This window comes from Adiantum capillus-veneris, chromosome 1, assembly GCF_014529385.1.
Source record: "Adiantum capillus-veneris isolate H3 chromosome 1, ASM1452938v2, whole genome shotgun sequence".
Classification (NCBI taxonomy): Eukaryota; Viridiplantae; Streptophyta; class Polypodiopsida; order Polypodiales; family Pteridaceae; genus Adiantum; species Adiantum capillus-veneris.
In genome coordinates this window covers 184,429,565-184,717,922 of record NC_140931.1, presented here as the reverse complement: position 1 = coordinate 184,717,922, position 288,358 = coordinate 184,429,565, and the positions used below count along the sequence as shown (strand labels likewise).

At 42.9% G+C, this 288,358-nt stretch overlaps 3 protein-coding genes across 7 annotated transcripts; 2 read left to right on the top strand and 1 right to left on the bottom strand.

The window, feature by feature from the left end:
• Window positions 1–51,812: 51,812 nt before the first annotated feature.
• On the top strand, window positions 51,813–62,778 carry LOC147466148 (uncharacterized). Its single transcript, XM_086524404.1, has 4 exons — window positions 51,813–52,284; window positions 53,246–53,421; window positions 62,023–62,314; window positions 62,401–62,778. The coding sequence occupies exons 1-4, from the start codon at window positions 52,031–52,033 to the stop codon at window positions 62,474–62,476; spliced, it is 798 nt and encodes a 265-aa protein (XP_086380530.1). The 5' UTR covers window positions 51,813–52,030; the 3' UTR covers window positions 62,477–62,778.
• A 46,823-nt stretch (window positions 62,779–109,601) lies between these two features.
• On the top strand, window positions 109,602–166,241 carry LOC147466147 (putative receptor-like serine/threonine-protein kinase At5g57670). Of its 2 annotated transcripts, none has more exons than XM_086524388.1 (8): window positions 109,602–109,807; window positions 115,565–115,992; window positions 116,065–116,319; window positions 116,416–116,576; window positions 144,210–144,289; window positions 154,542–154,677; window positions 154,761–154,910; window positions 165,747–166,241. In XM_086524388.1, the coding sequence occupies exons 2-8, from the start codon at window positions 115,620–115,622 to the stop codon at window positions 165,774–165,776; spliced, it is 1,185 nt and encodes a 394-aa protein (XP_086380514.1). In that variant the 5' UTR covers window positions 109,602–109,807; window positions 115,565–115,619; the 3' UTR covers window positions 165,777–166,241. The 2 variants fall into 2 exon arrangements, with proteins under 2 accessions (XP_086380514.1, XP_086380521.1); XM_086524395.1 differs by having other exon boundaries at window positions 109,603–109,807; window positions 116,419–116,576; window positions 165,747–166,240.
• A 15,409-nt stretch (window positions 166,242–181,650) lies between these two features.
• On the bottom strand, window positions 181,651–234,542 carry LOC147466146 (PRP38 family protein). Of its 4 annotated transcripts, none has more exons than XM_086524367.1 (8): window positions 234,296–234,542; window positions 185,726–185,812; window positions 184,773–184,932; window positions 184,547–184,668; window positions 183,693–183,783; window positions 183,480–183,609; window positions 182,587–182,648; window positions 181,651–182,448 (listed from the first exon to the last, which is right to left on the bottom strand). In XM_086524367.1, exons 1-8 carry the CDS (start codon window positions 234,423–234,425, stop codon window positions 181,932–181,934), a joined length of 1,299 nt encoding a protein of 432 aa, XP_086380493.1. In that variant the 5' UTR covers window positions 234,426–234,542; the 3' UTR covers window positions 181,651–181,931. The 4 variants fall into 4 exon arrangements, with proteins under 4 accessions (XP_086380493.1, XP_086380497.1, XP_086380502.1 ...); XM_086524371.1 differs by having other exon boundaries at window positions 181,651–182,433; window positions 234,296–234,537; XM_086524376.1 differs by lacking the exon at window positions 185,726–185,812 and having other exon boundaries at window positions 234,296–234,531.
• Window positions 234,543–288,358: the final 53,816 nt, after the last annotated feature.

Genomic DNA, 288,358 nt, shown 5'->3' with positions numbered 1-288,358 from the left:
ACATAAATGATACGCATAAAACTCCTGGGAAAATTTCGCCAGAGTTTCGACGCACAATGGCTGTCAACACAAAATAACCATTTTCCTGCAAGCTCAATACAATGAGCAATCAATGCGCATCAAACTACACTCAACATACATGCATAAGCTTTGGAAAACTATGGCAAACAATGCTCGAGATCACAAGACTCTCCCACCAGAGAGCAAACCACTGTCTCAAGCAAAGAAAGATACACAACTCCTCACTCTTGCGAGAGTGGATACAAAAACACAAAACTGTGTCCAAACTGACAAAACCTGTCAAAGTGAGAGTAAACACTCGATCACAAACTATGGCGAGAATCTGGGAAAAATCCGACAGAATTTCCCCTGAAAACTGAGCAAAAAACTCAAGTACAATCTCTACCATAAACCATAACACTACTCAATGCCAATGAGTAGAAATGCCAAAATGGCTCCACATTTTCACATACAATGGCAATCCGCACTCAACGTACATCAACAGAGTGACCGCGCATAAGCAAGCGCCAAAAGATTTGCAATCCGGAAACTTGATCAATGCGAAAACAATGCTCTCAAGAGAGCTTACCAGCACTTGAAAGTGCTCGCCAAAATGCATATATAATGGGCATCAACCATGTGCCATAACCATATGCAAACCATCCGCAAAGACCATGAATCCAAGCACAAAATCACTGCCAAAGTATTTTGTGAAAACGAGTGAAAGAAGCTCCACCTGTGTGCTCCAAAAACCTGTGTCTCTCAAGAGACCGCTTCGGTGGTGTGTAAACGCCTCCGTACTTCGTTGCCCAAGTCTACCAAAAAACCCTGAAACTACAAGCTTAACATAAGCTACAATTGCATCTTCAGCTCAGAATTTATGCACTCAACTTCAAGCATCTCTCGTGCTTCCAAAAGTGCATCAAACTCGCACACAATGTGACAACAGAAAATCTGGAATTTCTGTATACAGTCAGTCTGAGCTGAATATTGGCAAATCTGTGAGGAATTTGCAAAAAGTTTCTTCTGCAAAGTTGTAGACCACGTCGAAACGGATGGACAACATGGATAGAATTTTTAGATCTGCATTCTACAAGGAGAAAAACAAATCTGAAAACTGTGCTGCTGCGCACACAGTTTTAGGGCAGCACCTTCACTTACACACAATCTTCCACACTCCTTTCTAAGCTTCCACAAGAGCATGCATCACGCTCAATTGAGCTCACAAGCTTCCATTGCATTCTCACAAAGCTTTCAAGCTTTCTTAATCTCTCTACTGTTGAGAGTGAGCGAGCTATCGCCTCGAAGCTCTCAAAGCCGTCGTGCTCTCCGCGGTCACCATAGCTCTGATACCAATTGAAGGGGATCGGGGAGCACCATAGACGGAGAGTGAGAGAGAGAGAAGGAGACACACACACGATGTGGGTGGGGAGACTCAAAAAGAGTGAGCAGCCCCCTATACACTTATGCTATGTATAAGGTATACAAGTCAGTGGGCGCCCAGACTCTGGGCGGCCGGGCAAGGCACAGACGCCTATACCCCAACAATTAGAACCCTTGTTTTCCATGGGCTTAGAATTTCTTTTAGCCCCTGTTTGGAAATTGATTCGAGAGGCCACCATAGTATGATGTATTACCGCCGATATGGTGAGTGGCCTTTGGCAGTTGACATACTCCGCCATTTATTCGGTTAAGCCCGGACAAAATTGTTGCTTTTGCTCTCCAAAATCCAACTTTTTGAAGACAGTGGATTTGAGTTGTAGGTCCCAAAACTTGTCTACATATTTGTGGATGGATTCATAGGGAGAAAGCTTCAAGCTTCACCATTCAGTGAGTACTTTGTCTTTGGCGTCGATGGCCAAACATTGCTTCGTAATGGAAGCTCTTAAAGCTTTCCATGTTCGTGGAGCTTCACCGTTGGCCTGTAAGCTAGACCACCATTGTCTTGCGGACTTTTGAAAGTGCATAGCTACATGGCGTAGCTTAGAGGACTCCGTGAAGCCCTCATCTCCGAACGCCGCATCGAATTGTTGGATAAAGGCCAAGACTTTGTCCGTAGCACCAAAAGTGCCATCGTAGGTAAGGAAAGAGATGCTCTTCCCTCCCTCTTTGAACTTCTTGAGCTTGGATGACCTCTTCCAAGCGGCATAGGATTTCCTATGGCCTCTTTTTTTTTATGGTTCAAAGGTTGCACCATCACTTTCTTCAAAAGATGAAGAATTTCAGGAAGATGGAGAAGAGGGTGACCTCTTTCTCGCCTTTTTCTTGCCTTGATGTTCGTAGTCTTGACCATCACTTTCATAAGAGGAAGAGGATGAAGAAAATGGAGAAGAGGGTGTCCTCTTTCTCGCCTTTTTCTTCTCTTGCTTTTTGTCATCCCTCATTGAAGTATGGTGTGGAGAAGTATGCAATGGTCTTCTCCATTTTGGAGGTGATGGAGAGCGTTTAGCCCGCCGTCTTCCTGGAGCCATCTACGCCAAGGTGGTGGGAGACTCACTTCTTTCTCGTTCCTTTGGTGGAGGCTCTTGAATTCTCCGTTGAGAAGGAGATGCGTCATCAAGGAGAAAATTTATGAGCCCTTCATAGGGATCCTCTTCTTCTTCTCGAATCAGAGAGAGACCTCTTTTGGAAGTCTCGCAAGGAGTCTTCCTAAGTGTTCTCTCGTCATGGTGGGGAGCTTGGAGAATCCCATGAGCATGAAGCTGCCGTTGCACTTCACTTTGGATAGATGGATTACCCATGGCTTGTTGAAGCCTAGAAACAAGATAGTTAACAAGCATCGGGGCATCATTAGTAGCTTGCTCATTAGCAAAATCAAAGTTATCAACATTAATTTCACTCTCTTTACTATTGTCAGCCATTCTAACAACTTTTTGGTGTACTTTGGTACTTCAAGCCATAGTTGCTACTCCTCTTTACCCCTTTAGAAAAAGCACTCAAGATACTGTACTCGTGGCTCGAATATCATTAATTGCAAGGAATAGAAGAGAGGGTCGTTCAACACCAAAACAGCATCGGCTCCTATCAAGCTTCTAATAGCTCAATAGTGGTTAAGCCGTAGGCAATCCCCGTAGGTCTCAAATATTAAGACCATAGCTCTTGACGGTGATGCCCCGTTAACTGCACAAAGGCAGGCCCACTGCAAGGTTGAAAAATCCCTATTCTACTTACTCACATGCAATTAATAGTACCAACCATTTATAGCTAGCTTGAGTACCTCCCCTCTTGAGCAAGAAAAGAGAAACCTTGTGCTCTGATACCAATGTAATATTTAGTGGCCTAGTAACTTGTATGTAGCGGAAAATAGTTGAACATAGTGAGCATTTCATTAGAATAGATTCCTAATGAGATTAACAAGAGTGCTTGGGTGGAGAAAGCAACAAAAAGCATAACAACTAGCTAGATAGCATGAACAATACTTCAGAAAAGAGAGAAATTAAGCAATTGACGACAGTTGAGGACCGGATTTGCATGGAGCCGGTCCCTCCTCCAAAAGGCTTTGTATTATGGTTTCTCCCATCAAGAGAGACATTTTACAATACAATTTCTTGTGTTCCTTCAATACTAGCTAGTGCAATGAAGATGGAAACTTCATGCACTAAGCAAAACACTTAGCAAACACAACATCAATTCCCTCACGGTCTCAAACCCAAGACTTCACACACCTTCAAAGATGGTGAGAGCTAGCAGGGTATGAGAGTAGATTGAGAGGAAGAAGGAGTATTCTTACGAGAAAGATGTACCTCTCCTCTCATAATCACTCATATTAGCATAGCTTAGCTTAGGAATTAGCATGGTAGAGGAGATGAGCATTGAAGGGGATCGGGGAGCACCACAGACGGAGAGTGAGAGAGAGAAGGAGACACACACACGATGTGGGTGGGGAGATTGTGAAGTGACAGCTCCCCCTATACAGTATACTCACTATAAGTATAGGGTAACAGTGGGCGGGCGCCCATGACCTGGGCGACCGGTCAAGGCACATAGGCCTTAACCCCAACAACCTCCCACTTAAAGGCCAATGTGCCTTTAAGCAAGGGAACCTAGTCTAAAGACTACAAAAGGTGAGAGAAAACCGCTCTCAACCGATGCCCACTGGCTGGCTGTGATCGTGTGCATCCGGCTGTCCTACTCCTGTGTAAGTCCATACACCACCAGACGTACCGCACACGTACTGCAAGTATGTACGCAATACCTGCATATCTCCCTCGTGCACTATGCCATCATTAGTCAACAAACGACTGACAACCCCAACTGCAAATGCTCCCACTACAACTGCTATGTCGGGCCTCGAGATCAGCATCTCGTACATGAGGACACCGAACGTTGATGCAACCCTGGCAACCTCTGCCACCTCCAACTCAGAACTCAACTCATGGAAATCCTGTCCCCTATCATAGAGACCATGGCACTCTGACTCCGAGCTCTGGAGTGACTCCTCGTGCCCACCACATATCACATGTGTACCAAGAGTATCCATCTGTCCTGAATCTGCATCAAGCTCTAGCATAAGCATATCAAGAAATGACTCCACAATAGTCGACATCTCAACATCCATGTGAGTCATCTCTGTCATCACCTCTGATGACTCATCCTGTTGTGACTCACTAGAGCTGTCCCGCTCTACCTGTGCATCCGTAGACGCAACCTGCACAACAAGGTCACTGCTCTGCACTCCATGCAAAGCATCCTGCAACCCATAAGCAAAAGAGACTCGCCTGCTCTCTCGCTCTCTACCTGGCTGCGTGATCACAGAGACAACACCGTCTCTCGCGTGATCCACATGCAATGGGTAACTTGTACCACTCGTGGCACCTCTCGCAATCACTAGCGAACCCAAATGCATCACAAAATCTTGCTCTCGTAGCGAAATCTAACATCCACTATCCCGTAACTGTCTGACTGAGATAAAATCCCGTCTCATATCTGACACATAACGCACATGACGCAGGGTAAATCTCATACCACTGGGCAAGGACAAACATACGTCTCCTGTACCCTCAATGTCATACACAACACCATCAGCCATGTGCACAGAACCAAGTCTCCCACTAGAAAACGTGCTAAACCACTCACGATGCGACGTGACATGGAAAGTAGCATCTGAATCTAGTAACCAATGTGAAGACAATGTGCAATCCGATATGCAATCCGTAGACATAAGATCGTCTGAAGACAAGCTAGATGTAAATGTGACATCGCCGTCACAAGCATACTCAGTAACCACCATACTGATCTCACTAGCATCTGTCGTGCCCAAATCTGCATCACGCATATGTCGCCTCCGTTGTCTCAAACGCCTGAAACATCGACGCCTAATGTGCCCTCTATGTCCACAATGCCAACATGTCAAGTCTCTATGCCGTCGAGACTTGCGTGTGGGACCAATCTCTCCCATGGACATAGAAGTGGGACTAGACTCCCCTGTAGACATGGATGTCGCGTACATAGCATGTAAACTCTGCCATAAAGCATGAGTTGTAGTCTCCCTCGAGACCTGCCAGTCAACAAACTCAACCAGATGCAAACGAATCGTAGACATTGCTAACTCATCAAGATCCTGCCAATCATCATCACGCATAGACTTGGGATTCGCCGATAAACCACGCAAGGGTTTATCCTGCCCCAAATCCATCAATGCAACAAGCATATGCTCCTTCCAAGCAACAAAATCTGCACCATCAAACTGTGTCAGACCATAACGCTGGAAGTCAAATGAAAAATAAGCCATAATGCTCGCAAAAGAGCAACCAACAATGAGTAGCAAATGTCAACCAAATCAGCCCTAAACTGGCTCGAATCGCATCAACAAAAGTCTGCAAATATGTCTCAAAACCTGATGCAAAGTTGCACCAATAACCGTGCAAAACCTTGCACAAAATCACAAGTCAATATGACTCAATCGCGCATAAATATCTGACAAAATTTTGGCAGAGTCTCCTTTGTAACTGGAGCAAGATCTCAACAGTAAACCTCAAGGAGACAATAATATATGCCACAATGGCCAATCCGGGAATAAACTCGACCGGAATCACCTCACAAAGTCATACATATGAGCATACCCGCTCTTGCCGGAGTACCACTCAACTGCACCTCAAATGACATACATGTGAGTGATGATTGCTGCCAAAATACCTTTCAATCGATGACGAAATGTCTGCCAGATAACTATAGCAACATTTCGCAAAACCTTGCAAGATCTGTCGCTATGCGCAATACGAAATACGGCACACAAGGGCATACACAAGTGACTCCAAACTCCAACCAAATGATGACTGAAAATCACCTGTCAAAGTGGGAGTAAACTCAACCACTAAACTGTCAAAGAGCAACCTACGGATACGTAGAAGCTATGGCGAGAACCTGGATAAAATCCAACAGATTTCTTCTATAAATTGAGCCAAATCTCAAATAATCTCAGCCACAAACAAATACACAAATCCATATATGGCATACATAAACCGCCAAGACCATGGCAACATAGCTCACTCTCGCATGAGTGGCTCTCTGGACAAATGCATATCCAAAAACCTGTGTACACCTATGAATTTGCTGGTTGCTGCAGAAAATACTCCGTGTGTGTGAGACATACCAAAAACAGTGTTTTTGGGACCCGAAAGTGCACAAATAAACCTGCTACTGTACCTGCTATAATTCAAAGCATAATTTCAGCAAATAGACATCACCATCGCGTCCGGAGAGTGCCAAAACCCTGACCTAGACTCCTGGATCATGTAGATCTGACTCTGTATGACGGAGCTACGCAAAAAACTACGTTTTAGAGCCCGAAAATGGCAAAAACGAGCTGCACACAGTTTTGAACCTGCTCCTGCTCCACTCTGCATGATGCAATGTCCTCTCAATGCAAGCTCCAATGCAAGAGCTCTGCCACAACAGCATCCAAGCACTCGAATGTCAAGCTCTCCTCCGCCGAACACTTCTCTAACGAGCTCCACTGAGATCAAAAGCTCCTCTCACCAAGGAAGCCGCAACTGCCTCCTCGACCAAGCTTGACTACACCAAGCTCCTAACCTCCAAAGACAATGCTCCTCAAGCTAAAATCGCTCTCCGTGAAACTCCGCGATCGAACTCCACCGTCGAGAGCGAACGAGCTATCGCCTCGAAGCTCTCAAAGCCGTCGTGCTCTCCGCGGTCACCATAGCTCTGATACCAATTGAAGGGGATCGGGGAGCACCACAGACGGAGAGTGAGAGAGAGAGAGAGAAGGAGACACACACGATATGGGTGGGGAGACGCAAAGAGTGAGCAGCCCCCTATACACTTATGCTATGTATAAGGTATACAAGTCAGTGGGCGCCCAGACTCTGGGCGGCCGGGCAAGGCACAGACGCGTATACCCCAACAAGCATGCAATGAAGCTTGGCTCTTGGTTGGATTTGCATCACAAAGCCAAGAGTTGTTGGTGTAGGCCTTCCTTTTCACAAGGTTGTAGTAGGCGATAAGCTTTCCATTAAAGCTTGAGAAGGAGAGAGAGTCTTCTTTTCTTCACACATGAGCTAGTGTGAGTGTGTAGGTGATAATAATGCCTTGCAAAAATCAGCCCCCTCTCTCTCTTGGTCGACCCCCCTTGCTAATTACTCATGCTAGCATCCTATTGGACCTCCCCAAGCTTAGCCAATGACAATTGAGCAGCATAAGTGATAGCCTTCTGACACGTGTCCCCCTTTCCCCTTTTGTGAGAGCTTTAGGTAATTTAATAATTCAACTAAACTCTCATTGGACCCCTTTGCCTCCTGGCCAATAGGAATGAGGCAAGCCATTGGGCTGTTGAATGCTCATTGGTCACCTTGGGAGACTGTCCAATAGTCTTCTAGAGAACTTAATTCTTATTGGTTCTTTTATTAAGTGTTTTTAAATTAATTAAACTAGATTTACTCTAGCCTAATTCTCATTGGTCCACCTCCAAGGCCATCCAATAGGATTTGAGTACACCTTGTGGGAATCTGGGCTAGGGAGTTGACATGTGTCCCTCTTTCCTTGTGTACAAAGGGAGCTTGTGTGTGTGTATGAGTTTCTCTCTCATCCCCTACTTCTTGGGCTCGCCCCCTCCTATGTAGGGCTTGACAAAGACTTTTGGGACACACACAGCATCTAGTTTTCCCTAAACTTGACCTTTGGACACAACCTTTGAATTTTGGAACCTTAGCATTTTGGAAGTCTTAATGGGCTAAACCTTAAGGTCTTTTAAGCCCATGGTTGCACACAGCTCTTTTGCAGATGCCCCCCCCTTTGGATCCCTACTGTGGCCGCTCTGCTAACTTAACCAATATTCTAGCTTTTTCTCCCATGGCACTTCCCCATGTTAAATGATCAGTTTAACATGAGAAAATCATTTAGGAGAATTAGATATTGATTATTATTCGTCCTCGACTATGGTGTAGAGAAGATAAAGCATATTCATGAGTCCTTTTTCTTAGCGGGTAGAGGATCCCTATGTTACCCTACGACATCGTTCTAGAATGGATGACTAGTCCATTTGGCGCTTGTGAGCTTGAGGCTGCCGCAAGCATGTCTGCACATTAGTCCTATCATCTTCCATAGTAGAGTGACAAGCTCTACTTGGTGTTCGGGAGACGTCGTCTCTGCAAACTTGATCTAAGCATGCATACTACTTCATTTTTGTGCACAATAAAAAAAAGAGAGTTTTATAACACAAACAATTAGTTCATTTTTTAACATTTGTACATTTGCTTACTCTTGGGAAGCATTGTAAGCATTGACAAGGTTTAGGTTATCCTGTAATTGTATGCCTTGCATCCATCTAGCATCTTCAAAAGGATAATTCTTAAACTTAATAAGATATCGTCGGATAGTCTTACCGCCTCTTAGTACCTTGTCTTCATGTCGGAGAATGGACTCGGGCTACAGCACCTCTTCTTGGTCCTCGATCTCCGGTGGGTCTTCAATAGTTGGTTCTTGATGTGGCTTTCCTTTGTAAGGCTTTAGTAGGCTCACATGGAAAGCATTGTGTATAAGCCAATGGTTGGGCAGCTTGAGTTGATAGGCCATGTCATTGATTGGCCTAAGAATCTGGAAGGGACCATAGTACCTTTTTGCTAACTTAGCATAGTACTTTTGGTGTCCCGTAGGATTCTTGCCCGTCGTGTGCCTTAATCGAGCCTTGGGAAATTTGAGTAAGACCTTATCATTTTCGTTAAAGGTTTGGGCTCTTCTGTGCTTGTCAGTAGTAGCCTTTTGCCTTTGTTGTGGGATAGAGATAGCATCCTTAATCTTTTGGAAAGATTCTTGTAGGTCTCGGCTATACTCATCTGCAGCGAAGATCTTCCCTTGTACCTTAAGTAGAAAGGGACTTTTTGATCTTCCCTCAATTACCTCAAAAGGTTCTTTTCCCGTGGAAGTATGTACAGTGTTATTGTAGGCATACTCAACTAAGGGTAAGTACTTCTCCCATTGGGATCTTTGATCTACTTCCGTTACATAGGCTTTTAGTAGATCGAGAATGTTAGGTGAGCTATTTCAATTTGGCCATTTGTTTGCGGGTGATAGGCCGAAGAGAAGTTTAGCCTTGTTCCTAAATTCTCAAAGAGACCCTTCCAGAAATTACTAGTCATTCTAGGATCTCTATCCGACACTATGGACATTGGCAAGCCATGGTACTTGAAAATTTGTGAAATGAAGAGGGTTGCCATTTGATGGGCTTTGATAGTCTTTTTGACAGGTATGAAATGAGCTTGTTTATTGAACCTGTCTACTATCGTCCATATTTCCATATTCCCATGGATAGACTTAGGCAATCCAAAGATAAAATCCATGGATATGCTCTCCCATGGTGAATTAGGGATTGGCAAGGGTTGAAGCAATCCAAGTCGCTTCCCTCTATCAAATTTTGTCTTTTGGCATACCACACATTTAGAAACATACTCTTGTATGTTCTCTTTCATGGTAGGCCAATAGAAATATGTTTCAATTCCCTTTAGGGTAGACTGAATCCCTCTATGCCCCGCATAAGGAGGAGCATGAGATTCATACATTACTTTCTCACCTAGTGAGCTAGTAACACATAGTCTATTTCCGTAGAGAAGATAACCATCTTGTAAAGTAAATGGTTCCTCTTTCTTACCTAGTGCAAGGGCTGAAATCACATCTCTAAAATGGGGATCAATAGCATATTCATTGATCATAGAAGATAGATAATTGTGAGTTGCTTTGGAAACCGCATTCACTCTTGGCTGTCTTGAGAGTGCATTGGCTACTTGATTATGCTTGCCAGCAATGTGAGCAATATGAAAATGAAATTGCGAAAGGAAATTTTCCCACCTCATTTGTTTGTCGGAGAGCTTGGTCTGCGTCATGAAGTCCTTAAGACTTTTGTGATCCGTTGGTAGAATGAAAGGAGTCCCCAATAAATAGTGCTTCCATGAGTCTAAGGCATGTAGAACTGCAAGGAGTTCCTTTTCGTATATGCGTAGAGCTTGCGCAACACGGTCAAGCCTTCGACTTTCATAGCATATGGCATGCCCTTCTTGAAGCAAAACAGCTTCAAGGCAATCACCACAAGCATCACATTGGACCTCAAATGGCTTTGAGAGATCCGCTAATTTAAGCACAGGTTGAGAGATAAGCTTTTCTTTGAGCTTTTTGAAAGCATTGTTCTCCTTGGCAGACCATGTGTACCTAGCGTTTTTCTTTGTTAGGTCATGTAATGGTCATGTTATTAGTGAGAACTTTTCGATGAAGCTTCTTAACTCTTGAAGATTCCTTGGTCTAGGCCATCCTTTTATTACCTCTAACTTTGATGGATCCATGGATGCCATCTTGAGAGATAATGTGACCTAAATACTGAATCTCTTGTAAGAAAAATTCACATTTCTTTCGATTAACATAAAGTTTATTCTCTCTTAGAACTTGAAATATTACCTGGAGGTGTCACTTGTGTTCATCTAATGAATTAGAGTAGATGATAATATCATCAAAGAACACTCTAGTAAAGGTTCGGTGAGGCCTGAATAGCCTCTCCATCAAGCGGTTGAATGTGGCTGGTGCATTGGTCAAGCCAAAAGGCATGACAATGTATTCGTAAAGACCAAACGTAGTGCGAAATGCGGTCTTTACAATGTCTTGATCAACTATCCTTATTTGGTGATAACCTCTTTTTTAGGTCAATCCTACTGAAGTAGGTGGACCCTTGTAGCTGATCAAATAGGTCTTCTACCCGTCGAACGGGAAACCTTTTCTTGATAGTGATCCTATTTAGTGCTCTATAGTCGACACACATCCGATATGTGCCGTCTTTCTTTTGCACTAATAGCACAGGAGAACAAAATGGAGATGAGCTAGGCCTAACCATGCCCTTCTCAACTAACTCATGCACTTGCCGCATAATCTCCTCTTATTGCGCTTGAGAAACTCTATAAGGAGGTTTGTTAGGCGGTGAAATTCCTGGAAGAAGTTCAATTGCATGGTCATCATTGCCTCGTTTAGGAGGAAGCTCACAAGGGATGTCATCAATAAAGACATCTTGAAACCCCTTGATAAAATTGGATGGCTCTAATTCCTTTTGGTTGTGTATATTTTCTTTTGCTAAAACATTAGGTTCATTTTGAGAATCTTTAACAAGAATCATGTACATGGAAATAAAGCTCTTTATAGACTTGTTGAAAGCTTGTGTATGTACAATGGGTATAGTGTTACCCATTTCCTTAGCATCTATATACTTAAACGAGATTCTCCTTTCAGGGAATTTAACATTGGCAGCCATGCGATCAAACCATGGTGCCCCTAGGATTACATCCTCATGCTTGAGAGGAGAGATAAAGAAGTCCTCTTTGTCCACATAGCTTTGGACTTGGAGCATCAATCTCCGGATTAAGGGAGTGACTGAAGCTTCTTGCCCCTTGAGAACACAGTCTGCGTCGGGTAGGACATCTCCCATCTCGTAGGTTTGTATGCCTAGCTTGGTGGCCAACTCTATAGATATAAAATTATGAGTAGAACCGGCGTCGAAGAGAATAAAAGCATCATGTTCTCTTACCTTTCCCCAAGCATGGCATAGAGGAGATCCTTTGTGGTGAGTTTCCTCCTCTTGGATTTCGACCAAGGTAGCTCTAGGAGGATCATGGCGGTTGTTCTTTTGGGGACAAGCGTGGTACGTATGCCCTTGTTCGCCGCACTTGAAACACCAGTTATCCTTGCGATAACGCTCAAGCTCTTCGGGAGAGAGTTTATTTTTGCCTTTGTAAACTCCCTTCTCCTTAGCTTTGTTGGAGTTGCCCTTAGGAGACTTTCGGACATTATCCTTCCCGTTAGGCTCATTAGAACCCTTGTTTTTTGTGGGCTTATAATTTCTTTTAGCTCCCGTTTGGAAATTGATTCGAGAGGCCACCATAGTATGATGTATTACCGCTGATATGGTGCGTGGCCTTTGGGAGTTGACATACTCCTCCATTCCTTCGGTTAAGACCGCACAAATTTGCTGCTTTTGCTTTTCAAAATCCAACTTTTTGAAGACAGTGGCTTTGAGTTGTAGGTCCCAAAACTTGTCTACATATTTGTGCATGGATTCATAGGGAGAGAGCTTCAAGCTTCGCCATTCGGTGAGTACTTTGTCTTTGGCATCGGTGGCCAAAAACTGCTTCATAATGGAAGCTCTTAAAGCTTTCCATGTTTGTGGAGCTTCGCCGTTGACCGGTAGGCTAGACCACCATTGTCTGGTGGACTTTTGAAAGTGCATAGCTACATGGCATAGCTTAGAGGACTCCGTGAAGCCCTCATCTCCGAACGCCGCATCGAATTGTTGGATAAAGGCCAAGACTTTGTTCGTAGCACCAAAAGTGCCATCTAGGTAAGGCAAGAGATGCTCTTCACTCCCTCTTTAAACTTCTTGAGCTTGGATGACCTCTTCCACGTGGCATAGGATTTCTTATGGCCTCTTATTTTTTATGGTTCAAAGGTTGCACCATCACTTTCTTCAAAAGATGAAGAATTTGAGGAAGATGGAGAAGAGGGTGACCTCTTTCTCGCCTTGATCTTCGTTGTCTTGACCATCACTTTCATAAGAGGAAGAGGATGAAGAAGATGGAGAAGAGGGCGTCCTCTTTCTTGCCTTTTTCTTCTCTTACTTTTGTCATCCCTCCTTGAAGTATGGTGTGGAGAAGTATGCGATGGTCTTCTCCGTTTTGGAGGTGATGGAGAGCGTTTAGCCCACCGTCTTTGTGGAGCCATCTCTGCCAGGGTGGTGGGAGACTCACTTCTTTCTCGTTCCTTCGGTGGAGGCTCTTGAATTCTCCTTTGAGAAGGAGATGCATCATCAAGGAGCAAATTTCTGAGCCCTTCATAGGGATCCTCTTCTTCTTCACGAATCAGAGAGAGACCTCTTTTGGAAGTCTCGCAACGAGGCTTTCTAGGTGTTCTCTCGTCATGGTGGGGAGCTTGGAGAATCCCATGAGCACAAAGCTACCGTTGCACTTCACTTTGGAGGGATGGATTGCCTAGGGCTTGTTGAAGCCTAGAAACAAGATAGTTAACAAGCATCGAGGCATCATTAGTAGCTTGCTCATTAGCAAAATCAAAGTTATCAACATTAATTTCACTCTCTTTACTATTGTCAACCATTCTAACAACTTTTAGGTGTACTTTGGCACTTCAAGCCCTAGTTGCTACTCCTCTTTACCCCTTTAGAAAAAGCACTCAAGCTACTGTACTCGTGGCTCGAATATCATTAATTGCAAGGAATAGAATAGAGGGTCGTTCAACACCAAAACAACACTGGCTTCTGTCAAGCTTTTAATAGCTCAATAGTGGTTAAGCCGTAGGCAAGCCCCGTAGGACTCAACTATTAAGACCATAGCTCTCGTCGATGATGCCCCGTTAACTGCACAAAGGCAGGCCCACTGCAAGGCTGAAAAATCCCTATTCTACTTACTCACATGCAATTAATAGTACCAACCATTTATAGCTAGCTTGAGGACCTCCCTTCTTGAGCAAGAAAAGAGAAACCTTCTGCTCTGATACCAATGTAATATTTAGTGGCCTAGTAACTTGTGTGTAGCAGAAAATAGCATGAGCATAGTGAGAATTTCATTAGAATAGATTCCTAATGAGATTAACAAGAGTGCTTGGGTGGAGAAAGCAACAAAAAGCATAACACCTAGTTAGATAGCATGAACAATACTTCAAAAGAGAGAGAAATTAAGCAATTGACAACAGTTGAGGACCGGATTTGCATGGAGCAGGTCCCCCCTCCAAAAGGTTTTGTAATATGGTTTCTCTCATCAAGAGAGACATTTTACAATACAATTTCTTGTGTTCCTTCAATACTAGCTAGTGCAGTGAAGATGGAAACTTCATGCACTTAGCAAACACAACATCAATTCCTTCACCGTCTCAGACCCAAGACCTCACACACCTTCAAAGATGGTGATAGCTAGTGGGGTATGAGAGTAGATTGAGAGGAAGAAGGAGTATTCTTACGAGAAAGATGTACATCTCCTCACATAATCACTCATATTAGCATAGCTTAGCTTAGAAATTAGCATGGTAGAGGAGATGAGCATGCAATGAAGCTTGGCTCTTGGTTGGATTTGCATCACAAAGTCAAGAGTTGTTGGTGTAGGCCTTCCTTCTCACAAGCTTGGAGTAAGTGATAAGCTTTCCATTAAAGCTTGAGAAGGAGAGAGAGTCTTCTTTTCTTCACACATGAGCTAGTGTGAGTGTGTAGGTGATAATAATGCCTTGCAAAAATTAGCCCCCTCTCTCTCTTGGTCGACCCCCCTTGCTAATTACTCATGCTAGCATCCTATTGGATCTCCCCAGGCTTAGCCAATGACAATTAAGCAGCATAAGTGATAGCCTTCCTGACATGTCTCCCCCTTTCCCCTTTTGTGAGAGCTTTAGGTAATTTAATAATTCAACTAAACTCTCATTGGACCCCTTTGCCTCCTGGCCAATAGGAATGAGGCAAGCCATTGGGGTGTTGAATGGTCATTGGTCCCCTTGGGAGACTGTCCAATAGTCTTCTAGAGAACTAAATTCTTATTGGTTCTTTTATTAAGTGTTTTTAAATTAATTAAACTAGATTTTTTCTAGCCTAATTCTCATTGGTCCACCTCCAAGGCCATCCAATAGGATTTGAGTACACCTTGTGGGAATCTGGGCTAGGGAGCTTACATGTGTCCCTCTTTCGCCTTGTGTACAAAGGGAGCTTGTGTGTGTGTATGAGTTTCTCTCTCATCCCCTACTTCTTGGGCTCACCCCCTCCTATGTAGAGCTTGACAAAGACTTTTGGGACATACACAAAGCATCCAATTTTACCTAAAGTTGACCTTTGGATACAACCTTGAATTTTGGAACCTTAGCATTTTGGAAGTCTCAATGGGCTAAACCTTAAGGTCTTTTAAGCCCATTGTTGCACATAGCTCTTTTGCAGATAGCCCCCCCTTTGGAGGTCTACTGTGGCCGCTCTGCTAACTTAACCAATATTCTAGCTTTTTCTCCTTTGGCACTTCCCCATATTAAATGATCAGTTTAACATGAGAAAATCATTTAGGAGAATTAGATATTGATTATTATTCGTCCTCAACTATGGTGTAGAGAAGATAAAGCATATTCATGAGTCCTTTTTCTTAGCGGGTAGAGGATCCCTATGTTACCCTACGACATCGTTCCAGAATGGATGACTAGTCCATTTGGCGCTTGAGAGCCTGAGGCTGCCACAAGCATGTCTGCACATTAGTCCTATCATCTTCCATAGTAGAGTGACAAGCTCTACTTGGTGTTCGGGAGACGTCGTCTCCGCAAACTTGATCTAAGCATGCATACTACTTCATTTTTGTGCACAATTAAAAAAAGAGAGTTTTGTAAGACAAACAATTAGTTCATTTTTTAACATTTGTACATTTGCTTACTCTTGGGAAGCATTGTAAGCATTGACAAGGTTTAGGTTATCCTGTAATTGTATGCCTTGCATCCATCTAGGATATTCAAAAGGATAATTCTTAAACTTAATAAGATATCGTCGGATAGTCTTACCGCCTCTTAGTACCTTGTCTTCATGTCGGAGAATGGACTCGAGCTGCAACAACTCTTCTTGGTCCTCGATCTCCGCTGGGTCTTCAATAGTTGGTTCTTGAGGTGGCTCTCCTTTCTAAGGCTTTAGTAGGCTCACATGGAAAGCATCGTGTATGAGACAATGGTTGGGAAACTTGAGACGTCTCTCAAACACCAAGTAGAATTTGTCACTCTACTTTGGGAGAATGAAATGGACTAAAGAGCAGACATGCTTGCGGCAGCTATGTCTCCCAAGCACCGAATGGATTAGTCATCCATCTTGGAAAGATGCCATAGGGTAAAAAAAGGGATCCTCTACCCGCTAAGTACGATTGACTAATGACTAAGGCTTTATCTCTTCTACCTCATAGTCGAGGACGACTATGATTTCAAGAGAGAGGTAATGTCATAAAATCTAATATCTGACCAACCCAAATGATTTTCTTATATTAAATTGATCACTTAATGTGGGAGAATAAACGGGAACAAGTGTTAAGATATAGATATGTGCTTATAGATCTATCTCAACACGGGGCCAATAGAAAAGGGGCCCAAATGGGAGATGGTCTATCAAGAGAAAGGCTAACCAATGGAGCATAAGACCTTAGGGTTAGCTTCATTGAAGACCTCCAATAATGTGTGTAAAAGTCCTTTGACCTTAGGTAAGCTAGGGCTGAGCTTGAGGTGGGAACCCGGCCCAAACTCGAGGTGCTTGTCGTGCTTGAGGTGCTTGTCCTGCTTGAGGTGCTTGTCATGCTTGAGGTGCTTGATTAAGATGCTTGAGGTGCTTGACTGGATCCATGCTTGAGGTGCTTGACTTGGTGCATGATTAAGGTGCTTGAAGTGCCTTGAGAAGCTTGCCTGAGATGCTTGTGGGAACACCCCCTACTTCAAGTGCTTAGTCATGCTTGATGACTAAGGGGCTTGCTCATCCAAAGTCACAAAGATCCTTACAAGGAGGGGGGCGAGCCTACAAGGGGGGGGGGGGGGGGGGGGGGGGGGAGAGAGAACACACACACACACACACACACACACACAAGGGAAGCCCCAGCTTGAAGAGGCAGCAAGGACACTTGTCAAGTTCCTCCTCATGTTGCCCTCATGGTGTGCCTGAAACCTATTGGTTGGCCACCCAAGGGGTCCAATGATAATAAAGGATATTTAATTAATTGATTTTGCATTTATCAAGTCCTCTCTCTCAAAGGGGAAAGGGGGACACTTGTCCCAAGGCTATCCCTGTTGCTTGTAATGGCTCCTGCTTGTGATTGGCTAGGCCTGGAGGGGTCCAATGAGCTTCAAGCATGAGCTACAAGGGGGGGTCGACCCAAGAAATCTAGGGGGGTGCTTAGGGGGTATACTCACCCACACACACTCACAAACACTCTCATTGTGTACTATGCAAAGTGCAAGAGCTCCCTCTCTTTCTCCAAGCAAGTAGAGGTTGAGAGCCTACACCAACACTCTTGGCTATGGAGTGCAAATCCATCCAAGATCCATGCTTCAATGCTTGAGCTTGCCATCTATTTCTTCTTCATTACTATGCTATTATGTATGCTAGCACAAGAGTTATGATAAGTGAGGAACTAGCTCTTTTCCGTATGAAATGTTTCTTCTTCCTCTTCCCTACCCTCATTCCCTGCTAGCTCTCTCCACCTTCGAAGGTGTTTGAGGTCTTGGGACTGAGGCTTGGTATAGTTAAAGCTTTCTTCAAGTTTAGGTTATGCTATGATGGTGATGTATGAAGCTTTCCATCTTCATTGCTTCACCTAGGTCACAAGGAACACAAAGAATGTATTGTAACAAGTCTCTCTTTATGGGAGGAATCATAATACAAATGCCTATTGGAGGGGGGACCGGCTCCATATAAATCCGGTCCTCAACTGTTGTCATGTTCTCTAAATTCTCTCTCTTGCAAAAGTATTGTCTATGCCAAGTTAACTAATTGCTATGATTATGTTGCTATCTTCAATTATGTCAACCCGCTATGCTCACAAAATCATTTCTTGAAAGTACACGCTCATTAAATTCCGCTACTCTCAAATTGAATTGGCAAATTCCATTACATAGGACTAACAATATCGGAAGTGATCAATGCACTCTAGGAGACAACATTCCAGGCAAAAATGTTCTCAAGCACTTTCTGTGCTTCCTAAAGTACACCAAATTTGGCTTACATATTGACCAAGGCATTGTGAAGCACGAAATTTTTTTGCAACAACCGAGACTAACCATATCAAAGTGAATTTTGAAGTCCATATCGGCATCTTGCATAGAGCTACATGCCTTCAAGATGCACATGTAGCTGATTTCATCTGGACAAAGGCCCTCACTTTGAAATAGCCTGAAGCTTTCTAGCCCTACTCTTGTTGTGCATATCTCGCAATCAGTGCTTGGCATACATATCGGCCAAGGTAGTGCAAAGTATGACATCTTTTTTTAATAGCCTTTAAGACCATATTAGGTAAAGTGGGAAAATCCCAATTCCCAGGTTGGACAACTTTCAATATATCATGTACAAAATATAGAGATTTTGTCAAAAATTTGAGTTTTCTTAAGGTCTCATTCCACTTTATGCACATACAATACACAATGAAAACAACTAAAGTACCATGGTTTCAATCAATTGGATTATTAGGAGACGAGTATATTGCATCCATTATCGTTGTCTATGTCCTACTGTCCTACCTACAACTTATCTCAACATGGAGAGCTTGGTTTCTAGGTCCACCACTTGTCCAAGTTAATGTAAAAGTGACTCAAGGTTCACAACTTGTGAAAGCAAGGTTCCATTGAGGAATACAATCCACTTGGCTATTTTTCCTTAATTTATTGTATGTGACATTCAAGCAAGGTCCACTTCTAATCTATAACTTCTTAATTTGAAGCATGGGGCATACATAAAATATGTAGCATATGCTCTATTGCCTCATACGAAGGTTGGTTTCAAGGTGCACTTATCCATGCTAGCCTATCTTGGAGAAATGATGGAGCTTTCTTCTCTCCTTGTTTCAATGGAGACTAGCTTGGACAAGTGGTGGAGCTTTGCTTCTCTCTATGTTTCAATAGAGTTAGCTTGGACAAGTGGTGATCTTGGAACAAAACCCCCCATGTAAAACATATCATGGGTATTCCAAGTGATTAGAAAGATTACCATTTAAGATATAACCTTATAGGTTGGACAAATGGAGCTTGGCTTGGAGAAATGGTGGACCTTTGATTCTCTCCATGTTTCAATGGAGCCTATCTTGGATAAATGGTGGAGCTTGCTTCTGTCCATGTTTCGATGGAGCCTAGCTTGAACAGTTGGTGGACCTTTGCTTCTCTCTATGTTTCAATAGAGTTAGCTTAGACATGTGGTGGATCTTCAAACTAAGCCAACTACTATCAATGTTTCCTAGCTTGGACAAGTGGTGGAGTGTTTCTCTACTCCATGTTTCAATGGATCTTAGCTTGGACAAGTGTTGGACCTTAAAACAAAAACCCCATGTACAACATAGAATGGATTTTCTAGATTTCAATGGAGTCTAGACTTAACAAATGGTGGAGCTTGTCTTCATCCATGTTTCAATGAAACTATCTTGGACAAGTGGTGGACCTTGTAACAAACCCCCCCCATGTACAACATGTCATTGGTTTTCTAAGTGATGGGAAGGAATACCATTCAAGACATAAACTTATAGCTTGGATAAGTAGTTGACTTTAAAACCAAATTCATCATAATACAATGAAATACAGGTTAGCCAATTCCTAAATCTTGAGACCAAACCTCCCATGCTATTAGAGATAATATATTGGATAAGTGGTGGACCTTCTATTATTTTCCCATGCCTAGTTTAGACTACCGGTACACTTTGCAGCTATAAAGGTTGGACGAGTTGTGGAGCCTTGTTTCTATCCATGTTTTAATGGATCCTAGCTTGGACAAGTGGTGGACCTTGGAAAAAAGCTTCCATGTACAACATATATGAGGTTTTCCATGTTTTAATGGAACCTATCTTGGACAAATGGTGAATCTTGCTTCTCTCCATGTTGATTTTGGAACTACCTTAGACAAGTGGTGGAGCTTTGCTTTTCTACTCTTCATAATACAATGAAGTATACGTTGGTTACATGGTGAATCTTAAGGCCAAACCTCCCATTTTACTAGAGATGATAGGTTGGACAAGTGGATCAACCTTCTATCATTTCTCCATGACTATATTGGACAATTAGTAGACCTAACATCTCTCTATGTTGTCTAGAGATAAGCTTGGACAAGTGATGGACCCTGCTTCTCTCTTCCCTTGGTTTACTAGTTTGAAGACTCAGTATATATACTTTCTTAGATCTAGCTTGAACAAGTGGTGGACCTTGTATCCACAATCTTAATTCATTACAAAAAAGTATATGAAAAAATAACATAGGAATCTTGGTTTGAAGGTCAAGCAATTAGGTTCCAAATGCACATAATAATATATTTTCCACCCATAATAAAAGAAAGTTAAATATGTTATTACCAAATTGACAAAGGTAACGTCCAAGAATTCTAGCTTTGCATCTTGTCAGATCTAAATCTTCATCAAGGCGGCATGCATGTATACATCAACTTTCAAGCCATTCAAGAATACATGCACTTAGATTCCATAGTTTTGTTTTCAAAGTCTTTTAGGTTCTAAAACTCTTTCACGTAAAGTATGTAATGACAAAATTCTTGAAGCAAACATTTGTGCCCAAGAAAAAGATCCCTCTCACATATTTAAAGTCCATGAATTCTCTGATCCATACTTACAAGTTTTATTTTGACATCAAACATCAATTCTCTCATAGTTACAAATAAATGCAACCTCGATATGAATTGACAAAAAATGAATTTCTTTTACTATAGGACCCAACATAGGCCCCAATCAAATAAAAAATGAGTCTCCAAAAATTTGGGTGCACTCTAGCAATACATCAGAGTCCCCTTACAATAGGATGCACTCCAATAGTACATTGAAGTCCCCTTAGAGTAGGGTGCACTCCATTCAAGTGTTCATAAAATTGACACACCTTTGTTTTTTTATAAAAAAGACTATATCAAATTATACAAATGTTGAAAGATACACACTAGAATAAAAAAAGCATCTTATGGCCATATTTATTCAATTCTTTCGTGTTGACAAGTACACACCAAGGACATAATTTGTCTCGGAATCACTATACTGATTTACAATTGTGTTGTATGTATAGACTCTCTTATCTCTTGCATACAACCATCCTACCAACCATGGAATTATGGTTCTCTGCAAGAAGTTTTGAAGTTGCTCGGAAGTTTGCCTCCACATCTTTGGAAATATAAGATATGTCCCTGGCATGTTCCACATCACCCTATATGGAGTGTCATCAAAAATTAAGGTATTGTTTGCATCCAAATCCTCAAATATCTTCCAAATATCACTCAAATTTTTGTGATAAACCCTTGTAAATCCTAACATAATATTTGGATTTTGGCAATTTTTGTTACTCATAAACACCTTGAACTTGGTATACTGCTCAGGAAAACATTTTTGTGTGATGCGTTGCACCCTTGTTAAGTTATATCAACTCCATATCCATAGCTCAAAGTATTCAGCACAAAAATCCAAAAAACTTTGTGCGTCTGGTCGCACCACATGATAAACTTCATCTTTATCCTCCACAAGTCGCATGTGTTGAGCCCAAGATGGCATAGAATCTCCATGTTTCATTTCAATTGTCTTGAGAAGTAACCACTCTAGATCCAAGATAAGTACTCTTTTGATGTCCTTGAAAGAAAGTGGTAGGTGATAAGGAGGTGATTCATTCCTTGGACAAGGTCTTGGAGGAGGTTGGATGGGTAATTCAATAGTTTTCTTCAATTTATGCCAGCATATAGCCAATCCATTTTTCTGTAATGGTTCTGAAATTAAAGAACAAGAACACTTAATGCAAACACAACAATAGACATGAGTTTTACATTGTCTACCCTAAGGTTTTATTAGATACCAAAATCCATCTATGATCTACTCATTAATAGAAAGAAAGTCAAATTAAAATCCTGACTCTTTTTTATGCTATACTCTCTCTTAGTCTCAATACCATGGAGGTCAACTAGACTTAAGTCAACTAATAACTACTACTTGTTGTTAAAGGTATGCTTGAAGTGCATAAGGCTTTACCAATGCTCTAGTGTAGAATGGGTATTTAGGTCTCAAGGTCTACCACTTATCCAAGCAAAGATCCATTTAGATATGGAAACCCAATTTTTCCTAATATAATGATATAGAGTGGACAAGTGGTGAATCCTGAGACCAAAGCACTCATGCTACTAGGGATAATAGGTTGGACAAGTGGTGGACCTTGAATGTAAACCCCCCATGTACAAAGTATCAGGGGTTTTGGGTATTTCAATCGACTCTAGCATCTTCGAGACATGGTGGAGCTTACTTCTCTCCATGTTTCAATGGAGTCTATCTTGGATAAATGGTGGAGCATCATTCTCTCCATGTTTCAATGGAGCCTAGCTTGGACAAGTGGTGGACGTTTGTTTCTCTCTATGTTTGAACAGATTTAGCTTGGACAAGTGGTGGACCTTGGAACAAAATCCCCATGTAAAACATATCATGCACATTACAAGTGGTGAGAAAAAATACCATTCAATATATAACCTTATAGGTTGGACAAGTGGTGGACCTTAACACCCAATTATTATTAATATAATGACATAGAGTGGACAAGTGGTGAATCTTGCGACCAAACCTACTAGGAAAAGTAGGTTGGACAAGTGGTGGACCCTGAATGCAAACCCCCCATGTACAAAATATCACTCATGCTACTAGGAATAATTTGGTATTAAGGTCCATGTTTCAATGGAGCCTAGCTTGGAAAAGTGGTGGACCTTTGTTTCTCTCTATGTTTCAATAGAATTAGCTTGGACAAGTGGTGAACCTTGGAACAAAACCCCCATGTAAAGCATTTCATGGGCATTACAAGTGGTGAGAAAAAATACCATTCAAGGTATAACCTTATAGGCTGGACAAGTGGTGGACCTTAGCACCCAATTCCTCTTATTATAATGACATAGAGTGGAAAAGTGGTGAATTTTGAGACCAAACCTACTAGGGATAATAGGGTGGACAAATGGTTGACCTTGAATGTAAATCACCCATGTACAAAATATCATGGGTTTTGCATATTTCAATGGAGCCTAGCATATAGGAGACATGGTGGAACTTACTTATGTCCATGTTTTAATGGAGCCTATCTAGGAGAAATGGTGGAGGTTCCTTCTCTCCATGTTTCAATGGAGCCTAGCTTGGACAAGTCGTGGACCTTTGTTTCTCTCTATGTTTAAATATGGTTAGCTTGGACAAGTGGTGGATCTTGGAATGAAACTCCCATGTAAAACATATCATGGGCATTTCAAGTGGCGAGAAAGGATACCATTTAAGATATAACCTTATAGGTTGGACAAGTGGTGGACCTTAACACAATATAATGACATAGAGTGTACAAGTGGTGAATCTTGAAACCAAACCACTCATGCTACTAGGGATAATAGGTTAAACAAGTGGTGGGCCTTGAAATAAAACCCCCTAGAGTGTTTCAATGGAGCCTAGCTTGGAAACATGGTAAAGCTTGCTTCTCTCCATGTTTCAATGCAGCCTATCTTGGATAAATGGTGGAGCATCATTCTCTCCATGTTTCAATGGAGCCTAGCTTGGACAAGTGGTGGACCTTTATTTTTCTCTATGTTTGAATAGAGTTATCTTGGAAAAGTGGTGGACCTTGGAACAAAACCCCCATGTAAAACATATCATGGGCATTACAAGTGGTGAGAAAAAATACCATTTAATATATAACCTTATAGGTTGGACAAGTGGTGGACCTTAACACCCAATTATTCTTAATATAATGACATAGAGTGGATAAGTGGTGAACTTGGGACCAAACCTACTAGGGAAATAGGTTCGACAAGTGGTGGACCTTGAATGTAAACCCCCCATATACAAAATATCACTCATGCTACTAGAAATAATTTGGTATTAAGGTCCATGTTTCAATGCAGCCTAGCTTGGAAAAGTGGTGGACCTTTGTTTCTCTCTATGTTTCAATAGATTTAGCTTGGACAAGTGGTGGACCTTGGAACAAAACCCCCATGTAAATCATGTCATGGGCATTACAAGTGGTGAGAAAAAATACCATTCAAGCTATAACATTATAGGTTGGACAAGTAGTGGACCTTAACACCCAATTCCTCTTAATATAATGACATAGAGTGGACAAGTGGTGAATCATGAGACCAAACCTACTAGGGATAATAGGTTGGACAAGTGGTGAACCTTGAATGTAAACCCCCCATGTACAAAATATTATGGATATTGGGTATTTCAATGGAGCCTAGCAACTTGGAGACATGGTGGAGCTTATTTCTCTCCATGTTTCAATGGAGCCTATCTAGGAGAAACAGTGGAGGTTCCTTCTCTCCATGTTTCAATGAGCCTAGCTTGGACAAGTGGTGGACCTTTCTTTCTCTATATGTTTTAATAGAGTTAGCTTGGACAAGTGGTGGACCTTGGAATGAAACCCCCATGTAAAACATATCATGGGCATTTCAAGTGTGAGAAAGGATACCATTTAAAATATAACCTTATAGGTTGGACAAGTGGTGGACCTTAACACATAGTTCTTCTTAATATAATGACATAGAGTGTACAAGTGGTGAATCTTGAGACCAAACCACTCGTGCTACTAGGGATAATAGGTTGGACAAGTGGTGGACCTTGAATGTAAACCCCTCATGTACAAAATTATGGGTTTAGGGTATTTCAATGGAGCCTAGCTTGGAGACATGGTGGAGATTGCTTCTCTCAATTGTTCAATGGAACCTATCTTGGAGAAATGGTGGATCATCCTTCTCTCCATGTTTCAATGGAGCCTACCTTGGACAAGTGGTGGACCTTTGCTTCTCTCTATGTTTCAATAGAGTTAGCTTGGACAAGTGGTGGGTCTTGGAACAAAACCCCTTTGTAAAACATAGCATGGACATTACAAGTGATAAGGAAAAATATCATTCAAGATATAACCTTACAGGTTGGAAAAGTGGTGATGGACCTTGACAAGTGGTGAAGGATACCATTTAAGATATACCCTTATAGGTTGGACAAGTGGTGGACCTTAACACCCAGTTATTCTTAATATAATGACATAGAGTGGATAAGTGGTGAATCTTAAGACCAAACCACTCATGCTACTAGTATAATACGTTAGAGAAGTGGTAGACCTTGAATGTAAACACCCCATGTACAAAATATCATGGTTTTAGGGTGTTTCAATGGAGCCTAGAATCTTGGAGACATGGTAGATCTTGATTCTTTCCATGTTTGAATGGCACCTATCTTGGAAAAATGATGGAGGTTACTTCTCTCCATGCTTCAATGGAGCCTAGCTTTGACAAGTGGTGAACCTTTGCTTCTCTCTATGTTTGAATAGAGTTAGCTTGGACAAGTGGTGGACCTTTGCTTCTCTCTATGTTTGAATAGAGTTAGCTTGGACAAGTGGTGGACCTTGGAATGAAACCCCCATGTAAAACATATCATGGGCATTTCAAGTGGTGAGAAAGGATACCATTTAAGATATAACCTTATAGGTTGGACAAGTGGTGGACCTTAATACATAGTTCTTCCCAATATAATGACATAGAGTGTACAAGTGGTGTATCTTGAGACCAAACCACTCGTGCTACTAGGGATAATAGGTTAGACAAGTGGTGGGCCTTGAAATAAAACCCCCCATGTACAAAATAAAATGGGTTTAGGGCATTTAAATGGATCCTAGCTTGGAGACATGGTGGAGCTTTCTTCTCTCCATGTTTCAATGAAGCCTATCTTGGAGAAATGGTGGAGCATCCTTCTCTCCATGTTTCAATATAGCTTAGCTTGGACAAGTGGTGGATCTTTGGTTCTCTCTATGTTTCAATAGAGTTAGCTTGCACAAGTGGTGGACATTGAAACAAAACTCCCATGTAAAACATATCATGGGTAGTTCAAGTTGTGAGAAAAAAAACCATTTAAAATATAACCTTATAGGTTGGACAAGTGGTGGACCTTAACACCCAATCCTTTTTAATACAATGACATAGAGTGGACAAGTGGTGAATCTTGAGACCAAAGCTATCAAGCTACTAGGGATACTAGGTTGGACAAGTGGTGGATCTTGAATGTACATCCCCTATGTACAAAATATCATGGTTTTAGGGTGTTTCAATGGAGTCTAGCATATTGGAGACATGGTGGAGCTTGCTTCGCTCCATGTTTCAAGTGGTGGACCTTCAATTATTTTCCCATACCTAATTTAGACAACCCATACACTTTGCAACTATAAAGGTTGGACGAGTGGTGGAGCTTTGTTTATTTCCATGTTTTAATGGATCCTAGCTTGGACAAGTGGTGGACCTTGGAAAAAAGTCCCCCCTGTACAACATAGCTGAGTTTTTTCATGTTTTAATGGAAGAGAGATTTGACAAATGGTGGAGCTTGCTTATCTCCATGTGGATTTTAGAACTAGCTTGGACAAGTGGTGGAGCTTTGCTTTTCTACTCTTCATAATACAATGATATATAGGTTGGTTACATGGTGAATCTTAAGGCCAAACCTCCCATCTTACTAGAGATGATAGGTTGGACAAGTGTTCAACCTTCTATTATTTCTCCATGCCTATAATTAGACAATTAGTAGAACTAGCATCTTTCTATGTTGTCTAGAGCTGAGCTTGGACAAGTAGTGGACCTTGCTACTCTCTTCCCTTGGTTTATTAGTTTGAAGACTCATTATATATACTTGCTTAGATCTATATAATTACTCATTAGTTAGGTTACAAGTAGGTATGTAATTTGTTAGCCCCAAGGGACTTTGAATATTGAATAGTAAGAAACTCAAATGCTGGTTTGAAGATCTTTTGCTTATCTAAACTAGACTCTAACTCAATAATAAGTCTCTTAAGTTCCACGAATTGTCCTATCTAGGCTCCAAAAGAGTCTTAATTGGTTTGTGCTAGATTCTAACTTCCTTGATGGGGTAGAATCCTAGAAAAATGAGGCACTATAAGTTTTACCTTAGCTCAAATGGATTTTCACTTAAACTAGACTGCAATTTGGCACTCTAGTATCTTTGTCTTGATGGAGTTTAACACTAGATACATAGTTTCATGTCTCTTCACTTGATCGAGATATGAGACCATACTTTCAAGGTCACCACTTATCTTACCTAAAGACCAATGTGAGACATGGGAGCAAGAAATCCATCCGATATTGTTTTAAGGACTATTACATAGACAATCAATAACTTAAGTAAAGCAAAAAGACTTGGATCTTTCACAATTAATAACTTAAGTAAAGCCAAAAAGACTTGGATCTTTGACAGTTTTTTTCAAACTAAAAAAGCACAATCTCATGCTAACAAAACTATAAATCACAATTGAAAGTTTTGAACGAGAAAAAGATCAGCAATCTTATAAGAAGGATACTTTTCATTTCATTTGATGATTACAAACTAAAAGAAAGTCTCTCAAGAAATTGATAAACAAAAAATGTAGGTGACTGCTTCATTATTTTGAGCAAACATATCAAAATCTCTATTGATTGAGCTCCATCTAGTAGTATCCTTTGTAAGATCCTGCAGGAAGGAATAAAAAGAAAGATTTGTTAGATACCATGCACATGAGTGTTCAAGTATGTGTATCAAGAATATATGACATGTCACTAGTACCTTAGGGTTGCTTTCTATCCAGCCTTAGAAGATTGTTCTCAGCTTTCACCTTATTTATATAAGCCTTTGCTGTGGTTGCCTTCAAAACTCCTTTTGTGTTACAACCCAATTGCCTAGCTAAAGTGGTCAATTGTGACGCCTTCATGCTTTCAATGGGTGTACGCTCCTTTGCTAAGATCTCTTGTATTTGGGCTCTTCTCATTTCATTGCGGTGGCTTGTGTCACTTGCATTTTCAATGATAGTTTCATCCCTGTCACCTTTTGCAGGTGGTATTCTTCTTGTAAAGAACACCTTAGCTGACCAAACATCATTTTTCTGCTTCCAATACTCCATGATTTGTTTGTATTCACTATCATTTGTCACTATAGGTTGTCCATAACGATTAGAAGCAATTAAATCACGCACATCCCTTCTCTCATCAAGCTGAATCAAGTATGGCAGTAGCTCCTCCAAGAGCATATTGTCAACCATCTTCTCAGCATCAAATTGTGGTGGAAAAATGCAATTGTTTGCTGGTGAAATACATCCCTTGTAAGGAGAGTCATCAATAAGCACTGTTCTTTGTGGATCACATTCAAACCCCATGGCAATTTTGGCTAGAGGCTTGAACATTGCCTCAACGTTTGGATTGTCGGGTCTAAACAATTTTTGAGTTTGAGCGGTGTAGCAAACATCTTGCGACCAAATTGCAAAGAAAGGCAATGTATCCTCAGCTAAGTTGTTTAGTGCTGCAAGGATTTGATACACATTATTCCTAGTAGCTGTCGACCAAATTGCAACATTAAACCTCTGTAAAATAGTCTTCAAGAATTGGATGCAACCTGGCCTGAGTATAATATATCTTTTTGAATCCATTTGCACTGAGTTGTGGTGTGAGGATGGTTGAGGGGAACGTTTCAACAATAGACCATTTAAATCCAATATAATTGTAAGCATGGATTTCTCAACATCTACGCTACATGACGTAGTACCAATTGGCAATAGCTCGTGAGTGGACTTTTCAGTCTCTTTTGATGTATGTTGCATTTTTGAAGCATCGATTTCTTGGTTCTCATTATTGGAAGCTTGCTCAAGTTGCACAACACTAGACTCTAGTATAGAAATATCATCCATCTTGGGCACTTTAGAAACCATAGAATCTATGGATTCTATAGTTGTTGACTGAACCATAGGAGCATTATCCATCCCAGTTTGTGAATCTAAGAAAACACACACACAAATGGTATCTCAAAACCACTAGAATTTTATTCACCATATTTATATGTAGAACTCCTAGTAAGAAATTTATTTAAGGTAAAGTCGTTGTTAGAATCCTTGCAACCATTTTCAGCATTCGTACACCAAACACCACTTGTCTAAAATACAATCTACTAACTCAACATTTTCCATCCTACACTTTATTAAAGATGAGTACTTAAAGTGAAAACTAAAAGCCACCCTTGTTGAGGAAACATGGATACAAGGTCCACCAAATGTCCAACCTAGACTACAAGCAAACAATTAGAGATTTGGCTTAGATTTGGATTCAAAGGCCACCACTTATTCAAGTAAGATAACTCCACTTGTTTAAGACAGTAATGTTTGAAGCCCCACCACTTGTCCAACCTAGACATTGATTAAATTTTGGTAAGATTTATCACAAATCTAGAGTAGAATCAAGATTCTATGGCCAAGGTAGTCAAATAAGTTAGACAACACACAAAGCATAAGAGCACTTTAGATTCTCGTTGAGCATAAACTAAACAATAATCAAATGTTATATTCACTTGAGATTTCATCCATGAAAAATGAAAATGATGCATGTACTTGAGATTTCCATCCATGTACAATACTTTACAATGTCAAGTAAAGTTATAGTCAGCAAACAACTCTTCTCCTGCTTCAACTTGACAAATAGTCTCAATGCATACATGGCCATATTCTTCTGACTTGATGTGTGAAGAGGTGCATTTATGCCAAGGTGGAAATTTGGATCAAATGTATAGCGTACGTTGGGACAGACATTTGTACTGTGAGAACTATTTATATAGCCCGACACGTTTCCTTCTTCTACACAACCAATAATGTATGATTGATCTTCCTCTTCTTCTATGTTTGGATCCTCTAGAAGAGAATATTTATAAGCTCTTGGAAAAATTTTGCATATCTTTTTCAGTCTTGAAATCTATACTTATGCCCTCCATAGTTTAGAATAGTCAAACCACTTTCCAGGGTAGTATGCACAAATAGCCCATAACCAGCTCCTTCAATACATGAAAGTCGCACTTCAAAATCCACACCGTTAATATGGAAAATTACATCTTTGGGAATAGGAAAAGTTGGTGTCCCAAAAGGATCTTCATGCCAATCATAGTGTGAAATACATCTAGTTTTTATATCACTTAACTCCTTTGTGTCTGCAAAAAGAAGAAAATATTATGCATAAAATAATGACAATATCAAAGAAAGATATCATTATTTTATAGTCCAATAGGTCTATTGTATGGAAGACTTAGAGTGCCTCTTACATGGTGCCTCCAAGGTTTCCAAAAAATAAAATCATTGGAAAAAAAAGGCCACTGTGTCTCCAATCTATTGCCCATTTGAAGCATAGAGAGAACCAAGGTCCACCACTTGTCCAAGCTAGACATGGAGCATTGACACAAGATCCAACACTTATCCAAGAACCCTATAGTATATGTGGTAACATGGGATGCATTGATGCAACAAAAGTAGTCTAGCCTCCTCATCCATCTCTTTTTTCTTGTAGCCTAGAGGGATTAGTTTCAAGGTCTATCACTAGTCAAAAACTACACATAGAACATTGATACAAGGTTCCACCACATGTGAAACCTATCATCTCTAGTAGCATGGATGGTTTGATATCAAGGTTCACTGCGTGTCCTACCTATACTCTATTGTAGCATAGAGATTCTGGTTTGGTGGTACTACACTTGTCCAAACTTGGCTTGTTGTTGATATCTGGAGGTAATCAAGGGTCCTCCACTTGTCCAAGTTAGGCATATAAAACAATTGCAAGGTCCACCATGTGTACAACATATGATTGATTATAGCATGCATGGTCTTATTTCATGGGCAACCATCTTCTCTCCAACATGTGTCCAACCTCGGCTCCATTGAAGCATGGAGAGAAGCAAGGTCCACCACTTATCAAAGCTATTATTTTCTCCCAGTGCTTTCAAAACCCATAATACGTTGTACAGGGGGGGGGGGGGGATTCTTGTTTCAAGGTCCACCACTTGGCTAAGATTGGATCCATTGAAACATAAAGAGAAGCAAGCTCTACCATTTTTCCAAGCTAGGTGCCATTGAAACATGAAAACTCCATAATATGTTGTATACGGGGGGTTTTTTCACGGTCTACCACTTGTCTAAGCTATGGTCCATTGGAACATGGAGAGAATCAAAGCTCCACCACTTTTCTAAGCTAGGATCCATTGAAACATGGAGAGAAGCAAGCTCCATTGTTTGTCTAAGCTAGGCTCTATTGGAACATGGAGAAAACAAGCTCCACCACTTGCCTATTATTGCATAGAGATTCTGGTTTGAAGGTCCACCACTTGTCCAACCTTGCCTTCATGTATGGAGATAATAAAGAGTGCAATGCTTCTCTAAGCTAGGGACATAAAAGAGTTTCAAGGTCCACTACATATACGATCTATGATGGGTTGTAGCATGGGAGGTTTCATTTTAAGGTTGACCACTTCTCCAGCTCCGCTTGTCCAACCTCAGATCCATTGAAGAATGGAGAATAAAGGTGTACCAACTCTCCAAAATAGGCAAGAAAATCTCTATAAAACCCATGAATTGTTAATATATGCTATGCTGTGGAGTTTTGTTTGAAGGTCCACTCCTTATCCAAGCTACAATCCATTGAAGCATGGAAATAAGTAAGATATATCTATAGTCCAAGATAGGATCCATTGAAACATAGAGAGAATCAAGGTCCACCACTTGTCCAAGCTATGCATGGGTAATTGATATAAGGACCACTACGTTTTCACCTATACTATGCTCTATCATGGATGGTTTCATATACCACCAATTTTCCAACCTATTTAGTAGGTTGTATTATGGGGGTTTGGTTTCAAGGTACTTCACTTGTCTAAGGTGGGTTCCATTGAACCATGGAGAGAAACAATGTCTACCACTTGTCCGAAATATGCTCCTTTAAAACATAAAAGCAAGGTCCACCACTTGTCCAAGCTAATGTTTCTCTCCATTGAAGCATGGAGAGAAACAAGGTCTACCACCTGTCCAAAATATGCTCCATTGAAACATAAAAGCAAGGTCCACCACTTGTCCAAGCTAATATAACAAATGGGTGTTGGTTACAAGGTGTACCACACTTGTCTAAACTAGTCTCCATGCAAGGTCCACCACATGTCCAAGCTATATGATCTTGGTTTGAAGGTCTACCACACCTCTTGAAATTAGGATCCATGTAAGGTCCACCTTTTGTCAAGCTATGCCTTTAGTGAGTACTAAAACTAAGTAAATTGCAGTACTTAAATACCTTTCCAAGCTCATTAAGATTTTGGTCTCTAAGGCCACCACCACATGTCTAATCTATGCTCTAATTGATTACTTATGCTAGTTCTCAAAGTCCAAACATAAGCTCCCTTCTAGCAAGGTTAGTTTAAATTTAGGCTCCAACACCTGTCTAAGCTAGGTTCAATTTATGAAGCATCACCATTTAACCATGCTACGATCTAATGTATCATATCAAGGGGGTATTGATAAAAGGTCCAAAACTTATTGAGTTCAAGCTCTTAAGTAATTAAGTCTTTGTGAGTATTAAATGTTATAGTTTTAGTCTAAAGATCCACCATTCAAAAACTCAAGTAATTTATTATTTACATTCAAACCTTGAATGCTTGAGATAAAAAATACAAACTCAATCAATACTATATAAAGCAAAATCTAACATTAAGAGTATCAAATCAGTAACAAGAAACACTAACATGCACAAGAAACTCAAAACATACGTGTCTCCATTTCCAAAAAGTCCTCCATTGACAGAGGATGTTGTTGTTGTTCTTCTTCTTCTCTTTGTGGAGAGCACTCCTCTGTAACAGGCACAATGTCATCTGATTGCGAAGTGGATTGTTGAAGTCCAGCCCATTTTTCTATATCTTCATGAGACTTAGCAAAGTCTAACAGCATGGTCTCCACGTTTTTTGCCTCCTCCACACTATCAATTAAGCATATAACTTCTTTTTTCTGTTGTATTCCTTCTTGTGCAACCAAGGAGCCATCACCAAAAACATCAACAAGCTTGCGGTCTTCAAAACAATATGTACGAATGTAGTGCTTGACCAAAGCTCTTTTTTTGGCCTCCAAATATTGCAAATCTGACATATCGTTATCTGCTACTTGAAGAAGAGAACAATCAATTGGCATGGGATGTTCCTCTGATCTTCTTCTCAGGTCTTCAAATGCATTGCCTTGTCCCAAGAAGGCAATAATTGTTAGGAATTGAATTGCTCCTTTGCAAGGAGCTGATGGAAAGTGATGCAATGCACCACAACAATGGTAGCTCAGATTATCTCTCATGGCGTGAAAGGCACATTGCAATTTTGTGAAGTTAGTGAAATCCACAAATGCAAGAAAGACAAATCCAGGATCTGTTGACCCTCCAGCAATAGCCAAGATCCCATCCAAAGCATTGTTAAATGTCTCCTCACTCCACTTCAAATTTTCTCCAACGTTTTTTGTCATATCTAAAACACATAAGCCAATAGGCACTTTATTATTGAAGTGGCGCATCAAGTAGAGATTGCCTTCCATTTGTAGGCTCACCATATAGATTGACTATTACAAATCTCTAGGCTCAGTTTTCTCTTTTTGAAGGTGAATTGCCCATTGCATGTATTTTATTGCTCCATCTGGAAAAGCCATTTTCTTTGTTCCACGCGTCAAACTATATTTGATCCATTCCTCGCATAGCATTATTTTATAAACAACATCATTGATGTTATACATTTTGACCACCTCCTCCCAGTCTTTACATGGTGAAGACTCATTCAAATTGTTGAAGCCTTCAAGAAGTGCATCTTGAATCAATTTGTCTTGCTTCAACTGCTTGATTCGATCATACATGTCAGTTGCATCACCATCCTTTGCACTCTTTGACAGTAAAATCTTCTCATCTCTAATCTCTTCTTGAATAGTCTTTACCTCTGATTCCTCAAGGCCACAAAGGTATCTAAATACAGTTGTTGGGGGTTTCTTATTCTCCTCTTCTAGATTTTCAATGATTTCTATCCAGCAATCATAAACTAAATCAGAGTACGTGACCATGTGTGCCTGTTTAGCAATCCAACTTGCTGCTACACTCATTCTTGCCAATCGAAGAAAAGCCTAAAAAGAAATAGAGAAATAATTAAACTATTGAGCAAGATTTGTTAATTAAACACTATCAAAAAGACAAAGAAAATAACTTACATCCCATCCGGCACGAGATGCATGTCCCTCTGCAATTCCACTTGCTGCCTTTGGTGGTCGTCCTGAGAAGATCCATTGACTCCGTAAATGTCTCAATATTTGGCTGTAAGGTTGCTTGACATACAATGCCTGAGCCTCCTCATTTGCAATGGCAGATATAGCAGTTGCAACAAATGGAGGAGCATTCACAACAATGCGAGCCTTTCTAAATTTATACACGCTAATCAGTCTTTCAAATATCTCTTTGTTGTTTTGTTCATTGTGAAGCAAAACTTTTGCAGCATAGATTGAATGCTGCCCATCAAGAATCCAATAATGATAATCTTTAATTTTTTGCTCCTCTACCTCTTCTACTGCCAAAGGAGTCCCCTTCTTTGATTTTGCATTTCGAACAGGCATCAAATATGCACATGCTGCAGGCTTGGTCGTACTCCGTGAAAATCCAAATAACACACTTTCAGCGTGTTTTTTATCCATAATACGTGCATTATAGTGATCAGGAGCAAGCCAACAATTTTGAATAGGGATATCAAATTCCCTATATTGGAAAGGAAAATAATTTATGTACTTATTCATTCCACCTGTATCTTTTTCTTGTCCTTTCATGGCCTCAGCTTCTAAAACATCTGGATCCACAATTCTCATCTTTGACATTGAACCCTCTGTTGATGAGGATGCCAAAGATGCCTTGTCTACATCCAAAATGGAACTAGTTCGCTTAGCTGCTACTTTTTGCACTTTTGCTTGCTTCTTTGTGGATGGTGGTCGTGAAGCTTTCACCTTTTTTCGTTGTAGTGTGGCAATGATGGAGCTTTGAAGTTGATCTGCTGTGATGTTTGGATTTGATTCTGCAAACTTCCATCCTCGAGAAAACATTGTCTCTTCTTTGTTTCTAGACATGCGCTCCAATGCATATGCTCCTGGAGATAGTTGAAATTCTAGATTCATTGGAACTAGAATGTCAATGCATTCCACCTCCGGATGACTATCAACTACAGAGACAGATGCTTCCACAACTTGTCCAACATCTTCAAACAAGCTGTCATTCTCCTTTTTGGCAATAAATAGATGCACCTTATGAAATTGTGCACCCTCTATACCATGTATGTCCAAATACCATTTCCTAACATCATTGCAAGTATAGTCAACTGAGACAGCAACCCTTGCAACCTGTTTTTTTGGAGCCATCTTTCCTGAAACAAAAAAAACCAAATGTTATTTTAGCATATACTTTTTTGTAATGAATTAAGTTTGTGTGAATACAAGGTCCACCACTTGTTCAAGTTAGATCTAAGCAAGTATACATAGTAATCTTTTAAGCTAGTAAACTAAGGGAAGGGAGAAGTAAGGTCCACCACTTGTCCAAGCTCAGCTCTAGACAACATGGAGAGATTCGAGGTCTACTAATTGTCTAATATAGGCTAACTATATTGAAACATAGAGAGAAGAAAGGTCCACCACTTGTCCAATCTAGGGTCCATTGAAACATGGAGAGAAGGATGCTCCACCATTTGTCCAAAATAGGCTCCATTGAAACATGAAGAGAAGCAATATGCACCATGTCTTTGAGATGCTAGGCTCCATTGAAATACCTTAAACCCACGATATTTTGTATATGTGGGGTTTAAATTCAAGGTCCACCACTTGTCCAACCTATTCTCCCTAGTAGCATGAGTGGTTTGGTCTCAAGATTCACCACTTTTCCACTCTATGTCATTATATTAAGAAGATCTGGGTGTTAAGGTCCACCACTTGTCCAACCTATAAGGCTATATCTAAAATGGTATTATTTACCACCACTTGGAATGCACATGATAGGTTTTACATAGGGGTCTGGTTCCAAGGTCCACCACTTGTCCAAGCTAACTCTATTGAAACATAGAGAGAATCAAAGGTCCACCACTTGTCCAAGCTAGGCTCCATTGAAACATGGAGAGAAGGATGCTCCACCATTTGTCCAAGCCAGGTTCGATTGAAACATGAAGAGAAGCAAGCTGCACCATGTCTCCAAAATGCTAGGCTCCATTGAAATATCTTAAACCCATGATATTTCGTACATGGGGGGTTTACATTCAAGGTCCACCACTTGTCCAACCTATTATCACTAGTAGCATGAGTGGTTTGGTCTCAAGATTCACCACTTTTCCACTCTATGTCATTATATTAAGAAGATCTGGGTGTTAAGGTCCACCACTTGTCCAACCTATAAGGCTATATCTTAAAGGGTATTCTTTCTGACCACTTGGAATGACCATGATAGGTTTTACATGGGGGTTTGGTTCCAAGGTCCACCACTTGTCCAAGATAACTCTATTGAAACATAGAGAGAAGCAAAGGTCCACCACTTGTCCAAGCTAGGGTCCATTGAAACATGGAGAGAAGGATGCTCCACCATTTGTCCAAGATAGGCTCCATTGAAACATGAAGAGAAGCAAGCTGCACCATGTCTCCAAGATGCTAAGATCCATTGAAATACCTTACACCCACGATATTTTGTACATGGGGAGTTTACATTCAAGGTCCACCACTTGTCCAACCTATTATCTCTAGTAGCATGAGTGGTTTGGTCTCAAGATTCACCACTTTTCCACTCTATGTCATTACGTTAAGAAGATCTGTGTGTTAAGGTCGACCACTTGTCCAACCTATAAGGGTATATCTTAAAGGGTATTATTTCTCACCACTTGAAATGTCCATGATATGTTTTACATAGGGGTTTGGTTCCAAGGTCCACCACTTCTCCAAGCTAACTCTATTGAAACATAGAGAGAAACAAAGGTCCACCACTTGTCCAAGCTATGCTCCATTGAAATATGGAGAGAAGGATGCTCTATCATTTGTCGAAGCTAACTCTATTGAAACATGGGGGGTTTACATTCAAGGTCCACCACTTGTCCAACCTATTAACGCTAGTAGCATGAGTGGTTTGGTCTCAAGATTCACCACTTTTTCACTCTATGTCATTATATTAAGAATATCTGGGTGTTAAGGTCCACCACTTGTCCAACCTATAAGGCTATATCTTAAGGGTTATTTTTCTCACCACTTGGAGTGACTATGATAGGTTTTACATGGGGGTTTGGTTCCAAGGTCCACCTCTTGTCCAAGAAAACTCTATTGAAACATAGAGAGAAGCAAAGGTCCACCACTTGTCCAAGCTAGGGTCCATTGAAACATGGAGAGAAGGATGCTCCACCATTTTTCCAAGATACGCTCCATTGAAACATGAAGAGAAGCAAGCTACACCATGTCTCCAAGATGCTAATCTCCATCGACATACATTAAACCCACGATATGTCGTAGATGAGGGGTTTACATTCAAGGTCCACCACTTGTCCAACCTATTATCTCTAGTAGCATGAGTGGTTTGGTCTCAAGATTCACCAGTTTTCCACTCTATGTCATTATATTAAGAATATCTGGGTGCTAAGGTCCACCACTTGTCCAACCTATAAGGCTATATCTTAAACTTTATTCTTTCTCACCACTTGGAGTTACCATGATAGGTTTTACATGGGAGTTTGGTTACAAGGCCCACCACTTGTCCAAGCTAAATCTATTGAAACATAGAGAGAAGCAAAGGTCCACCACTTGTCCAAGCTAGGCTCCATTGAAACATGGAGAGAAGGATGCTCCACCATTTGTCAAAGATAGGCTCCATTGAAACATGAAGACAAGCAAGCTGCACCATGTCTCCAAGATGCTAGGCTCCATTGAAATACCTTAAACCCATGATATTTCGTACATCGGAGTATACATTCAAGGTCCACCACTTGTCCAACCTATTATCCTTAGTAGCATGAGTGGTTTGGTCTCAGGATTCACCACTTTTCCACTCTATGTCGTTATATTAAGAAGATCTAGGTTTTAAGGTCGACCACTTGTCCAACCTATCAGGCTAGATCTTAAAGGGTATTATTTATCACCACTTGGAATGACCATGATATGTTTTACATGGGGGTTTGGTTCCAAGGTCCACCACTTGTCCAAGCTAACTCTATGGAAATATAGAGAGAAGCAAAGGTCCACCACTTGTCCAAGCTAGGCTCCATTGAGACATTTAGAGAAGGATAATCCCCCATTGGTGGAAGATAGACTCCATTGAAACATGAAGAGAAGCAAGCTGCACCATGTCTCCAAGATGCTAGGCTTCATCGAAATACCTTAAACCCACGATATTTTGTACATGGGGGGTTTACATTCAAGTACCACCACTTGTCCAAGCTATTATCGCTAGTAGCATGAGTGGTTTTGTCTCAAGATTCACCACTTTTCCACTCTATGTCATTATATTAAGAATATGTGGGTGTTAAGGTCCACCACTTGTCCAACCTATAAGTCTATATCTTAAAGGTTATTCTCTCTTACCACTTGGAGTGACCATGATAGGTTTTACATGGGGATTTTGTTCCAAGCTCCACCACTTGTCCAAGCTAACTCTATTGAAACAAAGAGAGGATCAAAGGTCCACCACTTGTCCAAGCTAGGCTCGATTGAAACATGGAGAGAAGGATGCTCCACCATTTGTCCAAGATAGGCTCCATTGAAACATGACGAAAAGCAAGCTGCACCATGTCTCCAAGATGCTATGCTCCATCGAAAAACATTAAACCCACGATATGTCGTAGATGAGGGGTTTACTTTCAAGGTCCAACACTTGTCCAAGCTATTATTGGTAGTAGCCTGAGTGGTTTGGTCTCAAGATTCACCACTTTTCCAGTCTATGCCATTATATTAAGAATATCTGCGTGTTAAGGTCCACCACTTGTCCAACCTATAAGGATATATCATTAAGGTTATTCTTTCTCACCACTTGGAGTGACCATGATAGGTTTTACATGGGGGTTTGGTTCCAAGGTCCACCACTTGTCCAAGCTAACTCTATTGAAACATAGAGAGAAACAAACGTCCACCACCTCTCCAAGCTAGGCTCCATTGAAACATGGAGAGAACGATGCTCCACCATTTGTCGAAGCTAAGTCTATTGAAACATGGGGGGTTTACGTTCAAGGTCCACCAATTGTCCAAGCTATTATCGCTAGTAGAATGAGTGGTTTTGTCTCAAGATTCACCACTTTTTCACTCTATGTCATTATATTAAGAATATTTGGGTGTTAAGGTCCACCACTTGTCCAACCTATAAGGCTATATCTTAAAGGTTATTCTTTCTCACCACTTGGAGTGACCATGATAGGTTTTACATGGGGGTTTGGTTCCAAGGTCCACCACTTGAATCATAGAGAGAAGCAAAGGTCCACCACTTGTCCAAGCTAGGCTCCATTGAAACATGGAGAGAAGGATGCTCCACCATTTGTCCAAGATAGGCTCCATTGAAACATGAAGAGAAGCAAGCTGCACCATGTCTCCAAGATGCTAAGCTCCATCAAAATACCTTAAACCCACGATATTTCGTAGATGGGGGGATTACTCCAAGGTCCACCACTTGTCCAAGCTATTATTGCTAGTAGCATGGTTTGGTCTCAAGATTCACCAGTTTTCCACTCTATGTAATTACATTAAGAATATCTTGGTGTTAAGGTCCACCACTTGTCCAACCTATAAGGCTATATCTTAAATGATATTTTTTCTCACCACTTGGAATGTGCATGATATGTTTTACATGGGGTTTTGCTCCAAGGTCCACCACTTGTCCAAGCTAGATCTATTACATATATATTATATATACAATATTAAACTAGATTCCCTACAGTAGCATGGATGCTGTAGCTTTAAGGTCCACCACTTGTCCAACCTATACTCTCTTATGTAAGGGAGATCTCACTATAAATTCAAAACCTTCCCGCCTAAATTTAAAATTCAAAATCTGATTGCCTAAATTTAAAATATCCCTCCCAAATTTTAAATATCCCGCCTAAATTTTAAAATATCCCGCCCAAATTTTAAAATTCAAACTTTTTTATAAAAATTTAAATTTTACCACTTAAATTTAAAATATTCCACGCGAAATTGATTTTAAATTCAAGTTTACCACAAAAAGATATCATTATACCACCTAAATTCAAATATGCAAACCTCAAATGATTATATTGTACGTAAATTCAAACAAATTCAAATTAACAAGCCTAAACTGATATTAGTTTGCATAGATATGAATTTATCACACCTAAATTATGTCACCATGTTAGAGAGAGTGGTTAGAGAATTTGAACAAGGTCCACCACTTGTCCAACCTAGATACCAAGAAGGATTGAGTGTACAAGGTATTGTTTGGAGGTCCTTATAGTCCACTGGTCTCAAGGTCCACCACTTGTGGTAACGGTCACCAAAAAGTGTATATATTCATCCAAAGAAATACATGTATTTTTGGTCTACATGTCCTAGTTTCAACCATTTATGTCCATTAGGTGTATCACTAAACAACACTACTATTTTTGAGAAACAAAAGTTACAATCATATCTACAAATGGATTAGAGGAAAATCAGCTCAGCATACATCCAGAACTCGCTACAAGAATCGACTTTAACAGATCACGCAAGTAAGTCTTCCATTCAAGTTTACTAATATTACAATGTGTTAGTTATTTGTGATATTTATGTATGTATATATACTATGTGAACATATCGTAATTAAGTGTAATTGTGTATCTGCATTATGTATGAGCATTACAATGAAATAACACAAATATACATACATACACATAGATAACACAGATGCACACATACATGAGCATGTATTTTCAAGAGAGAGAGAGAGATAGATAGATAGAGAGAGAGAGAGAGAAATACCTATTTTCTAGAGAGAGGAAATAGAGAAAGATAACAGATTTCACTGTGTTTATGTATGTGGAAGAGAGGAAGACGATGTATCGGAATATGTGCACTTATTTTCAAGAGAGAGACAACAAGATAACAGATTTCATTGTGGTTATGTATGTGGAAGTGAGGAAGACGATGTGTGGGAATATGTGCATGTATTTTCAAGAGAGAGACAACAAGATAACAGATTTCACAGTGGTTATGTATGTGGAAGAGAGGAAGACGATGTGTAGGAATATGTGTATGTGTGCGGGGATATTTTTAAACTACGTATCTCTGTCTTTTGACGAGAGAGTGTGTGTGCAAGAAGAGTTACAGAGAACCATCTTCTCTATATGGAGAAAGACAGAGAGTGTGTGAGAGAGAAATACCTGTTTTTTCTCTATTCGTGAGGTGTGCAATGTCTCCTGAGAAGAAGCTATGCCCGATCCTGCCCTTCTAGAAAGCGTTGCGTACGCTGCTGTTTCTTTATCTTGTGCGCGAACTTTCAATCCTGTGCGCTCCACCTGTTTGTTGTGTACGATGCCGAGCTTGCTCCTCTACGTGCGCGTATACTCCAACTGTGTGCGATCCGTGTGCTCTTTCCCTGTGTTTGCTGCTCGCCTACTGTCTCTGTGTGTGTTGCTCGTGCGCTCTCTGTGCCTAATCTTGATAGGGTTTATTAGAATGCCACGTATGCTACAAGTCCATGTTTTATCATAGGATTAAAAAAAAAAAGCAATATAAAACATTAACCAATTCACACAGCCACCCCTTGACCCCGCCCGGGGCGCTGCCCCGGACCCCGCCCGGAACAATATCCCAAAATCAGCCTCCCAAGCCCCGCCATCGAGAGCGCTATATTCCACATCCCCATCAAGAGCGCTACCCCCAAACCTCACGTGGAAGCGCTGCCTTGTCACCCCATTGTGGCATTGCCCTAAGACCCCGCATCTGGAGTGCTAAATGGGAACATTCTTCATTAGTGAAATTTTGAACATAAATTATATTTAGCATATACTTAAATATAATACAAATATTAACATATTAACTATACTACTAATTTACTATAGCAGTTCTAGATTATGTCCCATACTATATTTAAGGTGACAGGTTTGGCCTTATGGTCCTAGATTTAGCCAAGTGGTCAACACATATAGGACCAAGTGCACACTGTGCCACAAAACTTGGCCACCACTTCACTTGCCAAAGTTTAGGCCACATGGTCAATCCTAAGTTTCCAATGTTCTTATTATGTCACCTTTTGCCTCGTGGAAAACCTAGGCTTGTTTTCACATACTCAGGCACTTCAAGCCATAATAAATTTTCATTACTCTTCGGCAACCCTTTTGTTCAAGTCTTTGAAAAAACGTTGCTTAAGGCCACCCTAAACCATTTTCATTTAGGGGTGTCTAAAACTAGCTTTTTGGCAATTCGAGAAGAAAATGGTCAAAGTTTTATTCTTAGTTTTAACCACTTGACCAATTCAAATATTGGAAAGCAAGGTCTTGTAATGCTTTTCTTTGGACATCACACATTAAAACTAGGTCCCTCACTTGTCCAAGCTATGCTCTAATACAATAAAGGGCTTTTGGTTTCAAGATGCACCACTTTCCCAACCTTGATTCCATTAAAGAAGCTAGCTCTACTTAGACATTTAATAGCAAGGTCCTGTAGCAGTTCACATTGAACATTTTCCATGGCAGCTAGGTCCACCACTTATCTAAGCTATGCTCTAATACAGTAAGGGGGTTTTGGTTTCAAGATCCACCACTTGTCCAAACTTGATTTGGGAAGCAAGGTCCTATAATAGTTTGCTTTGGACATTCACCATTACAACTAAGTCCACGACTTCTCCAAGCTATGTTCTAATACACTAAGGACGTTTTGGTTTGAAGGAGAACCACTTGTACGACTTTGTTTTTGGAAGTAAGGTCTTTACATAGTTCACCTTGGACCTTGGACATTGGATACTACAACTAAGCCCACCACTTGTCCAAGCTATCCTCTATATATAGCCAAAGGGGTTTGGGTTTCAAGATTCACCACTTTTCCAACCTTTCTTCCATTAAAGAAAGGAGGGGCATTATAACTAGGTCCACCAATTGTCCAAGATATGCTCTGATATAGAAAGGGGATTTTGGTTTCAATAATCCACCACGTGTTCAACCTTGCAAGACTCAAGGGATACTTGGACATTGGAAAGCATAGTCCTATAGTAGTTGATAGGTAGCAGTGGGTATAACAACTAGGTCCAACCTATGCTCTGATATAGCAAAGAGGCTTTGGTTTCAAGGTCCACCACTTGTCCAACCTTGCTTCCATTAAAGAAATGAGGGGCTACGTAAACATTGGCAAGCAAGGTAGAAAGGTCCTAAGGTATTTCACCTTGGATATTGGGCATTATAACTAGGTCCACCACTTGTCCAAGCTATGCTCTGATATAGAAAGGGGATTTCGTTTCAAGGTCCACCACGTGTTCAACCTTGCAAGACTCAAGGGATACTTGGAAATTGGAAAGCATAGTCCTATAGTAGTTGATAGGTGGCAGTGGGTATTACAACTAGGTCCAACCTATGCTCTCATATAGCAAAGCGGCTTTAGTTTGAAGGTCCACCACTTGTCCAACCTTGCTTCCATTAAAGAAATGAGGGGCTACGTAAACATTGGCAAGCAAGGTAGCAAGGTCCTAAGGTGTTTCACCTTGGATATTGGGCATTATAACTAGGTCCACCACTTGTCCAAGCTATGGTCTGATATAGAAAGGGGATTTTTGTTTCAAGGTCCACCACGTGTTCAACCTTGAAAGACTCAAGGGATACTTGGACATTGGAAAGCATAGTCCTATAGTAGTTGATAGGTGGCAGTGGGTATTACAACTAGGTCAACCTATGCTCTCATATAGCAAAGAGGCTTTGGTTTCAAGTCCACCACTTGTCCAACCTTACTTCCATTAAATAAATGAGGGGCTACGTAAACATTGGCAAGCAAGGTAGCAAGTTCCTAAGGTATTTCACCTTGGATATTGGGCATTATAACTAGGTCCACCACTTGTCCAAGCTATGCTCTGATATAGAAAGGGGATTTTTGTTTCAAGGTCCACCACGTGTTCAACCTTGAAAGCCTCAAGGGATACTTGGACATTGGAAAGCATAGTCCTATAGTAGTTGATAGGTGGCAGTGGGTATTACAACTAGGTCCACCACTTGTCCAACCTATGCTCTAATATAGCAAGGATGCTTTGGTTTCAAGATCCACCATAATTTCCAACCTTGCTTCCATTAATATAGCAAGGAGGATTTGGTCTCAAGGTTCACCACTTGTCCAACCTATGCAAACCTTTTCCATGTTGTAGCATGATTTTTTGTTTGAAGAGTATTTTTCTATAACTATGGATTTAACAATGTAATCTTTTTCACTTACAGGATGGACTTTGAATCTGGGGAGAAAGTATATATGATACTTGACAATGAAATTGTTGGTATTGGCTGTGTGTGTAGAATAGATCGAGATTCCACTTGTGGTGGTACAAAGATAGGGCAAGGAAATGTCTCCATACTAGTGGAGGAATGCTTGAAGGATGTGGTCCTACCTTTTCCTACAATGGATACTTCATCTCTCCAAGGCTCATTATGGAGTGTTGTTCGATGGTCAAAGCTTCTTTTGCAATCTTTTGTATTAAATGGGAACTTAATTGATCCACAGGAAAGCTACAATGGTGATGAAGAACATGATCATTCTGATCCTCTAGTTACAGATGCAATACCTATGACAAGCCCAGAATTTGAAGCAATGATTCGAGAGTCTTGGAGAAATCAGAGGGTCCTTTTAAAAGATGACACAATGATGCAAACCATGAATGAAGGGACCATCTTATATGTATTTCCACATGATTATGTCAACTTTCAGGAACTTGGTCCTGATTGTGTGGGTGTGGGTATTGAAAGAGAAAATGCAAGCATTGATGATGTGGTTGAAGTGGGTAGCATCACTTTGCTAAAGTGGCCCATCAAGCAGACAACAATGTTGAATGGGAGCCCATTACAACGATTTGTTCCTGTTGATGGCATGCATGCTACATATGAGGATGTATCCAACGATGACAATGTTGGAAAAAAACTTGATGGGAGTAATGTTGTCCAGTTGTCAAGGAAGAGACGATACACTTTCATGAACAGGACTCAAAAATCAAAAGCAGCACCAGCTTCGACTTTTTACCTTTCAAACAAATCAATTCAAAGGGTATCATGCATTGATTGTTGTGCACAAAAATGTTGCCAGTTTGCAGATCGTGATATGGTGACAAGGTTACGACAACAGTTTTGGGGAGAGTCTCAAAAATCACGCACTAATTATGTTTATGATGTTCTTTCTATATGTTATCAGAAAGATGAGAAGTCACGATACCAATTCAGGCTAAATGGCTCTATTGTTTGTTGTAGAGCATGGTATGAGCTACATGGAATACCAAAGACATCATTTTATCGATACAAGGAGAACTTTGAAAATGGTGTGCGCCAATATGTACATGGGAACACATGTACATTGAGAAGGGGACTTCAACATACTAGTTTAGCAAGAGCACTACTAAATGAGTTTGTGGAAAACAACTCTGAGAAGATGCCACATAGAAGTAGAACACTGCTAGATGGCTCAAGAGAGACTCAATTGGTGATTCCATCAACATACAAACAAGTGGATATTTTATGTGAAATCAACACGACACTTGACCAAATGGGCTATGAGAAGAAGCTATCCCAATCTTCTTTTGGTAGAATTTGGAACAAAGAGTACCCACATGTCACTTTAACAAAGACGAGTGAGTTCTCTAAGTGCAATATTTGTAGCTCAATCAAGGCAAGGTTAGAAGCTAAACCTTCTCTTGAAGAGAGAGCTCTTCTCTTGAGGGAGAGAGAAGTTCACATGGCACAACAAAAGAGTTGCAGAAGCCTATATTATGCATGGCGTACGTATTCAGAAACTCAACCACAAAAATATGTATGCATAATCCATGATAAGATGGATCAAAAGAAGACTGCCATTCCTAGATTACGCATTGTTCCCAAGGGTGTGGATTCAGGATATAATCTGCAGGTGGCATTGATTGGCATGAACACTCATGGACATGGAGAAGGTCATTACGGACACTTTGTCTTGAATGGTTTGTGGCCAGCTGATCCAAATCTTACAATTGGCTCAATTGTTAATTGTTTACATAACCTAGAGAGGATAGATAAGCATCCTCTTGGTGATCTAGTAACAAATGGACTTCCAAGGAGCAATATTTCACTACTACATGCTTTGAACTCAAGGGATGCTTTGGACTACCATAACTTGAGTGATGGAAAAGAGCCCATTGTGCAGTCGTCAGAAATTGCAGAAGAGGAATTGGGGTCAACATTTCGTAGATTGCCAGAGAACTTGTTGCTACAATTGGATAATTGTGCAGGGGAAAACAAAAATCGATACTTATTTGCCTATTTGTCAATGCTTGTTGCAAGGGGTGTTTTCAAAACCATCCAGCTGGGATTTTTAATGGTTGGGCATACACACGAGGACATAGACGCCATGTTTAGTAGGTTTTCAGAGAAGCTGAGAGTTACACAAACCTATACTTTGCCACATTTGATGGATACATTACGAAACAGCTCATCTTCATCTCCAGCTCCATTTTTTCTCACAAAGATCCCCGATTTCAAGCAATATTGTGATGGCTATCTTTGTGATGGACAAGACATACTTGTTGGACATTCCTAACCGCTTCAGTTCAGGTTCTTTATGCAGGATGAGACACCAATGATGCAATATAAGGCACATGTAGGTGTATCAAGTTGGAGTGGAAGTATTCGCCTTTGGAAAATAGACACAGAAGGCAAGCCAATGTTACCACATGGAGATCCACCTCTAGTACAAATGGCGGAGTATGTCAAGGCCCACGAAGAAGTCATTTTGGGGCTAAAGAACTATATAAAATTTTGGAAAAATTTAGGGAATGGTTCAAGTATTCCGCGATATTATAGACCCGTGATAGATTATTGGAGTATGGTAATTGAAGAGATTGGAAAATCAATCATATCAGAGGGAGTCTTGTATGAAATGTTTTGGCCAAAAACTCAAGAATATTCTAACCTACAAAGCACTACAATGAATTTGCAACAAGGAGCAGAAAGATTCCTAGGCCTTGAAGAGCTGAACGATCATTTTTTTGGGCCTCAACGAGATAGGCCAAGGGAAGAGTTTGACCCTATGTCTGATGTGCACCAAGGTGACTTTCTTATGCTTGTTCCGAGTGACACAGAAATCTATCCAGTGTGGCTTGCAATGGCTTTATCTGACATTGATAATGAGCCTACATCACCAAACTACAGAAAAATCTTGATTCAATATTGGGCACCTTGCGCGAGAAAAAGTGGGATGACAGATACTCAAGCTTACAACAATTGTTGGAAGGGTTATTGGGCTGTCAACTATAAGGACCCACAAGTGTGGGAAACTGTAGATGCAATTGTTTGGTCCTGGAGACCCAACAAAGAAGGACCATTTTCTAGAATAAAGATTCCAGAAAGGCATGCTCTAAAAGCCAAAGAAGGCCTCACTCGTGCACATCAACCACACTTGGATCAAAGTTCAGATATGGTATCAAATGTGGAGTAGAATTATGTGGAGCTTCTATTGTGACTATACTAGTCAGTTTTTGTAAACAAAATCTTTTTTGTATCTTCCTTTGTTTTATGTAATTTATAGTTATTATTCAAATCCATGTGTTGTACATCCTCTTGACTTTTGGTGTTTATCAACACCACAATCCTATGAGATTTTCACTTTATTTACTAACCACACACCTCAATTTTTCTCACTTTAAGTGGAAAATTCCCAAATTACATGAATTTAGTCGATTTGGAGATTCCCATAATGTGAGATTTTTACCAAAATACCTAATATGGTCTTCTTTAACTAACAATATAATTGTGAATTTTTGTGCCCACATCAGCATCTTGCGTAGAGCCATATGCTTTCAAGATGCATACGTAGCTGATTGCATCTGGAGAGAGGCCCTCGCTGCGCAGCTGCTGAAAACAGACTGGAGCTTTTTGGCCCTACCCTGTGTGGAAAATCCTTCAATCAGTGCATTCGAAGAGTCGAAACTCCGGACAAAAAGCTCCTCAAGCACTTTTTGTGCTCTCTTAAGGACAACACCTTTAGCAAACACGTCAACCAAGGCATTGTGCACGATACCCTTTTTCAACAACCCTTGACTAGCAATATGAGTAAGAATTTTTATGCCTATCTTGCATAGAGTCACGTGCCTTTCAGATTCACGTGTATATGATTGCACTTGGAGAGAAGCCCTCGCTTTGCATCGGCCGCTAAAATCAGCCTGGAGCTCTCTGGCCCTGCTTCTATTAAAGCATATCCCGCAATCAAATCACTCCAAGAGACGACATTCTGGACAGAAGGTCCTCAAGAGCTTTGTGTGCTTTACAAAACGCACCACATTTGTCATACATATCCACCAAGGCATTGCCAAGCACAACAATCTTTTGCAATAGCCCCTCACTAATAATATCAAAGTAGATTTTAAAGCCCGTATCAACATCTTGCATAGAGTCGCATGCCTTCAAGATGCATGCACAGGTGATTGCATATGGACAAAGGCCCTTGCCTTGCATTAGCATCTTGCGTAGAGCAACATTAATGCATACATAGGTGATCGCATCTGGAGAGAGGTCCTCGCTTCGCATCTGCTGAAAACAGATTGGCAAATCTTTTTTCAGCAGCCTTAGACTAACAATATCATTGTGTGTTTTTGTGTCTATATCAGCATCTTGCGTAGAGCCACAATGCACATGCCTTTAAGATGCACGTGTAGGTGATTGCGTCTGGAGATAGGCCCTTGCTACCCACCAGCTGAAAATAGCCCACAGCTTCCTAGCCCTGTCTAGGCATATCTTGCAATCACTGCATTCCACAAGAAGAAATCTTGCACAATAACCTTGTCAAAGACTTGATAGGTTCACCGCACTTGACATACTTACTGACCAACATTTTCCCCAAGTATGCATTTTTTCCAAGTAACCCACTATATATCAAGTATCAGCATGAATGCTATTGCCTTGGTACAAAACCTTCTCCTTAGCACAATCTTTAAGTGAGCTAACAAAAGAAAGACTCGTTCTCTTGCTCTCCAGTTTTGCTTGTCTAGCCTTTATTGCTGCTTGCTTGGGGGTGTTGCAAGAGAAAATGGATGTGTGTGGAGCAAGGCATTGCCAAGCACAATTTTTTTTGCAAGAACCCTTTGCTAGCAATATCAAAGCAAATATTTTAAGCCCATATCAACATCTTGGGTAGAGCAACATGCCTCCATGCATAGGTGATTGCATCTCTGCTAAGCATATCCTGCAATCAGTGTGTTCCACAAGACTACGTCCGATACAGTAAGCTCGTCAAAGACTTGTTGCGCACTAACAACACTTGACATACATACTGACCAATATTTTTCCAAGTATGCATTCTTTTCAAGCTACCCACTATCGCGAATATCAACATGAATCCTAGTGCCTTGATACAAAAGGTCGAGATGCATGCGTATGTGATTGCATCTAGAGAGAAGCCCTTGCTTTGCATCCATTGAAAATAGCCTTGAGCTTTTTGGCATGCTCTTGTTACACGCATCCGTCAATCAATGCACTCCAAGAGAAAACATTCCGGATAAAGAGCTCCTCAAGCACTTTTTGTGCTTTTTGAAGTGTACCACATTTGGCATACATACCAAGCAAGGCATAGCAAATCACGAAAGTTTTTTGAAACAGCAGTGCATTCCAAGAGACGTTGTTTCGAACAAAAAGCTCCTCAGCGCTATTTGTGCTTTCTCAAGTGCACCACATTTGGCATACACATTGACCAAGGCAGTGCCGATCACGACATCTCTTTTTAGTAGCCTCAGACTAACAATATCATCGTGAATTTTTGTGTCCATATCAGCATCTTGCGTAGAGCCACAATGTGCATGCCTTTCAAATGCACGTGTAGGTGATTGCGTCTGGAGATAGGCCCTCACTATGCATCAGGTGAAAATAGCCCACAACTTCCTAGCCCTGTCTCGGTTGGGCATATCCTGCAATCAGTTCGTTCCACAAGACGACATCTCGCATAGTAACCTCGTCAAAGATTTGTTGTGCGGTGCACCGTACTTGACATACATACTGACCAACATTTTTCCCAAGTATGCATTCTTTTCAAGTAACCCACTATTGCAAATATCAGCATGAATGCTAATGCCTTAGTACAAAACCTTCTCCTTAGCACAGTCTTTAAGCGAGCTCACAAAAGAAAGATTCATCTTTTTACTCTTTATTTTTTCTTGTGTAGCCTTTATTGTTGCTTGCTTGGCGATGTTTCAAGAGAAAACGGATGTGTGTGGAGCAAGGCATTGCCAAGCACAACAATTTTTGCAACAACCCTTGGCTAACAATATCAGAGCAAATATTTAAGCCCATATCAGCATCTTGGGTAGAGCCACATGCCTTTAAGATGCATGCATAGGTGATTGCATATGGACGGAAGCCCTCACTTTGCAATCACTGAAAGCAGCCTAGAGCTTTCTAGCCGTGCTCTTATTGTGCATATCCTGCAATCAGTGCGTTCCAAGAGACACCACTCCGAACAATAAGCTCCTCAAGCACTTTTTGTGCTTTCTGCATACATGCCAAGGTAGTGCCAAGTACACTGTTTTTTCCAGCAATGTCAATTCTTTTGCCCATAACGCCACATGCCTTCAAGATACAAGCCTAGCTGAATGCATTTGGAGAGCTCCCTTCTCTTTGCATGTGCTGAAAACAGCCCAAAATTTCCTAGCCTTACCGCTATTGTGCAATATCCCGTGATCAAAGCATTCCAAGAGACGACATTCCAGAGAGGAAGCTCGTCAAGCACTTTTTGTGAAAACAGTCGAGAGCTTCGTGCCCTGCCACTATTGAGCATATCCGACGATCAAAGCATTCCAAGAGATGACATTTTGGAGAGGAAGCCTATATCAGCATCTTGCATAACGCCACATGCCTTCAAGATACAAGCATAGTTGAAGGCATTTGGAGGGCTTCCTTCTTTTTGCATGTGCTGAAAACAGCCCAAAGTTTCCTGGCCCTGCCACTATTGGGCAATATCCCGTGATCAAAGCATTCCAAGAGACGACATTCCGGAGAGGAAACTCGTCCAACACTTTTTGTGAAAATAGTCCAAAGCTTCCTGGCCCCGCAATCAAAGCATTCCAAGAGATGACATTTTGGAGAGGAAGCTCGTCTAGCACTTTTTGTGCTTCATGAAGTACACCACATTTGGCATACATGTTAGCCAAGGCAGTGCCAAGCCCGACATTTTTTGCCAACAAACTCTCTCTCTTTCCTGCGTTTTAGTGCACATCGTAGCTCTCTCTCTCTCTCTCTCTCTCTCTCTCTCTCTCAATATCTCTTTGCGCTTTTCATCTCCTTTTCATGCTGTGGTGCGGCCCGGTGCTTTGATCTACGATTCTCTTGCGCCATTGCTTTTTTCATTGTCTCTGTCTGTGGTTTACCTTGCGTTTTTCATTTTACCACCTCTGCTATTTTAAGATCCACTTAATTCTCGCCACATGGCATAGCTAGCTTTGTTGCATTCTTCAAATCGTTATTACATAATGCGACGAGGTGTGACGGCCTTTTTGGAGAGAGAGAGAGAGAGAGAGAGAGGGGATTGGGAAAGTCGTTATTTTTAACAAGGCCACGTGGATGGACGTGGAGTCAGAAATGAGATTTTGCCTTCTACGCTAACGAAGTAATGATTTTTTTACAATTGACCAAACGGCTCCTGCGTGGCCGGCCGTGAGTGCAGGCAGCGGCCGTTGATAGCGCATTGGACAGAGCTAGCGTCTTCGCTGCCTAGCTGGTTAAGTGGTCCTGCTGTTGCATAACCAGTAAGGTTGTAGCCCCCAAGATGGTGCCTGCTGTGTAAACTCTCTGACACGTCCTAAGGTGTTGTAGTAGCTTTTGGTCGTAGCACCGACGCTCTGGAAAGCATGTAGACAATGTTGAGGCCCGCGCATGCTACTTGCAATACATTCTGCCTATGTGCGAAAGGGAACTCCGAGCTCTTGTACCACTCCATGTCTAGGGCTGCAGCTTTGACCACCAAAGCCCACGTAGTCCAAGACGGTACATCACCCCCTCAAGTGCTTCCGGCTCTGCCTGAGCATGTCAATGCCGCAGTGCTTGCTCTTAGAAAGGGTCTTGTCATTGCTGTTCCTACTGATACCCTCTATGGTTTTGCAGCAGATGCTTGGTAACTACTTTTGTCTGCTTTTACACTGTTTTTCTTGCCCTTGTACCTCTTTGTGCGCAATCTTGCTCTGGGACAAGAATATCTGCTGTGTAATCAATTAAAAGGAATCCTTGACTCCAGGACCTCAGAATGAAAACCAATTCGCCTTTCAAAGTTGGGGAAAGTATGCTGGGGAAAGTGTGCAAGTTATGACTGTGCAATGTTACACAATTCATTCTTGATTCCATCAGCCCAAAACAAAATCCATTTGCACTATTAGAGGCTTGGAAGTTTAGGTTAAGCTTATAATCTTTCACTCATGGGCCAGCTTTTCGTGCCCAAATTCCATCTGAACTGCCACAAAGGGCTTATTGCAAGTAGGTGGCGCTGTGAATGGGCTCAATGGTTTGCCTTCAAACAGGATAAAAGTGTTGTATTTGGAGAGGGAGGAGGGGGGGGGGGGGGGGGGGGGGGGCACTCATTTTGTCCATGTTGGCAGAGAGTACCATAACCAGATAAAGGAGTGGTGGGGTTTCCATCTTTTTGAGTGGCGATTATAGCCGAACGTGCACATGTGCCTACTATGCGAGTGGCAAGGCAGAAGCTACACAGTTCCATTGCTACATTGAGCAGGGTCAAACTTCTGCACAGATCATGTTATGCAAGACAAATGGAAGTTATGCAGGTGGTGGCCTTCCATCATTTGAACATAAAACCATTTGGTCCATTGCTCTATGTGCCATGCACATATTAGTAAGGGCGTGGCTTACAGCAAAGCAAGCATGTATGTAAACTTTAATGGCACAGCATAGTGCACCAAGCCTTGATATCATTCATTAATCATGCACACTTCAAGGTCATGCAAGTGAAGGTGGCCAAGTAATGGTTTATCCACAATTTCAAGTGTACTAGAATCCTGCTAAGTTACTGCTGATGATTTAAACATTCAACCTAATCAGGTGTTTAATTTGTGCGTTTGCAGCCGTGAAGAAGCAATCGCAAAAATCTACTCAATCAAAGGCAGGGACAGCATCAATCCTTTAGCAGTGTGCCTTGCACATCCAGATGATTTTGAAAAGTATAGTGTCACAAAACATCTTCCTGACGGGTTGCTGAAAGATTTGTTTCCTGGTCCTGTCACGGCTGTGCTTTTACGAGGTAAGCATTTCTATCTTTATCTTAATGGTTATGCACCGTCTTCAGATTTGTGCTCTGCCGTTTTCTGGAGAATGTTCTCATTCAGAAGATTGTCTTGCTCTTGTTACTCTCTATGTAACTTGTTTCCCAGGTGTTTCTTTCTACTGTAGAAGGTATAGCAACGAATGGTGGGCTCTTTACCAATTTGACTCTTGAGGCTTGGGAGTTCTGAGGGGCGTAGCTTTTGCCATATTAAATAGGCAATAAAAGTTTGGGATCCCAATAATTTGCCTGAACTTATATTTAATTTTAAGTACGTCAGTTGTGTGATTCGTGGTCGTCTAATATGATGATGCCAGATGGTACGTTTTTTTAATAGCCTATGGCATACTTTATACATTTCCCTATCCTGTACAATATTTAACTTCAACATTATGAACCCTGGTCTAGGTAGTCAATGTGGCACCACAGACATTCTAATTCTTATAAAGAGGCCAACAAAAGTCCGGATGAATTTTGAGGAAGGAGGGAAGGGGGGAGGGAGGGAGGGAGGAGGGGAGGGAGGGAGGGAGGAGGTGAGCATAGGGGCTCCAACACTAATGTTTGCCCCTCTGATCCTCCATTTTTAAACTTACTGCACGTATGGGTGTGGTGTACATCATCACCGTAGCGTTGAATAACCACCCCTTTATGCGGGGCTCCTTGAAGTGGGCATGATGGTTCTCGTTTCTATCATCAATGTTGCATGTCCCCATATCAATTGAGCCAATGATGCGTCTCATGGAGAAATGTCTTGTTGGACTAGTGAAAGCATAGAGAAATATAATATGAAATATAAGCATGAGAACAATTTCTTGATGCCCTTATAATCAGTATGCCATGGAATGTACAAGGTCTGCTGGGTATCACCTTGTTAAGCATGAGAACATCTCATCTGATCCTCCATACTGAAACTAACTTCTGATACAGGGGTGGTGTACATCATCATCATGGCATGCTGGGCTCATTAGAGTCGGCATGGTGGCTCTTTCTTTTTACTTCATTAATGTAGCATGTCCCCATCTCAATTGAGTCAATGCTGCATGTCTCATGGAGAAATGGCTTGTTGGACCAGTGAAAGCAAATAGAAATATAATTTTGAATCGTAAGGGGAACAACCCTAGGTATGTAGCGTAGAGGGTGTGTATCATCTTGTGAAGCATGCGAACATGTCTTTATGCCCTTTTACTTAGTATGCTGTAAGGTGTAGCAAAAGTGAATTTCGACTTTGCTCAAGATGAGTGCTCCGAACGGTTCTCAAGGGTTCCTTTTACTTACGGAAGGGAGAGCCTTCCGTTCCTTTAGTGAGAGAGTGCAATGATCACAAACAAAGTGTGACTGTGAATGAAGGTGCTGAGAGAGAGAGAGAGAGAGAGAGAGAGAGAGAGAAGAATAAGACACCAGACGGTTCTCAAACCCTCCTTCAAGGGCCCCCCTCTCTATGGCGAGAGAGGTCTATGCTATTGATTGCACAAATCTGGTACAATTGTCTAGATGCAATGGACTTGCTGACGATGTTGACGACAATGATGACGAGGACGAGGACGGGCTGAATCCCGAAAACGCTCGGGCTGAAATCTGCAAACGCTGACTTTCTTCTGATTCCTGACACTGTGTAGGTGAGGACGGTGATGGCGACGACGATGCGCTGAAAACGCAGATGCTGAAATTTGCTGACAGCGGGCTGAAACTGAAAACGCTGGCTGATCTGACATTACGACGAGCATGTGCTGCGGGTAGGTGAGATCTGCGAGGCTAGGGGCTGATCTGCTGTGTCTAAGTGCTGAAAACTGAAAACGCTGATGCACTGAGGCTGATCTTTCGCTAGAAACTGCAAAACGCTAGGCAATCTGCAAGGTGCAAAAACGCTAGGCAATCTGCAATCTGCTGGCGTCAAGTGCTGGGATCTGGAAACACTGGCTGATCTGGGAAGTCCAAAAACTCCAAGCTTGTCTTGTGGCTGAAAACGCTAAGTCTCCTGCCGGTCTTGCTGAGAAGGTGCACTGCAAGTTATTGGAACTTCTTTTGCCTCTTCTGCTAGGAAGTGCTAGCGCTAGGTTTTATTTATAGGCACTTAGCAAATTTGCCCTACTCAGTTTCCCAACAAAGTCACTTATTAAATAATAAGTGAAAAATGGATAAATAGGGAAAATGAGTTCTGTGCATTGTAAAATGCTCATGATGGGTACGGACTGTCATGCTGATGATTATGTTGTGTGCAACTAGAGCATATGCAACTACTTTTAAGTGCCTGGACATGGGCGGCCTGCGCAGAGACTCACTAAGGTGCCAGAACACTTTCTAAGCTGACCTGAATCCTAGACCTGAAGTAGCTTGTCCACATGCACATAGGGTTAGATGTGCACGTGATATATGCCATGGAACGTAGAGGGTTTGCTGCGTATCATCTTGTAAAGCATGAGAAGTTAAAGCATCTCGTTTGTTCCTTTTGATCCTCCATGCTCAAAGTCAGAACATCTTTTTTGTTCCTTTTGATCCTCCATGCTCAGAGTTATTGCGTGTATGGGTGTACCACCCCTTTATACGGGGCTCGTTGGAGTGGGGGCATGGCGGTTCTTTCTTTCTATTACCATCTTATGGGCCGTTTAAGATAATTGACCAAGTGAACGATGTGATGTTTCGATTAGATCTACCATCTAATTGGAAGATTTACAATGCTTTCTATGTTAGTTTACTCCGGCCATATATGGGACCACCTCCAAGTCAGCCTATTACGATATGTGCAAAGGGGAGAGAGAGATGCGCGAGAGCAAATCATCGTACTACATGAGACAAAGGAGAAGGCAAGCTTTCCATTAAAGCTGTGAAACCTGCACCCACTACTCACACACACATTGTAGGTCACAATGCTTCAAAAATCAGCCTCCACTTCAATTTTGGGTGCCCCCTCTTGGGATGAGACTTTTGGAGAGAGTGAGTTGGCCTGCATCCATGTGTTCAGTTTGCCTCTTTTTAAGTTAATTCCCTAGTTCTTACCAACTTATAAAATTTTAAGTGACTTGCCGAGTGGCCCAAATCCCATTTGGCGCGGGCTTCCATACTCATTAGAATATAGTGCTAATTGGCCCGACCAGTCCTAGATTGACCGACCTAGATTCCCGATGTGAGAAACCCTTTAGGCCGCAGTCGTTTCACGCAGTCGTTTCAAGGGTTCCGGGAAAAACAAGTAAAAGTAAAATAAATAAAAATATGTAGTACATATTAAAGAAGGTGACGTGAAAAATACACCTCCTGGTGACATGCCCTTTGAATAGTAGCTCGTATCGACCTCTAATCTCAGCATAGGCTCTGCATCTACAAACAAAATGTTCATCACTCTCCACTTCCTCTTTGCATACCTGAGAGACTTTCTCGTCCCAGGGGAAGTCATGGCCTCGCTGTGCCTCAATCTCTAGTCTGTGTGATGACACTCTGAGCTGACCAATCTCCACCCGTGAGTTGTGGGGCATGTAGGTGTCCATGTAGCGTGGTCGTCGTATGAACCTGTCCTCTAGTATGGTAAGGAAATGATCTCTGTAGAGTGACATCTTCCGTTGGAGAGGAGATATGATCCAAGTTTGTCAGATATAGAGTTGCCAAAGATCTTGTCGGATCACTATGTTTCTCTCACTACGTGAGAGATGAAGCTGAGGGAAGTCAGGGTCGTACTAAAAAGATGGCACACTCTCAAGATCAATGCCATGTGCTCCGAACCGTGCTCTAACCTGTGTGTACCATGCTTTGTCGTACCCAGACTCTACTATTTGTATAGCTAACTCAAACACTCGCCGTGCGAGTTTGTCGATCGGGAGCTCTCTTACTCTCTGGATAAAGCAGATCATCTGAAAAAGTGCCTCCACTACCACGGAGGGGGGGGGGGGGGTTTGTGGCAAGCTCTACCATGATGATGTCTTGTGGCATTGTGTGCTTGCCTTGAAACAGGCGAGAAATCATATAGATCTATGGTCTCTCAATCCGTATCCACTGGCTATCTGTCAATCCGGGTGCCCACACTGCTGCTGTATACATCAGGGTTGGAGTGACTAATGTGTCAATAGCCACACCTTCGTGCGGGGTTCCTAAAAGTGTGCTTGATGGCATCTCCGCTCTAGCTTGGCCAATGCTGCATATCCTCGGGTGTGTTTGTCAATGGCGGCCTGTGCCATGGAGAAGGAAGGGTCCCTGTCTGCTAGTGAATGTGACTCGCAAGTAGACGTAGGAGGTGATCACCTACTGCTGTAAAGGTGGCTGCTCGTCGGACTGATTTGGAGGTGTGGAACATCATGACCTTGGTCTTCCCAAGGTTCACTGTCAGTCCCCTGTCTGTACAAAACTCATCCAAGGCTCTCAAATGGCTGTGTAGACCCTTTGGCAACTCTGAAATCAATACAATGTCATCAACATATAGCATAATGTGGATTGGGGTACTTGCTCAGCTCTTGCCCCTCACGCCCGTAGGATGTAGTCGGAGATCTTGTCGATGTAGAATCCAAAGAGGGTCGGGGAGAGGGGTCATCCTTGCTTAACACCAATTGTGCTAGCAATAGACTCTGACAGACCGCTTGGGCAACGAACTCTCCCAATCACTCTCTTATAAAGAGCATAGATGGCCCATATCATCTCTGAGGGTATCCCCAAGCTCTGAAGTCGACGAAAGAGCCTCTCCTGTGGGACTGTGTCAAACGCTTTGCGGAAGTCCACAATGCAGCAGTAAAGCCTCTTCTTCCGTACCTTTGCCCCATCAATGAGGCAACGTAGAACAAAGATGTGGTCAATGGTGGAGAAGGTCCGCATGAACCACTGCTTGGCCAGGGGCGCGTGGACCCTCAGCCTCCCCATATGAATTGAGCTCAGCCTCGAGAACTTCCCCACATAGTTTGGCCAATCATGATAGTCTTGTAATTCCCTGGGTCCAAGGTGTCTCCATATTTGTGGATCGGCACAATGGTGTGCTTGGTCCTCTCCTCTGGGAAGCCCTCCCTTATATAGCTCGGTTGAAAGCATATGCAATCAACGGGGCTATCATGGGCGGCTGCATAAATGAGGTGCTCACTCTGTAATTCTGTATGATCTGCTGATTGACGATGTTGCAGGCGGTGAATGGCTTTCTTGACCATCTCTGCTATGAAGGAGGAGCTCGTGGGTCGAGGCCCGGGTGGTTGTGGAATCGGAGGTTGGTTCGGCACCTCATAGGGTCTCTGTGCATAATCGTGCCATACTTGTGGATCCTCAATAGGAGTAGTTGGTCGTGGCTCCTGAAGGGTGTGCCATGCTGTGGCCCTGTCCATGCTCATGAACAAATGGTATAGCTTTAGTTCTTGTGCCTCCACGAAAGCTCACCACTTCGGGCGCGTGAGAATCTTCATCTGGCGTCTAGCCTCTCGATCACTGATCTCTCCAACAGTTCGTTGCGCACGTAGCCGGCAGTAGAGGTCTCTGCACTCATCATCATACCAGCGGTTCTGTGGCATAGTCCTTTGGGGGGGGGGGGAGGGAAGAGCTGATGGCTGATGTCTGAAGAACATATGTGATGTGGGAGGCAAGCATAGGTAGTGGTGGAGAGGGGTGGAGCAAAAGGAGTCCCTTCTCGACCTCTGCCAAGTATAAGGGGGCTAGCTCATGTGTGAAATGTATCGTGGTGTGTGGGGTGCGTGTCATGGATGTGTGGGGTGTGGCGTTGCCAGTGAGGGAGAGTGCAAGATAGGTGTGGTCGGCTCTAATCAGTATGGGTGGGATCATGGATGGTGAAAGAGCTAAGTAGGTGGGTGGCCTCTCTAGATCCCATGATGTAATCTACGGTATTTATCCCCGGCTGCAACTGCGTGTGATATGCATGTCAGCCCTCCTGAAGTGGGCCACTGTGCCATCCCGTTATAAATAACAAGACGGTGTCGAGAGCCTATCCTGAGCAAATGATGGTTGTACTCTGTAATGCGAGCTGTCTCTGCCAAATCTGTCATGGTGGCCTCCTCCTGTATGGCGAATAGTGCCACCGCCTCCTTTGTGTCGTATGTCTCACATTGGTTTTGACATGTCCTGGCATAAAAATCTCTCATAAGGAAGACTTCCCCTTGTGTAGAGTACTCTATGATCTCATCTGATAGGCATGTGTATGGGGGATAATCTCTCTTCCTCCTCCCCTTCCGTCTCTGTGGTAGCAAATCTGGAGCCTGAGGGGGCGAAGTAGCAGAGGCGATGTAGATAATCCTGTCCAGTGATAGCTCAAAGCGGGTCCAAATGTAACAGGCCTGTGGGTCCCGTGCAACAAATTGTATCGTGGTCTGGAGTCCCTATCTGAAGAGTACAGCCACCCCTCCGGACCCTCGTGTGGTGTGTTGGCGAGTGCTCCCTCGATGTAAAGACTCCCACTGAAAGCCCTGGATCCTCAGTAGACTCGGCTCTTGGCTCTCATGTGTCTCTGTTAGAAGAACGAGGTCCCGTCCTCTCATCACCTCCTCAAGCCTCTCTGGATGTGTCCATAGATCCCCGTTGCGGTTCCAAACCGCGAGGTGAAGCTCTTCTTGTGTCCCACAGGCGGTGAGTCCCTATGCGACGGTCTTGCCATCGATGATGACCCTACCATCTGTTGCATCTTTGTGAGGTCGTCCTCAAGGTAGATAGGAGGCCCCTCTAACCCTCTCAAGATAACCCTCTTTTGGATAAAGGATGTTTGAGACTCCTTGGAGGTAAATTGGAGGATGAGGGCTCTTTTCTGTAAATCTTTGCCGGCTCTCCACGTCTCGGAGAATGGTAGCTCCTCATCTACCTTGTACCCGAGTTTTGTGCATAGGGCTTTCCCATCGCTCTCCGGTGTGGACCCGTCTTCTTCTTTTATGCCCGTAGCTCGTACAATGAGACGTCGGGCTTGACGCATCTTCTCTTCCTCAATGGTTGTGTGTACAATGAGCGCCTCATCCTTGTGGGCTTCCTCCTTCGCCTCTTTTTTTATATTCTTCTTGACTACTTCGACCCATCCATCCTTGGTGGCTTCCAATTTGTCTTCGATGCTTGTGGTGAGAGCTTTGGCGATCTCCTCCTTGAGGGGTTCCTTGGCTTCCGCTTTGATCCCTCCTTCGGGGTTGAGGGATGCGATAGAAGCACGTAAGAGGTCGATTTGCTCCTTCAACTCTTCCTTTTCTTTCTTCCATTCCTCCTTCTCTTGCTCTTTTCGCCTCCCACTTCTCCTTCTTCCATGCTTCCATGCTTCCTTCTCCTTGGCGAGGCTCTCTGTTTTTTTCTCGAGCTTCACAAGGCGATTGATGATGGTGGTGATGGAGGCATCGGCAATTCTCTTGTTGTCTTTGATCTTGTTGTCCAATTTGTTGAGCTCCTTCCCGACTTCTTCCTTTGATTTGGTCATCCTTCTCGTAATCTCCACTTGTTTCCGCGGCCGGGGGTTTGTCATGGCACTATGGCACTATGGGTGCCATTATGTCACGGCACTAGGGCACTATGGGTGCCATTATTGTCACGGCACTATTGCACTATGGGTGCCATTATGTGGATGTGTATGTGTGTGTTTAAGTGTATATGTGTATTTGGGGTGGGGGGGGGACAACAGAGGGTAGGGTGGGAGAGTAAAGGCGGGCGGCTGCTGCAGGTGATGTGCAGGTGGGCAGCACGCGAACCTGCAGGCAGGGGGCAGAGTGGCAGGGCTGCAGCAGCGCGAGGGAGAGGGGGAGTGCACAGTGCGTGCAGGGCAGCAGAGAGAGAGAGAGAGAGAGAGAGAGAGAGAGGAAAAATAAGAAGTAGAGCATTTTAACGTCGTGGGAAACTATCCCAAGAGACCTTAAAGATCTATTCGAGGAGGGGAGAGAGAGAGAAGAAGAAGAAGAAGAAGAAAAAGAAGAGAATTTTAACGTCGTAGGAAGGTATCCGAAGAGACCTCAAAGATCTATCCGACGAGAGTTGAACTCAAGACTTGTTATTCAAGAGGGAAATGGCATAACCAATCTACCACACTTTGGGTGATAGAAAGGTTATACCAATTTCCTCTTCTTATTAACACACTCACACACCCACACACACACCTGAGAAGAAGAGAATTTTAACGTCGTAGGAAGCTAGCCCAAGAGACCTCAAAGATCTATCCGACGACAGTTGAACTCAAGACCTCTTATTCAAGAGGGAAACGGCATAACCAATCTACCACACTTAAGTGAAAGAAAGGTTATACCAATTTCCTCTTCTTATTAACACACTCACACACCCACACACGCACTTGAGAAGAAGAGAATTTTAACGTCGTAGGAAGTTATCCCAAGCGACCTCAAAGATCTATCCAACGAGAGTTGAACTCAAGACTTGTTATTCAAGAGGGAAAATGGCATAACTAATCTACCACACTTGGGTGATAGAGAGGTTATACCAATTTTCTCTTCTTATCAACACACTCACACACCCACACACACCTGAGAAGAAGAGAATTTTAACATCGTAGGAAGCTATCCCAAGAGACCTCAAAGATCTATCCGACGAGAGCTGAACTCAAGACCTGTTATGAGAGAGAGAGAGAGAGAGAGAGAGAGAGAGAGAGAGGTGGCTGCACTGAAATGCTGACAAATTCTTTTGGTGCATGGACAGGTGAGCAGAGTTTACTAAGTAAATGCCTAAACCCTGGGATCTGTAGTATAGGCATTAGAATTCCAAACAGTACTTTCATTATGCAGGTGGCTGAGGCATTTGGAGGAGCCCTTGCTCTCACAAGTGCCAATGTAAGTGGGCAGTCTAGTACCATAAGGATACAGGAATTTGAATCCTTATGGCCATACTGTGCTGCAGTTTTTGATGCAGGAGAAATTCCCTCCACCAGAGAGGGTTCGACTATAGTTGATCTGACAGTACCAGGTGCCTATAAAATTCTCAGGACAGGAAGGTAAGGGATTTGGTGCATCAGGTTTAAATGAGCTGTTTGCTTTTTTTAAAAAACTTCCCTCTAATAGCTTTCTGTTTGGTGCTTAGTGCTTTTGACTCGACAGTCGCTGTTCTTGAGAGACATTGCCTGACGAAGGCAGCTTCTCTATTGAAGGATAGCTGAAATGAGTACAAGTACAAGATGAGGAGTAGCATATACAGATGGAAGATAATACTTAGAAAAGATGCATGGATTCCTTTTTGAGCTTGAGACTGCTACCACTCTCATGCATGAAGCTTTCATTTTTGAAGGTTCCAGGTGGGATTCAGCATGCAAAATGCATTTGCAGTGTCGATCTAGGGGTAATAGAGTATAGTGTGTCCTTTGTGCTATCATCATGCTGCACATGGCAAAAGTCACTTGAGCTCCTGCCATTGTTGAAAAACTTGTTTACTGAATCTGAGTGCAACTTGCTGCTTTATGCTTTCTTGAGCATGGTGAATTATGACATCTCTCTCTCTCTCTCTCTCTCTCTCTCTCTCTCTCTAGCTTGATGCATTTTCATGATTGTAGTCCTGAGCATATAGATGTGCATACATATCCTTAGTGATAAAGCTCCATCCCCCTCTCACCTACCATGTACTCCCTCCGAGGGTTTTTGAACTACAGAAGTCCTTAGTAGAGGGTCCCATTTTGGGTGCAGTGTTGGACCATTGTATTAAGCTTGCTGATGAATGCCACATGGAAAGATTATGTTAACAAACTTCCTTTTTTACTATTTTTTGTAGGCTCTTTTTACACTTGTTTACCTGCCTCTTTACAGAGAGGCATTGGGTCACACACATCTTCCCATCCTCTTTCACTTTTTTCGTCCTCAATTTCTTACAATGATTCTAAGTGTTTTTTCAAGCATTATTTCTTATGATTTTGGTATATATTGTAATCTAATTAGTTCATTGTTGCACTTGCTCTCAAGAAATGTTTTACTTTATTATGTTTTAAAATGCTAGTGTCACTTTCTCATTTTTTGTTTCATAAAGAAGTCTCTTATTATTAAACTCCTCTCAATAGCCTTATGTAGGCCATAATGAACTTTCATATGATACATTTTATACCTTTTGTCCTTCTACCAATGTGGAGAGTTCTTTGTCATGTGATACAGCTGCAGGTTGTCTTTAGTGTTAACTTGAGAGTTCAACACATCATGCAAAGATAAAATTTGAAGCTGCTTAGTACAATTGGCCTAGGTTTTAGTGATCTAGTTTTTGCTTCACATTGAACGAAATTTGAATTCTTGCTAGATGCTTGCTTCTGTGTTTAATTGTTTGTCCTAGTGTTGTTGGATTTGTACATGTACACATTGAATGTGAGTCCTCACACATGAGACATAAGTTTATGGAAAGTGGCCTTGACATGTATTTGATTGATCCTTGTCATAGGCCTGCTAAATTGGGCTACACAAACACTTGAGATGTTTCACTTGTCGTGCTTTGTTGTATGTAAGATTTTGCCTTCAATTCTATCAAAGTCAGACACTTTTAATCTCTAAGTGAAATCTCTGTTTCTAGTAAAGAGGAATAGGAAACTGTAATTGACTAGATGGACAACCCAAAAGTACAACTCATAACCCCATGAGGTAAATACGTAAATGAGATGTGAGCTAATATGGGTTCCATTTGAACAAGTTGTGTCAAAAGATTGAACATAACTAATGCACCCGGGGCTTGTAAAGTTCATCCTGCTCTCAGTGTTAAGAGCAACGATTAGAGTCCTTGTAGGTGATAGTGACGTAAATTCATGGAAAATAGTATTTTTTCAACATTGCAGTATTTTTTTTGTCCAAAGGAGCTAGCTTGGTTGGTTGAGCACTCGACCATCGTAATCCGGGTCATGGGTTTGAGTGCGGCCAAGCGACCCTGATAGTGCTCGTGGATGTTTGTATCATCTTGCACGGGATAAATGCGATTTGGTACAAAAAAAAAAAACATTGCGGGAATACCTTTGTACAAAGAAAATAAGGTGAAGATCACTTAGGCATATTAAACTCTTTGAACTAACATTCATTCTAAACACTCTATATTTAATAGAAAAACGAAATAAAATGCTCCTTGTAAACTTTGGAAAAAGTATAAAATTACAAAAATATGTATAAAAATCTTGTTAGGAAATTAAATAGATATTTGAGTAGCTTATATAATAGAGACATAAATTTTCACACACGAGAGATTATAGAGTAGAGAGAGAGAGTACACACGATATATGTGGTTCACTCAATGTATGTTACATTCACAGGAAAGCAGCCACTCAATGGCTTTAGTACTTAAAACAAAAAGTAGGTTACAAAGGGATTATACCCTTAATAGAGCTTCCGCCTTGCTTCACTCTCATCACGTCACATCCACCTTGTTGCATCAACTTCACACTCTAAAATGTGTGTAGAAATGATTTCCTTTTATAAGCCAAAAAGATTGTCCTTTCTCATGAGAGGCAGCCATGTGTAGCCGCCCTTGTGTAAACAATTCCAAATTGGACTCTCCAATGCGTCCACGTGTGTCCGTCCTTGAGAAGACAAGTGCGTCTTTGAAATTGATCACCGGTCATTGAATTCGGTCACCGGCAATCGACCACTGACTTCCTACTATCGCCCATTGGCCAACCGATCGATCGCTTTTCGATCACTTTTCGACTGTCGTTCGACCTAAATATTCCGACGAAAAAAATTATTCCGACGAGACTGGCATGAATATTTTGGTTTTCGATGAGTGATTTTTCTTCACGCACAATGGCTTCTCCTCTTTACGGGGGAGCTTACAAATGTGCGTTTTTAATAAAAAAATTTACACGGGATAAATGAAGCTCCATACTTAACAATCTCCCACTTGGAAATTGATCTCCACACCAAACCTATGATTGCTTTCGATCCTGGCTTTTTATCCTTGAATGCCGATTAAAGATGAGCAAAAGCTCAACTTCTCCTTGTTGACCATATTTGTAAACATGTCTGCAGGATTTTCACTTGTATGTACCTTTCCTAGCCTTAGCCGTTCCTCTTCCAAAAGTGTGCATATGAAGTGATATCTCGCCTCAATGTGATTTGTCCTTGAATAAAAGGTTGAGTTCTTCGCAAGATGGATAGCGCTTTGGCTATCACTATACAAGACACAATTGTCGAATCCAAGCTCTTCTAAGAATACGTGAAGTCACATAATTTCTTTGCTTGTCTCTGTCATTGCTACATTTTCTCATTCCGTGGTAGAAAGTGTGTGCTTCCAACTGTGAAGACATAGCCAGTAGTACTCCTTCGAATATCTTTGTCACCTGCCATATTTGCATCAGCATATCCTTGCAAGAAAATATCCATGCCTCCAAAATACAAAGCATTTGTTGTTGTCCCTTTTAGATACCTAGGTATCCACTTCACAGCTTGCCAGTCCTCTTTACCCGAGTTGTCCATGAACCTACTTATAACTCCCACTACATGTGCAATGTCTGGCCTTGTCCAAACCATAAAATACATAAGAGAACCTACCGATGTAGCATATGGAACTTTAGACATATAGGCTATCTCCTCTTGTGTCTTTGGACACATCTTTCATTGCAAACCTTTCTAGTACCTTTTTGATGTAATCCTCTTAAGATAACTTTATTGTTTTCTTCGTGTTGTCCCTTGATATCTTCATACTAAGTATCTTCTTTGCAGCACCTAAATCTTTCATTGACAAAGATTTAAACAACTCCTCTTTTAGGTCTTTGATTTCCTGCATGCTAGCATTTGTAATCAACATGTCATAAACATACAACATTAGGATGATAAACTTTCCATCTCCCAAATTCTTTGTGTAGACGCAATTATCTGAGTTGCATCTTGTGAGTCCATGATCCAACATCCATCAATCGAACTTCAAGTACCACTGTCTTGATGTTTGCTTTAAACCATACAAGTTTTCTTTAATCTACAAACCATTTTCTCCTTACTTTTTACTTCATACCCCTTTGGTTGAATCATGTAAATTTTCTTCTCTAAGTTACCGTGAGGGAAAGTTGTATTTACATCTCTTTTCTCAAGATTTAAATCATGAGCACCCGCAAGACTTAAGAAAAAGCTAATTGAGTTCATTTTTACAACATGAGAAAATATTTCATTTGAAGTCAATACCTTTCTTTTGAGAAAAGCTTTTTACCACAAGCTTAAACTTCTACCTTTTCTTCCCACCTTCTTCTTCCTTCAGCTTATACACCCATTTGTTCTGAAGTGGTCGCTTACCTTTAGGCAACTCAACCAACTCCCATGTTTGGTTGCGATGTAATGAATCCATCACTACTTGTATGCTCTTCATCCATTCTTCTTCCGATTTGTGATGTATAGCTTCTTCGTATGATTTCGGCTCTCCCGAATCCGAGATCAAGAGATGGTTGAAGAAAGGAACGGACCTTTCTAGAGGTCTACTTTGCTCTTGTAGATCTTTGGGAAATAGGTTGAAGCTCCTCATTTGGTTGACGTTGTTGCATATTGTCACCATTTGCAGTCCTTGAGTTTTCACCGTCCTCAAGCTCCATGTACTCATCACTTGTTTCTTTTGTTTGTTTACTTTCCAAGTAATCTTTGTACATATTTTTTTCGTTAAAAATTATATCCTTACTTCTAAAAATTTTACCATCTTTAGAATTCCATAGATGATACCCAAAGTCACCTTCTTCATAGCCGCGATAAAGAAATACTTTTTGGACTTTGCATCTAGCTTTGACCTTATGCTTCTATCTATGTGCATGAAAGCCTCACACCCAAACACTTTGAGAAATGAATAATTCACCGGTTTACCTGTCCACGCCTCCTCTTGAACTTCCCCACCAATGCCGTTGAGGGTGACCGGTTGATCAAGTACACAAACGTACTTACTACCTCCGCCTAAAGCTCAAGCGGTAAGCTTGCATATGACCGCATGCTTCATGCTCGCTCCATGATTGTTCTGTTCATCCTTTCAGAAATGTCATTTTGTTGAGGTGTTCTTGGGGTTGTCCTTTGCCTCCGAATGCCATTGTTAGCACAAAAGCTTTCAAAAGTTTGACTACAATACTCGCCTCCATTGTCGGATGTGAGGCATTTAACCTTGGTACTTGTTTCATTCTCTACAAAGGCTTTCTACCTTTGAAATATAGAAAACACATCGGATTTATTCTTCATTACATAAACCCATGTTTTCCTAGTCGTATCGTCTATGAATGTTACATAGTACAATCGGCTACCAAGTGATGGTGTACTTGTAGGACCCCAAACATGAGAATGAACCAACTCAAGTTTTTTATTTATTTTATTTATTTTTTGATTTTTAAAAATTTATCCTATTTTGTTTATCATAAGCACAATAATATTCACAGAACCTTAAATCCACTTCTTTCAAACCTAGTAGAAGCTTCCTTGATTAAAGGATTTGTATTTCTTTGACACTCATATGTCCAAGCTGATAGTACAACACCGCACTATCAACTTCTATAGCCGTTGCACAAGTTGAAGGATGTGTGCTAACAGTACACAAGTAAGGTGTACCAACCTTTCCTCTTTTTGCAATGTTGTGACGTTCATCGTCCAATTGTTCTGTAGAGATCAAATTTTTGCAAAGAGAAGGAACATGCCTAACATCTTTAAGCTTCCGTTCATTTCTGTTAGTAGTTTTGACACAAAGTGTACCTTTGCCGACAATTTCACAAACTTCATTATCTTCCAAGTATACATACCCAAAATTACCTTTGGTGTAATCTTGAAAATGTTGCTTGTGCGGTGTCGCATGGAATGAAGCCTTGGAATTTACTATTTAGGAATTAGACATATTGTCTAATGAGAGAATTAGAGCATGTTCTCTACTTTACCTGTCGCATTGGCCTCCGATGTTGGCTTGTTGTCTTGACACTCCGACTCCTTCTTCTTCTTGGAACAACAATCCTTCTTGATGTGGCCCTTCTTGCCGCAGTTCCAATATTCAAGAACCGATTTTGTGCGTGATTTATTCCACCTTGAGCGATCACGACCCTTTTGGTTTTTGAATCTCTCCTTAGACCTTCCTCTTGTTTCCCCTGACAACACAGCACTTGACGATTCGCATATGCTTCTCCTTCACATTTCTTCGCTTAGAAGAACATCCACAACATCATCAAACTTAAGAGTATTTATGCTAAAGATAGAGATACTTCCAACCATCACAAGGCTGTCCCAACCGGTAAAGATGATGGTACAAGAAGAGGTCGCACTTCCTCATCGAAATTGATTTTCACCGATCGAAGTTGACTTATGTTGGTGTTAATGTCATTTAAGTGTTCTGCAACTGAACCATTCTCCGCCATCTTTAGATTGAACAAGCGCTTCATGAGAATACCTTATTGGATGCCGATGGTTTCTCGTAGAGGCCGTCAATTAACTTCATCAAGTCCTCCCTGGTCTCATATCTGAAACGTTGAAGACCACCATTGACGTCAAGCTTAGCCGGATTGTTCCTAATGCCTGTCGATCAAGGATAATCCATGCTTCATCTTTCATTCTTGCGAGGTTCTTTGCAAGACTGCCCAGTGGCAAATAAAGGTTTTTCTGGTAGAGATAGTCTTCAATCTGCATCTTCCAGTGTTGGAAGTTCTTGCCGTTGAACTTCTCGATCTTGAGCTTCCCTTCCTTTGCCATTACTCCCACTCAATTCAAGATATCCTTTCCTTGAGATACTTTATCTATGAGCAAACCTTGCTCTGATGCCAGTTGCTAGGAAATAGGACGAAGCTAAATAGATGTTTGAGTAGCTTACTTACTGGAGAAAAATTTTCATACACGAGAGATTATAGAGTAGAGAGAGAGAGAGAGAGAGAGAGAGAGAGAGAGAGAGAGAGAGCACACAATATATGTGGGTCACCCAATGTGGGCTACATCCACAAAAAAACAATCACTCAATGGATTTAGTACTTCAAACAAGAAGTAGGTTACAAAGGGATTATACCTTTAATAGAGCTCCCGCCTTGTTTCACTCTCACTAGCTCACACCCACCTTGTCGCCTCAACTTCACACTCCAAAATGTGTGTAGAAATGGCCTCCTTTTAGTACTTTCATTATGCATGTGACTGAGGCATTTGGAGGAGCCCTTGCTCTCACAAGTGTCAATGTAAGCCGGTTGTCTACTACCATAAGGATACAGGAATTTGAATCCTTATGGCCATAATGTGTGCAGTTTTTGATGCAGGAGAAAATCCATCCACCAGAGAGGGTTCGACTATAGTTGTCGACTATAGTTGATCTGGCAGTACCAAGTGTCTATAAAGTTCTCAGGACAGGAAGGTATGGGATTTGGTTGCATCTAGTTCAAATGAGCTGTTTGCTTTTTTTTCTTCCCTCTAATAGCTTTCTGTTTGGTCCTTAGTGCTTTTGACTCCACAGTCGCTGTTCTCGAGAGACATTGCCTGACGAAGGAAGCTTCTGTATTGAAGAATAGGTGAATGGAGTACAAGTGCAAGATGAAGAGTATCATATACAAATGGAAGATAATACTTAGAAAAGATACATGGATTCCTTTTTGAGCTTGAGACTGCCATCACTCTCATGCATGAAGCTTTCATTTTTGAAGCTTCCAGGTGGAATTCAACATGCAAAATGCATTGGCAGTGTCGATCGAGGAGTAATAGAGTATATTGTGTCCCTTGTGTTATCATCATGTTGCGCATGTCAAAAGTTACTTGAGATCCTTCGATTGGTTGAAAAACTTGTTTACTAAATCTCAGTGCAACTTGCTGCTTTGTGGTCTATGGATCGACTTCTTATGCTTTCTTGAGCATTGTGAATTATAACCTCTCTCTCTCTCTCTCTCTCTCTCTCTCTCTCTCTCTCTCTCTCTCTCTAGCTTGATGCATTTTCATGATTGTACTCCTGAGCATATAGATGTGCATACATATCCTTAGTGATAGAGCTCCATCCCCCTCTCACCTACCATGTATCTCATCTCCCTCCGAGGGTTTTTGAACTACACAAGTCATTAGTAAAGCGTCACATTTTGGGTGCAGTTGTGGACCATTGTATTAAGCTTGCTGATTAATGCCACATGGAAAGCTTATGTTAACAAACTTCCTTTTTTACTATTTTTTTAAGGCCCTTTTTACACTTGTTTACCCGCCTCTTTACAGAGAGGCATTGGGTCACACACATCTTCCCATGCTGTTTCACTTGTTTTCGTCCTCAATTTCTTACAATGATTCTAAGTGTTTTTTCAAGCATTATTTTTTATGCTTTTGGAATATATTGTAATCTAATTAGTTCATTGTTACACTTGCTTTTAAAAAATGTAATACTTAATTATGTTTTAATAATGCTAGTGTCACTTTCTCATTTTCTTTTTCATAAAGAAGTCTCTTATTATTAAATTCCTCTCAGTAGCCTTATGTAGGCCATAATGAACTTTCACCTTGTCTTCTTTTGTGATACATTTTTATACCTGTTGTCCCTCTACCAATGTGGAGAGTTCTTTGTCATGTGATACAACTGTAGGCTGTCTTTAGCGTTAACTTGAGAGTTCAACACATCATGCAAAGATCAACTTTGAAGCCACTTAGTACAATCGGCCTAGGTTTTAGTGATCTAGTTTTAGCTTCACATTGAATGAAATTTTAATTCTTGCCAGATGCTTGCTTCCTAGTTTAATTGTTTGTCCTAGTGTTGTTGGATTTGTACATGTACACATTGAATGTGAGTCCTCACACATGAGACATAAGTTTATGGAAAGTGGTCTTGACATGTATTTGATTGATCCTTGTCATAGGCTTGTTAAATTGGGCTACACAATCCCCTGAGATGTTTCACTCGGCTATTTTTCTTGCAACAACTGACTTTGCCAAGGGATTTGTTGTATGCAAGTTTTTGCCTTTAGTTATATCAGAGTCAAACACTTTTAATCTCTAAGTGAAATCTATGTTCTAGTAAAGAGGAATAGGAAACTGTAATTGACTAGATGGACAACCCAAAAATACAACTCATAACCCCATGAGGTAAATACGTGAATGAGATTGGAGCTTATACGGGTTCCATTTGAACAAGTTGTGTCAAAAGATTGAACATAACTAATGCACCCGGGGGCCTGTAAAGTTCATCCTGCTCTCAATGTTAAGAGCAACGATTAGAGTCCTTGTAGGTGATAGTAACATAAATTCATGGAAAATAGAATTTTTCAACATTGCAGTAATTTTTTTGTTCAAAGGAGCTAGCTTGGTTGGTTGAGCACTCGACCATCGTGATCCGGGTCATGGGTTTGAGTGCGGCCAAGCGACCCTGATAGTGCTCACGGATGTTTGTATCATCTTGCATGGGATTTATGCAATTTGGTACAAAAAAAAACATTGCGGGAATACCTCTGTACAAAGAAAACAAGGTGAAGATCACTTATGCATATTAAAATCTTTGAACTTAACTAACATTCTAAATACTCTATATCTAATCGAAAGAAGAACAAATAAAATACTCCGTGTGAATTTTGAAAAAAGTATAAAATTACAAAAATATCCATAAAATTTTTGCAGTAGGATTGACCTTAAGAGTGGCTATCATCAAATAGGGATAGTGAATGAAGATATCCTAAAGACCGCGTTTCGCACAACATTTGGTCTTTATGAATATCTAGTCATGCCTTTTGGCTTGACTAATGTACCAGCTACTTTCAATCGTCTCATGGAGAAAATTTTTAGACCGTATCGTAAATTCACTGGAGTGTTCTTTGATGATATCATCATCTACTCGAAGTCTTTGGAGGAACATAAGCAACATCTCCAAGTGATTTTTCAAGCCTTGAGGGAGAACAAACTTTTTCTCAACCAAAAGAAAAGTGAATTCTTCCTTCAAGAGATTCAATATCTAGGTCATATTATCTCTCACGATGGTATTCGTATGGATCCATCAAAGTTAGAGGTAATAAAATCATGGCCTAACCCAAGGAATCTACATGAGCTAAGAAGCTTTATTGGTATGTGTGCATACTATAGACGCTCCATAGAAAAATTCTCTCAAGTAGCAGGACCACTACACGACTTAACAAAGAAGGACGTTAAGTTTGTATGAACTGCTAAGGAGCGAAATGCTTTTGAAAAACTCAAAGAGAAGCTTACTTCCCAACCAATCCTCGTGCTTCCGGATCTCTCAAAGCCATTTGAGGTCCAATGTGATGCTTGTGGTGATTGCCTTGGAGCGGTTTTGCTTCAAGAAGGGCATGCCATAGCATATGAGAGCCGAAGGCTCAATAGTGATGAACGAGTCTTGGGCATTTATGAGAAAGAGCTTTTAGCTATTCTACATGCCCTAGACACATGGAAGCACTACCTATTGGGGACTTCATTTATCCTACGAACCGACCACCAAAGTCTCAAGTATTTCATGACGCAAACCAAGCTTTCCGACAAACAATGAGGTGGGCAAATTTTCTTTCGCAATTTAATTTCCATATTGCTCACATAGCTGGTAAGCACAATCAAGTTGCCGATGCACTTTCACGACGACCAAAAGTTAATGCGGTGTCTATAGCTACTCACAATGATCTATCCTCTATGATAGATGAGTATGCTACTGACCCTGACTTTAGAGACATAATGTCAGCCCTTGCTCTAGGGAAAAAAGAGGAACCATTCACCTTGCAGGATGGTTATCTTCTCCACGGCAATAGGCTATGTGTTACCCATTCCCTTCGTGAGAAGGTTATGTATGAATCCCATGCTCCTCCATATGCAGGGCATAGAGGTATTCAACCTATTCTCCGAGGAGTAGAGACGTATTTCTATTGGCCTACCATGAAAGTGGACATACAAGAGTATGTTTCAAAATGTGTAGTATGCCAAAAGACCAAGTATGATAGAGGGAAGCAACCTGGATTACTCCAACCATTGCCTATTCCAAATTCACCATGGGAGAGTATATCCATGGATTTCATCTTTGGATTACCCAAGTCTATCCATGGGAATACAGGAATATGGACAATAGTCGACAGGTTTAGCAAGCAAGCACATTTTATTCCTGTCAAAAAGACTATTAAGACACATCAAATGGCAACTCTCTTCATATCTCAGATTTTCAAGCACCATGGATTACCCACATCCATCGTGTCAGATAGAGATCCTAGAATGACCAGTAATTTCTGGAAAGGTCTCTTTGAAAATCTAAGAACTAGCTCTTTCTCGTATGAAATGTTTCTTATTCCTCTTCCCTACCCTCATTCCCTGCTAGCTCTCTCCACCTTCGAAGGTGTTTGAGGTCTTGGGACTGAGGCTTGGTATAGTTAAAGCTTTCTTCAAGTTTAGGTTATGTTATGATGGTGATGCATGAAGCTTTCCATCTTCATTGCTTCACCTAGGTCACAAGGAACACAAAGAATGTATTGTAACAAGTCTCTCTTTATGGGAGGAATCATAATACAAATGCCTATTGGAGGGGGGACCGGCTCCACATAAATCCGGTCCTCAACTATTGTCATGTTCTCTAAATTCTCTCTTTTACAAAAGTATTGTCTATGCCAAGTTAACTCATTGCTATGATTATGTTGCTATCTTCAATTATGTCAACCCGCTATGCTCACAAAATCATTTCTTGAAAGTACTCTCATTAAATTCCGCTACTCTTAAATTGAATAGGCAAATTCCATTACACCAAGCCCCTCTCAATGCTGCCTAAATTATTGTTGATGCTCTCTTTGACAGTTATTCACCGGAACTTGCAACTGACGATGCAGTCGAGCCCTTGCCACAGCTTGACTCAGACACAACTCTTCTTGCTGCATCTCATGACGAAATCCATATCATCGCAACATTACTTGATTTTGTAACGGAGCAAGTAACTCAACCAAATGAGGCATCCATTGCTGCCATCAATGATACTGTTCACCCAGCCTCTCCAGCCTGCAATGCTCCTGCAATCAACATGTACCCTTGTCAACTTGCACCACTGCAATTAGTCGCTAAAGAAGCTGCTTAATTTAAACCCTTGGTGTCCCATCCTTTGTGTAACAACCTTGGCGGCGTCAACCTCCTGTAGTGCATGGCCCAGCCAGCTTCGACAACCTCTCTCGGCACCTCCAGAAGCAGACACAGTACGAGACAAAGAGAGAGAGTTGCCCCCCTCCCCCCCCCCCTCCCCGGCACACTGTCTCTCTCCTCCAAAAAATCTCCCTCTTTCGACGCACGGGTTCTCTCCCTCTGCTCCACGTGCCAATCCATTCATTTTCACTCAACCACATGGGAGCATCTTCCAAGATTCCTACAAAAAGAAATACAAAAAAGATTGTGGCGACATACTTGGCAGCATGATTTTGATTTGCAAGATGAAAGGTCAGCTTGTAATGGAAATGTGTAAAAGTAAAGCTTTTGTTTCTTTAACTTCAAAAGAGTAAAAACTTTAGAGCTTCCAATGCATAATGCATGACACATGGATCTCTCTCCTTCCTCACAATTTTTAAGCTCAATTATATATAGTATAGATTATATATAGTATAGATTTCACTATTCACTTGATTTTGCAAGCACCTAGTTGAAGTTGTTGTATCTGGTTGTGGGCTCTAAGTAGTGCATGTGCAAAATGCTCAATCCCATAAAGTCGTAAGACAACAACACAACTATAGAAAAAAATAGTACATTGGCAAAGATGAAGTCGTCTAGGGTGTATATTAAATGCATGTCGAGAAAGGAGGACACGACATTGGAACATTGAGAGAGAGAGAGAGAGAGAGAGAGAGATGTCTACATTTTAACGATCTTGTGGGAAACAATATGTCCTTAAGAGTGTAACAATCAATGGGCCATTAAATGCTTTTCCTTAATAGAAAATCTTGGCTTTAAAAGAGTAGGTTAGCGTCATCATGCAACGTTCGTTATTAAATGATTATACCTAATGTGTGCACTTGAAGGGACCTCACTCGCTCTACTAGCTCGTTGCATTGTTTATTCATTGCTTCAGGAGATTCCCCGAATTTCATCTTGGAGTTCAAATACCTTGGAACTTCCCACCCACCTCACCCTCTAAAAGGGATAGAAGGATTGAACTCGCGTGGACATAGAAGCCAGTGCTCCACAAAGATCCCCATAACCAACTCACCATCCGCGTGACGCTACTGTGTGTGGCATGCATAACAGTATTCAAAAATGCTTAAGCAACGGATCCACTGCATGTTCGAAGTGTTAACTGGTGCAGCTCAGCAATCAGCTTCCTCTACGCGCATGGCATCCCTCCTCGCCTATCTTCTGAAGCTTGCGAGCCTCCTTGTACCCCGCCTCGCCTGAGGGTGCCTTGCCTTGCCTCCCCGTCTATCGCTGCTACTTGTGAGCGGATCTTTGCCGATTCTCATTAATAAAATATTAAACAAGATTGGGTATCCCCTATTGTTACATACTGGGTCGTTGTTGCACTATTAATTAATTAAGGCCAAAGATTCGACTGGGTCTATTTTTGCCAAGCAAAAAGTTACGCATGCATGGTTCCCACGTTGTCTCTGTGATCTTGTCGGTCGTGATCTCGTCGCAGCGCATGTCAGGATCTTTTGGGTGTGTCACTCCCTCATGGCTCCTGCGCACGTGATCGTCACACAGCCCATGCAGATGTAGCCTCTGACAAATGCAGGACTGGAAGTGAAATGCAGAGAACAAGTAATACACAGATTCTGGAAAATAGTTGCAAGAGCATCAATCTGTTGGCAAGACCATGAATCAGTTCCAAGAATACAAGAGAGCATATTGCATTGATGACTGTCTTACTGCACTCCATTACATTCTGGACTTCATTGAAACAGTTAATTGTGCTTACAGTAGCGTGCAAAACTCATCCATTAACTAATTGCAGGAGTACAAGATGACAAAGAAGACAAAAAGTACATTGCCTCAGAGAGACCTGCGCCTCCATTGCCTCAGAGAGAGAGAGAGAGAGAGAGAGAGAGAGAGAGAGAGAGAGAGGGAGACCTACGTCTACATTGCCTGAGAGATAGAGAGAGCTAGACAGAGAGAGAGAGAGACACGCGCGCATGCATTGCTTCAGAGAGAGACTTTGTTCGTGCTGGTGGACGACTCTCCCAAAGACCTCCATTCGTTAGCAACTCCACTTGCTCTCCATTGCGCCTGCTTCCCCTGCTCGCTCGACTGATTCGCACCTCGCCAAACCACATGAAAAAATTATCAAGGCCTGCTTGCATTTCTTTTTCTCTCTCCTCCATGTGGCAGCTCCCCGCTTTTTCACTTCCAAGCAATGCAAGGCATCTCCAAGGATGCCCCTTAATTCACCCGCTTAGCAAAATTGTATGGACATACTAGGATCTCATCTTTTGAAAATAGCCATAATGCATAGACAAACCTTTTCTTTGGTGTAAAGTTCGAAGCATGTAATAATACTTTAGCACAAATAAATAAGTGAAACTAAAATTCACTCCACGTGAGCCAAATCTATAACATTCATAGAGAGAAGCTCTTTAATTCAAGGTGTTTCAATAGAGCAAGCTGGGAAAGTGAGCATTGGGCAAATAATTGCAACATAAAGTTTTGAAGAAGAGTCTAGCCAACACAAGATCATGAGAGTAGTATAGTTACTTTGTCAAAAGAAAGGTTGGTGAGAGAAAATAAATGTGGGATATGGTAGCATGATATGCATTTCATGAAGAAGGATTAAACCCCCCCCCCCCCCCCCCCCCCCCCCCCCCTTTCCGATGTTAGCCGGCTCTGAAAGGACCAAATGGTTGAGCCTATGTAAGAAGCGGGTGTTAACGGACTTGTGAGAGCTGGGCCCTTGGAACTGCGAGGAGAGATCAAAGAATCTAGCTATCAAAGTGGAGCGGTTAAGAGCTAAAAAACTCGAAGGGTTGGCCTCCAAAGCTAAGCATAAAAAGTGGCTTGAAGATAAGTGTGCATTGGCAGAGCAACAATTGAAAGAGGTGAGGAATGCAAGAATCTTATCCAGAGAAACCTTCCTCCTATAGGAGAAGGCTAATCAAGCTCACTTCTTCAAGGCCCTTAAGAGAAATTGTGGCCTTGTCCACTCGCTCACTGATAGGGGAGGAACGGATATTATTGAACCATATGAAATGGCCCAATTGATGCTTGATCACCTACGACAAATCATAGGCCAGCCTGCCCGACTCTCGCTCCCCGGAGGTGGATGAAGCCAGACCTCCTCTTCTTGGAAGTGTTAAAAGAATAGTTTCCCTCTCAAATGCCAACCTTTTGAAGAGGGGGTTCACAGAGGAGGAATGTTGACTTGTGTTACAAGATTTAGGTAAGGAGAAATCCCTTGGATAAGATGATTTGACTACCAGAATTTTCAAATATTTTTTGGACGATCATATGTCCCCGATCACAAGATTGGCTAACCAAGCCCTGACTGAGGGAGTCCTAGACTCAAGCATTAAAAGGGGCCTCATCAAACCTATCCTCAAACAAGTCTGCTACTCCCAGCTCTGAAACATTGGTGCCCCATTACCATGATGTTAGTGGCGTATAAAATTATTTCCAAATCCATGGCCCCAAGGCTCTCTCCCCTCCTGGACAAAGTTTTCACTCCCATCTTCATGGTTTATCAAGGGAAGGTCAATCTATGATAACATTCTAGCAGCCATGGTCGGCCTAGAGCATGCGGCTTTCACTAAACAAGAGTGTATTCTTCTTGCAGTTGGATCTTGACAAAGCATTTGACAGGTTCACTTGGTCATTCATCAAACATGTAATGAAAGTGTTGGGATTTGGGCCACGGATGTGTCGCTTGGTCAGCACCCTCGGCGCTGGTAGCCATTCTAAACTCCTATTCAAAGAAAGAGTAGTGGGTGCATTCTAGGTCAAAAGTGTAGGATCTGTGCGGTGACTGCAAGAGAGGGAAGGAGAGAAGGGGGAAGGAGGTGCACGAGCAAACACAATTTGGGTGGAGCACTAGAGAGCATAACTCCTTATTGGCATTATAAACAAAAGAATAGAGTAAGTGGACAGGTGCCCGGTCCACGACGCCTGAAATCTAACAATCTCCCACTTGAAGGCCAATGTGGCCCAAGTGGGTAAATAATGTAGGGACTATTATGTACAACTATACAAACGTGAAGCATGACCATAGATTCACCCTATGCCCATAATCTCTATGCAATGTGCAAACCGCTCTGAGGCTAAGCTCTTCATTAGAGCATCCGCTGGGTTTTCATCTGTGTGAACTTTGATTAACTCAATCCGTTTGCTAGCCAGAAGATCCCATACCACATGACAACTCACCTCTATGTGTTTCTACTTGGAGTGAAACACGGGTTTCTTTGCTAACGCAATCGCACTTTGACTGTCGCAATGTAGCACTGGAGTCTGGTGTATACACAAGTCTCCCACTAGACGAGATAACCACACAACTTCCTTACTCGAACTAGAAATTGCAACATACTCTGCCTCAGTGGTGGAAGACGAAGTCCAATTTTGGAGACATGATCTCCAAGAAACTGACACTCCAGCAAACAAGAAAGTGTAGCCAACTGTGGACCGCTTAGTGTCCACACAACCGGCATAAGCCGAATTAGTGTATCCAACTATAGATGCATCACTATTCTCAAAGAGTAAGCACTTGCTAGCTGAGCCCTTGACGTATCTCAAGATGTGATTTAGTGCTTCCCAATGCTTTCTTTCTGGATTTTCCATAAATGTGATGATCACTCCCGCTGCATATGCAATCTTTGGACGTGTGCTAACCATGACAAACATGAGATTGCCAACTCCCAAGAATTTGACACCTTTTCCATCTTTGCCTTTTCAGCATCCGATTTGGGACAATCATGCTTGCTAAGTTTCTCATATGCAGCCATTGGGATACTCAATGCTTTCCCCCCTTGCATATTAAAATGTTGCAAGACCTTGTGAATATACTCTTCCTGTGAGAGTTCAAGTATACTCAGTTTGGGATCTCCCTTGATACGCATACCAAGAAAGTGATGTGCACCGTCCAAATCTTTCATTAAACTGCTTGCTTAAGGCATCCTTGAGAAGTGCAATCCCATCTTTTGACTTCTCGGCTATGAGCATATCATCCACATACAAAATCAGAATGATGAGGGAACCATCATTGAACCTCCTTGTGTACAAGCAGTGATCCTCTTGGCTTCGTACGTAACCCTAGGATTGAAAGTACCTATCAAAATTGATTTAGCATTGCCTTGAGCCTTGCTTTATTAGATCCAAAGCTTTCTTGAGTCTACAGTTTGCCTGTGTTGGCTTCTCAGGCTTTGTTGGAAAACATTTGGCTGCCTCATGTGGACATCCTCTTCAAGATCCCCATGAAGAAACGCTGCCTTCACATCCATTTGGATCAATTCCATGTCCTCCATGGCTACTAGACCAAGCACAAGACGTCGTGTAGTCATCTTGATTACGGGAGAAAAGATTTCAACAAAATCCACGCCTTTTGTTTGCTTGAATCCTTTAGCAACCAATCAGCCTTATACTTAGGCTCAAGATCATCTGTGATATACTTCTTCTTGTACATCGATTTGCATGGAAATTCCTATTTACCCGCAGGTAACTTTGTCAATTCCCACGTTCCATTTGCTCAGATTGAGTTATACTTAGATTGCATAGTCTCTTCCCACTTCATGATCTCGTCCATTTGAATGGCCTCTTTGTATAGCAAGTGGGTTCACCGCAGTTAGTGACTAGCAAGTAGACCAATCCTGGCTCAAAAAGCTCAGGTGCACGAGATGTACGAGTAGACCTCTAAAACATCCAACATTCTGTGTAACTGATGGTGAGGCAATATCCTCAAATCGTACTCTGCGATACTCAATGTCTTTTACTGGCTTTCTATGCATCTTAGACTCGTTGAATATCACCTATGAGCTGCATATAACCTTCTTAGATTCCGGGTGCAGAAGACGATATCCCATCTCTCCATCCACACTATATCCGATGAAGATGCACTTGTGTGATCTGGGGTCCTGATTTTGTCTAAGATCTTTTGGCACATGTGAGAATTCCTCACACCCAAATACACGTAACCTGTCATAATTGGGCTCTTTGCCCGTCCACATCACCTACGGAACCTAGTACTTTAGTGGTATACTAGGTGACCAATTGATCAAATAAGCAGCTCTTGTAACAACTTCTCTCAAAATTCTTGAGGTAAGTTGGCTGTAGACAATATAGAAGTGACCCATTCCTGAATGGTTCTATTCATCCTTTCACCCACACCGTTTTGGGCGGGTGTGTAAGGCACGGTAAATTGTCTTCTAATGCCTCTTTTACTGCAAAAGTCCTTGAACTCGGGAAGATGTACTCATCTCCATTGTCATTGCGCAAAGCTTTAAGCTTTCCACCCGATTGATTCTCTACCAATGCTAAGAACTCTGAAAGACACTAAAGACATCGCTCTTCTGCTTCAAGAGATAAACGCACACCTTTCTAGTAGAGTCATCTATGAATGCCAAGAAGTATAATATTCCCCCTAGAGACTTAACTGGCATAGGTCCGCACAAGTCGTTATGAACGAGATCTAGAGGACTCCCTAACTCCTTGTCCAATGATGTTGATGTCAATCTAATTTGTTTGCCATAGATGCAATGCTCACATAAAGAGAAGTCAGAGTAATCTAACAGAAGGATATAACCAGAACACTGCAAGACTTTCATTCCCTTCTGCCTCATATGACCTATCTGGCTATGCCACAACTCTATAGACGGCAGCTCACCTACACAAATAGAATTCTCTTTCACGGAAGAGACATAAAGTGAGTACAATGAGCCAAACTTCTCGCCTTTAAGCATGACCAGATTTTTCTTCTTGATAATCCAAGAACCAAGAGCAAATATGGTAATGTAACCCAAATCATCCAGTTGTCCAAACTCTTTGTCAATTTGGGTACATGTTTAACATTGTGCAACATAAACTCAATGCCATTATATATAGAAAATTGAATGCTTCTCATACCGCATATATCAAGCTCATAAGAATTGCCTAGCTTTACCATTCCATGTGTGGTAGTGTATGTAGAAAACCACTCCTTATAGGAGTCACACAAAGCTAGTACCTGAGTCCACAATCCAATTTTGCACATAACACTCGTCAAGAGCTAACAATGCATTTGAACTCAAATCCATTGTGAAAATCAACATGTCATTTGGCACGTCAGAAACTAGCTCAATGGTTGGAGACTCAACCGCATTAAGCTCTTCAAGCTTCACGTTGCTTTTAGGTTTGTCAGACTTCGCTTTCTCTTTTCCCTTATCACGCTGCATTGTGCAGAAATATTTCTTCAAGTGTCTCCTTTTATGGCAATAGTAACAGTCAACATTTCTCATGTCTTTGTTGTGACTCTTGCTACACCGTTGCCTGCGATCTTGAGAACGACCGCGACTACGATTACGCTATCTTTGCTTGTCACAATTGCCACTAGCCACATATACATCACCATGCCCACTCACATCAAGAGATTGACATTGAATCTAGCTTGCTATTGCGTGAAAGAATTGCTTTTGGTTGTGTTGAAGGTATCCCATGACGATAGTAGCAAACATAACAAGAAAATGACCTTCATTTCATCATAAAATTGAGACCTTTTGAAGTAAGTTGTGAAAACACGTTGTTGAACTCATTCAAATCCTCTGTGATAGAGGCACCTCACCCGCGCATGTCACAGCACAGCCATTCGCAAGAAGATGGTCGTCCGCGAAATGCTTGTGTCGGGGTCGTATGTCAAAAATCCACCACATAATGAGAATGATGTCGGTGTCGATGTCGAGGTGTCAGCATTGAAACCCTGCTTGCTCTCTCTCTCTCTGACTCGCTGGCACTCTCTCTCTCTCGCTCGCTCTCTCTCGCTCTCTCTCTCTCTCAAGCTTTGCTCTATTTTTCACACTTGATGAGAAAAAGTATCTCTTTGTTTCACTCTTTCTCAAGCGTGCGTGTGAGTGGGGGACCGGAGTTCGAAGGGTGTGGGTGTCAAGGGCTTGTGTGAACAGGGCGTTGCACACAAGGTGTGTAAGCTTGATTTTTTATTTTTTTTTTTGCAGAAAGCTGAGGAGTGGTGACTCTCACAAGATTTGACGAGCTGCCTACAGACAACTGACGAACGGGAAGAGGAGTGTATGTGTGGGTGTGTGTGGTCGATTTTCTTGCTAGCGTTGCTCGCTTTGATGCCGTGAGCTCGGCCTGTTGACCTACTTCAGAATCTCCAACTGTTTGAAGCTCCCGATTCTGCTCGATTTGAGACTTGTTGAAGCTTCCCGATTTGAGATGGGAGTTTGTGTGTTTGTGTTAGATTCCCCAAGCTCCCAACTATTTGATTCCCTACGAGCTTCCCATTGCTTTGATGTGTTGTTGGTTCTCCTATTGCTTCGATGTGCTAATGGTTCACGGCCCGATATTGCTGCTTTCACCTGGCTTGCTACTAAGTTCTCCTAGCTGCCAATTTCAGCCTCAACGTGCTGGATTATGCTTTGATCTATCTCTTGTATAGATCCTAACTCTCTGTCTGTTGAGCTTCCAAAAGCTCCCAAGATTCCCTTCTTGTTTAGAGTTTCTACAAGCACAAATGTAACCGGGGCTCGGGGCGAGTTGCTCGTGGGCTCTGATACCACTTGTAGGATCCGTGCGGTGAGTGCAAGAGAGGGAAGTAGAGAAGGGGTAAGGAGATGCAGGAGCAGACACGATTTGGGTGGAGCACTAGGGAGCATAATACTCTCTACTCCTTATTGGCATTATAAAGAAAAGAATAGAGTAAGTGGGCGGGCACCCGGCCGAGACCGGCCACGGGACCAGAAACCTAACAAAAAGATCAATCAAGCAAGTCTACCCTTTTTCCCCACTACTATTCTCTATTGGGTCTCATCCTTTGGTAATGTTGCTTGAAGAGAGGGCTACCAGAGGGGAGATTCAAGGGCTATCTCTTTCTAATAACGACCAAATTCTTGCAAAACTATTTGCAGATGATTCCGTTCTATTCCCTAAATCATGCCCTCAATTGATCAGGAAGGCTTTGGAGATTGTGCAGACGCCGTTGCATTTGGGTCAAAGAGTAGTATTGAAAAATCTAGATGGATCTCACTCTCAGAAAATGATTTGGTCAAGCCGACAATGTGGACCAGGGAGGTTGTGTCAAAAGGGTAGGTGTTTTGGCACTTGGGCGTAGCGTTGGGGGTGGACATTACCCACAAGCAAAGATTCTGTTAAGTCTTGGATAAGGTCAAGAGCAAGATGCGAAGATGGGAGTATGTGCTTCTTCTGTTTCCAAGCCGTGTGAAGGTGATAAATTCATTTATGCTCCCGTACATAGCCTTCAACAATCCTCTCCTTAAGCTGGCCAAATGCAATTGGAAGGATTTCTTGAAACCAATGAAAATATTCCTATGGAAAAATAATTTTAAAGACTCGACACCTTGGCAATGGGCAGGATGGGATTCCATTGCAAAACCGGTTGAGCAAGGGGGATAAAGGCTCCTTAACCCTTGTCTCCATGTGGAGGCCGAGTGTGCCAAATTTATGGTGGCAATCACGAAGCAAGACCATGCATGAGATATCATGTTTAAGGCCATGATGGACAATGCCATAGTGTGTTTGCAAGGTGGACAGTGGAAAGGGTTGGAGGTGTATGACAAGTTGCTTGCCTCTCGGCGGGCTACCCTAAAACTTGGTGGCACTATGGGTGAATTAGTTCGCAAATGCAACAAAGTTGTGGAGGCCTTAGAATGGGGTGAATTGAAAATGTACTTTCACAACTCAATTACTCATTGCTAGAAAGATCAATAATAGAGGCCACGATGTCTAGGCCAATTCTGGGATAACAAAAGCAGAAATTGGAAAGGCATAGATCAACTCATATGCCAGTTCCACCTGAACGGGATTGAAAGTTTGTTGGCCACTAGAGCTTTGAAACGAGGTGATGGAAGCTATGGAGGGAGTGCAAGGGAAAGGAAGAAGAGAAGCGGAAGGGGATGGAGAACATACAGAGGTGTTTAGTGAAGCTTAGTGAGAAAAAATCTCTCTCTCCTTATACCTCATTATAACCAAAGAATGAAGTAACAAGCGACGCTCGGCCACAACCCGGCCATGGGCCTGAAACCCAACAATCTCCCAGTTGAATGCCAACGTGGCCCAAGTGGTTAAAGAATGTAGGGGCTACTATGTACAAATGTACAAAACCGTGAAGCCTGTAGCTTCACCCTACGCCCATCATCTCTATGCAATGTGCGAACCGCTTTGAGGCTAGGCTCTTTGTTAGAGCATCCACTGGGTTTTCATCAGTACTAACTCAATGCGTTTGCTAGCCAAATATCCTGTACCACATGATACCTGACCTCTATGTGTTTGGACTTGGAGTGAAACACTTGGTTCTTTGCTAACGCAATCTCACTCTAACTGTCACAATGTAGCACTCGAGTCTGGTGTATACTAAAACCTCCCACTAGACGAGATAACCACACAACTTCCTTATTGGAACTAGAAACTGCAACATATTTTACCTCAGTGGTGGAAGACGGAGTGCAATTTTGGATACATGATCTCCAAGAAACTGCCGTTCCAGTGAACAAGAAAACGCAGCCGGATGTGGATTGTCTAGTGTCCACACAACCCACATAATCCAAATCAATGTATCCAACTATGGATGCATAGCTATTCCAAAAGCGTAAGCACTTGCTAGCTGAGCCCTTCACGTATCTCAAGATGTGTTGCATTGCTTCCCAATGCTTTCTGCCTGGATTTCCATAAACGTGTTGACCAATGTCTAGCCGTGTGCTAACCATGGTGAACATAAGACTGCCAACTACCGAAGCATACGGCACCTTTGCGATCTCTATCTTTTCAGCGTCTGATTTGGGACAATCATGCTTGCTAAGTTTTTTTGTATTCCACCATTGGGATACTCAATGATTTCCCCCCTTGCATATTAAAATGTTGCAAGACCTTGTGAATATACTCTTCGTGTGAAAGTTCAAGTATACCACGTTTGTGATCTCTCTTGATACGCATACCAAGAAAGTGATATGCATCGCCCAAATATTTTATACCAAACTGCTTGCTTAAGACATCCTTGAGAAGTGAAATCTAATCTTTTGACTTTCCGGCTATGAGCATATTATCCACATACAAAAACAAAATGATGAGGGAACCATCGTTCAACCTCTTTGTGTACAATCAATGATCCTCTTGGCTCCGTACGTAACACTAGGACTGAATGTAAGTATCAAACTTGATGTACCATTTCCTTGAGCCTCGCTTTGATCCATACAAAGCTTTATTGAGTATATACACCAATTCTGCCCGTGTTGGCTTCTCAGGCTTTATTGCAAAATCCTCTGGCTGCTTCATGTAAACATCCTCTTCACGATCCCCATAAAGAAATGTTGTCTTCACATCCATTTGGATCAATTCCAAGTCCTTGATGGTTACTAGACCAAGCACAAGACGCAATGTAGTCATCTTGACCACTAGAGAAAAGATTTTATCAAATTCCATGCCTTTCGTTTGCTTGAACTCTTTAGCAACCAATCTTGTCTTATAGTTAGGATCGGGATCATCTGTGATATACTTCTTCTTGTACACCCATTTGCATGGCAATGGCTGTTTACACGCGATAACTCTGTCAATTTCCAAGTTTTATTTGCTAAAATCGAGTTATACTCAAATTGCATAGTCTCTTCCCACGTCATGCTATCATCCATTTGAATGACCTCTTTGTACCAAGTGGGTTCACCGCAATCAGTGACTAGCAAGTAATCCAATCCTGGCTCAAAACACTCAAGTGCACAAGATGTACAAGAAGATTTTGGAAGTGCCTCACTACTGGATTCCACTCTCTTTGGAGTAACGTGTGTGTATGTACAAGTGGAAGGTGCATCACTGACAAGTCCAACATTCTGTGTAACTGGTGATGAGGAAACATCCTTAGACCATACTCTCCGATACTTAATGTCTTTCACTGGATTTTTATGCATCTTAGACTCATTGAGTATCACCTGTGAGCTACGTATGACCTACTTAGATTCTGGGTGCCAGAGATGATATCCCATCTCTCCCTCTACACCATATCCAATGAAGATGCACTTGTTTGATTTGGGGTCCAACTTTTGTCTAAGCGCTTTTGGCACATGTGAGAATGCCTCACACCCAAATACATGTAACTTGTCCTAATTGAGCTCTTTGTCCGTCCACATCTCCTGCAAAACCTTGTACTTTAGTGGTGTAATAGGTGAACGATTGATCAAGTAAGGAACCATCATAACCGCTTCTCCACAAAATTCTTGAGTTAAGTTGGCCATAGACAACATAGAAGTAACCCGTTCTTGAATGGTTCTATTCATTCTCTCAGCCACATCATTTTGGGTGGATGTGTAAGGAGTGGTAAAATGTCTTCTAATGTCTCTTTTACTACAAAAGTCCTTGAACTCGGAGGAGATGTACTCGTTTCCATTGTCACTATGCAAAGCTTAAATATTTATACCCGATTGGTTCTCTACCAATACTAAGAACTTTTTTGAAAGACACTAAAGACGTTGCTCTTTTGTTTCAAGAGATAAACCCACACCTTCTAGTAGAGTCATCTATGAATGTTATGAAGTATAATGTTCCCCCCTAGAGACTTGACAGACATAGTTCCACACAAGTCGCTATGAACGAGATCTAGAGGACCCCCTAACTCTTTGTCCAAATGCGCTGATGTCAACCTACTCTGTTTGCCATAGATATAATGCTCACAAAAAGAGAGGTTACAGTAATTTAACACAGGGATATAAGCAGAATGTTGCAAGACTTTCATTCCCTTTTGACTAATATGTCCTAGCCGGCTATGCCACAACTTTGTAGATGGCAGCTCTGCTACACAAATAGAATTCTCTTTCACGTAAGAGACATAAAGTGAGTACAATGAGCCAAACTTTTGGCCTTTAAGCATGACCATATTTTCCTTCTTGATAATCCAAGAACCATGAGCAAATATGGTAGTGTAATCCAAATCATCCAGCTATCCAACTAACATTAAACTCTTTGTCAATTTGGGTACATTGTGCAACATAAACTTAGTGCCATTACGCATAGAAAACTTGACGCTACCCACACCGCATATATCAAGCTCATAATAATTTCCTAGCTTCAACGTGCCATGTGTGGGAGTGTATGTAAAAAACCACTCCTTGTGAGGAGTTACATGAAATCTAGCACCTGAGTCCACAATCCAATTCTGCACATAACACTCATCATGAGCTAACACTGCATCAAGACTCAAATGCGATGTGAAAATCAACACATCAATTGACACTTTAGGAACTATTTTAATGGCTGTAGACTCAACCACATTACGCTCTTTAATCTTCACGCTACTTTTAGGTTTATCAGACTTTGATTTCTCTTTACCCTTATCATGCTTGCATTGTGCGGAAATCTTTCTTCAAGTGTCCCTTTTTATGGCAGTAGTAACACTCTACATTTCACCTGTCTTTGGCATGACTCTTGCTACGACCTCGCCTATGATCTTGTGAACGACGGCGGCTACGACCATGATGCCTTTGCTTGTCACGATTTCCACTAGCCACATATGCATCACCATGCCCACTCGCATAAAGAGATTGACATTGAATCTCCTCAGTGAGCCACACACCAGCAACAACGCTAAAATCTAGCTTGCCATTTAGTGCAAAATTACTTTTGGTTTTGTTGAAGGTATTCCATGACGATGGTAGTGAACATAGCAAGAAAATGAACTTCATTACGTCATTGAAATTGAGACCTTTTTAAGTAAGCTGTGAAAACACGTTGTTGAACTCGTTCAAATGAAAACTAACAATACTGCCTTCTTTCATGTTCATGCGCATCAATTTTTTCATCAATAAAACCTTGTTCGATGCATTGTTGCCATCCCAAGCGGGACATAGAGCATCCCACAAATCTTTGGCATTGGTCGTATTCATTATAGTAAAGTAGATGGATTCACCAAGGCGCAGGCGAATCGTTGCCATAGCACACTCATTCAAGCCATCCCACTCATCATTAGTGTACGCATTCTCTCTTCTTGCACGCAAGGGTGCTATCAAACCTTTGTTGATCAAAAAATCTTGCATATGCTGCCATCAAATGACAAAGTTTCAGCCAACAAACTTTTTGATGTAGTATTCTTCTCTTTTGGAAGCACTACTTGCAGCCATGATTAAGAGAATGTAGCCAAAAACTTTATAACGAATTGCCTGGGATAAGTTTGGCGAGTTTTCCCCAGAGTAGGAGCAAAAACTCAAACCAAAAGGTAGTACTATCACTGTGTAAGAACAACTAGAAGTGCCAAGAATGTATAGAACAGACTCGCGGGAAAAATGTGGCAGAGTCTCCTTTGTATGAGGAGTCAAAGCTCAACTCAAAAACACATAAACTGCTCAAAAGAATCACTGGGCATCAATTGCTCAAAAACCATTGTTGTGTGACTGCCAACTCGGCGTCAAAAGCACAAAAACCGTCGAGACACATGTCTTGGCGAGGATACTGCAAAGGGGAACTCTAGCTACCTCTATCACCGAAGGTATCTCAACATTCGAGAACACCCCAGCTCAAAGAAAGCCTCATGCTATCACCCTGCAAAGGCTAAACCAGACACAAAGGACTAGCCATAGTTTCAAAAAGGGCTCTTTCAGTCCGAGTCTCAAAAACAATCAGGAAATCTGCCAAAATAGCCACAAAATGGCTCCACACATAGTACAATGGGTAGTGTCCGCAACTCGTACATGAGTGAGCCGTGTTCAAACATTCACCAAGAACTGTTGCATGCAGTAAAAGTGACCCCTGCAGAGATATCTGCTGTCAAAAGAGCTCAATAGCACTATGGTGTGCTAAAACAAACATGCATCTATCAACGCATCTGTCCGTAGAGAAACTGCTCTCAAAATGACTACCAAAATTACCTAAAAGGTGATGTGTCTGTAAGTGTCTAGAAACCTGGAGAATCTGTGTGTGAACAGGCTCAAAAGTCCCCTCTAACTTGCGTGTCGGTGTCAGTATGTGCCAATGTGCTAGTTGAATAGCCGCCAAAGGTGCTCGGAGTCGAAATGCTGTCGTAGAGCGTGCTCGATGCCGATGTCGGGTGTCACTCCTCTATGGTAGTGGTACGCATGTCACAAGCATGACCGTGTGCAGGAAAGTGCTCATCCGCAAGAGCATTCGATGTCGGGATCGCATGTCAAAAATCCACCGCAATGAGAGGTGATGTCAAGCCGATGTCAAATCTCTAGGATCGTTGTCGACACTGATGTGTCATTGCAGAGTGGCAAGTCATCGATATCCGATGTCTAGGTTGACGGACTAAGGTCAAGGCTGTCTGTGAAGTTGGTGTGGGTGTCGGAGCCGGATCTCTCTCTCTCGAACTAACATTACTGCCTTCTTTCATGTTCATGCACATCAATTTCTTCATCAAGAAAACCTTGTTTGAGGTGTTGTTGCCATCCTAAGCTTGACATAGAGCATCCCACAGATCTTTGGCGTTGATCTTATCCATTATGGTAAAGTAAATGGATTCACCAAGCTGCATGCGATTGGTCGCCATGGCACACTCATTCAAGTCTTCCCTATTCTCTCTTTTTTCACACAAGGGTGCTATTAATCCTTTGTTGATCAAAACATCTTGCATATGCTGCCGTCAAATAACAAAGTTTGTGCCATCAAACTTTTTGATGTAGTACTCTTCTCTTTTGGAAGCACTACTTGCAGCCATGACTCAAGAGAATGTAGCCAAAAACTTTATGGCAAATTGCTTGGGATAATTTTGGCAAAGTTTCTCCTAGAACATGAGCAAAAAATTAAACCAAAATGTAGTAAAATCACTATGTAAGAACAACGAAATGTGCCAAGAACACATAAAATGGACTCGAGGGAAAAATCCGGCAAAGTCTCCTGTGTACGGGAGCAAACTCTCAAACCCGAGAGGATAAACGTAACGCATAAACTGCTCAAAAAGACCATTGTGCATAAACTACTCAAAACCACTACCTAGTGACCGCCAACTCGGCGTCAAAGCACAAGAAACTGGCCAGATACATATCCTATGGCGAGGGTACCATAAGAGGGAAACTCCAACTACCTATATCACCAAAGGTATCTCAACGTTCGAGAATACTCCAACTCAAAGAAGACCTCGCGCAACAACCCTCCAAAGGCTAAAGCAGACACAAAATGACTACCCACTGTCTCAAAAAGGGCTCTCCCAGTCCAAGTCTTAGAAACCACCCAGAAAATTCCAAAATAGCCAAAAAAATGGCTCCACTACAATTGGCAATGTTCGTAACTCAACTTACATGAGTCATCATGCTCAAACAAGCACCAAGAATTGATGCGTGTGGTAAAAAGTATCCTTGTGTGGATATTTTCTCTCAAAAGAGCTCAATAACACTATGGTGTGCTTAAACAAATATGCATATGTCGCATATGTTCACAGAGAAACTCCGACTTTCAAAATTGCTTGGAAGGCGCTATGCTTGTAAGTGTCTGGAAAGCCTACAAAAACTAGTGTAGGTAGGCTAGAAAAACCCGCTGTGTACCTACGTGCGGGTGTAGAATGGGAATGCCAATCCCGATTTCCGCCCGTCGGACGAAAATGCACTAGTCGAGTAGCCCTCCAAAGGAGTCGTAGCCGAAGACTGTGCCACAAAGCAAATTTGGTGCACTGGGTGCGGATGCTGGGTCTCTCTCTCTCTCTCTCTCTCTCTCTCTCTCTCTCTCTCTCTCTCTCTCTCTCTCTGTCAAAATGCCTGAGAGTGGTGATGATGTCGATGTCGATGTCGCCTTCCACCGTCGGCGGACAGAAGCCTCAAAACTCGAGACGAACGGTGCACTCTAATGGTTAACAGTGGCCTTGGGAGAACTCCTTCGTCCACTCGCTTGCTCTCTCTCACAACTCTCTGTCTCTCCATCTCTCAAGCACAGTCTCGCTCACTCTCTCTCTCAAATGCTGTCGAGGTCGGGGTGTGTGAGAGCGGGGTCAAGGAGTTGAGGGCGGGATGGTCAAGGGCTTTGTGGGAACGAGTACTTGCACCGAAAGGTTTGTGGAAGTCAAGTTTTTTTTAAAAAAAATTTTCTGCATAAACTTTGATGAGCTGTAGAAAAGGATGAGATGCATGTGAGTGTGTGTGTGTGTGATTTGCCTCGCTCTTCTGTGATGCCCAATGTTGCCTAGCTTTGCTCCTGCTCGCTCTCTCTCTCTCTCTTCACTCCTCACTTCCGATTCTCTGTTTTTTGATTTGGTGAACCCTCAAAACTTGCTTGTGGCCTCGATCTCAACTTCTCGCTTCCCTTGCTCATAAGCTCTAAAGCCTTCAAGGTTTGCTGCTTGGCACTGGTCATGTTCACGGCACCCATTGGGAGTGTGTGTGTGTGGGGGGGCTTGCTCTCTCTGCAGGGCTGCTCGATGGGGGATGCCTCGTCTTTTGCTGTCGAATGTGCTCGCAACCCTCAATTGCCCAAAGCTGAAGCCTTTAATTGCTCTTGGTGCTGAGCTGCTGCCCATGCTACCGAAACCCTCTATTGCTCTTGGTTGGCCTCGGATTCCTGCTCACGACCTGTTTCTTTTGCTGCTAATAGACCTAGGTGCCCCAAAATTTCCTTGCCTTGCCTGAGCTGCTCCTAATTCCAAGCTCTCCCTTTGCCTCATGAGCATAAGCTCCTACGAGCTGCCTCGATTTTCCTAGCCTTGCTCCCCAATTCCCTCAGCCCGATTTCCTCTGCTTGCTCCCCCTGTGCTCTACTCGGTCCTGCACTGGTTGCCTCACTTGCTACCAAGGAGGTGGTGCACACACGGGAGGGGTGCGGGATTGGAGTTTGCTCTGATACCACTTGATGGAAGCCATGGAGGGAGTGCAAGGGAAAGGAAGGAGAGAAGCGAAAGGGGATGAAGAACATACACAAGTGTTTAGTGGAGCTTCATGAGAAGAATATCTCACTGTCCTTATACCTCATTATAACCAAAGAATGAAGTAAGAGGGCAGGCGTGGTCGAGCAGAGCCCGGCCACGTGCCTGAAACCCAACACTGGTAGACAGAGGTGGGCTGCCAGCTTGTGAATCAGGTTTGAGTGGAAGGCATGGAAGTGGCCCAAGAATAGGCACTCCTAAAACCCCATACCAAGGATATGGATAACACCCTTATGATCTCGAAGGATTGGTTTGCCTAGAAGAAAGAAATAAGGAACGCATCTCTCTCTCTCTCTCTCTCTCTCTCTCTCTCTCTCTCACACACACACACACACACACACACAAGCCTCATGAGGCCTCACTTTGTTTCCCTTTTAATTTTGAGGTCTTTTTCCAAGGTTGTAGTGGGGAAAATTTCTTAAAAGCATATGACCTCTCTCAAGGTTAGGCTATCAAGTGGTTATTGGCCTGTCATTGGCAAAAGCCTTAGTGTTTTCGAAAATATTTTTTTAGCTTTGGAGATAAAGTAGTGATGGTTTGAAGTGGTGATCCTCTATATAATTGTTGGGTTCTTTAATGTTAAATCTTGAATTTGAGAAAACCAATGCTAATCATTAACCTCTGAATAATTGGTCTAGCCCCCTCAACAATATGAAGAGACAATGGATAGAAGAATGGTGGCAGGAAGTCATGGAGAACATCTAGAAGCCAAAGTGATCGCAATTTATGAATATATTTTGTGGAAGGTGAACTCTATCGATGAGTGTAAAGTTGAGGAAAGAGGAATTGGGCCGATCGATGCTTGGGGTGCATGATAGCTAGTGACGATTTGGCCCACCTATTCATGCCAAGCAACCACAGGCCTAGCAGGGAAAATCTGCAAGTGGGTCCAAAGAACATGGCAGATTAGGTTCTTCAAGACTGATCTATTCCTTAATGGCAAGAAGATGGGAAGTCTGCTCTTCTTATATGTACTCAAACTATCAGGTAGTTCTTCTTTCACCATATATGGCCGGTGAGGAATCGTCGTGTGTTTGAAGGAGATCTTGATGTGGCAAGCTTCTCAAAGAGTATACAAGAAAGCAGAGTGCTGATCTATACGCTCAGAAGCAAGCAAGGCTCGGGAGACTGGTCTAGGGCTACCCATGCCGTGTTGTCAACCTGTGATAAGTAAAAGCCTAGAACTATAATTCACTTACTTTGTAAAGACGATTATGATTAGCCTTGGTGAGAGGCGGTAGACATCCAATTTGTAATCTTCAACACCTCAAGGCTCGGTCTGAGCTTGAGGTTGTTTTGTAATTTTTAAGTTGTGCTTAATACAATTCACTGACAAATTGTGAGTTTTGCCAAAAAAAAATAGGAGTTCTCTCTCCCTCTTTCTCTCTCACACACAGACTGTTAGGTAGATATATATTAAAACACTTTCAATGTTTCCTATTGCTCATTTACTAAAGTTATAAAAGGAAGGGTATCTTAAATGATTGAACATTTCTTGTACCTGTTTTTTAAGCTTTAAAGTGACAATTCACTTAAAACATGTAGTACTTCTACAAGTAGATAAACTTGTTGCCTACAGTGCTAAAAAAAAAACCTTATTTCTTAGTCTTATAAAACCTACAACTATTATTTCTTAGTCTTATAAAACCTACAACTATTGACGTAAGTAGGTTTTCTTATATTGTCTTGAGTAAAGAAAAAGTCAAAAACCTATAGACAAAGGTGGATCAAGTTTACCCCAAACTTTTATACTTAAAAAACCTACTTCTCTAAATGTTACAAAGTGAGAAGAAAGAAAACGATATTTTGTTTTTGTAGATTTTACTCCGATATTGTGAGTAAGATTTAAGTTTTGAGATGATTAGATTATTTCTAAATTGAGCAATACTTAAACCATATAGAGAGCCAATAAAATGTTTGTTGGCATGGAAGATTAGAAAGTAATTTCTGAGAGAAACAACAAAATGTATATTGGCAAGCAAGAGAGCTAATAAAATTTATATTAAACAAAAAAAAGTAACAGATAAAACTTACATGACATTCAAATAAACAATAACTTTTGAGAGAGCAAAATTGTCATTAACTTGAATCGAACTTATTACAAAACAAGGCAACAAAGTGACTATTGGCAAAGGAGAGTTACATATGAAACTCATAGCAAGAGAAAGATCTTCTCTTATCTTAAAAATGAAAGAACAAAATTTGATCCATTTTTTATTGGAAAGAAAGACACCAAAATGTCTATTAGCTAGGGAGATCTACATATGAAACCTTATAGAAAGATGAATCTTTTCTTTGATCTCAAAGATGAAACAAAATATTTTGATCCATTCTCCTTCGACAAAAAGGCTAAAGACAAATTATTATAAAGAAATGTAGAAATTTAATCCAAAATATTAAACTTTAAAATAATACAAGATATAAAAACTTACAATCTAATCCTCAATGGAGCTAAATGCATGCCTTGAGGTCTTTGTATCATCCCACCATAATCCAATCGCTTCATCAAAATTGAATTCCTCCAATGGAGGCCCTTAAAGAGAAATTCTCATCAAAGTACGCATGCTCTTAGTAGTAAGAGAATTTCTAAGCTTTGATTTATTAATATTTTGAACACTAATGCCACGCTCACAAATAGCCATACTACAACATTGTACCAATGCTATTTGAGCAAGCAATAGTAATGATGCATAGTTTTTCCTCAAAGTTTCATTGCTATCAATGTAGCACCATGCATTTTTAAAGTTCCACCCCTTCCACTCATTGTATGCTTGGTATTTAAAAGTTTGAAATTCTTTCCTCAACAAAAAAGGATCATTGAAAGGCTCAATGAGTTCCCCCCCCCCTTCAACCTTTTACTTTGAGCATAGAACTTTATAATCTCCTCTATCCCATCACGACCGAAGTTTTTCAAATCTTTTCGAGAATCTTTTGTGGAGGATAGCAAGAAAGAGATAAAAGTTTAAAATGGGTCAAAATAGAAATATCTTAAAATCTCTCCTTCAAATTCTCAATTATATGGCTTGGGAAAGATTTTGAAAGATTATTACATTTTCAAGATCAGAACCATTTTTTTCTCAAGTGAGTTCAATACTTCTAAAATTCGAGCCTCGCATTGACGATCTAAGTTCATATAAAAGTCCTTTGGATGGCCCATAATTAGGAATTATAGGATATCCATAGCCATCTAACTCTAAAGCATTGAGATCAAGGCTAGGTCTCTCCATTGCCACAATTTCGGCATCCACTATGCCAAAGATAGCAGTCACATCAACATAAGTGCATTGAAAGAGCTTACCTAAGACTTGTCAAATGAGAGATTAAATCAACCAAGTAATGTGTAACATACACAAATGCAAATGAAGAGATTTTAGCAAAAATTCTTTGTTTTTCCTTTTTGAAGTAGTCAAGCAATGGTTCAAGCAATTCAGAAAAGTTCATAAGGACTGTATGCCTACTCAACCATCGAATTGAATGTATGCCTCTATCTTAAGAAAAGGTAGATCAAATTTGTCTTGCAAAGATCTTAACTTTCCTAAGCGAGCTACACTTTTTCTAAAATGAGTAGCCACTTCATTGAGTGTAGCATCAACATACACCTCAAATGGAAATTCACATATGGTGTTACTAGCACATAAATTAGTGCAGTGAGCCACAGAATGTATGGAACTCAAAAAAAGATATGCACCTTTGAACCTTGTAGCTACCCCTGATTTTTAGCCAATCATTACTGATGCCCCATCTAAACCAAAGCTTACTAACTTTTTTTATTTAAGCCAAAATCTAACAGTAATTTTTTCAATGAGGTGAATAATTCAATAGATGTTCGATCATGTACCTCCAAAAGATCAAGGAACGAGATTTTGGGCTCATTGTCCTTTATAAAAGAAACATAAACAATCAAATTCTCATGTATTGAAATATCGGTTGATTCATCTATCATGAAACCAAAACATGGAGACTAACAAATATGAGCCAAATACTCTAACTCAAGTCCCTTCGGAATGTAGTGCACAAAAGAACCACATGCCTTATCATTTTTATACATGGTCTTGGGGATGTTCAGAGTGTTACATTCTCTAAGCAATTCAAGCGTTGGAACATATTTTTTTATAAGAAATGTCATTTTTTGCAACAAAATAAGAAACCCGAAACAAATTTTTCATACTATCCTCCATGCCTTCAAAATGCTTAGTATTTTTTCTTTACTATACAATGCCCATGCAAGTACTATATGTTTCTTTGATCCCCCATGATTCACTAAAGCACTATGTTGTATGTTTATTGCCCCATCTGTTCCAAATTCACTTTTACAATGCTTAGTAACACAAAATTCTAAGTTTTTTTTCCCACTATGCAATGCCCATGCAAGTACTGTATGTTTCTTTGATCCCCCATGATTTGCTAAAGCACTATGTTGTATGTTTATTGCCCCATCCGTTCCAAATTCACTTTTACAATGCTTATCTTCTTTGCAAATAGAACAAAACATTTTGGCTTGCACTTTATCAAACTCAACCCTCTCAAATTCAGATTTCCACTTGTCATTCCATGCAATTCTAGCTCTTTTATGCCTTTTGGCTTCCTCTAACCCAACACTATAAACTTCAATATCATTGACATCATTATCATCAAGCACTACTTCAATTTTTTTTTTCCTTTGTCATTTTTAATGTTGACTTGTTTTGAAAAACAAGGCATGGCAAGCAAAGATTTTTGTTTAGAAGAGTTAAAAGTCATAACAAAAACTCACACAATAAGTTATTTGATGTAATAGATCCCGGAGCAATGCACTACTGGAAATAGGTTTGCGTCCTCAACTTCACATGTACAGACAAATCAATGAGTTTGAAAACAACTCCTGTTGCTTGCATGAAGAGATTTTTTTAAAAAAAAGAGAGAATAAGTTTTATACATTGTTGAAGGTTCCATTGCTGATTACACAAATGATAAGGAGCTTCAAAAAAAATTTCGAAAACTATATATTGAGGTCGTTTGGAAGTATAAATTTTAAATCTGTGTGCAATGTGTAGGTTAGAACTTTTTGCAATATGAAGTCTCTCGAGTTAGGTCTTCGAGCAAGCTCAACGAAGGGAGCTTTGGAGTGAGCTTTTTTTTTTTTTTTGAGTGCCGCCCTCTCTACCTCCCCTTCCTCCTCTTGCCGCCCATGTGCTTCCTCCTCTTGCCTTCCTCCTCCTCCTCAACCTCCTCCTCCAAAATCTTTCCTCTCCTCCACCTCCTCTCTCCATCTACTCCTCTAACCACCTTCCCTTCCTCCAGCTCCTCCTCTAGAAACCACCATCCCTTCCCTAAAGTCCTCCTATCTCCTACTCCCTTCTTCCTCTCTCTTTTCTTAGTCGCTCTATAAACCCTCTCCTTATCCCTCTCTCTCTCTCTCTCTCTCTCTCTCTCTCTCTCTCTCTCTCTCTCTCTCTCTCTCTCTCTCTCTCTCTCTCTGTCTCTCCACCCCTCTCTCGTGCTGTCTTCCCTTTGTGCGTGTGTCTCTCTCTCTCGCCCGCCACCCCTCTCTCTCGTCGTCTACCCCTCCCACCCCCTACCCCCCGCTCCTCTCTCTCTCTCTCTCTCTCCCTCCCTTTCCCTCTATCTCTCTCTCTCTCCCCCTTGCCTTCCCTCCCTTCCTGGAGTGAGCTTCACCCCTCTCTCTCTCTCTCTCTCTCTCTCTCTCTCTCTCTCTTTGTCATACACACACACACACACACACACACTAGGACGAGAGGGAAGGGTGGATGGGGTAGACTCTCTCTCTCTCTCTCTCTCTCTCTCTCTCTCTCTCTCTCTCTCTCTCTCTCTCTCTGACACACACAATTACACACACACTAGGACGAGAGGGAAGGGTGGCAAGGGTAGAGAGAGAGAGAGAGGATGCAGAGAGCTATTTAAAAAAAACAAAGCACTGGCAGTATCTCTAGTGCCTCCGTTTTTTTGTAAAAGAGGGAGAGAGGGGGAGAGAAAGAGAGAGTGATAGCGGGAGGGGAAGAGAGAGGGGGGGCATTGGGAGGGAGAGAGAGATCAAGAGAAGAGGGGTGGCAGGTGGAGAGAGAGTAGGAGACTGGGAGGGAGAAAGAAAGCAAGCGCGGGGGGGGGGGGGGGGGGGGGGGGGAGGGGTTGTATAGGGTGAGCCCGTCTTTCTTTTAAAAAAAAAAAACAATACACTTCACCTCTCTCCCTCAGAATTTTGTCGCCCCCTTCTCTCTCTCTCTCTCTCTCTCTCTCTCTCTCTCTCTCTCTCTCTCTCTCTCTCTCTCTCTCTCTCTCTCTCTCCCCCCTTATCGATCGATCTCTCTCCCACTCCATCTTCCTTTTTTCTTTCTCTGCCTCCTGTCACATTGTCGCTTTTTGAGTCCCTCCAATCCTAATGACAAATGAAATGAAATGCTATGTTAACTGTCATCAAAAGGCCAAAATGACCCATGTGACCAAAATGATACATTCTTGGTGGATCTAATACAATGTCTGGGTACAAAATAAAATGAGAAAGAGAGAGAGAGAGAGAGAGAGAGAGAGAGAGAGAGAGAGAGAGAGAGATGAAATGAAATGTTATATTAACGTCTTCAAAAGGCCAGAATGACCTATGAGACCGAACTGATACAAAAGTGGTGAATCTGTTACAATGTCTAGGTACCTTAGTACCAAAGTACTAAGTGTCAAAAGTGTGAAAGTGTGAAAATAAATGTGAAAAACGAAATACAAAGTATTAAATAAACTTCTTAGGAGCATTCTGGGTGTCTGGCTAGAATGCTTCTAATCCTTTGTTGTAGTCTCCTCCGGTGAAGTGTGCTTCTGCATCTCAGTCGTGGTCGTCTCGATTTCCTAAGCTCAATCGCCCTATCAATGAGGGTGTCTTTGGTATGAATGTGGGTACTCCTTCGTGCTGGCTGCTGGCCTCTTGCTTCTCCTTCCACTCCTGCTTCTCTCGATCCGAAGAAATCTGTGATCTGCCTCTGAGGCTGTAGTGCTCTTTGTCTTCTCATTAGATTATCCCTGTGCCGATGTAGTTCCAGTAGGTACAAGCCTAAGCATCTTTGATCTTGGCATTGCATGACTCTATCTAGAGGTCCAAAGCCTTCTTTAAATAGGCAATGGAAATGCCCACGTATCTCATAGTATACGGTGCAATGGCATATGTAGTGTAATTCTGTCTCCGGCTCCATTCCGCATAACTTGCAAATTCTGCTCTCAGGTGGGGTTCCCCTAAATCTGCCAAATTCAATTTCCAGTTGGTGTGAGGATGTACGAATCTGACCAATAGCACATCTCAAACCATGAGACAGGTGGGTATCCATGTAGCTCTGGCGAATCACAAATCCATCTTCAGATAGCTGAAGGAAGTTTTCTTTGTAGTCGGCCATCTTCGTGCCCAATTCTTGTGTAGGGTCTACCCATGTCCTCTTAGTATCCAACTGTATAAGATCCTGACGGATGATTTTATTAATCTCCGTTTGTGTAATTGCCAGTGATGGAGCCGCAAGAGAGTATTGGAAGAGAGAGAGAGAGAGAGAGAGAGAGAGAGAGAGAGAGAGAGAGAGAGAGAGAAGGGGGGAGAGGGGTCCGCAAGGGAAGGGAAGGTTTGGGCACACACGGGGGGAGGGGAGGGGAGGGGAGAGACTGTGCTTTGCTTTGCATGGTTTTTTTTTAAAAAAATTTGGGGGCCTAAGCACTCCTCTCTCTCCCTTTCTTTCCCTGTTTTTTTTAAAAAAACTACACTCCACTCCCCTCCTCTCACAGTCTCTCCCCTCCCCCCCCCCCCCCCCCCCCCCCCCCCCCCCCCTCTCTCTCCCCCTTTCACTGCAAGTTCGAGAGTCTGAGTACCACACACTTCTAGAGTGCTCAGCTTTTGGTCACATGTAAACTTACTTCCTTCACATTTTCAGCCATGACCTAGACCTACACACTTTCCTCTCCCAGCCATAGCGTGGGCTCTCCATTGCGACTCTCATCACCAAAATTTTGGACCATCAAGAATCACTCATCAGCGACACAAATACTACATCACATGTAACTTTGGTCCCATATGTCATATCCCATATGTCCCATGTAACTTTGGTCCCATATATCATACGATAAACAAATCTATCTATCTACCTCTCCCTCCCCCGCTGGCCCCTCCCTTCCCCCCCCCCCCCTCTCTCTCTCTCTCTCTCTCTCTCTCTCTCTCTCTCTCTCTCTCTCTCTCGCTCTCTCCCCTCCCCCCTCTTTCTCTCTCATTTTCCTTTGTACTCATGCATTGTATTATATCCACCAAGACTGTATCAATTTGGTCTCATATGTCATTTTTACCTTATGAAAATCCTTAATACAACATTTCATTCCATTTCGTTTCATTTATCTCTAGGGTTGGAGGGACTCAAGGGGGGTGGTGTGGTGGGGTAAAGAGAAAGAAAAGGAATACGGGGTAGGGAGAGAGGTGGCAAGTGGAGGGGGGCAGAGAGAGAGAGGGATAGGGAGAGCAAGATAGGAGGACATATATATATATATATATATATATATATATATATATATATATATATATATATATATATATATATATATATATATATATATATATATATATATATATATATATATATAGAGAGAGAGAGAGAGAGAGAGAGAGAGAGAGAGAGAGAAGGGGGGGGGGGGGAGGATCGGAGCTAGGGAAGAGGGTGGACGTAGAGCAAGAGGTGGGGGCCAGAGAGAGGAAAGAGGTGGGTTGGAGAGAGAGAGAGAGAGAGAGAGAGAGAGAGAGAGAGAGGGGAAGAGGGGGGGGGAGGGAGAGAGAGAGAGAGGGGGGGGGGGGGGGGGGGGGTGGGAGGGGGAGACAACAAGAGAGAGGGGTGGCGGGCAAGAGAGAGACACATGCACAGAGGGAAGATAGCAGGAGAGAGAGAGAGAGAGAGAGAGAGAGAGAGAGAGAGAGAGAGAGAGAGAGAGAGAGAGAGAGGAGGTCCTTGGCTACTCCACTGGAGAGAGTGGCGGAAATTGACGTTGGTGGTAGGAGTAGGGGCGGCACATGGTGGTAGTAAGTTAGCACCACTAACCACTAGTGGTGGTGGGCTAGGGTGGTGGGTGGTGATGGTTGCTAAGGGGCGGCAATGGGAGGTAGTGGTGGTGGGATGAAAAAAAAAAAAAAACTCGCTCCAAAGCTCGCTTCGCTAAGCTCGCTCCTTAATCGTCCCCAACTCTCTCTCTCTCTCTCTCTCTCTCTCTCTCTCTCTCTCTCTCTCTCTCTCTCTCTCTCTCTCTCTCTCTCTCTCTCTCACACACACACACACACACACACACACACACACACACACACACACACACACACACACACTCTACTCAATTGACCAGCTTCTCTCCTTCTCTCTCCAATCTCAGGCGACGAACACGCTGTGTGTGTGTGTGTGTGTGTGTGTGTGTGTGTGTGTGTGTGTGTGTGTGGATAAGCAGCAACACTCGTTAATCGCTCATGAATCTCTATCTGAGAGAGTGTGAAAATGGGAATGATCACCGAACTTGCTGGCCACTGTGACTCCACACCTTTGGGGTTCAACCGTTCAAGCTGGTTAAACTCTGTGTGTGTGTGTGTGTGTGTGTGTGTGTGCACCCCTGCACGCGTGTTGAGCATTTTTTATTTCCTTAAAATGAACTTTAAAAAAAAACACCTAAGAGCTAAGGTCGAGGTGAGGTTACAGGTAGAGAAATTAGAATGCACATTGCATTTTTCTTCTCTCTCTCAAATATCCGAAGTTCAAACAGCAAGAGAGAGAGAGAGAGAGAGAGAGAGAGAGAGAGAGAGAGAGAGAGAGAGAGAGAGAGAGAGAGAGAGTAACCTTAGGTCTATTGATCAGGAGCACTCGAGTTAAAAACTTTGAATAAGCTTCTTAGAGTCTTCAGTGTTCCTTCGGAGTCCAAATCTGCTGTAGACTACTTAAAAAAGCCTCTTCTTGAGTTGTTCCTCCGAGATTATGCTTCTTGATTAGAGTCTTTCCAAGAAAGAACATGTGATCATGATGTGCTCTAAGTTCTAAGTTGCTCAGTGCTCAATTGCTTAGTGCTTAGTGCTCAGCGCTCAAAGGGTCACAAGGCAAAACCTCCAAACTTCCAAAGGCAATATGATTTGTGAACGATACTCAGCATAACTCAGCTCTCACGAGTCACAGACTACAGAAAGTTAAAACTTAAAACCTCTAAAGAGGGGGGATGAGAAAAAGTGGTGGGAGCCTTCTGCTTATATCCTAGCAAAAAAATAAACGTTTACTTGGATTAGAACGTTTAATATAAACGTTAACTAGTGACGATTAACTAAGGTCTTTGCAAAAAGTTATTGCAAATAAATCTAATTAAAGCATTCCCATTGAACATTCCAATTTCCTACATGGCATAGTCGTGACTCTTGAGTTGTCCTCACTAGGACTCTTGAATATAGTGAATCGTGACTCCTCACTTCAGCAACTTCTTCAACAACTTTTCAAGACTTTAAGACTCAAGTACACAATGCACTCTTGATAGATATATATATATATATATGTGTGTGTGTGTATGTATGTATGTATGTATGTATTATGTTTATAAAAAACCTAAAACTTTTTAATTTACCCTTAAATTAACTCTACCCTCATATTTTCAAAAGGTAGCCTACTTCCTCTCATTTTATGTACACTCAAAAAACTTTATAGGTTGCTTTTCTTTTAGGTGTACAAAACCCAGGGAAATAATTTGAACAGGTAAATCTCAAAATTTGTAGGTGGGATTACACTAAACATAGGTTTTTTCTTAGCACTAGCCTACAACTACAAAAGGAGAAAATTTCTTTAGGTTGTCTAAATACCTTACACACCCTACTTAACTTTCATGGCCACTTAAAATGAACATACGAATGCACTTCATATGCGTTTCCAAACGTGACATGGTTGCAATTATAAATGCATGAGTTTGTATGCTGAAAAGATTATTTGCAAGCAAGGAGTTATAAGTGCACTTCCAAACATGCAAACGTGGTTGTAGTTACAAATGCATGACTTTAAATGTTGAAAGAGTGCTTGCATGGCAATTTCGTATCCCCTGTTATGTTTCGATAAACCAAAAGATGACATATCGGCTAGGTCCCATTGGCATTACACTATTGCCATCCACTAAAAACCAACGATTGCAAATGATATCATGAGCGCAACCAAAGCATTGTTCAAGAGCTCAAACGAGCAATGCTCAAAAGATGGCATCTCGAAAAGATTGGCGGGTGCACTGGTAGAGTAGAAAACGCTATGTTTTGCACACCTGTTCTTGCAAGTCTCTTGCATTAGCTCATTGTAGATTGCTGGCCTTCGATGAAGGTAACTGAGCAATGGGCTTGAGCGCGCTGCAAATGTAACATAGCCTTATGCTAGCTAGACAAAACATACGCTTCTTCCCTTATGTTTTGGAACAAACAAAAGATCAAATATGCCAAAGAAGAGCTTAGGTATTAATTACAAAGATCATGACAACTCTACCGCAAAACCATGCATGATCACATTAGGTGATGAAGCCAATCCACTTAGGTGCTTGGATGGTCTCATAAGAAGACATCATTTTGAAAACAACCATCAATGCATTCTCAAATACCTCAATTGTGAACTCTTTATCATCCAGAAGTGGATTAAAAAGTTATGAGTGGCTAGCCAAAACCATCTTTTTTTACCATAAAGGGCCAGAGCAGAATTATATTAAAGAAGAAGCAAAATTACAAAGGACTACCACAAGGGGTATAGTTCTGTCAATAGATACAAAATCTTTTGTTGTTCAAAATTACAATCTTAGTGAGGGTTCTAATTTGTCAGGGTAGTCAGAAACTTGTGCAGGTGGGCGACGAGCCGAATACCATTACTGTGTAGCCTCCTTAATCTTTTCCCATCCGCTCGGCATTCATCCAGCATTCTCTGTAAGTGTGTATATGATCCATCAAGAAGTACCTCTTGTTGCTTGTTTATATTGGCGCTATTGTAGAAACTCATGTAGTCCAAGAGTACCTTGAAGCTAGCTTCATAGACCCGGCATTGATCCAGCTTTAGTTGATTCACCTGTAAGGAAAAGTAGTAAAACAGTTCTCTCAGACTTTTAGTCTGGTAAGTTATGTTAAAAAGCCTGTCATTTTGGTCAGACCAGGTAATCCAGAAAAATTCCCCTCTTATTCTATCCCAGACCACTGAAAATAACGACACTAAGTCACCCAACAGTAATTGTTTCCAACTTAAAGTGCACCCAAGTTCAGCACTCAGGGGGGACAAAATCTCTAAACTTTTGGGGCAATTCATAAAGAGGTGTGGGATGTCCTCCGGCCCTATTGCATCTCTTGCAGAGCCCAGTGCCTAGCCCTGCAAGCCTCATTCTATGACCCGTCCATACTGCCTTGTGGAGGATTAGCCAGAGTAGAACAGAGTGTTTGGTTGGGATTCCTCTATTCCAAATTGCCTGAAATTTGAAGGCCCATTGGTGGCGATCCAGTGAAGTCCTCCATTTTCTGTTGAGTGAGGCGTGGTGGTTCTGGAAGTTTTGGGGCTAGGGTGGGGGGGTTAGGCAGAGCACTCCCACTAGACCAGTACATAGCCTTGAAGGAGGGGTCAAGGTCACTCAAGAGCGTCCACTCCAACTCCTTCAGGAAGAGGGCTTTCCTGCTAGAAATCAGAGATAGTTCCTAGGGTTGCAGGTTGTATCAACTTGTGAGCTCGGTTAGGGAGAGCCACCTGTGTTCTAATTTGTGCCACAAATTTCTCCATGTTGTAATGCCCTTGTTGTGTATGCGCTTAGCTATCCTGCTCTGAGCCTGGTTGAGGGGGGGAATCGAAGACATCAACCACCACATTGATTCATGGGCTCTTAGGTTAAGGTTATTTTTTGAGTCCCAGTTTACTCTAAGGTGATTTCTGTACCTGTTCCACGCTCCCCACAACGATTTAGGAGAGGGAGCCTCTAGGTGTTATCTCGACTGGTCCAAAGAAGACTGTTAGCCATGGAAGAGGGTGCATCCCATTGCTCCCTTTAGCTTTGAATTTGCTAATGTTCCTAAACAACAATGAGGCCCACTCCTCCTCAGGGCTGTCCAATGCTCTGAGGATGAGTTTGACTGCTAGTTTGTCTACCCATCTACTGAAGTTGGTAAGTCTAAGTCCCCCTTGTTCCTTGGGGAGGAAGCATACATCCCAACTAACCTTGGCTAGACCCTTCCTCATCGGGCCACCTGACCAAAGGAAGTTTTGCATGCCCTGGTTATGTCTTTCAGCTAGGAGTTAGGAGGTCTCCAACAGGAGAGGAACAACAGGACATAATAGGAAATAAAGTGCTTGACGACCAGAGCCCTCCTTGCAATATTCGCCCGAAATCCTGTCCATCTATTTAGTTTGAAGGAGAAACACTCCAGTACCTATTGCCACCTCTGTGCCATATATACCCTAAACCCAAATGGGATACCTAGGAGCCTAAAGATGACCCCGTCTTTTAATATTGAGCATCCTTGTTCTATAATCCATCTTGGGAGTGGAGAGAGGGATGCTCTGATTCCAGTCTTGGAGTGGTTAATCCGAGATCCCGAGGCTGAGCAGAAAGTCCTCAGACATCCCCAGAAGCATTGGAGTGATTGCTCATCGTTGTTGAGTAAGCCATTGGTGTCATCATGGAATTGTGAGAGGCATTGCTGTCTACCATCCGGTAGTGAGATTCTCCCATCCCCCATTTTAGCTTTGACCAGCCAATTGAGAGAGTCCGCCGAGGTCGCAAAGAGCAAAGGGGCATCCCTAATGGGTCTGAAATGCCATTGTTGAGTGCTACCCTTGCCTGGGCGTTTCCTAGTAGAGTCTTGACGAACCTGATCATACTTGGTCCGAACCCCATCATGGTCAGGCAGTCGAGGATGAATGTCCATTCTAATTTGTCGTAAGCTTTGTCCAAGTCAAATTTGACAAAGACGAAATCCTGACTTCCATGATTCTACGTCCTTTGATGAAACCTTTTTGCTCAGTGCACAGCCACTCTGCTAGAGCAGGGAAAATTCTAAGTGCTATAGCGTTGGTGAAGATTTTGTATGCTAAATTTAGCACGGTGAACGGTCTCCAGTTAGAGATGATTTCCTTGGGGCCTCTCTTATGTAAGAGTTTAATGACTCGTGTGCTGAGTTGAACTGGAAGGGCTCCTTGTTTAACTAATTCCTCCCACACTCTAAGGAGGATGGGAGAGAGTACTTCCTTAAATGTCTGATAGAATTCAGCTGGAAAGCCCATTTATGCTAGGAGTCTTCTTGGGTTTTAAAGAATCAATTGCCCTTTTTATTTCCCACACTGTAAGGACTGAATCGAGTTGGACCGCTAGGTTAGTGGGGATCACTCTCGGCCTGCATTTCCTGATTTGTTCACGGGCTAAAGTCACCCCATCATTCGGTTGCTCCTTAGGGCTGAGTAACTGGGTGAAGTGCTCCCTTGCTATTTCCAGATTTTCATATTTATTAGTGGATTTGTCCTTTGGTCCTACAAGGTAGGGCATGGATTCTCTCAAGTGTTTCTTCCTAAGATTTTTAAACATTTCTTTTGTTGGCTTATCCACTTTGCTTGCCCACCATTCTCTAAAGAAGGCTGTAGTATGCTTGAGGGTGAGGTCCTCCTCCACACAAAGTTGGTGTCTTACTGTGGATATTTTATCCTGAGTATCAGTATTAGGGCTCTTGCTGCATTCCATCTCTGCCAGTTTACTGTATATCTGGTCCTTACATTTCCTTCGGATCTCTGTTAATTTTTTCTTGAACATTATCAATGTTTTTTGAGTGCTTGATATTTCCATTGTCCACGCCTTGGATGGAGTGAAGCCCTTCAAGAAAGCCTGCACCCATATTGCCTTAATGCTACTCTGTACTTCCTCTAGTTGAAACAGTGAGGTGTCCGTGTGGAACCAGTGATTCCTAACTTTCCTACATTTGTTGTCCAAAGTTATCACTGATGGGTAGTGGTCGGAAGTACATGACATGCGTATGGGTTTGGCTTTGCCTCTATTAAAGCTTCTGGCTAGGGAAGTGCTTATATAACATCTATCTAATCTGGCTTTTCTAGCATTGGGGCCTTTGGAATAATTTTGCCATGTGAACTCTCCAGGTGACCCGACGTCCCACAAATCGAGGTGTTCTTTAAGCTGATTCCAATTCTGAAGCTTTGCTCCTGAAATGACATTACCCCGGTTTTGGAAGCTATCTTCAATGGTCTCTACCATATTGAAATTCCCAATGAGAATGGTTGGCTCACTTTGGGCTAAAAGCTGCTTCCACAATTGAGTTCTGTCTCTGGCAAAACCTCCTGCATAAATAGACACAATCATGCATTGGACGGGGGACTCGACTGTCACACCTACCCAGTAGGCTCCTTTGCCAGATTTTTCTGGATTCACCTTCCACGTTTGAGGAATGCCGATTGCTGTACCACTTGATCCCCTTTCGTGTAAGGAGCAATGCCAAAGGTGTTCCGTTGATATTACAGAGAGTCTTTGAGAGAGCTCGTCCCCTAAAGTCTTTATCTCTTGGAGTCCAATGACATCGACAGGAAAGTTTTTGAGCCAGGCCCTAATTTTTTTCGCTTTGAGTGAGTCTGTCAGACCCTTAATATTCCAAGACACGATTTTCATCTACGTCTATCCTTGCGGTTTTTGGCATGGGATCTAGGAGAGCCTTGTGACACTGAGGTGTGTCCCCTCTTGTTGTCCTTCTGAACCTCCATGGGGGCTAGGCCAGTCTCAGCAGTTTCCTTCTGTCCAGGGTAATGTTTTCTTTGTTGGGTTCGTTGCTTGTGGACGACTTGTTTTGGTTTAGGGCTAATGTGCGATCAGCCTGATTCACTTGTCTTTCCAGCCTTGAATTTGCGTCCTCTGATTCTTTTGAGTCGGGGTCAATGGACTCTGCCACATTAGGATCTTCCCACTCTGGCAGTGATGCGAGTAGGGCGAATCTGTTGGGGCCCTGAGCTTTACCCTTGTCCAGCTGAGTTCTATGAGCCATTGGTTTCTCCGGCTTGGGGGGTTGCGGTGGGGAGACTGGTGGGGATGTTTGAGTGCTACCTTTGTTGTGGGCTGAGCTAGGAGAGGCCTGCTCTGGTTTAGGGTTCTTTTTGGGGCATTCCCTAACGAAATGCCCCTTCGTTCCGCAATGGAAACAAGCGTTTGGGAGGTATTTGTAGCTTATTGGTTGTTCAAAGCACTCGCCGTCATGTAAAGCGATTACCATGGATTGGGGGAGCTCCACTGAAATGTCCATTTCAATGAGTGCCTGTGGGTGCCATGCCGGGATGTAGTCCCCTCTGGGTCGACCCCCTAGAACTTTACCTAGCTGAGCACCTATGGCCCTGAGGTGGTTGTGATAGTGAAGGGGGAGGTTCTGGAACTCCACCCAAACTGGGAAGTGGTTGAGGGCATTGCTCTCCGCTTTGTAATCTTTTCCATTTGAATAGGCAGAGGGGGGTCGCTCGCAATAGTCATTGGCGTGTGCTAAGCACTCTGAAAGCCATCTGCGGTTTTAAAAACAAACACATATTGGTTTTTGGGGAGGGCCTGTATGGTCTCAACTTCTGCTCCTATTGCCCCCCATTGGTTTCGAATCCACCCGCGTAGAACGTCTGCTGGTGGGCGAGGGCCAGCAAGAAGCCCTATCACGGCCCTGTTTTCCAAATCATTCTGAGTTTTCTAACTTGAAGAGCAGGTAGAATAACATAAGGCTTACCGTTTCCATTCAGTTGATCGCCTCCTGTAGCAGTCTTATTGCTTCCTCCTTGTTGAGTGACCAGGGCAGGGCCATGGGTGGCTGGAGTGGCAGGGCTTTCAACAAAACCCGAAGGTCCACCTGCATGTTGAGGGAGAGTTGGTTGCTGGGAAAGAAACCGAAGTCATGTCGAAGCAACCTTGCGGCTTCAAGCTTTTCTGCACTTCCAATGAGGGGGCTGTGATGATCGATGCCTTTGAGAAGGGCAGCAGCTAATGGGTTGTGTGGGGAGAAAGAGCTTGGGTCGAAGTCGTTGAGGCCTCCGCCATGCAAGAGTGGGCAGTTATTTTGCACGAGTGCTTGGTGGGGGAGCGCGCCTATAGCCCAGATATTGGGGGGTCTCGCGCCAGTGCTTTGATGGGGTGGGATGATGGGCGAAGTCATCTCGCATGGGGCATGAAGGATGCTGCCGATGGGACAGTTGCTCAGGACATCGCTCGTCCTCTCTCTCTCTCTTTTGCTACCTAAAAGGGGGGGGGGAACCATCTTTTCTAACTAAAGGAAAACAGGGTTTAGTTAAAAACTTTCTTGGTACTTAGGCGAAAATGTGCAGTGCTAACTTGTGAAATGTTATTGTTTTGCTTGAAGGCAAACTTTTTTAACATTAATTCAAAAGCATTTGATGTGTGGGCTTGTTGGAGATCCCAAGGCAGTTTCGAACTCAAGAAGGTCGTCAACAAGCATTCGTTTCAAAAGGCCGTTGGGTTGCCCCTCCTAACGCGTGCATAGGAATTTTCACGTACTCCTGAGAGACTTCCTCTCTCTCTCTCTCTCACACACACACACACACACACACTCTCTCTCTCTCTCTCTCTCACACACACACGAGCTTGTGCGTCCTACGCATGTAGAGAGCTGCAGAGCCTCGCGTGTCGATCGGAGCATGCAGGAGAGGGAGTCTGCGTGGATCCCACTGTAAGTCTCCTGTCCTGGTTTAAGCGGATTCAAGGTTCGGATGCAGCTCTGTCAAGCGAGCTGCGGAAAAAAATGTAGAGAAAATTAGATGCGGGAAGGTGCTTGCTGCATTGAAATGATAGCATTCAATTTCGGCGGCCTTGGACTGTCCACGTGACAATACTGCAAACCATCAATTATCTTCACTATCGCCTAGCAGTCATGGTGTGCTACTTTGTTGCACCCATTTTGCGATGTGCTTTTCAAAGCTGCCTCTTCTCCCGCCGTTTGAGCTATTGAAATTCTTGCTAGGGTAGGCTGTCCTGCTTTGGGAACTTACCTTTTGTATTCCAGTGCTGCATCTTGACGCTTGTAGACTTATTCTGCCCATGGGACCAACAAATGATGCTAATAAATGGACTAAAAAGAGGGGCCAACCCTTCAAGTCTGGCTCGAAAATGGCACACCCAGTAGATGTTCCGTAAATCTCTAATACCACTCTTTCTCAGATCCTGAGTGGGAAAAAAGTTGAGAGATTTGGAGGTGAAAAACCAAGAAGACACCAAAGGAGTCTGACAAGTATATCTTTATTAGTCATGTTTGCCTCAGCAGCAAGCAAGCCATAGCTGAGAACAAAGTTGTAGAACTACCAAGATAGACAATCTTGTCGTGTCTACAATTGCATACCAGAAGCAAGTCTCTAATGTAGTGGGTATCCTAAATTGTGTTAGGTATGGAGCTATGGAGGATTAAGCAAAGTAGCATTCATGATTAACATCATTATAAGCACATACAACAAGGAGAGGGAAAATGAAAGTAGAACTGATTTTTGAACCAGCATCAAAGAGAGTACAAAGAGGCTCTCTTTATAGTTTAGAGGCGCTGCACTTTGTGCATGGGTAGTATGAAGTGTAGTACACACATTAGAGACAAAATGCATGTGAATAAGTATCCCTAAGAAGGGGATGGGCCCTAGATTCTGGGGGTTGAAAATGGAAGGTTTTAAATGCACCTAACTCATCTCATGTAGTGTCGTTGTAGCGGGGATAATGTGTCGTGCTCTCTACAGTGGGTGCTCCTCAGTGCAATGTGTGTGAGATCTCACTCCAACAGAATGAAAACACAAAAGACGATGAATAACATAGCAACAACACCATGACTCAAAAGTGGAACCTGAACAACATGAACATCGGCTAACTCAAGGAAACCAGTACAGACTCTGGCATGGCAGCATGCTCAACTCCAGCCCAGGACTCACGGGTACAATGGGGGTGTCGAGGCTCAACTGTGCAAGGATGGTGCAGACGTGCATGTGCATAAACTCCAAATGCTAGACTCAAGACGACTAACCATACAAAGTAGGTGATGATAGAATCGGCGATTGGAACCAACCACTCAAATGTATCTCCTAAGGAGCCGCCAATGGCTAAGCCTATCTTCAAATTGAGGCGGTGGTGATCTGGCCACGGTGTCAACTCGACCACCATCTATATCACTTTGCCATGTGTCACTGCTCGGGCGAGAGTCCATCCAGGGTGAACTTAAGCCCAATTGCAACTAACTACCTGTCCTGCGCGAGTGACACTGTAGCCCTGCTAAAGGTTGCCCGCCACAAGACCACTCACCGTCTTGGTGAGAGAGAATACTGAAACTGGGAGGAAAGAAAAAATGTAGCCAACCAGACTAAAGAAGCTGATGTAGGTATTTGCAAGAGGAGATGATGAAAAAGGACGAACAACTCTACCTCAAGGAAATAATCTGTCCAAGAAAGCAGAGACTGAAGAAGACCCAAGCATGAAAAAAGCTGAAAGTCACGAAGCTCTGAACTATGCCAAAATACGCACAACACATTTGTCCTAATCGAATAAAATAAGAACAACCTCGAAATGCTCCTAGTTGTAGGTCGATATTGGAAGCTGCTACAAGGAATTACACTAAAGCTTGTGAAAATCTCCCAGTTTTCTTCCATGCAAGCTAAAAATTAACAGGAATTTTAGGGTTCCATCCAGTTTCAGTCTTTGAAAATTTGTTGAATCGAGGAGGTGGGGAGCATTAGGGGGTGGTGAGGCCTAGGGAAGCTGGGAGGGGTGGGTAGATGCGAGAGGCAAAGGGAGAAAGGGAGGGTGGATAGGAGCGAGGGTAGGGGTGAGGAGAGGGATGGTGAGGGACGAGAGGGGGTGGGTAGGGGATGGGTGGGGTGAGTAGGGGCGAGATGGGAAGGGAGGGTGGGTAGGGTCTAGGGGTGGGGAGTAGGGGCGAGAGGGGGTGGGTAGGGTCTAGGTGGGGTGAGTAGGGGCGAGAGGGGGTGGGTAGGCTTGAAGATGTTGAAGATGCCAATGCCGTCCATAACGAAAAACCAGACAAGGACACACAGGGAAAGAAGACCTTCACCTTCTCAGTTCCAAAGTGCTGTAGGCCAAGGCCAAAGGCTTTCATAGCCTCTGTGACCTCCACACTCGCTACTAGCTCAGTTGGCTTACTGGGTTCGGCTACAATAGAAACGTTGTAGGAGGATGTATCTTCATGCAGAGGTTAAATAGAGACCCCATAACAAGGCATAGACTTGGTAGCTTTCAACCACTCCAACAGATCCTCGTTTGGCCCATTAGGTGGAGTAGGCTGTTCTAATTCACGATCAGTTTCCATTGACAAAGAACTATAGTGCACCAGAGGATCCATGCCTCCTTCTAGGCGAATGGGTTGCATTGGGGAGCCAGGAGTATGTATCCACATTGCGTCATTTCCCCAATCATGGAGTGCTTTAGTGTGTCATAGCCATGGTCTACCAATGAGCAAGGGAAATCCTCCCTCAACCAGGTCCTGGGTAAGACGAACCACAACAACATCTAAGCTTAAGGTGAAGTCTTGTATCTGCAGAGGCACTTTGTCCACTATGCCCACAGGGTAGACTGTCCTCTGGTCGGCCAATGTAATTGTGAAGGGATCAGGACGGGTAGGGTGCAGGCCTAAGGCCAACATAGTGAACTCGGGCATCATGTTGATGCTAGATCCACCATCCACAATCACTCTTGAGAATTTTTACCCCAAGATGGACACTGTGAGACGAGGGCTTTCGGGATAGGATATCATATAAGAATTTGATGGTTGCACTGGGAGGTGCCCGCCACTAGGACCTTGATTGGATAATTGCAAGGGTGTCACTTCGAAAACTCGCATCTAGCTGCAACATGTCATAGAGCGACACTTGTTGGAAGGTGTTCTTCAAGATTGTCGTGAAAACCATAACTGTAAGATCTCTAATCGCTGTCGCGATAGACTCAAAACAACAATTTCCAAAGTGTCTGAAACTGCTCTACAAAGACATCAACACGAAGAGCTTCTCGCCCTGATTCTAACGACTATTTGATCATTCAGATCGGATGTCGTTTGAGGTACTTACGACCAAATATAGCTCGTAGCAGGCGGGCTCGCGATGTGGTCCTCGGCTTGCATTGCTTGCGTTGACGCGAAGAGCTCCTCAATGCTAACACGCTCCTACTCTCATATCTGCAATGTGATTAGTGTGCGCGACTGTGTGCTTGTAAATTAAAGCAAGAAAAGAAGTTTCTCTCTCTCAAGTCCTCTTGCATAGAAAAAGCAAAAGGTTCTCTCTCTCTCTCTCTCTCCCCCCCCCTTGCGTAGGAAAAGCAGCAAAAGCTGCTGCTGAATCAGCCTGCAAAAGGCGCCGTAATTCGCGGACATCCGTACTATTGCCACTGGCATCCCTACCGTACACAGCCAGCCACGTCAGCTACTCCAGCAGCCATGTCACCATTCCAGCCCTATCAGAGAGAGTGTGCGTGTGTGTTACGGTTTGCCACGTCACCATTTTGTGACATAACCCCCTCTTGAAGGCATTGTAATCACCCTCGATTACGCTTGCAAAACAGGTAGAAGCCATAAACTACCTTAGCAGACACTGACTGTTAGTACCTACGCACAATCGACAGTCACATCACAGGACATCACATGACAAATCACATTCAACATTCATTCGGATCTTAGACCATGATTTATCGGCAATGTAGTTAGTAGATTCACTCATGACCTCATAGATGCTCGATTGACTAACCCCTATTGCAACCATGTCTAGTCGAGATCATTTAGACCAAAATGTTGCAGTCATTTCGTCTATCAGTTCCTGCACTTAAAAACAAGTCAAGAACAAAATCAGTTTCATATTCAGGAATTCCATTTCATAAAGTCATATAGCAGAATACTGTTAGCTCTGAGTATCCCTGAAGCTCAAAGAGACATCAGTGACTCTAGTATTCAAAAATCAAGGCATGTGTTGACAAAGGAGCGGAGTAACTCCCCTCTTGTGCAACCCACTGCACTAGATCTCCGGCCAAGCTGAATTCTGGGTTCCATTTGGAGTAGTCTATGCTAAACCAAAAGCTTCAAGGTAAAGGTTCACAATCTGAGGAGTATCTGCTAGGTCCTCCTCCTCCATCCACTTCGCATCCAATGCAGGATAGTTCTTGAATTTAACCAAGAACCACCTTCGTACTTTACCCTTAATCTTTCTGTCCTTATGTACCAAAATCTAAAAATGTACTGAAAAGCAGCCCACGTCCTGCCTTTGCTACATCATCTATCCCATGGTTTGAGTAGGGAATCTTACCGGGATTTCCGCTAGTTTTTGCGTGTGGGAGCTCAGACTCGGCTCCTCTTAATCTATTTGTGACAATAGATCTTTGCGATTGCATAGAGCAAAGGTACTCCAGTCAACGGGTTAACACAATTGGGTTCGTAGGAGTCATATGGTTGTGTTCTTTAGCACACTTGAGGCTCTTAGTTGTTAGTACTCTGTCTATAGGACTTCCATGTACTCCCATGATGGTACTCTGTTAGATGAAAATGTAAATACAATTTGCGTTGCTACATAGTGCTCTGTAGCATGCACGACTCCATTCTGTAGTGCTATACTATTTTGTGGGTGCCCCTTCTTCCCCGTTTCCAAGGTACCATCTGTTGCTCATTTTTCTACTGCTCTTTGACATACACGGTAAGGTTTGTTGGAAGCTGCCTGCTGATGTGGCAAGGGTAAAGTTCCTCTTTCTTTTCGTGTATACAGAGCCTCTCTCTCATGAATGCTTCACAACAGGCAAGGCTGTTAGCATAATTGGCTGCTTTATGTGGATTTCCGAGTTATTTTTTGGCCAATTGCTGAGATGAAGGGCCGGGAAAGTTGTGCAATTGGGTTCCCTCAGAAGCTTTCTATGCAGAATTGTTACGGATGAAATTATATCCTCTCAGAAAAAACAAGTAACAGTCAAGGCTATTGCTTTCTTCATGCAGGAGTCTTTGCAACCCCTTTTAAGTTTTCAACTTTTTCATCCAAAGTGATTGTTTGTAGTGCCTCTTCACCTTCTTGTCTTTAATCCATTACGGAGTGTCCACGAGCTAAGACTTATTGTAGATTTGAAAAAAGAGGAGTTGTGCTCACTAAAAGCTGATAGTAATGGCTGACACCTAGGTTGTGTCGGACTCAGGAAGAATTCTTGAGGCATTGTGATCTTGGTAAAAGAACTCTTGTGGATGATATAATTGTCATGCAAATCTAGTATATCTGTAACCTGCCGCAAACTGGATGGTGCTTGAAATTCTTTGTGAAAAGTGCATCAGGCGTCGGGTGTATAGGTGCAGCAGTGCATAATGCACCATTTAACTTTCAAAGGCATATTGAAGGAGCCAGGATCTTCCATAGCCTTAATCAACAGTTGCTTTTTTTCAAAGCTGCCATCAGATACTGATGAAATAGTCATTCCCTTGCAGACAAATGCAGAGGGAATGCTAAGAAGTCAAAGAAACAGACTTCAATGAAAAGGCTATGACCTTGCCAAGTACTGCTGATACTACAAAAGAAGCTCTCCTTTCACAATCTTCGGGCCATTGTGATGAACAGCTCTCAGGTTTAGCAGTACACGCTTATCAAAGTATTTGCGTTCCTTTCTGGAAGAAGCTAGGATCTCCTTCTGTACCCAGGTTTTCTTATCATACTACTGAGGCTCCGGTAGACATAAAGAGATGCTCCAAAAAAGATGCTTCAACAGCACAAGGGAACGATAGAATTCTGCCAGAATATGAAACTTTTGCGCAAGTGCACATTCCGTGTGGCAGTGTCACGTTTTCCCCTATTTCGTGCCCATGGAGGACCTTCACGCTACAAGAGATGAGAGATTCGACAAACAACTTTCATGGAGGTATTCGTGTTTAAAAGTTTTCTCAATTAAACTACTGACGTTTGAAAGTCTCATATAATTCCTCTCTGGTAGGTAACGTCGTTGGAAAGGGAGGCTTTGCTATGGTCTACAAAGGTACTCTTCCTGGAGGAAAAACCATTGCCATCAAAAAGCTTAGTCAATCGTATACAGCTGAGCACAGAGAGAAGGATTTTCTGGTTGAGATTGGGATTATGGCACACGTGTGCCACCCAAATACAACACCTCTGGTTGGGTTCTGCTTAGAAGGGGGACTATATCTAATATACAAATTTTATCCAAATGGAAGTCTTGCGGAAATTTTGCATGGTACTCCATTTTTTAATGGATAGCTTTTGTAAAGCTTTTTCTCTATCTCAGATTTATGGATAGCTTCTCTATCTCAGGTTTATGGTTTTCTCCTAGCAGGTACAAAATCAAAATCCTTTGATTGGCCTTCAAGATACAAGGTGGCTTTAGGCGTCGCCCAAGGTCTCTTTTATCTGCATGAACAATGTCGACGACGGATTATTCATAGAGACATCAAGGCTTCGAACATCTTACTCGATGGTGACTTTGAACCACAGGTTTTTTAATTTCTGGCGCAAAAAAGATCCTTTTTATTAGTTTATAAATCTGCCCAGTAGACTATGTTGCCCATATCATGAGGGAAAACTACACAAGGAGTAGAGACTCTCCCAACATGAGTGACAAAAATACACAATGGCTACATCAAAGTATGAGAGAGGGAGAAGGGCAAATAGAAGGCCTATAGAGCTAGTGCTAACCATGCCCCAATGTGAAGAAGGTCCTGGCTGCCATAAAATAACGAATGCCTGGCGACGTCTCTCAGCCTCGTCTGAGCTGCCTTGGATGCTATCATACTGTTCCTGAGTTTATGTATAAGCTCAAGCCAGAAAGCATGAGCTGTCACTGCTAGTGGTTTGGGTCGCCCCTTGCAAGCACGATAACAGCGAGCCCTTCATATGAACCAGAGGCTCATGGGGTTCATCAACTCCCATCTAAGGTCCCCCTCCTTAGTCCATGTCGGTGTCGAGAAGTCTGGCATAGGGCACTTCTGAGGGCCTAATGGCTAGGTTTTCTTGCTTTTTCTCATTGCCTACTGCTGGCCCTGAGCTAGCTAAGCATGCTGCTTTCCCCAAGTGATGACCCACCAACTTATAGGTTCTTGCCGAGTGGCCCCATTATTAAAATGGGTTAGCATTAAAACCCTAACCTTTGACCAACTTACAAAACTCTGGCCGAGGGGCCCAACTTAAAATAAAGCAGGCACACACACTTACACTCCAATTAGGTATAGGAATGATGACTGTAATATTTTTAGCTACAGCTATGGATATATGAAAATGATTAGCTACGGCTACAGATAAATGAAAATGATTTTTGTGCACACAGAATGAATATATGAATTTATGAGTTTATGAATTTATTGGTACCAATTATGAACGGGTAAATTTTTCAGTGCAATGCGCCATTTGGAAATTTATCCGTGTCGATAAGTAGAACAGTAGCCGGATGCAGTGCAAAATGGCTCATAACAAGCACATGAATAAGATGGTGTCCCTAGTTCGCTAAGAAAAGCTATAATTTAATAGTTTTTGCACTTCGTGGGCGGCCGAACATAGTGGAAATACAACCCGGCGAGAGCGGATAGACTGAGTCAGGAAGGATATGAAATTGGCTGGATTAAGAATGCCTCAGATTGGCCAGAAAACTGGGATTTAATGCCCGTTTTTAAGTATTTTTAAGTGAAAAACCTTTTAAAATAAGAACGTGGCCAAAATTATAAACATTAAAAAAAAAAAGGTTGTAGCGTAGGAAAACTGAGAGACCAGCGTAGCAATTTTCGATCACTCTCTCTCCAGTCTCATGCAACGCCAGATGGCAATTTCTCCTGCCAGACTATAAGGAAAGGCTAGCGCTACCTGTTTTGGGCATTCTGTAGCAAGTTCCCTTCACGTATTCTCTCTCTCTCTCTCTCTCTCTCTCTCTCTCTCTCTCTCTCTCTGTGTGTGTGTGTGTGATTTTCTTGCGCTTATGTCCGTGAAGACTGTGTAGAGGCTGTGAAGCCATATGAACTTGTGTCTCCCTGCGGAGAATAGTGGCACTCAGCCAAGCGTAGAACCGGCTGCCTACGTACTCTGATCCGTTCCAAAAGCAGATTTCAACCAAAGAGAGCTCGTGTGAGCATCCCCTACGTGAGCAGATATCAATAGAAGTTTCTCCCGTGTTGAAAATCCCAGTACGAAGCAGACATATCCGTTTTTGGCTACAAGTATGATGAGTTTTCAATTTCAGCCAATAGGCTTATGAAATCATGCATCCATATGCATGAGAAAAGTATTCGGGACATGGAAAGTGAATTCTGTTTCGGGTTCACGTGCTTCTAAAAGTTTAGGGGGGGAGGGACCAACCCATCTTCTGGTCCCTAGTGCTGTGTCGATTTTTTGCATTGTTTTCTCAATTTTGTGTCGTGCAGAGTCCTATGAAAAATAGTAAATAAGATTTAAAGATGTAAGATCATGCTTCCATTCTGTGACAGTGGTATTAGAGCAAGGTCCTTGCGTTTTCTTTCCTAAGGAGAGGCGGTCCTTGGCAGAAAAATACCCGTCATGGCAGCACAAGCAGTAGAGCTTGAGTGGCTCAGGCAACAGATGGCAGAATTGCAAGCTGCTCTTGCTCAATCTGAAGTGGAGAAAGAAGTGGAGAAAGTGCTTAAGACCCTTGAAAAAGACCCTTAAAAAAGGTAAAGCAAAGATGGTGGCAGAGCCACCTCAGAACCCCCAAGTACGAACTCAGGTAATACCTGGGACTGGGGCTCCAACACAACCTCAGAGCGATCCTGCAGCAGGAACCTCCCGACAGCATGAAGAAGAAGAAATCCCTTCGCCGACTTAATCGGCAAATTACTCTTTTATGAAGAACATGGATAATATCATTCCTGAAGAGGAACTTGAGTTGCCTCCAGACGAGGCTGTAGATCAGCCACCAAAGCCAGAAAAGCAAGACAAGGATCATAGGAAGAGTCGGCATAGAATTCAGGTGGACAAGGATTCCAAAGCCATCTCCTAGAGGCGGTCCAGACACCATAAAAAGAAGAAGACGTTCAAAGCTGGATATGAAGATGTTAAATTTGAATGTTAAAATGGAAAGAGGATTGATACGAAGGCTCTCGCTTTTATTTGACAATTCAAGGCGGCCTTTGCAAAATGTAATTTCTCAGAGCTCAAAACTATGCCATGTTAGCATGTCTGAAAGATATGGCTAGCAACTGGTAGCTTACCACAATTCTGGAAAAACGCCAACCCAAAGACAGGGAGGAGTCCAAAAAGGAGTTCTACTCTCTGTTCCTTCTCCCTAACTTTGCCGACAATGTGAAGAAAGAATGGGATCGGCTCTCCCAAAGAGGGAACGAAGTTGTGTTCGACTACGTCACTACGTCGACAAACTATAGGCAGTCCTACTCAAGGTCACTCCTTTTATGAAAGTCTTTGATGAAGAGAAGATGCGCAACTTTGAAGCTTGTCTCCAGCGAGTACTTCAAAAAGCATGAAATTGTACTCACGAAACACTTTAGAAATTTTGATGCAGTCCGCCCTCATAGCCGGTAACTTGTATTCGAAAGGAACTCCTTGTAAACAGGAGTTTAGTACCTTTCATGCAAAGCAGAAGACTCTCACTACGGAGGCTCTACACGAAAGCGGCCTTTAGATCAGCCCATAGGCCCAGAAAAGAAGCTAAAGGATGTGAAGAAGAGCAAATTTCTCACTTCCTCTCAATTGAAGGTCTACATGGAAGAGGACAACTGTTTCTATTGTGGGGAGAAAGGCCACAAGAAACCAGACTTAAGAAAGATTCTCCTCCTAATGCATCAAATTCAGCACCTGATGTAGCCAACACCAGGAAGGAGAAAGGAAAAAGGCAGCTACTCAAAGGGTGGGGCAGCTTGAATGGACAAAGAGTACTGATCTTGTTTGATCTAGGCTCCATCGACAATTTCATTTCATTGGACACCTTAGAATCTCTTGGACTCACTCCCGAGAGATTGGGAACTTCAATCAGTTCAGGATCAGCCTTTGCTAACTCAAATGAACCAGTTCCACGCCCAAAACTCACGGGTACAATGGGGGTGTCGAGGCTCAAATGTGCAGGGATGGTGCAGATTTGCAGTGCATGGACTCAAGATTCGAGACGCAAGACCTTGACCATACAAAGTAGATGATGATGATCAAGATGATAATGATGATCGAATGTCACGATTGGAACCGACCACACTATGTACCCCCTCAAGAGCCACCAACGACTAGCAAAATATCCCAATCCAGCTAAGCCTATCTCCAAATTGCGGTGGTGGTGATTTGGCCACGGTGTCCACTAAGAGAACAGTGAAACAAGTAGCCCACTCCGATCGAAGGTTGATGTGTGGAGAAGATGTTGAGTTCCTAGGAGGAAGGTAACAATGAGGAAATGTAGATATTTGCAGAAGATGATGAAGTATGGGCAGCTCTCCACAATGGAGTAGGTGGTACAAAAAGCAACTGAAGAAGGCCCCAGTTTGCAACCAAATCCCCAAAAGACAAAAAAGTTAGGTGCGAAGGGGCTTTAGCACACACAAGGAAAAGGAAAATAGGGTATAGGCAAATATGGTATAGGAGTGGGGGGAAAAGCAAATGGGGGGAGGCTAGCACACATGGGTATAGTAGTGAGGGGGAAAGGTAACTAGGGAAGGGCTAGGGGCGAGGGGAAGGTGGAGAGGGGTGAGGGGAGAGAGCTCAGAGAGGGGGTTAGGTAGGGGCGAGGAGAGAGGGGCGGCAGGGCATTAGGGGCAAGGTAGGCTAAGGGGTGGGTAGGGACGTTTGAGAGGGGGTGGGTAGCGACGAGGGGTGAGGGTGGCTGGGTAGGCTCGAGGTTGGCTAGGGGTTGGGTAGGGGCGAGCTAGGGGGTGGGTAGGGACGAGGGAGGTTGGGTAGGGGTGAGATAGGCTAGGGGGTGGATAGAGGCGAGCTAGGGGGTTGGTAGGGACGAGGGGTGAGGGGGGTGGGAGGGACGAGCTAGGGGGTGGGTAGGGGCGGGGGGTGAGGGGGTGGGTAGGGGCAAGCTAGGGGGTGGGTAGGGATGAGGGGTTGGGTAGGGACGAGGGGTGAGGGAGGTTGGGTAGGGGTGGATAGGGGCGAGCTAGGGGGTTGGTAGGGACGAGGGGTGAGGGGGGTGGGAGGGGCGAGCTAGGGGGTGGGTAAGGGCGGGGGGTGAGAGGGGCTAGGTAGGGGCAAGCTAGGGGGTGGGTAGGGATGAGGGGTTGGGTAGGGGCGAGGTAGGCTAGGGGGTGGGTAGGGGCAAGCTAAGGGGTGGGTAGGGACGAGGGGTGGGGGGGTTGGGGGGGGGGGGGTGTTTGGGTAGGGGCGAACTAGGGGGTGGGTAGGGACGAGGGGTGAGTGGGGGTGGGTAGGGGCGAGGTAGGCTAGGGGTTGGGTAGGAGTGAGGGGGTAGGGACGAGTGAAGAGGTAGGGGCGAGGAGAGAAAGAGGGAAAACATTTCATGGATGAAGCTTAAGCTAACCTGTTCCAGGATTTGCATCGTTGTGGCCTGTGCAAGAAAACCCCATGTAGAGTCCAAACAGGAGGATTTGCGAGTTGTTCAATCACTTGGTTTGCCAGCAGTTTGACAAGCCAATCTTTTGCAGAATCAACAGTCCATGAATCTTCTATCAATTCAAAAGATGCGAACCTTCTCTTCTAGTATTGATGAAGATTTCTTTGTAGATGGAGACGTTGTCGCTTCTTGGAGCATAGAGACAACATGAGCTGGGGTTGATTAGTATTGGAACCTGCATCTTGTAGCCGTTCTTGTGGAAGCTCATCAAAGTTTAGTTCATCAGACTCAGAGGAGATCTTTGGCTTGGATGGAATGTCAGACACAGGGGGGGCTGGGGGAAGGGGTGAGGTGTGGGTGAACTCCTGTAAAGGAGATATCTTTGCCTTTCTATGGTCCTTGGGAGGCTCACTAAGTTTAAAGGTTTCTACTAAGGGGCCATCTGAGCTATCAACCTCTATCACCTCCACACTTGGTTGCCCAGGTGGCTCATTGGGCTCAATTACGGTAGAGAAATTGGAAAAGGGTGTGACCTCGGGCAAAGATTAAATAGAGACCCCATAACAAGGCATAGACTTGGTAGCTTCCAACCACTCTAACAGATCTTCTTCTGAATCGTCAGGTGGAGTAGGTTGTTCCATTTCAGGGTTGGATTCCATTGACAAAGAATTATGCTGCACTACTGGATCCATGCCTCCTTCAAGTCGAATGGGTTTTATTGGGGAGCCAGGAGTATGTATCCACATTGCGTCATTTCCCCAATCATGAAGTGCTTTAGTGTGTGCAACCATGGTCTATCGATGAGCAAAGGAAACCCTCCGTCAACCTGGGGAAGACGAACAACAACGAAATCCAAGCTAAAGGTGAAGTTTTGTACTTGCAGAGGCACCTTGTCCACTATACCCAATGGGTAGAATATTCTCTGGTCGGCTAGTGTAACTGTGAAGGGAACATGTCGAGTAGGTTGTACACCTAAAGCCAACATAGTGAACTCGGGCATCGGGTTGATGCTTGATCCACCATCCACTATCACTCTTGAGAATTGCCGCCCCAAGATGGACATTGTGAGACGAGGGCTTCTACAATCAGTGAGGGGAGCAGCGGGATAGGAAATCATATAGGACTCTGATGGTTGCAGTGGGAGGTGCCTGCCACTAGGACCTGCTCCAGGGTAAAGCGATTGAATAACTGTAAGGGTGTCACTTTGAAAAGTTGCATCTAGCCGCAACATGTTATAGAGCAACACTTGTTGGAAGGTGTTCTTCAAGATTGTCTCTGCTGTAAGCTTTGCTTTCTCTACCAGTGGTTTTTGTGGTACCTTGATCTTTCCAAGAAAGCTTCATCAATACCAGAGAGCAGAGATGGGGATCCTTGCTTGGCACTAGGAGATGGCTTGTCGACAGCTGGAAGCGGGATATCCACGGGTGGGAGAATGTGTGGGGGAGTTGAACTTGCTGGAATGTTAAGACCGATAGCTACCCTCTGGGCCTGCTGAGTGAGGACACCCGTGGCTCCTCTAACAATTGTAGCTTGTCTTGAGGGGCAACCACATGGGCAGAAGGTGGTGGTTGAGGGATGGTGCTAACTGCTATCAGATTGATTTTGGGAAAGGTAAACTCATTTTGGCTTTGACTTAGGCTCGAAGACGTGGATGCACGAAGTTTGGGACAATCCTTATTGTAGTGATCCTTAGCTTCAGGGCAATGACGGCACGGCAAGGAGGAGACCCTTCTGGCAGGGGGAATTTGCTTTGGTAATGTCCTTATTCGCCGCATCTGTAGCACAAAATAGAGCGATTCGATGGGCGAGTCGAAGGGGGCGGTGGTCCTTGCTCCTGGTGCATGGAGGTTGAGGTGGAGGCGCAGAAGCTTTGAGGGGCTGAGGGAGCATTCGCATGATAAAAGCTCTGAGAGGGAAAGGGGCTCTGCATACCTTGCATAGGAGGGGCTTTCAACAAAGGTGGCATGTGGCTTGGATGACCATAGGGGAAAACCATGTTGGATGCAGGTGCTGACCTTGTTGAAGAGTAGGACAAAGACTTTACTGTGTTTGTCGCAATCCCTTGAGTTCGTAGTAATCCTTGTCCTCATTTCCAAACTTTTGACAGAAGTGGCAATAAGCCCAAAGGGGACATTCATGTGGAGGGTGCCCTTGCAAGCGGCATGAGCTACACCTGACCACAACCTTAGACTCTTGCCGAGTCCGGAGCTCTTCTAGCTCGCGCTTGATCTAGTCCAAAGCCTCTTGATGAGGAGGATTCTCTTGTCGAAGAGAGAATGATCTCTCCTCTTGAAGAGCTCGTTGTAACATTAGGGTTCAAGTTCCCTGCGTAAGGAAATCAAAGGATCAGAAGGACTTTCAAAAAATACTGAGGTGGTCTCTACCTGAGGGGAGTTGGTGAACAGCTTCCGAGCCCCTTCTATCCTAGTAGTAGCCACGACAAACTCCTCCAGAGTGGCGTCAGGTCCGAGACTCTCTCGGAATTTTTGCTGAGAAGTTTTGGGAAGAGCCTTCTCCACCCACTTCTTAACCTTAAATTCACGTGGTTGCTGAGGAAGCTTAGCCACCAGAGACTTGGCTCTGGTCATGACTCTTGCAAAAGTCTTGTTTGGCTGGAGCATCAGGTTGGCCAACTCATCCAGAACCTTCTCCAGGAAGTCCCTTGGTCTGAAAGCTCCGCAAAACTGTTGTCGCAATGTGGCCCAAGTCGTAAAGTGGTTCTATGCAAGCTGACTGTACCATTTGTCTGCTAAGCCATTCAAGGTGGATGGGAAGAGTATTATGTATGTGTCTTATGTGTTGAGGCCACGACCCTTGTAGAGGTATACAAATCCCCAAGCATGGTCGTCAGCATCCTTTGTGAGAGAGACCTTTGAAAGTCGGGAACTTGATGTTCACCTTAGCCAGAACGCTTGTCAGCTCTTCCATGGCTACCTGCTTCGGAGCCTGTTTCTCAAGAGGTTGCTGTAACAAAGGTCTCACATGCCGCTTGCAGTCCCAAATCTCGTGCATTCAAGAGTGGGCTAGTCTAAGGAAAGAACCATTGGAACTCTTTGGGGATAGCTATCAACTGTGTTGCATCCCTCGTTGAGCTCATTAATGCTTGCTAGGTTTCCTTCTCCATCTATACCAAGCTCTCATCAAGAAACACACTCTTTGGAATCTTATGTTTGGCATGCTTCGTTCACTCCATCCTCAATCACAAACATCATTGATACATGATCTAAGGAGGGGCATGCTAGGATTGCCATGGAGCCCCACTCGCAACAAGGGGATCACCTAAAGAGATTCTACTAGTGCGAGAAAGGTCAATACCCCCCTGAGCGACGAGCCAAGCAAGAATACTCCAGAATTCCTTCTGGTGGCACAAAAGCCTCATGCTATAGCCTACTGAACATTGTTCAACCGTGGAACCATACATAACCTCTTCCACTTCGCCAACTCAGTGCCATGTAGAATCATGTGGCTCTCCCTAATTGTTTCAGATTGGTCCGCAAGCATGTTGAAGTTCCACCATCGCACTAGTGTGTAACCGGCCCGTAGGGCGATAGGCTTTGGCTTTCACCCAAAATTCGTTACTTTAGACACACATAGAGAGCACTTTAGAAAGGTAACCTCCGACGGGTATTAACACTTATGCACACACACAGCTCGGAAGCTAGAATGCTCCAAGCAGACGCCAACAACCTGTAGGCCCCAAAATTGCCGCCCCTTTCGGTATTTCTTTGTACTTTAAGAGGGTAGATTACAAAGAAGAGTTCCAGGAATTCTTTACCTGTATCCAGCTAGATACTACCTGTTTTGGCAAAATTTTGGCAGCATAACAGACCCAAAAATTACCCGAAACCAATTCCCCTTCTAGAACTCACTTCCACTGGCATAAACCCTTTGATTTCTGCTCAAAAACCGGTTTTGGTGTCCGTATGGCTGAAAAACAGTCAAAATATAGTACATAACCAGCACTGAAATTGCACCTGTACGGTGAGGTTATCACCCTCACCGGTGCCTGCTTTTGGAGTAGCAACTAGCTACTCCTGTTCCTGCTCAAAGAGTCTCTTGCCTTAGCACAAAAGCATGAAACCACACAGCTGTACATCAATCAAATGAAGGCCCTCTTGTGGGGCATCACATAACTGCAGGTAGGGGAGAGAGAAAGCAGTGTGTAGTGTGCAGTTCATCACTCCTAGCACCACATTGTACATAGAATGGAAAGCATGTACTCCATAGCTTTTCACATGTGACAGGAAGTTGCAAAATGAGCCTCCTAGCTATAAATTCAGTGCCACTTCTCCTTGCATGAGGAAAGTGCACAGAAATGTGCCACTTGGCGCGTTTACAGGCCATTTCCCGTTTTGGGGTTGCCGCCTAAAAATCTCCCGATTGGTTGTCCATTTGACTTCGCGATAGAGTTCTAAAATGTTCCCCTTGTCATTCAGAAAGTAATGATGCGAACACATTTCATGGCCCAAAATAGCAGTTCCCTAATTTTTAGGGGATGCTTCCGTTCGGCTCCCACTGGTGTTTTGGCCATTTGGGACCGCATCCAAAAATGCAATGTGGCCCAACTGTCGGGTACTTTCCTTTGGTGACCCACCTTGGCTTTATGCCTTTATTGAGTTCACTTCCTAGTATCCACCAACTTGCTAAGTGCGACAGGGGGACCTACATGATCTTGAACTGAGCCTAGACATCCTCTTACTATACGAATTCCAGTGCCGACGAACTTCCCGTCTGCGGGTTAAACTACCGTTCACATTGGCCATACAATGTCCGACCATTTGCAAATTCAAAAAGAGGGTCTCAAAAATAAAACAAAAATCATTGGAAAGAAACCAACAACTAAGGTTGGCAATTGCCACGTCCTCGTGACATAGTTAACAGATACCCCCCTCTGGAAATCGCAAACGTCCTCGATTGCATACCATAAATATACGCCATTGATGATCTTGTGTTGTTAGCACTCTTTTATCATCGCATGTATCCGCAACAAAGGTCGTAACACATAGACACAAATGACTTAATGAGACCTTCATACTTTTGTCATTTCCATCTATTACATTGAATTCATATGTACATTTGATGTGCTAGCCCTATCATTACCCATCCTTTGCACACGTTGGGTAGGGGCATAAGTAGGTTGTAACCCAAAGTCTTCAAGGTAAAGCTACAATACATTTGGTGACTCTGACAGTTCACGCTCTTCCATCCACTTTGCATCCATAGGCGGATAGTTCTTGAACTTCACCAAGCAGCGTTTTGCAACTTGTCCTTCAACTTTTCTGTCCTTACGTGCCAAAACTTGCTCAGGTACCAGGATCTCATCAAGTTCCTCAACTTCTGGCTGATCCTCATTTGGCATATCTTTTGGCACATCACCCACGAAGGGTCTTAGAAGACTCACGTGAAACACATTATGAATCTTCCATGCATCAAGAAATTTCAGCTCGTAAGCCACATCACTGATCTTGTCAAGCACTTGAAAAGGTTCATAGTAATGCATGCTGAGCTAAGGAAACAACCGTTCCTTGCCCTTCATCTTCTTTAATCTTGCCTTTCGAACCTTAACATAACCCAATCACCAGGTGATAACAGTAATTCACGAGGTAACGATCAACAATTTTTTTTTGCTTTGCGCAAGTCTTCTCCAAGGCAACTTTAATTTTCTTATACATTTTATCCATGTTCTCAACATATCGATCTGCCTCAAAAATCTTGTCCTTTGTATGCAAAATGGGAGGAACTTTTTTGCCGCCTTCAACAATCTCAAATGGTGCCTCGCCAGTCGATGAATGCATCGTATTGTTGTATGCCCTGTTCCCACTTGCCCTTATTATCTGACACATAGCATTTCAGCATATCTAAGACATTAGAATTAGCCTTTTCTGGCTGCACATTAGTTTGTGGATGAACGAAGACGAGAACTTGAGCGTAGTGTCCATGTTCTCAAACAATCCTCTCCAGAACAAACTGGTCATGTGAGAATCACGATCACTGACAATCGATTGTGGCATACCATGGTACTTAAACACATTGTACATGAACAAGCGTGCCATCTGATCAGATTTTATCTTCTTCCTAACATGGATAAAATGGGCCTGCTTGCTGAATCTGCAGATAATGGTCCATATACCATCATTCCCTGTTGGCGTTCTTGGAAGATCAAAGATAAAGCCCATAGCAATGCTTTCCCATGGTTTATCCGGAATCGGCAGTGGTTGTAACAACCTTTGTGCCTTTTGCCTGTCAAACTTGACCTTTTGGCAAATTATGCATGCTCGCACAAAGGCATCCACATCTCTCCTCAAGGCAGGCCAATAGAAGAATGTCTCTACTGCTTTAACTGTCGCATCAATACCTAGATGCCCTGCATACGGTGGGACATGACTCTCTTCCATGACCTTATGTCGCAATGGCCTAGTGACACAGTCTGCCATGCATCATCATAAAACCTTCTCTGAGGAGGTAGTGCTCATGATGTTGCCCCTTTTGAAACTGTTCAAAGATTCTTGCAAAATCTTCATCAGTAGCATATTGTTCCTTCATGTCATCCAACTCATGATGGTAAGGAATTGACACAGCTGAATTTTGTGGCTTCCTTGATAACGCATCAGCCACAACATTCTTCTTGCCTTCCATGTGCATAATCTTGAAGTGGAACATAGAAAGAATGTTTGTCCATCTCATATGCTTTTCGGATAACTTTGACTGTGTCAAGAAGTATCGCAAGGTCTGATGGTTTGTCTGGACAACAAAATTAGCACCTAAAAGGTAGGGCTTCCAACTAGAAAGCGCATGAATCACGGCCAAGAGCTCTTTTTCATAGACTTCCATAGTCTTCCCTGGCCCTTGCAAAATTCGTCTTTCATAAGCTAGTACCCGTCCATTTTTCATTAGCATTGCTCCGAATCCCGATGCTACTGCCACACGCGTCACACTAGAGCACAAATGACTTCCTAAGATCTGGCAAAACAATTACTGGATCTAAGGTCAACTTTTCCTTTAAGAGACTAAAAGCTGAAATCTCTTTTTGGGTCCATCTGAAAGTGACCTCTTTCTTTTGCAAAGTGTGAAGAGGTGATGCTATCTCTGGAAAATTCTTGATAAACCTTCTATAGTAGGAACACAATCCCAAGAAGCTTCTGACATCGTGCACAGTCTTCAAGTCTGGCCATGTCTTAAGAGTTTCGACCTTTGCGGAATCCATTCTGACACCATCCTATGAGACTTTGTGACGAAGAACGTGGATCTCTTCCAGGAAGAATTCACTTTTCTTAGGATTGACAAGTAGCCGGTGATTGCGCAGCTCTTCGAACACAATGGTCAAGTGATGCCTATGCTCCTCTTCATTCTTCAAATAGACTATCATGTCATTGAAGAACGTGCCAACAAACTGTTGATTCGCTTGCACAAGCTGTCACCAGGAGGTGTATTTTTCCTGTTGCCTTCCGTAAATAAATACTAGATATTTTTATTTATTTTATTTTTACTTGTTTTCCCCGGAACCCTTGAAAACGTTCAAGTGGACATTGTATGGCCAGTGTGAAACGGCTGTGGCCGAATAGGTTTCTCACAGTGGGAGTCTGGGTCGGTCAGTCTGGGACTGGTCGGGCCAGTTAGCACTGAATTCTGATGAGTATAAAAGCCTGTGTGCGCCAAATGAAGTCTGGGCCACTCGGAAAGTCACTTATAACTATATAAGTCAGTGGGAACTAGAAAATTAACTCAAAAGGGGCAAACTGGACACATGGCGGCTTCTGGGGAGTTTGCTACTTCCACCTGAAGAGGGGGCGCCCAATTTGAGAGGAGGCTGATTTTTGATTATAAGTGAGCTACAGTGTGTGTGTGTGAGTAGCGGGTGCAGGTCTACAGCTTTAATGGAAAGCTTGCCTTCTCCTCTGTCTCATGTCGCGCGATGATTTGCTCTCGTGCATCTCTCTCTCCCCTTTGGAACATATGGTAATGCCCCACTAGATGGGCTATTCAGTTGAACATGTACAGTTCTGGGGGTTTATGCGCGTTTGCCAAGGCAAGAGCCTTCTGAACAGGAACCGGATTAGCTAATTGCTAATCCCCCACAAGTACGCACAGTTCCATCGCGAAAGATTGCGAGTTCGGAGAGTTTTCTCGCGTGAAAACTCGTCCGATTCACAGGGGAACTGTCCCATTGCATGCGGGAGCCCTTGGGACAAGCGTAGGCGTGTTCGCTCTGCTAAAAACGATCCGAAACAGCGAATTACAGCCTGCTGTGTTTTTCTGCAGGTTTAGGGTTTCGCACCTAAACTGCAAGGGAACCCCGGGGGAGCCTCGTGAGAGCCTTGGGATGTGTGTACAGGCTTTTGGGCACCCGGCAGTGAAAAACAGGGAATTACAGCCTGCTGAATTTCTGTGACAGCTCACCAGAAAGCTTCGAGATAGCGAGGGAATCCGTCCTAGACATGTGCTTTTGACCTACAGGAGTTTTTGCGCCGTTATGTTGCCAAAATCAGGTCGAAAACCTGCGTTTTCAGCCCTCGCCAGGTTTGGACAGCTTTGTGAAAGCTTGTGCTAAGTGGTCGGATCGTCTACCTTAATTTGAATAAAGAAATACCGAAAGGGGCGCCAGTCTTTGGGGCCTACAGGGTGTCGGTTTCGTGTACGAAGTGACATTCTAGTCGCTAGACGCAACTGTGTTCTCTTCCCTTCTCAGTGCTCTGTGTAAAGTGAAGAGGTAATTGAAATAGTACCGCCCTCTACGTTGTGCAGGCCGGTTATATGGTTCCATCAACGGGATAGTCACTTTTTCTTCAAAAAGTGCAGCGTGGATTGTTGTGGGTGAAAGCAATACAGAGCTTGTCGTTATGGTAGAGAAGAGAGACCAAGTACCTGAAGAGGGATCTTCCTCACATGGCACGGAGAAAGTTCCTTCCAACTCTTCAAGAAGAGGACAGGTTGTTTAGAACTCAACTGCGTTGCTGCATGGACATGTTTCAGCAGTTGGCTAACAAACCAAGGATGCAGGAGTTCTTACAAGCTCCGACACAGGGTTTTCAGCCTCCTACACAGGGCACGACTGAGCCGTTGCAGGAAAAGGAGATTTCCAATGCGCAGAGGACTCATGATGCTCGAGGGAAAGCCCATGTGGTTGAGCAACTAGCAGTGTCCAATGATCCAAAGCAACTTGCTTTAGCTGGACAGGAACCGTTTGTGAATGGTCAAGGGAGTAATGAACACGCTATGCGTCAGACACTTCCATTATCTAATACTTATCCTGGTTATTTTGGAGGTGGTTCAGTGTTTCAAGCTTATGGCTGGACCTTCCATAGGTTATATGCAAGGGAATGTGTTCGGGACAATGCAGACATGCATGGGTAACCCTATGTACGTGAACATGGGTGTCCAACCAGGTTTTCAGGGTGCCTATGGCCAGTTTCGAGTGCCTGGAACACAATTTGGTATGGCTGGTTTTTCGCAGCCATACGTACCAAATGCAGATACCACAGGTAAAACAGTTGATGCGAGTGTTGGAATGAACAATCATGGAGCACCCTTGTTACAGGCACCTGTTTATGATAATGTGGCTCCTTTGAGTCAGCTTAAGGATTACAAGGAAGGTGGGCAGGGAGTGAAGTTTGAAACTTTCAGAGGAACTGAGGATCAATTGAAGGCTTTGACCTTCATACAATAGTTCGATGCAGCTTATGCTGGAGGAAACTTCACGGAATCTTCAAAGATACGCAAGGCTGCCGCTTTCTTGAAAGGGAATGCGCTTCAATGGTGGACCGCATTGTTGAACCAGGTCAAGCCCCAACAACGTGGGTCCAATTCAAACAGCTTTTTGCGCGTGCATGGTTGACGAACACTTTTGAAGTGGATGTGATGACAGAAGGGCACGAGTTGAATGCTAAACAGTGTGCGAATCTGGAAGAGTACAATAAACAGTTTTGGGCCGCACTGTTGCCAGTCACCTCTTACAGGTTTGTGCCATTGTCAGAACAAATTGAGAAGTACTGTTGCGGATTGCCCAAAAAATCAGGGACTATTTCACAAAGACTACTGTCATGAATATGTTTCAGTTGATAGAGAATGCAAGAGTGGCCAGCAATCTGTCAAAGGGAGATTCAGATGGATTTAATAGCCACAAGAAAGGGTCCCAGGGCAAACAGTTTTCAGCCAAGGGCAATGTTGCAGCAAAGCCTTCTGAGCCTCCCACAAAGAAGCCCTCCACTGAAGAAGGTGATACGTCCAAGAAGCAGTCTAAGTCTTCTTCGGGACGAGGACAAGGACAAAAAAGGCTTTTTTCTGGCAAAACCTTTGAAGAAAGGAAAGCTCTTAGGGAGGCCAAGAAATGCTACATTTGTGAACAGGAAGGACATTTTGCAAATGAATGCCCACAGAAGAAGTCACAAGATAAGGATGACAAGTCAGACCATAAAGGGAAGAAGTCAAAGCCAAGTGCAAGGGAAGAAGTCAAAGCCAAGTGCAGGATTTGTTCCAGATTTGGTTGGAGACCAACCAAACACAGATGCCACGGAGCTGTGCAGAGCTTGGGGCAAAGTTAGAGACAAGACAGTGCTGGTTTTCTTTGATCCAGGAGCCCGTGCAAATTTCATATCACCAGAATTGGCATCAAAGTTGGGCATTCGTGCAGAGGAGATGGGTATGACAGGGGAAGCAGGTTTGGCATGCCCAGGTCATTCAGAGCCTGTTACTCCCATTTTGGGGAAGCTTCGTCTGCACATTCAGAGCTATGTGGATGCGGAAGAATTTCTTATTATGCCACTTGAGGGCTGTGATGTGTTACTGGGTATCCCATGGTGTTACAGGCTGCATGCTATGGTGGATACTTACAACAAAAAGATTACCCTTGTACATAGAGGAAAGACTCATTTCCTTGATGTAAAGCTTAAAGGCGAGTCTGTTCCAGTTGTTTTTGCTCCTGCTATTTCATCTGTAATAAAGAATCATCTTTCTGCGTACTTGATCTTTGCAAAAGTACCTCAAGTTGTATCTAATTTGTCTACCTTAGATAAAGACAGGTCAACTTTTTTGAGTGGTTTCAGTGATTGTTTTTCGGACACTTTGCCAGGGGAGTTACCTCCTGAGAGACCTGAGGATCATACCATAGATCTTGTACCAGGTTCTAGTCCACCGAATAGACCACCATACAGGATTAGTGCAGCCCAGCAGAAAGAGATTATGAGTCAGGTCAACGGGCTTTTAGAGAAGGGGCTGATTCAGCCTAGTTCATCCCCTTTTTGTTCGCCTGTACTCTTAGTGCAGAAGAAGGATGGTTCATGGCGCATGTGCATTGACTATCCCGCCTTGAATAAGATTGGCTTGAGGGAGCGTCATTGTTTACAAGAATAGACCTAAAGAGTGGGTATCATCAAATACGCATTAGGCCAGAAGATGTCCATAAGACTGCGTTCAGGACAAATTTGATCTCTATGAGTTTCTTGTTATGCCATTTGGTCTCACAAATGTTCCTGCCACGTTTAATAGAATGATGGACATAATTTTTAGACCACATAGAAACTTCGTGGGTACCTTCTTTGATGACATGATTGTCTATTCGAAGTCTGAAGAGGAGCATAGGGATCACTTGATTGCAGTTTTCAATGAGTTACGTACGAACAGGCTATTCATTAATGTGAAGAAGAGTGAATTCTTTTTGCAAGAGATTCACTTCCTTGGGCACATTGTTTCAAAGGATGGGGTACGCATGGATCCCGCTAAAGTGGAAGCAATTAGGTCATGGCCAGATTTGAAGTCCGTACATGACATTCGAAGCTTTCTAGGCTTATGTTCCTACTACAGGAGGTTCATCTGAAATTTTGCTGAGATTGCTTCTCCACTCCATGCACTACAAGGAAAAGGAGTTACTTTCAAGTGGACAGCCAAGGAAATTTTAGTGTTCAAACACTTGAAAGAGAAGCTGACTTCAGATCCGGTAATCATTTTGCCAGATCTTTCAAAACCTTTTGTGGTTCAGTGTGATGCGTGTGGCCATAGTCTTGGTGCAGTTCTAATGCAGAATGGCCGAGTAGTCGCATATGAGAGTAGAATTCTTTTGAAGACTGAAAGAAACTTGCAAGTCTATGAGAAAGAATTGCTGGCAGTAATTCATGCTCTCACTAGTTGGAAACACTATCTACTAGGGGCTGATTTTGTTGTCCAAATGGATCATCAAACATTGCGATATTTTCTCACACAGACGAAGTTGTCTGAGAAGCAAACATCTTGTCAATGTTCCATTTTCAGATTGTGCATGTGCAAGGGAAAAAGAACGTGGTGGCTGATGCGTTGTCACGAAAGCCCCAAATTTCAGCAGTGTCAATTCCGTACCATTGTGAACTAGACGAAATGAAGACACAATATGCTGAAGATTCAGATTTTGCAAAGGATCTATGACCAGCTTGTTGATGGGCAACATTATGAGCACTATATGCTTAAGAATGACTTTCTCATGATGCATGGAAAGTTATGCGTTACCAAACGGTTACGGCCAAAGATTTTGATGGAAAGTCATGCTCCACCCTATGCTGGGCATCGTGGAATTGATGCGACAGTGAAAGGGGTTGAGGCATTCTTCTATTGGCCAGCTTTGCATCAAGATGTTGACACATTTGTAAGATCATGCTTAGTATGCCAAAAAGTCAAATTTGATAGACAAAAGAAACCGGGATTGTTGCAGCCATTGTCGATCCCAGATAGGCCATGGGAAAGCATAGCAATGGACTTTATCTTTGATCTTCCAAGGATGCAAACAGGCAATGATGGGATTTGGACCATTATTTGTAGGTTCAGTAAGCAGGCCCATTTCATTCCTGTGAGGAAGAAGATAAAGCCAGAACACATGGTCAAGATATTCATGAGCAATATCTTTAAATACCACGGGATGCCTCAGTCAATTGTTAGTGACAGGGATCCACGTATGACGAGTCTTTTCTGGAAGGCATTGTTTGAGAACATGGGCACTACGCTAAAGTTCTCTTCTTCGTTTTATCCGCAAACTGATGGACAGTCAGAAGAGGCAAATTCTATTGTCCTGGACCTGCTCAAATGTTCTGTGTCAGAGCACAAGGCAACTTGGAAACACCATCTTCCATTGGTTGAATATGCTTACAATAACATTGTGCATACGTCAACAGGTAAGGCACCATTTGAGATAGTGGAAGGAGGGAAGAAAGTCCCGCCCATTTTGCAGACTAAGGACAAGATTTTTGAGGCAGACAAGTATGTGCAAGATATGGATGAAACATACAGGAAGATAAAGATTGCTCTTGAGAAGACTCAGGCTAAACAAAAGAATGCTGTTGATCGTCACCGTCGTGAACTTGTATTTTCACTTGGTGATTGGGTGCTTTTGCGCTTTGAAAAGGCCAGGTTAAGGAAAAGGAAAGGCAAGGAACGCTTGTTTCCTAAGCTCAGTATGCGATATTATGGTCCTTTTCAGATTTCAGAAAAGATCAACGATGTAGCTTACAGGTTAAAGCTACCAGAAGGCTGGAAAATACATAATGCTTTTCATGTCAGCCTTCTAAGACCCTTTGTTGGTGATGTGCCAGAGAATATGCTTGATGAGGGACAACCCGAAGTGGAAGAATTGGATGAAATCCTTGTTCCTGAACAGATATTGGCACATAAAGAAAGAAAGGTTAGAGGAAAGGTTGCAAGACGCTATTTGGTGAAGTTCAATAACTATCCATCGTTGGATGCCAAATGGATGGAAGAGTCTGAATTGCTTGATTCACCTCAGCTATTGCAATTGTATCTTGAAGCCTTTCAGATGGAACCCACAATGACTTGATGTAGACTTTTTGGAGCAAGGCAAGAGCATGGTTCATGATGCTCAAGAGAGTAGTTAAGCAATTGTATCTACTCTTTCCATACAGAATTTAGCTAGAGAAGTTTGTGCTTCAGAGTACACTAGAAGGCTTCTATGCTTGATATATGTGTCGTAGCCAGGTTGGTGCGATTGTTTAATCGTCCAACGCTACATTTCCGGAAGCATGTATATCTTGGATTCCCATCATAGAATATATGTGATATCAGGAGATACTGCATGTATTATTGGCATGCAAGCGAGGTCGCTTGCAGTATTTCAAGGGTGGGGTGTGTCACCAGGAGGTGTATTTTTTTTTTTCCGAGAAAAAGATCCTTCTATTAGTTAATGAAAACTGCCCATAGGGCTACAACCTCCTCTGCAAGAGAGGGCTACAACAAGCATGATGGGGAGACTCTCCCAATGAAAAAACAGCATATATACAATGAGGCTAAATCAAGAGATGGGAGGAGGGAAGAGCCACACAGGTGGACAGTAGTGCCATCTGAGCACCCCCTGGACTATGGTGTAGAAAGGCCCAGGGCGCCAAAGTCGAAGGAAAGCCTCGCGGCGCTCTTGCATGCGGTCGGAGCTGCCCTGTAGTCCCTCAAGCTGTCCTCTGAGAGTATGGATCAGCTCTAGCCAAAAGTCACGAACAGTGTCTCTGCTAGTGGCACAGGGCGAGCCTCAAAGATGCGGAAACAGCGGGCCCGCTAGATGAACCAAAGTGTCAGGCCACTGATGAGCTCCCAACACTCCTCTCTCTCACTGCACCACTCCTGTGGAGTAAGCTCTGTAGCAGGTTGGAGTGTAGGACGTCCCCTCTGCATCACTATCATCCTGCTGGTGGAAGATAGCTCAAACTGAAGTGCCGGGCCCGTGAGGGTGGACCAAGCCGCTGCCCCCCAAGTATACTGTCGAGCCGTGGAGAGAGCAGGCATCAGCCGAAGAACTCGTAGCCACACCTGCTGGGCTGAGGGACAGTCCCAAAGACAGTGACGCTGACTCTCACCAAATGGTCACAAGCTGCACATGTGGCCGAGAGACCACTATGCACTAGCCAGCTCCCTACTGTTGTGGCTCTGTGTGCGACCAGCCCACTGAAACAAGGTGACTCGCCTCGGCTGTCTGGAGTCCCACAACCTCTCCCAAAAGTCTGCCAAGAACTCGACGGTGAGACCCTCCTCCTGCCAATGACGTGCTGCAGCGGGGAGGGCCTCTTTGTGTGCTGCTAGTATGTGCCGTCCAAGCCGAACAGTATACTGAAAGAAGGGGACTCCTGGGTGGTCTGCAGAAGAGAAGGAGTCCCTCCATAGCCACTCACCAGGATCCCACTGTACTCGTGCTAGTGGACAGCACTCCCAAGCCCAAAGCCTCCAGTGGCCAGTCTCAAGAGCTGCTGGGTCAGGGTCTATGACGCAAGTCCTCCCACAGATGCCCACAACTCCGATCCTCTGAAAACAGCACTCTGCTACCTGCGGGGCCTCTACTGCAACTCGCTGTAGTCGTCCCCCACCCTGAAGCTCGAAGAACAGGGCTGGGACAGTCTCTTAGCAGGCCCTGATTGAAATGAGAACCTCCAATCGTGTGAAGGCTCCCATCCACCGGGGTGCTACTGGCTCGAGAGACGTGAGCCACTCAGCTGGAACTGACTCTGAGATGTTCTGACACATGCTCTGCACCCCTCTCATGCCCTGCAGCTGGAAACCCTGTACCTCCTCTGACAAACCTGTGAACTCTAGCTAGTCACCTAGAGAGCGCACTGGGCCTGCTGCCATGGGACCCTAGGAAACATGAGGTCGACTACCAACCAAGTGGCCTCTCTGAGTGCTAACCATGGGGTTCCAGACGAGGGGCTTCCGTAGGCGCTCCTCCGTGCACATCGGTTGCCACTGCTCCAGGCCATGCCGTAGGAGCTCCCAAGAACAAAGCAAACTCACAGCGAAATGGTCGTCCAGTCTCCTGCTCAAACCAACTCGGCGCATCTCTGTAAAGATCCATTTGGTCGAAGGTTGCCAAGGGCCTCCTGACTGAGGCACCCTGGCACGAAGCCTCTGCAACAAGAACTCCTTCCAGGGCTCCTCACCTGGAAGAAGTCCTCTGACTATGAACTTCCCTAGAAGGGCTCTGCTCTGCTATGCTGGATCAATGATCCCAAGCCCTCCCTGAGAACAAGGAAGCGTGATGACCGACCAAGCCACCTTGGCTCGGGCCATCTGAGTGTCATGTCCTGACCAAAGGAAGTTCCTGATCAGCCTCTCTACCTGGCTGATACAAGAACTCGAGAAGATCCAGCAGGAGGTGATGTACCACATAGTCGCCAATAGCACCTGGTTGGCAACTACTACTCTAGCAGCCAGTGACAGACGTGATGAGCTCCAATGTAACAGCTTTCTCCTGATGGACAGGAGAAGAGGAGCAATCTACTGCTCGAGAGACAAGTCCAAACCAACCTATCAACCCAAGTATCGAACTGCAGTCCCTGGGGGAATCCACCTGAAACCCTCTCCTGGCATCCAATCTGGCATAGGGGCACTACCAACCGAGAAATCCACTGTCTTTCTCCAGTTGATCAGTGCGCCCGATGCACAATAGAAGGTCTCCGAAGCCTGCTCACATCTGTGAAGGTTGGCCTCCTGGCCATCTAAGTACAAGGCTGAGTCATCGGCAAACTCAGCGTCCAATAACTCCTCTCCCCGAATAGGGAGTGCTAAGCCCCGAAGACCAACCTGTTGTGACACCAAAAATCTGCTCATCGCCTCCGCATAGAACAGAAAGAGAAAGGGGGCAAGAGGGCAGCCCTGTCTAATTGAGCGTGTGAGCATGAAGCGCGCACCTCTCCCCCCTGCCAAAAGCACCGGACTGTGAGCCTGTCTCTACAAAGCTGACACCCCTCTGATCCAAGCATCTGAGAAGCCCATCCCGTGAAGAGTGCCCTCTAGAAAGTCCCAGTCAACTCGGTCGTAGGCCTTCTCAAAATCGAGAAGAAGAATCACAAGGTCCTCACCACGGAGCCGTGCCAGGGCAGAAGCCTCCCAGAAAGTAAAGATGTTGTCAAGGATACTGCGTTCCTTCACAAAACCTGTCTGAGTCCCATGTATAAGGCTCTCTAAAAGTGGCTGAATCCTCAAACTCAGAGTCTTGGCAAGAATGTTGTAGGCTGAGTTAAGGATGGTGATGGGGCGCCATTGACGAATCTCATCCAAGGAGCCACCCTCCTTGGGAATGAGGTAGATCAGGCCCTCATTCATGCTGTCAGGCATCACTCCTGTGTGCAAAATGTACTGAACAACACTACAAAGATCTGGGCCAAGCAGGTCCCACTACTCCAAGAAAAAGCTGGGAGTCAACCCATCCTCACCTGGACAGCTACCACGAGGAAGGGCCCTCAGAGCTGTGTGCAGCTCCTCAAGCTGAAGTGGCATCTCTAGCCTCTGGCGCATCTCCTCTGTCACAAGACATGGCATCTCTGCCCAAACCTGCTCCCTGCATGCATCCTGCCGCTGTGACTGAGGCTCAGCCGACAGTAACTCATGGTAGAAGTCAGTAGCGACTGCACGCATATCCTCGGGCTCACAAGCAACTGACCCATCGGGCCTCCTCAGCTGACTGACCTTGGCATGCGAATGCCGAGGCCCCACTGTCTCAAAAAAAGTACCAGTCACTCTGTCACCCACCTGAGTCCACTGAGATGCCTATCGGTGGAAGGCAAACTCATGACGCCTCTCCTCTGTGCTAGCAAGCTCCTATCGAGCCTGCTGTAACTGCTCCTCCAACCATGGACTGTCTAGATGCTGCTCCTGCATCCTTTGCAGTGAAGCAATGCCCCGTCTGAGACGCTGCTCCGCCTCTCTCGCTGCAGCCCGGCGAGCCAGAGACTCCTGAAGAAAAAAGTGGCTAAGCTGAGCTAGGCCTGCGGCCACTCTGTCTGCAGGTGAATCCTGTCTGTCCATACCCTCTGTCGAAAGAGCCTCTACCCTCTCTCTGAGTGTTGAGTCCAACAAGACCCTCTCTGGGATGCGGAGCATCGTGCTCCCACTCCTCTGCTTGTCTGCCACTGTGAGGATCACTGGTGCATGGTCCGAGAAGGAAGTCCCTGCCAAGATGCCCACTGAACCCCCCAAGTCACTGAAGTGGTCACTAGTGTAGAAGCAATCTATCTGCGATAGATTCACTCCTCCCACTCTGCAGTCCGATCTAGAGAAGGCAAGACTGTCTGGGGGCCTCACAAAACCTGAGTGCTACCATGTATCCGAGACCCTCAAGGTCATACAAAACCTCTCCCAAGCAGCCAACTCGACTCCATGCACAGTAGCATGGCTGCCACCAATCCTATCAGAAGGGTCCTCCAACATGTTGAAGTCCCCTCCTATACACCAATGATCAGCCTGCGGCAAAGACTCAACAATCTGTGACCAAAACTCTGCACGAGCACTCGCCACATTGGGCGCATAGATGTTCAGGAAGCCCACAAGGCCACCCTGAACCTGCATAGTAATCCACTGAGCCCTGCCTGGCACAATAATCCCTCTGCCTACAATGGCCTGCTGCAATGAGTCTGCAATAGTCATACATACCCCTCCCTGGATGCCTCCAGGTCCAAAAGCAGCTGACCAAAAGGTATCATATCGTCCATGCAAAATCTGACCACAACGCCGAATGCGGCTCTCACACAGATGGTGCTCCTGAAGCATAAGGAGATCAATCTCTCCTCCCACAAGGCAACGCTGAAACTCCCGACGCAATCGGCCCCGCTGTCGAGGAAACTAGGGCCCACCTAGTCCCTACACGTTCCATGAGACGATCCTCACGGGGAGCGAGAGAGAACAGATGCTGCCGCAGCAGCAAGACGGGCTATCTTCAAGGCAGGCTTGGATGGGGAGTAATCCGCATCCAAGCGGCCTCTAGATAGGCGTGACTGCAGTGCGTGCCTAGCCCAAGCCCAAGCAGAGCGAGCCGTACGTAGCGCAACCTCCTCTGTCCAGGAGTCCTCATGAATGTATACATAGCAAGGCAAACACTGCGTATCAGCAAAGAAATACACCACAATGTGCCTACATCCTACTGAGTCTGGGGGTGTCACCGCAAACTTGGCCAATGGCCACAAAGTCTGCAGCATATCTATAACTCCAAGTTCTCCCATGTGGTGAGAGAACTCTAAAACCTGTGTATGCAACCATCCCACCACTAAGTCAAGGGACCACTCTGTCTCGGTCCTACCACAGAGGGGGAAGGAGAAACCAGCTGCTGAGTCCAGGGCCTCTGTCCCCCTAGCGGCGAGGAACAAAACATGGACTCTGAAACAGGCTGCCTCATGGTCTGCTGCGGAGTCGCCGAGAAAACGAGTGAACCCGTAGTCGAAGAAGTCCCAGCGGCGTCTGATGTCAATGCTCGTCAGCCCACGAGGGATGGCTGCAAGGGAGGATGTCTGAATCTGCAGAGGGGGCCGCAGGAAGGGCTGACCCTCTCGCGCTAGGCGACTCGTGGCAAAAGCGCTGCCAAGAGATCTTCTAGCCGCCGGAGAGGGACCAGTCGCCTGAGCCGACTGAGGAACTGGAGCAGGAGGAGGAGAGGGAGCTGGGGCGAGAGGAGGAGAAGAGGGGTGGGATGGGGCGACAGAGGTAGAGGGGCGGGGTGGAGAGGCGACGGGACCAGCAGGCGGGGAGGATGAGGCAAAGGGAGGGAACTCTGGGGGGGGTGCGGCTGTCGAGGGAGAAGCGGAGGTGGAGGCTGGCGTAGGGATCTCCTCCTGCTCAAGAGGACCAAAACGGTTCCCCGTGGGAACCCACTGCAGCTGAGCCGGCACCTGAGAGCCACTCTGAGTGCGAGGCTGTCACTGTGGCCCCTGGCGTCGGTGACCACGGGCCTGCTGCCACCCCTCCTCCGCTGGAGCCCCAGGCTCGGAGGGTGGCTCTGCATCTGTACGCTGTGCCGCTGGCTGTGGCTGCGGACCAGCCCTGACAGGCTGGGGCTGAGGTTGTGGTGCAGGTCGCGGCCTCCTCCGTTGACAGGCCTTCGCTAGATGGCCCATCTGGCGGCAAATTAAGCATTGGTTCGGGAGGCCCGAGTACTCCACACTCTGTCGAAACCAACCCCCACTCACCCGAGATAGAAGGATAACCTTCGGGAGTGTGTGGGTATCTCTAACCAAAACTCGAACTGAGGGAATGCCAGCCGCCTTGGCAGCTACTGATGCTGCCGTGCGAGGTGTCTCCAGGACAGTCCCAATGGCGGAACCGATCCTGGAAAGAAGTGGTAGGTACTCCCTCCGTAAACCCGGAAAGCAGACTGAGATGGGTATGTCTGCCTCCTCTACTAGAACATCCGAAGCTGGGTCAAAACCATGTCGCCACTGTCGAAAGTGGGCACGTGAGGCTCGGATGGCCAGTGGACTCATAGCTATGACCTTGGACGCCATCTCGGAGGACTCAAACTCGATCTGATAGTAGCCCCGTCCGAGAATCTGGACATCCAAAATCTTTCCCACCTCTGCGAGAAGGCGGGCCTGGAGAAGGTCTCGCAGCTCTCCTCGGCTAGGTCGGGTGCCGAGAATCTTGCCGATGACCGAGGTCGCTTGCAATCGCTCTACCTCGGCGGCAAGGCTCGCTTGCTCTGTAGGCGATAGAGCAAGTTGAATGGTGGGCTCAGCGGGGTCGGGCGAGGGGGCTTCTAGCGAGTCCCTCTGTGGCGAAGCTGGAGCCTCCATCTGTGTCTACTGCTATGGCGTAAGAAGAGGACGACGGGAGGATGCTGCAAAAGGGCGCACCAACACTGCTCCAAGGAGTTGGAACAGTTGCCGAGAGTGCCGAATCTGCAGGGAGCAACCGAGCCGGAGGGCCCAAATTGATGGATGAACGGGCCGAGTCGGGGGGGGGGGGATAAAGCGGGTTGGGGCTGAGGGTTGAGGGCGTGCGGTGGCAGTAGGGGCTGAGGCTGAGGGCGTGCGGCGGTAGCAGGGGGCTGAGGGCGGGCGGAATGGCTAGAACAGGGCAGCGCGAGGGGGGGGCAGCGGGGGCAGAGGGCAGGTGGGAGGGGACAGGCAAGCGGGGGGACAGTGGGGGTTGAGGGCAGAGCGAGGGAGGGCAGCGGGCAGCACGCGAAGGGGGGGGGGGGAGGAGGCGAAGGTGATGGCGCAGCGGGAGAGCACAGCAGCAGCGAGCAACCGATTGTACCCTGTCTCAGATTTTTCACCAGGAGGTGTATTTTTCCTGTTGCCTTCCGTAAATAAGTACTAGATATTTTTATTTTTACTTGTTTTCCCCGGAACCCTTGAAAAGATGCAAGTGGACATTGCATGACCAGTGTGAAATGGCTGCGGCCGAATAGGTTTCTCATAGCGGGAGTCTGGGTCGGTTAGTCCAGGACTGGTCGGGCCAGTTAGCACTGAATTCTGATGAGTATGGAAGCCAGTGTGCGCCAAATGAAGTCTGGGCCACTCGGAAAGTCACTTATAACTTTATAAGTCAGTGGGAACTAGAAAATTAACTCAAAAGGGGCAAACTGGACACATGGCGGCTTCTGGGGAGTTTGCTACTTCCAACTGAAGAGGGGGCGCCCAATTTGAGAGAGGAGGCTGATTTTTGATCATAAGTGAGCTACAGTGTGTGTGAGTAGTGGGTGCAGGTCTATAGCTTTAATGGAAAGCTTGCCTTCTCCTCTGTCTCATGTAGCGCGATGATTTTCTCTCGTGCATCTCTCTCTCTCTCTCCTTTGGAACATATGGTAATGCTCCACTAGATGGGCTACTCAGTTGAACAAGTACAGTTCTGGGGGTTTATGCACGTTTGCCAAGGCAAGAGCCTTCTGAACAGGAACCGGATTAGCTAATTGCTAATCCCCCACAGGGACGCACAGTTCCATCGCGAAAGATTGCGAGTTCGGAGAGTTTTCTCGCGTGAAAACTCGTCCGATTCAGAGGGGAATTGTCCCATTGCGTGCAGGAGCCCTTGAGACACGCGTAGGCGTGTTCGCTCCGCTAAAACGATCCGAAACAGCGAATTACAGCCTGCTGTGTTTTTCTGCAGGTTTAGGGTTTCGCACCTAAACTGCAAGGGAGCCTCGGGGGAGCCTCGTGAGAGCCTTGGGATGTGTGTACAGGCTTTTGGGCACCCGGCAGTGAAAAACAGGGAATTACAGCCCGCTGAATTTCTGTGACAGCTCACCAGAAAGCTTCCAGATAGCGAGGGAATCCGTCCTAGACATGTGCTTTTGACCTACAGGAGTTTTTGCGCCGTTATGGTACCAAAATCAGGTCGAAAATCTGCGTTTTCAGCCCTCGCCAGGTTTGGATAGCTTTGTGAAAGCTTGTGCTAAGTGGTCGGATCGTCTACCTTAATTTGAATAAAGAAATACCGAAAGGGGCGCACGCAACTGTGTTCTCTTTCCTTCTCAGTGCTCTGTGTAAAGTTAACAGGTAATTGAAATAGTACCGCCCTCTACGTTGTACAGGACGGTTATACAAGCTTCTAGAAGAGGGAGCGCACAAGTGGGAGGGAAGGGCCTTAGAGTGTAGAATGAGAGGAAGCAGTGAGCTGGGGGAGGGTGTGTGGGGGGGCTGGGAGAGTGGCTACAGGTGAGGGGAGGAGGAGCTTTGAGCGGAAGAAGGTCAACGATTGGTGGGAAGGTGGGGAGGGCTGAAGTGAGGGGGTAGAAGATAGTCGTAGAGCAGTAGCAAGCTCAGCATTTTACCTTTAAGCTACCTTAACTTAAATTTATATTAGTGTTTTACTTTAATCATAGGTAATCTTAATTTGTATTTTGCAAGTACAGCTTTCCCACTTTTATTTCTAACTTGCTTTTCATACAGATATCAGACTTTGGATTAGCGAAGTGGCTCCCAAAGGAATGGTCTCATCATTCGGTTTCTGCAGTAGAAGGAACATTTGGGTATGATCCTTACATAAGCATGATCCCCCCTGCTCTTTTCTTGCATGGTCATCCCTTTCTCTCTTTTCCATCTCATGTATCATGTGTCATGTACCTCAGCTCTCCAGGGACCATATGTTTTTCTTTTGTACTTTTTGTCCATCACTGATGGATGGTGGACACACACATGTACATCTGATTTGTCTCATAGGCCGACTTCAGCCTCTAATAGACATATAAGATCTCTCTCTCTCTCTCTCTCTCTCTCTCTCTCTCTCTCTCTCTCTCTCTCTCTCTCTCTGTTTTCGCAACCAAAAGGAGCTGATTTCTATCACTTGAAAAACCCTCAGAACACCCAAACGGAGCTGATTTTAAGTAAATTGATACAACTAAGCCGTAGGGGCATCAACTGAAAAAACTGTATAAACTGATAAAAGGCCAGGGGGAAAAAACCTTTTTTGAGGCCGCCAAAGGAAGTGAGAGGATGACAACTGCCCTTGAAAGATAGACACTTAACGTATTCTCTGCAGTTTTACTCCAAACTTGCAAAATGAACAGAATGTCAACAGCAATATCAGTGATAAATGATCTGCATAATTGCCATCATACGGTTGTACCATAAAGTACGATACAGTTTTTTCCAGAAAAAAACCTCTTTCCATTAAACAATCACCTTAAGCGCACAGACCCTAAGGTGAAATTACGTCAAAGTAATACAACATAGAATCAACCGTAAATGGTATCACCAAAAGCTAAAAGTCCTAAGACAATCTAAAGTACAAGATTGCCTCAAATCAAGGCTAGGAATGGGGTTTAAGCCTAGACGACATCCTAGGCTTAGAGGTCTTCAAAGCCTTCTTTTCAACAGACTTTTTAGCAATTTTTTCCAAAGAAGGGAAATGCCGCTTGTAAGCTGAAGTTATGGCTTCAGAACGGCTAATCCAAATTAGTGCCTTGAGGATCAGGTGGTGGATCATGTACGGGTGTTGAAGAAGTATCTGAGAGGGAAGAGAATCGGGAACTTTGTATCTATAGACGAGCTTTGGAGCGTCTGTCCTCTGAGCTTGTCATCTTATTTTCTTCGCTTCCTTCCTCCTGGCTTTTTCTTCTTCATTTCTTTTCCTTACACTAACACCTTCCAATCCCCCATTTGCATGAAGTGCCTCTTGTTATGATGCGTGTGGTGCCTTTGATTAGGAGATATCCTTTGACGGGAACAAACTGCAGCAACACAGCCCTTCCTGCCACAAAACAAGCAATGACCAAGATGACCAATGAAGAATACTCTCTGCAAGATTTCTCCCCCATGGATAGTCGGGAGAGAAATGCATTGCGGAGGATTCTTCGCTAAGGATGGATAAGAACCATCCTAATGGAGATTGTGTGATCCTCATCTTTGGGACTCACAACATCGCTGACCAAGACAATGCCAAGTGCATTGCACAATGCAAATCTTGCAATCCGTGCATTCCAAGAATCCACACTCCAAAACGAAAGCTCCTTGAGCTTTTGCATGGAGCCACATGCCTTCAAGATGTAAGCATATCCTTCAAGATGCAAGTATAGGTGGCTGAATTTGGAGAGATACACTTGCTTTGCATCCGTTGAAAGCATCCTAAAGCATTATACGATTCCCCAAGAGCATCGGACTAGGTATGGGCTCATTAATTGTCTCACCCGTGTCAACAGCATTGCATAAGGTCACTGGCCTTCAAGGTGCAAGCATATGCATTCAGCAGCCTCTAACTAACAATAGAATTGTGATTTTTTGTGCCCATACCTAGCTTGTGTAGAGTTACATGGCTTCATGCATGCGTACATGATTGCATCTGGAGAGAGGCCCTAGCTTCGTATCTGCTAAAAAAAAATAGAGCTTTCTGGCCCTACCCGTGTGGAGCAAATCATGCAATCAACGCATTCCAAGAGTCCACATGAAGCTCCTTGAGCACTTGCGTAGATCCACCTGCCTTGAAGATGAAAGTATAGGTGATTGAATTTGGAGAAATATACTTGCTTTGCATCCGCTAAAAACAACCTAGAGCTTTCTTGCCTTGCTCTTGTTGCGCACATCCCACAATCAATGCATTCCAAGGGGCGATATTCCGGATAGAAAACTGCTCTAGCACTTTTTGTGCTCTCTCAAGCACACCACATTTGGCATACATATCAACCAAGACAATCCCAAGCATGACATCTTCTTTCAACATCCATGTTCTTGTTGTGCACATCCCGTAATCAATGCATTTCAAGAGGCAACATTCCGGACAGGAAGCTTCTTAAGCGCTTTTTGTGCCCATATCAGCGTCTTGCGTAGAGCTACATGTCTTCATGCATGCTACGTGATTGCATCTAGAGAGAGGCCCTCACTTCACATCTGCTAAAAACAAAATAGAGCTTCATGGCCCTGCCCTTGTGGAGCAAATCGTGCAATCAACACATTCCAAGAGTCTACACTCAGGACATGAAGCTCCTTGAGCACTTGCGTAGACCACATGCCTTTACTAAATTGGGAGAGATATACTTGCTTTGCATCTGCGAAAAACAACCTAGAGCTTTCTTGCCATGCTCTTGTTGTGCACGTCCCGCAATCAGTGCATTCCAAGGGGCGACATTCCGGACAGAAAACTGTAACTCTTTTTGTGCTCTCCCAAGCACACCACATTTGGTATACATATCGACCAAGATAGTCCCAAGCATGGCATCTTCTTTCAACAGCCATGTTTTTGCTATGCACATCTTGAAATCGATGCATTTCAAGAGGCGAAATTCTGGACAAGAAGCTCCTCAAGCACTTTTTGTGCCCATATCAGCTTCTTGCGTAGAGCTACATGCATTCATGCATGCGTACGTGATTGCATCTAGAGAGAGGCCCTCACTTCACATTTGTTGAAAACAGAATAGAGCTTGCTAGCCCTGGCCTTGTGGAGCAAATCATGCAATCAGCAAATTCTAAGAGTCCACGCTGAGGACACAAAGCTCCTTGAGAACTTGCGTAGAGCCACATGCCTTGATTGAATTTGGAGAGATATACTTTCTTTGCATCTGCTAAAAACAACCTAGAGCTTTCTACCCCTGCTCTTGTTGTGCACATCCCACAATCAATGCATTCCAAGAGGCGACATTATGGACAGGAAACTGCTCTAGCACTTTTTGTTCCTCTCAAGCACACCACATTTGGCATACATATTAACCAAGACAGTCCAAAGCATGGCATCGTCTTTCAACAACCACAAAGCCCATACATCTCTCAATTTCATTTACATATGGAGCATATTTTGAAAGAGAGACATTCTGCATATTCATTGACACACAATAGCGAAACCTGAAAATAGTCCTTCAATAGCGTAGTAGAACATATGCTTCCCACCACTATGCAGGCCAAAGAACAAGACTCCAAGCTCATAGTAGATTTGTAAATGATGTGTAAGGTGTCAAAAGAAAGACGAATACCAAGTGTAGAAGCGGAAAGGGGGGTTCGGAGGGCCTCTATTGGGTATACTGAAGTGGTTCCTCGAAGACGAATTCGAGGAACGTTTGCTTGTGTTGCATTATCTCCTTCATGACCTTCAAACTTTCCATCTCCAAGCAACCACCAAGAAAGAAAAAAAGGGGAGGGAGAGAGAGAGAGAGAGAGAGAGAGAGAGAGAGAGAGAGAGAGAGAGAGAGAGAGAGAGAGAGAGAGAGAGAGAGGGAGGGAGGGAGGGAGGGAGAGAGAGAGATGAAATGAAATGTTATATTAACGTCTTCAAAAGGCCAAAATGACCTATGAGACTAAATTGTTACAAAATTGTGAATCCGATACCATGTCTGGATACAAAAAGACTAGAACAAAAATACTACTACTACTAGAATCCATCCTCATTTGCACTCTGGATGTCGAGAGAGTATGGCTCGAATCCTTTGTTGTAGTCTCCATCGATGCTGTGTAGCCCCTCTCCTCAATCATGGCCGTCTGGATCTCCGTAGCTCCTGTGCTCGGGAGAGAGAGAGAGAGAGAGAGAGAGAGAGAGAGGGAGGGGAGAGAGAGAGGGAGGGAGGGGGGAGAGAGAGATAAAATGAATGAAATGATATATTAACGTCTTCAAAAGGCCAAAAATGACCTAGGAGACCAATCCGTTACAAAATGGTGAATGTGATATCTTGTCTGGGTAGATAAGAAAATGAATCTAGAGGTGCTACTAGCTGGAACTGTCTGGGATATGTGTGACCATTAATACAATGGGTGCCCAATACAAGAGGGTGATATAATGGGTGATGAATCCATCCTCATCTGTACTTTGGATATCGAGATAGTATGGCTCGAATCCTCTGCTGTAGTCTCCGTCGATGCTGTGAAGCTCCTCTCCTTAGTCGTGGGTGTCTCGGTCTTCCTAGCTCCAATGCTCGGTCAATGAGAGTTGAGTTGCAAGCTTTTCATGTACTGCTTTTCACCTAGGCTAAGGGCCTTTAAATAAGCCCCTTGGGCTCTCTCTGGCTCACTTCGTGTTGATGAGCCGGTGAGCAAAGGCGACCCAAGGGCAACTGTACTTTGCTCAACTATTAATACAAAAAGAAATACCGAAAGGGGCGCTAGTCTTTGGGGCCAATCTCTCTAGGCATGGAACTACGCGTGGCCGTGTTGACTCAAATTGAACTGTGATTTAAATTGTGAAGTGTTTAAGTGATTCTCTCTCGTGTTGCGACAGATTCCAGACTTGGGGTGTCCTAGTTTGTTACAATAAGTGTATGCATCTGTGTACTCCACAATCTTATGACCATAAGTGGATGTAGGTGCTGATCTTTTGATCCATTGCAGTGTGGTGTTAAACCCCATAACCTTGGTTTTACCAAGGTTTACAAATGATCCACTATCCTCCGCAAAGCTATCTAAGACAATGGAAATGTAAACAATAAAAAAAATACAGAGAAGTGAAATGATATATTAACGTTTCAAAAGGCCTAAATGACCTATGAGACCAAGCTGTTACAACATAGTGAATCTCATGTCTTAAAAAATACAACTACTACAAGCTGGCAATGTATGGATGTGCCAGCTAATACAAAAGGTGTCCAGTACAATGTGTAGTACAATGAGAGAAGGGGGAAGGGGGGGGGGGAGATATGGTAGAGATCCATCCTCATCTGCACTCTGGAGGTCGCGAAAGTATGGCTCAAATCCTCTGTTGTAGTCTCCATCGATACTTTGTAGCTCCTCTCCTCAATCGTGGCCGTCTAGATCTCCCTACCTCCAATGATCGGTCTATGAGAATGCCAATAGTGGTAGTATGAGTGCGGGCAGAACTTTGCAATGGTGGCTGCTCTTTTGGGTATCCAATATCTTGTGTCAAGAAATTTGTATTTTGTCTCTGGGACTGTCTCTCTCTAGCTCTCCTCAGTAAAGTGTCTATGCCTGTGTAACTCAAGTAGATACAGTCCAAGACATCTCTGATCCTTATAACTCATGACCCTGGATAGAGGCCCAAAAACCTCTCTAAATAGACAATGAAAACGGCCTCGTATCTCATAGTACACTGTGCAATGACATATGTAATGTAACTTTGTCTCTGGCTCTAGATGACATAAGCGGCATATCCTACTATCTGCTGGTATCCCTCTGAATTTTCCAGTCTCAATCTCGAGCTGATGTGAGGATGTGCGTATCTAGCCAATAGCACAACGCAAACCATGAGAAAGATGTGTGTCCATATAGCTAGGTCGAATCACAAACCCATCCCATGTGAGGTGGAGAAGATGCTCTCTATAGAAAGTCATCTTCTTGGCCAACTCCTGTACCGGCTCTATCCATGCCCTCCTCGTGTCCAGCTAGATCAGATCTTGACGAATGAGTCTAGTAATCTCCACCCTTGTCAGAGACATCAAGGGTGCCTGTAGAGAGTACTAAAAAGGAGGTAGCCTGTCCATGGTGAAACCATGTGTCTGAAACGTAGTCACAAGGGACGCCCTTTTTCGGGCTTCCCGTCCCCACTTGCCATCCCGCCCATTTTTTTACACTAAAAATCCATTTGAGCCCCGTCCCCCGTTCCCCGTCTCGGAATGCGTCCCTTGTGACTATGTTCTGAAACCATGATGACATCTGTGCATACCAGCATGATGTATCTCCCTGTAGAGCTAACTGTCTGGAGGACTCTAGGGCCAACCTGGCATATCTATCTCCGGTAGTATCCCATAGGCTGTGTCAGCGCCTCAATCTCCATAGGGGGGGTAGCTAACTCCGAGAGAGAGAGAGAGAGAGAGAGAGAGAGAGAGAGAGAGAGAGAGAGAGAGAGAGAGGGAGAGAGAGAGAGAGAGAGAAGAAATGAAATGTTATATTAACCTCTTGAAAAGGGCAAAATGACCTATGAGACCAAAAGGTTACAACCATGTGTGACTTTAGTATAGTGTCGAGGGAACATAAAGATAAAAATAGTACGTCAGCTTAAAACATATGGGGGGTTGGGTACATTCACGTGAGGGCTAATGAGGTGCACAGCGGGGGAAGTAGACAATGGTGATCATCCCATGAGCTCTCTCATGGGTCTCTGTAGTATGGCCTCAATGTCCTCCATGGTCAGCTCTCGGGGGGGGATGCGTTCTCGATGTCGCTCAATGATGCTCTTTAGCCTCGGATGTAGACCTTGTCTATAGTGTGAAGATCCTCGCATCCTCGGGCGTCGTGAGTGGCCAAGCTGGATGGCTCGATCAAGAAGAACGCCCTGATGAGGGTGTGACTGGGTAACTTGCGGTGGGCCTTCCAAAGTAGTCCCTCTGTAAAAAGTAGTGATTTGACGCTGTATGGATCCTCTATATGTAGGCCTTTTGCTCTTAAGGGTGTTCTCTCTGGGTCTACGGATCTCCATCAAGAAGAGACCTAGGCACCTCTGATCATAGTAATGCATGATGCGAGATAAGGGGCCAAATCCCTCTCTGAATAAGCAATGAAAATGCCTGCGGATCTCGTAGTATGTTGTGCATTGGCAGATATAGTGCTCCTCTGTCTCTGGCTCTCTCTGGCAAACCTGGCGTAATCTCTCATCTGGAGGTATACCTCTGTATCGGCCAGTCTCTATCTCCAACTGGTTAGATGAGGTGCGTAGCTGACCAATAACACATCCAATGCCATGAGATAGGTGGGTGTCCATATACTTGGGGCGTGAGATGAACCCATCATGTGTCGTTCAGAGAAGATGGCCTCGATAAAAAGCCATCTTCGTCCCTAACTTATTTGACGGAGACAGCCAAGTCCTAGTATCCAGCTGAATGAGATCATGTCTGATAATCTTGCTAATCTCTGAATGTGTGAGGCTGAGGGAGGGTGCATCCAAAGAATACTGAAAAGGGGTCAGCGTGTCCATACTAAATCCATGTAGCTCAAACCAAGATGATAGCTGTGCAAACCAACATAAAGTATCACCATCACTGGCCAGTTGTCGGGATGACTCGAGCGCTACTCATGCGTATATTTTGTGTGGTAGCTCCTATGTGCCATGAATAAAAGACACTGATCTAGCAAGAGCCTCCACTACAATTGGTGGTGCGCTCATCTCAGCTCTAATAAGCTTATGTGGCATTGCAACTTTCGCCCAGATCAACCTGGAGATCATGTATATAAGTGGTCTCTCCATGGATCTCCATCCATCATATGTGCGGACTGATCTATTATGATGATCCAGGCTAGGCCCCCATATCTGCACTCCAAAAAGCATGGTGAAAGTGACCAATGTGTCAAATAGCCAAAACTTAGTACGTGGCTCCTGAAACTGCACTTGTGAACATATCCTCTCTAGTCCTCCTAATGTTGAATATCCCCTCGTCAATCTCGCCTCTGCAACACCTCTCATAGAGAAAGTAGGTCCACTAAATACAACACCAAGATATGTATAAAAGTTAACATACTGTACTATCTCCTGTCCACATGTAGGTGCTGATCTCCTGACCCACTGGGTTGTAGTATTGAATCCCATCACCTTGGTTTTGCCAAGGTTGATGGAGAGCCCACTGTCATGTGCATAAGCATATAACGCATCTAGATGTCTTTGCATACCCTCTGGAGAGTCTGAACTAATCAGCATAAAGCAATAGAGGTATCCATGTACCTGACAGCTGTGCTCCTCTATCCCCTGAAGTCTCAATATAGTCAGCAATCTCATCAATATACAATCCAAACAAAGTCGGAGAAAGTGGGCATCCTTGCTTCACCCCAAGAGTGCAGTGAATAGGGTCTGAAAGACTCTCTGCTGTTCATACTCTCCCTATAACAAGCTCTTATTGTGCCATGATACCCCATACTAGCTCCTGTGGGAGTCCCAAGTCATGTAGTCGCTGTATCAACCTGGCTCTCGGGATTGTGTCAAAGCCTTTCCAAAAATCCACAAAGCTACAATAAATCCTTCTCCCATGTGCTTCGCCTTCCTCAATGATCGCTCTAAGCGTGAAGATATGATCAAGTGTAGAATCCCCTCCTGAATCCAGCTTGCCCCTAAGCTCGTAATTCTCTGTCTCTGTCCATGTGCTTAACTCATGCTCAAGTATAGATGTACATAGCTTCGCCAATGAATGGCCAATCATGATAGTGTGATAGTTAGTTGGTAGGGTTGGATCTTCAGTTTTGAGTAGTGGCACAATTGTAGATGTACTCCTAAGTCTCAGGAAACCCCTCGCTCATGGCCAACAAACCATCAATATGATCCCTAGCATGTATGAAATGCTCGGCTACTATACCATCATGATCCTGTGCCCTCCCTGTGTGCAATTTGTCAATGGCTCGCCTCACCATCTCTGCCGTGAAGAAAGTAGAAGTGGGAGGACACGGCTCTAGCGGGTCTTGCAATGGTAACTGCTCCGCTACTATGTATAGAAATGAAATGTTATATTAACGTCTTCAAAAGGCCAAAGTGACCTATGAGACCAAAAAGTTACAATGCGGTGTATCTGATACAAAGTCAGATTAACAAAATAAATGAGCATGCATACTGTGTCCATGTCTCTGTAGAAGTAATGACTGGAGAGGGTGAGTGCTCTCTAAAGAGTTGCCAAGCCTGCCTAGAGTCCTGGCTCAAGAGTATCTGATAAATATCTCTCTCAAGCTGAGCTAAGAAAGATCTCTTCTTTTGCCGTACAAGGCGGCGGAAGAGTATACGTGATTGCCTATGTGTGATCTCTCCCAAAGCCACCTCTCTCTGTAGTCGGGCTCTGGTCTTTCGACATTCATCATCATACCAACTATTCTGAGGCGTGCTCCCAGACCGTGATCTCCCACTAGGTTGAGAGTGGGGAAAAGCTGTGATTGCAGTATTGGTGGATTTTATCATGCAGCACATAAACATCCGAGATACCACTTCTGCAGAGAGACAGATGGAGTGTATGTAGAGAGCTGTATAGTCTTCTACCAGGGGAGAATCCCCATAGACCCTTGTCTGAGCTCACTCAGATATTGACAAAGACGATACACAGAGCACTGCAAAAGATATTTGAGCATGATCTACAGCCACTCCAACAGGTTTAGGCGAGGCGAGACTAATAACTTATAAGTCCTGAATGCATGGTACAAGTGATGTGGGAGCTAGAACATAATCCATAGTGCTAGCACCATGTCTGTAAGGGAAGCAAGTGAACTGCTTGAACCGGAGTATCTATCAAGGCCATTCAAATTAGCCAATCCGTGTGCTGTACCCATCTTAATCAAATATCTCCCATATTCTGTAAACTCCTCAGCATCCTCTGAGGTCCTGGAGAGCCCCATCTCTCTGGGGTCTAGCTCTCTCAACATCTCCTCGGAAGTGTCAAAGAAAGATGCCTGATGACATGCTGTCCTAGCATTGAAATCTCCAAGTAGGATGACATGTCATCCCTCGAGAACTCCCAAATATCCTCATCTAGTGTTATGTATGGTGACTGTCCCTGAGGCGAAGCATTACTTATTTACTCATTAATCCTGCTAATTGTTACTTTTGATTTTATGAGTTTATGCACCATTGTTTGAATATAATGGACACAACTTTTGTCCGGAATCCATGCAATCACTTCAATCTCCATGAAGACAAAGATTTGAATGGTCATTCGGTCACATTTGAAAGTCCTCTGCATGAGGCGTGTGAAAGAGTCGGCGGAAATTATTTTCACACATCCTTGTGCAAATTAGCATCATTGCATGTATCCCTTGTGTCTTGCACATTGACACAACAGTTCCATGTATAGTGTCTAGTTCTTCATTTCTGCAGTTTTGCGTCCCCCAAATTTGTTACATTTGAAATCGTAGCATCTAAATGTTTTGATGAATGCATTTCATTTGTGGCAGGTACCTTGCACCTGAGTATCAGATGCATGGCATTGTTGATGAAAAAATCGATGTTTACTCCTTTGGTGTACTTTTACTGGAGATCATTTCAGGGCGCCGTCCTGTGGATAATGATCAACAATTCCTTGTTCATTGGGTATGTGGGTTCAAGTATATATTTATACTGTTTTCCCGAGCATCATCACACTGTTTTAACTTCAGCTGTTTTCACCCATCTAGGCAAAACCCTTCCTGGAGACAAGGAACATCCAAGAGCTTGCTGATCCAGGTCTGCGAGGATGCTACGATTATCAACAGATGAGGCACATGATTGCCACATGTGAAATGTGCATACGGCAATCCTCTTTATCTCGACCGACAATGAACCAGGTTGGCCTATTCATTCTAAGAGCAGATTTTCTACGTCATGTTCATCTATTGGGGATTGTGTTAATCCTTTGAAAAAGGTTACATAGAAGGTTATGCTCGGGTATCTGTAACCAGCAACTGGAGACCCAAATAGTAGAAAGAACAGAATACCATGTACTGCCCATAGAAAATTCTTAGGTCTTTTGTCCTGTTGGAAGCATTTAAGGGTCATAAGCAAAGAACCAACAAGGTTGGAGCTAAAAGGGCAAAAATTATACAAGTCTCTTAAGCTGGTAAAGGGGGAATTAGGGTTGGCGACCAATCCTCCCTTTGTGGCAGCAAATCATACTGTCCAAGTTGCTGGTTAATCTGTTTCTGTTTCAAGGGATTCACTCGGGAGCTCATTGTTACCAGTAGGTGTTGTATATGTTTCTTACTTCTTCTGTGCTCTGTGCATTTAGTGTCTATTGCTTCTCAAGGCATTTAGTTAGTCTTACAGTCATGATTTGGGATTGTGTGTGCTTCGTGAATGTATGGACCATCTTGCAATTTTAACTGCAAAGACACGACTAGCATCTGGAATGATGTAAGTTCTTCAGTGACTTGTTTGTGAGTGTTAGTTATGGGAAGGATAATTACTGAAGCAGTTCAATTTCGAACGTTGTTGGGTTCTAGATTAGGCTGGACTTGCTAGCTTGCATGGTAATGCAGAGACAAGGAATTGTGCATTGATTACCAAATGTGATAATTTCACTTTATGTATTTGCAGTGAAGGACTTTGAATGCTTGATCATGTGAGAGATGTGTATCCATGTATCCCGGTTGCACGATGAAGCCATCCTCCATAGTATGAAGAAAGTGCTCTTGATAGAAGGCTATCTTTGTCCTCAACTTCTTCAAAGATGCAAGCCATGTCATCTTGGTATCCAATTGAGTGAGATCCTACTTGATGATCTTGGTAGTCTTTGAGTGGCTCAAAGTAAGAGATGGTGCGTCTAGCTAGGAGTGAAAGGGGGGTAGCTTGTCCATGCTAAAGCCATGAAGCTGAAAGCAAGATGACATTTGCGCATACCAGTAGGAGCTGTCACCGTTGTTGGCCAATTGTCGGGAGGATTCAAGAGCTATTCATGCATATCAATGGCGACGTAGTTGAGCCCTAATGATCTCATGTGGTACTAATGCCTTGCACCCAATCATCCTGGATATCATGGAGACTAAAGGTCTCTCCATCGGTCACCGATCATCATGCGTGCGCCCTCTGCTAGGGCCCCATATCTGCACTTCATATAATGTTGTAGATGTAACCAAGGCGTCAAACAACCACAGCCTAGTGGTAGGCTCTTGAAATTGTACCTAGGACACATCCTCTCAAGACCTCCTTATGCTGCATAGCCCCTTTTGAGCCTTGCATCTGCCGCTCCTTTCTAAAGAAGATGGCTCCACTGAAAACCGCTTCTAAATAAGTATAAGTGTTCACATACTCTTTATCTCCTCATGCCCATATAGAAACACTAGCGCTAATGCTTTCAACCACTGAGTTGCAGTATTAAACACCATGAAATTGAGTTTACCAAGGTTCATTGATGGACCACTATCATGTGCATATGTATGTAGTGCATCAAGATCTCTGCAACTAGCACAATATCATCTGCAAATAATAGAAGGGGTATCCAAATGCGTGAGAGAGGGGCTTCTTTGTCTCCTTATCTCACAGCATAATCTGAAATCTCATCAACTCAGAGGCCAAATAGTGTTGGGGAGAGTGAGCATCCCTACTTCACCCCAATAGCGGAGAAAATAGGTCCTGAGAGACTCTTTGGTGTGCGCATTTTATCCACCACTATCTCATAAAGTGCCATAGTCCCCAATACGAGCTCCCTAGGCACATCCATGTCATGTAGTCAAGGCATCAGCCTGCCTCTTGGAACTGTGTCAAAAGCTTTGAGAAAGTCCATTATATCTGTTTCTTATGTGTCTAACCTCCTGTATTATCTCCTTGAGTGTGAGGATGTGATCAAGAGTGGAAAAGCCTCTTCTGAAACCTGCCTGCCCTTGTGCTTGAAGACCCTGGTGCTCTGCCCAACAGCCTAGCTCGTGCTCCAATATGGATGCATACAGCTTGGCCATTGTATGACCAGTCATGATAGTGCGATAGTTAGTTGGGAATGTTGGATCTCCTGATTTGAAAATGGGCACAATGGTGTTTGTGCTCCAACTCTCTAGAAATCCCTCATACATAGCTCTGTTAAACATACAAGCCAAAAGCTCTGCCATCTTACCCTTGGATTGTGAAAGATGCCCAGCTACCAGCCATCACGGTCCTGTGCTTTTCTCTTGTGAAGCCTGCAGATGGCTTTACAAACCATACTTGCTGAAAAATGTAGAAGTCTCTGAACAAGGCTAAGGTTGGTCTAGCATACAGGCTAGCCTGGCAGAGTGTACAAAGTAGCTGCATATTGTTCCCATGTGTCACGAGATGTGATGGGTGTGATGGGAGAATGCTCTCTAAAAAGTGTCCTTGCCTCTATTGAGCCTGACTCAAGAAGAGCTGGTATAATTCTCTCTCAAGCTGAACTAAGAAAGGTCTCTTCTTTTGGCGTATGAGACATCGAGAGAGTCTTTGAGCTTCTCTATGTGAAGTAGAACCAAGAGGCATCTCTCGTTGTAAGCGGGCTCTCGTCGCACATCACTCATCATTATACTAGCTATTTTGAGGCATGGTTTTACAACATGGTAAGGTGATGACATGCCAGGACACTTTGGCCCGGGCTGGCTGGGTGTTGGCTCTGACCACAAAAAGTTCCTTATCAGCCTCTCTATAACCAGCAAGTACACAGTAGAGGGCAATGCTAATTCAATTACCCGTTAACTTTACACAGAGCACTGAGAAGAAAAGAGAGCACAGATGCGTCCAACGACTAGATCGTCACTACGCACATGAAGACCGACACCCCATAGGCCCCAAAGACGGTGCCAATTTCGGTATTTCTTTATTCAATTGAAAGTAGTCGATCCGAACACTTAAATCGAACTCTCACCAAGCTGTTCAAACCTGTCAAGGACTGAAATCGCAGGTTTCCGACCTGATTTCGGCAGCATAACGGCGCCAAAACCCTTGTAGGTCAAAAGTACACCTCTAGGACAGATTCCCTTGTATTTAACAAGCTTTCCGGTGAGCTGTAACAGAATTTCAGCGTGCTGTAATTCCTTGTTTTGTCACTGCCAAGTGCTCAAGGCCCTGTATAAGCATCCTAAGGCCTTCCCTAGGCTCCTTTGGTGATTTCTTGCAGTTTAGCTGCAAAACCCTAAACCTGCAGCGAAACACAGCAGGCTGTAATTCTCTGTTTTGAATCGTTTTGAGCGGAGCGAACACGTCTACGTGTGTCCCAAGAGCTCCTACACGCAATGGGGCAGTCCTTCGTGATAGAACTGCGTGTACCTGTGGAGGATTAGCAATTAGCTAATCCGGTACCTGTTCAGAAGGCTCTTGCCTTGGCAAATGCGCATAAAACCCCGAGAACTGTAAATGGTAAACTGAGAAGCCCAACTAGTGAGGCATTACCATCATATGCGCAAAGGGGAGAGAGAGATGTGCGAGAGCAAATCGTCACGCTACATGAGACAAGGGAGGAGGCAAGATTTCCATTAAAGCTGCAGAACTTGAAAATCCACCACAAAAACTGAAAATCAGCCTTCAGCCTCATATTTGGGTGCCCCCTCTAGGTTGAGAGCTTCTGGATGAGTGTGTTAGCCTGCAAGTTGCTCTCCTACTGCCATGTGTTTAGTTTTTTGGTTTAAGTTCCTAGGACCCACCAACTTACAAAGTTGTGACTTGCCGAGTGGCCCAAATTTCATTTTGGCACACACAGGCGTCCATACTCATCAAAATTCAGTGCTAACTGGCCCGACCAATTGCTAACTGACTGACCTAGATTCTGGATGTAAGAAACCCATTCGGCCGTAGCCGTTTCACAGTGGCCATGCTTTTCAAGGGTTTTGGGGAAAACAAGTAAAAATAAAAAAAATAAAAAAATGCAATACATATTTAAAGAAGGCAACAAGAAAAATACACCTCCTGGTTGGCCAAAAGCACCTGGTTGGCCACTACAACTCTGCCAGCCAAAGAGAGTCGTGCCAAGCTCCATTGAAGTAGTTTCCTCCTAACGGAGAGGAGGAGAAGAGCATTCTGCTGCTCTGGAGACAAATCCAAGCCAACTTGACAACCCAAATAGCGTACAGAAGTCCCTGGGGGAATCCACTTGAAGCCCTCTCGCGACGACCAAATTAGGCGTAGGAGCACTACCAACCCAGAAAGCCACTGTCTTCCTCCAGTTGATCTCTACTTCTGATGCACAACAAAAAACCTCAAGAGACTGCTCACACTTGTACAGATTGGCCTCATGGCCCTCCAAGTACATGCCTGAGTCGTCAACAAACTCAGCGTCAAGCGACTCGTCTCCTCTACTAGCAAGCTGTAATCCACGCAAACCAACCTCCTATGAAGTCAAAAATATGCTAATCGCCTCAACATAGAAGAGAAAAAGGAAGGGGGCAAGAGGGCAAGCCTGTCTAATTGAACGCGTGAGCATGAAGTGTTCCCCTCTTCCCCCTCCTAGAGCACCTGACTGTGTGTACACTTGTAGAGAGTTGACAGTCCTCTGATCCAAGCATCTGAAAACACCATCCTGCGCAGAGTGCCCTCCAAGAAATTCCAGTCAACTCTGTCGTACGCCTTCTCAAATTCGAGGAGTATCATAAGATCCTCTCCACGGAGATGTACGAGGGCAGATGCCTCCCAAAAGGTAAAGATGTTGTCAAGGATACTGCGCTCCTTGACAAAGCCTGGCTGGGTCTCATGTATAATCTTCTCAAGTAGCGGGTGAATCCTCAAACTAAGGAGCCTCCCTCCTTGGGGATAAGGTATATCAGACCCTCACTCGTGTTGTCAGGCATCTCACCATTGTATAGAATGTACTGGTAAGCTCTACAAAGATCCAGACCAAGCAGCTCCCTGTACTCCAAGAAAAAGCTAGGAGTCAAACTGTCTTCCCTTGGCCAAATTTCTCAGGGGTGTGTCGTGAGGGCCTTCTGGAGCTCCTCCAACTGGCAAGGTATCTCTAGTCTGTGACGCATCTCCTCAGTAACTAGGCAAGGCATCTGTGCCCTAACCTTCTCTTTGCATGCATCCTAGTGCTCTGATTGTGGCTCAGATGAAACAACTCAAAATAAAAGTCACTAGCAAGTGCATGCATATCCTCAAGCTCTGTAGCAACTGACTAACACTGGTGCGCGCATGGCAAGGCCCCACAGTCTCAAAGAACTCACCAGTAACTCTTTTGCCCACCTGGGTCCAATGAGATGCTTGCTGATGGAAGGCAAACTCATGACACCGCTCCTCAATGGTGGTTAGCTCCTATTGAGCCTGCTGTATCTGTTCCTCCAACGAAGGACTGTCAAGGTGGCCCTCGTGCATCCACTGTAAGGAAGCAATGCCTCATCTGAGACGCGTCTCATCCTCCTTGGCTGCAACAAAGCGAGCCGTAGACTGCGTAGGAAGAAGCGACTAACCAAGCTCAGCAAGTCCAGTGGCCACTCTACTGGCAGGGGTGCCCTGCGTGCCCAAACTCTGTCCAAAGTGTCAGCACCCGCTCTCTGGGCTCTGTATCCAGCAGAATCCTCTCAGGGATGTGCAACATCACACTCCCACTCCTCTGTTAGTCTGTCACACTAAGAGTCACTGGCGCATGATCTGAAAAGGTAGTCTTTGCCAAAATGCAAATAGATCCTACCATGTCACAAATTCGGTTAGTAGCGTAGAAGCGATCTATTCGAGATTGTAAGGTCTTTGGCACCCTTGGAGAGGGGATTTTCATGTAAAGGAATAAATATCGGGCCATTTTGGTCATAAATAGAAAGTTTCTATTTTTGGCAGTTTTTCCACCTCTAATGAGCTAATGACAAATATATTGTCAAAAATGAAATTTTGACTTTTTTGTCATTTTCGTCCAAAAATAGTAAGTTTTGAGGTACTTGCACCCACTTAGACGCGACCGTCTCGTTTAAATCTACCTCGTCCTAAATTTCCATAAAAATAGCTATCTACTCTGAAAACTGCTAAATATAGCAAGTGTGTGCATCTAACACCTTAGCTTGTCATCCTCAAGCTCGTCTTTTATTAGCAACTTTGAGAATTGAATTCTGATGGGTTAAGCTCACTTTAGGTAAATAATCTTTATTTCAAATGTTAATAAATTAATTCCTAAGTCTAAGGTATGTATATGTATGCATGTGCATGTACACGGTGGATGTCCATGGATGACCCATAGCCATGGACCCATCTCTTATGGAATGGTTGAATATAAGCATGGGAGCCTACATGAGGTGTATCACCTAAAGTGGTAAAGGACACCTTGAGTGGTAAGTGAGAGGCTTGTGACACCTCCAATTAGCAAGAGGGGGCGAGTAGAGAAGGGATGGGCAAGCCTTGGGCAACAAGGAACTCCAAAAATCTATATAAGGAGCAATTCCCACTCATTTTGGGGACACACAAAGACATACACTTGAGAGAAGGAAGCTCTGTTGCTGTGGCAAACACCTTGGTGACTACCACATCGAAGCTTTGAGAGATCGATAACTCCAAAGCACATTTGGTAATGTAAATCTATTGTTTAACCAAATTATTATCAATCTCTTCTCTCATTTAATTGGAATCCTTCCAATTACTGCTATATTATCCTTCAATTGGAATCCTTTCCAATTGCTACCCGACTATCAAATGCTATACTTTTCTTTACTTATCCTCAAATGGGAATCAACAATTATTATATCTATTTTATGATAATTTCTCTACATTATAAAGTAATGAAGGTCTCACTGCTCGATTACATAATCATTTGTCTTGACTACATGCGCAATTCTTCATCAATGTAACCTAGATGCTCACATGAATTAACTTATCATATTCAAGAATTTTGTCAAACTAAAATGATGGATTTTTCTTGCAAGCACATATAAGTGGTTTATCATGTGATTAGTGCATAAATAGATGGTGTGAATGTGTATGTCTCTTAGACTTTACATAAATTTTTACCTACCACAAGCAAAAATTGTTAGAATAGAAGTGTAAGAATCGATGTAATTAACATTCCGTCAACCTTATTATCAAATTGGTTTTTGCACAATTAGTTCTTACACATTTTCAAGTTAGCTATTAGAAGCGAGATGGCCCTAAAAAGGACCCGTGATAGCGAGACTCACAATGATGAGGCTTGCACTAGCTGAGAAGCTGACAAGGCAAAGAGAATTGCCTTGAAGAACGTGCAACCAAACTCGCCATGCGCACTGGTCGTGCATTAGACAAGGTTAGAATTAATTTATTAAGTATTTGCATTCATTGCATAGAGGATAGAGTAGGGAAAGGAAAAACAATCTCAATGGATCATAAAACCATCACAAATTACGGCATATGTATTATATAATTTTTTTTGTAGTGAAAGATTGTTTGGAAAGTAGTCTGTTCTGCTCGTAGGAAAGAAATGTTTTCCTAGGAAAACTCTCGAACCTTCTTCATTCAAAAATCCTATGCTGATATAGCCAAAACTCTCTTTGATATCGAGGGAGGAGGGCTTAGTGCAGTGAACGCTAAAGCAGTGCATATGGGTGCACACATCTTGCGGGTTTGTGCCCAATATGCAAGATAGTACTTGCGAGTTTGTGCCCAAATTGCAAGTTAGTCACTGCGGGTTTGTGCCCAGATTGCAGGACAATTTAGTTGTATGGGCAACTAAAGACATCGGAAGCAATAAACTCTTGCCAAGAGGAGTGAACTCTTGGGGTTTGGATATTTTAATGAAGAAGAGTCGTATGTTGTTTTTCTTGTAGGAAAGAGTGTTTTGGTGCCGCTTTGATAATGGTTCAAGGGCTGTTTTAACGAACTTGTGATGGGAATTTTAAAAAAGAATTTTGTGTATGAATAATCATGTGGTAGTAATTAGAAAACAAGCAAAAAGTGCGAGTGCGGCGGTGGAAAGAAGAGGGGACTGGCTCAGTTTGCCAGTCAAGGATGGGTGGTTTCGATCAGTCGAGAAACTCTCCACTCCCTCTTGTTAGGAGATTCGAAATTAGAGACTCATTATACCAAGAGTCGAAAAGTCCCAAATATACGTGCCCTTGAAAGCTATGGAGAAAAAGCTATTTGGATTTTCTCTCTTTTGGAAGATGAGAATTAGGAACGTATAAAATTCTTGTGTTAGTTCATGCTTTCCCTGCGAGACAGGGCTAAGAACCCTCTCCAATGGTACGGACTCAAGTATTGAAACATACTTGTAGGTTTCATTGTTCAGACGTATGGAAACATTTGTTGTTTTTCATGTATGTTTGGGGCAAACATACTTGACTTTTAAAAAAGCTCAAGAAACTCATGCCAATGTTATAGTTTAAAAGAATGATGTGTGTTGGTCTACTGTGCTAAATTTTGAGACTAAAATTGCTATGGGACTTTTGGACTCACATATGAAGTTTAACACATGCACCTAAAGGGGCTCCTTTTAGGTTGGATTTTAGGGCCATGTATGTTATAGATTGTCTCTCCGAAACTAACTTATAACATATTTCCATACCCATATGTGTATGCGTATGCTTCTCATATGTTTTAATCTATGGTTGCAAGAAAAAGTTTCTTTACCCTCTCTATGAGAGGTGGTTTGTAGCCCTATGGGCAGTTTTATTAACTCTTTTTCTCGGAAAAAAAAGTTCCTTTTGAGTGGACTAGACTAGCAAGCAACAAGAAAGTTTTGAAGAGTCAAGCAAACCCTAGTGATTCAAGTTGTAGATCGAGAATAACCTTTTGATCTACATACAGATGCTAGTAGTATCGCAGTTGGTGCAATACTTCATTCTATATACTCAGCCAAACATAAGGCTAGATGGGTCGATTTAATGGCAGAATTTCAGATGAGATTCTGTTTAACAAGGGAAAGGATAATGTTGTTGCTGATGCATTATCACGCATTATGCATAACATGAGTTTTACATTGTTTAACAAACGTAAGGCTAGATGGGTCGATTTAATGGCAGAATTTCAGATGAGATTCTGTTTAACAAGGGAAAGGATAATGTTGTTGCTGATGCATTATCACGCATTATGCATAACATGACTTTTACATTGTTAGAAAGTACTTTGCTTCAAGAAATCAAGGAATCACAGCTAGTTGACTAGGGTAAAACTTATGCACATCAAAAACCGATCTTTTAGAGCTTTTGAAGAAGGAGAAAAGAGTGTTTCTTCAAAGTTCATGCTAAGTCTACATCTTTGTTAATTGGTACATGTCACAAGCTTTCACCAGGGTACTATGGATGGCCCTTGGAAGATTGTCAAACAGCTTAGTGACGTAGCTTATCGAGTGGAGCTACCTCCAATGTTCAGTTCACTCAATATTTCATGTTTGTAAATTAAAACATTTTATTTTAAAAGATAATGATTTGATTGATGGTCTTGTTACCTCATAGGAGTCGGAAGATTGTAATCATAGTTCAGGCAAGATACTAGGTCCGAGATAGAAACGGTTGAGAATTCAAGATTTTTTAGTTGCTTGGAAAGATCTTCCACTTACAGGTGCTATGTGGGAGTGAGAATATTTTGTCCATGAACATTTCCCTACCTTGATCATTCAGGAGAATGATTCTTTGAAGGGGGTGAGAATATTAGGAGATTGCAAATTTCAAGACCCAATCAAGAGGGCTAATATGGTCTTGAAAAATATTAAAAAAGGTTAAATAATATGGGGACCCGGCCGAGACGGTCCAAGAGCAGGCATGTTCTGGCAAGGAATGTAAAAATGTTCAAGACGAGGTGCTCGGGGGATTTCCAAGGGTAATGTGGCCAATGTGAAAGGGGACATTACCAAGGGAAATAGAGGTTGGGTGATGACACATGCGTGAGGATTCCAAACGTGTTCAGGGCTCGAGGAGCGCTAATCGATTGGGAGAGCTAGCGAGAGAGCAGCAGGGAGATACGGTGAATAGTGGCCAGAGACTCTCACAGAAGGCTTCAGCCAACAAAAGTGTGAAAGCGGACCAAGCATAGCTGTGTGGACCCATCATTAGATGATGAAAATAGGTCCATGGATAATTAAAACATACACTTTAGAGCTTAGGGATCATTCTGACAATATAGTGAAGAGGCAAACAGCAAACCAACTGAAAATTCTAAGCTATGCTTTGTTATAGCAGCTCAGTTTTTCTAGATGACATCTTCCAGAGATACCTACAGCTTACAAAGGCTCTGTAAACTAAGGAAACAGAATTCTGTGGTAAAGTCCCATTAGCTTGAATGGTTTGGCCCATTCTTGAAACTGTTCTCTTGATTTCAATTATTGGAAGAAATGATTGAAAGATGTTGGGAAAATTACCGATTCCAAAAATTCCCAAAATACCCATGTATCTATTTTGGTTGGTTTGTCCAATATGTTGTAATCTTTATTCCTTTTTTACAATTGAGACCCATTTTTGAGTGCTTAGCATGTGATTCGTCACAAATTTCCTCGCACGAAAAGGCAATTATGTCTAAAAATAATGAAGCAATTCATCTCCAAAGCCTACATCACCAATTCAAATTTTCGTTTTAGCATCTTGAATTGATAGACAATTAGTCTTCTTATGAAAAGCTACAATTTTTCCTATCTTAGGAGAAATTTAATCTCACAACCAGGGTATTTTGGGAATTTTGGAAAATTTGAAGGGCATTATGGGAATTCATGACAAAATATTGAGGGTATTTTGGGAATTTCCACAAACTAGAGGGGTATTTTGGTAAGTTTCCCAAAGATGTTCTCTGATGTTGTATGCTCTCCTTTGCAGGTGGTGAGACTGTTGAGCAGTGGCGTCTAAATATTGGTGGCTTGCTGCCCCATTGTTGATGCTTGCAACAAGAAGCGAAAGCACGGGGCGAGACATGAAAAACCCAGAATTTATCTCCTTGTTGGGAAGAGGTAGTCAAGGAAAAAGCAGTCAGCCAACCCCCCTGAAGTGTGCACTCTTATTGATGGAAAAAGCATAGGGTTATTTCTTGCTGACAGATTTTTCTCAAAGTAGTTTGCAGGCAACATGAAAACAGGGACACCACCCTTACACATAGCTGGACCATAACTAGGTACAACTTGGAGCCTATGATTAACTAGGCATACATGTAAATCAAATTATGATTTCCACACCAAAACCACATTCTGAATATTGATTTTTTTTTTTTAAAGAATCTCTGAGGATCCTATTTTTTCACTTTACCTACATGGCTCAAAATCCTCTTGGAATACCATAATTTTAAAAGCGCACGTTCTAGAAGCGGCTTCCTCTCCCCTTTTCCTCTTTCACTTAAGTGAAGGGATCTCCCTCAGATTCCTGTTAATAAATTCCAAAAAAAAGCAAGTAAGTAAGGTATGTCTGGCCTGATTTTGGGAAAATCGCCAAAAGGTAGCATCTTGGTAAGATTCTACCTTTTAGTAATTTAATGGACGTCTCTCTCTCTCTCTCTCTCTCTCTCTCTCTCTCTCTCGTGTCTCTCTTGTGCAATGTTGCATGTAGGCCATCTGAGAGGGAGGAGGTAGGGCAGACGGAGTTGGGCAATGGGGCGGACAGGTCACTTTTTTGCTCTCTCTCTCTCTCTCTCTCTCTCTCTCTCTCTCTCATGCAGAGCTTCAAGCCGGCATGGCTACAACTGCAAGTCAGAGAAGCAGGGCGACAAAGGAGGAGGGTGAGGGACGGCGGGAAAGGAGACTCGTTTTGGGTTTTTTTTGTGGGTTTGGGGGGGGGGGGGGGGGGGGGGGGGGGTTTATATATCCGGGGAGAATCCTGTGGGCCAATAGGTTTAATATTTTAAGAGCCAGTACGGGGTACCAGCTGGAGTAAATTCTATAAAACAATGGAATCTTAGCTGATGCGGGAGTGGGGTGCGAAGGCTGTGGAAGCATGAGCCCGAAGAGGGGGCGGAGACCATGCAAGCAGGTTCCGGGCAGTGCAGTAGGCAGAGTACACACATGCGGACGAGCGACGAGCATGCAACCACAATGCGTGCAGAGAAGCAAAGTAATCTTTTTTCTTTTCTAGAGTTGCAGCAGGGAACAACTCGGCGACCTCGTGTGAGTGGTTACGGGGGTGTAGCTGGAGACTTTCGTCTTCATGGCGCAGGTTCGAATCCCCTATTTTCTTTTGAAAGAGAAGCAAATCCTCAGGATTCAATTCAATAAGGTGAATGAAGAGAATCCGTACGAATCTCACGTTGAATTGAATATAATATGCGGCAACCCAGTAGGATAAAGCAAAGCATTTTGAACCAGTATAGTCTCAAGTTAGCTAGGTTGTTGTTGTATGTCTGCTATGTCTGGCAGATTTTGAACAAATGGTTAAAATGAGGAATCTGGAGAGAATGCCTTCCAGGTGGCGGCAAGGGAAGCAAGAAAAAAGAGTCTCCAACGCTCTCTCTCTAGAACCCCGACGGGCGGCTATCGCTTTGTGTTGAGCTTTCTGGAATGCTCTCGCTCTCCTACCAATATGGTGGCGGGCGGCTACCGTCATGCCTTGGGCTGCATATTCCAATACATCAAGCAATCTCAACCGTCCATTGCATTAGCATTCTAACAGTGAACACGAAAAATGCATGACGGATGGGAATCTCCCTCACCCCCACTGTTGCGGGACAGGTTACAGGCTCGGCCTCCGCCTGGCCTATTCCAGCCCGGAACAGTGGGGGTGAGGGAGATTCCCCACCTCTTCCTCTCTACAAAAGGGTCTGCAAGGAGTGTAGCAGAGAGAACGCAGGGAGGGGTGGCAGAGGCGTGTCGTCAGCTGGTAAGAGGCTCTCTCTCTCTCTCTCTCTCTCTCTCTCTCTCTCTCTCTCCACTCGAGCAGCTAGGCAGGTTGGCACGAGGTGGAGGACTGAGGTGGGGTCGTGGTTGGAGTGTTGCACACCCCCAAGCGATAAGAGCCTCGTTTTCATGAGCTGGAACTTTAGAGCGCTCTCTCTGCGTGGCAGGTTTGATGGAATGAGCAGGTAGGGATGGGCGAGGGAGGACGGGTCGAAGAGGGAAGCAAGAGGGGCAGGGATGGTATTGGCGCCACCATGTGAAGAAAGAAGACCTGGAGAAGCAGGTGCAAAGGGCGCTCGAGGGGACGTAGGTGCGCGAGTCGTGCTCTGTGCAGGTCCGATGTTAATGTGGAAGGGAGGTGCAAGCATCTTGGTCATTAATTGAATTTAAATTTAGTTAGTGAGGAAGTGTCTGGTGTGCTAATCAAAACACCTACACACAATGGCTCAATAGTTGGTACGGGCCCCCCCTATGGCTTTCAGAGCCGGGTCGCACCCTAGGTTAGTGGGGGGAGTGGAAAGCACATAGTCGCATCCAGCCTGCTTTTGATGCAGAAAATACCAACCAAAAAGGGGCTAGCTTGCGTGCTTCCGTTTTATTGGCTCAGAATTTCCTACGCCCTTAACCTTCGCTTAATCTTGCCCTTTTTGTGGGGCTAGAAGGAATTTCCGGAGTTTCTAAAAATGGTGATTGTATTTGCTATGTTCCCCCCACTCCTCTCGGGTGCGACCCGGCTCTAAGGATATTATTAGTGGAATGAAGGGGAAAAGAACGGTCCCACCACCTTGTTGGAAACGAGGATGAAAAGTTTTTACCTAAATATGAAGGAAACTCAAAAGATGGGCTCATCTAGAAAAGCAAGGAGTGAACTTTCATTCCTTATCTTCCTTGATAGTTCCTTAATACAAGGGAAAATGTTAATATTTTTAGCTCTACTACTACTCTTATGGAGGCTGCCCCTTAATATTCCTAAATTCTTTTGCATGTTGTGTGATTGCAAATCAATAGGACATTTTAAATCTCACTAGTTCTCTTGGTGCATGGGGGGCACCGCTCCAAGCATTATATTGTTTAAACGAAACGCCAATGCACATGATCATGTGCGTACCTTTTCGTCGATCATTGCCATTGCCGCGTTCATCGAGGGTTTGATATTTACCCAAAAAAATAACATTTCATTTCTCTCTCTATCTTGCTCTTGCAATGCTTGAATACAATGCCCACTATCGGGCTTCACAGAAAATAGTTTGAAAACTTTCCAAGGAGCAATGGCTACAAGCAAAACTTTTCAAAGAAGCCAAATCTAAATATCGAGCACTAAAAATTACTTGTTAGTAGTTCTTTCAGGCGTTATACTGAAAAAGTCGTTTTGGCTCCCTGCTTGCTATCATGCCAAAGGTCATTTGTACATGAGTTCACTAGTGGCTCACTATAGTACAAATCTAAGTTGAATTTGCATATCATAAAGAATATAGTTTGCAAACTAATGGAAGTCATGTCAAGCATTAGATGTGCCTAGTGCCATTGGTTGCAATGTAGTGCATTGTCTCAAAATTACGATGAGGGAGGGTCCATATGTATTAGAATGGGTAGCTAGTGGCCTTCTGAAAGGTATCTATTTCATAGCAACACGTTGTGTGTAGGTTTTGTTGGTCAGAAGGGAGGTAGTGCTAAAAGCATAGTTCAATTCTCGGTGAACACTTAGTTTAGTTTAGTTTAGAAATAGGTGGAATGACACTTAGTTTAGTTTAGAAATTTTCTTATGGTATTTCCTTGTGCCTCCATCTGCTTTGGGATAACCTTGTTTTGTAGATCGTTCTATAAGCTATAAGCCTGAGCCAGTTGAGTCTCTCTCTCTCTCTCTCTCTCTCTCTCTCTCTCTCTCTCTCTCTCTCTCTGTGTGTTTGTGTGCGTGTTGTTCCTACGAGGTTAAAAATTCTCTCCTCCTTTTCTTCTCTCCTAGATAGGTAGGTTTTCAAATTTCTAAAGGGTAGGTTTCCATTCCTTCCTATTAGAAAATTTACGTTGTATGTATTGTTTTGGTCTCATCGGCCACATTGGCCTCTTTGAAATTTTCTCTCTCTCTCTCTCTCTCTCTCTCTCTCTCTCTCATGGAAAGCCATTGGCATGTTATCCTTATATAATACATGAGATGAATGGACTCCATTGTGGAATTCTTTTAATTGTATAAATAGAACATTAGATCCACGGACTTCCTTATGGAAACAAGAAGAGTGGAAAGTATGTAAAAAGGGTCAAAGTTCACACTTCTCAAGGTCAATTTCTTGAAAAACTACACCTAATCTTGTGCATAGACTAGTGGCATGAAAGTCATTAGATGGCATTCATCGAGAGAATCACATAGATTTCTCTAGGCATAGGTCTTATTTGCAACAAACACACAACATCATGCATCGACAATTTTGAACAAAATAGGAATTGCCAAAATATTTGAAACTTTTAGATGTTTTATGATAAGTGTAGTTTAGCAAGGTGATCTTTTTTCTAAGCATAGGTCTTGTTTGCAACATGCACACAATATCATGCATCAACAATCTTAAACAAAATAAGAATTGTCAAAATATTTGAAAATGATGAGAAATTTTACGAGAAGTCTAGCATAGCAAGGTGATCTCATGTTTTAGGCCTATTAATCTCCCTCAGCTAGCTTTGTCCCACAAGTCAACCCTGCCCACAATTGATTTCTCTTTAGTTCTAGCACCTTCATTCGCACCTTTTGTGAGCCACTGTTCAGGTAGCCATTCTTTGTTGTGTACACCCACCACAACTTGTTGCTCATATGCTCGTCACCTTACCCAATACTCACAATTGATTGCACTTTAGTTTAAGCACCTTCATTCACACTTTTTTTCAACCTCAGTGTATCTTCACAATAATCGTTATACGCATTCACATCTTTGCTTGAGGATTTCAAGAAAAAGAGGTAAGTATTTGTTGTGGAGGAGAGAAACTCTACTATTGGTGCCCATCATCATTGTCTTCTTTGCGTTGGTAGTGAAGAGTAGGTTCCAAACTTTGGAAGATGCTCTATTGGTGAGGAATCTCACTAGGTCACCACCACCAACATTTAAATTGCAATGGTAGTGCTCCTTACATGGATTTTGATGGGGTGTCTGTTAGAGTTAGACTATTTGCATATACTCTGAATGTCATTCAAAATTATGTGGTTTCATTGGCTTGCTAGCTGCTTGCCATGCAAAAAGGTGGGAGAAATCTTCCTTTGGTGACATGCGCATCCCTAGGCTTGCGATTGCCTCTCCATTGGGGAGAGTTGTTATAGGTTCCAATTTGCGACATTGGTATAGGCTAGTTAGCTCTAGCATTGTTACCAATTTACTTAATTTGAACAAATTTAAATGCTTAAGATTGTCCTGATTAAGTAGATTGATAACATAGATTTTTATTTAAACTCCCCAAAATAGTGGTTGAAGTGGAATTCTATTTTCATGAAGAGTGTCCATCACATAATTGCCCTGCTTCAATTGTTTGCAAGCATCACGCAAATATTTACATGTGTGAAATAATAAAGCATAGTTGAAATGCCTAAGATTGTCCAAAATGAGTAAATTGGAAACAAGCATGGAATCTAGTAGAGCTTACTTTTATTCATATCTCTTATAGCTTGGAAAGGTGGTACAACTTTGAAGCACCTGACAAGTTATTTGTATTTTCTTCACTCAATTTAAAGAACCGGATGTTTTATTAAAATTTTCCAAGAAATATTCTTCAAAAAAATTAATTCATGACCTTTAAACATTTCTTGACATATCATTGATGGTGTATGTGGAGTTCATGTTAAGTTCATGAAAGATGGTGGCAGCTGCTCCCTCTCTCTTTCTCTCTCACATATGTGTGTCAATGCATGCATGTGTACTCAATCAAGGGATGTATACTCTATTGTGCAATATGCACATTGAGTCTAACCAATCACCATTTGATGTCCATCAATTTTTGCATCAAGAAAGTGCGCAAGAGTGCAATGATTTGTCAAGAAGAGTTAAATATGGAGGAAGGTCTTGTGTTTCTTACAAGAGGTTGTTCATAGGCGGATAAATATGGTGCTCTAGGTTTCTAACAAGAGGTGGTGAATATTAAGAATGTAGGCTCCTCACATGATGAAATTTTGCGTGAGCTGCTTTGAGTAGACACTCCATTTTGATTGCTTGAAAGCTACACATTGGATTCAACAATATTGGTTAGAAAACAAACAAGAGAGCCATAGAAGGAAAGAGAGACTGATGCATTGGATTTTTTCATCTTTTAACTTTTCCTTAACTGCAATATGGAAGAGAGTAGTCAAATTTGTCTACATTCAATAATCAAACCAACCTTGGTCAAGAGGAGCTCTGCCTAAGAAGACTTTGCATGATCCTGATAAATAGAAAAGAGATCAAACAACAGCAAAATTTACAAGGTTGCATTGGCAAAACCTTGCAATAACCATTTCATGTTTAAATGAAAACCAAGGCTATAAGTTATTCCCAAATGAAAAAATTACAAGGTTGCATTGGAAAAACTTTGCAACAACCATTTCATGTTTGAAGCAAGGCACAGACAATGCATTTTTATTACTCTTATGTTGGCACCAACAATCTTAAAGTTAAATTGTCACAAAGGAGCGAATGAGTTGCAAGGATTACACTACCTTCCTATAAAGGCATATGACTGTGTACATTGCCATGGGTAGTCTCAACTACTCAAAGACTACATCAAGAGAACTTCCTGAGATGTTCTTGACTCGGGTATCAATTTTCATGAGAAATGCTCCTTCAAGGAGCATAAGTAAATCCAACTCATGCATTGATGTGCTTACCAAGTTACCATCTTGGTGCACATCACCTATGTTCTAGATGGTTTACACATAAAGAAAAAACGAAAGAAGAGGGAGGTAAGCCACGTTGAAACACTTCTCTCTCTCTTTACCTATGAATCCATAAGTCTCAAGTCGGAGGTCTCTCTCTCTCTCTCTCTCTCTCTCTCTCTCTCTCTCTCTCTCTCTCTCTCTCTCTCTCTCTCTCTCTCATGCGCATGAGCAGATGTGGTGCAGGTGATCGTGAGGACAAAGGCGATGGGCAGTGTATGTGAGAGGCGATGGGGGGAGAGTTCATTGGTCAAGGGTTGTGTACATGCAAGATTTCCAGGTAGGGGTTGTTGTAGAAGATGTGAGATAGGGCGTGATATGAGGGCTCTTCTCGTGAGGCTGAGAGCCACTGCTTGCACCTCTCTCTCTCTCTCTCTCTCTCTCTCTCTCTCTCTCTCTCTCTCTCTCTCTCTCTCTCTCTCCAGCTCAAGGGGCTCTTTGTGTGCTATCTCTCTCTCGCACTCGACTGCTCTCTGTGTTCATCAACGTATTTTCTGGTGTGTTGAGGTTTTCGGGTTGGGGGGGGGGATCTATCTGATATGTGAATTTCTTTTCGAAGAATATGAAAATAGCCTTTAAAAACCTAAAAAGAAACCTTAAAAAAGTGTACAAGATCTGATAGGCACTATATCACTACCTGCAAGCAGACACTACCAACAATGCATTTGAGGGCACGGCAACAAAGGGGGTTTCGTAGGAAGCGCAAGGGACATAGAAATGTAAAGAAAGAGCTTCAAACAAAAGAGATGCTAGGAGTTGCACTGATGAGGCCTCCAAAGCTCCCTCCTTACGTGGAGTCATTTCCTTATTTCAGCATGCTCTTCGCTCTAAATTCCTCAACATTGCACTCATCTTCCTCATTATTCTATTCGAGCATTTTTAAAGCTTAACATGGAATGTTTTTAAGTGTTAGCATAGTTTTTTTTAACTAAGGTTGTCTTGTATCTATTTAAGACATTTGCAAAGAAATTTATTTAACTCTTAGTAGAGTTTAGTCCTTGTTTCGGCATGCTCTTCGCTCTAAATTCCTCAACATTGCACTCATCTTCCTCATTATTCTATTCGAACATTTTTAAAGCTTAACATGGATTAAGTGTTAGCATAGTTTTTTAAAAAATAAGGTTGTCTTCTATTTATTTAAGACATTTGCAAAGGAATTTATTTAACCCTTAGTAGAGTTTAGTCCTCTGTTCTAAGGTGCTAGCATGATTGAAATTTGACATCTTTGGAAATGTTGATTTTGTGTGGTTGTGAATTTTTTTTAAAGAAAACTTGTACAACCTTTAGGCTCTTGGGGTAATAATTTTAAGTTTTTAAAGTTTGTGCAATAATAATTTAAAATTTCAAAGATTATGCAATAAATATGGTGATCAAGTCATTATGTTTTCATGCAACTCCTTATAATTCAACCAACCTTCTTTCTTTTTAGTAGCACCTCTTTCACTTCTATTACGCCTTCTCTTTTCCAGTGAGGAGATACATCACAATAGTTAATCCTTCTAGACGTCAAAAGATGATGCTTCTCTCCAAAGAGAAATATGTTGAACTACAGATGACTCCTTTGCAAGAAGACTTTTGAGTTGTCTGCAAAAGGCACATTTACAATGAGGTTTTTGAAGCTCTTGCAAATGGTGTAAAGCTAGAATCTGTTGTTTCTTGTGGTCAAGAAGGGTTTGTCATGGACCAAAAGTATCAAGTTTTATAAAGTTTGCATTAAAGATATATCTGGTAACTGCTCCAGTGGGAGTGGGTTCCGAAACGTCTCCTATCAATTTGGATGATAGTGCACATCCAAATGTTAAACAAAAGAGTGTGCTTAATGATATTAAACTCCTTCCATTGAATAGTGGTTTACATGCAACATTGGAGAATGTGACAAAGATTCTATGAAGGTCGATGGGCCACCCAGATGGTGTGATGGATATGTTGCCTTTGAGCTTCCTCCACATGATTCACTTTCAACCATATCTAGTATGAAATTGAAAAATGATGGGCATGTCTGGTCATCATATGTTACATGCAGTAGCGAATGTTTCAAGGAGTTGTTCGATTTAGCATATGTTGTGGAAATCTTCAATGTTTGAGTATAGATTGTTCATACTATTCAAGGTTAGGTATTCAGAATCAAAACAACGGAGCAGCTATATGTCTTTTATTAGCATGAAAGAATTACTTTAGAATATAGCAGCTTGAAATGTTTGCACTGTGGACAAATACATGGATGTGTGTCAATGTGCCCTTTAGTTATTTATTATTTCCTTCCCACGGATCATGCTAGCAGTAGATGTGCAATTCATCTAAGTTTCCACAACCATCCATGTGAGGAGGGGCTATGCCAAGCACGTGATAAATTTATTGATGAAAAATTACATGACTATGCTAAGCAAAACCCTTTCACAACTATCAAAGAATTGGAACCAAGAGATGCAAGATGTAATCTTTGATGTTTTGATGGGGAATGAAATAGCTGCAAACAACACAAATGGAGACAATGAGTTTGCTGAGACATTGGAAACACTCTCACCTTTTCCAAATAAGAGGAAATTAGAAAGGTGTCTTGAAGTCATCAAGAGACAAAAAAAACATTACTAGCATGGGTTTGGAGGTCGTGCTTGAAAAAAACGATGCAGATATCCTTATATTCATAGTGTGCCTTTTCCAAAGTTTAGAGGCCTTATGGGAGATGAAGCAAATGCAAATTGGATTACAATTCGTGTCATTTATTTCAGTGGTCCCCAAAAAAAAAATCCGGAAAAGGAAAGATCTTCTATCTTTCATTGGAGGCAAAGTACGGTGCGCCATACATAAAAATGCATTTTTCCTTCTTTATAAGAAGAGCATAAGATACTATCGTAAACTGAAATATGTACTAAATGATCTTGCTACAAAGCATATCAAAATTGAAATAAGAACATTTTGGGCATGTTAAAAGTGCTATTCAAAGTGAGATGCCAGATGTGGAAAATTGGCTAGCATGTGGGATGTCAGAACATTTCATTGGGGTTCTTGGTTTGTGTCTCAAGATGTAGAAGGTGTTTTTGTCCCTACCACATTTCTTCTGAAGCCAAGCATACAAGTATGCAAGAAATTTTTGGGCTACAAGAACAAAATCTCATTTTACGAGGCTACAAGTGCATATATGGCAATGGTTGTGGTCTAGAGTGTGAAGTACAATACATATCTAAAAGGTGTGAGAACACCAAATGCCCAAGGATGCAATATTTGGTGGGTAGATTCAAGAATCGAGGTAGTGCTTCTACTTTAAGAAAACGATTGGTGGATCTTACTCGCTTGGCAATGCAAGAGATGGATATCCAAACACATTAGATGCAGCGTGAAAATGTGGCACACCATAATGTTCAAAAGCAAAAACTTATCCTTGCTAATTCACATGTTGTTTTGGATGAGGATAGTCATAAAACTGAGTATATTACCACAATTGTCAATGGAAAAAAAGGGTAATTTCTATAGCAACTTGGAGTCTCGTGTAGTAAAGATAGTTTGGGCCATTCGTCGCACTGAGCCTGAAGGAAAATCACATGCTTTGGGAAGCATCCTGTACAAAGATATTGATACGGATTATATATTAATGATGGTGTCAGAGATACTAGACAAGGAGTCCCTGCACCTGTTTGTATGGGGTCATAAAAGATATCTAGCATCAACAACTTAGTCGGGGGGTGTGGTTGACAATGGTTCCACAATACTTCGAACACTCATACTTGGAAAGTTGACAATGACCTTATTGTTGGTCTTGCAGTACCAACACCTGGTGTGTGGATAGTAGGATGAGGGGACAAGTTTATGGTCACATGAAATTTCCATTGCAAGTAAATGGATTTGTGCTCAGTTCTGGCTCAGACACTGCAGATGTCTCAAAGTGCAGCAAGTGGTTTTCGTCCAAAGTATATAGGTGGTTAAATTGTGAAATGGAGATCAAAATTGAAAAATTATTTCTAGCACAATATAGAGAAAACTAAGAGTTTACATGTGCAGGAGGTCATCCGAGAGGCCATAATAGTGTGCAATGAGTCGCATTTATTCTACATTTTAGCACTGATGGCTCAATTGCCAAGGGGATTACTTACTCAATGACAACTTCATACCTTCCTAGATGCACTTTCGTGAATATTTTCAAAAGAGAGAGGGCAAGCGTGTAACTGATGTACCATGCATGCATCTATAATATGTTTTCCAACAAGTTTTGGGCCTTGATACAATGTCACAATTTCATGCATCAAGCAGTGCTAACAGAAGTTGAGATGTTTCAAGCTCTCAATGGACACATATGCAACACCCTTGCATAAGGAAGGATAGATAAGCCACCTAATTTGGTCCTAGGAATATGTTTTTTAACATTATCTTTACACTTATAGAAATCCCATTATATAATGGAATCCCTATCAAGCAATGTCAACATTCGATATTTTGGATTATTGATGTAGTTTCTCATGTAAGTTTGTCCTTATGGGAGTGCTCTATGTTCCTTTGAATTTCAAATGTACACATAATTTTATTGACGTTCAGTTTCAGATTGTGATTTCATCATTGACTGTTGTTTGGAATTGAATTTTGAGTAAAAATTGTTGTTCTCATTATCTATGTTCAAAATCAATATCGGTGCTCTTGTCTTTGTCCTTTTCAATTATGTGGATTTTTATTGGAAAGTTTCACTTGACGGATGAGCTTGCTCGGAAGCTCTCATTTGGTGTTTTGTGTTTCGTGTTTTGCACATTCCCTGTTTTCAACTACTAGTTTCCAAGAAAAGTGTTCACCTGCTTTCCTCCTCTCCATTTCTTTTTGCGTAGACTTGGTTAATCACTCATATGAGATAAGTTAGTCCTAAGGGAATCAATATGAGCTCCTTATGACCTTGTTCCCTCACTCCTTATGACCTTGTCCCCTCACTCCCAAATGCAAATAGGTGTTGACTTATTGACTTGCTTGTATAAATAGCAGTATCCGTTTGTTAAGATGTTGGACAAATTAGAGACAATCCCATAATCAACATTTATAATAAATTAGGTCGTGGCTATGGCATATATTTTGCTAATGGTTTTGTATGCTTTGTATTGATATAGCTATAAATATAAGCAATTTTCTATTAGTTTTCTCTCCACTCTATATTACTAATTTTGTAAAATCAGTAGTCTTCTTCTTCATGTCACAATCACAATGTAAAAATTAGTAGCTTTATAATACGTGTGTTAACAATTTCATGGGGATTGTGGAGGATATGAGAGAGAACTTGGTGTTACTTTAAGATTAGAAAGCCACATTGCAATAAAACATTAAGCACTGCTCACAATTTTGGTTCCGAGTATCATTCCAAGCAAGCATGTCCTTACTATTTTTAAATTTTCAAATGCTTATGGAAGAGGGGATTTTCACTCCTAATGAGGTTTGAGATCTATTAGAACTTGATGTGATCTACTGGCAAACAAGATTAGCATCTCTTTTTAGTTATCATAAGACATGCATACTTTGTTTTAAAAAAAGGCATTCTTGGAAGCACGGTGCTGATTGTCCCTATTTGGTTGTGGACAAGGTAGAAAGGTTTCATCATGAGATTCATCTACTTTTAGCTAGTGCAATGGAGAGGAAAATGTATGATGCTACATCTGAGGGGTCCACTTTAAAATATGTAATTGTAGCATGTCAGTTCATTAAGAGGGTTTTTGAATTTCAAAAAAGTAAAAGGGGTTTCAAAAATCACATTTGGAAAAAAAAAGGTTTTAAAGGAAGAGGGGCCCCATTTAAGTCATGAAAATATGTATGTGAAGAGGAGTTATTTAAATGCTACTTGAACGCATGTGATATAAAGGGTTTTCTTATGGTAGAGGCCCCGAGATGCTACAAGCATGATGCAAAGAGTAACTTTCAATGAAACTTTACAAAAATCCCTTATAAATTTGCAACAAAGGGATTAGTAGTGTACAAAGCTTTTCTTGCTTCAAATGGGTCACTTCAACCATTCGGAAAGTGGTGGTTGAAGATGCAAGCATGTAATGTTTTAAAGTTGATAAGAAGTAGTATATTTTAGAAGTGGAGGATCTACTATAGGTTGATATTCCTACAAAAGATACACTTCTAGTACAAGACATGGAGTGTTTTGGCTCTAAATTCAGTTCTTACTGATGGTGGTGAGCGTTGGTTTGAAACCAACTTCATTGCTAAACATATGATTTCTAGCGTTGTCGTGGCTAGAAATGGCAACGTATCAACTTTTTCTACCAAACCTTTTCAAATTTTCAACTTTTTCTACCAAACCTTTTCAAATGGCTAGCTATGGATAAGGGCAAATGTGTACAATTTCAATGTAAAGTACATAATTAATACTTTGATCGTTCAAATGATGGAAATATTAATGTGCCAATGGCAACCAATATGGCAATGTTTGTATACTCTAAATCTTTGCTTATTTTTCAAATAAGCATGCTTACATCCTCTAGCGTATCCACCACTTCCCCAATGGCCAAAGTGATATCTTTGAAGCAAGAAAAGCTTTGTGCACGTTGAAAATCTAGAAGGGAATTTATCACTACGTGCATCATTAGACATAGCCTCTCCACTACATTGTCTAGAAGTTGATGAATATCATGATGAAAGCCTTCTACCTTGTCCATAACCAGCAGATAAGGACAATCAATGCCGTGCTTTCAAGAATGGACTTTCTTTCAACAATGTATACATACCTTATGATAACTAAAGAGAGATGATAATCTCTTTCGCTACTAGATCACATCAAGTTCCAGCAGATACCAAAGCTCATACAAGTACAAATCTACTCTTTCATAAGCATCTCAAAATATGAAAAAATAGTAAGGACATGGTTGCTTGGAGTGATACTTAGAACCACATTGTGAGCATTGCTTAGTGCCTGGCTTTGCAATCTTCAAGACAAATCATGCGCTCTCTCGTTTCCTCAATAATCTAATTGTGAGTACTCACTAGAAATTTACTGCTTTTGACATTCGGATTGCCAAATGAAGAAGGAGAATATTGATTCTAAGGTTCACTAATAGGAATGGAGAGAAAATCAATAGAAACTTGCTCATACTGTAGAGAGAGATTTCAAAACGAACTTTACAGATCCATTAGCAAAACTTGTCTTCCATAGCCACACCCTACGTTTATTATAAATGTTGCTTATGGATCATCTCAGATTTGTTCAACACCTCAACAAAAGGAAACAATTGCTATTTGTACAAGCAACTCAATTATTCAAATATGTTCCTTTCAGACCTACGAATTATATGATGAAACCTTATTGTACTGATTACATGTTGAGGATACTTGTATGTTACAATCTACTGAAACTGATTTTGATACAATTAGTACTATTGCTTTTAGCATCCTATGCTGTACAAGTAAGATAGTCTATTTGACTCTTGGGAGGAGGTGTTGTTGGATTTTCTATTTGGATCATGGTGGAGACATTACATAATGGTGTGATCGTCATTGCTAGTTGCAAACAGTTGCGGTTAGCTGTGTTAGGCATGATGTTCAAGCAGACAATTTCTTAGAGTTTTAATGGCAATGTCAATGTTCAAAAATGATTCAGTTTTGACAATTTCAAATTTGAATATGCCAATCTATATTGCAAATTATTGCAAGGAAATTTCACTTCCCGTCAAACAAGCAACCAGTGTCTTAAATGATTCTCTCGCTGAAAAGTATTTGGCTGGTGATCTAAGGTTAATCTAGCAGTTTGATACTCAGGGTTCAAACTAGAGTTATATGAATTTGGCTGTCGGTATTTGATATCAATATGAGGTTTTGATTCAATAGTTTAATGTTGTTTCCCTCAAAGTCGAGGTGTCAAACAAACCAAAGTTGATGCTATAAGTAGCATAAGTAATATACTTAGGCTGAGGCTTTATCAAACAGATTTTGCTGATGTATGTGTAAGCTTTGTATTGCTATAATTTCAGCAATACGTATTAGTTTTTCTCCAGTTAGCTTTTCACTTAGCTCTACTTTGCACATATTCTTAGCAGCTTTAGAACGCGCCAAAAGCTTTTAAGTCTGCTAAATTGACGTCGCAATACTTGCTGGCCTCTTTAGGTTAGAGAGGGGACCTTATTTTAAGCTTCGTCGAATGTTCCAATCACCACCATTGGAAGAACTCTTATCAAGAAACAATTTTGATGACACTTTCATGTGGGTTGTATACGTCGCTTGGACATGTGCACCATGTTTGCTTGTGTGGCAGCTTTGTGGACTCCCTCTTGAAGTCCAAGAGACTATCGACACGAAAGAGTTTCTCCCTTTCTGCATGAAAGCCACTAATTGGGCTCCCCTAAACTGGCAGGGAGATGGCACTTTGTAAGCAAAGGTGGGGTCCGGACACTTGCAATATCACTGCAAGTATGGGCTCGAGAGTTTTATGCCCCTGACATGGCAACATCAATTCCCCATTCCCATGTTATCAAGTCAAACAGCCTTACCTCACCAGCATATTGCCTATCAGCATGTCACTAAAGTGTAGACTGGTAAATCAAACCTAAAAATTACAAATTAAACTCGACATAACACATTTACCAACGTGAATACAAAACACAAGTATCAAAAAGTCGAGATTTTTTTTTTCAAACTACTCTAAATCAGAATTCAGTTCATCTGAAAGTTCCAATACGAAAATGGCCAACGAAGAGAAAATCTTTAACACAAGTCCAGCCATCATTAATAAAACTATAGCTTAAACAAAGAAATATTACACAGCCGCAGTCAACTTATGGCAATACATCCAACTACATGCGTGCAAGCAGAATCACGAAAACAATATTCTGAAGATGTGCTTGGGTCCAAACAAGAAGATCTGGACTTGGAATCTATCCTATCAGTGTATTGAAATATTCAATCAGTGAAACTAGCGACTGTAACTGCTCCATGCGTGTGTCTGCATGTGATTGTGCTTGCTTTCAAGTACGACCATTGTGTTAATGTAACAATTTCATGTAGGATTGTGCATACACTTCATTCATCAAGGATAGATGCATACCAATGTAAGCCTCCCGAAGCAAAGAATAAAAGCAATTCATACTGTAAATAAGAGAAGTGGTAAGTGCCGCACCCATGCAATACGCATCTGTGGCTGGTTTCGAATCGAGACACCTTGAGGACAGCATAATAGAAGTGTAGTCAACAGAAATTTAGGACAATTTATGATAATCACTTAAGCTTGATTCGGAAGACCAGCAACAGCACTTGCAACATACCTCAGATCTTGCAGCAGTATATCTGAAGAACCACATAATAGCGCATGTACCATAATGCATTAATGTCATCTCTACATTGTACTTATCGCAAGGGCATCAGCCCTAATTCTGCACGCAACTTATTTGCAGCAATTATCTCAGGATCCCCCAGATCTATCCCACCAGCCACAACAGGTTCTTTCTTGCTCTTCTTCTTTTTCTTCTTTTCCTCTTCATCCCTGTCAATGCGATGCTCACCCTCTTCAAGCCCACCATCATCAGTTCTGCGCCTCCGACTGCTTGGACTAGTACTACGATGCCTTCTCTTTCGATCAGTTCCTGGAGACATAGAGCGATCACGCTCCCTCTCCCTACTTCGTGACCTGCTGCGATGTCTGTCCCTGTGTCTATCTCGCTCTCTGTCACGATCCCGCCTATGGTAATCTCTGTCGCGTTCTCGGTCTTTTTCCCTGTAATAGTCTCCACGCTCACGATAGTAGTCCCTGTCCCGATCTCGCTCCCGGAGTCTGTCACGCTCTCGGTCACGATCTCTGTCTCGGTCGCGATCTCTATCCCTATCTCGATCTCGTCCTCTGTCCCTGTCTCTGCACATCGAAAAACTAGATAAAGCAATAAGAGGAGCTAAAGAGCAATGCGCAAGGCACACAAAAAAAAACAGTTGCTGATTGTTGACGGTGTTCTTGACAACAAACAGAAAACACAATTTCTGATTCCAGCTTTCTAAGAATGAGTGATACCTGTAGCCATCACGCCTGTCCCTATCTCTGTCCCTCTCCCTTTGAGGACTTCTCCTGCGTTCCTGCATTTATAAACAATTGCATTGATCAGTGGATACACTAGAGATATACAAAATGCTCTATATATTTTTTTTTCGACACACCAGAGGGCCCACAAGGGGAGATGCTTATCCCTTCCAAACATTATCCATCTTACATGGTCGGGCAAGGGCCGCGTACCATCGGGCAAGAGCCATGCGTAGGCATCACCATGGCCACCTAATTGATGCACCACATGCTGGGAACGACGAGGAAAGTGTATGTTTGAAATAAATACATGGTTTGTACAAGCGGTTTGCGGTTCGCTTTAGCTCAGTTTGGCTGTTTTCAGTTCTTCTGAAAAATTAAAGTTACTTTAGCCTTCAGGTGCATATGTTCATTAGATTTACAGATACCTTCTATCTGGATCAGTAATTGTGTGCATTTTCCTTGAATGGTGAATCTGACTTTCCTGGATACACCTCAGTAATTATATAGAGCATTGTTCCCAAAGAGTTGGTCCAACGGTAAGGCTTTGGTCTCTCAACCCACAGGTTGTGGGTTCAAATCCCCAGTTGGGTCACACTCTAGAGGGACACCTTGTGCTCACCTGGTGTTCACGTTGCTAGGGCTCTTGCCCTTGGACACTCGAGTACGTCCTCCTCCTGGGGTGGGTCACCCGAGGAGGAAGTTCCTAGCTGGTAGCTATGAGTTCTCTCTACCACATCTTCTTTCATTCAATTAACATCTCATTGAAACAACTAATAAGTTTAATATCTAGGTTTTGCAAATAATTAAAGAAAGGTGGCATCCGCTTATAGATTCTGACATATAAAGAAAATTCCACTGGAACAACAAAGAACACCAATACACACTTTTTCTAACTCCAAAATCTCCAATGCTTCTACTGGATCTTCTTCATCCTCTTTTTCTTCTTCATCCTCGAAGTCATCCTCTAAAGCACTTCGACGTGGCTCAAGCACAGCACTTGCCTCCAGAGTATACCTATCAAATCAATAAAGGACTCTCATACACATGATGATGATTGTGTAAAAGCAGCATATAAATAAACTAGATAAAAGAACTACCTTTTAGGAACCCGTGGCAATGCAATATCACAACTGTAGTCTGAAATTAGTAGCTCGTCAATAAATTCATCCACATGGCACAAACAGAACCCTATAAATAAAGTATTAGCATGTAGTCTCAAAGAAAAGCCTGTGCACAACAAAAAGGCTTACTAATTTTATCAGCAATAGTAAATTGTGGCAACATTATGGGCTTGCTTCAGAAACTTCAGACAGTATGCCCCCCACTCAAGGTGCACAATATCTCTGAGAGGGAAACTCCGCCTGTCTGTGTGTCTGTACTCTTAAGTGCTATTTCAAGTTCAGTCTGTTGTTTTAAGTTTAGTTGTGCTGTTGTTGCAGTATGTTACCACCTTGAGGGGCGACCGGCCGGTTTCAGTGGTGTAAGAGCACCAGTCGACTTGTAACCGGCAAGCCATTGGTAAGGGGGTGAATCAATAGCAAATACACATCGGAACTTGAAAACTGATAACATGTAAACTTTTAAATCACTATAGTCCAGACATGGTCGAGCGTAGTTTTCTACCCAGATGCACTCGCCCCTAAGTCAGGCCCCCCTTTTGGTACTTTTTTTATACAAACAAGTCACAAAGTAGGGAAGAAACCTCGTCTTCTTCCAACAGTTCCGACGGTGAGAAGAAGAAAAAGAGGACTAAAACCGTTGGTTCCTGTCCCAACAGTGTCCCTACTTATTAACGTGAGCCTGTGCTACAGCAGCACACGATACTGACTCAAGGGATAAAATGAAGAAAGGCAGAATTCCTTCTGCATGAGCAAAAGCGTACAAAACTTCTTGTGCAGCTTGTTGGCTAATGATAAAAAATTCTCTGTATATATATGTCACGACCACTTACCTCCATCTGAGTTCATTCTACGAAGTTTTCTGTAATCATTGTACAAAGGTTCTAAGTATTGATACACGTCTGTGGCCTTGCCCACCAGTCTCAAGTAGAAAGCACCCAAGATTCGCACATACCTGCTTGCAAGTAAAGAGAGGTGAGTAAGTCGAACTTTAAGCATAAACTGCCCTGAGTAGTTTGAATTGTTCATGAATGCCCCCAAGGAAAAATGTATACTTACTTGTAATCCTCGTTCTTTATGAACTCCACCACTATCTCTTTTTCTGGCTGGATTTGAAGCATCTTCAGTGTGAGACACATGAAGGGAGTTGATTTTCGATTACCTCCAAAGGTACCTCCAAAATGGTCCAATTCCATGGCTTTATCAACAAGTGTTTCAGCTGCAACAAGGACACCCCACTTACCATTGTTTGAAGGACTCACAATCATGCAAGAGCACAAATTTGTGCTATACCACACAAACACAAACAAATACACATGCACATAGACTTGTATACAGGTCACTATGCACCCAGGACTAGACTTTTTGTTATCAACATACCAGCAAAGTCTATGCATAGGTGGTGGTTGTTACCACATCTATGGCTGCTTCGTCATGTAGCTTAGCACATGTGGATATAATGGTTCCAATTTTGTGCCCATCAGATAAATGATAATATGTCTACAATGTGCACATTAAAAATTACATGCATTTTTTAAGGAAGGTCTACTTGGAGAGGCATTGTCTCATTAACGCGGTGCAAAAGCATACGCACCAGCCAACTTCAATCACACTTGCAAGTAGATCTATACAATCTTTCAAAAGAATAAATTACCTTCCCAAACCTTTGCACATAACTAGGTGGTGGGCAGGGTGTTGTTTCGAAATGCGTTTCATACCTGTTTGAAACTTATTCTTACGTGTGAAACCCATTTCCTATCATACTAACTAAAGTTTGAAATTACAATTTCTTATCAACATCGAAGCTGGTAGGACAAGATAATGCCTACACTAGAGTAAATTGAACAAAGCCTTCACGATGGAAGTCGTTGAATGGCTAAAATCTTCAAATCAAATGCAATGAAACTCTTCCATTGTTTAGGCAAGGGCTTCCGCATAATCTCCATCGAAGAGGGATGCCTGAAATTGCAAGAAAAGTGCTGAAAACCAGAGAATTCAGCAATATGATGGACCTTGTTGATGAAACCCAGCTCCATAGATGAAAAGAAGTTCCCTCAAGGTAGATATGGCTATGGAAAGCTTCCAACTACAGAAAAATGCTGCAAAAACAAAGTTTTCAGCCCCCAAACATGCCCTAGACGCTCAAACTCGCAAATTCTCTCGTTTTTGACTTGCCACTTGTCAAAATTCTCAATTTGGACAAAGGGTTTTAATTAAGTCCTTTAGTCCACTTAAACATTTAAAGTGTGTGTGAACACACATTCATTAATGTTTTAAGTGACTTTTAAGTTGCCCAAGGTTCTAGTCCTAGGATTCTCAGAAACTATTTACAACATTCATGCAAGAAGGTAACATACGAACATTAACCAAGCAAGAGCATAAATATGCTATGCAATGCAACAACGGCATGGATGGTCCTTGTAGGGCTTACTGATTATAATGGATAATCATTGCTCGCATTCATGATAAACAACCTATCCTAAGCTACGCACAAGACTTGAAAATAACACTTGATAATACTATACAAAAAGATGCAGTAGATTGTAATTTATCGAGAGAGTGAGTTTGTACAGTGGAACTCCCGACACGATCGTGAGCCTTGGGCTCCAGATGCTAAGTAGCCTACCGATTGCAGACAAAATTCACACCGCATGTGTATGTGCAACAAAAGGTGCCACTAGTCGATGACGTTTTGGCAAACGTCGTCAGCTTCCAGGCAGGTCCAGGCTTATTGAGGCAGGGCCGGAGTAAGAAGCGGTTGAATGGTTGCTAGGGAAGGTCGCGCAAAATGCATCAGGCCACACAGAGATAGGGGCTTGATAGTTTTGACTCTGCCGAAGTTGCTTGTCACAAGGACGTGGCAAATGCTAACCTTAGTTGTTGGTTTCTTTCCAATGATTTTGTTTTATTTTTGGGACCCTCTTTTTGAAGTAGCAAACGGTTGGACATTGTATGGCCAATGTAAACGGTAGTTTCACCCGCAGACGGGAAGTGGTCGGCACTGGAATTCATATAGTGAGAGGATGTCTAGGCTCAGAGCAAGATCATGTAGGTCCCCCCGTCACACTTAGCAAGTTGGTGGATACTAGGAAGTGAGCTCAATAAAGGCATAAAGTCAAGGTGGGATCACCAACAGAAAGTATCCGACAGTTGGGTCATATTGCACTTTTGGATGCATTCCCAATGAGTATAGATGGTCAAAAGACCAATGGGAGCCCAACGGAAGCATCTCCTAAAAATTAGGGAACTGCTATCCTGGGCCGTGAAATCTGTTCGCGTCATTAGCTTCACAATGACAAGGGGAACATTTTATTACTTTGCTACAAAGTCAACTGATGCACCAGTTGAGAGATTTTTAAGCAGGAAGCCCAATGCGGGGAAATTGCATGTATGAGTGCCAAGTGGCACTTTTTGGCCAATTTACCAAGTCTGGGAGAAACGAACTCGCAACTGACTTTTTGGAGTAGTTTTGGAGGCTGTTAACACTGATTTTCAGCCATTTCTCTCCATTTTTGACCTTCCCATGACTTTGCCTAGGTCTAAGGAGCTCATTTTCAGCATTGGAAGGCATCAGATGCGTGTTTACAAGGCTGTTTTGCTGCGTTTTCAGCGATACGCAGGTTTTGGCAGCCATGGAAATCTTCCCCTTTTCGCATCTATTTGTTCACAGATGCATTACAGGTCAAGGGCAACAGAGGGGGCGCTCGATTTATGCTAGGGGGATGCTTCATTAAGAACCTGTCACACAGGTTAAGAGCTATGGAGTGCTTGCTTTCCTCTCTATGTGTAGTGTGGTGCTAGGAGTGATGACCTGCACACTACACACTGCTCTCTCTCTCCCCTACGAGCAGTTATGTGATGCCCCACAAGAGGACTCTTCATTTGATTGATGTACAGTTGTGTGGGTTCATGCTTTTGTGATGAGGCAAGAGCCTCCTTGAGCAGGAACAGGGGTAGCTAGCTGCTACTCCAAAGCAGGCACCGGTGAGGGTCATAACCTCACCGTACAGGTGCGTTTTCAGCGTTGTGTATGCGCTGTAAATTGACTGTTTTTCAGCCATACAGACGCCAGAACCATTGGGAATAGTGCCCCACTGACAGAGGACAGTTAGGGGATTGTTTGGGACTGAAAACACGGCAAAAACCAGTAAATACAGCGTGCTGAATTACTGTTTTTGGGCAGGAATCAGAGGGTATATGCCTGTGGAAGTGAGTTCCAGCAGGGGAATTGGTTTCGCGCAAGTTTTGGGGTTGTTATGCTGCCAAAATTTGGCCAAAACAGGTGGTATCTAGCGGGATACTGGTAAAGGATTCCCACGACCTTACTTCGTAATTTACCCTCTCAAAGAATAAAGAAATACCGAAAGGGGCGCCAATTTTGGGGCCTACAGGTTGTCGGCGTCCGCTCGGGGCATTCTAGCTTCCGAGCCATGTGTGTGATTAAGTGTTAATTCCCGTCGCAGGTTCTCTTTGCAAAGTGCTCTGTGTGTGTGTCTAAAGTAAAGAATTTCGGGTGAAAGCCAACCCCTACCGCCCCACGGGCCGGTTTCAAGGTTCCATCGCCGGGATATCTTTTCCCCAAAGAGTGAGCCTCGATTGTTTTGGGTAAAGACATAGAGTACAAGAACGCGGGATTACACTATGGACGACAAAGGGAAGGGCATTATGGAAGAGGGTTCCTCTTCACAGGACAGACAGGAAATTCCGCATGTTCGCCCTACCAAAAAGTGGTCAAATTAAGACTGATTTTCTGCTGCGTTTTAGGGTTTGCAAGTATGAACCAAGATGAGATAGGGAGAGGTCTCACGGTGGTAGATTGGCCACTAGATCTCCTGCGGGAGTGATGTAGGTCTGCCAGGTGACACGCTGCTTGCCAATTCTCTGAGGCGATTACTTGGATTCTATGACGCATTGGTAAATCATCTTGAAATTTGAGCTTGCTTGGTCATGGGTGGTATGTCAGTGTTGTGGAATTATGCTCGTTTGCAGAGGCAAGAGCCTCTTGCACACGTAAAAAGTTAAGGGACAACTTGCAAGATGCTATCTGGTGAAGTTCAAGAACTATCCACCTATGAATGGACAGTGAATGGAAGAGCATGAACTATCAGAGTCACCAAATGTATTGCAGCTTTACCTTGAGGTCTTTGGGTTACAGCCTACGTATGCCCCAACCCAATGTCTGCAAAGAAGGGGTAATGATAGAGCTAGCACATCAAATGTACTCATGGATTTAGTGCAACAGCAATGTACAGTTTGACAAAAGTATGAAGGTCTCATTAAGTCATTTGTACATATGTTTTGACAGTCTTTCTTGCAGATACATGCGATGATAAAAGGGTGCTTACCACACAAGATCATCTATGGCATGTATTTATGGTATGCAATCGAGGACGTTTGCGATTTCAAGAGGGGGTATGTCACGAGGACGTGGCAAATGCTAACCTTAGTTGTTGGTTTCTTTCCAATGATTTTTGTTTTATTTTTGGGACCCTCTTTTTGACGTAGCAAACGGTTGGACATTGTATGGCCAATGTAAACGGTAGTTTCACCCGCAGACAGGAAGTGGTCGTCACTGGAATTCGTATAGTGAGAGGATGTCTAGGCTCAGAGCAAGATCATGTAGGTCCCCCCGTCGCACTTAGCAAGTTGGTGGATACTAGGAAGTGAGCTCAATAAAGGCATAAAGTCAAGGTGGGATCACCAACAGAAAGTATCCGATAGTTGGGCCACATTGCACTTTTGGATGCGGTCCCAATGACTATAGATGGTCAGAAGACCAATGGGAGCCCAACGGAAGCATCTCCTAAAAATTAGGGAACTGCTATTTTGGGGCGTGAAATCTGTTCGCGTCATTAGCTTCAGAATGACAAGGGGAACATTTTATTACTCTGCTGCAAAGTCAACTAATGCACCAATTGAGAGATTTTTAAGCGGAGCCCAATGCGGGAAAATTGCATGTATGAGTGCCAAGTGGAACTCTTTGGCCAATTTACCAAGTCTGGGAGAAACGAACTCGTAACTGACTTTTTGGAGCAGTTTTGGAGGCTGTTAACACTGATTTTCAGCCATTTCTCTCCATTTTTGACCTTCCCATGACTTTGCCTAGGTCTAAGAAGCTCATTTTCAGCATTGGAAGGCATCAGATGCGTGTTTATAGGGCTGTTTTGCTGCATTTTCAGCGATACGTAGGTTTTGGCAGCCATGGAAATCTTCCCCTTTTTGCATCTATTTGTTCATAGATGCATTACAGATCAAGGGCAGCAGAGGGGGCGCTCGATTTATGCTGGGGGGATGCTTCATTAAGAACCTGTCACAAGTTAAGAGCTATGGAGTGCTTGCTTTCCTCTCTATGTACAGTGTGGTGCTAGGAGTGATGACCTGCACACTACACACTGCTCTCTCTCTCCCCTACGAGGAGCTATGTGATGCCCCACAAGAGGGCTCTTCATTTGACTGATGTACAGCTGTGTGGGTTCATGCTTTTGTGCTGAGGGAAGAGCCTCCTTGAGCAGGAACAGGGGTAGCTAGCTGCTACTCCAAAGCAGGCACCGGTGAGGGTCATAACCTCACAGTACAGGTGCAAATTCAGTGCTGTGTATGCACAAAAAATTGACTGTTTTTCAGCCATACGAACGCAAGAACCCTTGGGAATCGTGCCCCACTGGCAGAGAACAGGTAGAGGACTGTTTGGGGCTGAAAACAGGGCAAAAATCAGTAAATACAGCGAGCTACATTTACTGTTTTTGGGCTGGAATCAGAGGGTATACGCCTGTAGAAGGGAGTTCTAGCAGGGGAATTGGTTTCGCGCAAGTTTTGGGGTTGTTATGCTGCCGAAATTTGGCCAAACCGTGAAGTATCTAGAAGGATACATGTAAAGGATTCCCAGGACTCTACTTTGTAATTTGTCCTCTCAAAGAATAAAGAAATACTGAAAGGGGAGTCAATTTTGGGGCCTGCAGGTTGTCCGCGTCTGCTCGAGGCATTCTAGCTTCCGAGCCGTGTGTGTATTCAAGTGTTAATTCCTGTCGTCGCAGGTTCTCTTTGCAAAGTGTTGTGTGTGTCTAAAGTAAAGAATTTCAAGTGAAAGCCAACGCCTACCGCCCCACGGGCCAGTTTCATTGCTATTGATGAGTTGGGGCGCTGCAGCAACGTACGCAATGTGGGCGATTGGATGAGCATGAGAGAGTGATGGCAGGCGCTTGTAAGGCTTGAAAGTTGTGGCTCAACCTTCCTTAAATTGAACGATGTTTGTGGTGGCCCTATCAAACTATGCAAAGAGCGACACTTGCAAGACTTCTGTTCGAGAGCAACGATGCAAGGTACGACGAGCTAGGACTCACGAGTGGAGAGCTCGGAAAGCCGGTGGTGATGAGGTTCAAGGAGAAGCACGAGTTAGCCACGCGTGTTTTGTGTGAATATGAAGAGCTACGTACTGCCAAAAAAGGCTCTTCCACTTAACGTACTATTGCGCCCTTTATTCTTAATGAATAATGCTGGCAATACCTCATTCAGCTATAAAGCTTTAATTAACTAGCTCCATAATTATGCAAAATAGATGGAAGCTAAAGATGCAAGAGGAAAATTCTCAAGATCTAGCATAGAAATGCAGAGAAAGACACCTTGAAGGGAGATATTTACAAAAGTACTCATAATAATAATTAGCCTTACATCATGCTCTAATACCACTTGTAAAGCTTACTGATTATAATGGATAAGCAATGATTATAATGGATAATCATTGCTCGCATTCATGATAAACAACCTATCCTAAGCTAAGCACAAGACTTGAAAATAACACTTGATAATACTATACAAAAAGATGCAGTAGATTATAATTTATCGAGAGAGTGAGTTTGTACAGTGGAACTCCATTTATAGATGGAGTGATACATGCAAGTAGTAAAGGTGGCATATGCTAGTGCATCCACAGAGGTGGCTAGGTGTTGTGTGCATGAGGAGATTTACGACAAGTGTATGTTCCATGTGGCATGTAAATGAAGTGCTAGGTGTAGGCATATTTCCCACTAGAGTGTGTGAGAGTAGCACCATAAGGGGTTGTTCACATAGGCATAAGATGGAAGCGGGTTTAACCCTAACAGTCCCCGTTCATGAGCCTAAGACTAGAGGATGTTCCCACGCAAGTACACGATGGTACCAGACCCTGTGGAAAGCTCGCACACAAGGCATTTCCGGACATGTGCATGTAAACACAAGTCCCAACAAAAAGCCAAGTCCAATGTTCCGTGCATGAACTCAAAGTTCAAGACCCAATGGAACATAAGATTTGATAACACCTAGAAAAAGATGTCAACCCATGAGGTAATATCATTTACTTTCCTCAATGCAAGCATAACATTTGGACCACAATTACCCTTTAAGCAGCCAAAAGGTGACCTTCCTCCCCATCTTCTAGATAGTTGTTCGCAACTGAAAAACATCCAAATATGCATGAAGAAAATGTGGGGTTATCTTTAAAGAACTCTTCATCACCCACTTTGCTTTCTTCGTCAATACTTCTCATTAGATTTCTATGGTTGTGTTTTCTTCGAGAAGATAGATTGACAGTTTTGTTGTGCCTTTTGCAAGTGCACGTCTTTCTTGGAATTGTCAATGGAGCTACTGTGACGGGTTTTAGGGTTAGGGTTTCTGAGTCAAGGTCATAGGCGCATTTGATCCATGCGTTCCTTTGGCAGCCACGGATTCACTCTCCCTAGGAAGGTGGTCTAAAACCGGCCCGTAGACTCAGTATAGGGCGGTAGACTTTGGATTTCACCCCAACTTTACTTTGATTAACTTTATATGTACTTCATGACACAAAGTAACTTCACAAATAAACCTGTAACCCCTTATTGCACTTGAGAAAAAGCTGTAAACTTCTACAAGCTGTCTCCCTTTTATTGGGCTGAAATTCCCCTACTCTCGCCCAATTTCGACACAGTAGAAGTCTCCAAGGACAAAATCCCAAGTAAAAGGTGATTTCCCACTCACTTTAGAACACTTTACAAAACCTAGGAAGAAATTCCAACAAACTGAATTCTCTGGTTTTGGCCTCCAATTTGCACCAAAACACCTGTTCGGTGATTCCCTAGCTTCAATTTTTTGAAGTGAATCTCTATTGTGTCGCGACAGAACCTAGACTTTTGGGTGACGTTGCTAATTGGACTATTCTTTTTCTTTTAATGATTAATTTCTTTTTCTAGGATATTTTATTGTGTACACTAAGAACTGTTAAAAGATTGTAGCTACAGGAACTGTCATCAAGAACGGACAACTCTGATGTGTCATTTGATGGGTGACGGTAAACATCGCGAAGGAGTTTCCGTAAGTTCGGTGGAAAGGGCCGGGTTACGAGTGCCCCTGATGCGTCACATGATGGGTGACGAGTGCATCAGAAAGGGGCCATTCCGTAGGCTGAGGAGGAAATCTGAACTGAGTAAGAAAATACGCGTAAGAACGCAAGCACAAGAATAAAGATGGGTTCAATGAAGCTTTTTACGAAAAGCACGAACATTCGTGGGAGAGCAGATGCTTTCCCGCGAGGAGTCTGTGTCTGCATTGCATCTGTGCCGTGTTCTACACCCAGGGACACCTGGAATGTGTTCGTGTAGCATTGTTTTCACTAACTGAGTGAGTTTTTAAAGTTTGAACAGGTTCACACTTTATTTTATAAATAAAATAAAGCAAGGCTCTCTAAAAAAATCCAGCGCTAATAAGCTACGAAGGCTGAAAATCCGCGATCTCTCTCTCTCCTCTCTCTAGAAAACGCAGATTCAGCGATCTCTCTCTCTCCTCTCTCTAGGGGCGCCAGGGTCTTGCTTTTCGGCTCTATTCCCGCCGGGTGCTAGGACCTATAAAGTAGCAGCCAGCGTTCCAGTTTTATACACATGCCGAAAGCAGCAGAAGGAGTTAGCGCTGAGATTCTGGAGCAAGTGCTGGCAATGGAAACTGCAAGAGTTCGTGTGACGACTGAGTACGGAGGTTGCTTTTCCGAGCAAGGAGCAACAGGTATAAGATGTTGGTACGCATTGAGAATTATTGCTTTGTGTGGTTTGTTTTGCAGGAATCTCCCGTCTTACGGGAAGGCCCCTCGCGGGAAGTACGGCTTCACGCCTAAGTCCCTGGGAAAGTACGGCTTCGCGCCCAAGTCCCTTACGGGAAGGAACGGCCTTGTGCCCAAGCCCTTTACGGGAAAACACGACCTTCGGGTCTAAGATTATAGAACGGAGGGGTTTCCTCGGGTTCTCGTGCTTGTATAAGAATTCTCCCTGAATAAAGAATACTCTTGACAGGGGGGGACCAGCCCATCTTCTGGTCCCCAATACTGTGTCGATCTTCTCCCTTCTCTCACCTTTGCAAAGTATTTTAATTTTCAGATTTCTAAGTGCTCGTGTACGCTCCCGTTTTGTGAGAGTGGTATCAGAGCTCGGACTCCTCTCTTTCTCTGCAAAGAAGGACGATTCCGGGAGGAACGGGAAGAACCATGTCGAACCAAGGGAGAAGTGTTGAAGAGGAGCTTCAACAAGTGCAAGCTCAGCTTGCGGATTTGCAACAAATCTTACTATTGCCAGATGTCCAAAAGCTCTTGGGCGGAATGAAGAAAACGAATGGAACCGATGCAGCCAGGCATCCAAACACACTGTTGGCGTGAGACCACAGGAGGAAAGAGAAGAAGAACGTGCCGAGGTGCACAAAGGATCTTCGGATCGGAATGAACGGCCTACTCCAAGGAAAGGCCAGGAAAGAGCGCTCTCTTTGTTAGACGAGAGCAAGGACATCTCTATCTCATCTCCATCTTACTCTCCTGATTATACTTCTACTTCTCGATCGTCTCGTCAGAAGAAGGAAACCGCTACTACTACTACCCTACATCAACCTAAAGATAAGCCACGATTCAAGAAGCATGGTCGCAAGTCTCAACATCGCACGAGAGTCTTCAAATCGGGCGACAAGGACATCAAGTTCGAAACCTACAACAGACGGAGAGACATCTCCAAAGCACTGTCCTTCATCAGACAGTTTGAAGTCGCCTTTACCAATGGGCACTTCACAGAAAGATCCAAATTACGCCATGTGGGGATGCACCTCAAGGAAACGGCAAGTAATTGGTGGTTAGCCAAGATTCTGGAAGGTTCTCAGGCCAGAACTTGGGAGAGATTCAAATCTGAATTTTATGAACAATTTCTTCCGCCTGATTTCGAGCAAGACATACGGAAGGAATGGGACTGGCTTGCCCAGAAGGAACATGAAAGAGTAACGACCTATGTGGACAAGTATTGGTCGGTTCTTCTGAAGGTCACTCCCTTCATGAAGATTGCCGACGAGGAAAAGAAACGAAAGTTCGAAGCGGGTCTTCAACCGCAGCTTCGAAAGAGTATGAAAGTGTATCCGCATGATACTCTTCAGAGGATGATGGAGTCAACAATCATTGCTGAGGATTTGCACTCAACTGGGCCGCCCAGAAAAATGGAGCATAGCACTTACCGTGCAAGACAAAGAGGGGTCTACGATGACCAAGGGGGCCAAGGAAGAAAACGTCCTCCATCTAGGGACTATGATCATTCTAAGAAGCCAGAGGGCAATGGCAACCGAACTAAGTATCTTTCTCCTACTCAACTTCAAACTTTCAAAGAGGAAGGAAGATGCTTCTACTGTGGCGAGAAAGGACATATGAAACCGGATTGCCCGCTAAAGCAGCAACGGCAAGAACAAGCCTCTACGAGGCAAGAGAAAGCAAGGAAGGAACCCACGCCACCAAGCTCGAACTCAATTCCAGATGTTCAAGGAAACACAGAAACGGAGAAAGGGAAGCGTCAACTTCTGAAGGGCTGGGGGTCTTTGAACAACCAACGAGTACTGATTCTTTATGATCCAGGATCCACGGATAACTTCATCTCCCTGGATACTGCGGAACGATTGTGCCTCACACCGGCTCAGCTTGGCACCCCGGTTACATCCGGATCGGCATTCGAGGGGTTGACAACCAATGCAACTCCCGTGCAAGGACAGCTCAATCTTCGGATTGGGGAGTACAAGGACCGCGAATCATTTTTGATGGCACCCATCGAGGGATGTGATATCATCTTGGGTATGCCATGGCACTTCCACATGACACCTATTCCCGATTATGTGGAAAAGACCCTCACTTTTGATCATGGGGGTAAGAAAATAAAGATTCATGCTGATGAAGGAGATTGGCAGTTCTCAATTGTAAGCCATATCTCCATTAAGAAAGAAATGAAGAAGTGTGTTTTTGCTTACTTGATTTTTGCACGTGAGAAGGATAAAACTAGTAGGGACTCTCTCTCTAGTCTGGAAATTAAGCGTCTTCAATTTATTGAAAAGTACAAAGATTGTTTCACGGAAACACTTCCTGATGAACTCCCTCCAGTACGCCCGGAAGATCACCGCATAGATCTCATACCGGGTAGCTCCCCTCCCAATCAACCCCCTTATCGGGTGAGTCTTGCTCAGCAAGAGGAAATTCTGAAGCAAGTCAACGAGCTTCTAGAGAAAGGGTTAGTACGGCCAAGTGCTTCACCCTACTGCTCTCCAGTTCTACTGGTGCAGAAGAAAGATGGCATGTTTCGAATGTGCATAGACTATAGGTCTTTAAACAAGATCACGGTCAAGAATCGCTTTCCGATCCCTCGGATTGATGATATACTTGATAAGTTGCACGGTGCAAGTGTCTTTAGTCGCATAGACTTAAAGAGTGGGTATCATCAGATACGGATCTCCCCTAAGGATGTCCATAAGACTGCTTTCCGCACAACCTTTGGACTATACGAATTTTTGGTAATGCCTTTCGGCTTGACCAATGCTCCTGCGACGTTCAATCGCACGATGGACCGCATTTTCAGCCCGTATCGAGCTTTTACGGGAGTATTCTTTGACGACATACTCATCTTCTCTAAGTCCGAAGAGGAACATCGGAAGCACTTGGACTTCGTGTTTCAAGAATTGCGAAAGCATGAGTTGCATGTGAATGCAAAGAAGAGCGAGTTCTTCCTCTCAAAGATACACTATCTCGGCCATATAGTCTCTCACAATCACGTGAGTATGGATCCTGCCAAGATCCGAGTGGTAGAAGATTGGCCTATTCCCACTACGGTACATGATGTACGTAGTTTCCTGGGATTATGTTCGTATTATCGAAGGTTTGTCCGAGGATTTGCTCATGTAGCAGGACCACTTCATGACTTGACAAAGAAGAAGATTCCTTTCAGATGGGGATTGAGACAACAAGGAGCTTTTGATCGGCTCAAGTACTTGCTAAGCCATGGACCTATTTTGATAGTGCCTGACTTAAGAAAACCATTTGAGGTTCACTGCGATGCTTCAGGCGATTGCATCGGAGCAATGTTAAACCAAGAAGGCCATGCAGTGGCCTACGAAAGTAGACGGCTTAAGGATGCAGAGTTGCATGCATCAATCTACGAAAAGGAACTCACGGCTGTGATTCACGCCTTATCCAACTGGAAGCACTATCTTCTAGGAGCAGATTTTGTGATCAAGACTGATCACCAGAGTTTGCGATATTTTCTTACGCAAAGGAAACTATCGGAGAAGCAAATGAGATGGGCAAACTTTTTGTCTATGTTTCACTTCCAGATCCTTCACACGGCTGGGAGTAAGAATGTGGTCGCAGACGCATTGTCTAGGCGGCCAAGGGTGAACGCTATCACTTCAGTGTATCACCAAGAATTAGAAGCACTACCAGATTTGTATCCGAATGATCCAGATTTCTCCACCATTTGGGGAAAGCTACATAGTTTCCCTATTCCATTCGGGACGGTTATCTCTACCACCATCAGGCCATATGTGTGGTGGAACCATTAAGAAAGAAGATCATGGATGAAGCACACGCTTCGCCTTATGCGGGTCATCGGGGTATCCTCCCTACGACCTTAGCAATGGAAAGATATTTCTTTTGGCCTAGCCTTAAAGCAGACATTGATAACTATGTCAAGGAATGCTTGGTTTGCCAAAAAGTGAAGTATGATCGGCATAAGACGCCTGGGTTGCTACAACCATTGCCTGTGCCTAATGAACCTTGGGAAAGTATTGCCATGGACTTCATCATGGACCTCCCTAGAACTCAGACTAGAAATGACGCGATCTGGACCATTGTGGACAGGTTTAGCAAGCAAGCACACTTTATATCAGTCAAGAAAACGATCAAAGCAGATCATATGGCTAGGGTCTTTCTGGCACAGATCTTTAAGCATCATGGAATGCCTAAGTCTATTGTGAGTGATCGAGATCCTCGCATGACCGGAAATTTTTGGCGTGCCTTGATGGATAATCTTGGTACGAAGTTGAATTTTTCATCTGCCTACCATCCTCAAACGGACGGGCAAAGTGAGATAGCCAATTCCACAGTATTGGATATGTTAAAAGCTTATGTGTCAGACCGGCAATCTGACTGGGAGAAATATTTGCCCCTTGTCGAGTATGCGTGTAAAAATACCATACACTCATCGACGGGGAAAGCACCTTTTGAGATTCTCTATGGTAAGCCTTTGCTTCCACCGATCCTTTTAACTAAGGATAAGATCTTTGCAGCAGATGAATTTGTTCGGGATTTGGACACAGCCTACGGGCAAGTTAGGAGAGCTATTTTACGCTCTCAGGAAAAGCATAAAAAAGCTGCAGACAAGCACAGGAGGAATCTAGACTTAACAGTCGGACAGTTAGTCTTACTCAAGTTTGAGAAGGCAAGACTTAAGAAACAAGCGTCTCATAAGGGGAAGGTGGTAAAACTTTCTACCCGTTATTATGGGCCATTTAGGATCACTGAGCGAGTGAATGATGTCACCTTCAGATTAGAGCTACCGCCTAATTGGAGGATCCATAATGCTTTCCATGTCAGTTTACTCCGACCGTATGTGGGACCGCCTCCGAGCCAGCCTAGTGCTGAGGAACCTCCTGAGGTTGAGGAAACAGAAGAAATACTCCAACCAGAGCAGACAGTAAGTCATCAGGAGCGGCCTCTCAAGTACGAAAAAATAACACGGAAGTATTTGGTTAAGTTTAAGAACTATTCAAATCTAGATGCTCAATGGATGACGCAGGAGGAATTAGCAGCTTATCCTGAGATACTGGAGGTATATGTCCAAGCACTACAGTTGAGGTCAACTGTTTAGAAGCCAGAGGGATGTTGCTAATTGGACTATTCTTTTTCTTTTAATGATTAATTTCTTTTTCTAGGATATTTTATTGTGTACACTAAGAACTGTTAAAAGATTGTAGCTATAGGAACTGCCATCAAGAACGGACAACTCTGATGTGTCATTTGATGGGTGACGGTAAACATCTCGAAGGAGTTTCCGTAAGTTCGGTGGAAAGGGCCGGGTTACGAGTGCCCTTGATGCGTCACATGATGGGTGACGGGTGCATCAGAAAGGGGGCATTCTGTAGGCTAAGGAGGAAATCCGAACTGAGTAAGAAAATACGCGTAAGAACGCAAGCACAAGAATAAAGATGGGTTCAATGAAGCTTTTTACGAAAAGCAGGAACATTCGCGGGAGGGCAGATGCTTTCCCGCGAGGAGTCTGTGTCTGCATTGCATCTGTGCCGTGTTCTGCACCCGGGGACGCCTGGAATGTGTTCGTGTAGCATTGTTTTCACTAACTAAGTGAGTCTTTAAAGTTTGAACAGGTTCACACTTTATTTTATAAAGTGGCCGGTCACTTTTAAGTGACCATCCCTTTTATTAATAAAATAAAGCAAGGCTCTCTAAAAAAATCCAGCGCTAATAAGCTACGCAGGCTGAAAATCAACGATCTCTCTCTCTCCTCTCTCTAGAAAACGCAGATTCAACGATCTCTCTCTCTCCTCTCTCTAGGGGCGCCAAGGTCTTGCTTTTCGGCTCTATTCCCGCCGGGTGCCAGGACCTATAAAGTAGCAGCCAGCGTTCCAATTTTATACACATGCCGGAAGCAGCAGAAGGAGTTAGCGCTGAAATTCTGGAGCAAGTGCTAGCAACGGAAATTGCAAGAGTTCATGTGACGACTGAGTACGAAGATCGCTTTTCCGAGCAAGGAGCGACAGGTATAAGATGTTGGTACGCATTGAGAATTATTGCTTTGTGTGGTTTGTTTTGCAGGAATCTCCCGTAAGGCCCCTCGCGGGAAGTACGGCTTCACGCCTAAGTCCCTTACGGGAAAGTACGGCTTCGTGCCTAAGTCCCTTACGGGAAGGAACGGCCTTGTGCCCAAGCCCTTTACGGGAAAACACGACCTTCGGGTCTAAGATTACAGAACGGAGGGGTTTCTTCGGGTTCTCGTGCTTGTATAAGAATTCTCCCTGAATAAAGAATACTCTTGACGGGGGGGGGACCAGCCCATCTTCTGGTCCCCAATACTGTGTCGATCTTCTCCCTTCTCTCACCTTTGCAAAGTATTTTAATTTTCAGATTTCTAAGTGCTCATGTACGCTCCCGTTTTGTGACAGTGCCCATGTTTGTTACAGTGGTATCAGAGCACGGCCGATTTCTCTTCTACCAGGAATCCGATCCTTCTTCTCACGACACTTATGGATTTCGAAGAGAATCAGACTCCTCCATCTGCCACCCCTGAGGCAGGAGGCAGTACGGGAAATTCAAGCGACTTAGCAGAGAATGAGTACGGGCCACCCCGGCCCTCACAGTATAAACTCATGGAGATGCAACGCCAACAGAAGTTTGACAAGTGCGTCAAGTAGATACTTCAGTCTGCCAAGGATCCTCAGTATGCAAAATTTTTAAACCAACAGTCGATGAATGAAGTGCATACCTAGTGGCAGAAAGCCATCGAGACACCAATCAAACCGGCAATCAAGAAACCTCCTACTCCGAGAGATCCCGCAGATCAGCAGGGTTGAATCTGGTGCAGAGGGATTGCACAAGAGGGGAGTCACTCCACTCCTTGTCACATATTACCTGGATTGAATAGTCACTGATATCCCTTTGGGTTTCAGGGATAGTTGTGTTGACAGTATTCTATTGTATCACTTTATGAAATGGAATTCCCGAAATTGAATATGAATGATTTGTACTCTCATGTGACTTGTTTGAGTGCATGAACTGAAAGACGAAATGGCTGCAGCATTTCCGTCTCATAAATCTCTATAGACATGATCGCAATAAGGATTAATTAATCCGATATCAGTGAGGTCCAAGATGGATCTAGATGCGGTTAATAAATACCTTGCTGGCAATCATGGTCTGAGATTTGGAATGAGTTTTTTTGTAATTGATTTGTCATGTGATGTCCTATGATGTCATGTGCAATGATGTGACTGTCGTCTCTATACAAGTGCTAGAGATGTCATGTCTAGTGCGTCAGTACTTAGAGTCAGTGTCTGCTGCAATGGTTTATGGCCTCTATCTATTTTGCAGGCGTAATCGAGGACGATTACAATTCTTTCAAGAGGGGGGTATGTCACAAACGGATAACGTGGCAGAGACGGTATAGAGTGGTGATGTGGCAGGCTGTACGGATGTCCGCATAACGAGCTGATAGGCTGCTGACGTGGCTATACGGAATCCCACTTTTTGCGCTGACTGCTAACGTGGCAGAATTGTACGGGATTCTGCAAGTTGCGCTGACTGCTTGATGTTGGCAGATTTTTGACCAAGTGATTTTGGAGTTAATGCTTTTGGGGCGCATCCCTTGTAAGTTTATAAGGAGCCCAAGAGCCTCACTTCTCAAAGCATCTGGACGTAGAGTCTGAGAGCTGAGGACCCACGGGAGTTCAAAGATTAATACCGAAAGGGGCTAGTCTTTGGGGCTAATCTCTCTTGGCTCGGAACTACGACGGACCGTGTTGACTAATTAATTGTGAAGTGTTTTTAGTGAATCTCTATTGTGTCGCGACAAAATCTAGACTTAGGGTGCCCAAGTTTGTTACAAAAGCTGCAATACATTTGAAGACTCTATCAATTCACTTTCTTCCATCCACTTTTGGAAATGTTTTGAACTTCACCAAATAACGCCTTGAACTTTTTCCTCTTTTCTTTCTTTTGGCCTGTCCTTCAAAAGACTCGGTTGAGTCTTTAGTTTTCTTTGCCTTTCCTGATCCCTAGGAAGCTTCAGGAGTCGCTCTTACAAAGGATCTCTTTGCTGAATTTTTATTCGACTGGCCCCCTTTCACATTGCCCCGGAATCCATTGTCTCTTCCTTTCCACAAGGCATGACCAATGTTGGCAACTTCCATAAGCTAAGTAAGGGTGGCCACAGTAGTTCCTGAGCTTTTTTAGGCAGACCACAACAATACTTCTTAGTTTGCTCTATCTATGGTACAAACTTAAGGAAGTTACTGAAAGCAGCGCTTTACGGAACTTCATATTGTATTCCTCTAACCTTGAGATGGTGCCAATCTGTCATAACATCAGCTTCAAAATTGTTTGAGAGCCATGCTGAAGTAAACCCATGTGACGGGTGTCTGTCCTCGCATTAACAATGTCGTCCACCATGAACACGCATTTCCTTTCAGCTTTTAAGAAAGTGGCAACTTTCTCGACCTTGGAGGCCTCTATGAAATTCCCCCCTACATCAATCGTATCAAACTGTTGGAGGAAAGTAAGAGCCTTCGTCTTGTCCTCAAATTCACTGAAAGTATCAAACTTCACAGCTGAACCACCTTCTTTGTATGGTTTTGGCTTTTCCAACACTACCAAATTATCATAGGGAAGTGTTTGCAGCATGTGGCTACAATGGTGGAGATCATCTGTGCTCCTTGGCCGTTGACATTTTGGTTCCCTTGTGCCATATTTGGCTGCTGGTCAGAAAAACGAGCCAAACTTGCGGCACCCCAAACTGGCCCTGATTGCACTGAAATCCTTACTGGAGACCAATATTACCATACATGATGAAACCGGCCTGTTCAATCCGAAAAGGGCGGTAGACTTTACTTCAAACCTTGATTTAGCTTTCACCCATTATTAGTCGTCTATTATACCTGCGCTATAGTGACACAAGAGAGGGGAATGGGATACAGATGCTAGAATGCACCTGTATGAGAAGACCGACACCAGATTGGCCCCTAACTTACGCGCCCCTTTCGGTATTTCTTTATTGTTTAAAAGAGGGAATATACGTTGTGGTTCTTTCCAAGCTGCCCCGCACAACCTTGGCTGAATTTTGACTGTTCTGGCTTGATTTCGGCAGCATAACTGTACTAGAACCCTTCACAGTCAGTATTTCCACGCATTGGCCGACTTTCCCGACGCATACGGGCACTTTGCAAAACCTGGCGAGAATCTGCAGCACGCTGAATTCTCTGTTTTCAGCCCTGAAAATGTGCCAGATCACCTGTACAGCGGTCCCCTTGCGTCCCCGAACCTCCTGAGGGTATTAGGGTCCGTTTAGGGCCAAAACCCTAAACCTGCAAAAATACACAGCAGGCTGTAATTTACTGTTTTGGGCTCCGTTTCGCGTGCCGGTCGCATCCGTAGCAAGTCCTCGAGCTCCCGCACCTGTAGGGCTACTTGCCCTTTGAATCGGACGAGATTTCTGGCGTGAAACCTCTCCGAATTCACCTGTACCTGCAGGGGGGTTAGCCGCTAGCTAATCCAGTACCTGTACAAGAGGCTCTTGCCTCGGCAATCGCGCATGAACCCACACAACTGTACATTGGTCAAATGAAGAGCCCACTAGAGGGGCATAACATACTGCCAAAGGGGAGAGAGAGGGCAGTGCGTAGCGTGCAGGGCATCACTCCTGGCACCGCACTGTGCATAAGAGGGAAAGCAAGCACTCCATAGCTCTTAACCTGTGACAAATCTGAAAATGAGGCTCTCCCCCTCCTAAATTCAGCGCCACTTCTTGTTGCATGAGGCAAGTGCACCAGAAGGTGCCACTTGGCACATTTACAAGCATTTTCCCGTTTCGGGGTTGCCGTCTAAAAATATCCCAACCGGTTGCCCAGTTGACTTCACGGCAGAGTAAGAAAATGTTCCCCTTGTCATTCCGGAGATAATGACGTCAACACATTTTCAGGTCCCAAAATAGCAGTTCCCTAAATTTTAGGAGATGCTGCCATTGTATCTTTCTAGGTCATCCGACCCTCTTTGTACACTGCGGCCACATCCAGAACTGAAATGTAGCCTCTGTAGCAAAGGATTCCACTTTGGCTAGTCAATGACCCCCCTTGGCTAACCATAGTCCTTGTCCAACCTTAGTGCTCTCTTGCCCTCAGGCCTGGACTCCCTCTGGACAGTTCCACACTAGCTATGCAATGCAGGGCAGTTAGATTTCCCGAGGGGTGTTTCCAAAAAGTGAAAGTAAATAGATAATAAGAAAGAAATCAACAAAAAGGATAGATAGTAGTCACACGCTGGTGACATAACCCCCTCTTGAAATCTCAAACGTCCTCGTTTGCATCTATGTCGTACATGCTTACTGTCAACACTGATGTATTCAACACCTGTCGACACATATACGACACATACATGCTCATTGTCAACCCTGGTGTATTCAACACCTCGTCGACTCATGTATTGCCTGCGTGTGAACCCTGTCCCAATGACATAGTGGTAGCTTCGCACTCTTCCATTGCTTTGAGTCACTAACTTTCCAATGACAAAATGGTAGCTACACATTTTGCCACTGTCTTATAGTACACGTTGGATCCCGTAACACTTTCAAGCATACCCAAACCGACAGTTTAAGAATGCAGTTACACATGTACTCTTTAATAGAAGCAATTACTGTATCCTTAACAAACTGACAAGAAATACTCACTTCTATAGCACTAACCAAACTTTTGGACATTCCATAAGAGCAATTGCCAAACTGACAATCTGTACAGCTCTAACATTCATGTAACAGGTATTTGATTTGAGCTCACTTTAAATACCATGTACATCATTTGTTTCAGAAGCCATTGTCACACTGACAATCCATGTAGCTTTGAAACTCAAGGGGTCAAGGTAGGTTGCAAATCGAAGGCTTCCAGGTAAAGTGATAACACAGTTGGTGACTCTGCAAGTTCACCTTCTTCCATCCACTTAGCATCCATTGGTGGATAGTTTCTGAACTTTACCAAGTAACGCCTAGCAACCTTGCCTTTCACTTTCCTTTCTTTGTGTGCCAAAATCTGTTCTGGGACCAAGATCTCGTCAAGTTCCTCGACTTCCGGCTGATGTTCAGCTGGCATATCTTCTGGCACATCACCCACATAGGGTCTGAGAAGACTCACATGAAACGCATTGTGAATCTTCCAACTGTCAGGCAATTTCAGCCTATATGCAACATCACTGATTATGTCGCATACTTGAAAAGGCCCATAGTAACGCATGCTGAGCTTTGGAAACAGTCTTTCCTTGCCCTTCATCTTCTTTAACCTTGCCTTTTCAAAGCGTAAAAGCACCCAATCACCAAGTGAATATACCACTTCACGACGGTGACGATCAGCTACTTTCTTTTGCTTTGCCTAAGTCTTTTCTAAGGCCACTTTGACCTTCTTGCACATTTCATCCATGTCCTGAACATACTTATCTGCTTCAAATATCTTGTCCTTTGTATGCAGTATGGGAGGAACTTTCTTGCCACCTTCAACTATCTCAAAAGGTGCCTTGCCAGTTGATGAATGCACTGTATTATTGTATGCATACTCCACCAATGGCAAATACTGCTCCCACTTTCCTTTATGCTCTGACACATAGCACTTCAGCAGATCTAGGACAGTAGAATTGGCCTCTTCTGACTGCCCATCTGTTTGAGGATGAAATGACGAAGAGAATTTGAGCGTGGTGCCCATATTCTCAAACAAGCCTCTCCAGAACAAACTTGTCATGCGTGGATCACGGTCGCTAACAATCGACTGTGGCATGCCATGATACTTGAAAATATTGCTCATAAACAAGCGTGCCATCTGATCTGGCTTTATCTTCTTCCTGACAGGAATAAAATGAGCATGTTTGCTGAATCTGCAAATAATGGTACAAATACCATCATTTCATGTCTGCGTTCTCGGAAGATCAAAGATAAAATCCATAGCAATATTTTCCCATGGTTTATCTGGAATAGGTAGTGGTTGCAATAACCCTGGTGCCTTTTGCCTGTCAAACTTGACCTTTTGGCAAATTAGGCATTCTCGCACAAAGGCATCCACATTCCTTCTCAATGTAGGCCAATAGAAGAATGTCTCAACCGCTTTAACTGTAGCATCGATACCACGATGCCCTGCATACGGTGGGACATGACTCTCTTCCATAACTTTGCGTCGCAATGGCTTTGTGACACACAATCTGCCATGCATCATCATGAACCCGTCTTTAAGAAGATAGTGTTCATGACGTTGTCCTTGCATTAGCTGCTCGAAGACCCTTGCAAAATCTTCTTCATTTTCATACTGTTCTCTCATATCATCAAGTTCATGATGATAAGGAATTGACACAGCTGAAATTTGTGGCTTCCTTGACAAGGCATCAGCCACAACGTTCTTCTTACCTTCCACATGCACAATCTGAAAATGGAACATGGACAAGATATTTGCCCATCGCATATGCTTCTCTGATAACTTTGTCTGTGTCAAGAAGTACCGCAAGGTCTGATGGTCCGTTTGGACAACAAAATCTGCACCTAGCAGGTAGTGTTTCCAACTTAAGAGCGCATGAATCACAGCCAGTAACTCTTTCTCATAGACCTGCATGGTCATCCCTGGCCCTTGCAAAATTCTGCTCTCATAGGCTACTACCCTGCCATCTTGCATTAGCACTGCACCAATGCTACTACCACAGGCGTCGCACTGGACCACAAATGACTTCCTAAGATCTGGCAACACAATGACTGGATCCGAAGTCATCTTTTCCTTTAAGAGATTAAAAGCTGAAATCTCTTTCTGTGTCCATCTAAAGGTGACTGCCTTCTTTTGAAGAGCATGTAAAGGTGAAGCAATCTCAGCGAAATTTCGGATAAACCTTCTGTAATAGGAGCATAGTCCCAAAAAGCTTCGGACATCATGCACCGTCTTCAAATTTGGCCATGACTTGATCGCTTCAACTTTTGCAGGATCCATTCTGACACCATCGTTTGAGACAATGTGTCCCAGAAAGTGGATCTCTTCCAGAAAAAATTCACTTTTCTTTGCATTGATGTGCAACCTATGACTGCGTAACTCTTTAAACACAATGGCCAAGTGATGCCTATGCTCCTCTTCATTCTTTGAGTAGACTATCATGTCATCAAAGAATGTACCAACAAACTGCTGGTGTGGACGGAAAATTCTGTCCATCATCCTATTGAACGTAGCAGGAGCATTTGTGAGACCAAAGGGCATCACTAAAAATTCGTAAAGGCCAAACGTCGTTCTAAAAGCAAACTTGTGCACAGCCTCTGATCTAATGCGGATCTGATGGTACCCACTCTTTAGATCTATCTTGCTAAACATAGCTGCTCCTTCTAATTTGTCCATAATATCATCAATTCTAGGTATAGGGAACCTATTCTTGATGGTATTCTTGTTCAGTGCACGGTAGTCGATGCACATACGCCATGAGCCATCCTTTTTCTGCACCAACAACACTGGAGAGCAGAATGGAGATGAACTGGGCTGAATCAGCCCCTTTTCTAACAGCTCCTGTACTTGGCCCATTATCTCTTTCTGCTGAGCCGCACTAACTCTGTACGGAGGCTTATTTGGTGGGCTACTGCCTGGCACCAAATCTATCGCATGGTCCTCGGGTCTCTCTGGCGGTAATTGAGACGGTAATGAATCGGAAAAACAGTCACTATACTGTTGTAAAAACATTGACCTTTCTTTATCTAGCATAGATAAATTTGATTCATCACAATCTGACACTTCACGTGCAAAAACCAAGTACGCAGAAAGATGATTTTTCATTACAGAAGTAATAGTAGAAGCTGATACAGTAGGAATAGACTCCCCTTTAAGCTTTACATCCAGAATGTGAGTCTTTCCCCTGCTCTGTACAGTGATCTTTTTGTTGTAGGCATCCATGATTCCCTGTACACAAAACAACCAAGGAATACCTAACAACACATCACATCCATCCAGGGCATGATGTAAAATTCTTCAGCATCTACATAGGACTGGATATGTAGACGCAACTTTCCAATGATTGGTGTCACAGCCTCTGTATGGCCAGGACATGCCAAACATGCCTCTGCTGTATACCCCATCTCTTCAGGCCTGGTTCCCAACTTTGAAGCCAATTCTGGGGAAATGAAGTTGGCTTTGGCACCTGGATCAAAGAAGATAAGCACTGTTTGATCCCTGACCTTTCCCCATGCTCTGCAAAGCTCACTTGCATCTGAATTTGGCTTATCGCCCACCATATCTGGCACTAGACCAGCCATGGGCTTCTTTCCTTTCCTGTCCTCCTTGTCTTTAGAATCAGCTGGCCTTTTCTTTGTAGGACAGTTGTAAGCAATGTGGCCAGGCTGCTCACATATAAAGCATTTGTTCTCTATCCTCAGGACCTTCTTTTGCTCTTCTAACTTGCGAGGAAAACGTCTTTTCCATTTCTTTGCTGGTCCTTTTTTTGATTCAGCCGTAGCTTTGTCTTTCCCTGCATTGGCTGACTCCTGAGTCCCTTTAGGAGCCTCATTGGGAACGTGCTTTTTGGCTGAATTTTTCTTGCCTGATCCTGCCTTGACGCAAGTGTTAAATTCACAATCTTCTCCCTTGAGCAAACCATTGCCAGTGTTTGCTACCTCGATGAGCTGCGTCAAAGTAGTGACTTTTGTCTTCGTGCAGTATTTTCTCAATCCTTTGGGTAGGCCACAACAGTATTTTTCAATCTCTTTTGTCAATGGCACAAACCTATAGGAAGTTGCTGGAAGTAGAGCTTTCCAAAACTTCCGATTGTAATCATCCAGATTTCTGCAAGTGGCAGCATTTAGCTGGTGCCATTCTGTCATGACATCTGCTTCAAAGTCATCAGATAACCATGCTGCTGCAAAAATCTGCTTGAAGTAAATCCATGTGGACGGAGCTTGCCCTTGAAGCAATAAAGTTGTCCACCATTGTCCCGCATTCCCTGTCAAGAAAGTGGCTGCCTTGCGGACCTTTGAAGCCTCTGTAAAGTTTCCCCCTACATAGGCCTTGTCAAACTGCTGGAGGAATGAGAGAGCCTTCTTCCTGTCATCAAACCCTGTAAAGGTCGTGAAAGACACACCTTTGCCACCTTCTTTGTACGGAGTTGGCCTCTCCAGCGGCGTTAAGTTGTCATATGGAAGTGACTGAAACATGGGAACACTATTAGGGTTCATCTGTGTTCCTTGGCCGCTATTAACTTGACCTGAAAATGCCATATTTGGCTGCTGATTTGTAATTCCAGCCATACCAAAATTTGCCTGTGACATCCCAAATTGGCCCTGAGTGCTCTGAAACCCTGGTTGCATACCCATGACACTGTACATGGGGTTAGGCATCATCGTTTGAGCACCCCCAAACACTGTTCCTGGCGTGTAAAACTGATTTCCAGGTGCATGACCAGCCATGCTCTGGAATACCGATCCACCTCCAAAATAGCCAGGGTGTACTGAAGGTGGTGGGAAGACCTGTTGCATAGCCTGTAGGTTGCTTCCCTGCCCATTAGAACCAGCTATAGGCTGCTGAAAGGTGGCGGGCTGAACTGGTACAGCCTGAAAGACTGGCATCTCAGCCACCTGTTCTTGCACCTTAGGCACAAGTTGTGGAGACTGCATGTTCTCCGTCAAGTGTACACGTGTTTCCATTGACTGTGCGGTATGAATCACCTGTGCTCGAGCCTTAACAGGCTTTTGAATATGATCCAGTGACCCAACTTGCTGAGACGGAACAGGAGGTTGCAGAAAGGCTAAAAACCTTGGGTTCTGCATTACTTGTGGTGACCATAGCCACAGCAGTAGCCAACTGGGTCCTGAATATATCATCATCTGTCTGTGGTGGTCTTGAGGACTCACCCACTTCATGTGTCTGTTGACCCTCTGAAGAGGAGACCTCTTCAGTCACATCATCTGGTCTGTCAGCCATAATTGCAATTCCCTGTGTCTGGTCTATGATCCCCTGTGTCTTCAATCCCAAAACTGACCAAGGCTCACTTCTATGGGAAAAAGTGATTTAATCCCGTCGATGGAACCATGAAACCGGCCTGTTCAACCCAAAAAGGGCGGTAGACTTTACTTCAAACCTTGATTTAGCTTTCACCCATTATTAGTCGTCTATTATACCTGCGCTATAATGACACAAGAGAGGGGAATGGGATACAAATGCTAGAATGCACCTGTATGAGAAGACCGACACCAGATTGGCCCCTAACTTACGCGCCCCTTTCGGTATTTCTTTATTGTTTAAAAGAGGGAATATACGTTGTGGTTCTTTCCAAGCTGCCCCGCACAACCTTGGCTGAATTTTGACTGTTCTGGCTTGATTTCGGCAGCATAACTGTACTAGAACCCTTCACAGTCAGTATTTCCACGCATTGGCCGACTTTCCCGACGCATACGGGCACTTTGCAAAACCTGGCGAGAATCTGCAGCACGCTGAATTCTCTGTTTTCAGCCCTGAAAATGCGCCAGATCACCTGTACAGCGGTCCCCTTGCGTCCCCGAACCTCCTGAGGGTATTAGGGTCCGTTTAGGGCCAAAACCCTAAACCTGCAAAAATACACAGCAGGCTGTAATTTACTGTTTTGGGCTCCGTTTCGCGTGCCGGTCGCATCCGTAGCAAGTCCTCGAGCTCCCGCACCTGTAGGGCTACTTGCCCTTTGAATCGGACGAGATTTCTGGCGTGAAACCTCTCCGAATTCACCTGTACCTGCAGGGGGGTTAGCCGCTAGCTAATCCAGTACCTGTACAAGAGGCTCTTGCCTCGGCAATCGCGCATGAACCCACACAACTGTACATTGGTCAAATGAAGAGCCCACTAGAGGGGCATAACATACTGCCAAAGGGGAGAGAGAGGGCAGTGCGTAGCGTGCAGGGCATCACTCCTGGCACCGCACTGTGCATAAGAGGGAAAGCAAGCACTCCATAGCTCTTAACCTGTGACAAATCTGAAAATGAGGCTCTCCCCCTCCTAAATTCAGCGCCACTTCTTGTTGCATGAGGCAAGTGCACCAGAAGGTGCCACTTGGCACATTTACAAGCATTTTCCCGTTTCGGGGTTGCCGTCTAAAAATATCCCAACCGGTTGCCCAGTTGACTTCACGGCAGAGTAAGAAAATGTTCCCCTTGTCATTCCGGAGATAATGACGTCAACACATTTTCAGGTCCCAAAATAGCAGTTCCCTAAATTTTAGGAGATGCTGCCATTGTATCTTTCTAGGTCATCCGACCCTCTTTGTACACTGCGGCCACATCCAGAACTGAAATGTAGCCTCTGTAGCAAAGGATTCCACTTTGGCTAGTCAATGACCCCCCTTGGCTAACCATAGTCCTTGTCCAACCTTAGTGCTCTCTTGCCCTCAGGCCTGGACTCCCTCTGGACAGTTCCACACTAGCTATGCAATGCAGGGCAGTTAGATTTCCCGAGGGGTGTTTCCAAAAAGTGAAAGTAAATAGATAATAAGAAAGAAATCAACAAAAAGGATAGATAGTAGTCACACGCTGGTGACACATGGGGTTTGGCATCATGCCTTGCATACCCCAAAAGACTGTTCTTGGCATATGCAGCTGGTTTCCAGGCGCATAGCCAGCCATGCTTTCAACCAAAGATTGTCACAAAATGATGACGTGGCATGACCACCCGCAGACAGAGAAAGCTGATGTGGCAGTACTGCTTGGCAGAAACTGTACGGCCTTCCGCGGTTTGCGCTGATAGGTGCTCAGGTGGCAGCCTATAAGGATTTCTGCAAATTGCGTTGACTTCTTTTGGCAGCTTTTGGAACCAGTTGCTTTTGAAATTATTTTGCTTTTGAGTAAGAAGCTTTTGGGGCTCTGCTTTTGGGGCATCCGTTGTGTTGTACTTTGCTCAAGCAATAATATAATAAAGAAATACCGAAACGGGCGCCAAGTTTTGGGGCCAATATCTCTGGGCACAGAATACGCCGGGCCATGTCGACTTAAATTTTGAAGTTGTGAAGTATTTTAAGTGATTCTCTTGTGTGTGGTGCCGAATTCTCAACTTCAGGTGTCCAAGTCTGTGACAAAGATCCACCTCCAAAATACCCAGGATGTACCATGAGTGGTGGAAATACCTAATGCATAGCCTAGAAATTAGTTCCCTGTCCAATTAAAGCAACATTTGGACTCGGAAAGGTGGCTGGCTGAACTGGTATAGCCTGTGGAATTGGCCTCCTAGCCACCTATTCGTCAACTAAAAAAGGTTGCCTTGGAGCCCCACCTCACTCCGCAACATGCAAATGCTACGACACATTAGGGACCTGGGCATGAGCCTCAACGGCCTCTACTACATGAGAAAGTTACCTTGTCTGTTCTGACACTGGTGGAGCTTGCAGTATTTCCATGAACCTAAGATCCTGTACCAACCGAGAAAACACATTCACAACAGCAACCAATTGTGTCCTGAACGCATCCTCATCAAATTGCCCAGTCATAAACCCTTGAACTTGTGGAGCATTCGTATCAACAAAAGGTACACACACTAGTGGCCGTGAACGCTCGCCAACCTCGAACACTCCTAAGAAGAGGAACCCTCTTCTCTGGTGTAATTCGTCTTGTTAGCCATAGTGGAATTCCAAATGTTTGTACTTTGTGTCTTTGCCCAAAACAAACCAAGGCTCACTTTTTCACGAAAAAGTCATTCTGTCACGAACATTCTAGTGTCATATTCTTCTCTCTCTATCTCTCAATCTCATGCACCTTCATTCACAGTGTTCACCACTTTGTTTGTGTCCATTGCAATCTCTCACTAAAGGAACGGAAGGCTCTCCCTTCCGTAAGTAAAAGGAACCTTGAGCACAATTCGGAGCACTCATCTTGAGCAAAGTTCAACATTTTGTCACGTGACACATCCAACCCTATGTGTCGGTGGACAAGCTACAGCATGATCAGGGTTCAATCAGTCCATTCAGTCTAGATTTAGAAGTGATCTGGCACTTTTGTGAGTGTTCGCAGACCATGCATGCCCAGTCACTTAGTGTAGATGCATATCCTCTGGTTGCACACAACATGATCATAAGCATTCCCATCAGAATCCTTCAGGGGAATTTTCCAGTGCATTTAGCCTATTTTACCTGTTTTTGACATTTTTCACTTATTATTTTTAAGTGACTTTTGTTGGAAAGTAGGTAGGGCAAATTGAGTAAGTTTGTATATAAGCAAACCCAGGCTAGCACTAATTGGCAGAAGAGGCAGCAGGAGCTCCACCGCTCAACAGGCAACTTCTCAAGCAAGAACCCCTTGAGGGCGATTTCCCTCAAGCAGATCCTCAGCCTTGGCGTTTTTCCATCAGCAAGCTTCATCACCGAAGACCCCATAGTCCTAGCGTTTTTTATCCCAACAAGCATCGCCAGAAGTCCTCAAGTGCTAGCGTTTTCCAGATTGGCAGCCTAGCGTTTTTGGAGCCCATATCGCCCTACCATCCCATGGCCATTCTCAGCCTAAAGACCATCAGTTTTCAGCAGATAAGCACTGACAGTTTCAGCCATAAAGACCAGCCATAAATGTAACAGACTTGGACACTCCAAGTCAAGAATCAATCGCCACAGTACCAAATAACCACTTCAAAACAATTCACAGATCACAATAGATTTGCACTGGCCCGGCTGAGTTCCGTGCCTAGAGATATTGGCCCCAAAGACTGGCGCCCCTTTCGGTATTTCTTTATGTATTAAAATCAATGTCAAAGTACAAAAAGCGGTTAGGGTTTTACTCTCAGACTCTACGTCCAGATGCTTTGAGAAGTGAGGCCCTCACCGCGTATATAACGATTACAAGGGATGCCCAAAAACAGTCTCTCACTAAAGGAACGGAAGGCTCTCCCTTCCGTAAGTAAAAGGAACCTTGAGCACAATTCAGAGCACTCATCTTGAGCAAAGTTCAACATGTCAAGTGACACATCCAACTCTATGTGTCTGTGGACAAGCTACAGCATGATCACGGTTCAGTCAGTCCCTTCAGTCTAGATTTAGAAGTGATCTGGCACTTTTGTGAGTCTGTTCGTAGACCGTGCATGCCCAGTCACTTAGTGTAGATGCATATCCTCTGGTTGCACACAGCATGATCATAAGCATTCCCATCAAAATCCTTCAGGGGAATTTTCTAGTGCATTTAGCCTATTTTACCTATTTTTGACATTTTTCACTTATTATTTTTACGTGACTTTTGTTGGAAAGTAGGTAAGGCAAATTGAGTAAGTTTTTATATAAGCAAACCTAGGCTAGCACTAATTGGCAGAAGAGGCAGCAGGAGCTTCACCGCTCAATAGGCAACAAGGTGGAAAGGTACGTAGTGTACGGTACAGTTTAGGTACGTACAGAACGTACTTTCGTACTAAACCAACCTTTAGGTACGTGATAGGTACGTACCATTTGTAAAAAAAGAAAATTACACTAAATTTAAGTTCACGGACCTTTCAAAATTCAGCCTCATTAACAAATTAACAATGCAATGCTTAAAATGAACATATTGATCATAAAACTTAATGATTGAAGACTCAATACTGAATGAGAAAACCAATGACCATAAATCATAAAACCAAATAACAACTACAACAACTACAAACATCATGTCCATGGCATCAGCCAAAAGTCGGTATATACCATACAAACTGAATCAAGATCCAAAACAAAGTACTGTGAAATACTACAATGCCATAATAACAATAAAAGCCTACTGCAGCCTGTCCTCCAAAGCATGCAGTCACCAGTGTGCACTAAGACATGAAGCCTCAAAAGTCTGTGTCAGATGCGGAAGATGAATCGTCGGTAGAGAGCAAGCCCCCATCATCAAGGACATTGCCCTCCTCATCAAACTCAGGGTCAGGCTCAGTAATTAGCTTGCATTATCTGTCACCACCTGCACAACATTCCCATTGCCTTGCAATTAGTTGCATTATCTGTCACCACCTGCACAACATTCTCCTTGCCAACCTCCTCTATGGCTGTTTTGATGTGACCAAATATAAACTCAGCCGTGATCTTTTCCCCTGCTTTTCCTGCATCCACAGCACGCAAGAAATAGGTGCCCAAAGCAGAAGACACAAGGATATTGATTATGTGTGGTCTGCGTATGTCTGCCCAACCATCTAAGATAATGGTGCATCCAAACTCCTTCCATCCAGCTTTCACAGGCATTAGTGCCTTGTCAATTAAGGCCTTCTGTTCATCTAACATAGTGGTGCGCATCTTGGTGTAATCAAGACCTATCCATGTCTCAGTAGGCCCCACCTGTGCAATGGCTTTTACCATTCTTTTCCACTAATCTGTGCGCAAAACATTGAAAGATATGTTGCACTCAATAAGAGTGCAACAGATCTCCATCTCTGCCACCCTCTGACGCTCTTTGACCCAAGCCTGAGAAGAGATGCGACTAGGCAAAGTGGTCTGCGTTGGTGTTTCAGATGTACCTTTTTCACGTGGCAAGGAATCCTCATCTTCACCGCCAACACGTGCTCTCTTCGTGGAAGTAGGGGGTTGCATGGATGCCGAACCTCCTCCAAACTCTGTCTCCGCACCTAAAGTCTCCAGCTCTCCAACAAAAACATCATGTAAAGCATCCTGTGTGCTGGGAGCACTCCTCAAACCAGGAGCACCCAGCAGGAAAATACTCTTCAATAAGCTGCTCCCTCAAAAGTGGTGGTATTTTCTCACATGCACCAATCTGATCAGCGCACCCGATGCCCGTCAAGTGCTTTTTGACTCACGTAATAGTGTTGGTGTACTGGTCCCACAATACTTGCATTGCCAAAGCGTGTGCAGAAACCTTGCTGAGAAGTGGTCGTGATGATGCTCAACACATTGGTGTGGAGCGACCAGTTGGGGTTGGTTTTACACGGCATAATGAATTCTGCACATTGCAAATGCAAAAGAGTGCACACATGAGGAGTACGGAGTGCAAGAAGAGTACGCAGTGCATGGTGGCAGAAGCAGTACCTTTTCAAGCGCGTAACTCGGCTCTGCAGGTCTCTGTGCACTTCTCTGCAGGTATCTGTGCACTTCTTTGTAACACAACAGAGTCTTTTGTAATCGTGGTCGATTAAAAAAGCCTAAGGCTCTCTCCCCTTCACACTATTAACCCTATCTGAAAGCGCCCATAGCGCACTTGGTCCGTGGAGAAAACGCCTCAAACAAAAATTTCTGGCCGTACTGTACCGTACGATACGTACTATACGGCTGTACCGTACGGAATGGTAAGGTACGTACGTACGGATTCCACCTTGGCAGGCAACTTCTCAAGCAAGAACCCCTTGGGGGAGATTTCCCTCAAGCAGATCCTCAGTCTTGGCGTTTTTCCATCAGCAAGCTTCATCGCCAGAGACCCCATAGTCCTAGCGTTTTTGATCCCAACAAGCATCGCCAGAAGTCCTCAAGTGCTAGCGTTTTCCAGATTGGCAGCCTAGCGTTTTTGGAGCCCATATCGCCCTACCATCCCATGGCGATTCTCAGCCTAAAGACCATCAGTTTTCAGCAGATAAGCACCGACAGTTTCAGCCATAAAGACCAGCCATAAATGTAACAGACTTGGACACTCCAAGTCGAGAATCAATCGCGACAGTACCAAATAACCACTTCAAAATAATTCACAGATCACAATAGATTTGCACTGGCCCGACGGAGTTCCGTGCCTAGAGATATTGGCCCCAAAGACTAGCGCCCCTTTCGGTATTTCTTTATGTATTAAAATCAATGTCAGAGTACAAAGAGCAGTTAGGGTTTCACTCTCAAACTCTGCGTCCAGATGCTCTGAGAAGTGAGGCCCTCACTGCGTATATAAAGATTACAAGGGATGCCCAAAAGCAGAGCCCCAAAAGCTTCCAGTTAAAAGCAATCTCTCTCTCTCTCAACAGAGTCTCTATCTCCAAAGCGTAGCCCAAAAAGCATGCCCAATTTGCGTCGCTATGAAGAGAAAGAGCAAGCCCGCAAATTCCGAAAATCCGTACACTGCTGTCACGTGGCATTTGCCGCCAGATTAGGGTTTCCAGCCACTTTAGGGTTTCAGCAAGCAGTTAGGGTTAGGGTTTCCAAAAATTAGGGTTTTCTGAGAATTAGGGTTTTTGGCAGAAATTAGGGTTTCTGTTGTCGGTAGACACGTCATCACTTTGTGACATACCCCCCTCTTGAAAGCATTGTAATCGACCGCGATTACGCCTGCAAAACCGGCAAAAGCCATAAACCGTCTTAGGAGACACAGACTGTTAGTACCTACGTATTAGGAACACACATCTAGCACATGTACCAAATCGACAGTCACATCACACGACATCACATGACATTCAACATTCATTCGGATCTTAGACCATGATTTATCGGCAATGTAGCTAGCAATCGCATCTAGGTCCAATCAGGACCTCATCGATGTCCGATTGACTAACCCCTATTGCAACCATGTCTATTCGAGATCAATCAAACCAAAATGCTGCAGTCATTTCGTCTATCAGTTACTGCACTTAAAAGAAGTCGAGAACAAATCAGTATCATAATCAGGAATTCCATTTCATTAAAGTCATACAGCAGATTACTGTCAGCTTTCAGTATCCATGAAGCTCAAAGAGACATCAGCGACTCTAGTATCTAAATCAAAGCATCTGTTGACAAAGGAGCGGAGTGACTCCCCTCTTGTGCATCCCACTGCACCAGATCTCCAGCCAAGCTGATTTCTGGGTTCCGTATAGAGTAGACTATGCTAAACCAAAAGCATCGAGGTAAAGTTTCACAATCTGAGGAGTATCTGCTAGGTCCTCCTCCTCCATCCACTTCGCATCCAATGCAGGATAGTTCTTGAACTTAACCAAGAACCGCCTTCGGACTTTACCTTTATTCTTTGTATCCTTATGTGCCAAAATCTGTTCAGGAACAAGGATCTCCTCGTTTTCTTCCACTTCGGGTTGCTCATCAGGCTCCCCACCATCAAGCACATCACCCTTAAAAGGTTTCAAGAGACTCACATGAAATGCATTGTGAATCCTCCAAGTATCTGGCAGTTTCAATCGAAAGGAGACATCATTTATCTTTTCAGTGATCTGGAAGGTCCATAGTATCGCATACTGAGCTTTGGAAAAAGCCTCTCCTTTCCCTTTTTCTTTCTTAGGCGTGCCTTCTCAAAGCGTAAGAGCACCCAATCATCCTCCTTCAATTTCAAGTCGCGACGATGGCGATCCACTGCCTTTTTTTGTCGTTCTTGAGACTTTTGCAAAGTCTCACGAACCTTGGCAAAAGCCGTATCCAAATCTCACATATATTCATCCGCTTCAAAGATCTTATCTTTCGTGCTTAGGAAGGGTGGAACCTTCGCAGCACCTTCAACAATCTCAAATGGCGCCTTTCCCGTCAAAGAGTGTATCGTGTTATTGTAGGCAAATTCCACCAAAGGTAGGTACTTTCCCCATTGAGTCTTCTGATCCGAGATATAAGACTTCAATAAATCTAGAACCACTGAATTTGCAATCTCAGATTGCCCATCAGTCTGCGTGTGGAACTATGACGAGAACTGCAACCGCATGCCAATGTTCTCCCAAATTGCCTTCCAAAACAAACTCGTAAATCTGGAGTCTCTGTCGGAGACAATCGTCTCGTCATGCCATGTAATCTGAAGATCTGAGCTACAAACAGTCTCGCTAAGTGATCCGGCTTGACTGTTTTCTTTATTGAAAAGAAATGAGCCTGTTTACTAAATCTGTCAATAACAATCCAAATACCATCGCGACCACTCTATGTTCTCGGCAGATCAAAAATGAAATCCATTGCAATACTTTCCCAGGGGCGGGTGGGTATAGGTAAAGGCTGTAACAATCCCTGTGCCTTATGCCTGTCAAACTTGACCTTCTGGCATACTAAGCAACTGCGCACAAACTCTTCTACATCCTTTTTGAGTCTCGGCCAAAAGAAGTATCTCTCTACCCCCTTCATGGTGGTAGCAATGCCGCGGTGACCCGTAAACGGTGGATAGTGGCATTCAGTCATAACCTTTTCCCTCAACGGCTGTGTAACGCACAACATGGTTTTTCTCATCAAGTAGCCTTCTCGAATGGAGTATCCTGCTATTGTCTCCCCATCCCGTATCCTTGTGAAAATATCTGCAAAATCTATATCTGTGGCATACTGATCGACCATATCCTCGAAGCTCCTATGATGTATCGCGGAAATAGCCAGAACCAACGGCTTCCGAGACAAAGCATCTGCCACCACATTCTTTTGTTCCTGCACATGGACAATCTTGAAGTGAAACTGTGACAAGATGTTCGCCCACCACATCTGCTTTTCCGAAAGCTGCTTCTGTGACAAGGAGTAGCGCAAACTCTGATGGTCTGTAAAGACAGTAAAATCCGCTCCGAGTAGGTAATGCCGCCACTGAGTAAGAGCATAGATAACTGCCAAAAGCTCTTTCTCGTAAATCTGTGCTGTCATCTCCGACCTAGAGAACAATCGGCTCTCGTAAGCAATGACATGGCCTTCTTGCATCAAGACCGCACCCAGACTACGACCACAAGCATCACAATATACTTCAAATGATTTCTGCAAGTCCGGCAAAGTCAAAATTGGTCCAATAGTCAATTTCTTTTTCAATGTCTGAAAGGCAATGACCTCTGTGGATCCCCACGAGAAAGGGACCCTTTCTGTGTCAAGGCATGCAAAGGGGAAGCAACCTCTACAAACTTTCGTATGGACCACCTGTAGTACGAACACAATCCCAAGAAGCTTCTAACTTCATGGACATTCTTCAAATCGGGCCAATCACGTATAGTCTCTATCTTGGCCGGATCCATTTGCACTCCTTCTCTGCTGAGACAATGTGTCCCAAAAAGTGTATCTCTAGGAGTAAAAAATCACTTTTCTTTGCATTAATCACTAACTTTTGATCTCGTAATGCCTGAAAGACTTGAAGCAGATGATCTCCGTGTTCTGCCTCATCCTTGGAGAAAACAATGATGTCGTCAAAGAAAGTGCCAACAAATAGCCTGTACTCTCGAAAAATCATGTCCATCATCCGGTTAAATGTCCCAGGAGCATTGGTTAAGCCAAAAGGCATCACCAAAAACTCAAATAACTCAAAAGTAGTCCGAAAGGCTGTCTTGTAGACGTCTCCCGGCGCGATTCGGATCTGATGATATCCACTGTTCAGGTCAATCCTGCTAAAGCACGAGGATCCCTGTAATCTGTCGAGTATATCATCGATCCTAGGAATCGGAAATCTGTTCTCGATGGTGATTTTGTTGAGAACTCTATAATCGATGCACATTCTCCAAGATCCGTCTTTCTTCAAAACCAACAACACTGGAGAGGAATACGGTGAAGTACTAGGCAGGACAAGACCCTTTTCCAAGAGGTCTTTCACTTGGTTCATAATCTCTTCATTCTGTGCTCGGCTCACACGGTAAGGTGGCCGGTTCGATGGTGTGCTTCCAGGTATCAGATCACTGGTATGATCTTCAGGACGAGCAGGTAACTCGCCTGGTAGGCCCTTTGAGAAGCAATCGGCATGAGTGGAGAAAATCTTGGCGTCCTTTATCAAGTTTAGACATATTTGTCCTATCCTTATCACTCAGTTCTTTCATAAAGATCGAGTAAACAAACAGACTGGATTTCATTAATTTTGAAATGGCTGAAGCCGATACAATAGGGACAGACTCGCCCTTTAGTTTAATATCAAGTACAATTGTTCTGCCCTTTTCTATAGTCAAAGTCAATTTTCTCGCCCGATAATCGACCACGGCGTTGTTCTTGTGGTACCAGGGAATCTCGAAAAGAACATCACAACCCTCCAAAGGCATTATGAAGAAGTCCTCATGCCCCAAATACCCCTGACAATGCAACCGAAGTTTGCCAACGACAGGTGTAATGGCTACGTCCCTGCCGGGTGCCGCTAGAACTACCTCTGCAAGTGGTCCCATCCGATCGGGAGTGATCTCGAGCCGCGCCGCCAATTCTGGTGAAATGAAGTGGGCCTTGGCTCCTCCATCAAAAAAGATCAGGGCCTCTTGATCTTTCACTTTGCCCCAAGCTCGGCAAAGTTCTGTACTCTCGTCCATAGTGTCGGGATCGGTACCCACACAATCTGGAACCAGCCCTGTTTTCATCTTGCCTTTTCGTCCACATTCCTCAACTGCTCTCGAACTCTCAGGCCTGTCGTCGTCCTTATCATTATGTTCTTTCTGTGCCTTTTTAGGGCACTTCGCGGAGATATGTCCATGTTCCCCGCATCCAAAGCACTTCCCCTCCTTGATGAATTGAGCTCGCTCCTGAGGAGTAAGCTTGGGTCGTGCATCCTTTTTCTCTGGGTTGCTCTTTTTCTTTCTACTTTCATTCACAGAAGTCTGTTCGGCTCGTTGTGACATGGCCTCATCTGTGGGGTAGGTCAGACTGCCAAACTGAATGGCAAAGCCCCGCTTCGCATGACTCATCAACTCCTGAATAGAAGCTAACTTCTGTTCCAAGCAGTGATCTCAGATCTCTGTAGGTAGACCCAAGGTGAACCGCTCAATCTGTTCTTTGAACGAGATCTTCTTGAATGAAGAGGCAGGTAGAAAAGAGCTCCAGAATCTCTCACAGTAAGCATTGATTGTATCTTTCTTGGTCATCCGAAGATGGTTCCAAGCAGCTCGTATATCTCGTTCATACTCTTGCGTCAACCAAGAAGAAATAAAAAGCTTTTTAAATTTCAACCATTTAACTGGCGCAGTCTTGTTTAAAAGAAGCGTGGACCACCAAGTGCGAGCATTCCCCTTAGAGTAAGAGGCAGCTCTCCGAATCTTGGAGTGCTCTGAATAGCGTCCTCCCGCGAAAGCGATGTCAAACTGCTGTATAAAAGACAAAGCCTTCAAAGCATCTAAGTATCCTGAAAAAGTATCAAACTTGATCGAGTGGCCACCTTCCTTAAACTCTCGGACTTTCTTGCTTTTATCTTCGAGAAAGTCATACTGGTTGGCTTTGTAAAAATTCTTCTTGTTCGCATAAAAGTTTCCGTCATCAGAATTTGAGTTGTCTGTAGACGAGTCCTCGGTAGAACTATCAGTCTCTGGGCGAGATTTAGCCTTCTTTGCCTTTTTCTTGCCCTTTCCGAAGCTTTGTTTCTTGCTTCGCTTTTTATCTTTTCTGTCTTCTTCGCTCGAATCTAAAGAGCTAGAAGAACTGTCAGAAGAAGAAGAACTGGGTACTCCTTCAAAGTGAACACGCTTCTTCTGTTTCTTTGCTTTGTCAAATGTCGACTGACGACCCAAATATCCCGGGAAGTCAGTGCTTTTCTTCTGCTTTTTGCCGTGCTTTTTGGCTTTCTTTTGCGCGTCAAAAAGCTGAGCAATTCGTGCATCAACCACCTCTTCTAGTTCCTTCTCTGTATACTGTTTGTGATCAAAAGGTTTCTTGAGAGCGGGTTTTAGGGGTGGTGTAGTGGTTTTCTGCCACTGCGCATGCACTTCCTGAAAAGAAGTCTCGCTCATATATTTTGCCAATTTTGGATCCTTCACAAAACTGAGCATCATCTTTCTTGCATCGCCAATCAATTGACGACGCTTCATCTCTCTTTGCTCCGCCTGAGACTTGAGTAGGCCGAGGTGGGCCATACTCTCTACCGGAATCTTCTTTGTGATCCCTGCCCGCATCTCCAGATGCAGAGGGAGTCGATTGATCCTTGCGTGAAGCCATAGGTGCCGCGGAAAAAAAAAATTGGGGATCGGATTTCCCGTAGAAGAGAAACCGGTCATGCTCTGATACCACTGTAACAGACTTGGACACTCTAAGTCAAGAATCAATCGCGATAGCACCAAATAACCACTTCAAACAATTCACAGATCACAATAGATTTGCACTGGCCCGGCAGAGTTCCGTGCCTAGAGATATTGGCCCCAAAGACTGGCGCCCTTTTCGGTATTTCTTTATGTATTAAAATCAATGTCAGAGTATAAAGAGCGGTTAGGGTTTCACTCTCAGACTCTACGTCCAGATGCTCTAAGAAGTGAGGCCCTCACCGCGTATATAAAGATTACAAGGGATGCCCAAAAGCAGAGCCCCAAAAGCTTCCAATTAAAAAGCAATCTCTCTCTCTCTCTCAAGAGAGTAAAATAAAGCAGGTATTCCCTTGCTCTCTCTCTATCTCCAAAGCGTAGCCCAAAAAGCATGCCCAATTTGCATCGCTAGGAAGAGAAAAAGCAAGCTCGCAAATTCCGAAAATCCGTACACTACTGCCACGTGGCATTTGCCACCAGATTAGGGTTTCCAGCCACTTTAGGGTTTCAGCCAGGGTTTCAGCCAGCAGTTAGGATTAGGGTTTCCAGAAATTAGGGTTTTTTTAAAATTACGGTTTCTGGCAGAAATTAGGGTTTCTGTTGTCGGTAGCCACATCATCACTTTGTGACAATAAAGACCAGCAAGGGCACCCCGTTTTCCATAGCGTTTTCCGCCGCAGCAGAATTCAGCCATTAGCGTTTTTGGACAGCAGTAGAAGGACAGCAGATTTCAGCCCACTAGCGACTTTGGACAGCAGTACAAAGAGTAGCAGATTTCAGCCCTTAGATCGGTCTCGCCATCCCTGTCGTCGTCATCGATCTAGCCTAGACTTGCATCAGTCACATGCATTCAGTTTGTACCACTTTGTGCAATCAATAGTAGACCACTCTCGCCGACAAGAGTGGGGCCTTCGGAGAAGGGTTTTACGTCTCTGGTGTCGTATTCTCTTCTCTATCTCTCAGTCTCATACACTTGCACGCACAGTGTCCATTCACTTTGTTATGATCATTGCACTCTCTCATTAAGAACGGAAGGCTCTCCCTTCCATAAGAACAAAAGGAACCTTGAGCACAGTTCGGAGCATTCATCTTGAGCAAAGTTCAAACATTCATTCCGCTGCACCTTACATTGGTATCAGAGCTTTGGCAGTGTTCTGTATCACTCAAGGAAAGAAACACAAGAATTTTTATTTTTTTTTGCTTGTTGTGGTCGCACAAACCCAAGTTCGCTTGGGCATGTCGATTCCTAATCGTGTTTTTGAAGAGTGACAGGAATCCCAGGAAAGAAGGGCTTGTCAGGCCTCCCCTTGTGCCTCTTTTCACTCATTGAGAGCGGACCGTCCACTTAGCAGCCGGCCAACCGACGTGAGGTGGGAAAAAGCAACCTTGGTGTGAGCGCAAGGCCCCCAAGGGGTGCGCCCGCGGAAAAGAGTAGAACTCGGGTGAAGAGAAGATCCTTCTCAAACACAGATTGCAAGCGAAAGAAACCCTCAAGAACCTCAAGACCTTCAAGAACCCAAGAACCCAAGACCCTCAAGAACCCAAGTTCCTCGTGAACTTAAGAACCAAAGATCATAGTGCATGGTCATCACCCGAAGCGGAATGGATACTTCGCATACAGGTGATGAGCATGAGAGAGGTGACGAAGAGTTCTCCCCACCAAGAGATTTTTCCAACCCTCCCCCTTCCCCATCTACGCCACGAGTTGTACCAAATTCTATGGAGGTGATGGTCAAGTCGATGATGGAGATGATGGCACAACTAGAAAGAAAAGGAGAACACGGGAAGCCAAGGACCGCGAGCACGAAGAACGAAACAAAAGAAATGCAGTACAACAACTCGCATTGCCTTGGAACGCGAGCGCGAAGAACACAACGAAAGAATTGCCATACCAAGAAGCGACTCGCATTGCCTCGAAACGCGAGCGCGTTGAACGAAAAGAAAGGAAAGCACAAAACAAGAGGAATCTGAAGCAAGACGAGCGGCCTTGGAGGCCGAGCATGAGGCTCAAAGAGAACTACGCACTCAAGAATTGGTTCGACAAGTACTTGCCTCGAAGTCCGAACCAGCCAAAGATCGTGGGAGTTCCTCAAGTGGCGCAAGCCACGATGCGGATTCCAATGACCCAGTCACAGAGAAGTTGACTTTCAGTAAGTATGATGGTAAGATGGATGCTACGGTTATTCATTCTTGGTTGCATCAATTTAATGCTTATTTTGCGACAACTAAGAAGACAGGAAATAGCAAAGTTTTGACAACAACCATGTACCTTGCCGGTGATGCCATCAATTGGTACCACGCATGGCAAGAGGCACAGTTAGCCGCGCACCTAGAGGAAGCCGACGAATTCACGCTCCTTTCCTTCAATTCGGCTAATTTCCAAGACAAGCTCAAGGCGCAGTTTATGCCACCTGAGTACCTCGCACGATTGAAGGACGATTGGCGCGCTCTCAAGCAAAATAGTATGCCGGTTATGTCTTTTTCGAATCGCGTGTTGTAGCTAGATACCCAATTACGCAAGTCGGATGATGAGCGAAAAGAGGCATTCTTTTTTGGGTTAGACGACTACATCAAGTTTGATGTAGAAGTCTTCGATCTAATCGATCTCAACAAGGCGGTAGCGATTGCTCTCGCACAAGAAATGAAGCACAACAAGGAAAAGCCTAAGGAGAACAAGACTTCCAAAAGTACCTCGCAGACTTCTCAGAACGATAAGAACGGTAAGAATGGTAAGAACGGTAACTCTTCTAACCAATCTTCCAACAGTCTCTCAGAAAAGAATTCTTCCAATGAACCTAAGGGTAAGGCTAACACAATTGCTAAACCTAAGCTTACTCCAAATGAAAAGGTATATCTTCATAAGTTCAGAATAGTCTAAACTCACGAATTATAAGAGGGAATAAAGCACTCATAAAACTATAAAAGCAAGGGACACAAGAAAAGAAAAGAAAAACAAAAACAAACAAACAAACAAACTAAATCACTTTGTTTGCTACGAAACAAAACTATATAAAACAAAACATTATTAACTTAAAAATGTTTTTAGAAAAGGCATGTGTAAAATAAGTTGACGCAACTTACTTGGCTTAAAACAAGTACTCAACTTTAAGCAAAAAAAGGATAAGACATCTTAAAAACTTAATCCTAGAAATCAAACTTCACACAACAACTTCTAACGGAACACATTCTTAAGTCCTCACGTAAGCTAAATATGAAATCGAAAAATGAATACTACTACAAACCTACGAAGAGCAAAGAACCAAACTTGACAATATGTGATCTCAACTTCACTGCTTATCCAAACAGGAAGAATAAGATTATCACCTTTATCATGCATAGTTTGGACAACATAAAAAGAACATGTCCTAAGCTTGAATCGAATGAATCTAAAAAATCCACAGAACCCACTTCCTCTGTCAATGCAATAATGATAACACGAGTGTGCCCCAAGTTACTCTTGACTCTCCCATTGATGATTCTGTCATTAAATGTTATGGTCATATGACGGGGTAGCGTTTTGTCATATTGTTTGACCCAGGTAGTATGCATGATGTGATCAGTCCCTTTCTTGTTGAGAGACCCCACCTAGAGGTTAGTCAAAAATCTCCTCTCGAGGTCTTTGGCTTTGTTCTCGGTATGGACTCTCTCATCACGCAAGAGTGTCTTGGTGTGTTGTTTACAATTCAACAAACTGCTTTCCGTAGAAAATTTTTTGTCTCTCCTCTCTCAGGATGTGATATGATTTTGGGCATTTGATGGTTTCATGAGCTTAACCCTCTCATTGATTGGGAGGCTCACACTTTCACTCTCAATGCCAAAAGTGACTCTCCCATTGTCATTCATGGAGAGGAAGTTGTTCATTCTCCCTCTCTCATTGCTAATGTGCAGGCGAAGATTGAACGGAGTCAGGAGAAGGATACTCTCTCAGTCTCTTCTTCTCCAAAGCATGACACACAGGATTTGCATGATGATTTGAATGACAATGATAAGCATGATGAGTTGGATGATAATGATGAGCATAATGATTTGCATGATCAAGATGTGATGTGTTAGTGGATGCTTTTTCTAGCGAAGCTAACCTCGTTGCACATTTGGTCAATCACGAAGGATCGATCTTGGCTCTCGAGTCGAGGTCCAAAGAACCCCCTCAAGAAGAAGCGATCTTGGCTCTCGAGCCTAGCTCCAAAAAACCCATACAAGAAGTACTATGTGTTCGCATGATTAGTACGCACGCATTGTTCGAGTGTTTCATTCGTGATCGTTTCCTGTATTCTAGTCAGCGTCTTTATGTGATCCCTTTTCCTAGGCATGACATATTGTACGTTGAGCACGTTTCACTCATGAATGAGCACGAATGTATGCGGATTGTTCATGACAAGCTGAAAAGTATGCATTCAAGGAAGTCACATTCCGTGTCTCTTCCTTGGCACGACACAGTCGTAGAAAGAGCACATGAAAGTATGAGCACAAAGCATAGGCATTTCCGTTGTAAATTGCCACAGTTGATTGCTTTAGATCTTAAGAGAAAAATTCGATCTCATTGTTTGCGTGTGTGCGGTGAATGGTTTGGCACTCCGTCTCTTTGTTCATCTACATTGCATGCACAGTCTTTGAGGACGACAATATTTTTTCCACTCAATTTACATGGAAAAAGTATGTTCATGTTTTTGTGTTGGAAATGGTTTCAAAAATTTTCAGCTATGGAGGTTCTTGAAGAAGAAAGAAGCATGAATCTCGACGAAGTTGAAGCATCGAAGGAGCCACAGAAGACTTTGTGTCGCTCTCGGCGCAGCCCAAAGAAGCAAGTGTTGCAGACCTTTATGAAGATCAAGTACCGCACGACCGACACATCAGAGTGGGCCAGCGAAGAGTCCTTCCACGATTCCGGATGCTATTGGCGATCTCCCTCGACGCCATGCAGTTCGGTACCAGTACCTCACTTTGAAAAGGAGGGGATGTCATATGACACATCCAACCCTATGTGTCCGTGGACAAGCTACAACATGATCAGAGTTCAGTCAATCAGTCAGTCTAGATTTAGAAGTGATCTGGCACTTTTGTGAGTCTGTTCGCAGACCGTGCATGCCCAGTCACATAGTGTAGATGCATATCCTTTGGTTGCACACAGCATGATCATAAGCATTCCCATTAGAATCCTTCAGGGGAATTTTCCAGTGCATTTAGCCTATTTTACCTATTTTTGACATTTTTCACTTATTATTTTTAAGTGACTTTTGTTGGAAAGTTGGTAGGGCAAATTGAGTAAGTTTGTATATAAGCAAACCTAGGCTAGCACTAATTGGCAGAAGAGGCAGCAGAAGCTCCACCGCTCAACAGGTAACTTCTGAAGCAAGAATCGCTTGGGGGCGATTTCCCTCGAGCAAATCCTCAGCCTTGGCGTTTTTCCATCGGCAAGCTTCATCGTCAAAGACCCCATAGTCCTAGCGTTTTTGATCCCAACAAGCATCGCCAGAAGTCCTCAAGTGCTAGCGTTTTCTAGATTGGCAGCCTAGCATTTTTGGAGCCCATATCGTCCTACCATCCCATGGCAATTCTCAGCCTAAAGACCATCAGTTTTCAGCAGATAAGCACCGACAGTTTCACCCATAAAGACCAGAAAGGGCAGCGTTTTCCATAGCGTTTTCAGCCGCAGCAGAATTCAGCCATTAGCGTTTTTGGACAGCAGCAGTAGGACAGCAAATTTCAGCCCATTAGCGACTTTGGACAGCAGTACAAAGAGTAGCAGATTTCAGCCCTTAGATCGGTCTCGCCATCCCCGTCATCGTCATCGATCTAGCCTAGACTTGCATCAGTCACATGCATTCAGTTTGTACCAGTTTGTGCAATCGATAGTAGACCACTCTCGCCGACGAGAGTGGGGCCTTCGGAGGAGGGTTTTACGTCTCTGGTGTCGTATTCTCTTCTCTATCTCTCAGTCTCATACACTTGCATGCACAGTGTCCATTCACTTTGTTATGATCATTGCACTCTCATTAAGAACGGAAGGCTCTCTCTTCCATAAGAACAAAAGGAACCTTGAGCACAGTTCGGAGAACTCATCTTGAGCAAAGTTCAAACATTCATTCTGCTGCACCTTACACATTTACTTTCGCTGCACCTTACAAAATCGCGTTGCGATGGCACAACAAGAAGCGACTCGCGTTGCCATGGAGCGTGAACGCAAAAACAGACAGGAAACCTTAGACCGCGAAGCGCACTTGGTGGCTGAGGAACGAAAAGAAAGAAAAGCACAAAGAAAGGAGGCAGCCGAAGAAAGATGAGCGGCCTCAGAGGCCGAGCGTGAGGCACAGAGAGAACTACGCATGCATGAGTTGATCCGACAGGTTCTCACCTCGAAGTCCGAGCCAACCAAAGATGTTGGTAGTTCATCAAGTGGCGCAAGCCGAGATTCGGACTCCAACAACCCAGTCACAGAGAAGATCTAGTCCAATAAGTATGATGGTAAGATGGATGCTACGATTATTCATTCTTGGTTGCATCAATTTAATGCTTATTTTGTGACAACTAAGAAGACAGGAAATAGCAAGGTTTTGACGGCAGCTATGTACCTTGCCGGTGATGCCGTTAATTGGTACAACGCATGGCAAGAGGCACAGTTGACTGCGCACCTAGAGGAAGCCCAGAAGTACCTCTCAGACTTCTCAAAACCGTCAGAACGGTAAGAACGGTAAGAATGGTAAGAACGGTAACTCTAATTAATCTTCCAATAGTCTCTCAGAAAAGAACTCTCCAAATGAGCCTAAGGGTAAAGCTAACACAATTGCTAAACCTAAGCTCACTCCAGATGAAAAGGCAGAACAAGGAATTTTAGGAGGATACATTACGTCAGAAGAACAAAGCATTTATTCTAAGGAAGGTCGTTGTTTTTATTGTCACATCAAGGGTCACATAAAAAGAACATGTACAAAGCTTGAACCTAATGAAACTAAAGAACCCACAGAACCCACTTCCTCTGTCAATGCAATAAATGAGAACAAGAGTGTGACCAAAGTTTCTCATGATCCTCCCATTGATGAGTCTCTCATTAAGTGTTATGGTCATGTGAAGGGTCAGTGTTTTGTCATATTGTTTGACCCGGGCAGTATGCATGATTTGATTAGTGACTCTCTTGTCGAAAGAGCCCGCTTGGAGGTTCGCAAGACATCTCTTTTCGAGGTGTCGGACTTCTCTCCCGGTATGGACTCTCTCATCACGCTAGAGTGCCTTGATGTTTTGTTCACTATTCAACGAGTGTCCTTCCACAAAAAATTTGTAGTCTCTCCTCTTTCAGGATGTGATATGCTTTTGGGCATTCGATGGTTTTGTGAGCATAACCCTCTCATTGATTGGGCGGAAAATACGTTCATTTTCAATGCCAAAAGTGATTCTCTCCTTGTCATTCGTGGAGAGCAAGTTGTTCATTCTTCATCTCTCATTTCTAATGTGCAGGCGAAGATGGCAAAGAATCACGAAAAGGAGACTCTCTCAATCTCTTCTTTTCCAGAGCATGACACACATGATTTGCATGATAAGGATAAGCATGATGATTTGCATAATCAAGATGTGATTTCTCACAAGCATGATGATTTGCAGGATAATGATGTGATTGTTCACAAGGATGATGGTTTAGTTGATACTTTGTCTAGTGAACCTAACCTCATTGCAGATTCGATCGATCACGAAGAAGCGATCTTGGCTCTCGAGTCGAGGTCCATAGAACCCCCACAGGAAGTTTCGATCCCTCACGAAGAACCGATCTTGGCTCTCGAGCCTAGGTCCAAAGAACCCCCACATGAAGTATTATGTGTACAAATGATTAGTCAGCACGCATTGTTCGAGTGTGTCATTCGTGATGCTTTCCTGTATTTTAGTCGTCGTCCTTATGTGATCCCTTTTCATAGGCATGACATATTCTACGATGAACACGATTCACTCATGAATGAGCACGGATGTAGGCGGATTACTTATGAAAAGATGAAATGTTTGCATTCAAGGAATTCACATTCCATGTCTCTTCCTTGGCACGACACAGTATCAAAAAGAGCACAAGAAAGATTGAGCACCAAGCATGGGCATTTCCATTGTGATTTGCCACAGTTGATAGATTTAGATCAGAAAGACAAGTTTCGATTCCATTGTTTGCGTGTGTCAAATGAACGGTTTGGCACTCTGTCTCTATGTTCATCTACATTGCATGCACAGTCTTTACAGAAGACTAGAATTTTTCCAGTCACTTTACATGGAATGGGTATGTTCATGTTTTTGTGTTGAAAGTGATTTCAAGAATTTTGAGCCTCAGAGATTCTTGAAGAAGGTAGACGCATGACTATGGACGAAGTTGAAGCATTGAAGGAGCCACAAGCCATAGATGACCATGTGTCGCTTTCGGCGCGGCCGAAAGAGGTAAGCATTGCAGACCTTTATGAAGTTCAAGTATCGCATGACCCACGCATCCGAGTGGGCCGTCGAAGAGTCCTTTCTAGGATTCGAGACCCTGTTGGCGATCTCCCTCGACGCCATACAGTTCGGTAGCAGTAGCTCACTTTGAAAAGGAGGGGATGTCACATGCACATCTAACCCTGTGTACGTGGACAAGCTACTTCATGGCATGGGTTCAGTTCAGTCAGAATAGGAAGTGATCTAGCACTTTTGTGAGTTTATTCGCAAACCGTGCATGTCCAGACACTTAAATTAGATGCATATCCTCTGGTTGCACACAGCATGATCATCAGATTTCCCTCAGAATCCATCAGGAGCATTTTTACAGTGTATAGACCTATTTTTCACTTATTATTTTTAAGTGACTTTTGTTGGGAACTGGGTAGGGCAAATTAGCAAGTGTAGTATATAAGAAAACCTAGCGCTAGCATTTCTAGCAGAAGAGGCAGCAGGGACCAGACCTCCACAGTGCACCTTCTCAAGCAAGACCCCCCAAACTGAAGACCTAGCGTTTTTGCAGATGCATGCCTAGCGTTTTTCAGCAAGACAGTAGTCTGGCCTTTTTGCACAGCAGATCAGCCCTGGTAGCAGCAAGACAGCAGATCAGCCCCAACTTAGCAGATTCCCCGCAACAGACAGCTTTCAGCCCTAGCGTTTTTGCATCAGCATAGTGTTTTGCAGATTCACCGCACTGGCTGGTTGCACCCTTACGGTAATGAATCCAACGTGTCTCGACTCTCACGGCCACGAATGTTAGGCTCATCACAGAGATACTTCAAAGAATGATGGCCGGTTCATACCATGAAATGTGCAGTGTAAAGGTAGTGGGGCCAAATTATCAACACATGGATGATGGCCAACTATTCCTTCACCAAATTGTCGATGGATGGAGGCATAGCTTTCGGTGTTATGAAGTTTTGGCGGCATATTTGGGTGATGTGCTACTGTCCTCAAGATCATTATTTTCTCTCAGTGTTTTGCCTCCTTACGTCAGTGTCCTTGACCTTTCCTAGCTCTCGAGTTCTTCGTAGAGGGCTATTAGGGCAGCGGAACACCAAGAAGCGTCAGCATTTTCAGTTTTCAGCACTCAGACATCGCAATCGAAGTCCCGAACCTCGCAGATCTCACCTTCCCGCAGCAGATCCTCGCCGCACGGTCAGATCCAGCGCAGTTTGCAGTTTCAGCCCGGAAAACGCAGATTTCAGCATCTGCGTTTTCAGTGCGTCGTCGTTGCATCGTTGCCATCGACATCGTCACCGACATAGAGTCAGATTCAGCAGATAAAGATTTGCAGATTTCAGCCATTAGCGTTTTCAGATTTCAGCCCGTCTCGTCCTCGTCGACATCGTCGGCAAGTCCAAGCATTCTAGAGATTTGTGCAATCAATAGTAGACCGCTCTCGCCATAGAGAGTGGGTCTTCGAAGGAGGGTTTTAACAACTTTCTGGTGTCATATTCTTCTCTCTCTCTCTCTCTCTCTCTCTCTCTCTCTCTCTCTCTCTCTCTCTCTCTCTCTCAGTACCTTCATTCTCAGTGTTCACCACTTTGTTTGTGTCCATTGCACTCTCACTAAAGGAACAGAAGGCTCTCCCTTCCGTAAGTAAAAGGAACCTTTGAGCACAGTCCGGAGCACTCATCTTGAGCAAAGTTCAACATTCACTTCGCTGCACCTTACAGTTCTCAAGTTCACCCTGTCTTCCATGTCAGTAAACTGAAGAAATCAGTTCACGGTTTGGAGAACGTAGTTTCCCCAGAGGTTTTGGTTGACTTGATAGAGCCACCAAAGGTACCCACATGAACCGGAAAGGATTCTAGGGTATCGAGATAGACAAACACATCATATAGTGTACCTAGAGGTACTAGTGAAGTGGACAGACCTAGACGAGGAAGCAGAAACTTGGGAACGCCATAGTGCGATTGCCAAGAGATTTTTCTATGTCGTTTTCAAAAATGAAAACTCTTTTGGGGGGGGGGGGGATAATATCACGTAGCCTGTAATGCCTATGGACAGGTCGACCACCTTTTGACCGCTAAGTCGAAAACCAGGTTCAGAGGGAGACCGCCTGGCTAGAGCGCCCAGGCGGCCGAACCAATGTGGACGGCAAGCCACACATTATAAAAGGTCCGGGAATGAGGGGAAAGCCTCATTCTTCTCATGGTTGGGTGGTGAGCTATCGACCACACCCTCTCATGCCCGTAGAGGCATTATGCTAGTGTAATACATTAACGGATTTAGCAAGCAGGCTCACTTCATTCCAATAGAGAAGACATGAAAGCCGATCACTTGGCCAAGTTGTTCATCTCTCAGATTTTTCGATTACATGACATTGTTCTGTTGAATGACTTAATGAAAGATGTATGTTTTAAATGGGAATTCCTAAAATGAATTTGTTACATGTGCTCTCATATGTGTGTATTGTTTGAGTACGTGTCGAAAAGATGAAATGATTGTAGGATTTTGTCTAGTCACCTGACCCTAGGCTACATGTTTGTGTTGCCACCCACCTAAGTTTAACAACACCCGTCAGACACATGTACAAACTATTTATGCAAAAAAGGTTCAAATTGACAAAAACCTAATCTGATGGGCTTGTTGGCACATGTAGGTACAACGAAGAGGCACATAAAATACCGAACTAAATTCCCTTCGCTCTATAGACATTGTTTTGCCTTGGATGTAAGTTTAGCACGTCCACGTGGTACACAAAACCAGTGTGCCCGTGACAGAGTCATAGGCATGTTATGCCTCCATGTGTTAATAGTTTATCACTTCCCTAGACGGAGCTGCTACTACCCTCCTATCTCCTAGGGGTAGATATTAGGAAGTGAGCTGTTTTGTGGCTGTGTCTAGCCTATGTAACATCGTATTGGATTATGGGTACCTAGTTTGCCCATGCCTTTTTTGGCCAACTTATGAGAGCGCCCCGATCTGATCCTTTAGATTGTTCAGCTTTGCACAATTAGCCATTTCTATCTGACTCTGATTGTCACCCTTTCCTTTTGCCCTGTCCAAAAGTTTCCGTTCCAGTTGGCCTAGGAGATATTTCCTATCACAGTGCTCTAGTCATTCCTTTGAATGGCACACTAGCAGACTGAGAGTGTCTGACATAGATGGTTCCCTAGTTATGCATCCAAAAATATTCCTTCCTACTTGTGGATACTCTACTAAATTAAGATGTAAAATGTGCACAGGTAAAAGGCAACTAGATTTTATTAAAGTAGAGCTGTACAGAAATTTGGAGCAAGGACAAAAAAAAAACAGCTAGCTTAGGTCGCCTGTACAGGAACTATGTACGGATGAACAAATAAAACTGCAGATGTAGTGAAAATAGTAAGCAAAACACTATCAAGCTTATTGGAAGGAAATAATACCTGTGAGACCAAAGCACTGCTCTTTCCAGTAAGTGTTCTGATAGATTTTGGAGCGCAGAATTTTCTCTACGAGATTCTGCGGGTTGGTGCCATGCACGCTACGCGCAGCGGGGTCAGTACGATTCGCCATAGCTCGCGATGAAGGCGATCAGCGTCCTAGCGAGGGTGATTTTCAATACGGGACAGTAATCGATCCTTGCTTCGGTGACGTTAAAGCACATCAATGAAAAGCAGCCAGGTGGATTCCAAAATCTAATCAAGGTAAAAAAATCGCTCTTAGTAAAGATTTCAACGTGAGGGTTTAGAGCGTTTTTGCTAATGAAGAAGAGTAACATATAATTTCAATGTCATTATACCAATGAAAAACCTTTATTATTGGTGGATAGACAAAGCAATCGTTGAAAATAACTCCCTGATTATAAATGCACACCATATCTTGTTTACTTAAAGTATTAAGCATTTCTCAAAAGTTCTCCACTCATTATCTCGTATTTGCACATTCATGAATAGGTGACAACTCTCTCTCTCTCTCTCTCTCTCTCTCTCTCTCTCTCTCTCTCTCTCTCTCTGGATTGTTCCTACAATGTTAAGACTACTCTTCTTCTCTCTCTCTTTCTCTTCTTTTCTCTTCTTCTTCCTTTCTCTCTCTTTAGCTCTCGCACTCGCTCGGTGTTCCTTTGAATCGATGTTGTCTTCTCTTCGGCAGCTTGGGTCGGTGGCTCGACCCTTTCATCTACGTGTGCTCCTCAACTTTGTGTGGTAATGCCACGAGGTGACCTAGGTGCTTCTACTACTCAAGCCTTTCTAAGAGAGTGGCTCCTCCTCTAGACCGACCCGAGTAAGAGCTTTTGACCTCGATAGGCAACCTATAAGAGTTATAGCATGTTGTTGCATCGAGGTGCATTTCTACATCTTTCAACAAGTTGAATAGTCTGCATCCACTAGATTTGTTCTACCATGGCCTTATTCTCATGTCTCTTGCATTTCTCACCATGGCTCTCCGCTCTTTATGCTATTGAAATGTTCTACATGAGTTTGTAGCATCAAACTGTTGGATTTGATGCAGGAGAAGATACAGCATTTCACGTTCTATTATTTTAGTTTGTGGAGATTCATTATGTGAATTTGTGTCATGTAGCATGTAAATTTATTATGTAAAGTTAGTGTCATGTAGCATGTAAAGGCGCTAGTGAACCACCCATAGTGGAGCTCAATCGAGCACCGAGAGCAAGCCACCAGACAATGGATATCGAGAGTGTACAAGGTTCAAGGGATAAGGCGCCCAGGGTCGTAGTGCATGTGGGCAATGGATCTAGTGTGGATAGAAAATGCAACAAAACAAGCCCATATTTTCAAGTTATATCTATTTGCAAATTGTAGAAGAACATATCATGTTAACCCTTAACTTTGTTAAGTGATAGCCTACCACTGACGTAATCAAAGCTTTCAGTGCTAGGGCAATGTGGATAGCATCAAGAATTAATGTGACTCTTTGAGACTTGTGTAAATTGCAAGCTAATAGTCAAGAGAATGAGTAAATATTGCAAAACTAGTTTACGAGCATAGTCTCCAATTGCTAGGTTTGTCACAAAGTTAACTTTACAGCAATCAATCTATCTATGGAAAATAACCTCTCTAAAGGTAATTGACATGTAACGGTTTTCTTTTCAGGTTTGTAATACCCATCCTTTGGTAATAGACTTAAAAATGGAATTGATCCAGTTCTATTGAGAAATAAAGCTTTGTACTTCTAGTGAGGATCTTATAGCCTTGAAATGAAGTGCTCAAAAGAGGTCTCAATATTTTCTTTAAGGAGAAACATGTCCAATATTTTTTGCTATTAGTATGTTTTTCTTTGTAAACCATTGTAAAGTGTAATCCCAACTTAAATGCTTGACTTACAATGGGAAATGGACACTCAGTGACCAATTCCATCTATGGATGATGCTTATGTATCTAGAGTTGATCAAGAGTGATTTAATGTTAAAACTTTGGAATAGACCTGAGAGGGAGTTTTCAAGTAATCTTAATCTTTTAGCATTTTACTATGGTTTTGGGGGGTTGTTTTCTTTGATATGCCATGTGTATTCATCTTGCTCCTTGAGAGCTCGTGGTTGTTTTCAACAAGGGGAAAAGGGCTAATGTGCATGTCCACACAGTTATTTTGCTGGTAGTTTTTTGGTGTGGGATACTGAATTACCAGAGAATTAGTTGTAGTCATGGTGATATAGGACACTAGTACTTTCACGTTGACTATTCGGCAGCTTCGTGTACCTTTGTTCGGAGTGACAGAATGGTGCATCGGTAGAAGTGAACTTGACAAATGTGTAGCCCCTAACAGAGAGTGTGGAGATAGTCTAAGAAATAAATACACAATGGACATTTACTAGTACTAACGGATGTTGCTTAAGAGTGACCCAAATCAAAGTTAGTTAGTAACTAGTTATGCTGGTTCTTTTATGCATGGAGGATGCCTTGTGGCATTTAGAGAGTGTAGTTTTTCTCTTGAAAAGTGTAGTTTTCTTGTATTGACCAACACTCTTGCTCATGTTTGAGCAATGATATTCTTGGCATTTCCTAAAGGTAAAATTTTCCTTTGTTTTGTTTTCGCGGTGTATGAGACAATGTAGACTACTAGGCCACATAATTTTAGTTGGACAAATCAGCTATCGTAAAAGTTCACGACATGCAAATCCTATGGGCATGCAACGGAGCATTGGTAGTTTTATATATTGGTAGTCTGCATGGTTTTATTGAGTGTTCTCTCACTTCAAAGTGGCCTCATAGTTTATTTCATTGGTACTTATCTTTCTTATAAATTTTGACTATGTGAGGATTGGAGTCTATGCTAGAGATTTGAGAGGGATATTCTGGGGGGTGCAGGTGCACCATTGAGAACCCACCTATATAACATGCATTCAAAGGGTATTCAAAGAACCCCTTTTCAAACATGTTTGAATGAATAAAACGATCCCTTATTTTAGAAAAATTTCTCAAAATGCAATATAACCTTTTATTAATGTATCTCTATTAATTTGCCCAAAAAAATTGCTTAAACCCCCCCTATTGAATTCACGTGGTACATTAACATGATTACATAGTGCACCCCGCAGAGGGGATGGGGAGGGGATATCCTAACATGTTTGGTGAGTTTACTAGTTCAACAATTCAGTTGAACCAGTAAATTCAATCTTTTGGTTTGAACCGTAGAGTTGCAAACATATATAATGCTAGAGTGGAGTATTTGGCATAGATGAGCTTGGGCTAGACCACGACACCCAAGAACAAGCCCTTCACACAAAATGGCATGAAACCATTTGATATTGATAAACCCATCTAAGGAAGTTGTTGGAAGATTCCAACAACAAATGCTTTTTCAAGAGAAGGAAATGCTTGACTCATGCTCGAAAGGTCTTATGATCCTGCGTAACACAAAGTTGAATGTAAATTTCTCGTCAAAAAACCATTAGATCTTTGTTCATTTTTCATTTATGCGGAATCCAAAGCTATGAGCTTCCAAAATGTATCATAAGTTAGACAAGTTTCTCGGATAGGTTACTTCATTTTGAGGTAGTTTAGCCCTTGTACATGTAAAACCCTTAGCCTCGGTATAAAAGGCAGCTTTGTACAATTTTAAATTATCGTTAATAAGAGATAAGTTTTCTCTGTACGTTGTGAACTCCCTCTTTCTATCAAGATTTCATCTCTTTACACCACACTGCACGGTTATCGTATTGACAAGCCAAAAACATCAGCGTGTTAGCTTTGAGGAGCTCTACGTGTCGATATCTACATTGCAAGTGTTTTGCAAGATCCGAGCATCGACTCCCACAACCTCCAGGTGACATATCTCACTATTCGAGCATCGTTTTGAGATTCTGTCGGTTGCATGTGAATCCCAGTGCTTCGGAGCATCTAGTAGGTGTGTTTGGCACCAGATTCAACGACCTATAATTTCATTGCTAGAGAAAATTGTGATTCTTGTAAGTGTACAGATTTTAGGTTTGCTGGTTCAGAAGTGTTTCTAACCTAATAAGGAATGTACTTGCCCTGGAGTTGATTTGCTATTGGTTTTGCATGTGGATGTGTGATTGGATCGAAGACGTAGAAATCAAGTTTTCCTTAATTAGAGACTTCATAAATCGTTTCCACAGAGTGTATTGTGTTCAAACAAGATATTGACAACCTCTTGGCATGCCTCCATGCCCTAGTGGAGTCACTTGCTCCCTCGGATTGACATTTTAGTCTTTGGAACGTCTCTTTGAGAGATGTGACAGAGCTGTAAAAGCCCCCTCAGACATTGGCACCGTTGTCAAGGAACGAGTACCTAGAATAGTGTGAACACATACAAAAATAGGTAACTCCGACAAAGTTACCTTCTTAGATAGACTAGTTGGATAGAGTAGATTAGAAGTGGAGATCGAGACATCTTTAGTCTTTGCGTTTTTAGTGGTGAGTTTCTTGCCATAAGAATAGTTGCTAGATAGAGTAAAGTGTTGACAGTAGGTTTAGAGCTTGGTGCAAGGCTTTGTTGGATGTTAGAGCAATGAAGTTCGCACTATGCTGAAAAACGCAAGAAAAAACACAAATTTTAGAGTTTTTGTAGTAAATTGTTGTTTTTTAGTGTTCTTTTATCTTGTTTAAGGAGTAGAGTAAGTAGATGCATCTCTGGATGAAAATTTATCCGCATTTTGGTTGAAACTTGTGTTAGTTTCTCTCTCATGTGAGAATCAGCAAAAAGAAGTGAGGAAACAGGAAAATTCACCCAAGGTGTTCAATTTCTGTGGAAATTTTGAGTTCTTGATAATAAAAACATGTGAAAAAGTGAAATCTAGAAAAAACACTATTTTTTTGCTACTCGCAAGAGAAAATCGCGATTTTTCCATCAACTAGTAGCTATTTAAAGAATTTTGGCCAAGACTTGGTTCAATGGTAGGCCTTGATACAAGGATCACTCCTATCAAGTCAAAGTTGAAAAAAGTTGCCCGAAGTAGTAGCAGAGGAAGAAAATCGCATTTTTTGCACAACGCCCATCTACAAAAGTCAAAACTTGACCACACTTGGGACAAGGGTTCTACTTGACCTAAGAAAGCAAGCCATCAAATCAAAATTGAACTTGGACTCATATTGTGAGTGTGAGGTCAAATCCTAGCTTTCAGTCTTAAAAATTGCTAAAACTGGGATGAAACTCAAACCAGTTGACCAAATACTATGCAATTTGGTGAGTATACTCTAGAAGGAAGGTAAAACACTTAAGAATTGGAAAAAGTTGAAAAAGTTTGACTATTCATTGACGATAAAGAACATATGTGAGTCACTTACATTGATTGGTGTTACAGTCAATGATGATGATAAAGTAGAAGTCTGTCTGCAAGGTTTGGGTGCTAAGTACAAACAATTTAAAATTGGCATCCATCTTTGAGAGAACATTCCCTCGTTTGCAGATTTGGTGTCCTTCTTGATTGTGGAAAAGAAGCAACTTGAGGAAGACTCCTCTACGCAAAGTGGAAACAATTTTGAATAGGTCCTTTTCAAACGTGGACAAGGCCGAGGAAGAGGCAGCCATCCAACACAACAACATAATAACAATCGGGAACTTTTGAGGTAGGGGGAGCCCAAGAGATCGTGGAAATACGCACCACAACAATGCAGGTCAACACAAAAATATAGCATGTTGGGGTTGTGGAAGACATGGTCACTTTGAGCATTAACTGTCCAAACAGGAGGCAACAAGACAATTATGCAACCACTAGCCGAAATGCAGATGAGCCCAAAAGGCTATTTGTGGTGCAGCACATGTTGAATACTATGCTTGCAAATGTGAAAAAATCCAGTGATAATGTCTAATATGTGGATTTTGGTGCATCAAATCACATGATTAGTCATGGTGAATGGTTCAAGGAAATGCAGACTTTACAAAGTCCTGGTTATGTAAAAATTGGGGATGATACTGCACATCCTATGATGCATACAAGAAATGTGTCATTATCTATGATAGATGGTAAAGTGAAGTATATGGCTCATGTACTACATGTACCTAAAGAATGTGGTTTCTGTTGGGAAAATGGTTTGCAGGTCAGGTTTTACTTTGATGATCTCTTTGTCAAAGAGCATAAGAAGAATGGAAGGCTGGTTGTGCAAGGAATGAAAGTGGGTAGAATGTTTATATTGGATGTAAATGTTCCCGAGGTGAATGTTGCCATGTATGCACGAGGTGCAGATGTTGTTCCAAAAATTTGGTAAAATGTATTGGTTTTGTAAATTTGCAGAGGCTGAAAATGATGCAGATCAAAGAGATGGTTACATGTTTACCTACATTTAAAGTTGTTGAAATGTAGAGAGCATGTGAAGCTTGTCAATTTGGAAAGAAGGTAAAAGCATCCTTTCCTCATGATAAGCATGTAATCAGGAATACATTGGATTTAGTGCATACAAATGTATGGAGTCTAGCAAAGACAACATCTATGGGTGGATGTAGACACTATGTTTCATTGATGACCATACGAGGAAGGTATGGGTCTACTTCATGAAGCAGAAAACTGACGTGTTTATACATTTTCATAATTTCAAAGTTATGGTTGAAAAATAGACTAGGAAACATGTAAAGTGTCTGAGGTCAGATGGAGGGGGAGAATACTTCTCCAATGAATTCAATGGTTTTTGAAAAAGCATGGAATTCAAAGGCAGTTTTTATGCTGGTATATTCTGCAGGGAATTGGTGTTGCTGAGTGGAAGAACAAACAGATTGTAGAGGTTGATCGAGCGTTGATGAATGAGAAGAACATGCCTCATTGTTATTGGGCCGAGGCTATTGCTACAGGTATCTACATTATGAACAAGACCCCCTATTGTTGCAATACATGACATGACACATGAAGAAAAGTTTAGTGGTGAAAAATCGGATGTATCAAATTTTAAAGTGTTCGGATGTATTGCTTATGTGCATGTGTTAGATGAGCTAAGAAGTAATCTTGATCCAAAAGTAGAAAAATGCATGTTCATTGGCTATTCCCTTGCGTAGAAAGGGTACAAGTGCTACAATCCTGTCAAACGAGTAAAGTGAGGGTGAGCAAGGATGTCGTTTTTAATGAAATGGGAAGTTGGTATGCTGATGTAAAAGATGAGTTGGGGGCTGATGAAAGAGAGAATGTGGCTGCAAAAAATACAGGTGCACAATCACAAGTTTTGAGTGGACTGCAAGGGTCCTCTAGTGCAAGTCATGGTGAGAATCCATGGAGTTGCAGGTTACATGAAAGATTGAGTCCTGCTAACTCTTCAAATGTATCAAGGAAAGAAAAGGAAAAAGCTGATGATACTTCTAAGTTGCCAAATTGGAGTGATGGTTATGATGAGGGAGATAGATTTGGTTCTTAGCAGAGTTTTGATGAGAATTTTGGCATACCCTCTGTAAAGACTCTGGGTGCAAGAAGAATGTAAGCAAGGAACAAGGCACCTAGAAGTGATCCTAGACCACACAGGTCAAAAAGAGCAAGAAATCCTATGCAGAGATTGACTTATGACAGTTACGTGGCTCGTCATTGTGCATTTATGGTGAAGATTACAAAGAAATTAGAACCCACATGTTTTGAGGATGTTGTCAAGGATGAAAAATAGCGGCAAGCTATGGATGAAGAGATGGCTGCACTTGATGCAAATAGAACATGGGAATTGGTGCCATTACCAAAAGGCAATTGGATGTAAGTGGGTTTATAAAATAAAGCAGAATGCTGATAGGAGTGTGAGCAGGTACAAGGCTAGACTTGTGGCCAAAGGTTATGCACAGACTTATGGGATTGATTATTGTTACTATATACATTTGGTAGTGATGTGTGAACACACATAGGACTGCTGGGGCATTTTTTCCCTCATTGTATATACGCCCATCATTCTAGGGCTATCCATCTTTCCATTGCACACTAAGTAATACACTCTCTGTTGTGTGCCTTGAGCTTCCTTCGTCTTCTCCAAGATGTGTGTGTTTTCCTACAACCCTAATTCCAACAATTGGTATCATAGCAAGTTACGTCTTCCCGGGCTTAATCGGCAGCAGCTCCAGTACACGCCTGCTCACTTTCTCCGATTTCAGTGAGCTTTAGCAAGCATTCGCAGGTCTGCTCAAATTTCTAACTCGTGCTCATTTTGGCCTTTGTTTCCACTACATGCAGTATTGTGCAGGCTATTTTGTCATTTTGTACAAAAATTCTATCAATGCCATTTTTTGCATAACAAGTCCCTTACGGTCTTCTACGGTTTGTGTTATATAGAACGTGTTATTCCCACTTTCCTTCTCCTCTTTTCAAGTAATTTTCACATTAAGTGCAACATTTACCATGGCTGGCAACAAAAGAGATTTGTTCAAGATGTTTGCTATTGAGGACAGATTGGATGGGGACAATTACCCTATGTGGGCTTATATGATGCAACATGTTCTTGTCTCGAAGGGTGTTTGGAACATTATGCAGGGCATTGATGTATGTCCTAGTTTTGAGAATATAGGCGAGTTGAGGATGTTGCAGGTCTTGCTGCAACGATTGCTACTGTTGAGTTGTTTTGCCTACGACAGAACAAGCTCGTTGGGATGTAAAAGATGCGTACGCTCATGCATTGATTGCGTTGTCTATGAAGCGCACTATTACTCCTCACATTCGTTCAACAAAATGTGCAAAACAGGCTTGGGATACTCTGGCTGGTCTTTATGCAAGTCACAATGAGGCAAAAATTGCATTCCTGTGTAAAGAGCTGAAGTCGAAGAATATGCATGAGGAAGATGACATGGACACTTTCCTTGTTGGTGTCAAGGATGTCAATGAGCAACTTATTTTTGCAGGAGAAGTCATTTCATACAATTCCCTTGTGCAAAATGTCCTTGATGCCTTGCCAGATTCTTACCATACTTTTGCTAGTACTTGGAGACTTATAACCCAAGGAAATCTTGAAGTTTTCAAGTTTGATGCATTATGCACATTGTTGTTGCAGGAGTCGCTTTCCAAAAAAAAAAGGACTAGACAACGTGCAATTGAACAAGCCTTTATTGCTGCTCAAAGAAAAGGTGGTAACAGCAATGCAACCACTTCTTATGGTTCTTATGCGAGTGGAAAATCACTTGTTCCTAATGATTCTGCTAGCAGCAATTCGTCTGGAAAATCTGGTGAAGATAAGGAAAAAAAGAAGATGTGTTGCCAATTGTAAAGCTAATGATCACTTGATCAAGCAATGCCCTAAGTTGAAGGCCAAAGAGGCTAAAAAGAAAGAGGTTGGTTCCACTACTACTAATGTTGGTTCCACTACAAATGCAACTATTGTTGAGTCTTTTGCGAAAGAAGATTGTGATGTTGATGTTGATGCAGAATGGGGATTTTATTTTTGCGAGCTTTTAGTTTCCAGCTTTTACAATTGGAACTTTTTTTTTTTAGCTCTTGAACCGTGATTTTACACTAATGATATCTTTTAGTATCATTGTGTCGTGGAAAAACTCAAAACCTCATAATACAATATTTCAAATACCAAACACTTTTAAGAAATATGGAAGCATGTCTATGCTTATGCAAAATGCAACTTTATAAAAAGCACCATTTGTATGTATTTTCAGCTTGTACATATAACATAAATCTTAAAAATTTTACCATAGTCTCCTTTGTATGGAGACCTCTTCATACAAAAAACCATACACCCTTTCTTGGGCTCCCACATGGGATTTCTTTCACATAAACTCTTATTTGCATCACTTTAACGATTTTGTTATCTCACAAAATTCAACACATTCAAAATGTACAAAACAAACACAAATGAAACATCCAAATGAAATGTATGGAGCATACCAAAATGCCATGTCAATGTCATATGGCGGCCATGTACATAAAAACATAAATCAAAACATCAAGATGTATACTATTAGAATAGAGTTTCCTCAACCAAGTGTGCGTCCGCAATCAACATTTCACAGGTCCACATGCAATGTCAGACAAACATCTTTCATAGAGCACATCATCCACTCTAGACACATGCAATGCCTCATATCTTTCGTAGCAGCTCGGTCCAAACCATCACACCCTGCAAACAAGTCCAAAACATAGTCATGAGGCTCAATAAATTTTGCCAACAACCACTTGGCCATATACAAAATAAATTAGAAACATAATGCAAACACATATATACTATAACATTCACTAGTATCATACTTTGGACTAGTCTTACCGAAAGAATAAAGAAGACCGCTCTGCCCCGCCTCTAAGAATAACACCATCAATCTCAATGTGGAAGACTACATCATCTATCATGTAGGTGCAATCTGCTGGAAACAATCTCTCTGCAATTTTCTCCCCTACCTCTCTATCATAGTGTGGCACAAGATGGCCAACACGATACCAAAGACACATGGTAAGATCAAGTACTTGCATAAATAAATAACTCAAAGAATGAATGTCCTAGCTACAATGTTTTTAGTTAGGAAATTAAATTATGAAACTAAATTTGTTATCTCACCGCCTCTCTAGTGAGTGGATGTCGATATGCCTTCTTGTTACACATGAGGGTCCATGTACTTAAGAGCACAAGTCCTACCCTAGTTTTATCTGCAATAAAATCTCCAATATGCTTTGCCATGCACATGGTTACTAAAAACCCCTCATCGGCCAAAAACTCACGAGCAACATCCATCCACCCTATCACTAGACCCCTGGAAAATGAGTTCCACTTGGGAACACTCATGCCCTCTACAAAACGGGATGATAACATGTAAACATACAACCATATAAGCTGTAGGTACTAGCCCAAAGAGTAGTTACTTACCTGCTGGAATTGGTCCTAGACCATCCACAAGTAAACTGGTAGGAAAATCTGCAAAGATAAGCATAGCAACCTCACGACATGGCACATCATCTTTGCTATATATATTTGTATTCTGTGTGGCAAAAAAATTATTGATGCTACAAGAAAACCAAACATGAATCATGTTGAGAGCCACTCCTAATGGTGTTTTGAGTAGCTCCATGAGAAACGGGAGGGAGAGACTCTTCTTGTCTCCTCTAAGTACTCATCACTCTCATCTTGAAACTCTTCCATATAGCAAAATATCACATAAATCAGCACTAAAGTACGACATATACATTCTCAAAAGAAAAGAGCCACAAGTGTTAAGGTACTTACTCTTCCGTAATTCAAATTTTTGTTTTGGAATAACTCCTAGTGGATAATCCAACCACCAAGGACAAACATTGGCTTCCCATGTTGTTAGATTCCTTTCAAGCAAAGAGGGAGAGAACATTGTATTCTTATCATGCACATTAATCCACTCTCTACTGAATAATGGGGCTTCATTTAATTCCTATGCCTCAACGCATTGCATAACCCATCTACACAATTTTTAGAGCATCATCCACTTTGAAAAGCACATACACGCAATGGTTTAATAAATGATATGTATCTAAAAAAAAAAAGGCAGAGTCTCCTTTGTATGGAGAACACTTTTTCAAAATAAACCATAGACCCTATCTTGGGCTCCCACAAGGGATTTAAGGGTTTTCAACATAGACATTATACACGCCCTTTGTCCAAAAAAAAAAAAACCATCCATCCCATATCGGGCTTCCTCAAAGAATTTAAGGATTTTTTGTAAACACAAAATGATATTTCATCATTCTCAAAATGACCCATTGTCACCAAACCATGGCAAAAAAATGAAATGCTCTTTTTTTCAAAGAGTGCAATTGAAAGATGCAAACCTATAAATAACTCTCTTAGCCGACAACACAAGATCTGGCGTCTTCTCACTAGAGTCGGAAGACTTCACCGCATCCATTAGATTAAAAAAAGCCTACATACATAGTAACAATCAAGAAACACACTCAACTTGATCTTGTGTAAATTAAAACAAGTCTATATTCTATTAAAAACAATGGTCAAATGTCTTATAGTATACAGTAAAAGCATAGATATAAGTATAAGTATATATGCTATATACTATATACTCTATATTATATACATGCTATTATATTAAATAAGTATATAATATAACTATGAGTATATATTATAAGTATAGGTATAAGTATATTATAACTATAAGTATAACTATAAGCATATATTATAAGTATAGTATATATTATGGTATATGTATAAGTATAATTTTATATATAATATCTACTATATACTCTATATTATGTACGTACTATTATATTATATAAGTATATAATATAACTATAATATTAAGTATATATTATATCAATATATTCTATAGTATATTATAACTATATAATATAAATAGATACTATATAAACATATATACCTTGTGTAATATAAACAACTTTATATACTATATACTTAAATACCATATATTCTATATATATACTTTAAAGCGCTTATTTGGGGATATATAAAATTATACTCTATACTATATATATATATATATATATATATATATATATATATATATATAAAACATCGTATATTTTATATATACTATGTTCATTTTTTTTAATGCGCATATTTGGGGAGATTTTGAAAGCTCGATAAGTTAACAGATGGATTTGATAAAATGCTGATTCAAATGTATCTTAATGACTGATTGTGCATATCTTTAATGGTGAATATTTCAAATCTATTTAAAACAGTTTTCAATGAACGCCTTAACTTTTTGCAGCTACATGCTTTTACAGTTTCTTTATATCATTATACAGATTCTCTTCCTTCTCTTTTTGTCATTTTATTTACCTCAAGTATTATTCCTCCCTGTCTGTCTCAAACATGACAGCTACAATTTCATGTATGCTTTCACGGACGATTAATTTTGCTCAAATGGATTATAGAGCCTCATTACAAAATGGAGAGCTTCTACTTAGTGAATATTTTGTTCAAAGCCTATTGCCTCCTTTTATTAAGTTTGAAGGCTTGCAAGCAGTCGTTCAGATAGGGAGCTCTGAGTCTAAGGTCAATGTGTTGCCAAGATGGGATCGTGAAGATCAGAAGCATTACCTTCTTGACCATACTCTGTCCTCAGCTTACCACATTCTTCATTCTGATGACTATGTTTATGTGGCTAGCAATTTAGAAACAAGTGAAGAAGTCGATGATGCTTCTGTGTTCGCTACACCATGTAACAAAAGTTCGACTACATCACATTTAAATGTTGATATTGATGAAGATACATGTGTAGTTGTTTTGGAGACAATGGAACTAACCAGGTCACCAAAACCCTTTCTAGACACACAAGATGGGGTGGAGCATACAAGGCAGGAGTATTCAAAGGATACATCCATCATTTCATGGATGAAAGACAAAGGTAAATCGTGCAGGTTGTCTAAAATTTTAGAGATTTGTGGACCTCCCAAAAAGGTTGATGAGTTCCCAAATTTTTGTAATGGCATTGTTTGTTTCGAGCTTTCTCCAATTCACCACAATAAAAGGATGCTCGGTATGGAGCAGAAGTACAATGGTCACCTTTGGTCTTGTTGGGATTAAAGCCCAAGTGGCCTCTTATGCGGATATGGCCGGCCGGCCGCCTAACTCACTTACCTCTAACTCTTTGTATATACTAACATATTCTTTGTGAATACTAAGAATTTGGGAGATGACCCTTCTAACATCTCTCTGCGTACTGTACTGTGTAAGCTCACTGTGTGTGTGTGTGAGAGAGAGAGTCGACCCACGCTCCGCTCCGCGACTTCAATTGGTATCAGATTCGAAGTCAAAGGATGACATAGAATGCTACCATTGTGGCAAGAAGGGTCACATGAAGCGAGACTGTATGAAGTGGAAACAAGAAAAAGGCAAAACAAAGAGTTCTGAGCAAGATGAAAAGAAGAGTTCAGTGAAGATTGAAGAGGTGAATGTCACAGGATCTGGTTCAGACAGTGATTCTGGTATAGCAGCTGGTGACATCTTCCTTACAAGCAATCTTGATTCTGTTTTCTTGACTGTAGAGGATGGACATGCTATGAGTGATTGGATTATCGACTCAGGGGCATCTTTACATGTTTCTCCGCACAAAGAGTGGTTTACATCATATGTGGCTACTAAAGATTATGTCAGACTTGGCAATGAGCAGGTTTGTGACATACTTGGAGTGGGAGATGTGCAGTTGAAGTTTCAGAATGGCTCTTCTTTATGGCTCAAGAATGTCAGACATGTTCCAGCAATCCGAAAGAGCTTGATTAGTACAGGGAAGTTGGATGATGCGGGTTATGTGACAGTTTTTGGGAACAGCGCTTGGAAGATCTCCAAAGGTTCGATGACTGTAGCACATGGCAGCAAGTCAGGAACTCTGTACACTTTACATGCAGTCAGAGATGACAGCTCTGCATAAAAACCAGACATGGAAGTTGGTTAAATTACCACAGGGCAAAAAGGCTCTACCTTGTAAATGGGTTTACAGGTATAAGATCACCGCTCATGATAGTCAGCCAAAGTACAAAGCAAGGCTTGTTGCCAAGGGCTTTAAGCAAGAACAAGGCATTGACTTTGATGAAGTCTTCTCTCCAGTGGTCAAGATGACTACATTGAGATGCTTTCTTGCATTGGTTGCTATATTGGATTTGGTGTTGCACCAAATGGATGTCAAGACAACGTTCTTGCATGGTGATTTAGATGTGGAAATTTACATGCAGCAGCCAGAAGGGTTTGTTGAGAAAGGCATGGAACATTTGGTATGCCAGTTGTTAAAGAGTCTTTATGGCTTAAAACAATCACCGAGGGCATGGTACCATAAGTTCCACCAGTTTATGCTTTCTCAAGGCTACAAACGTAGTGAGTTCGATCACTGTCTATATACAAAGAAGGCTAAGGATGGCAGTTGGCCGATCCTTATTTTGTATGTGGATGACATGTTGATTGCCGGCAAACACTTGGAAGAAATTTCAGCTTTGAAGTCAAAGATGGCAAAATCGTTTGACATGAAAGACATGGGTGAGGCAAGTCATATACTTGGTATGCGCATTGAGAGAGACAGATCAAAGAAGTTGATTTGGTTATCTCAAACAGAGTATATTGACAAGGTTTTGCAACGTTTCAATATGGAGAAGGGAAAGGCATTGAGTGTTCCATTGCCACCATATGTGAAACTTAGCAAACAAGATTGTCCTGTGTCTGAGGAAGAAAAGGCTGAAATGGATAAGATTCCATATGCGTCTGCAGTGGGTAGTTTGATGTATGCAATGATTGCTACACGTCCGGATATTGCATTTGCAGTGGGAGTGGTTAGCAGATATATGTCAAATCCCGGCAAGAAACATTGGGAGGCAGTGAAAGGTATCATGAGATACTTAAAACATACAAAGAGTATGCGCATATGCTATGGTAGTCAGGATTTGAGTGTCAGAGGATACACTGACTCAGATTATGCAGGAGACTTGGATAAGAGGAGATCTACATCAGGCTATGTCTTTACATTGGCTGGAGGTGCCATATCATGGCGATCTCGATTACAAGATTGTGTTACGCAGTCTACTACAGAAGCTGAGTATGTTGCAGCAAATGAGGCATGCAAAGAAGCTATTTGGCTTGGTAGATTGGTTGCAGACTTGGGAATCAATGCAGATATGCCAGAGTTATATTGTGATAGTCAAAGTGCTATACAATTGGCAAAGAATCCAGTGTTCCATTCGAAGACTAAGCATATTGATGTGAAGTATCACTTCATTAGGGAAGTACTTGAAGACAAGCAGATACAACTGCTGAAGATCCACACCAAGGACAATCCTGCTGATCTACTCACAAAGGGACTTCCAGGAGAGGGCTTTGTGCATTGTCGTGAGTTATTGGGCATTGGATAGATGGCAGCCATGTAAATCTTTGTACATTTATGTTCATAGATTTACAGTTACTTAAAGTGCCACATTGGACTTTAAGTGGGAGGTTGTTGGGATTAAAGCCCAAGTGGCCTCTTATGCGGATATGGCCGGCCGCCCGCCTAACTCACTTACCTCTAACTCTTTGTATATACTAACATATTCTTTGTGAATACTAAGAATTTGGGAGATAACCCTTCTAACATCTCTCTGCGTACTGTACTGTGTAAGCTCACTGTGTGTGTGTGTGAGAGAGAGAGTCGACCCACGCTCCGCTCCGCGACTTCAGGTCTCGCCCAACATATCAATCAACATGGCCATAGATTGCACTGTGCATTTGAGTTATTGTCTTGGAAGCCTTCAATGTTGCAAAGTGACATGTCCTTTTTACCTTAGTGAAAGGAGATAGAATGATGCCTTCTTTCATGGACATCTGGACAGACAAATCGGCATGGGCTATCCTACTAGCAAAGGTAAAAATAAAATAACATGCCACTATTGTGACGAAAGAATGGTCACTTGTTCAAATGTTTGTAAGTGTATGATCTATTATGTGATGCCAAAGGAAACAACAATAACACATTTGGTAATCCATGTGGGAGTGCATGACCACAATGTACAGCCAGGTACTAGAAGGGCAGCTCTTGAAATAGTGCATAATCTTGTTGAGACAGTTTTAAAGATTGAGAAGGGGGGTCCTAGAAAAGTACAAGTGTGTTACCATATAGATGTGGTAGTGATGTGTGTCAACACACTAGGACCGCCGGGGCATTTTTTCCCTCTTTAGGAGGTTCTTTCCCCCGAGCATTGTATATACGCCCATCACTCTAGGGCTATCTATCTTTCCATTTCACACTAAGTAACACACTCTCTATTGTGTGCCTTGAGCTTCCTTCATCTTCTCCAAGCTGTGTGCATTTCTCTGCAACCCTAATTCCAACAATTGGTATCAGAGCAGGTTGCGTCCTCCCGAGCTTAGTCGCCACCTGCTCCAGCACACGCCAGCACACTTTCTCCGATTACAGTGAGGTTTCGCGAGCATTTGCAGGTCGACAAATATTTTGGGTGCCCTCGTAGAGCTCAATCTGCTCAGATTTCTGATTCGGGCTCATTTCGGCCTTTGTTTTCACTACAGGCAGGTCTGCACAGGCAATTTTGTCATTTTGCGCAGAATTTCTGTCAGTGCCGATTTTTGCATAACAGGTGCCTTACAATCTTCTACGGTTTGTGCTATATAGCACGTTTTGTTCCCGCTCCGTTTCTCCTATTTTCGGGCAGTTTTCACATCAGGTGCAACATTTACCATGGCTGACAATAACACAGATGTCTTCAAGATGTTTGCTGCTGAGGACAGGTTGGATGGGGACAATTACTTTATGTGGGCTTATATGATGCAACACGTTCTTGTGTCAAAGGGTGTCTAGAATATTGTGCAGGGCCTTGATATACGTCCTGGTTCTGAGGATGCAGGCGATCTTGAGGATGTTGCAGGTCTTGCTGCAAGGATTGCTGCTGTTAGAGTTGTTTTGCCTATGGCAGAACAATCTCGTTGGGATGTAAAGGATGCGCAGGCTCATGCATTGATTGCGTTGTCTGTGAAGCGCACCATTGTTCCTCACATTCGTTCAACAAAATCTACAAAACAGGCTTGGGATATTTTGGCTGGTCTTTATGCAAGTCGCAATGAGGCTAAAATTGATTTGCTGTGTAAAGAGATGGAGTCCAAGATCATGCATGAAGAAGATGATATGGACACTTTCGTTGCTAGTGTCAAGGATATCAATGAGCAACTTATTTTTGCAGGTGAAGTCATTTCAGACAGTTCCCTTGTGCAGACTGTTCTTGATGCCTTACCAGATTCTTACCAGACTTTTGCTAGTACTTGGAGACTTATGACCCAAGGAAATCCTGAAGTTGTCAAGTTTGATGCATTATGCACATTGCTGTTGCAAGAGTCACTTTCTAGAAAAAACAAGACTAGGCAGTGTGCAGTTGAACAGGCTTTTATTGCTTCTCAGAGAAAGGGTGGTAACAGCAATATAGCCACTTCTTATGGTTCTGTTGCGAGTGGAAAAAATTATGTTCCTAATGCTTCTGCTGGCAGCAATTCGTTTGGAAATTCTGACGATAAGGGCAAAAAGAAAATGCGTTGCCACTATTGTAAAGCTAATGATCACTTGATGAAGTCTTGTCCTAAGTTGAAGGCCAAAGCGGCTAAAAAGAAAGAGGGTGGTTCCAATGCAAATGTTGTTTCCACTACAAATGCAGCCATTGTTGAGTCTTCCGTGAAAGGAGACTATGATGCTGATATTGATGCAGAATGGGCTTTTAGCACAGATTGCACTTACAATCTTGCTGTCCATGATGCATGCTTGTCAGTTTGCTGCAGATTCACATGTGTGGTATTTCGACAGTGGTGCTACAAAGCACATTACCTCACATCGTGAATTGTTCACCTCTCTCAAGTTTGTCCCTAATGGGAATTCAATCACTTGTGCCAACAATGCCTCTTATCCAGTTCAGAAAATTGGAAAGATTGTGCTTACTGCTGCAAATGGCAGTTTCTTCACACTTGTTGATGCACTTTATGTACCTGGGATCAGGAAGAATCTCTTGTCTGTATCCGCACTTGCTAGACTTGGACTTGTAGCCAAATTTGTGGATGACAGATTTACAGTTCATGATCTCACTTTTGGTGATGAAATTGTTGCATCTAGCCTTTTGTGTCGTGGGCTGTATAAGCTCACTTTGTATGACAAGTGTGGACAAAATTTTGTAAACGCTGTTGCAGATTCAAGGGCTATTTCAGATGCAAAACTTTGGCATGCACATTTTGGTTAACTGAATTTTGTGAGTTTGCCACACTTCTGATATGGTTGCTTCTTTGCCGCCCTTGAAGCACCTGTCAAACATGTTTGTGAAGGTTGTAGTTTGGGTAAGATGCAGCGTTCTAAGTTTCCAAAGGATGGTTCAGTTTGGGCCACATGCAGGTTGTAGCTTGTGCATAGTGATGTTTGTGGGCCCATGCAAACTCCGTCCTTGGGCAATTACCTTTACTTCGTGACTTTCATTGATGATTACTCCAGGCATGCATGGGTATTTCTGCTTAAAGTGAAGTCCGAAGTTTTTATGTGCTTCAAACAATTTCTGGCTATGCCTGAAAATCTCGAAATGTATTGTGGGCACCCTCCGTTCCGATCGGGGAGGGAGTATATGTCTCATGAATTCAATGTATTCCTAGCTAGTCGTGGGATAAAACACCAATGTACAGTGCCTTATACACCTCAGCAAAATGGTGTTGCTAAGAGGAAAAACAGGTCACTTACGAAAATGGCACGATGTATGGTCAAAAGTCAAGCTTTGTCGCATTCTTTTTGGCTTGAGGCCATCATGTGTGCCACTTATGTACTAAACAAGTCTCCTACGAAAGCTTTGCAGTCTATTACTCCATATGAAGAATGGCATGATAGAAAGCCTTCTATTGAGCACATGCATGTTTTTGGATGTTTGGCATATGCTTTGGTGCCACAAACACAGCGCAAAAAATTGGATGATAAGGCTGTCAAATGTATTTCTGTTGGTTATAGTGCTGAAAGCAAAGGTTACAGGTTGTATCATTCGCAAACAAAATGAATTCTGAGTTCACGGGATGTAGTATTTCTGGAAGGTTCTATTCAGCCCTTGTTGTCATGTACTAGAGACAGTATGTAAGCTCACAGGACATTTATGACACTTTGTTGCCTCTTTTCAGTGGTGGAAATATGCATGTAAGTTCCAATGAGGCAAATGTATAGTGTATGGGGGTTTCTGAAAATGTTACAGATCAGCCTATTACTGATGCAGATGTACATGATGTACTTGATGAGGAAAGGGCTGAAAATGAGCAGGCTAGAGGTATGCCAAAATGGTTGGTGCACACTTTGAGTGACAATAAATTGGATGCACCTTTGTCTAGTCGTACTCGTTCAGGCTCTCACCATGCATCTTATGCATCAGATTTTTATGCTTTGGCTGTGTCTAACTTACATGATGTTGAGGAGCCTCTATCTTTTGATGAAGCACAGAATTCAAAAAATTGGATGGCTGCCATGCAATCAGAATATGATGCTCTTATAAAAAATGACACATGGACTTTATGTGATTTCCCTCCTGGCAAAAAGGCAATTGGTACGAAGTGGGTTTACAAGTTGAAACGCAAGCCGGATGGTGAGATCAATCGCCATAAGGCTCGACTTGTTGCAAAGGGTTATGCACAGCAAAAAGGCATAGATTATGAAGAGACCTTTGCTCCCACTTGTCGTATGACTACTGTGCGTTTTCTATGTGCTTTGGCAACTCATTTTGGTTGGGATGTACATCAATCAGACATTGTTACTGCTTTCTTGAATGGTGACATATTTGAGGAAGTTTATGTAACGCAGCCTCGTGGTTTTGTCATAAAAGGACAAGAGGACAAAGTGTGTAGATGTAAGAAGGCTTTGTATGGGTCGAAGCAATCTCCTCGTGCTTGGTATGAGAAAGCTGACACTCATTTGGTCCAACGAGGCTTTCGTAATAGTCCAACAGAAAGCATTGTATGTAAAGCGTGAGGGTGATGTACTTCTCATTGTGGTTCTTTAAGTCGATGATTTGCTGATCACTGGACCAAATGAGAGACATATTGTTGAATTTAAGGCTGATGTGAATGCTACTTTCAAGATGAAAGATTTGGGGTTTTTGCATCATTACTTGGGTATACAGTTTAAGCAGTGTGATGGTGGTATTGCCTTGTGTCAGAAAAGTTACATAGAGACATTGCTATGTAAGTTTGGACTTGAGGATTGCAAACCTATTGCCACTCCCATGGAAACAGGTTTGAAGTTGAGTCTACATGATGCTGGCAATCCTGCTGATGTCACTCTTTGTCAAACTATTGTTGGCTGCCTTATTTATGTATGCAACACGAGGCCGGATATTCAGTTTGCAGTCTCATAGGTCAGTAGATTTATGCATAGCCTAGGGTCTAAGCATTGGCAGGCTGTCAAGAGAATTTTCTGCTACTTTAGTGGCACTTTACATCTTGGCTTGTTTTATCCCAAGGGGGGATCATTGCCGCTAGACTTACATGCTTTTTTGGACTCAGATTGGGCTGGTTGTTTTGACAGGTGAGTGTCCACAAGTGTTTTTTGTTTCATGCTTAGCAGTTCATGTATACCATGGTTGAGCAAGAAGCAACCTACTGTGGCCACTTCGAGTTGTGAGGCTGAGTACAAGGTAGTCTTCACAGCTACGGTTGAGTGTGTATGGCTCAGACGCCTTATGGCTGATTTGGGTGTTGGACAGGACACTGCCAACACTATCTACACTGACAGTCAGAGCGCATTGGCAATTGCAAGGAACCCAATTTTTCATGCTCGCACAAAGCACATTGAGGTGCATTACCACTATGTCAAGGAGAGGCTCTCAGCAGGAGAGATCAGCTTGGCTTATGTGCCAACACAGGACAACCTTGCAGATCTTTTCATAAAGGCATTGTCTTGTGAGAAGCTTGAAGCTTTCCGCAAAGCTTTGGGCTTACTCCCCTTTGTGGACTGATCATGTCCTCAGGGCATGGCACTTCCCTTTACTCATGTGCCAGCTCTCTTTCACCGCATCACTCTAGGGGGGATTTGTTACCATATACATGTGGTAGTGATGTGTGTGAACACACTAGGACCGTCGGGGCATTTTTTCCCTCTTTAGGAGGCCTTTTCCCTTGAGCATTGTATATGCGCCCATCACTCTAGGGCTATCTATCTTTCCATTGCACACTAAGTAACACACTCTCTTTTGTGTGCCTTGAGCTTCCTTCGTTTTCTCCAAGCTATGTGTGTTTCTCTACAACCATAATTCCAACAAGCTGTTAGTTGCTCGTCAAATGATATTTCAATCTTTGACTGAGGAAGATGATTTAGAAGCCATTGATGTAGAGCTTAACCATTTTTTTGAGGAAATGATGCCCCTTGTTCATAATAGGGGATTCAAAAGTATTGTGTCAAATGAGAAAGCTAAACAGGGTCAGATTGTCGGTGATGGATTACGACAATATACTATTGCTACAAAAATGGTGTGTTTTTCCATTCTTTCATGGAAGTCGTTTTCTAGGCCAGGGTGGACCTAATGATAAATGTTACGTATTCAAAATGTCCATAAAAGGACCTGCTTCTAGAGTTGAACTAGTCAATAGAATGAGGCGAGCAGGGACATGCGATTTGAGTAGTGCTTGGGTGCACTTTCATCATACTCATCGGATTGAAGGATGGGCAACTATGTCTTGCTCGGTTGATGATCCCGGGTAAGTGAATTAATAAAAATATGCTAGATAGCATGTTTTGATATAAGACACCTTTTATTACTTATTTGTTCTATGTGTACAACATGAGACATTGCATGTGATTGCATTATGTGAATGTAAAGAAGAAGACGAAGAAACACAAATCTTGTTTTGAAGAAATCTAAACACAATTATGGAGAGGTGTGGGCATGAACCAACAGACTTTGATGGATTTATGTATGATGATGCTGGGGCTAATTGGCTGCCAATACGAGCTGTATACAATGGAGCATGGCATAATGTAATGGAGGGGAGGGAGCGCTCGTGTCTTTTCCATTGGGAGTAGAGTCTACACAAACACACAAAAAAACATGTCGCTACAGATAGATAAATGCATCACATTTTGTGTGAAACATGGCGCTTAGCAAAGACTACAAATGAGACCTCCCTTATAGCTTCCACAATATGAGAATGGTGGGTGAAATATGTGACAAGGGATAATAAAAAGGCTTTAAAGAGATTGTTTAATTGGTGGGAGCAACGGATTGCCCATTATGGGGAAGCTCTGAGACAATGATATATCAATCATTTTTTTGGTTACTATTCAATACATGAAAACAGAGATTAATGTATATATGGTTTTAATCATTTTGTATTTATAGGTCAACAAAAGTCCATGGGAGAAAGCTCAAATTCCAAGTATAAACTTGTCAGAGAGCGTCCATGCTAATTGACTGATAAGTGAAGGTGGTAAACGCAAAATATCACTTGATGATGCATGTGTCAGTGATGTTTTGAATGCATATATTCAATGTGCAAAAAGATTGGGATACACCACAGGCAGATACATCAGAACGGGCCCTTCCATAGAAGCAATGATGGCCAACTCCAAATGCAGAGAACCTCCAAATCCAACTCATTTTGTGAGTACATTAAAAGGCTTGCTTGTTGGTAGTCCTTTGTATGAGGATCCTGTGATGGAAGGTGACAAAGAAGACAGTACAGTGGAAGAAGAAAACAAGTTCAGTCGGTACAAGCTCAGATGAACCTGGATATGTAATGGAAGCAAGACAGCGCAAAACCAAAGAAGGACCATGGAGTATACATTTTGATAGAGAGGATAATGAAGAGGGATATGTTGTCACTGACAGTGAAGCAGGATAGAGAATTTCAGTGCAGCCTAGGGAGAATTTAGCTAGGTGTATTCAAGAGGTCAAAGTTGCCCACAAAGAGTGGGCTTTATGAAGGATGCCAACCAATTGCATGAGGAAATGTTTTGGAATGGTAGGGAAGAAAAGTTGTGGCAACAAATTACAGAGCCGTCAAGTGGGAACGATTGCTCCCTGATTTTGGTCTTAGAGAACTTTTAAAGACATGATAATTGCATAATGCATATGGAAGTAGTCCACACACAAAAAGTACAGGACAAGTTAAATTCTCACCTATCATTCCTACTTTTTGGCAAGTGGATATTGGAACCAACTTATCAAAGGAAGAGAGTGACAATTTGGTACAAAGTGGATTTCAATTTGCAGATTTTGCAACACCACTACGACGCAATGTTCTTGGATGAGAAAGTAGAAAGTGAACAATACATAGTTTTTTTGGGTATTGATAGAGAGTTGTTATGATGTACATATTAAGGTAGAACAAACTAAAATCAAAAAGCTCGCAAAACTGTTTTGATTACAAAAGCTCAAAATCAAAAGCTTGCAAGTAAAACACACTCATGTAGAATGGGCTTTTAGTGCAGAGTGCACTTATAATCCTATTGTCCATGATGCATGCATCAATTGCTCTAGATTCACATGTGTGGTATTTTGACAGTGGTGCTACAAAGCACATTACCTCACATAGCGATTCGTTCACCTCTCTTGAATTTGTCCCTCATGGGAATTCGGTTACTTGTGCAAACAATGCCTCTTATCCGGTTCATGGAGTTGGAAAGATCGTGCTTACTACTGCAAATGGCGGTTCTCTCACAATTGTTGATGCACTTTATTTACCTGGGATCAAGAAGAATCTTTTATCTGTATCTGCAGTTGCTAGACTTGGTCTTGTAGTTAAATTTGTGGATGACAGATGTACAGTACATGATCTCTGTTTCAGTGATGATGAAATTGTTGCATCTGGCATTTTATACAGTGGGTTGTATAAGCTCACTTTGTATGACGAGTGTGGGCACAATTTTGCAAATGCAGTTGTGGATTCTAAGGCTATTTTTGATGCAAAACTTTGGCATGCACGTTTTGGACATTTGAATTTGCCAGTTTGCTGCGTTTGCAAAAATCTGATATGGTTGCTTCTTTGCCGTCTCCTGAAGCACCTGTCAAACAGGTTTGTGAAGGCTGTATTTTGGGTAAGATGCAGCGTTCAAAATTTCCAAAGGATGGTTTAGGTAGGGCCAGATGCAGGTTGCAACTTGTGCATAGTGATGTTTATGGGCCCATGCAAACTCCGTCCTTGGGCAATTACCTTTACTTCATGAGTATCATTGATGATTACTCAAGCCATGCATGAGTATTTCCGCTTAAAATGAAGTCCGAAGTATTTATGTGCTTCAAACTTTTTTTGGCTATGGCTGAAAATGTCTCAAATGTACTATGGGCACCCTCCGTTCCGATCGAGGGGGGGAGTATATGTCTCATGAATTTAATGCATTTTTGGCTAGTTGTGGGATCCTCAGATTGGGCTAGTTGTTTTGACACACTAGTGTCCACAAGTAGTTTTTGTTTCATACTTGGCAATACATGTATATCATGGTTGAGCAAGAAGCAACCTACTATGGCCATTTCTAGTTGTGAGGCTGAGTACAAGGCAGTCTTTACAGCTACGGTTGAGTGTATATATCTCAGACACCTTATGGCTGCATTAGGTGTTGGACAGGACATTGCCAACACTATCTACACAGACAGTCAGAGTGCATTGGCAATTGCAAGGAACCCAGTTTTTCATGCTCGCACAAAGCACATTGAGGTGCATTACCACTATGTTAGGGAGATGCTCTCACTAGGAGAGATCAGCTTGGCTTATGTACCAACAAAGGATCTAGCAATTCAAGCCGACATGGTGGCTAGAGCAGAGAAGTTCAAAATTGTCACCAAGATATTGGAAAAGATAACTTTCGACTACTAAAGACAAAGCTGGAGATGTCATTTGCACGAGGATGTGCAACGGCTAGTAAGGGAATCTTAGCGGATGGACCAAACGGGCACCCTCCTAGTCGATCACCTCTTCACAAAGTCATCATTTTTGTACTCCTATTATTTTTTCAAAAAAGCCTTGTAACCAAGAGAAACTCTTATTATTGAGTCGAATGATTACTAAGCCATATCTCTGTAAAATAGAGTTGTACTCTCTGATTGTGAGTTTTGAGCCTTGTAATCCAGCCACCACTCGCCAAAAGAGCCCCTAGGTATAAAGTTCAATTTTTCAAGTTTGAACACAACTCCTCTGTAGTATTATCTAAAGTTTTGGAGCTTTTGAGCGTACGACTGAGAGTGTCTACTCTCAAGCACTACGTAATTGATTTTTCTCAAGCTCTAGTAATCCAAATTTCTTTTTGATAATGGCATTGTGTTCCTTGTCTTGTGCTCTTTAAGCTAAGTGCAATCATTCTCAATTTTGTTGTGCTTCACGACTGCCTATCTCCGAGCTAAATCTACTGTTTTGAGTGCATAAATGGTGGTTTTTTGACATTTTGATCATAGGAGAGTGTTCCAAGACCCTAGGGCGACCTTTCTTGATAGTTTTGTTGTAGTTTTTAGGACCTTGATCATGATGAATCGTGATTTTGGTACCTTGTTGGATTGCAACCAGACTTGGTAGGTTAGTGCTCGTAGATCTCTTAGACCTCCTATTAAAGTTTCGTTGCAGTTTGAGTCTATTTTACTACGGAAATGGTGTGACGAACTAGAGCGATGAGACAAGACATAGGTGGATTACTTGAGTACAGAGAGATAGATTTTCTAGTGCTATAGATAGCTTTGTTCCATAGGTTCACTTCTTGAGGTTGACACCCTCAAATAGTCTTTGTGCCCCATCCAAGTCGCATCCCTAAGTATTGATAGTATGTTAATGCCAAATAGCTATGTTGCAGACGCTCGATCATGGAAACCCGCTATCAGAATGCCTTTGTAAACAAATCTGCAAGGTTGTCCTATGTCAGCACATACGCCAAGCCGATCTCTCTTGCTGAGAGTCTTTCCCTGACAAAGTGATAATGCACCTTAATGTGCTTTGTGCGAGCATGAAAAGCTAGGTCCCTCGCAATTGCCAATGCACTATGATTGTCGATGTAGATGATGTTGGTAGTGTCATGTCCAACACCCAAATCAACCATAAGGTGTCTAACCATACACACTCAATTGTAGTTGTAAAGACTGTCCTGTACACAACCTTACAACTGGAAGTGGCCACAGTAGGCTGCTTCTTGCTCAACCATGATATGTGTCATAACAACCAGCCCAATTTGAGTCCGAAAAAGCATGCAAACCTGGCGGTAATTATCTCCCATTGGGATAAAACAACCCAAGATGTAAAGTGACATTTAAGTAGTGAAAGATACTTTTAACAGCTTTCCAATGCTTAGACCTTGGGCTATGCATAAAGATGTTGACATGTGAGATTGCAAAACGAATATCCAACCTCGTATTGCATACTTATATAAGGCACCCACTAAAGAGTGACATCCAAAAGATCTGTAGCATCATGAAGACTCAATTTCAAACCTTTTTTCATTGGAGTTGCAATAGGTTTGCAATTCTTAAGTCCAAACTTACGTAGTAATGTGTCTATGTATCTTGCTTGACACAAAGCAGTAGCTCCATCACATTCTTAAACTATAAACCCAAGTAATGATGCAAAAGCCCCAAGTCTTTTATTTTGAAAGTAGCATTTAATTCAACCTTGAATTAAGCACTGTGTGTCTCCTTTGGATTAGTAATCAACAAATCATCTACATACAAAATGATAATGAGATATACATCACCCTCATGTTTACAAAGTGCTTTTAGTTGGACTTTTCAAAAGCCTTGTTTAACCAAATGAGTGTCATCTTTTTCATACCAAGCATGAGGAGACTGCTTCAACTTATATAAATTTTTCTTCTGTTTGTACAATTTCTTTTCTTGTACTTTCTTGACAAAATTTCAAGGCTATGCTACATATACTTCCTCACATATATCACCATTCAAGAAAGTAGTAACATTGTCTGATTGATATACATTCTATCCAAAAAGCAAGTTGCCAAAGCACATAGAAAAAAAAACAATAGTCATACTACAAGTATTTTCATAGTCAATGCCTTTCTACTGTGCATAACCTTTTGCATCAAGTGTCTTCATGGTCAATGCCTTTCTAATGTGCATAACCTTTTGCAACAAGTCTAGCCTTATTAAAATCAATATCATCATTCAACTTATGTTTTAGCTTATAGACCCACTTCATAACAATGGACTTTATGTCGAGAGGCAAATCACATAAAATCCATGTTTCATTTTCAATAAGTGCATCATATTTTGATTGCATTATAACCGTTCAATTTTTTAATTTTGTGCCTCATCAGCAGAAAGAAATTCCTCTGCATCACATAAACTAGAAACAACCAAAGCATAACAATCTGACGCATATGATGCATGGCAAGAACTTGAACAAACACAAATAGCCATAAGTGCATCCAATTTATTGTCATGGCAAGTATGCACCATCCATTTTGGCATATCCCTAGCCCCTTTATTTATCGCAACCGACAGGTGGCAAAAGCATAAGGGAAATACGTACTATGCAAAAGGATATCATGTTTATGGATATTTCATTATCTAAGTGTTCTTTATGAGCTATGTCCATGTTATGTTTGCATGGATAGTTTGTATTCATTTTGAGCATTAAAAAATTCTATAAATAAATATGTGCAAGAGCAAAATGCTTACTCTTGCACGGGGGTAGATTGCACCCAATGCTTGTATTATTCTTTTCTTCTCTCACCTCTCCTCTCTCATTGTGGCGGTGTAGCACTCCACTTTAGGAGGTGTATTTGTACTCTCTTTGTGCGCTTTGCCACACGTGTCGGAGGCTGAAAACTTGCCAAAACACCGTATGCAAGCCACGAATGGCTGCAAGCACACAATTAGACAGTCCTAGCAAGCTCAAAGGGGCAATGGTGTGTCACTCACCTCTCAATGCTTCCATTTTGTGAAGGATCCTGTGCCGCAAAGAAGAAGGAGCCACTACCACCGCCACGCTCAACCGCCTCGCTGTCGCAATGCTCGGTCACTCTCTCTCTCTCTCTCTCTCTCTCTCTCAAGCATACACACACACACACACACGCATGTGAACACACGAAGGAGGAGAGGACAGAGGTAGAGCAAGACCACTTCTTAGCTTGCACCTCAAAGAATAAGGATTTTAGGTCAAAATAGACCTTTTATAAGAGTTTACACATTCACACATAGGCGCCCACAGTGGCTGGTTGTTGCAAAAATACTGAAAAAATAAGATAAGTGGTGTGCCTCTCATCGGCGATCACCTACACACCTAATGGACAGACAAACCCGGTCCATGACTCAAACAAGTAATAAGGCGTCCGTCGAAGGTGATAGGGTGTCCGTAAGGGTTAACATGCCCCCCTTCCTGATGTAGATTTCGTCCTCGAAAGCTATTGAGATGAAGCCCATTCGTCGAGGTGGAAGAGCATCTGAGATTGAATGTCCTTGACTTCCACCCACTTTGTCACATAGTTAGTAGAAACAATAATATATCGAGATTGTTGTCGGACTAATTGGGCCTACAAAGTCTAAACCCCATTTTTCAAATTGTTGAGTCACTTTAATAGGATTTAAGGGCATCTTATCCTTTCGTTGTGTGATCTTGTAATGTTGGCATTCATCACACTCTTTTGCAAAAAGTGATGCATCCTTGAATAAGGTAGGCCACCAATAGCCTGATTGCAACACCTTTCTAGCAGTTAGTTCCCTTGAGAAATGTCCTCTCTCTATACCCATGTGGGCTTCTTGCAGTATGTATAAATACTCTTCTTCACGAGCACAATGTTTAAGAATATCATCCTTCCCTAGCTTGTAGAGAGTTCTTGCAATTAGAGAATAAGGTTCACATTCCTTTAACAGTTTTCGAGCTATATATTTACGAAGTTTTTTGGGTGGAAAACCATTAGCTAAAAAGTTCACAATCTTCTCACTCCATTTAGGCATGCTCAGGCAATTCATCATCAATTCCAGTAGGGGATTCACCATGGGTATGCGAGAAAAATCATCCACCATGACATGTCTTTTACCGGGTCTCACCACAACAGTAAAATCAAACTCAAGAAGAATGAATAACCATTGTGTAATTCTTCCAGTGGAACAAGGTTTATTCACTAGATACAACAATGCTTGATGATCCGCATAGAAAAAAAAACTTGTTGGCAAGAAGGTAGTAGCGAATTTTTTTCATTGCATAAATCATAGCCAAACCTTCCTGCTCTCTAGTGGTGTACTTTCTCTCAACATCATTTAATTCACGACTTGCAAAGCTAATGGGGTAGTCCAATTTATGTTCTCCTGGTTGAGCTAGAACACGACCAATAGCAAAGTTTGATGCATCAATATGCACATGAAAAATTACATTCCAATCGGGCACTCTTAGTACAATGGGCGAGCTATCTTGACAAAGTTTAAAATAAACTGTCGGTAATAACCGACATACCCCATGAACCTTTGACTCCTTTATAGTTTGTAGTTGGTGGCAAATAAAAAATGGCTTTAATTTTGCTCTCATCTATGGAAATCCCATTTTTAGACACAATATGTCCTAAAATGACTCCATGTTTAACCCAAAATTGGCATTTGAAAGGCTTTAAGGAGATGCAATACAATCTGTACTTCTCAAACACTTTTCGTAAACATGATAGATGTTCTTTTGAAGAGGAATAAACACAAAGGTCATCTAAGAAAGCTTCACAAAACTCCCTCAAATGTTCCCTAAAAGTAGTGTTTATCAATCTTTGGAAGGTAGCAGGAGCATTGATTAAGCCAAAAGCCATAACACGAGATGGGAACACTCCAGATTTGGTTATAAAAGCAATTTAAGCTCGGTCCACTAGTGCAATTGCGATTTGATTGTATCCAGAGTATCCATCTAAAAGCTATAAGATTCCTTCCTTGCAACTCTTTCAAGGACATGTTCCGAATATGGCAAGGGGTAATGGTCTCTCCTAGTGGTGGCATTGACCTTCTTGAGATCCACGTACACTCTGAGTTTCCCATTCTTTTTCGGGACAATAACTATTGGAGACACCCATTCTGAGTGCTCAGTAGGGTATATGAATATGCATTTGACAAGCTTTTCAATCTCTTCTTGAGCGATCTTTGCATACTTAGGATTCATTGGGTAGGGTCATTGCTGGACTGGTTTAGCAATGCTATTCATGGGAATTGTGTGTTGTACCACGGAAGGTGGAACACCTTTCATATTATGATATGTCCAAATGTATCCTTGAATTCCTTGAGAAGCTCCTTAAGTACATATTCCTCAGTCTCTGTTAGATCTTGGGCAATGAAAATAGGTTTGGACTTCTCACATAGGTCTGCTAACTCTATTTCCTTAACTATCGCTAGACCATCATAGACTCCATTGCTACCATCGAAAGGTGTTCTTTGGGCCTTTGTATACACAACCTTATGCTCCTCCATGGTGTAGGATTTGAGATGATCAGGTACATGATGTAAGTCTATGGGGTCTTGTTGTTTTGTGGACTGTGATTTGTATTCCACTTCCTTTTGTTGTTGAGCTAGCTCTCGATTTTGTCACCTCCTTACAATACGACTCAACTTTGGTTTCTCTGTAGCTTCTAGCTGTGCAATGTCAATGGGCTGTGGATTGCACAACATAAGGTATTCACCCCAACTATCTACCAACTTTCAATGAGCATCACATGCCCCTATATAATTAAGCCATTATGCGGTAGATTTATTTTCATTTATCCCAGCACGTACATTGGCTCGATATTGTCGTCTCTTATATCTCTTACTCCTCTTATATCTCTTACTCCTCCAAGGTAAGGACTTCCCATAGTTTCCCATCAATTTTTAGTCACAATGCTAACCCCAACGCCACCATCAAGGATTCTTTTCACAGTTAATCCCTTGGTAGTTATTGATATGGTCGCATTGGATTCATTGCCTTCAAAGTATTGTCCTAACTTGTTAACAAGTATTTCAACAACAGAGTTCTCATCTAGGTTGGGTTGTGGATCTAAGTGTTCCTCCTCTATTGGCACCTCCCTAGCTTCATCCATCTGTGAAAATTGTGGCAGCCTGACTTTCAGTTCTCCATTGAGGAAAGCTCGAAGAGCTAAGAATAGCTCGGGTCTCCATATAGTTTGGACATGATGGTGGTTCTAACTTTTGAAGCCATGAAATCCATCAATTTGGCAATATTTAACGACACTTTTTGGGCATCAGTCCCTTGACATGGGGAAGATGGGTTCTCCATTTCTTTGACAGGGTCAGGTAATCCCTCTGTAAACATTCTCTCCAACAAGAAGGGAGTACGCCCACTTTCCCAGGACTTAAAGTCACTTTCTTCTTGGATGATATTTGCTATGGCTAGTGGTCTATGGTCTTTATGAGGCTGTTTTTGCGTAGGGAACACTGTGTCTGTAATCTGGATATGCCTAGTTGCTGGCTCTAGATCCCTTTGGATCTCTTCTACCAAACCCATTAATTGCTTAACTCACTCGATCTCCTCTGTAGGTTTTGGGTAAGTTCCTATCTTCTTCTTCTTGGGTCCTGGCCATTGTGGCTCATGACAATCTTCCTTGTTTCTTTCTTTCCTAGTGGTCATTTTAATCTTCATGGTCTCATTTGAATCAGAATCCGCTTCAACGTCGTTCATATATACAAGGTCATCACTAGTCTCTATGTTGGTCTTTGAATTGGGGTTTGACTTTGTTGCTTTCTGCGATCTCTTCCTTCGTGTTTTCTTCTTCTTCTGAGATTGAGAAATTGATGTTGTGTCTCTTTCTTCAAGAATATGATATTGGTTTTGGAGCATTGATCGTGTGACTACATTTATTGGTACCACCGGTGTACTTTGTGATGGATCCTCGGTAACCTCAATTAAGTTCAATGGCGTGATCTTTGGTGCATTTGGATTATTAGGACATTGGGAAATCAAACAATCTATGCCACATCAATTACACACGAGTATCGACATTGTAGATGTGCTCACGTGATTTGTTTGCATTAGTGTGGCATTCTTTTGTAGTCTAACAGGACATTCGACTACACGATGTAGACCCCCACACCTGTAGCATTGAAGAGGTGGTCTCTTGGCAGTGAAATTGATATTTTGGCCTCTTGCCACAAGAGCAACTACTTAATAGACAGGTTTGACTTGTCCCCAATAGTTCTCCATGTAGTATTGTGGACTTTCTTCACATAGGAAATATTAGGGTCTATATCTTTCTCACAGCCTTCCAAACCAACAATAGATGACTCACAACCCACTTGATTCACATAATTGATTCTCGGATGTGGGGGTTGCGGTCCCAGCATTGGAGGTGGTAAGGGTGTTGTTTGAACAACATTTTGGGCCCTAGGGACCATGCGTTGTGACGGTTGTTCAAGAGGTGGGGCCGGCATCAATGTAGGCACTCAAGGTGTGTCCCTCCATGCTAAGGTTGGTCTATTGGCCATTGCGTGTTTAAATACTATGCAATCCTTGGCTTGATGACCATACCTCCCACAAGCATTGCAATTCCCATTAAATTTTACTCTAAACATAGGGCATTCACTGGTACTATGTGGACCATAGAAAATCGAGCACCATTGTTGCTCCCTTCTTGGATACATATGATTGTTTTGTGGAGCACGTTTGTCTCTAAGACTTTCTTGAATGGCCTTGGTGAGATCTGCTAAAGTCATCTCATACATCTTTGGCTCTTTAGCAATAGGCTTTATGGTCATTGGATCATGCCATGATGCTTGCAAGCTAGTAGATTTAGGCTCAACAGACACTCTTTCTCCTTGAATCATTAAGTTATCCTCCAATTGGATCGCATTGGTGGTGACTGCTTCCCAATTGATGATACCTCTAATGTCTAGGCCATTGTAGATATCCTCATGTTGTAGTCCCTTAATGAATCTATCGAGCAATTGGTTATTATTGAAGCGCTCATTTGGATTACAACTAGAATTCAAATGCTTCAAGCGACTAATAAAGTCTCTCACGGACTCCCCTTCCTCTCGTTGGGCTTTTTGAACCTGAGATGCTACACCCCAAAGTACTCCCTCTCGTATGTACTCTTTCAAGAACAGTCTCCTAAGAGTAGGGTAAATCATTTTTTATTCCACCCTTAGGGTTCTATACCAATCCCCAGCCTTCCCACTCAAGATCGGGTTTAAAGCATTACTCTTATGCAGGTCATTGTGCTCTCTAGGGAATCACATATGTGTTCAACTACTTTGATATGCTTTCTCACATCCTCGTCTCCACTAATTTTTTTTGTGAGCTTGGCTATTTGTACTGCCTTACTTCTAGGCTCCCTATCATGCGTGTTACACATATTTTCAGCAATAAATTGAGCGATAGCTTGAGAAAATGTTGCCAAGTCACCTAAGTGAGTAGGTATAGTGGGGACATGCGCTCTCGAGAGTGCATGTGGAATGGGGGTTTGCATTGGGCTTGGCGTATATGCAGCCCTTGGGTTCCAAGTTGGGTATGATGTTGTGCCATGTGGTGGCCCAAAGTTCATATGTGTAGCCCTAGGCATAGCAGACGTCAGATGTGACATGCTAACGCTAGTTGGAATGGTCTCATTGAAATAAAGGCTTGGATGTTGTGGTCCTGGAGCATAAGTTGTTGAAAGAATGAGAGGGGTAGGAGCTATATGAGCACGAGGGTCTATAGGTGCATATGATTGATACACACTTGTAGGTACCATTGTAGGCATTGGGCCACCATGTAGCGGTGCTTTACTAATGAATGAGGTCCATGGTGTGTTTTTTGGCATGCCCATCATTGGGGTAGACATGGTAGGCGTGGTGTCATCAAGAGAAAGATGAACTAAATTTGGAAAGGTAAAGCTATCACTTGTGGGCTCAAATTGTACTGAGCTCCATTTGTGATAAAGTTGGTTGCTTAGCCTTCCCTATATCCAAGAATCTCATGAGACCCATTGAAGGCATGTGGATGCCTTTGTTCTGCCTCTCTAGCTCAATAACCCTATGGATGACATCACAAACTCTTTGTTGTTGCTCCTCTTTGCTAGTAGTACCCGATGTGGATTGTAAAACATCTAACCAACCCACGTGATAGGTGTGACTTGTGTATAGGTCAGTTAACGTCTCGTTTGTAGTTCATACTCCTAGTTTTCATTTAGAAACGCTCCATTTAGGATTGAGGTGCTAGGGGTGTCCTTTGAACTAGATGCAATGTGGCTCTCTATGGGTTGACCCTTAGTGGTCGCTACTTCAGGAGCACTCGATTGCTCGCCTAGCATGGATTGAAGGTGCCGCAGGAAGCATGTGCGAGTGCAAGTGCAAGAGTAGAGAGAGAGAGACCTGCTTTGGGTGGAGCACACAGAAACGTAATCTTGTTTGCAGCTCCTTATTCTGTTGTATTAAAGAATAAGTGTATAATGGTTAAGTATGGGATAGTAATAAGTGGGATGTCCAGCCAGTTGGCCTAACGTCCCAACAAACTCCCACTTGAAGGCCAACGCAGCCCAAGTGATCTGGTATGTACAACCGTGAAGCATTCTAGTGGCTTCAACCTATACCCATCAACTCACTGCAATGTGTAAACCACTCCAAAGCTAATCCTTTCATCAAAGCATCTGTTGGGTTGTCATCAGTTTGTACCTTGACCAAATCAATGAGCTTTTTGGCCAAGAAATCTCTCACGAGATGATACCTGACATCAATGTGTTTCGATTTGGAGTGAAACACGGGGCTCCTTGCCAATGCAAGAGCACTATGACTATCACAATATATCACTGGAGTCTCATCAATGCCAAGATTTTTGACCAAGCGAGATAACCATACAGCCTCTTTACTTGCATCCGACAATGCAACGTACTCTGCTTCGGTAGTGGAAGACAATGTACAATCTTGAAGACATGACCTCCAAGGTACTGCTGCTCCAGCAAATATGAAGACATTGCCAGATGTCGATCTCCTATTGTCGACACAACCCGCATAGTCTGCATCCGCATAACCCACGATGGATGCATCACTATTCCTGAAGCATAAACACCGTCCGACCGTACCTTTGAGGTACCTAAGAATGTGCTTCACTGCTTCCCAATGCTTGCTGCCAAGATTTGCCATATATTGACTCACCACTCCCAATGCAAAAGCAATGTTTGGCCTTGTGGCTACCATAGCATACATGAGACTCCCCACTGTCGAAGAATATGGTACCTTTGCCATTTCAGCTCGCTCAACATCAAATTTGAATGCATATTCCTTGTTGAGTTTCAAGAATGCCTGCATTGGAGTACTCAATGCTTTCCCCCCCTGCATATTGAAATGCTACAAAACTTTCTCAATGTATGTTTCCTGAGATAACTCAAGAATATGACGTTTTGCGATCTCTTTTGATTCGCATGCCAAGAAAGTGTGTAGCATTCCCCAAATCTTTCATTGCAAAATTATTGCTAAGTGTTTTCTTCAAGTTGGCAATTTCCGCAATGGATTTCCCAGCTATAAGCATGTCATCAACATACAAAACTAGAATGATCATCGAGCCATCATCTAGCTTTCTTGTGTACAAACAGTGATCCTCTTCGCTCCTTTTATATCCTTGAGACCTCATACATGCATCAAATTTATGATACCACTGCCGTGAACCCTACATTAAGCCATAAAGTGCCTTTTTGAGCTTACATACTAGCTCCTCACGAGATGCGTTCTCCTGAACAAACCCTTCAGGCTGCTGCATGTAAACATCCTCATCGAGATCCCCATGAAGAAATATTGTCTTCACATCCATTTGGACAAGTTCCATGTCCTCAATCGCTATGAGACTAAGTATGGTTGTAAGCGTTGTCATCTTGACCACAGGCGAGAAGATTTCATCAAAAACGACTCCCTTTTGTTGTTTGAACCCTTTGGCTACAAGTCTAGCATTGTACTTTGGATTTGGATCACTTGAGGTAAATTTCTTCTTGTAAACCCATTTGCAAGGTAAAGCTTTTGCATCATTTGGCAATTCTACCAAGTGCCAAGTGTCATTAGCCAGAATCGAGTTATACTCAGATTCCATAGCCTGCTCCCACTTCACCACATCGACCGTCATCATGGCTTCTTGGTAGCAGCTTGGCTCACCGCAATCAGTCAACATGATGTAATCAAGACCTGGCTCGAAACGCGCAGGTGGACGAGAGACTCTAGTAGACCGTCTCACTCCTTGACCATTGCTATCCGCTCCCTCCAGAGCATTGCTAGTGGAAGGTACATCACTAGCCCGCTGAGTTGATTTCACTGTCTCTGAGGCAACATCCTCAAAAGTGACTCTCCGGTTGATTCATTGAAGATCACATCTGAACTACGGATGTATGGATGACTCGACGAGATTTCGGGTGCCAGAGACGATATCCCATCTCTCCATCTGAACCATATCCAATGAAAATACATTTGTGTGACTTTGGCTCTAACTTCTGTCGAAGTTGTTTAGGCACGTGAGCATAAGCTTCACAACCAAAAACACGTAGATGGTCATAGTTGGGCTTATATTTAGACCATAAATCTTCAGGAATCTCATAATTCAACGGCGTACTAGGTGAACGATTTATAATGTGCACTACGGTCAAGACGGCTTCTGCCCAAAAGCCTTGTGTGAGATTTGTCCTAGAAAGCATGGCTGTGACTCTTTCCTGAATTGTACGATTCATGCACTTAGTAACTCCATTCTGAGCTGGTGTATGGTGTAGTAAACTGCCTTTTGATCCCCCATTTAGCACAAAATTTGTCAAACTCCTTGGAGACATACTCTCCACCGTTGTCAGTCCGCAACCTTTTGAGTTTCTTGCCAGACTGATTCTCAATGAGTGCCAAAAAAATTTGGAACACAAGAAGAACTTGATCCTTATGTTTCAAAGGATATGCCCACACCTTTCAAGTAGAGTCATCTATGAATGTCACAAAATAGTTGGCCCCCCCTAGAGATTTGGTTGACATAGGACCAAAACATCACTATGTAGTAGATCTAGAGGTTCAGCTCACTTTTGACCCAATGGTAAGTGCACGGACTTAGTCTGTTTGCCATAGATACAATGCTCACAAACAGGAAAGTCAACATAAGACAAGACATGTAAGTAGCCAAAACAAGTCAGAGTTCTCATTCCTTTTTGGTTAATATGACCTAGCCGGCAATGCCACAACTCAGTAAGCGGTAGCTCACCTATAGATATGTAATCATGACCAACATCTGACACATGCATGGAATACAAGGTACCATGCTTCTGACCTCTATGTACAACAAGATTACCTTTGCGTACTATCCACAAACCATTGCCAAATGTGATGTTGTAGCCCAAATCATCAAGCTGACCAACAGAAATCAAGCTTTTAGTCAACTTGGGCACATGTCTGACATTTCGTAAAGTAAAGTGCGTGCCATTCCTTAGATGCAATCTGACATTTCCGAGACCCTCAATGTCTAGTTCATAAGCATCACCAAGTCTCACTTTGTAACAAGAGTGAGAATAAGTAGAGAACCACTCTCTATGTGGTGTCACATGGAAACTCACACCAGAATCTACTATCCAATTCTGTGCATACTGCGCATCTTCTGTAACAAGAGCCTCGACAGGTAGATCTACTGTGAAGACCAATACTTCAGAGGTAAGTGGCATAACAACCAATGGAAGAGTCTCTACAATAGGAGCATTTGAATACTCTAGCACATTTATCTCCTCTAACTTTGCTTTGCCCTCGTTTGAATCATCAGACTTAGAAGTTTCACCGGATTGTTTATCCTTCTTGCTTTGCTGCCATTTCCTGCAATCCTTCTTCACATGCCCTTTTTTATGGTAGTGATAGCACTCGACATTACGCATAGAACCCCGAGACTTACTGCGTGAGCCCCACGTTCCTTGCTTTTGGCACGACTTTGAGTGCGACCCCTCTGTCTATCACTAGCAACATACGCATCACCATCCTTCTTGCCTTCGAGAGATTTCCTGCGAGTCTCCTCGATAACAGACTCCCAAGGACGTCATTGTGCACTAGTCCGGTACCAGGTGCTGAGTTGCTAATCGCAGTACAGAACGTATCCCAAGATGGGGGTAAACTGCATAGCTAGAAGATACATTTGATTTCCTTATCGAAGACCAAACCCTGAGTGGTCAACTGAGTGAAAATGATATTGAACTCATAAATGTGAGTAGAAATAGTGCTGTCTTCCTTCATACAAAGGTCAAATAGCTTCTTCATCAAGAAAACCTTATTAGTGGCACTTTTGTTCTCATAACTGGAAAACAACTTATCCCATACATATCTAGCAGTCCTTTCTCCAACTATTGTAAAGTACACAGATTCGGCCAAATGCAAACGGAGGGTAGATTTGGCCTTAGCATCAAGTTTCACCCACTCAACATCTGTATACTCGCCCTCTGGGCGCTCCATGATAGGATCTAGCTGGCTTTTTTGTATAAGAACATCTTAAATATGCTCTTTCTAGATAGCAAAATTCGTCCCATCAAATTTTCGGATATTGTAAATATCCTTTTCACCACTAGATGACATGGCTGCAAACTAAAGATAATATGGTGATAAACACTGGTAATTCTGGGAAAAATTCACCAGAGTTTTCCCAAAAACTGACAGAATCTCAATCCAAAACTGTCACAAGAGATCAATAACGCATCAAAAGTAATGCTCTCAAAGCATAAGACAGGCGCATCAACCATTAAAAAGTCAAAAGGTGACCCAAGACTGCCAACACGATGTCAAATGCACCTAGCCCTCTCTATATATGTCCTATGGCAAGGCCACAAAAAAGGGATACTCTAGCCACCTGTATCACCGAAAGGATCTCAACATTTGAGAATCCCCCAGCTCAAGAAAACCTCATGCTATCGACCCTCACAAAAGGTTATGCAGAGAAGAAACCAACCCAGTCTCAGAAAGGGACTCCGAGCCGAGTCTCAGAAACGGTCGGGACTGCCAGAAACAAGCCAAATCTGCTCCACAAAAGGTACATATGGCAGTTTCTGCAACTCAACGTACATCCACTATCAACAATATTGCAGGATGCAGTATACGCGCTCAAACAGGCACCAAACAAAATGTGCAAGCAATAAACAAATCCATGCGGGGAGTAAAATCGCTCTCAAAAGAGCTCAAGCACTATCAAAAGTGCCAAAACAATGCATATACGCATCAAGTACTCCCACTGAAATCTGTGCTGATGCTAAACATTGCAATCTGTAAGAAACCTGGATGTCCTGTATGTATGCAAGAACCTATGAGGAGATGGATGCCTGAAAAACCCGAGACAATGTCGATGCCAAAAAGTGTTCCTAATCAGCCCATAAACACCGTCTCCATAGCACATAATAGCCATAAAATGGCTATATACAATCCCAATTTAGTCTCTGAACAACCTGCACCTATGTCATGTACTTGTAGCAAAAGTGGAGTTGAAAAATACAACTCCTGAAACGTAGGTCGGATGAAGCTTTCGACTGCATGAAGAGCTTTGAAAGGGGGGTAAAACCCTAGGACACGTGTTAGAAACGCTCTTGGAATGCTGAATTTGCCGATGCCAAAATCGAAAACCTGTTTGCACTTTTGAAAGTGCACGTGCACGGACACAAAAACGGCAAGCACAAACCTTGCTCTGATACCAGTTGAAGGTGCCGCAAGAAGCGTGTGCGAGTGCAAGTGCAAGTGCAAGAGCAGAGAGAGAGAGAGAGAGAGAGAGAGAGAGAGAGAGAGAGAGAGAGAGAGAGAGAGAGAGAGAGAGAGAGAGAGAGAGAGAGAGAGAGAGAGAGAGAGAGAGAGAGAGAGAGAGAGAGAGAGAGAGAGAGAGAGAGAGAGAGAGAGAGAGAGAGAGACCTTCTTTGGGTGGAGCGCACAACAACGTAATCATGTTTGCAGCTCCTTATTCTGTTGTACTAAAGAATAAGTGTATAATGGTTAAGTTAGTAGATGGGTTAGTAGTAAGTGGGATGTCCGGCCAGTTGGCCTGAATCCAAACATGGATGTTGACATAGGGCCCTTTTCCTTTAGTACTCTTCATTGCTCTGCCTTGCGTAGGCTCTCAATTTCCTTTTCCCTAGCCGCAATGATATATCGCTCAACCTCTTACACTTCGGCAGGGCTTCTACCATCAGGTAATATAACCTCAGAGGGGAATAGCTCTGAAGAGTGAAGGGGTGCAGTGAATGGAGTATTCACATGTACACTCTCTAGGATTATGGGTTCTACGTTGGTCATGAATGGTGAATTACTTTCCCACCCCCTTCATTTACATCGCTAGCTCCATGTTCGGAGCAAGTGGCTCTACTCAAAGTCTCTTTCAAGCGGCTAAGAACGCTTGGCCCGAACTGTGGGTCCATGGCATGCATGCCTTGACTTGAATTATCGCGAGTGGGCATCGAGTAACCCTCCATGGCATCATAGTCAAAGGAAGAGTCACTAAATGCAATCTGTGGGTCCTGAGTAATACTACCTTGGGTTCCCGCTGAGGGCCTAGAGATTAACGTGGAGGAATAATGAGTGCCCGCATAAATGGAGACACTCTCTATGTGATCGTCCTCTAGCACACGACCAGAGTGTAGGTGCATGTGACCTCAACACTCTAGAAGTGTTTGTGAGTGCTCGTGAAGACTACTCACCTAGTTTTTTGGGCGTTTGCAACCCAAATTTATCATCAATTTTTTGTTTTTTTGTTCCTTTTTTCTAACCAAGCCACGGAATATGGTGTGTAGTAGCTCAAAACAAGCATCTTGGCTAGAGGGACGTGCTGTGCTTTACAACCCCCAATTCGGTTACGTAAAGCCCTCGAAATCCTAAAAAGAGTCTTTTCCTAGTCCAAAAGAATGCTAGAATTAGTAAGTCCAAAGGGTGAGTGTGAAGGGAATGGTGGAGGACTTGAGGAACTTGTCCCAATTTCCCTCCCCTCACTTGAGGTGCTAGTCTTTATATATATAGTAGTGTGTATATTATATCATAAGACTGAGGGCTCAGACTCGGGCTCAGGGAATGATCCCGATCCCAATCCTTCCTTTTAAAATGAGATTTGGTCTCAGCTTTTTCGAGTGTTTTCTTTTATTATTATTTATTTTATTTTATTTTATTATTTATTTTTTACAAAAAAACTTTTTTCACAAAAAAATGTAAATAATGTTCAACTGCGTGGCGCCGAGCTCACTCACAAAGCCTGTCTCAAGTGCGTGCACTGCTGCACCTCTGGCAGATCTATCTAAGCTTTCTACAGCTAAACAACACTAATTAACACTGCACACACACTGTCTAACACAACACATTGCACACTCACAAAAAAGTCAACCTTCTCATTGTCTACTGCTCACTGTCCACTACACATTACAGATCTACACTAATTAATAGATCTGCTAACACCTGCACATTATAGAACTTAGCAAATCTAACAAAACATGTACATTACAGCACTTAACAGAGCTAACAAAAACCTGCTAAAACTTGCACAATGCAGCTACTTAACAGATTTAACAAAACTCGGCAAAAAATAAAAAATGGCAGAAGTGAATGGATTCCTGAGGTAACACTAAGTACTCCTCAAGCTTAGTGCAAGGCAGTCCCCAAAAATGGCGCCAAAAATGTGCGCTTTGCCACACGTATCGGAGGCTGGGAACTTGCAAAAACACCGTGTGCGAGCCACGAATGGCTACAATCACACAACTAGACAATCATAGGAAGCTCAAAGGGGCAATGGTGTGTCATTCACCACTCAAAGCTTCCATCGTGAAGGATCCTATGCCGCAAAGAAGAAGGAGCCACCGCCACGCTCAACCGCCATCGATGTCGCCACAATGCTCGATCACTCTCTCTCTCTCTCTCTCTCTCTCAAGTATACACACACACACACACACACACACATGTGAGCACACGAAGGAGGAGAAGATAGACGTAGACCAAGAGCACTTCTTAGCTTGCACCTAAAAGAATAAGGATTTTAGGTCAAAATAGACCTTTTATAAGAGTTTGACCAATTCACACATGGGCGTCCACAGTGGCCGGTCGTTGCAAAAATACTGTAAAGATAAGATAATTGGTGCGCCTTTCATCAGCAATCACCTACACACCTATTGGACCGACAAGCCCGGTCCATGACTCAAATAAGTAATAAGGCATCCATCGAAGGTGATTGGGTGTTTATAAGGGTTAACTCTCTCTCTCTCTCTCTCTCTCTCTCTCTCTCTCTCTCTCTCTCTCTCTCTCTCTCTCTCTCTCTCTCTCTTTCTCTCTCTCAGTTCATGTATAGCTTCGATTGTGTGTTTGTGAGATTCATCAGGTATCCAAATTTGTTGGTTTATCACTCACAGTATGTTGTTTTTATGTATTTTGCAGGCTCTCTGTGCTCTTGGCTATTGCAGTGGTAGCGGAGGAGGTGTGTTGGGCCCATAACCCATAGGTCCCTAGTTAACGCTCTTGGAGAGATGATCATCACATCCATAAAGAGAATCATGACAATCATACCCTAAAGCTAACTTTATTCATTTCTTTAATTCTGTTGATAACAATTTTGTTTGTCAAATTGATTGTTTGTTGTTTTTTTCTTAGTTTGAACATCATGTACTTTAGTTCAACAAAACCACCTTGATCAACCACTTAACTAGGCCTTATGAAGACTAGTTTAATTAGGACCTGCTTATAATTAATAAGAGTTTCATGTATGATTAGAAAAACTACTTGATTATATCGAGTATATTTTTAATGTAGCAGGAAGAAGAAATAGATAAATTGTAGTCCTAGAAGACTCTGATGTAATCTACGAAAAAGAAACAAAACCAGAGAATTTTCTTTTAGTGTCATGAAGGCAAAGTAAAGAAAATTTGAACACCGTTGGAACAACCTCAAGGGACTTGGATTAGAACTAAAAACACATTTCTCAAGAGGGAGTAAGAATAACCATTAATCTCAAGAGGCGCTCAAGATCCTCCCTCTTGTGAAAATGACAAAGGAAGAATCCACAGCTTGCAACAAAACTTGAGCACGAGGCTAAATTGAAAGAATGAGGACATTCAACAACGTCATAAAAATGTATCCCAAGGGATATTAGAGAACTATTATCCAACAATGCCTTGCAAGTTTGTAGGAAACAACCCCTAATCGAAGGTTATGCCAATTAAAGGAACTAATTTTGTGACAGCAGCGCTTGCATGATACAGGGTCCCCCAACAATTGTTCTAGCAGCATTATCAGGAGGGTTTTTGGGGCATGTCAATAGCCAACAGATGATAGCATGCCACAATCGTTGTCGTCAGTGGCTAGTCGAACCAACCACAACCAACCACTATTGTCAAAGCCGCCACCACGAGGTTGATATTCAGTCTCACCCCTCCCACCCATTCAACAATACAGTGATAGTCAAGCCACATGAAAACAACTAAGGACCAACAACCCCATGGAATCTCAACCACAGTGTTGTCAACACCCCTATTGAGCCAATCCAAAAAAAAAGAACCACACCAACTACCCTTTCTTTTTGGCTACGTACAGTGTTGTCAGTACCTTCACAGTATAATGCATCTACATGTAGCCCATCGATCATCTACCATACCCACTTCCTCTTCCATGTGATTGTAACCATAGCTTATCACATGACAAAGGAGTGCATAAACCTAGAAAAAAAACAAGGGCTGCCAAACTGCAGTCTCATGTAATTTTATTTATTTTTTCAAATCCAACTCTTGAACGTACTAACTCGTGGTGTCTGGCATCGCTCAATCTTGCAACCACACAAGCCTCAACCATTTGAAGTCGTCTTGAGTGGGCAACACATGATGGATGATCTTGCAACCCACCATGCAATGGATCCAACCCTATTTGGCCCCACCTTTTCACCCTCCCTCACGTGGAAACTACTTACCCAACCAACCTCCACTGCTTGACCCCCAGTACATGTAGAGCACCCACCATTGTTCTTTCCACCCCTCTCTAGTCATACCAATGCCAATTGAGCCTTAACCAATAACTCTCTCTTTCTCCCCCTCTATCTCCCTCTTTAGTGCATCTTGCCTTATCTCTCTATCTCTCTCACTCATTTGCTACATCCACTCACACAAAACCTTGTAAGCTGGAGCAGTTAGCCAACATTCTCTCTCTCTCTCTCTCTCTCTCTCTCTCTCTCTACACATAATCTCCACCACCACACACAATTACACAACCACTTTATATTTCCCTCTTTCATACTAGAGACACACACAAGTGCATTCCAAAGAGCCTGACATGTGATCAATCACTAAAGAGGCACGTTAGCAATCGGACACTCCTATATTCAAGAGAAGGTTAGCATAGAAGGCATGATCAAGGATGTTTTTGGGAGCATTTAGCATTTTCATGCAAGCCAAAGATGGCACATGCTTATTTGGAGGTATGATACCATCTCAATATGCTTGGCATCTCGATCACAAACATGTGAGTTGTTTCTTACACCATCCACTTCCTCTCCACTTGCATCCAAGACTAAGAGCTCAAGTAAGAATTCTCATCCCTATTTTTTTGTGGAAACTAATGTAAATTATTTTCATTTTTAACTAGTTGACCCCATTATTTCCACGCAAGTTTTTGTTCAGTCTACAAATCAATGATAAGCATAGTAGACCTCTCTAAGTAGTTAGTGTGATTTTGTCTTTCACATTTCCAGACGATTCATGTAGTGGTCCCACAAGAAGGTGGTACTTGTTCCTTCTAATTATTAGCCACTCTAAAACAAATCAAAGCTTGGTTCGTGCATTTTTATGTTTTTTTGTCGTTCTAGATGATCTATGGTGTTAAATTAGAATTACAATTTTTTTTTCCACTAGGTTCTCTCACATTTCAATTTCAACAAGGTTATGGATTTTGTTTTGTTCAAGCATAATTTATTTTTAATTCAAATGTTGTCTAGTCAAGGTGTCAAGATTCCGCGTGGATGACAATAAATTGCATCTGATTATTATTAGATTAGCTAAGCACCAAGCCTCTGTAGTACTATAGTAGATGAGGAATAAGCGAGTGACAATTTTTCAAAGTGACACAGGGACTTAATGCTTGCCTTTTTTTAATCTATAAATCTTCTCAAAGTTCTTCACATTTAGCCTTCTTCTATCTTAATCCTGCTGATATGGAAAAGTTGTAGATGAGCTCTTTGCAAATCTACCTTTTATGCTATTGTGTGTTACCATATACATGTGGTAGTGATGTGTGTGAATACACTAGGACCGCCGGGGCATTTTTTCCCTCTTTAGGAGGTTTTTCCCCCGTGCATTGTATATACGCCCATCACTCTAGGGCCATCTATCTTTTCATTGCACACGTAGCAATACACTCTCTATTGTGTGCCTTGAGCTTCCTTCGTCTTCTCCAAGCTGCGTGCATTTCTCTGCAACCCTAATTCCAACAATTGGTATCAGAGCAGGTTGCATCCTCTCGGGCTTAGTCGCCAGCTGCTCCAGCACATGCCTACTCACTTTCTCCGATTTCAGTGAGATTTGGCAAGTGTTCGTAGGTCGACAAATATTTTGGGTGCCCTCGTAGAGCTCAGTCTGCTCAGATTTTTGATTCGGGCTCATATTGGCCTCCGTTTCCACTACTCGCAGGTCTACACAGGCAATTTTGTCATTTTGTGCAAATTTTTTGCCAGTGCCGTTTTTTGCATAACAGGTGCCTTACAGTCTTCTACGGTTTTTGCTATATGGCACATGTTGTTCCCGTTCCATTTCTCCTCTTTTCAGGCAGTTTTCACATCAGGTGCAGCATTTACCATGGCTGACAACAACACAGATGTGTTCAAGATGTTTGCTGTTGAGAACAGGTTGGATGGGGACAATTACCCTATGTGGGCCTATATGATGCAACACGTTCTTGTGTCAAAGGGCATCTGGAATATTGTGCAGGGCATTGATGTACGTCCTGATTCTGAGAATGTAGGCGATGTTGAGGATGTAGGCGATGTTGAGGATGCGCATGCTCATGCATTGATTGTGTTGTGTGTGAAGTGCACCATTGTTCCTCATATTCATTCATCAAAATCTACAAAACAAGCTTGGGATATTCTCGCAGGTCTTTATGCGAGCCGCAATGAGGCTAAAATTACTTTGTTGCGTAAAGAGCTGGAGTCAAAGATTATGCATGAGGAAGATGATATGGACACTTTCCTTGCTGGTGTCAAGGATATCAATGAGAAACTTATTTCTGCAGGTGAAGTCATTTCAGACAGTTCCCTTTTGCAGACTGTTCTTGATGCCTTATCAGATTCTTACCAAACTTTTGCTAGTACTTGGAGACTTATGACCCAAGGAAATCCTAAAGCTTTCAAGTTTGATGCATTATGCATATTGTTGTTGCAAGAGTCACTTTCCAGAAAAAACAGGACTAGGCAGCGTGCAGTTGAACAAGATTTTATTGCTTCTCAAAGAAAGGGTGGTAATAGCAATGCAACCACTTCTTATGGTTCTGCTTCGAGTAGAAAAAACTTATGTTCCTAATGCTTTTGCTGGCAGAAATTCGTCTGGAAATTCTGGTGATAAAGGCAAAAAGAAGATGCGTTGCCATTATTGTAGAGCTAATGATCATTTGATCAAGCAGTGTCCTAAGTTGAAGGCCAAAGAGGCTAAGAAGAAAGAGGGTGGCTCCACTATAAATGCTGGTTCCACTACAAATGCAGCCATTGTTGAGTCTTCGGTAAAAGGAGACTGTGATGTTGATGTTGATGTAGAATGGGCTTTTAGTGCAGAGTGCACTTACAATCCTGTTGTCCATGATGCATGCTTGTCAGTTGCTGCAGATTCACATGTGTGCTACTTCAACAGCGGTGCTACAAAGCACATTACCTCACATCGTGAATTGTTCACCTCTCATGACTCTGCCCCTCATGGGAACTCAGTCACTTGTGCCAACAATGCCTCTTATCTGGTTCGAGGGGTTGGAAAGATTGTGCATACTGCTGCTTCTGTTCAGCCCTTGATGTCATGTACTAGAGACAGTAATGTAAGCTCATAGGACATTTATGACACTTTGTTGCCTCTTTTCAGTGGTGGAAATGCGAATGTAAGTTCCACTGAGGCAAATTTACCGTGTATTGGGGTTTCTGAAAATGTTACAGAGCCTATTACTGATGCAGATGTACATGATGTACTTGATGAGGAAAGGGCTGAAAATGAGCAGGCTGGTGCACACTTTGAGTGACAATAAATTGGATGCACCTTTGTCTAGTCGTACTCGGTCAGGCTCTTGCCATGCATCTTATGCATCAAATTTTTATGCTTTGGCTGTGTCTAGCTTACATGATGTTGAGGAGCCTCTATCTTTTGATGAAGCAAAGAATTCAGAAAATTTGATGGCTGCCATGCAATCAGAATATGATGCACTTATAGAAAATGACACATGGACTTTATGTGATTTGCCTCCTGGCAAAAAGGCCATTGGTACGAAGTGGGTTTACAAGTTGAAACTCAAGCCGGATGGGGAGATCGATCGCTATAAGGCTCGACTTGTTGCAAAGGGTTATGCACAGCAAAAAGGCATAGATTATGAAAAGACCTTTGCTCCCACTTGTCGTATGACTACTGTGTGTTTTCTATGTGCATTGGCAGCTCATTTTGGTTGGGATGTACATCAATCAGACATTGTTACTGCTTTCTTGAATGGTGACATATTTGAGGAAGTTTATGTAACACAGCCTTGCGGTTTTGTCAAGAAAGGACAAGAGGACAAAGTGTGTAGATGTAAGAAGGCTTTGTATGGGTTGAAGAAATCTCCTTGTGCTTGGTATGAGAAAGCTGACACTCATTTGGTCAAACAAGGCTTGCGTAACAGTCCAACAGAAAGCGCACTGTATGTAAAGCGTGAGGGTGATGTTCTTCTCATTGTGGTTCTTTATGTTGATGATTTGTTGATCACTGGACCAAATGAAAGACATATTGCTGAATTTAAGGCTGATTTGAATGCTACTTTCAAGATGAAAGTTTTGGGGATGTTGAATCATTACTTGGGTATACAGTTTAAGCAGTGTGATGGTGGTATTGCCTTGTGTCAGGAAAGTTACATAGACACATTGCTATGTAAGTTTGGACTTGAGGATTGCAAACCTATTGACACTCCCATAGAAACAAGTTTGAAATTGAGTCTTCATGACGCTGGTGATCCTGCTAATGTCACTCTTTACCAAACTGTTGTTGGATGCCTCATTTATGTATGCAACACGAGGCCAGATATTCAGTTTGCAGTCTCTCACAGGTCATCAGATTTATGCATAGCCCAGGGTCTAAGCATTGGCACACTGTCAAGAGAATTTTTCGCTACCTTAGTGGCACTTTACATCTTGGCTTGTTTTATCCCAAGGGGGGATCATTGCCACCAGACTTACATGCTTTTTTGGACTCAGATTGGGTTGGTTGTTTTGACAGGCGAGTGTCCACAAGTGGTTTTTGTTTCATGCTTGGCAATTCATGTATATCATGGTTGAGCAAGAAGCAACCTACTGTGGCCACTTCTAGTTGTGAAACTGAGTACATGGCAGTCTTCATAGCTACAGTTGAGTGTGTATGGCTTAGATGCCTTATGCCTGATTTGGGTGTTGGACAGGACACTGCCAACACTATGTACGCTGATAGTCAGAGCACATTGGCAGTTGCGAGGAGCCCAGTTTTTCATGCTCACACAAAGCACATTGAGGTGCATTACCACTATGTCAGGGAGAGGCTCTCAGCAGGAGAGATCAGCTTGGCTTATGTGCCAACACAAGACAACCTTGAAGATCTTTTCACAAAGGCATTGTCTCGTGAGAAGCTCAAAGCTTTCAACAAAGCTTTAGGCTTATTCCCCTTTGTGGACTGATCATGTCCTCAGGGAATGGCACTTCCCTTTACTCATGTGCCATCTCTCGTTCACTGCATCACTCCAGGGGGAATTTGTTACCATATACATGTGGTAGTGATGTGTGTGAACACAGTAGGACCGCCGGGGCATTTTTTCCCTCTTTAGGAGGTTTTTCCCCCCGTGCATTGTATATATGCCCATCACTCTATGGCTATCTATCTTTTCACTGTACACTTAGTAATACACTCTCTATTGTGTGCCTTGAGCTTCCTTCATCTTCTCCAATCTGTGTGCATTTCTCTGCAACCCTAATTCCAACATTGTGTCATGATTAGAGGGATCTAAGGTTTGATTTAAAGAGGATGCCTAGCTTACGGAAAAATGATTGTGTGAATGCTATTGACCACATTCAATTCCCCAGATTGAGAACCATTTGTTATTCCTATGCATTTCCCTATAGTTATTCTTTCACAAATATGTACTTACATTTATGAAAACTATCCGTATTCTTACTAATTTTATTTTAGCTTGTCAAATAAAATGGAATAAACTATTGTATTTGACCTTAAAACCTCTAATTATCATTTCACTTTGTATTGATTAAGACTCATATATGAGCATTACCATTTTCATTCTAGTGATTCACATGCCTACCTTCAAAATATATGTTTGTAGGTATCTCTAACCCTTTGTTTTTCTAACGCTACTGTATACATTCATAAGATAGACAAGTCTTTTGTATGCAACCATATTCAATATTTAATATTGAATCTCTTCTATAGCTATATCGCTCTAGAGGCTAAACTTGTGGCATTGCTATTCTTTTCAATTGTTTTTGGAGACAAACTCACTTGTTTTAAATAGGGTGGCATATTATTTTATTTCATAGCCAATTATTAGCACAAAATTGACATTTTTGGTAGACTTGTTAACTATACTTTGGTGCAAGTTTGATAGTTGCAACTCTCTCCAACTTGTATAAGAATTTTGTTTGAAAAAGACTGAGACGCAAGTTGTGATTCTTTCGATTATAGCTCTCTCCACGCACACACAAGTGCATACATTTCGGATGCAAAATATCCTCAAAGTATGTACATCTAATAAGTCACTCCTAGTTTCACCTTTGCTTCAGATACATTGTCTTATGAACCGTGAAACAAACCATCTCTCACAAAATCACTTATACTTGCATTGAATGAAATTACTGTTAGGAAATATGACGTAGCTAAGTTGATAATTGAGTAGATTACTTAATGGAGAGAGATAATTTATACACACAAGAGATTATAGATTAGAGAGAGAGAGAGAGTACACACGATATACGTGGTTCACCCAATGTGGGCTACGTCCGGGAAAGCATCCACTCAATGACTTTAGTACTTCAAAACAAGAAGTAGGTTACAAAGGGATTATAACCTTTTGGAGCTCCCGCCTTGCTTCACTCTCACCACCTCACACCCTCCTTGTTGCCTCAACTTCACACTATGAAATGTGTGTAGAAACGGCCTCCTTTTATAGGCCAAAAGGGCTGCCCTCTCTAATGAGAGGCAGCGGTAGCCGCCTTTGTGTAGATAAGTCCAAATTGGACCCTTCAATCCGCCCATGTATGGCCGCCCTTGAGAAGACAAGTCCACTTTTGAATTCGGCCACCGGCCATTGAATTCGACCACCGGTCAACCGGCCATTGACTTTTGACCACTGGCCACCGGCCATTGACTACCGGCCAACCGATCGGTGGTTTTCCGACCACTTTCCGACCCTCGTCCGGTCATAACATTCCGACGAAAAAGGAATATTGTGACGGCGTTAAAATTTTGCTTTTCGACGAGTGGTTTTAATTTCCGATGAGTTATTTTTCTTCACGCACGATGGCTTCTCCTCATAATGGGGGCCTTACAAATGTGCATTTTTAACACAAAAAATTACAAGGTGTAAATCAAGCTCCAGACTTAACAATCTCCCACTTGGAGACTGATCTCCAAACCAAACCTGTGACTGCTTTCCATCCTGGCTTCTTATCCTTGAATGCCGATTTAAGATAAGCAAAAGCTCAATGTCTGCTTGTTGACCACCTTTGTAAACATGTCTGCAGGATTTTCACTTATATGCACCTTTCCTAGCTTTAGTTGTCCCTCTTCCAAAAGAGTGCATATGAAGTGATATCTCACCTTAATGTGTTTTGTCCTTGAATGAAAGGCTGAGTTCTTTGCAAGATGGATAGCACTTTAGTTATCAGTGTACAAGACATAATTGTCTTGTTTGAATCCAAGCTCTTCTAAAAATCTGTGAAGCCACAGAATCTCTTTGCTTGCCTCTGCCATTGCTACATACTCTGCTTCCGTGGTAGAAAGTGAGACCATTTTCTGCAGCTTTGAAGCCCAACTTACTGTTGTGCCTCCAATCGTGAAGACATAGCCAATAGTGCTCCTTCGAGTATCTTTGTCACCTGCCAAAACTGCATCAGCATACCCTTCTAGAAAAATATCAATTCCTCCAAAATACAAAGCATTTGTTGCTGTCCCTTTTAGATACCTAAGTATCCACTTCAGAGCTTGTCAATGCTCTTTACCTGGGTTGTCCATGAACCTACTTACAATTCCCACTGCATGTGCACTCTTTGGCCTTGTCTAGACCATAGCATACATAAGAGATCCCACCACTGCAGCATATGGAACTTTAGACATATAGGCTATCTCCTCTTGTGTTTTTGGAGACATATCCTTGGTTAGTTTAAAGTGACTAACCAAAGGTGTAGAAATCATTTTTGCATTTTGCATTGCAAACCTTTCTAGTACCTTCTTGATGTGATCCTCTTGAGATAGCTTTATTGTCTTCTTCGTCCTGTCCCTTGATATCTTCATACCAAGTATCCTCTTTGCAGCACCTAAATCTTTCATTGAAAAAGATTTAGACAACTCCTCTTTTAGGTCTTTGATGTGCTACATGTTAGCACTTGCAATCAGCATGTCATCAACATAAAACATTAGGATGATGCTTGCTTTAAACCATACGAGCTCTTCTTTGATCTGCAAACGGTTTTCTCCTTACCTTTTACTTCATACCCCTTTGGTTGAAGCATGTCAATTTCCTTCTCTAAGCCACCATGAGGGAATGCCGTATTTACATCTATTTGCTCAAGATTTAGATCATGAGCAGCCACAAGGCTTAAGACAAGCCTAATTGAGTTCATTTTTACAACAGGTGAAAATATTTCATTGAAGTCAATACCTTTCTTTTGAGAAACACTTTTACCACAAGGCTATACTTGTACCTTTTCTTCCCACCTTCTTCTTCTTTCACCTTGTACACCCATTTGTTTTGAAGTGCCCGCTCACCTTTAGGCAACTCAACCAACTCCCATGTTTTGTTGTGATGTAGTGAGTCCATCTCCACTTGCATGCTCTTTGTCCATTCTTCTTTGGATTCGTGTTGCATAGCTTCTTTGCATGATTCTGGCTCTCCAAAATCTAAGATCAAGAGATGGTTGAAGAAAGGAACAAACCTTTCTGGAAGTAGACTTGCTCTTGTAGATCTTCGGGGAATAGGTTGAGGCTCCTCATTTGGTTGATGTTGTTGCACATTGTCACCGTTTGCAGTCCTTGAGTCTTCACCATCCTCAAGCTCCATGTACTCATCACCTGTTTCTTTTGTATGTTTTCTTTCCAAGTAATCTTTGTACATATTTTGTTCGTTAAAAATTACATCCCTACTCCTTAAGATTTTACCATCTTCAGGATTCCAGAGACGATACCCAAAGTCACCTTCTCCATAGCCAATGAAGAAACGCTTTTTGGACTTTGTATCTAGCTTTGATCTTAGGCTTCTATCTATGTGCATGAAAGCCTCACACCCAAACACTTTGAGAAATGCATGTTTACCTGTCCATGCCTCTTTTGGAACTCACCCATCCAATGCCGTTGAGGGTGACAGGTTGAGTAAGTACACAAACGTACTTACAGGTTCTGCCCAAAGCTCAAGCGGTAGGCGTGCATGTAGTTGCATGCTTCATGCTCGCTCCATGATTGTTTTGTTCATCCTTTCGGAAATGCCATTTTGTTGAGGTGTCCTTGTGGTTGTTCTTTTGCCTCCGAATGCCATTGCTAGCACAAAAGCTTTCAAAATCTTGGCTGCAATATTCGCCTCCATTATCGAATCTGAGGCATTTAACCTTAGTACCTGTTTCATTCTCCACAAAGACTTTCCATCTTTGAAATATGGAAAACACATTGAATTTATTCTTCATTACATAAACCCATGTTTTCCTAGTCGCATCGTCTATGAATGGTACATAGTACAATGAGCCACCAAGTGATGGTGTACTTGCAGGACCCCAAACGTCAGAATGAACCAACTCAAGTTTTTTGTTTTTTCTTTTATTTGCAGACTTTTGAAATTTTACCCTCTTTTGTTTACCATAAACACAATCTTCACAGAACTCTAAGTCCACTTCTTTCAAACCTGGCAGAAGGTTCTTTGTTTGAAGGATTTGTATTCCTTTGGCACTCATATGTCCAAGCCGGTAGTGCCACACTGCACTGTCAACTTTTGTAGTTGCTGCACAAGCTGAAGGTTGCGTGCTCATAGTACACATATAAAGTGTACCAACCTTTTCTCCCTTGGCAACCACCAAAGATCCCTTTGAGATCTTCCACCGTTTGTTTCCGAATGCAATGTTGTGACCTTCATCGTCCAATTTTCCTGTAGAGATCAAATTTTTTCGAAGAGAAGGAACATGCCTAACATCTTTAAGCTTCCATTCATTTCCGTTAGCAGTTTTGACAGAAACTGTACCTTTGCCGAAAATCTCACAAGCTTCATCATCTCCCAAGTATACATACCCAAAATTACCTTTGGTGTAGTCTTGGAAATGTTGCTTGTGTGGTGTCGCATGGAATGAAGCCCCGGAATCTACTATCCAGGAATTAGACACATTATCTAATGAGAGAATTAGAGCATCTTGCTCTACTTTACCTGCCACATT

Bases quoted from the DNA above. Each gene is read 5' to 3' on its own strand.
- LOC147466148 (XM_086524404.1), top strand. From the start codon at position 52,031: ATGTTGAGGCCCGCGCATGCTACTTGCAATACATTCTGCCTATGTGCG. The intron at 53,422-62,022 runs GTAAGCATTTCT...GTGCATGGACAG, and splicing joins CACGGCTGTGCTTTTACGAG to GTGAGCAGAGTTTACTAAGT. The intron at 62,315-62,400 runs GTAAGGGATTTG...TTTGGTGCTTAG, and splicing joins AAAATTCTCAGGACAGGAAG to TGCTTTTGACTCGACAGTCG.
- LOC147466147 (XM_086524388.1), top strand. From the start codon at position 115,620: ATGACCTTGCCAAGTACTGCTGATACTACAAAAGAAGCTCTCCTTTCA. The intron at 116,320-116,415 runs GTACTCCATTTT...GTTTTCTCCTAG, and splicing joins TCTTGCGGAAATTTTGCATG to CAGGTACAAAATCAAAATCC. The intron at 144,290-154,541 runs GTATGATCCTTA...CATTTGTGGCAG, and splicing joins GCAGTAGAAGGAACATTTGG to GTACCTTGCACCTGAGTATC.
- LOC147466146 (XM_086524367.1), bottom strand. From the start codon at position 234,425: ATGGCGAATCGTACTGACCCCGCTGCGCGTAGCGTGCATGGCACCAAC. The intron at 185,813-234,295 runs GTATTATTTCCT...TTGTTTTTGCAG, and splicing joins GCAGTGCTTTGGTCTCACAG to CATTTTTCTGTAGTTGGAAG. The intron at 182,449-182,586 runs GTATCACTCATT...TGCTTTATCTAG, and splicing joins GACAGGCGTGATGGCTACAG to TTTTTCGATGTGCAGAGACA.